At 39.5% G+C, this 288,358-nt stretch overlaps 12 protein-coding genes and 1 long non-coding RNA gene across 14 annotated transcripts in view; 7 read left to right on the top strand and 6 right to left on the bottom strand.

Moving 5' to 3' along the window:
- The window catches only part of LOC117297556 (forkhead box protein D3-like), a 5,342-nt gene extending 2,284 nt beyond the window's left edge, over window positions 1-3,058 (bottom strand). The window contains exon 1 of the mRNA XM_033780653.1: window positions 1-3,058. This exon is cut by the window's left edge and continues 2,284 nt beyond it. Within this exon, the coding sequence (XP_033636544.1) occupies window positions 1,034-2,221 (1,188 nt within the window). The 5' untranslated portion in view covers window positions 2,222-3,058 and the 3' untranslated portion in view covers window positions 1-1,033.
- A 93,812-nt stretch (window positions 3,059-96,870) lies between these two features.
- LOC117297740 (COBW domain-containing protein 1-like) lies at window positions 96,871-107,620 on the bottom strand. The gene is made up of 12 exons (XM_033780889.1): window positions 107,515-107,620; window positions 106,028-106,166; window positions 105,691-105,929; window positions 105,079-105,175; window positions 103,540-103,631; window positions 102,752-102,811; window positions 102,125-102,209; window positions 101,607-101,693; window positions 99,910-99,954; window positions 99,392-99,448; window positions 97,453-97,597; window positions 96,871-96,987 (listed from the first exon to the last, which is right to left on the bottom strand). The coding sequence occupies exons 3-12, from the start codon at window positions 105,863-105,865 to the stop codon at window positions 96,871-96,873; spliced, it is 960 nt and encodes a 319-aa protein (XP_033636780.1). The 5' UTR covers window positions 105,866-105,929; window positions 106,028-106,166; window positions 107,515-107,620.
- A 170-nt stretch (window positions 107,621-107,790) lies between these two features.
- LOC117297739 (SCL-interrupting locus protein homolog) lies at window positions 107,791-124,441 on the top strand. The gene is made up of 16 exons (XM_033780888.1): window positions 107,791-107,882; window positions 109,139-109,313; window positions 109,997-110,047; window positions 110,692-110,807; window positions 112,066-112,247; window positions 113,056-113,303; window positions 114,003-114,086; window positions 114,550-114,636; window positions 115,110-115,257; window positions 116,648-116,757; window positions 117,196-117,325; window positions 117,513-118,934; window positions 120,066-120,670; window positions 121,572-121,890; window positions 122,270-122,421; window positions 122,874-124,441. Exons 2-16 carry the CDS (start codon window positions 109,177-109,179, stop codon window positions 123,730-123,732), a joined length of 4,650 nt encoding a protein of 1,549 aa, XP_033636779.1. The 5' UTR covers window positions 107,791-107,882; window positions 109,139-109,176; the 3' UTR covers window positions 123,733-124,441.
- A 4,117-nt stretch (window positions 124,442-128,558) lies between these two features.
- LOC117298022 (beta-1,3-glucan-binding protein-like) lies at window positions 128,559-136,609 on the top strand. Its single transcript, XM_033781243.1, has 12 exons — window positions 128,559-128,652; window positions 129,310-129,411; window positions 129,965-130,102; window positions 131,349-131,497; window positions 131,974-132,048; window positions 132,243-132,303; window positions 133,435-133,617; window positions 134,017-134,094; window positions 134,590-134,707; window positions 135,001-135,072; window positions 135,539-135,683; window positions 136,318-136,609. Exons 1-12 carry the CDS (start codon window positions 128,565-128,567, stop codon window positions 136,534-136,536), a joined length of 1,428 nt encoding a protein of 475 aa, XP_033637134.1. The 5' UTR covers window positions 128,559-128,564; the 3' UTR covers window positions 136,537-136,609.
- Window positions 136,610-139,054: 2,445 nt separating this feature from the next.
- Window positions 139,055-150,228, top strand: LOC117298048 (hydroxymethylglutaryl-CoA synthase 1-like). 2 transcript variants are annotated; one of them, XM_033781276.1, is made up of 8 exons: window positions 139,055-139,333; window positions 140,969-141,474; window positions 142,781-142,906; window positions 143,953-144,117; window positions 145,892-146,063; window positions 147,361-147,531; window positions 148,243-148,475; window positions 149,856-150,228. In XM_033781276.1, exons 2-8 carry the CDS (start codon window positions 141,021-141,023, stop codon window positions 150,017-150,019), a joined length of 1,485 nt encoding a protein of 494 aa, XP_033637167.1. In that variant the 5' UTR covers window positions 139,055-139,333; window positions 140,969-141,020; the 3' UTR covers window positions 150,020-150,228. The 2 variants fall into 2 exon arrangements, with proteins under 2 accessions (XP_033637167.1, XP_033637166.1); XM_033781275.1 differs by lacking the exon at window positions 139,055-139,333 and adding an exon at window positions 139,557-139,802.
- Window positions 150,229-153,345: 3,117 nt separating this feature from the next.
- On the bottom strand, window positions 153,346-163,068 carry LOC117297914 (thioredoxin-like). The gene is made up of 5 exons (XM_033781097.1): window positions 162,833-163,068; window positions 157,801-157,905; window positions 157,192-157,251; window positions 156,367-156,429; window positions 153,346-155,657 (listed from the first exon to the last, which is right to left on the bottom strand). Exons 1-5 carry the CDS (start codon window positions 162,881-162,883, stop codon window positions 155,592-155,594), a joined length of 345 nt encoding a protein of 114 aa, XP_033636988.1. The 5' UTR covers window positions 162,884-163,068; the 3' UTR covers window positions 153,346-155,591.
- Window positions 163,069-164,349: 1,281 nt separating this feature from the next.
- On the top strand, window positions 164,350-180,206 carry LOC117298058 (EF-hand calcium-binding domain-containing protein 7-like). The gene is made up of 14 exons (XM_033781287.1): window positions 164,350-164,433; window positions 165,579-165,789; window positions 166,406-166,471; window positions 167,100-167,245; window positions 168,272-168,358; window positions 169,112-169,232; window positions 170,634-170,885; window positions 173,421-173,524; window positions 174,503-174,657; window positions 175,333-175,466; window positions 176,704-176,852; window positions 177,666-177,878; window positions 178,572-178,679; window positions 179,874-180,206. Exons 2-14 carry the CDS (start codon window positions 165,600-165,602, stop codon window positions 179,946-179,948), a joined length of 1,800 nt encoding a protein of 599 aa, XP_033637178.1. The 5' UTR covers window positions 164,350-164,433; window positions 165,579-165,599; the 3' UTR covers window positions 179,949-180,206.
- A 3,582-nt stretch (window positions 180,207-183,788) lies between these two features.
- Window positions 183,789-193,166, bottom strand: LOC117297943 (thymidine phosphorylase-like). Its single transcript, XM_033781135.1, has 8 exons — window positions 192,882-193,166; window positions 191,040-191,242; window positions 189,154-189,382; window positions 188,728-188,846; window positions 186,512-186,674; window positions 185,723-185,962; window positions 185,059-185,199; window positions 183,789-184,025 (listed from the first exon to the last, which is right to left on the bottom strand). The coding sequence occupies exons 1-8, from the start codon at window positions 193,036-193,038 to the stop codon at window positions 183,886-183,888; spliced, it is 1,392 nt and encodes a 463-aa protein (XP_033637026.1). The 5' UTR covers window positions 193,039-193,166; the 3' UTR covers window positions 183,789-183,885.
- Window positions 193,167-196,393: 3,227 nt separating this feature from the next.
- LOC117297869 (intraflagellar transport protein 25 homolog) lies at window positions 196,394-200,739 on the top strand. The gene is made up of 4 exons (XM_033781039.1): window positions 196,394-196,601; window positions 197,411-197,517; window positions 199,319-199,431; window positions 199,936-200,739. The coding sequence occupies exons 1-4, from the start codon at window positions 196,510-196,512 to the stop codon at window positions 200,041-200,043; spliced, it is 420 nt and encodes a 139-aa protein (XP_033636930.1). The 5' UTR covers window positions 196,394-196,509; the 3' UTR covers window positions 200,044-200,739.
- A 1,651-nt stretch (window positions 200,740-202,390) lies between these two features.
- On the bottom strand, window positions 202,391-204,089 carry LOC117297560 (mitochondrial import inner membrane translocase subunit Tim29-like). The gene is made up of 2 exons (XM_033780658.1): window positions 203,967-204,089; window positions 202,391-202,990 (listed from the first exon to the last, which is right to left on the bottom strand). The coding sequence occupies exons 1-2, from the start codon at window positions 204,079-204,081 to the stop codon at window positions 202,500-202,502; spliced, it is 606 nt and encodes a 201-aa protein (XP_033636549.1). The 5' UTR covers window positions 204,082-204,089; the 3' UTR covers window positions 202,391-202,499.
- Window positions 204,090-204,161: 72 nt separating this feature from the next.
- On the top strand, window positions 204,162-226,090 carry LOC117297559 (calcium homeostasis endoplasmic reticulum protein-like). The gene is made up of 18 exons (XM_033780656.1): window positions 204,162-204,300; window positions 206,547-206,717; window positions 206,949-207,457; window positions 210,570-210,707; window positions 211,804-211,955; window positions 212,225-212,336; window positions 212,666-212,755; window positions 214,301-214,489; window positions 214,637-214,757; window positions 216,469-216,558; window positions 217,586-217,681; window positions 218,135-218,391; window positions 219,017-219,150; window positions 219,797-219,997; window positions 221,775-221,999; window positions 222,981-223,057; window positions 223,890-224,066; window positions 225,756-226,090. The coding sequence occupies exons 1-18, from the start codon at window positions 204,273-204,275 to the stop codon at window positions 225,773-225,775; spliced, it is 2,787 nt and encodes a 928-aa protein (XP_033636547.1). The 5' UTR covers window positions 204,162-204,272; the 3' UTR covers window positions 225,776-226,090.
- A 1,141-nt stretch (window positions 226,091-227,231) lies between these two features.
- Window positions 227,232-255,689, bottom strand: LOC117297563 (phosphoinositide 3-kinase regulatory subunit 4-like). The gene is made up of 31 exons (XM_033780661.1): window positions 255,516-255,689; window positions 254,167-254,341; window positions 252,892-253,027; window positions 252,491-252,640; window positions 251,947-252,048; window positions 251,095-251,288; window positions 249,468-249,594; window positions 248,757-248,929; window positions 247,240-247,372; window positions 246,428-246,523; window positions 245,600-245,694; window positions 245,153-245,192; window positions 244,410-244,577; window positions 243,359-243,433; window positions 242,127-242,246; window positions 240,774-240,875; window positions 239,955-240,089; window positions 239,357-239,494; window positions 238,773-238,952; window positions 237,874-237,974; window positions 237,180-237,200; window positions 236,699-236,882; window positions 234,969-235,272; window positions 234,102-234,291; window positions 232,996-233,211; window positions 232,351-232,448; window positions 231,801-231,905; window positions 230,631-230,756; window positions 229,854-230,011; window positions 228,605-228,783; window positions 227,232-227,733 (listed from the first exon to the last, which is right to left on the bottom strand). The coding sequence occupies exons 2-31, from the start codon at window positions 254,301-254,303 to the stop codon at window positions 227,520-227,522; spliced, it is 4,197 nt and encodes a 1,398-aa protein (XP_033636552.1). The 5' UTR covers window positions 254,304-254,341; window positions 255,516-255,689; the 3' UTR covers window positions 227,232-227,519.
- A 6,067-nt stretch (window positions 255,690-261,756) lies between these two features.
- Window positions 261,757-274,142, top strand: LOC117297990. Its single transcript, XR_004519933.1, has 3 exons — window positions 261,757-261,770; window positions 273,401-273,514; window positions 273,967-274,142. It is a non-coding gene; the product is annotated as an uncharacterized LOC117297990 (long non-coding RNA).
- The last annotated feature ends 14,216 nt before the right edge of the window (window positions 274,143-288,358 follow it).

Here is a 288,358-nt window from a genome sequence, read left to right as displayed (position 1 = left end):
CTTTTTTCTTTCACGTACAACAGAAAGACATCCATAAAAATAAAACATCTTGAACACGTGTACAATCTAAAGTCAACTGTATATACTATTGCGGCACATCACATGAAACATTTTCACTTGTCCGCTCTTGGACACCGTATTATTTACTCCACCAATAATGGTCAAATTATCTCCTTTTTTGCAATTTTTGTTTTACTGTGTGCAGTCTGTGTGGACAAGATTCTACAAATATGTTCAATCTACTGAATATAAATATACGTTTTTTTCACACCAATGCTATTTCGTTATCTAGTCGGTATTATGTATATTTGTTTTAGTGAAAGGACATTTCACTTACACGTTTTTATAACGAGCTTGCATCATGAACACCGTTGCTTACTAGAGAGGAGCACTTTGCCTTCATCCCGGGCGAACAAAGTTCACATCCAGTCCACGTTTCAAAAAGCATTATCTATAATAGTTTGTTTGAGTCCTGCTTGGTGACAATGTACATTATACATAGATGGCTTTAATCGGGTGTATACGGTTTGCGCAAGTGACCCGTATTGAAATTGCGAGAGAGCCTCTGTTTTCTCGCACATCACACACATACAGTAACAAACGCCAGTCTTTTTGGGTGATACGGTATCATGCAGTGTTGAAATCGACCGTGATCCGGCGCTGTTGCTCATGGGTCTTCACGCTTCCAAACACCCGCCACGATCAGCCCCGTTTCTCGGTGGAATGGAGGCAGTTCGCGGCACGAGGATTGTCAACGTGGGACGGCCAGTGAGCAACCAAGCTCGGGAAAACTCGATTCAAACATTGACTAATTAGTTTTAATCCACAGTTTTAAAATTCTACTCAATCTTAAAAACTGGCTTTTCTTCTTTTTAGTTCAGGGTGCAGATTAAATGTAATTTACAGTCAGGGGCCTATGCACAATTTGTTTTGAAAGGCTTACCTGACAACTGCTGTCCCGGTGTTCGAATATAGTTTCAATATATATAGATATATATTTTTATATGTGTATGTATAGATGGTGTCCGTGTGATCAGCGCCAGGTACAAGTTGTTGCCGCTAAACCATTGCACTGTAAACACTGTCTGTATTTTTCGAGATCGAAGGACGAAGGCACGGGGGCAGTAAAAGCGCTTGCTGCCCCAGCTGTGATGAAGGGTGAGAGGGCCGAGTGTAGGCTCGTTGGTGGGCGGAATGCCAGCAAGCTGTTCACAGGTGAGGTAATGCTACTCGTGCTACTACTTGTGCTGATGACACTATTTGGTGTGTTGCTCGAGTTCGTACTAGCACTGTTGCCGATGAGGCTCTCTATGCTGAAACCGGAACGGACTGGGGCTGCTGTAGTACCGGCCGACATGAGGCTGCTCAACGCCTGGCTGTGTAAACTGTGCGCCGCTGACGTGGTGAGGGACAGAGGTACGGGAGGGGGGAGCGGCGAGACGTAGTGGTACGGTAACATAGCGTGTGGGTGCCCGTAACTAATATGGTGCCCGTACGGGCTGGCGGCCATAAACGCCGAGTGTTCACGTAGGCTGATCCCCAGGTCTGGATGGTGCCGCTTGTAGCGTTTCCTCCTCCGCAGGAAAGACCCGTTGTCGAACATGTCCTCACTTGCCGGGTCCAGTGTCCAGTAGTTTCCTTTCCCAGGGTTACCGGGCTCCCGTGGAATTTTGATGAAGCAGTCATTGAGGGAAAGGTTGTGCCGTATGCTGTTCTGCCACACGGGGAATTTCTCCCGGTAGTATGGGAAACGGTTCATAATAAACTCGCAGATACCGCTTAGTGTGAGTCTTTTCTGCGGTGATTGAAGAATGGACATAGTTATTAGTGCAATGTAGGAGTACGGTGGTTTGACCGTGCTCGACTTAGCTTTTTTCTCGTCGGAGTTGCTGTCGGCGTCTCCCTGTTTCTCCGACACTAGCTCGATGTCGTCCGAGTCCTTGCTGTGAATTTCAGACTCGTCCTTATCTGCCGAGTCAAGCATCTCACTGTCCGAGAACTGTTCCATTGGATCGGTGTCTTTGACTTGCCGTGCCGGTGGCAGAGGTAGATCTTTCCGGCAGTGGAATGCGACGGGCCCCGGTGCACCGATGATTATCCCGGAGTCGTGCTGTTGTTGCTGCTGTTGCTGTTGTTGCTGCTGCTGTTGCTGTTGCTGCTGCTGTTGGGCCGGAGCGCTCACCTTTGACTCCTCCATGGCATTAGCGGAGCTCACGGTCATGTCTACGCCGGTCTGATCAGACGATGGCCCCGTCGTCTTGAGCTGTCCTGAAACGGGCGTCGCCGGTTCGTACTGGCTCCGCGGCCACCTAAAATCAACCCCGTCCGTCGCTCGACAATCGCTGAGCAATACAGTCAGTCACACTCAACTGCCTCGCAATGACAAGTCAGAAGAAAACAGCCACGGAATTAGGTTATCCCCACACACGCCTGCGTTTCACAGTTGAGGTCGCTGTAATGTTGTTAATACGGGCCCACTCCACGGGCTTGTGTTCGCTTCAGTGCAAACACACACAGTATACGAGGCCAGACATCAGTCACTAGCTTGGCTGGTCGTATATTCGGCGATGGCTGGGTGACCACAAACCAACAAAACGACTGAAGAAAACACTGTGAGTTCAGTCAAAGAAAAAAAGGTGAAAATTTTGCAAGAAGTTTGTTCGTCCCACCTTAATAAGCCGGGGAACAGAATGTCTCGCCTAACATGACCGTTGTCATCTTTATCTATAGCAAGCTCGGGCACATGTACAGTTTCTCACCACGTGATCTCCCAATGTTGTCATTTGTCGGCTGGTCGTCGGCTCATTTGCATATCAATGAAGTTTGCCCAACACTTGTGTCCGCCTATCTCTGATAATTAGATGATTTTAACGCATCAAACAATGCAACGACAGTTTGGTGATGGACACTCTTGGTGCATCAGTCTTTGGTGGGATTTCAATCGTCTCACGGGCCGGCAAGGTAAGGGGTTGAGTCTCAGTGAATGTTTCTCCGTGAAAAAGAAGAAGGGGAGAAATATAACATCGGTAGCCAATACCGCCCACCTTCAGAGCAGAGCACCTTGGACCTAATGAATAGCGGTGAGTCCTGTTGCAGAAACCAATATATATACAATACACACCGTGTGTTGGTACAGCAAGATCATTATCTGCGATAACTTTACGGTGACGGTAAAGGGCGCCCTCTCCCGGTGATGCAGTGACGGCGCTGCGAGCGATACGATTGGTCGAATGATCTGACGGACTGTCACAGGTTAGTCGTCACTGCACCCTAGCCCCGCCCACTCTGTCACTCACTTTACGGCCAGGCAGAATTGTCAAACCTTGTATATGTAGTCATTAAATTCGCTTTTGGGAAAAAAATCTCCCCCCCCAAAAAATAAAGAAACAGAAATACAACCTGTGTTTCTTTCGTAATGGCGCAAACTGGACAATGTTATTTATGAAAACAAAGAGCGATTTACAAAATTGTCAGACGAACAAGATGAAGTGATTTTTGAACATGTTTTTCCTTGAATGAAAATTCGACTATTTTGACCATGTAAGAACATTTTGAGTAGCATTTATCACTCTGCAACTTCGCTCAGAGCAGTTCGGGCTACTGGTAAGTTGGGAGATCATTATTCACAATATATTCGAGTTAAAAAAAAAAACATTGTAATTGAGAAACGAGGTTTGTTCTCCCAACATGATTTTTTTTCTTAGTTCACTTCCAAATTAAAGTCAGAATTGTTTTAATTTGACTTGACGGAACAGCAAATCGTAACGAAGGAAACTTCCAAATATTACCGTTATTACCGTGCAATATGTTGACTAATCATTGTTATAAAATAACACAATATATAGTAACACACAAATAAACTTAGCACGTTAAGTTTGTAGATTTTGGCGTCTTACAAATACTGTATATTATTATCCAACCCAAGTTTAACAAGAATGTCTAATTTTGTTCTTCTTCATCTTCGCCTGAATTAAAAAAAATATATATATATACAGTTTGCTGATTCACAAATCTGAATGTTTGGACATCAGTAGCACAAAAGGGCAGTCCTCGTTTTTTTGCTTGGAATTGCTGCCTTTAGATAAGAATAACATAAGAATTTATCAATTTTGTTCACTTACACACAAACAAGCTACTCAAGCCATTAGTAACAATAGTAATTAAGATCTCATATTATAGTACACAAATCCCACGTAAACACCATCGAGGTGTTGTGGAGGTGTAACATGTGCTAGAATCGGTGCAGTACGTTTTAGCAACCTTACCCAAAACACTGTAGCGACACACATTATAGACATTGGATGTTGCAATGTAAGGAATATTGTTCCGAAGGCGGGGACCGAAAGGCAGCACGGTGAACATATTATTTTATTCAGAGAAGGTATGGATGTTGTTCGCGGGATCGTGCATTGATGTTAACCAACTGTTATTTATTAAAGTTTTAAATCCATTCTCTTTGGTCAAAACACCGATCAGCCAGACTCGCTGCTTAAAACCTTTGTATTTTGCTGACATGAGAAGATGATACCTAGACGTAGATTTAATAATCAATTGCCACATCTCTTTTCCCTTGTTAATTTAGTTTAAATATATTTGTTAAATAGAAAGGGAAAAACGTGCTTTTACTTAAACAATTTAAAAATACAAATAAATAAAACTTATATTTTTTTTCCAGCGAGGTACATCTTCACTGAAACAGTAACACTGCTACGAATATAAGGCTCTCAAGTTCTGAATCTAAATTATATCTAGTCGGCAAAGCATCCTTATGGAAAAATCAACCTTTTTGTAGAGAAGACAAGAACGAAATTTCGTTTTTTTTTTTAGACGTTGGAAGAAAACCCATATAAAGGGAAAACCCACGGAGTCGGGTTGGGACTCACAAAAACTAAGTCCCGGTCCGGGTACCGAAGCGGGGTGGCATGGACAGAAACCACTGAGCCAACCTGTCTGCCAAGACTGCCAACATGTTTAAACCCGTATAACCAATAGCAAGTGTATAAAACCAAGGCGTATTATATTCAAAATTGTTGATGATCGTGGGGGGAAATGTCCGGCGTGTGATGGCAACAACTTCAAGAGATTTTCATCGAACGGCTCCACACGAGAGGCGAAATATAAAATTCGCTGTGTGAAAAAGACGCATGTATTAGGTACATTATGCTGAAAAAATACGTTATTGTGTTTTCGAGAAATTATTAAATAACTGTCGACCAATTGTTGTTCGATAATACTTGGCAAAAATTAGACGTATCTCAAAAGTCATTGTATAATTATCGATAAAGGCACTTGACACGATTGGTAGTTTTGATTCAATTGTTCATCAAAGTTGCAAGAGAATAATGAAAGAAAAAACACCCTTGTTGCACAAATTTGTGTGCTTTCAGATGCATGAAAATATACCTGAATTCTTTTAATATTTCTCAAAAACTACGTTACTTCAGAGGGAGCCGTTTCTCACAATGTTTTATACTATCAACAGCTCTCCATAGCTTGTTACCAAGTAAGTTGTTATGCTTACAAAAGTTTTGAGTAATTACCAATAGTGTCCAGAGCCTTTAAATAACTGTTAAAATAAAACCCTATAAATGCAATCTTTCTTATATTAAATGCGATTTTGACTTTTCCTAACGTCCAATAACAGTTGTTGGTGGTTATCAGCTTATAAGACAACCTTCCGTGTTGTTTACAGCTGCATTTTTACTCATTAAAGTCAGTGGACACTATTGGTAATTACTCAAAATAATTATTAGCATAAAACCTTACCTGCTAACGAGTATGGGGAGAGGTTGATGGTATAAAACATTGTGAGAAACGGCGCCCTCTGAAGTAATGTAGTTTTCGAGAAAGAAGTAATTTTACATGAGTTTTATTTCAAACCTCAGATTCGTGTGACAAGGGTGTTTTTTCGCTGTCATAATTATCTCGCAACTCCGACGACCAATCGAGCTCAAATTTTCACAGGTTTGTTATTTTATGCATTTGTCCATTGTCTTTAAAGATGCACTTTCATTTGATGTCTTAGTTTGTTTTTGCGTCAGAAGATATGAAGGCCCAGAACACACCGATGAAAACTTACAAGGCTTGAAATGGCATGATCAAGACACGGCCGCTGTTTGTGTTGAGGATCGTAGTTTTGTGTAATGATGAGAAGCTCGAAGCTTGAGTCGTATAATAGAGATGCAACGTCCCCATTTAGGGAGTCATTCTTTATTATCAATATTTAAAAAGTTTGACTTTTTTACTAAAAATTGTAGGTGGGTGATTTAAAAGTCAAAAGGTTAAACTGAAAATCGAATTTCAATTTTATCGAAATCGAATTTCAATGCCTGCCAGAATACTCGAAGAATGTACAAGGTCACACTTATTGTAAACAAAGTTCACATGGTCTGTAGATATAGCATTAAAAATGAAAAAGAAGAAGTCAAACTTCCCAGCTGGCCAAGAAGATCGTCATCATTCCTGACTAAACTACAAAGCCAGGAAAACCATTGAAATATACTGAGGTTGGAGACCTTTGATCTCAAATATCTGGTTAATTTGAGACAAAGATAATATTATGAGGCCATATTTTTTTAAATAATAATATTAATAATGTTTCAACATTGACTCTCCTGAATATAACACATTATACAATAAACAAAACACTATGAATACAATTAAATAAACGCATCGGTTCTTTCAAATGGACGACACAATGACGGAAACAGAATTCACATGTACATAGTATTCTCACACGCTTGCCTGAAGACATTAGAAAACGGATATGTTTTGTATACGGGCTTTTAAGGAAACACTTTTCGGAACAGCTGATGCAAGTTTAACTCCTAACCATTAGAGCTGTATGGTGAGTGTTTTTAATGTCAGTCATTGAAAATAGTCAGGTCACTTTTGAATTATAATATAATATTCCTTCCCTTAATCCCTTTTCCTTCTTCTTTCTATAAAATGGATATGTATTTGTTTGTATTTGTTTATGCCTCTGAAGAAGGTCCGGTTTGGGTCGAAAGCTAAGGCCATCTACCGTACTCATTATATATATGGTTTACAAACTTAACAGATGATCTAAAAGGCTACACAAATAAGTCAAAATTGATTGTTTAAAACTGGTATAAGGGAAACGGTCCTAGCTTTCGATCCAAACCAGACCTTCGTCAGAGTACAAACAAGTATACAAACAAATCTTCATTCACAGTGAGTAAGGATTCATGTCATGGCCAACAACGTGATCTACAAAGAGGTATTAAAACCCCTTTGAGGAGACTTTTGAACTCAGTGAAACAGCGACTTGAACAGTCGGACGAGAACAACAGATCGCTCATTCGAAATTTCTATATAAATAATAATAACAATGACCTTTCCCAGAATGAAAAGTTAGCCAACAATAGCAGATGATAAATACGACAAAAACAGCTGAGATCAAATTCCTGCAGATAACCACCAATCAAAACAACGTACAAAACAAGCTCAAACTGTTTATTTATTTAAGACAAAGTTAAAAACACATTTATTTTTGCAATAGCCTTCAGTACTTCTTTCTGTATCAACTAAATTTTGCTTTTGTATTTACTTCACATCTCTTTTAACTTTTACTTCTCTTTTGTTTTCATCTCAAAGCGCATAGGGACTTCTCTGTGATTGTGATATGCGCTCTACAAAAATGGTTCGTTATTATTATTATTTCTGTTATGAAATAAAACATCATTGAATAACGATCATCCAAACTGGTTTAGTTACTCTCTTTTTTCAGGTCAAGAAAAACAACAAACGAATCCAACAAAGTCTAAAGTCAAAATGGAAACAAGTGTGAACGTTTCTTATTCTACGTTATTTTCACTTTATATTTTATATACTGTGTTGTTTCTGAGTATCACACATCACAGCGTAGAAGCAAATCAAAGCGCTGTCCAGAACGCATGGACTGATATAATGACTTGGTACAATAAGAAACGGTGACTGATGGACAGAAAAGAAGAGGACGTGAACTACATGAAGTCCTACACAAAGAAGTGGATACAGTTATTGCATATATTTTATCTGACATCGTTTGGCATTCATTCTAGACCCATCCAGCCGACCAGTTACAATCAAATATTCCTTCCGACAGCACTGCGCCAGCGGGCGTATCGAAGCCCAACTACCCTACCGGCGATACGTTCGATCATTCCCTCCAAATCCACGGCAAAAGGCGGTCTTAAGAAAACAAGACCGGGAGAGTCCGGGACCGGTCCCGCCGGGTGAATCGTACCGAAACCCTCCCATTCCTTGTCCCCGGCTTTGAACTAGCCAAGCAGCCCCCTTAGGGGTTGTGCGGGCATGCAACTCGCTGGGTGATATAGTCAAGAAGGTATAGAAGGGGGAGATGAAATTTAATTTGTAGAGGCACTGAGGCCGTTTATTCCCCCCTTCCCGGTATTTCATCTCTATACACAGATCACGTTTTTTTGACAACATGGCATGATGCAACTTGATCGAAGGATGTTTGTTAGGAATGGGGTATGGCTTGCTAAACAATGTACTCTTACAACATGGAATGCAACTTGACCAAATCATGCTTGTAATGAATGGGGGATGGCTTACTAAACAATGTACTCTCACTTACAAAGACAAAACATTTCTGCTGAAGGGTTGGTACACTATCCGGCCAAATCTTATCAAACACTATACTTGAATTGGATTCAGGTTATGTTACATGATAATAATATTAACCATCCAAAAGGTAACTCATACATATTCGGAATTTCATAAAGCTGTCTGTGCTCACAACCTAGCCCATCACAGAAAAATAACGCCCAGAAGAAGTAGGTACCAGCTAAAACAGGTACCAGCTTATCATAATGTCATTAGTTGTGTAAACTGTTTGCCAGCTTTGCAGAAAACAATATTGCTAGTTGTACCCAACGAGCAGTCCTTATAAATTTATTGGTCTGAGCACAGCATGGCCTGACATAACACACGTGCTATATATTGAAACTAATGATCCACTACAACTATTTAAAGACATTGTTGTTGATGTTTGTTGTTGTTGATGTGTGTTGTTGTTGCTGTTGTTGCTGTCGTCGTTTTTGTTGTTGTTGTTGGTGTTGTTGTTGTTGTTGTTGTTGTTGTTGTTGTTGTTGTTGGTGGTGGTGGTGGTGGTGGTGGTGGTGGTGGTGGTGGTGGTGGTGGTGGTGGTGGTGGTGGTGGTGGTGGTGGTGGTGGTGGTGGTGGTGGTGGTGGTGGTGGTGGTGGTGGTGGTGGTGGTGGTGGTGGTGGTGATGGTGGTGGTGGTGGTGATGATGTTGTCGTTGTCAATGTTGTTTTTTGTTGCTTTTTAACTTAGTTTCACAGTGGATTTAATTACTCTGAAAATCTGCTTGATGCCGCTGTTGCTGCTGATGCCGTTTTGTTTCACCGAGTGGATTCGAAATTCTGCTTGTTGTATGTATTTATATATCTACATCCTAATTGATTTCGTTGGACTTCTGGACACCTTCACTTAAAGCAAATGCTTACTCTTGTAATATTATTGTCATAAGGTAGTTTTTGTTCACTAAAAACAAGAACAAGAACAACGCAAGGGCACTCGTTCAAAATATGTCAGAAATCAATGACAGTCGACTAAACTTACCTTAATCCAACTACTGCGATGTATGCTGCACTGCTTCTCCCCCTTTCCATCTCTCGTTCACATTATTTTGTGTTTCTCCAGTGTACTTGATGTCATACTGTTGAAAGAAAAATTGACATAGCATGAGTATCAATCTGGCAAGCAGAGTTAAATGTGCCTCTAAAGTTAATTCATTCTCAGTGTAATCCAGCAGTCGCTAAATGTGTCAGACCCATATTCAAATTACAGTAACTATGTAACCACTTTAGCTCCATCATTCATTCAATCCAGTAAAACTATAACCGATAAACATAGCTCTCGTCTTTTGTGCGAAGGATATGCGAACAAAATAAGCAATGAACCCACTTTGTGCTTTGTTGTTTGTTTTTCGATTGACAAACATTTTGACAGTTGTAGTAGTAAGATTGTTTGGGGGGAGCATGATCTATTTTTTGGGGGTATTTGGCATTACACAGTGTTGCGAATGAGCGCTGGCTTCATATAGAGGGCGCCACACAGTTTTTGTCAACCTGCTGTGCATACCGAAACGTGTGCGGTATATGGCGGTATTTGACTGTTAGTGAAATATACAGTCATGTCACGCCATTAGACACTTGTCCATCGCTAACATGTCTCGCACCCTACTCTTCGTATTTTAATTGACACATGGGATGCAAAGGTCCACTCAATCAGGAGAAATCTTTAATTTCTCCTGAAGACGAGCAGAGTATACTGTTCGAAACGTCGAGACCTAACCGGCTCTTTTCAGAGCCACCACTCCTTCAAAAGAGATTTTACTCATGGTTGTTCCCGCAAGTTTACTATTCATATTTATATTGATAGTTACTCTTATTCTCCACACCATGCAAAGCTTCGAACACCATTTAAATCTTTCATTGTTTTGGATTCCCATATTCCTGTCATCAAAACTAATTTAACACTCTGACGTTCTTGATGATCAAACCTAAGATTTTAAGACCACATCTCGGAAACTTTTGTTGAAAGTTCATTCTGTCTGAAAAGCAGACAAGCCCACCCTTCACGGAGGCAACAAATGTGTTTGCCTTCATGCCCCCTGGTCATTGCCTTGGTGCCCTTACAATACTCCAGTAGACAATTACAATGCCCTCATTGGGTGTCCTTTACCAATGCGAAAATGCCTTTGAGCTCTTGCCCTTTTTAAAAACAAAGCATACAGACCAGGGCCCAACTTCATAGAGCTGTTTAAAGACAGTGGACACTATTGGTAATTACTCAAAATAATTATTAGCATCAAACCTTAATTGGTAACTAGTAATGGGGAGCTGTTGATAGTATAAAACATTGTGAGAAACGGATTCCTCTGAAGTAACGTAGTTATATATCAAGAAAGAAGTAATTTTCCACGCATTTGATTTCGAGACCTCAGATTTAGAATTTGAGGTCTCGAAATCAAGCATCTGAAAGCACACAACTTCGTGTGACAAGGGTGTTTTTTCTTTAATTATTATCTGGCAACTTTGACGACCGATTAAGATCAAAGTTTGTTATTTTATGCATATGTTGAGATACACCAAGTGAGAAGACTGGTCTTAGACAATAACCAAAGAATAGTGTCCAATGTCTTTAAGCAGAAAATATTGCTTTGGAATTTTCTTCTAAGCACAAAATTTGCAGGACACCAGTCATTTGACTGGTAACCCTGTTCTGGTAAGCATGATTTTGTTGTGCTTAGCTACTTTTGGTGCTTAAGCAGCTCTATGAAATTGGGCCCTGATCTGATATCCATCATACTAACCGATATTAGTGTAAATTTCGCGTTCATTGAAGACACTAAAGATACACAATAGTCTTGAGGTTGTTTTCGCTTATTATCTATCAATCTCCCAGGAGAATGTAGGTCTGTTCTCTGAGATTTGTGCAGGGTAATTAAAGACACTGGACACTATTGGCAGCTGTCAAAGACCAGTCTTCTCACTTGGTGTATCTCAACATAATGCATAAAAATAACAAACCTGTGAAAATTTGAGCTCAATGGGTCGTCGAAGTTGCAAAATAATACTGAAAGAAAAAACACCCTTGTCACACAAGATTGTGTGCTTTCAGATGCTTGATTCCGAGACCTCAAAATCTAATTCTGAGGTCTCGAAATCAAATTCGTGGAAAATTTCTTCTCGAAAACTACGTCACTTCAGAGGGAGACGTTTCTCAAAATGTTTTTACACAACCAACAGCTCCCCATTTACTCGTTACCATTTCAGCTTCACTGAGTTGTATTTTCTAACTATTCTCTTTTATGCTTAAACATTATTTTGAGTAATTACCAATAGTGTCCACTGCCTTTAAAGAACTCTATATAAAACACACATTAATTTCATTGGTCACGTTTTAGAGAAAACAATCGTAGATAATTATCAATAAGTTACGAGTTCAAAATAAATATATTGTTGTTCTAATTATTTGTTCGTTGTCTACTTGTTTAAACTTTCTAGTGTTTAGGTTCAACTTTTTGAAACTGTGGTCATCATTAGTGATGAATATTAGAACAAGGAATCACGTACTACATCTCTTTGCATGATGCAAGTTCCGCTCTAACCTACAATCTATACTGTTTTGAATATCAATCCATACATTTCAGCTTCCCTGAGTTATTTTCCTAAAAACATGTCTTCCTGCTCCATACAAAGAGTGGATTCCTCTGAAGTAACGTATAGTTATATCAAGAAAGAAGTAATTTTCCACGCATTTGATTTCGAGACCTCAGATTTAGAATTTGAGGTCTCGAAATCAAGCATCTGAGAGCACACAACTTCGTGTGACAAGGGTGTTTTTTCTTTAATTATTATCTGGCAACTTTGACGACCGATTAAGATCCAAGTTTGTTATCAAAGTTTGCGGCAACCTTGCATACAAATTTGATTTTTTTTTCCCCCCTGTTTTTTCCCCCTTTTTTTTAATTGAGCTCTTATATCGATTGCCTGCTGCTGAAACAAGCAACGGTGATCTGTGCAGTTTCCAAAGACCATTTCTAAGAGGGTCTTGGTACTTGTTGTAGGACACAAAACACAATGTTCGCAGATTTACATTAAACTTAGACAGTTTGAAGACAATGATGGTAGAAAGCTTCACTTAAAATATAACTTCCTGAGGAGCTATAGTTTTTGAGAAATGAGTAAAACAAGTCACGGAAATTATTTTACCCTGTTAAACCAGGGTTTTTATTAATTATGGTTATATACCATAACTGTTCAATTCGTAACTGTTCAAAACTGAGACAAAAATTATTTTCGTGGCATTGGCACCTCAGAAAGTCATATTTTACGGTAAGCTTTCTACTATCATTATCTTCAAACTGTGTAAGTTTAATGTAAATCCGTGGACATTGTTTTTTTTTTTTTTTACAAAAAGTACCAAAGTCCTGTAAAGACAATGGACAATATTGAATATTGCCAAAGACCAGTATTCTCAGAAGACTGGTCTTTGACATAATACCAATAGTGTCCAGTGTCTTTAATTGAGTGATGATTAAAGCATATTCCACTCATTGAAATCTTACAAGTTCGGTTAATAAGGTCCGGGAGCTGGTTAGTGAATACCATTCAAATTAAAGTACAGTGGATTGAACAATATTTTGATCGAAGACAAGGTCATGTTTTTTTTTTATTCTTTTCGAAGGTAATTTCGGTTTTTTTTTTATATTGTCAAAGACCAGTATTCTCACTTGGTGTAATGGGGAGCTGTTGATAGTATAAAACATTGTGAGAAACAGCTCCCTCTGAAGTAATGTAGTTTTATTTAAAGAAGCAATGTCCACGGCTTTGATTTCGAGACCTCAGAATTAGAATTTGAGGTTTATAATAAGCGAACACAACCTTCAGACTATTGTGTATCTTAAGTGTCTTCGGTGAACGTGAAATTTACACTAATATTGGTTAGTATGATATTATGCATATGCTGAGATACACCAAGTGAGAAGACTGATCTTTGACAATTCCAAATAGTGTCTAGTGTCTTTAACGTAATTTGGCCAGTCCAAGCGACCTTGTTAATAACGAGAGTGGACTGCAATATAGGTGTTCCGCCTAGGGCATGAGCCAAAACACATCTTGTTATTTGGATACAGTGTATTGTTCTGTCTGTAATCATCGAATTATTATTTCTATAAGACTGGCAATTATTAGAAAATGTAAAACTAATGAGCATGCATTGGTTTCTGAAGAAGAAAAAAACAAACAGTGACCAACCGTTTTGTAATAACATCATACATTTTGTTATGGACGAAATTTTAATGAGAGCATTTTTCCCCTTTGAATATGAAGATTGGGTTTCGTTTTGTTGTTTAAGTCACCGAGGCCTGTATTTGAAGCAAATTATACCAAAGCACCAAATGTAGCGCTGTAGTTTTTATTTTGAGTGTCATTTTCGACAGTTTTTGTCTCTTTATTCGTTTACATTGGTTTTTTTTTAGTGAGTGTATTTTATGGAACTGTTCCACGTGAAGAACATGGTCCAATTCTATAGAGCTCCACAACAAGGTAGCCAAGCACATCAACATGTTGATTATAGGTTACCAACCAACCATTCCACGTACGCAATTAGTGACTGGTTTCCTGCTAAATTACATTTAGCAGAAACTTGTTGTGTCAAACATTAAAAGGCACTGGAAACTATTGGTAATTAATCAAAATATATGTTAGCATAAAAACTAACTTGGTAACAAGCAATGGAGAGCTGATGATAGTATAACACATTGTGAGAAGCGACACCCTCTAAAAGTGACGTAGTTTATGAGAAAGAGATAATTTCTCACTCAAATAATAAAAGACTTCAGGCCTGAAGCTCATTCATTATCTTAAAGCACACCAGTTGTGCAACAATGGTGTTTTTTGTTTCAATAATTTTCTTGCAACTAATTTTCTTTTACATTTGTTATTTTATGCATGCTGAGATACACCAAGTGAGAACACTGTTTGACAATTACCGAACCGTTGTCCAGTGCCTTTAAGCAGCTCATTATGAAAGAAAAAAAAGAAAAAAATAAACGATGTATAGCTACCCTGGTTTAATAAAATAAAGTAAGTAAAAGTAACTAAAGTAAACCATGAATTACACCAGTACAATCTGGGGTAATTGAGTTCCATTTTACTTAATGGCTTATAACAGGTATAACTAAACTGCAAATTGGTGGTACCTCCCTTTAATTACGACTAGTATGCCGGATTCATCCAAACTGAGTCACCGCAAAGTCAGCCTTTGTAGGCACTCGGTCTTTACACTGAATTACAATTTTACACCAAAGACAGCTTCATTAGGGAAAACCACGAGCCATGAACGAAATCAAAACAAGTCCATCTCGTCGGGTAAATTGCTTATACATGGCGGAAAAACAGCCCTGGGTGGGAAATTAAGCCGCTAACATTTTCACAACGGCGTACCGACCTGTGCTTCTTAACGCCCGGCCCGGAGCCCCTTATGCGCGGCTTAATCTCCTAACGCGGATGTCCGCTGACCGTTAGCAATGTATTCAAGTCCGGGTGAATTTTTTTTTTTCTGTCCTCCGTTTTATACTTTTTGTTGGAGGCTAGTCCCCGGCATTGGCGTGGGTTTGGTCGGGGGCTTTACGGGGTGGATTAGCAGCGAACACGCAGCGGCATAAGCGAGCTATTGCTTTATGTTGCTACGAGCTCAGCCCTGGGGCCCGATTCAAGCCTTCATAACATGCACACATGAAATCGCATTATGTTTACATACTTTGCTATGATCCCGTGCGATACTCTTCTCTTATTTATTTTTCATCTCTTCCCTTCTTTTTCACCACCCCTACGCAAGCAGTTGCACTCGCTATGACAACTCAGCGATGTTTTTCCGAGAATTAAAAAAAAAAGGGGTGGATGCATGGTGGAGGCACGGGTGCTTCGGCTCGTTGGCCCCCGGGGCTGATTCGCGTTGAGCTCGCCATTTTCAAACTTCCATGGTAGAAGCCGGTGATTAGCGGTTGACCCTGTTTTAGGATGTAATCGAGCGGTGGTACCTAACATGCATTTTGACGGTGCTTTTCACTTGCCCAATTTCTTCCACGAGCTAAGGAAAATATCTGGAAGGCTCGGCTGAAGAGAGGAATTAGATATCGAAATGGAGTATTTCATTTTGAGCGGGAAGGGGGAGGTAAGGGTCAATGTCTCCAAATGATTCTTGATTTATGGTCAAGACCGTCTGCCAAGCATTCCCCTTGTTCACATCAATGGATGCAATTAAACCTCCATTTGGGTGTGGCCAAAAGATGATAACAAACAACACGGGGGTCTGACGTCACACTTTTACTAAAGTAAAAGTTACACACTCTATAAACTTGCATAAGTCCGTCATTACTCCACAATTATAATAATGACCCGCATACTATATCACTTTTATAGGTATCATTTCTGTCACAACTGACATACAACGAAAGAAAGAATACAAATTTATGATAACAAGCCTAGAATTACAAAGAGGCGACGAAGGCCATGGTCTCTGCTGTCTCTGGTCTTGACCCTTGCGCCCTTTCAAAAGTTTACCATAGACTTTTCCAATGAACCCTTTGAACAATAAAAAATGATCTTGCCCTTCCAAAGATAAACTCTTAAAACTCCCGGGTCAGAATTGACCCGGTTTCGGGTCCTAAGGGCCCAGACCCATTTCTGGGTCAGTTTGACCCGGAATTCGCGCCAATGTGTCCCGGAATCAGAGTCGAAATCCCTGCTTTTAACCACTATCTGGTCACATTGACACGGAATCCGGGTCAATTCTGACCCGGGAGTTTTTAGAGTGTAGTTTTTCAGACATGTAGTAACTATTTACATTATCTCTGCTCTTTGCTTCTTGTAATGGCAGCTTACTCCCCCCTTCGATCCCCCACGCCCCGCCCCCAGTTTCCAAACAAGGATGTACATAGACTCTAAACCCGACCTCCTTCCAAAGAGTTCAATCCGTCCTAATTGTTTGGTGTTTTCAGACCATCATCAAACATGTTCAGTTTCATGTCTTTACATTTTAATAAAAGAATCATTTCAATTACTGAATAATATGTCGTCACCGTCCTACCAATTTGATTTCATTGCGATAACTATTCTATTACTGTTCGTCGGGGCCCGAGATGCAGACAGGGGGACGGGGGTGCTTGACATGGGGAGTCAGAGGGGGCATGGCCGGTGGTTGACACGGGCTGGCCCGGGTAATATCACAGACGCTGACAGGTGGATTCATCTTGGATTAGCTATTCTTTCATCTAATCTCCCCCCCCCCTCTATATATATATTAAAGATGGGCATTATGTCATTCTGACGTTTCGTTTTGAAATGACATCTGTTCGATGTTTATTACGTGACTCAATGAAACTAATTAAACAGTCTGGAAAAAAAGTAATGCAACATGATTGGAAATTTTTCTTTATAAATGATAAAAAACGATGACAGAAATTGATAGAATTTGTTTTCTATATGCCCGATGTGGAAGCAGAGCCCCCCCCCCCCCGCATCAATGTTCCAATACATTATACTTGAACACACTCTTTGCCTCTTTTACATAAGTACCCACTATAAAATCAACTCAAGAATTCCTGAGATTCTAAACACACAACGAAGAGCCAAAAGGGGGTATCATCGTTCCAGATACCAAGCACCAAATGAATAGATTTCTAGTAGTTTATGTAGTCAAACATAATGAACATTTATACAAATTAGTGGTTGGAACTCAGAAGTTTGTATTAAAAAAAAATCACAGTAGTTTAGTAAAGACACAGACCGGGTGTCAAAAATAGATTATTCTGAATACAATCTGACGTTTCGTTCCGCGTACACTGCTGATCTTCACGAAAATGGTTCGAAATTGATACAACCCTCTTTTTATCTTATTATCAGTGGAAACTTCACCAGTCAACAAGTGTAACAGACATGCGCCACGTTACCTGATGCTACAGTTTTTCCACTTCTATACCAATTGGTTGATTTATTCCTGTAACCTCCCAACCGAACACAGAAGAAGGATAACACATCACAGCCAAACTGTACACATTTGGCCAGGCGCGTCAAAACAGGCGTTCATATCTTTCTGCCTGACAAGTTGGGACCAAGATGACCTTACAAATCGATAGGTCCTCTCGCATGATTAGGGCCCTCAAGCTCGGGGACTTCATACACTCTGGGTAAAGGAAATATTGGTCTCGTTGAAAAAATAAATAAAAAATTATTGAAACAATCGACCTCTAGAAATTCTATGTAGGTTTATCATAAGAGTTATGCAAACACACACCGGACACGTGGTGTGTGTTAACATAACATACAAATCGGAACTTTTAACAAATGGGAGATATTGGTCGACACTAGTTGTGAACTGCTGCTTAAAAAAAATAATAAACACGATCATTTCAATCACTTGGTTAACATAAAGTAGCAACAGGGGTTTAAACCATATGACAATATCACAAGTGGTGATAATAAAACAAAATCGCAGTGTGTATCATTTGTGAGTTATAGGCCTAAAGTGAACCAAGCCCAATCAAAACTTCAATTAAAGCATGGCAACATTGTGTTATCCATTTCAGTTTGATTTGCTGTATATTTTGCATTATGTGCCCGTTATAACACACCTTAAATTCATACAAAAAACAACGCAGACTTGAACAATTTCGGACCTTTGGCTCCAGATGACCCTTTCTGTACCCATGGTAATCAACAAGCAACCCCCCCCCCCCTATGTTACGAATCTTTTATTTCGAGACGTTTTTTATAAATCAAGTAAGGTGACTGGAAGGTTTTTAGTCAAAGTATTGAGCTCAAACACTCTTGAACTAGGCATTGTTGGAAAAAAAAACAGTGTACATTAATTTCAGTTGAGACAAATGGCACGCTGTAACAACAACAACAACATAGCTGTTTGTTGTTATTGTTGTTTCCCCTCACTTCTCCTGCGCCCTGACGAAACAACGCGCTTGGTGGGTGTTTGGCTAGCCCCCCTCGGCCATCCTACCGTGGTGTCAAAGGAACTCACAGCTTCCAATGTTGTTTACACGTGTGGCAAACACTGATTAAAATGCCCCCCAAAAATTGTAACAGTACTTTGGAAGATTAGCCGATATTTCATCGAGAGGAGAAGTGTACATGTTATTTTTGGTTCCACGGTTTAGGGTTTATGGAGCGGGCATCTAAACAAAAAGAAGCAGATTCTGACAACTTTATTGTGGCTTTTTTTTTCTAATGGAGTTTTCGGGTTGCCCTGGAGAGCGTCAATAGATTTGCGGCGAAATCTGATTTTGGTGTCGAGGTTGAATAGAGTGGTAAAGTAGATGGGCGTCTGAGGCTGGGGTAACGGCCGGAATCTGGGGAGAAATACAGATGGGTTCTTGGGTTGTGCTCAGCTTAGAGCAGAAGTCATTTTACGTTTTGTTTCGCAACAATAAAAGTAGCTTTATGGTTGCACTATCAACCCGGAGTGTTCTTCGAAGAACACATTATAGGTGGACCCATAATGGTGAAATAACACTTTAAAAAGACGGAAATTTTCAAAATACTCGAAAACTGCCACGGGAATACAGACTCGGTGTCTACAATTAATATTGCGAGGTAAAGCGTACAACTTTCATCAAGCCTTTAGCAATACCTTCGCCTGAGAACTATTTCAGACATGGGCGTCCCTTTCACTGAGCGGGCGGGGGGATTAAAGGCAGGGCTTGACGGCCCGTCGGTACCGCACAAAGGCCGGTGTTTACCTACCGTCGTCGGTAAACACTTGAAGGGGGAAACTCTTGGGGCGGGTCTGGTGATGGAGATCGGGGGTCCAGGGGATGGGAAGCCCCCATCTGCATGCGACGGTAGCATCTGCCGTTTCATGCTCCCCTCTTCATCAAGGGATTCCAATTTTAATCCCCTGGACAAAAGAAAACGTCAAAAGGGGCTCTGTCCGTTTTTTTGAATATTGCATTATGGAAGCATTTTGAAGAAGAGAAAGTTATAAGAAACTTGAAGACAGTGCCAATCCGACCGACGTGAGACAAGCGGAAACTTCAACTGTGCGTAATCTTCAGCCTGAAGAATCTAGTGATCGAAAGGGGGTCAACATGATGAGCGGACAAAGTACCGGGTTAGACTATCGTTAAAGGATGGAGGTCGAAGTGCAGCCGTTGAATAACATCCAATTCTAGCATTAAATGTATAGGCTGGATTGAGTTTGAATCAAACATAAAGGCTTGGGGACCATAGTTCCCAGACACCATCCAGCTGCTTAAGCAGAAAATTGTTGCTGAACTCTCTTTTTATTATTTGACCCGTCCGAAGGTGTCGAGTTGGTTTTGTTCGAAGGCAGTGGACACTATTGGTAATTACTCAAAATAATTATGAACATAAAACCTTACTTGGTAACGAGTAATGGGGAGCTGTTGATAGAATAAAACATTGTGAGAAATGGCTCCCTCTGAAGTAACGTAGTTTTCGAGAAAGAAGTAATTTTCCACGAATTTGATTTCGAGACCTCAGAATTAGATTTTGAGGTCTCGAAATCAAGCATAAAAAGCACACAACTTCGTGTGACATGGGTGTTTTTTCTTTCTTTCATAGTTATCTCGCAACTCCGACGACCAATCGAGCTCAAATTTTCACAGTTTGATGCATATGTTGAGATACACCAAGTGAGAAGACTGGTCTTTGACAATTACCAATAGTGTCCAATGTCTTTAAACATTCATTGCAACTGATATAGATGTAGCAAGTTGTATAGCTCATTTGTCTCTGAATAAAAACGCATAAAATTTCCAATAAAGAAAAAAAAAATCCAAACGCGTTGCTTAAAAAATGTTTTGTTAAGCAAACTGAGTGGGATGCCAATCACAGGTTGTGCATGTGACATGGTATTTTAGAAGGTAACCTTATTCTGGTTAGCATACTGTGGTTGTGCTGAACTACTTGTTGTGCTTACAACAAGACAGGTCAATGAAATCGCGCCCTGATTAAAAGACTCGGAAACTTGTAGCACCACTTGACAATCTATTGAGGCTGATTGATATATTGAACAAAAATTCCCATTCAGTGACCAGGACTAAAAAATGCTTATTATATTATCGTAAAGAACCAAAGAGTAACATCGAGCCGACTTTCTACTTTAACCCTTGAAAAGATTGGAGCAAGTAAGTCAAGGTTTCCCCGTTATAATGTTCATCTTGAACGCACAACGTCTTAAACCCTAAAGATAAACAGACCTTACACAATTAGCCGTCTACCCAGTTTTGTTTCTATTATTATTTCATAATGGTGAGAGGTTTATCAGTTTTCCCCTGATGCAATCACAGACAACCCAACAGCTCTGCCTGCCCCCGTGATTAGAATTCGAAATTACTTAATTTACGCCAAAGAGTTTTGTCTCCTTTCCCCTCACCCCTCTTGCACAATGCGAGCCGTGCTCTGTTACACAATAATTAGCTTTCCTGGAAGACATTGCATCCATCTCATCATGCATGTTTTATGCCAGATTGTCTATAATACCTATTACACAACATTCGCTAATCACAAGTTGGCTTCTTGATGATGGATGGGAGGAGGAGGGGGGGGTAAGTAGGTGAGCCCCCCTTTTGAAAATCAATTAACTGGCCCAACGTGACTGCCCATGCCAATCAAGATTTTAAGCAGATCGCGTAAGACGGCATCTGCTCTCCAGAGCCAAAGTAAACATATACTCACCCAATTCAGGGCAGGTGTAAAAACCGACCGGGGTTAACTGTATGACTCAATTGGCCCAACTCGTTAAGAAATGACACCTTAAGAAGCTGCGCACTAATTGCCATCATTAGCTGTATTGTCAAAAGCACAACCGCCAACACTCTACCGTCTAAACTGTTGACAATAAAGGTGCGTATTCTATGCATACATGGGGCCACTTGTCAGTGAGAGGATTTAAAAAACCACCAGGGTTTAATAGATGGGTTTTAGTAAACGGATTATCTCTGATCTGGGGTTTTTATTTTATAAAAACGTCAGTTGGGGCAGAGGAGTTTTGTCAAGTGCAAACATGCCCCAATCATTGATTCCAACTTCAAGAAAAGGTTATATATACACAATAGACAGCGACCTGTAGATCTTTGGGAAGAGAGTTGAAGGGCTAGAAACCGCCATGGGTTATAAAAAGACAACCCTTTTTTTGCAGCACAAATGCCAACAGAATGAAAAGTGTTATAAACAAGAATGGGGGTTTATTCTTCAAGGAGGGTGTGCTGAAGAGGGGAGGGTAGGGGCCACCCTCAGGGATCATGGAAGGTGGTACTCTTTTCTTGAAGACACCTTGGTTAATCTCCATTCCATCACAATTAAGAAGAAACATAGGAGGCAACCAGAGTACATGATCTGTGGTGGTCTATTTTGTTAATCGCATGGTGAAAAGCAAAGCCTCCCTCGACATTATTGTTGTATTCGATTTTAAGTAACTGTAATAATTACCAGGAGAGATCAAGGCTATGTCACTCAAAGTATAATACGACCATGGGCTCGATTTCATAAAGTACTAGAAGCCCCCGTGTACAAGGGAACCAATATACCAAGTAGTACATCGTGTACATCATGTACCAAGAACCATACCAAGTATATCGTGTATCAAGAACAATGTACCAAATCGTGTACCAAGGATAAGGTACCAAATATAACGTGAAACCAAGAACCAATTGCATCGTGTGCCAATAACCAGGGCCCAATTTCGCAGAGCTGCTGAGCACAAAAAATTGCTGAGCATGAAATGTTTGCCTTGACAAAAAAATAGGATTCCCAACTAAATTTCCATGTGATTTTCAGGATAAGCAAACAACAGCTGAATACCAGTAATAAGCAATATGCAACAAATGGACAAGAACCATGTATATCGTATACCAACGAACCAAGTACTAAGTGCCAAGTAAATCGCGAACCAAGAACCATGTATATCGTATACCATGAACCAAGTACTAAGTGCCAAGTAAATCGCGAACCAAGAACCATGTATATCGTATACCAACGAACCAAGTACTAAGTGCCAAGTAAATCGCGAACCAAGAACCATGTATATCGTATACAAAGAACCAAGTACTATAAAGTGCCAAGTAAATCACGAACCAAGAACCATGTATATCGTATACCAAGAACCAAGTACTAAGTGTCAAGTAAATCGCGAACCAAAAGCCATGTATATCGTATACCAAAGAACCAAGTACTAAGTGCCAAGTAAATCGCGAACCAATAACCATGTGTATCGTACAGCAAGAACCAAGGACTAAGTGCCAAGTCAATTGTGAACCATCGTATACCAGGAACCAAGTACTAAGTGCCAAGTAAATTGTGAACCAATAACCATGTATATCGTATACCAAGAACCAAGGACTAAGTGCCAAGTAAATTGCAAACCGAGAACCATATCGTATACCAAGAACCAAGGACTAAGTGCCAAGTAAATTGTGAACCACTTACCATATCGTATACCAAGAACCAAGGACTAAGTGCCAAGTAAATTGTGAACCACTTACCATGCACAAAGTACATTCTGTACACATAACCATATACAAGAAGAAAAACGTATAAAACCCATTCTATCATTCTTTTAAGTTATCCAGCAACTGCAGAAGAAGACCGTCTAACAATGATAAATAATAAAACACTACTGAAGTATCTGGGTTATACAACCCCATAAGGAATGAGAAAAAAATCTTCAGCTCAAAAAGCCTCAGATAACCAGTTTAACCGCGGAGTCGATTGCGAGTAAATAATTAAAATATCGATGCTGTGTGAGGGGCTTTACGAGTAGTCTCCCGTCAAGCAGAAAACCGACACGTCATTTCGAGGGGGCTAGCGCTGCGTTGATCCCCACTGCACACCCCATTTAGTTTTCAATTAATAATATTTCCGAGGTATTTATTCGGGGCTTTAGCAAGGAGACCTCTATATAGGACGGGTTGTTCTGGAAAGTACAAGATGCAGTGTCCGTCGTGGACAGCGCGCCCGATGTAAATTTGTAGGTTAAACTGCTTGTGGGTTTCTACACTTATTTATTTAGAAAGTGTGGTTGATGTGCGTCTGTGCCGTGATGGTTTGTCCGTATCCGAATTGGCATTTATACGGCTACGGCTGTTGCTGAGGTTGTTGCTAAGGACATCCTATACTTCAACGCATGGTGGCGCGGACATAGTTGTAGCCTTATATTCGGACACGGTCTTATACAGGTGATTGTTGTGACGAGTGTTTGGTAACGAATTACGGTTTTGAGAAGGAAATTATGGCACTGATTACATTTATCTCGGGTGCGAAAAGTCCATCCCCGATTCAATACAACTTTAGGGGCATTTAAATTTACACTCCACCTTTTACGGTGCTGTGTCTTTCACTTTTAATGTCAATCGATGACAGCCATTTTTATACACTACCAAGTCCCTTTCACACTGAAGGCCATCCCCGGGAAATTCCAGGGTTGACTTGACCCTGTCACACTTACCCTGGAAAAATGGTAATTCCCCGGGAAATGGCTACCCTATTTTTAGGAAGCGAGATAAGTGTTTGCAATAAGTGTGAATAACCTGGGGGAGGTTAGGGTTGAAAATCCCCGGAAATTTCATGGGATAGAATTTAGTGTGAAAAGGGTCCGACTAATAAATTTCATGTCTTGAATTAACACTGACTTACATGTACCTTCACAAATTACGATGAAATTGTAGAAATACAATAAACAAGTGCAAGTCTGTTCCTGATTTGGTTTCACAATTTCACTTCGATGAGAGCAAATGGAACAATCAATGGCTAAGTAACACGAAATCAATGATTGCAAAGTGAATAATTGGAGTATACGCAAACAGGTGAACATTAAACCGTGCTAATATCTTGACACCATTTCCACAGATTCTATTCTGTTTTTCAAACCGCTCACGTAACCTTGGATTACACACGCCCTCCAAACCAAGCCTATAATAAATTATATCACAGGAGAGCGAAGTACATATGTCTTAGATACTTAGTACTCAATTTGCAAGTCGCTAAAACGCTTTGACGCGATTCCGCGTCCTCTCACATCCGATCAAATCTGCGTGAAGCTTGTCTTCCTCCACTCTTTCTCATCTTCAAATCCCCCGAACAGTCAACCTCCCATTCACCATTTAAAAACAATAAGCTCATATGTTCAATGATTCACCAATTGTTTGTAGTGATGTCATTATTCACCCTTCACTGGTTTTGATGAGTTGGATGCTGATTTTTTTTTTTTTTTTTTTTTTTACCGCTTCTTTCATGTTGTTTCTTTCCATTATTTTATTTTACCCCCTCACAAAATGTGCCCGAGTCCCCAATCGGACTGCTTTTCGCTCTCGGTTGGTTGTGCTCTGTGATGATGGTAATCATACGCATGGCCGCCTGTTACAGCGATGGAAACCCCGGGGGCTAACGGAGCTCTGATCCGACCGGGATGCCGGCTCCAACGCCTCGGTGAACCCGTACTCCGTCCCCCCCCCCCCCCCCCCCCCCCCGTTAACGGTACATGTGACAAGTGTAATTACGAGGCAACTGACGACCCTCTGAAAGAGGTTTGCATGTCTGTTGTTTCAAATGATGGGTGATCATGGGGATACATTGTCCGGAACACTAAATTTCACTTACAGATGTTGTCTCATCGCTGAACTGTTAGCTTCTGATCAATCTGTGCAGCCAAATTGTTCTTACCGCTAACCTTCCACCTGGGCCCAATTTCATAGAGCTGCTTAAGCACAAAATTTTGCTTAAGCAAAAAATTCATTGCTTAGTAAAATCAGATTACCGGCCAAGACTCCACTCAATTGTTATGCTAAGTAAACAACAGCTTAATACTAGCCATAAGCAATGTATATGGCATGAAATTTTGGCCAGTAACATGTGTAAAAAAGCGAGCTATTTTCGTGCTTAAGCAGCTCTATGAAATTGGCCCCTGCATAGTACAATACAATACAATACAATACAATACAATACAATACAATACAATACAATACAATACAATACAATACAATACAATACAATACAATACAATACAATACAATACAATACAATACAATACAATACAACTTGTATTGTCCCTGCATGGGAAATTCCTTGGAAACCCCCATGCCTATACACATTATGACAAAATCATGCACTTATAAAATTGCAGACAATAATGGGGTATTTTAAGTGTGGGACTTGATAAACATATATAATAGCCATCTCTAACATTTTGAGCTATGTAGCTTTATATCAGAATCGGCACCAAATGGCAAATCAGAGACGGTGTCCCAGGGAATTCTCGCCGGAGATTCGGTCCCCAACATCAACGCAAGCTTACATGTGTATCAGTCCTTAGAGACCCTGGACACTATTGGTAATTGTCAAAGACTAGTCTTTTAACTTGGTGTATCTCAACATATGTATAAAATAACAAACCTGTAGAAATTTGAGATAAATCGGTCGTCGAAGTTGCGAGATAATAATGAAAGAAAAAAACACCCTTGTCACACGAAATTGTGTGCTTTCAGATGCTTGATTTCGAGACCTCAAATTCTAAATCTGAGGTCTCGAAATCAAATTCGTGAAAAAATACTTCTTTCTCGAAAACTACGTTACTTCAGAGGGAGCCGTTTCTCGCAATGTTTTATACTATCAACCTCTCCCCATTTCTCTTTACCAAGTAAGGTTTTATGCTAATAATTATCACAAGTAATTACCAATAGTGTCCGCTGCCTTTAATCACTGACTCAGCCCGGTCTCTATTTTGAAGGGTGTACAATAACACTATAGCTGCGCTACGTAGTCCAATTGGTCTGGTAACCAATTATGTCATAAGAATCGCCACTTATTATTGCTATTGAAGTCAGGGATTAAAGCCCACAAAATATCGTCGCACCGTGATAAAAGGTCTACCTCGTACAGTCTCCATTAAATTCTTGAGAGCAGAATATTTATTACGCTTCTCCTCCAACTCCATACGCTTTAGGTATGATTGATACGGAGTTGTGTTTCATCTAAATTGGACAATCAAAAGGGATCAATCAAACTCCATGTACCAAAAGGTGCCATCATAAACGTCACATTTTTGTAATAAACATGTCTCTCCGTTACCTAGGTGGAATTGAATGGATTGCTTTTAGTATTGACTTTGCTATGTAAATTGCACGGGCATTATCTCGATTGCTTGTCTAGTTGATATAGTTTGAATGTCGTCTCTATAAAAGCAATCATAAATTGTTAAACATAAAAAAAAGCCTTTCGCAAACCATTTTGAAACACTTGCACTAACTTTCAGCTAAAATATCCACAATCGAAAATTTATGAGAGCTTTCTGATACGAAAACAGAAAGTCACCTACAACAAAAACACTCTAAAGCTACACAAAGCCCTCCATTAATTGAACTATGCACTCAGTCCTCATAATATATTTAGAGAGATCCAACTTCACGTCTTCAGGCATTTGATAAAAAACACACAAATATTGTCCCTCCGAAGACGAGGTGTAATTACATCAATGATTACAAGCCTTGGGCTTTGTTTTTCTATTATGAATTTCAATCAAGTTTTGGATGATCCATGGGGTGCTAGTACGGAACTCTGATGCAGGAGGCAGTGTGACTTCCCCGCTAGATGACTGTGATATATCCGCTCTAGGGGAAGGTGACCTCAATATCAAGTCGGTCCGAGACGTAGCCGCCATCTTGTTTTCCTTGTTTTGTCTTCTCTGTGGTAATTGTGAGACTCAAAGTCAATGATCTCTTCTGACAGTAGAGATCGAGATCAGTGCTTTAAGTGCGACATAATGAGATCGATATCAAGGTTTTCGAACGTAGTCGCCATATTGGGTGGTTTTTTTTCAAGTATTTTTTCTCAAAGTGAGGCTGTTGGGCATCGTTATCGAGAGTTCAGAACGTAGTCGCCATATTGGTTTATTTTCAAGTATATCTGTGACCGAAAGTGAGGCTGTGTGACATCGAGAGTTCAGAACGCAGTCGCCATATTGGTTTATATTCAAGATCTGTGTGACCGAAAGTGAGGTTGGGTGACATTGAGAGTTCAGAACGCAGTCGCCATATTGGTTTATTTTCAAGTATATCTGTGAGACCGAAAGTGAGGCTGTGTTACATTGAGAGTTCAGAACGCAGTCGCCATATTGGTTTATTTCTCAAGTATGTCTGTGAGACCGAAAGTGAGGCTGTGTGACATTGAGAGTTCAGAACGCAGTCGCCATATTGGTTTATTTCTCAAGTATATCTGTGAGACCGAAAGTGAGGCTGTGTGACATTGAGAGTTCAGAACGCAGTCGCCATTTTGGTTTATTTCTCAAGTATGTCTGTGAGACCGAAAGTGAGGCTGTGTGACATTGAGAGTTCAGAACGCAGTCGCCATATTGGTTTATTTCTCACGTATGTATGTGAGACCGAAAGTGAGGCTGTGTGACATTGAGAGTTCAGAACGCAGTCGCCATATTGGTTTATTTCTCAAGTATGTATGTGAGACCGAAAGTATGGCTGTGTGACATCATTATCGAGAGTTTGAAACGCAGTCGCCATTTTGGTTCATTTACAATACAATGTATGTGAGACCGAAAGGGAGGCATTATAAACAATTCTCGTTTTTTTCTTCTTCTAACGCCCCAAGAGGAGCCAAATGGCCTCTCGTTAACACGGAGACATCATTTTGTTTTATCTAGCCTGTACTTGTTTGAGATTTAGACTCAATGAGAACGCATGACCAGAGCGTCCAGTATATTGACTCTATATTGGTCTAGCTCATGCAAGACTCAAATTGAGTCAGTTTAGCCGGACTGTGTGGGGAAAGGGGGGACGTTTATATTCCACCGATTGGCCAGAACCTGCTTTTAAAAGAAGCAGTCAGCAAGACCCAATTTACGGCCAATGAAACCCTGTGCTTTACAAGGTGCCGTAAGCGCAGAATTCTGTGGTATAAGCAGCGCCGTGAATTTGAGCTCTATTGTGATGGGGAAAACATCAAGTGCTTGTAGCCGTTGGCTGCAATCGACAGAATTGGAGATGAGCAATTAGGCAGTCCTGCCACAGCCACGACCGAAGCTGTTAAATCGAACACGGCCTAAGCCATGGTTATTTTTCTCGATCACAGACTAAAATAGCATGCAAACGAGTAGTTACATAAGAAGGAATCCATACCTAACTAATTATTCACTGGACTTAGCACGCAACAAGAAGTCATTGCGTCACGTGCGTACGCATCCATTGCACGCCCAAAGTTTTCGCTATACTTTTGTTAACATAAAAAAGCAAAATAACAGACATGAGAGGACCTTAAGTCTTTGAAGAACGAAAATGTATGTAAAACCAAAGTCCAAAGTTGTTAACAAATTTCTTGCACAATCATCAACGCAAAAATAGTTCAACGCAACACCATTTTGGACACTAGATTGTTCTACTTTAACCTTCCTACTGTTAGACCATCTAATATTATCTGCTTTGGTTTTAAATGATATTATGTAATGGATGAACAATGTCTGACTGCTATTATGATATAAATGTTGTGAATTCAAGATAAAGTTAGATCAGTGTATATACACACAGCCGGTACAACCATATTTTACACACAGCTAGTTCTAAATGGTTAGCCAATTGAAAATAACAATGGCAGGATCAGGAGGTTTAACAATAAAATAATATTACAATTGCTTTTTTGAATGCTTTCAATCGACTCTTGCTAACTCAAAATGTTGGCATTAGAATGGCCTGGGAATTCCAGTAAGACGCCCCCCCCCCCTGAAAACAATTTACTTTAAATGTCACGCCATGCCGCTGCTTAAAGGCAGTGGACACTATTGGTAATTGTCAAAGACTAGCCTTCACAGTTGGTGTATCTCAACATATGCATAAAATAACAAACCTGTAAAAATTTGAGCTCAATCGGTCATCGAACTTGCGAGATAATAATGGTAGAAAAAAAACCTTGTCTCACGAAGTTGTGTGCGTTTAGATGGTTGATTTCGAGACTGCAAATTCTAAACTTGAGGTCTCGAAATCAAATTCGTAGAAAATTACTTCTTTCTCGAAAACTATGGCACTTCAGAGGGAGCCGTTTCTAACAATGTTTTATACCATCAACCTCTCCCCATTACTCGTAACCAAGTAAGGTTTTATGCTAATAATTATTTTGAGTAATCACCAATAGTGTCCATTGCCTTGAAATTCACGAACCAGAAACGAGGTTGTACTGAAAACAAAATAGTCTGGCACCTTAATGGGTGCCCCACAATGTGTTTATAACTATGCCACTTCTTATTGTGTTGATTATTTAAAAGAGCAACTTAGGCGTTTATAGTTAGAAACACTTGTCCATCAACTACGAGTTTAATTCAACAGATTGCAGAGAATCGCTTGCCGGGGTATATACAGAGCGTTTCCACGCACAGTCACGTGCCGTCCACTATGCCTCAGCGAAAGCAAAACAAACCAACAGACAAATAATAACTGTGACCTCATTTCGACATTTGCCAATCGTTTTGCAGAGTCAAAATGGGAGCAGCAATAGCTCACAGGGGATAGAAGGGGAAGGGAGAGAAACTCCGATAAACGGGGGCGACTCAACCGCACACATACACACCGTCGCCTTTCACTTTTGGCCCCATTGGCTCGCCCGACAGCGAAGATCAAGAGCGGCAGCGCATCAAACCAAGAAAGCCTCCAACGGCGACTACAGTTTGTTTATTAAACAAGCGGGCCCGGACTGTACAAGGCTTCGACCTCATAAATTGCATTTTCCGAAAGTCGTCCATGAAGGATTTTCATTCGTTTCCCGTTCCTACTCTCCCTCTGTCTCTTTTTTTTTTTAACTTTCCAGGTTAGGCGGTCATGCTTTTGTTTCATTCTGTCTGTCCTGCAGGCAAGAGAAGGGGATGGGGTCTGCAGCGCATTCTGCTTGTATTCACAGGCAAAAGCCCCTCGCATTGATAGCAATTTTGGTTGGATTTGAAGGCGTGAGCGTGGGGTGTTAACGGATTTACCGCGGCACCCTGTCATCTCTCACATCCACTAAGGGTTAAGGAAGACACCACTTTTAGTGGAACATAGAGAGAGCTAACATACACATAGGAGCAGACTGCTAATCTTTCTATGGAACAAACAGGCCTACATGACTTTGAAATTGTACATATACAATGTATTTATTTATGGAGAGAAATGATCCCTGACCCCATTGGCTTGGTAACACTGACATGTGCTTACTTTTATGCATACATTTGATATGCTTTGTTTTATTTTTTTGTTTCTGGAAAATGAGTAATGCATAACTTATCGCACCTTCAAATAATGCACAATAATTATTAGTGATTCTGTACACTACAAGTCCTTACTGTGGAGAAAAAAAAAAGAAAAAAAAATTTTTTAGAAAAAAATACATATTAAATAAATAAACCAATTATTATAAAAAAAATAATAAAAAAATCTTTCTCCAGTTGAGAATATTTAATTTCAAATGATCCACTTTATTATAATACTCGTTAAATCATATACTGAATAACCTTCCTCTGTGGTGTATGTTTGGTTTATAGATTTGTTTCAATGAATGCCAATGCACGATTGATATACATGATGCACCCTCCACCCCTCCGCCCCTGAAAAAAAAATGTTTTTAACAAAGAAGAACTAATTTCAAATGTCCCCACTTTATTATTAGGTGTTCGGCTTTTAGCCGAAAACCTATTGTTATTGTTAAGTTTTTTTTTTTTTTTTTTTTTTTTTCTCCGTCTTCTTCTTCTGCCTGAACGTTCTCCGCCAATTTTGAGAAAAACTGAAACTTGTATGAACTTGAAACTTCTCATGAACATCAACCTCGGTGAGTAGACGGCACCGCAACTTTTTTGGAATGGTGACGTCATTGATGACGTCATTACGTTAAATAAACGTGAAATAAACCTTAAATAATTAGAAAAATCATATCTTCAAAACCAAAAGAGCTACGTTCAAGATTCTTTTTTTACATAAAACCTCTTATAAAGATCTACAAATGCGGTGCACAACGTGACCCCATTTGACCTTTACTTCCGGTCGAAACCGGAAGTTAAAGTAACAAATCATGTTATTTTGGGCTCTAGAGCCTAAGTGAATAAAAATATGAAAAAATGTCCAATGCATAAAATTTTTTTAAACTCAAGAGCATTCTAAAAATATAATGTGTGACGTCATAGCTACGTCACAACGAAAATGGTACACGAGGTCGAAAAAAAAATTATTTTGCTATCTCAAAAAATACAGCATGTACGGACTTGAAACTTACCACGTACTTAGACCAAAGCGTGTATATGACAAAGAACAAAATTTGGAATGATGACGTCATCGATGACGTCATATTAAATTGAAGTTTTTTATTAAAATACTCATATCTCCAGAATCAGATATGCTACATACGTGATCTTTACACCATATGAAAGGTCATGAAGTATTAAACAAATCTTACACAGGGTGTGACCCCATTTGACCTTTACTTCCGGTCGAAACCGGAAGTAGTAGTTTGTTTTATAAAAAATCGTATCTGAATAATATTATTTTGTGTATTAATATAATAACTTAATTTTAAGGCCCTTCGACGATTCTACAAATGTTTACAATGTGTGACCTCATTTGACCTTCATTTCCGGTCGAACCCGGAAGTATAAGTTTGTACATACAAAATTGTGTATCTTATTAATGAAACGTGGTACATTAATAATCATTACATCAATTTTGAGCTCTCTGGCAATTCTATATGTTTTGCACAAAGTGTGACCCCATTTGACCTTTAAATCCTGTCAAACCGGAAGCTGAAGTTTAATATGACAAACCTTCATTTCTCCGTCTTCTTCTGCCTGAACGTTCTCCGCCAATTTTGAGAAAAACTGAAACTTGTATGAACTTGAAACTTCTCATGAACATCAACCTCGGTGAGTAGACGGCACCGCAACTTTTTTGGAATGGTGACGTCATTACGTTAAATAAACGTTAAATAAACCTTAAATAATTTGAAAAATCATATCTTCAAAACCAAAAGAGCTACGTTCAAGATTCTTTTTGTACATGAAACCTCTTATAAAGATCTACAAATGCGGTGCACAACGTGACCCCATTTGACCTTTACTTCCGGTCGAAATCGGAAGTTAAAGTAACAACTCATGTTATTTTGGGCTCTAGAGCCTAAGTGAATGAAAATATGAAAAAATGTCCATTCAAAATTGTGTATTTTATTAATGAAACGTGGTACGTTAATAATTATTACATCAATTTTGAGCTCTCTGGCAATTCTAGATGTTATGCACAAAGTGTGACCCCATTTGACCTTTACATCCTGTCAAACTGGAAGTTGAAGTTTAATATGACAAACCCTCATGCATAAAGATAAAAAAGTACAAATAAATATTTCGCCCGTCAGCATAGCACAAAAAGACAAAAAACCTGCACACAGTAATGACCTCCCCTCAACTGAGCTTTTCAAATTGCTCTAAAAGTGATTTATTGTGACCTCGTTTATTTATTTTTTTTTTCTCCGTCTTCTTCTTCTGCCTGAACGTTCTCCGCCAATTTTGAGAAAAACTGAAACTTGTATGAACTTGAAACTTCTCATGAACATCAACCTCGGTGAGTAGACGGCACCGCAACTTTTTTGGAATGGTGACGTCATTGATGACGTCATTACGTTAAATAAACGTGAAATAAACCTTAAATAATTAGAAAAATCATATCTTCAAAACCAAAAGAGCTACGTTCAAGATTCTTTTTTTACATAAAACCTCTTATAAAGATCTACAAATGCGGTGCACAACGTGACCCCATTTGACCTTTACTTCCGGTCGAAACCGGAAGTTAAAGTAACAAATCATGTTATTTTGGGCTCTAGAGCCTAAGTGAATAAAAATATGAAAAAATGTCCAATGCATAAAAATTTTTTAAACTCAAGAGCATTCTAAAAATATAATGTGTGACGTTATTGCTACGTCACAACGAAAATGGTACACGAGGTCGAAAAAAAAATTATTTTGCTATCTCAAAAAATACAGCATGTACGGACTTGAAACTTACCACGTACTTAGACCAAAGCGTGTATATGACAAAGAACAAAATTTGGAATGATGACGTCATCGATGACGTCATTATATTAAATTGAAGTTTTTTATTAAAATACTCATATCTCCAGAATCAGATATGCTACATACGTGATCTTTACACCATATGAAAGGTCATGAAGTATTAAACAAATCTTACACAGGGTGTGACCCCATTTGACCTTTACTTCCGGTCGAAACCGGAAGTAGTAGTTTGTTTTATAAAAAATCGTATCTGAATAATATTATTTTGTGTATTAATATAATAACTTAATTTTAAGGCCCTTCGACGATTCTACAAATGTTTACAATGTGTGACCTCATTTGACCTTCATTTCCGGTCGAACCCGGAAGTATAAGTTTGTACATACAAAATTGTGTATCTTATTAATGAAACGTGGTACATTAATAATCATTACATAAATTCATATTTCCTTAACTACACAAGCCATCTCGACAATATACACCATATGAAAGGGCTCCACATACTTCACAAAAAAGAATATGTTGATGACCTTGTATTGACCTTTTCACCTGTCTAAACTGGAAGTTCTAAAAAACGCTTAGAAAAAAGGTTATTTAATAGCTATTCACTTTGTTTTCACAATAACACACAGCATAGCTCACTATCTCCCCAGTCAACTAAACTTAAAAAGTGATGGCTCGTTAATTCAGGCCAGAAATCCGAACACCTCGAATTTGTTATCAAACAAATTCTTATGTCTAGTTATTTTATTTTAATTGCATTACTGAACAATCTTCGTCTGTAAGGGTCTGTTTGGTTTTTAGATTTGTTTTAATGAATACCAATGCACGATTGAAATACATGATGCATATATTTACAATAACATTAATGTGCACAAAGAGTGGATTCATTCAAACACATAAATATATACACAGCTTACTATGAACACGTCATCCAAATCAGTTTAAAATTGTCAAGGGATCTGCTTACATCCGGGAACTTCAAGTGTAAGTGTATAGTATGCTACTATCTTCATTTCCTTCTGTGGTACTTACAGACTGTGCAAGTCTCGCGTGTATTCGGCATTGTCCGCGATAAAGTGAGAGACTTGTTTCCTTCACATGCTATGAAGCAATGCTCGTGGCAATTTATAATGGGTTCCAAAAAGTGAGACTTAAAAACGTTCTATTCACGTCTTCTTTACGGGATCAATATGCACTAGACACTATTGATAATTACTCAAAATATATACTATACTATACTAAAAGTATAAACTATTGTGAGAAACGGCTCCCTCTGAAGTAACGTAGTTTTTGATAAAGAAGTAATTTCTCACGCGAGAGGAATCTGAAAGCACACAACTTCGTGTGACAAGGGTGCTTTTCTTTCATTATTCTCTTGCAACTTCGATGACCAATTGAGTCAAAATTTTCACAGGTTTGTTATTTTATGCATATGTTGAGATACACCAAGTGAGAAGACTGGTCTTTGACAATTACCAACGGGTGTACAGTGACTTTAAGCCAGTGCTGACTATAGGGGTGTGCGCGTGATCGATTCCTGAGCCTCGCGGTTCAAAGGCGGGTCAAATGTAACAATTAGACGCGCCAAATTGTGCACGGAATAAGCGATGACACTGCACCTTTAAGGTAAATTGTCATCCAACATCACGGAGTATAGTCCGGATTAATCCATTCAAAGTTTACTGTCCATATATCTCTATTATAACAAACATGATAGCATTGTCATTCCAGAGTCAATCAAAAACGCTTTCAGTTTCGGGATTCATTCAAAATTATGTTATCAAGCATCATTTTTTTTACATTTTTTAATACACATCCATTCCATTCTTTAAAGATACCAATGTTTCCTCTTCCACTAATCCATAGACAGTAATGTTTGTGTTCACTCATCCATAGGTCTCAAATGGACGACAATCTCTTGTCGAAATCCCGAAAGGATTTGGGATTAGTAGCTGAACGAGAGTTGGGTGCCTCGCCTTAATCCAATTAGGAGATCAAAATGTTGAGACGGGAAGAAGGACTACAATGCTGAGGAGGCATCGCGAGACGATCGCAGAGACGGGCGTCTGCGGAGTCACTTTATACCGGCAATATTGTCCCAGCAGTGTCCCTATGGTGAGACAGACGCCCGACTGGAGCTACCCGGGCAATCAAGCCGTCGTCTGGGGGGGCATTGGCGGTGCCTTCAGAAGGGGCGTGGTCTGGTAAAACATGAGAGGCGGGCTTTTGCCACTTGGGAACTCGTTGGTAGTGGTGCCATTTTGTTTAATTCTTTTATAATTGCGTATAATTCTGGTAATGAAACCAAGAAATCCTCCAAGGTGTCAAAAGTAGAGAGCTTTTAAAGAAACTCAAATTACAAGAGAGTCATTTATACGTTTCACAAAACTGGGAAGGGGGAATGAACTCATTTCAAAATGCAGAAACTTTAGGGCAGTGTTTGATGACTATTGCAACGAAGAGTTGTACACAAACTCCTCTGGAAACATACTCGTTGTGCACGCTCCCAACAGACACAAAACAACTTGCGATCTTGAAACTCTCCAAACTCCAGTACCCGTGTTGTTTCAAATAACTGAAGATCGAAAACCAGAGTTTAAAGATCATGCCTTGTGTGTGACGTTCACGACTCTCTCGGTTACGCTATTATCCATCTCGACGCATCCATCCAACGTTTGGTGTTTGTTGTTTGGGGTGTTTGTTTGTTGGTTTATTTTTTAGCTTGTCCTGAAAGAAAAGGGTTCTGAAAGAGGGCGTTCATCATCATGACGTCATATTTTCGGTGCCACCGTAGATGGCGCTTCACGAACCAGTTGCCGTAGTGTCTTCTCCAGTACGCTGTGGTCGAGATTCCTCCCTGTGGATTGCAATGAGACCAATTTCAGATTTGTGTAATACGAAATAATTCACATGAGCATGCCGTAACGGCTGGTTAACAACGTTTCCTCTTGCTGGAACCTGCAAAACAAAACAAAACTGTAGGTGACAAAAAAAACATCTCAAACCCCTACCGAAAGGCCACGAAATGTCTACCTCAGGGTTGTTGCTTCCGGGGTTTTCTCATTTTTGTCTCATTTTTGTCTCATTTTATTTTATTTTTGTTTTCTTTTCATTTTATTAAAACATGTTGTGAATCAACTGACTCTCAGAAAAGTGAACTTAAACTCCCTACTAGCGAAGGACCAGTACGAGGGACGACAAGGAAGGAAGTTTCAGTTTTAGATGTGAGAGGAAAACCACAGAGAAATATTTCAGGAAAGGACCCACGTGGACTGAAGTGCCCGGCGTGATTCGAACCGTCAAACCGGGGTCCTAGAGGTGGAAGGTGATGAGGAAAGATACCACTTCGCCAATTTTCTTATCCCTGAAAAGCGAGCAAATTATTATCGAGTAACTAAAGGCAATGAGGCAGGGACGGGGATGTTTATTAATGAAGTCGAGACGCATATTGGAATACTTATTCCATTCTGATGATGCAGCGTCAAGCTAAAATGTGTATTGCTTGAGAAGTCTCCCGAACCCCTCAACATCTACTCCGTGGTAGTAGACAGTTTTCTTAGAACAAACTCTATACCTGGCAAGTAGATACACACATGGTGTTACCGCAAACCAAATATACTTTGATAGCTCACCATGCAATGCCTCAAATCCTACATTTACCTGTTTACCTCTTTACCTAGTTTACCTGTAGATTCGGGCTCAGCATAATGAAGGCTAAATGAAGCCTTATAAAACGCCCATCCATATTCACACAAATGCATAATAGGCTTGTTTGTGGAGTTATGTGTTTGTGGAGTTATGAAAGATTATCAAACTTTTCAAGTATACAAACCAGAAAACAAACTTTGGTTGTTTCCTCAATACTCATGTGACCGGCTTAAATAAATGATCCTCCGGGACACAATCTTCGCTGTTCCATACTTTTATTTATATCTGAATTGAAGACGGAGAAAATAATGTGGTGTTAAGTCTCCGACGTCAAAGGAAAGAGTCTAATCAAATAAACATAATTTAAATAGAACATTAAGAATAAAACTTACAAGTCACAAATACTATTTACAATTAATTAAGAAATCCTTAAAAGACGCGAGAGTGTTGCTGTTTTCCAGCCTAGAAATATGTATTTTAGAATAAACAAATCATTGAAATAATCGCTGTTGTTGATTTGGTTTCTGACCGTGTTCGAGGAAGAATAGGACTCGTGATATATCTGGATCATCACGTTGTGCAAGGGCAATTTGCTTGGTAGTTAGCCTTGGCATTTAGTCTGTCTCACTGGTTACTGGTTTGGGATTGAGAAGCTTTGCCTGTCCTCTGGTTGTGACTTGACAGTTTGCGGGCTCTATGAAGAGTTGGCCTGTATTAGGGTGACCAGTACATATGGCATTGACCACATCGGTTGGAATCTCTGTTGTGAAAGAGAGGGGTTTTGGGACATCATCAGCAGGTTGTGTTGTGAAGGAGACTGACGTAGAGTCTGGGACTGGGTGTTGTTTTCTGGAGAGAGCATCTGCGACTGCGTTGTTCTTACCAGGTTTATACTTCACTGTGAATGAGAACTGAGAAAGGGCAGCAACCCACCGTTGGCCTGTTGCATCCAACTTAGCTGTGGTGGTGACGTAGAGTAACGGATTGTTGTCTGTGTACACAGTGAAAGTACTGCCGAGAAGGTAGTCTCTAAACTTATCCGTTACTGCCCATTTCATTGCCAGGAATTCTAGCTTGTGTGCTGGATATCTCGACTCTGCTGGATTTAAACCTCTGCTGGCGTAGGCTATGACGCGTTCTTGTCCATCTTGGTTCTGACTGAGGACCGCTCCAAGCCCAACACCAGAAGCATCGGTTTGAAGAAGAAAAGGCTTCTTGTAGTCAGCGTAACCGAGGATGGGGGCTGAAATCATCACTTGTTTCAGCTGGTCAAACGATGTTTGTGTCTCTTTTGTCCAGATATAAGGGGTGGTTTGGTAGGTGCCCGTTTTCTTTTCGTCGTGTCGGGTTGCCTGCCGTGAGCTTGTACAGTGGTGCAACTATCTTCGCATAGCCGTTCACGTAGCGACGGTAGTACCCAGTGAACCCTAGGAAGCTTCGTAGTTCTTTGTGAGTGGTTGGAGTTGGCCATTCCCGTACCTGTTCGATCTTTTCAGGGTCAGTGGACACACCTTTGGAAGAGACGATGTGTCCCAGATACTTGACTTCTGACTGGAGTAAGTGGCACTTTTGAGGCTTGAGTTTCAGTCCATGTTGAAGGTGACACGTGAAGACCTGATCCAAGCGCTCAATATGCTCGTCAAATGTGGATGAAAAGACGATGATGTCGTCGAGGTAGAGCAAACAAGTTGAGTAATTCAGCTCACCGAGGCACATCGTCATTAAGCGCTGGAAAGTAGCAGGAGCGTTCTGGAGACCGAATGGCATGCGGTTGCATTCGTAGAGACCCATCGGAGTGGTAAACGCGGTCTTTGCTTTGTCCTTTTCGTACATTTCTACTTGCCAGTAGCCTGACGTTAAGTCAAGGGTTGTGAAGATAGAGGCGTTACCAAGAGCGTCGAGGGCTTCTTTTATCCTTGGGTGTGGGTAGGCGTCAGGAATGGTCTTGCTGTTGAGCTTCCTGTAATCGATGCAGATCCTGAGAGAACCGTCTTTCTTGTGCGCAATGACCAATGGGGAGGCGTACGGGCTGCTGCTTCGTCGAATGACTTCGGCCTGCTCCATGCCTTTCAAGTGCTCCCTGACAGCTTGGTACTGGCTCGGTGGTATGCGTCTGTACGGAAGTTTGATTGTCTCTTCATTGTGTGGGCCAATCAGCTTCTGGTATTCTGGCTTGAATTTGGCAAGTTGCGGTTTTACAGATGTAGAAGGGCTTAGTGGTTACGGGGCTCTGGCGGTGTGCCCTGTGACCGCTGGCCCTGGTCGTTTAAAGGGGGGCTACGACATCCTCTTGCGATGTGGCCTTCGTTGCCGCACTTGTAGCACATAAAAACTCTGTTCTGGTTCTGGAGGTTTGGCGGTACTGTGGGTTGAACAGTCCCACTTGTCAGGTCAGATGCTGCATTTGAAGTATGACATCTTGCATCAGGTCTGGGTTATACTCTGGTTTCTGGCTGATAGCAGAATGTGGTCGAGCTATCTGTTCACGAAGGAGAGGCTTCTGTTCTGATAGAGAGGCTGATTGGATGGGTGATGTCGATGTTTGTGGTTGTGCTTGGGTTCTTGATGGTCTGTTAGTTAGAGCAGAGTCCAGTCTGTTTTCCCGTTCTATGAGTCAGAGTTCTGCTTGCATCTCACGAAATGCTATGTCCCGAGGTTTCATTGGGGCGAGTCTCTGTCGTATCTTGTCGTCTGTCACTCATCTCATGAACTGCTGTGTAAGCATTCGGTTTCGGCCTGGCGGGGAAATTTGTCTGTACATGCGCTCCTCTGTGAGTCGTAGGGTTGCTTCCAGTTCAACAGCATAGATGCTTGCTGACTCGTTTGGGCGGCGAACTCTCTCGTGGAACTCTGCTAAAGGGTCTCCTCCGGACAATAGGTCGCCAAACTGAGCTTTGAGCTCAGCAAACGCATCTGTCGGATTCTGTAGCTCTTTGGGTAGGTTCAGGATGAGTTTTCTGGCTGCGCCTCCCAGGTCCCTCACGACTGTTGAGAACTGAAGCTCTTGTGGAATAGCTGTAGTATCTATCAAGTACTTCGCATCTCGTACCCAATCGTCAACTGAAATATTCTTTTCACTTCCAGTGAAGGTAGGGATACTTTTCACCTGATGTGAAGGCATCAACTGGAGATGTTGAGCTTGTTGGTTTGAAGTAGATGATGAGAGACGTCTGGGTTGTTGAGAAGAAGAGCTAGGAGGATTGTGTCTCGTTCTTGGCAAGTTTGTGAAGGAAGTAGAATATCGTCTTGGCATTGCTCCACTGCTGCTGACGGGGTTTGAAGGAGACTCGTTGACACGTGATGGGTCGCTGGTTTGTACTCGTGATGGTTCATTAACTAGGTTCGGCGTTCTTGGTAGTTCCATGAATGAAGAAGACTGTCGTTGTGGAGTACTTCTGACGGAGTGTTGATGTGGTTGTTGTTGTGGTTGCTGCCGAAGTGTGTCGGTGAATTTCTGGCTTACACGTCTCCGGAGTTCGACCAGATCACTCAAAAACTCTTCTGGGAGCGAAGTTGGGTGTCGACGTGTTCTTTGCGGAGAGAGATGAGGTATAGGGCGTTGTGGGGTTAATGTAGGAGGATGGTCGCTCCCAAACCGGTCCTCTTCAGCAGGATTGTCTCTAGCGCTTGCCATGACTAGAACAAAGTTGACCTGAAATTTGTATAAAAATCTACCGAAAACTTGTTATAACAAACAACAATAGAAATTCACACTGTCTATTCAATTTCTGAAAATGCGTCAAAAATCAACTAGTAGCATAACACGTCAAAGCACCTCTGGATTGAACACGATATGCAAATAAAAAACAGGCGATTAAAAAATGCAAAACAAAACATATATATATCCTCACGCAATTTTATGCAGCTCAAGCCAGGGCTTACATAAAATCGTACGCAGCAATTGACTTTCTGGCGCTCAAGACAAACTTTGATGCTTCACACCGAAATTTGTACGTCTTTGGACTCGCAACCAAAATGCTCGTAATTCTAGAAAAGCAAAGCTATTGTTGAGCTGCAAGTTGTCAATTGAACGCAAACTCAATAGTAATACAAAGGTGGGTGAACTTTAAGCAAATCTATACAATGAAAGTGTTTTGCAAACAAGTGATCTGATAAAAGCACAAATTCTTCTGTAGCTAAACTCAATGGGGATTACACAATAATGCAACTTCAAAGAATCTATAAATACTCTGGAATTTAAAATACACCTGTTTTGATTGTTAATACAGTGATTTACCCGTTCAAGCACATGAGTCTTTCCTTTCAACTTTAAACAGTTGAGTAGGATTGTTCAGGTTTCCTCATTGTTCAGGTAGAAGTCCATGGGGAGGCATTCCGACGGATTGTTAAGACCGACGGTGATTGCCTAGTGTAGTGTTTTCCTTACTGTTCGAAGAAGTCTATGGTGAGGTTTTCCCGATCGTTTAAAGACGTCACGGTGATTATCTTTGTGTCCCGATTTCCTTGTCGTTCAAAAATAAATGGAGAGGTATTTCGGCCGTTGTTGAAGACCCGACGGTGAACAATTGTTAATGTCTCTTGACTTGTGATGAAAATGCTACCGAGTTTCAGGAAGCAGTTGTTCAAGGCTGGGCTACTGTTTCATCAGGGGGGTTCAGGATCTCGGCAATGGAGGAAGCTACCCGCAAAATAAGGGACGTGAAGACTGGGCCTCAAACGACGGTGCACACGACGATCAAGGTTTCTTCAGCGTCTGTTGTCCGGTGGGGGTGGGTAGCGAATATGTCAAACCATGGCCAAGGATGTCCAACCATGGGTAGGACGAGTAGATTCTTGTCGAATTCAACAGCTCATCAGTAGTTGGAGTAAATTTCTTGCGGCGAAGGTGTAAGTGTAGTTTCCGCAGACCGTATTCTCCACCATTTGTGACCGGCTTAAATAAATGATCCTGCGGGACACGATCTTCGCTGTTCCAGACTTTTATTTATATCTGAATTGAAGACGGAGAAAATAATGTGATGTTAAGTCTCCGACGTCAAAGGAAAGAGTCTAATTAAATAAACATAATTTAAATAGAACATTATAAATAAAACTTACAAGTCACAAATACTATTTACAATTAATTAGGAAATCCTTAAAAGACGCGAGAGTGTTGCTGTTTTCCAGCCTAAAAATTATGTATTTTAGAATAAACAAATCAATGAAATAATCCGTGGACTTGGATAAAGACTATCTATAATAAACGATTTGCCAAAGATTGGACATGGATGGCAAACAGAAAAGCATAAATAAAGGCAAACTAAATGATCTAATTAAAGTTCCCGCCAAAAGTTTAATGGCGTCCGCCATCTTGGAATTGTATCAAAACGAGAAGATAACTCCGCAAAATCAGCAATATTTACATCATTAAATCATAAAACAAGTAAGGCATTACTTTAGATCTCTAGAAATGCAGAACTAGAAACAAAATCTAAGAGAGGAGACTTGAGGAAATTCAAATCAAAAAGAAATATATCTATAACGGGAGTTTTCTTTCCCGACTAAACACTAAGTAAATTAACTCTAGAAAACCGTTCTCTTGTCAAAAAGAAACATGTCATAAAATAGGCTAAACTCTACGAATAATTTATACAAGAGGAATTTATATGAAATCTAGGGGAGAATGGATGGAAAATAGAATGGTAATTACCTGAATTGAAGACGGAGAAAATAATGTGATGTTAAGTCTCCGACGTCAAAGGAAAGAGTGGCCCTCTGACGTCTTGCGGCCGATGAGGGCGCGCTAACCGGTGTATTTAAAAAGGTGAGTATGAATAAATGAAAAGTACCCGGATGTGAATTATTCTACTTGTCACACTCATATAAAAACAAACTAGTTCCGCAAACTGGTTTGAGAAACGGACCAACGCACTGCAATGACGTCAATTTTTTTATTATAATATTAATAATAACTTTCGATTTATATAGCGCCTAATATCTAACACTTAATTCTCTAAGCGCTTTACATTAGTGCCCTGGTCATAGGGCCAATAACATCCCTTTTTAATGTTTCTCAGCTCCCTTGGGAGTATACAACCTGGGCAACAGTTTATATCGCTCCAAAGGAGATTTTTAATTCACAATATTATTAATTGGCTGTTTTTATTAGTATTATTTTATTTTGGTTTTTGAAGTTTCTTTTTGGTAATTTTGAATACCTGCTCGCTTTTGTAAAATGTGTTTGATTAAAATTCTTTCTTTTTTTCTTTTAATACAAGTATAGCGATACTAATTGTATTTTTACTCTTTGTACATAATATTTGTTTATGCATCCGCAATTCGGCTTTGGCCGCCATGTTTTCATTTTTAATAAGTCAATAGTAATATCAATAATAATATTTCCTAAGACGTGTCATGATGTGTTAACTTTGCGTCTTGATTCTACACATTGAGACCCACACCATGTTGAGAGTCGTTTTACAACCCCAACCACTCAGCATAGTTATCATTTCGTTTCAGTTACTGCAAACCTTAATACTGTATTATAACAATGCACACTTTCGAATACTATACACACTGAACAAAATGGCTGCATGTGTATAGTCTGGCAACTATCTGCATAAAGATACTTCGTACTCAACACAGTACATCGTGTACCAGGAACTAAACATCACTGCATCATGCTATAGAGCTGTGGGCGCCTTTTATGTGGAATTCTTGTGTTCTGTTAATTCTTGTTATGGAATCGTGAGGTTATTACCTTTCTTATACCACGGGAAATCGTGCCCCCAAAAAGTTCACCTCTTCCATCTACGATAGAACTACCTCAAAACTTTGCCATTGTAACATTGTTTTTTTCTAAATAGGGTCATTGAAATCAGTGAAGTCTTAAACCACACAGCATTGCCATTTCTTGAAAAATCAGTGGGTTGTACCGCTTCCCTTTCGAACCTGTACTGTATGGCATCAAAGGTTTCCTCACACTATTTCTGTCATCCTGGATACTGCAATTAATGTTTGAGAAGCAGTGGGAAAGGGGAAGGGCGAATCGGAGTTTTTTTATTTTCGTTTTAGTTTACAGTTTCTTGTCATTACTGTATCTTGCGTCAATCTCTCGCACCGTGTGCGTCAATTTGACCATTTACGCATGTCGTATCACCCGATCACGTCAGCGAGTTTTCACCCCACCTAATGTTTTGGTATTAATCTACGATTTCCCTGGTTATGTTTCTTAACTTATATGGACGTCATTGCAATGCGTGGGTCTGTTTCTTACACCAGTTGGGAGAAACCCGTCCCCAAAAGTGCGTCAATATTTTGAAATGTCTGTCAAGTGAGAGTGATGCGCGTCAGTATTCGAGCGCATGCGTCAATTGCTGGCTTGAATATTCAGTAATAAACCAAACTTTTGTTCTGGTTTGTTTGACAGGTTTGAACATCTTTCCTGACTCGACAATTCCCAATATGCTTCTCCATATCATCAAATACAATTCCATGCCTAATTGCCAAGATGCTCTCCAAATGCTCTATTTCAGGGGTGGGGATAATTAGACTGCTATCTGAATTCAGGCTTGGGCTACTTCGTTTTTTCGTATTATGAGGAACTCACAAAATTATTAGTCAAAGAAAATACTTTACTTCTATTGACCCCTTGCACGCGGCGACTGATGCCACGCTCACCATGTTGGTGGGCAGTTAGGTTTACGTGTATTAACGCCGCGTCGCTAAAATGCGCACTTCACTGCATAACGCACAGCATACTCTATGCATAGAGTTTATTATATGCAAACGCACAGTGAAATTGCCCACCAGTATGGCTCATTCAAGATTTTTCTGATGATGACGTCAGGTGAAATGGGTCAATATGTAACAAAACTATACACGGAAAATGCGACTAAAGATATCACTTTTACGAAAGTTGAGTTCAGCAAACAATGACTCAATTTGTCATCGAAGTTACAAGATGGAAGGAAAAAACACCCTTATTGCACAATTTGTGTGCTTTAAGATGCCTAAAAGGCTTCAGGACTAAAGTCTTTTGTCAGATTCAAATATTTGAGCGAAAAATTACTTCGAACCCCAAAACTACGTTACTTGAAAACAGGGAGCCGTTTCTCACAAAGTTGTCATATACCACATCAACAGCTCTCCATTGCTCGTTACCAAGTATGTTTTATGCTAGTAGGGCCTAACTATTTTGAGTAATTACCATTAATGTCAAGTGCCTTCACGGTAATATGGACATGATGCCAAAAAACCAAGCAACAAAACATGCATACAGTCAGGGTATGAACATGACAACTACTCACAAACGAGAGAAATACAAGTTTACGGGGATAGAAAAAGAGCAGGATGTGAGATAATATGAGCAGAGGAGGCTACCCCGAAGCGCATGTTTGAGTAATGGGTTTGAATTGCCCGCGCCTTACCAGATACTACGGCGTGTTCATGATTCGATAGTTTGTTTTGATTCGTCAATTTAACTTCAACATTTTCATCGAAACTAACGACACATGGTTTCTTGATTAACTATACACAATCGTATTTAAATTGCATAATGATACCCTTTTTGATTGCGAGGTTATGTATTACGTTTACTACCAGGACATTGATCATGCCAAGAAACTTTCACCTATACGTCAAAACTTTGCCATTGTAAAACATTGGGTTTTTTTGTTTCTGAATAGGGTCAATAAAACCAGTGTGAAGTCTCAAACAACACAGCATTGCCATTTCTGTGATAAGCAGTGTGTTGTGCGGCTTCCCTTTCGCAACTGTCTTGTATGGTATCACAGGTTTCTTCACACTATTTCTGTCATCCTGGATACTGCGATTAGTGTTTGAGAAGCAGTGGGAAAGGGGAAGGGCGAATCAGGTTTTTTTTTATTTTAGTTTTATTTTACAGTTTCTTGTCATTACTGTATCTTGCGTCAATCTCTCGCACCGTGTGCGTCAATTTGACCATTTACGCATGTCTTATCACCCAAACACGTCAGCGAGTTTTCACCCCACCTAGTCTTTTGGTAATAATCTACGATTTCCCTGGTACTGTTTCTTAACTCAATGGACGTCATTGCAGTGCGTTGGTCTGTTTCTCACACCAGTTAGGGAAACCCGTCCCCAAAAGTTCGTCAATATTTTGAAACGTGCGTCAACTGAGTGTGACATGCGTCAGTGTTTGAGCGTATGCGTCAGCTCCTGCCGTTGTGTAAGCAATAAAACTCGTTTCTGGTTTGCTCACTCGACACGTTACTCGACTCGACAATAACATAATATGGATTGTTATTCTCAAATGCTTCTCTATAATTAATGTATCACCAAAAACATCCACCAACTGCCTAATTGCCAGGATAGTCTCAATATGGCTCTATTTCAGGGGTTTGGAAATTTAGTCTGCTACCTGATTTCAGGCTTGGGCTACTTGGTTTTCTCGTTTTATGAAGAACTCATAAATGGGTCATAGAAAATACTTGTATATGCAAACGCACCATCAGGGGAAATGCGACTATATCACTCGAAAGTTGAGTTCACCAAACAACCAATCCGCATTCAAGTTGATATTGATACCCCTTTTGATGGACAGCACTGACTGAAATTGATCAGTTGTCAAAGTACTTTGTTAAACAGTCACCAGCATGAAATTTGTTTTTGATTTGGTATTTATAATTATGAACCAACAAATACAGAAGATGGAAAAACAAACTCCATTCAGCCAGTTGACATGCATTTATCTGCAAATAAAAACAATAAATACACTCTGCCCTTCGGCTCCCTTTGGTTATTTGAATCTTTCATATTTTTCTTCTTGCAGCTCCTTTCCATGAGTGGCTTTAGCCTTGTTTGGGGCATATGTCTACTTGCATTTAAACAATCTGTTAGTTAGTAACGCTATCATATATCACTCATTTCTTACTAATTTATTATATTATATAGTGTTTTATCTATACCGAGAAGCCCTCAAAGAGCTCATTTATTTAATGGCATGTAAGCGGAGCTATGTCTGAGTGTTACAAGACCCATATTTATGATTCCTCAGTGGAAAAAAAAAATGAAGAAAAAAAATGATGATGGCACTTTAGTTAGAGTTTACCAGCACAACATGGATATATCGAAACACGTCAACCAATCACAAGCCAGTAAAAAGTACGTTGTGTAATGACTGATACTGTATTTAAGTAACAGCGCAATCTCGTAGCTTATTCAATGACAGCTTAGTTATTTTCATAACGTTCCTCGTCAATGCCTCTTCGTGCATTGATAATTATACATAATTTAAAGGGAAGTTACAGCATCGAATTCTTTGTGAAAGCATACAATTTTAATTCTCTGCGATTCCTTATGAGAGTGATTACTGTTTTCCATAAATGCATAACTAACAAAATTATATGTTTTTACCTCCCCCCCCCCCCCCTTCCCGGCCCGCCATTCAGTCACCATCGTATCGCCTAGCTTAATGCAGCAAATTTTGCCTTCAAAATGCAAGCACAGCCTTGCACGACTATAAGAATATACGAATTCGCGCCCCCTTTCTGTACAACGTTTTCCTTCATCACAATTCTTAATGTGAAAAATTGGAATGGAATTTAAGGTAAATCAAAATGGGTACTTGAATGCGTTCGGGTAATTGATCATTGAACAGTCACAAAGACCTCGCTGGGAGAGCGTTTGAGTACCTACTTGAATGATGATTGTTTGCTGTACGTAACTTTCATAAAAGTGATATCAGTATACTGGGGTGGAGTTCGGTACATAGTTATTTCTTTGACCCATTTATGAGTGGCTTGAATGTTTAGCTCTGCAATAGTGAACAACTCTGCCAATCTGGGCTTGCGAGTACCCATCTTTGGCGTCCGTTGGTTATTTCATAGAACTGCTCAAGCACAAAAATGTGCTTAACAATTTCATGCTTAGCAGAAATGACCAGGATACCAGCCATAAATTGCACATATGGCATGGTATTTCGGTTGGCAACACTGTTTTAGCCGGCATAATTCGGTTGTGCTTAGCTACTTTTTGTGCTTAACAGTTCTATGAAATTGGGCCCAGGTAGGTCGAAGGCCAAAGCATGTGAAGTATAAAGGCTCAACTGTGATAAAATATGGAATTGTTCGCGAAGGAGCGGCGCGACAGCACCTTTAATGCATTCCCTCTCGAGTACACCATCATTCCGTTTGTTTTCTCCAAGTCTTGAAGAAATCGTGATTTCAATGGACCTGTCCGTGCTCATGTACGCGTGGGGGATGATTACTCCGCGATGGAAAATTGTTGACTTTAGAGTTTAACCCTCTCGCAAATCGCACACAATCTGCTACGAAAACATTGATCAACTCTTTGCAGATCTGTTAATACTGCGCGGGCGTCTTTGTTACGACTAGCCGCGGCATCGATGTCTTCTACTACTAAGTTGCAGGCTTGCTTGGCAGTTTTTTTTTCTCTGATCAGAAGACAGGGGGGTTTAGGATTACAGAACAAAGTCATGGATGTTACAAATTTACAATAATATTTCTGTTTGGATAAACTTTTAGCGTGGAGGGAGAGCTCTAATGCGCGTTAATGAATTCTTCGTTGGTTTTCCGCACGTGCTCGTGGACAAGGTTTTTAAAGGCAGTGGACACTATTGGTAATTACTCAAAATAATTATTGGCATAAAACCTTTCTTGGTGACGAGTAATGGGGAGAGGTTGATGGTATAAAACATTGTGAGAAACGGCTCCCTCTGAATTAATGTAGTTATCGAGAAAGAAGTAATTTTCCACGAATTTGATTTCGAGACCTCAGATTTACAAAATCAACCATCTAAACGCACACAACTTCGTGTGACAAGGGTTATTTTTCTTTCATTATTATCTCGCCACTTCGATGACTGATTGAGCTCAAATTTTCACAGGTTTGTTATTTTATGCATATGTTGAGATACACAAACTGTGAAGGCTAGTCTTTGACAATTACCAATAGTGTCCAGTGCCTTTAAATATACATAGAAAGAGGAATGGTACACGCATTGACTATGAAAAAAACTTCACTCCTTTTTAAATTTCAAACATTGGTTTTGGAAAGAAATACCTCCATTGAAAGAGGTATTCACGTATGTATGAAACAAAGGTTTATGTGTCTGTTACTGTGACGATCTTAGTCAAAGTCAATCTGCCGTTCAAGACGTGCAGTCCATAGTGGTTGATCCACAACTAACTTAAAACTAAACTTCGCACTGCTCATTTCTAAAGGCAATGGACACTATTGGTAATTACTCAAAATAATGATTAGCATAAAACCTTACTTGGTAACGAGTAATGGGGAGTTGTTGATAGTATAAAACATTGTGAGAAACGGCTAACTCTGAACTAACGTAGTTTTCCAAAATGTTGATTTCGAGACCTCAGATTTGGAATTTGAGGTCTCGAATTCAAGCATCTGAAAGCTTTTGGTGTGAAAAGGGTGTTTGCTGCTCCCCGACTATGGAATTCTCTACCTACCCTTACCAGAAGCTCAAACAGTGTCCCAGCCTTCAAACGTGCTCTCAAAACCCACCTTTTTGCCTCTTCGTAGCTGGTCATCTCTATCTTTGTTCTGTCTTTTCCCCTCTTCTTTCCTTCTCAGCGCCTTGTATCCTTTGGCAATTTGGCGCTTTATAAATACTGTTATTATTATTATTATTATTATTTTTCTTTCATTATTATCTCGCAACTTCGACGACCAGTCGAGTTCAAATTTGCACATGGTTTTTATTTTGTGCATATGTTGAGATACACCAAGTGAAAAGACTGGTCTTTGACAATTACCGAATGTGTCCAGTGTCTTTAATCCAAAACAGTTTTGTGATATCATTGCAAACAGCATGATAATGTGAAGCTGACCACCAAGTTTTAAACATACTGAAATAAAATGTGATTTAATTTTACTTAATGTAGTACTCAACACAGTAGCTTCTCACCAAAACCAACATACGGTGCGTGCGCCAATTTAATTGCAACCTCGCGTGTTTGTAATGGCATATCTGGCCTCGTACATTCAAATTGAAAACTTTTCAGTTTCTGAGAAGTGTACTGAAACAATACAAGCGCTACTTCAATGACAGCCAAACTAAAAAGCGATGCGCCGCGGGCGTGGAACGAGAAACCAAACACGCGTTCAGATCATTCTGACAAACCCTTGGTCATTAATAACCGAGCACCTAAAAGAAACCATTTTGCAAGAGACGGGGGGAATGGTATTTATAAATGATGTTTTTCACGCAAAGGGCTAAAGATACACTAACAAGACCAGGTATAAATAAATGAAACCCTGTTTTACTTGGCAGTTTATTTAGAGATTTCCGCCCCTTACAAAGGCATGCAGTGAATTCGATAATCTAAATGTAGAATTCGTTTTATGATTTCCTAGTGTCCTTTTTGGACGCAACATCATTAAGAGAAACACACTTCGTGGAATAGTGTGAGAATCCGAAGTGAAAAGCTACAACTATGAAACAGTTGTAACTTCAAGAGAGAGACTTGAAGTCGATGTCTGTGAGGACTATAGATTGATTTGAGCTCAAGACGCAGAAAATTAAGAGTCACATTGCTGGTGTCACTTTATTACAATCCAAGAAATATATCCATTATGCCGTACGGTTCATTGTATCTACCCAACGTTGAGCGATCACACTACAACCCGGCTCCTGGCTGCATCAATGCATCATGGCTACGTCCATCACGCTAGCTAGTTCGTAATGGTGTGGTATTGGCGACTCTGGCTACGGCTTTGTGGGTAAGTGGAAATGTTGTAGGTAGAGGATGTTTAGCTCTTGCAATTCAATTCAAACTACTCCAATTTAATTACCAACTTCACTCTACCTCCTGATGGCAAAAATGTACTTGTAACACACAATTTCAAGAAATTAACTGCAACTTTTTAAAGTTACACTAAACTATGAAAAAAAGAAAACGGACGTGTGACAGCTGTTGTCCTTTACTTTGAAACATTGTAGCATCGCTAGCTGTCAACGGGAATCACCACAAGTCCATCAAAACATCAGGAACAAGACTGGACAATAAGGTCAAAATTTCATCAGGACTCCCTGCATGCCTATACGACAAGCAAGACTTGTTAGGCCATCAAACCCAGGTCACTGTGGTCCACTTAGATTGCAGGACTTGCAATTAAAATGTCGTGTGTTCGAATCCCTTAAGCTAACTACTGATTTCACCATCACCAGGTACAATCAGTATCGTCTAGCTATACTCAATCACAATTTCTTGATCAGTGCAACTCATAAATAATAAACGTTTGTATGACTTATATTGACTTTCGCAGCTTGTATTATATTTTGGGAGTTTGCCGAGTTCTTTAACGGAAGGATCGTCTAAACAAACAAACAAACAAACAAACAAACACACACAAAAACAAACAAACAAACAAACTCTGATAAATACCAGCAATGGGTGAAGTTTGTCTGCTTGCTGATCAAACAAATGCTCTTACCTATAAATACAAGTGTGCACGCCCTTATCGTCTGGCTCTCCCATGGGGTCGTGACCTGCTGATCGAATAGTTCATGAACTGCCTGAACTATGACCCTTTTCGACTCGCCAACAATGGAGATTTCGCCCTGTATGAGGTCAGAGGTTAAAAAGGGAAACATCTCATGATTAATCAAAGTTTAACTGGCTGATCTGTCATCGACGGGCTGTGGAAAGTTTACAAAAGGGTGTTTTATTGATCACCTTGGTATACAGTAGGGTTGAGGTTTAACTGTAAGTAAACTCAAACGACCACGCATTGATAGTGTTCAGGAATAAACAAGTGATAAATTAACCCGAGAGGTTATGGAGAAAACAATGTTGTTTGGAATACTATAGTGGGAGCGAGAGTCTTCAAAACAGGCCGCAAATCTTATTGATTCTTTCTACATTAAAGAACCTGATGGACACTATTGGTAATTACTCAAAATAATTATTAGCCTAAAACCTTACTTGCGAGTAATGGGGAGCTGTTGGTAGTATAAAACATTGTGAGAAAACGGCTCTCTCTGAAGTGACGTAGTTTTCGAGAAAGAAGTAATTTTCAAAGAATTTGATTTCGAGACCAGTAAGATTTAGAATTTGAGGTCTCGAAATCAAGCATCTGAAAGCACACAACTCCGTGTGACAAGTTTTTTCTTTCATTGTTATCTCGCAACTTCGACGACCCATCGAGCTCAAATTTTCACAGGTTTGTTATTTTATGCATATGTTGAGATACACCAAGTGAGAAGACTGGTCTTTGACAATATAGTGTCCAGGGTCTTTAAAAGAAGAAACAGTGGACCCGGGTTAGATATTTCTGCCAAAATAACAGGAAAAGGATTGTAAACAAAAAATCGAGTAAAACGAACCATACAAAGCTGTTTTAGTTTTGAGCTGTTGATTCGGACAAACCAGTGAATGGTTATATCCACGAAAAGGTATCGACCTCCATGTATGGTTTATGATGTATGGACTAAATCACAATGTCATTAAAAAAAAAAAAAAAAATCGTCAACTTATATATGGTATTATAATTGTTCTAAAGTCAATTTGTGGTCTCTGTTCAAACCTAGTTTTGCATAAATTGCAGCTTATGAGTAAATTGAGTTTGTTGGAGTGCGTTTTGGCGACTCCAACCAGAAACATTGGTCATCGGTTGAGCGTTTTCGCATATTCGGTTGAGGCGCGGTGACGATGCTGTTCAGACCAACCGGTAACCAACTTGGTGAGTCGGTTTGGCTTTGGTTGGGGGTCGCCAAACGCACTCCTGGTGATATCATTGTACCGCGGCTCAGAGGATGCTCTAATAGAAGAGGAACAGATTTGGGTTTTTCTACTTTAAGATTCACAGAACATTTTAATATAACGGTTGTGAAATTGCTACAAAAAAAGAAGAAGCTGTGTTTGTATAACGCCGTCCCTTTAATTTGGCGATTTATCAATCAGCGACACATCACGTTTATGACACCCACCCATCAAGCTCGCTGTGTTGACAGACGGGGGCTTAATACTCTCTCTTAATCCAAATTTTAATCAGCAATGATGAACATGCGTTTAGACATACCCTACCCCCCCCCCCCCCTAACCCCTTACCCAAACGAAGGGACATCAAGACTCCTGTCTTAGTTGTTGTCTTCTTCTTCTAGAGTATTATAATCCGAAAGGAATTATATCCGCACTGAGTCAGTGGGGACCCGATTTTCGATTACAAATGGAGAAAGACAATATTGTTGGAGTGTCTGTATACATGAGGACTACCAGCGGGCTGAGAGTTCAAATTGATTTGTGAGTTAATCTCCTCTGCAGCTCAACACCTCTCGACGAACGCATTCAGTATAGAATAAAGTCACTGTGTGTGTGTGCTCCCACGGGATGCAATCAAGATGGGGGTATATGTTATGAAGATAGATCTATCAAGGTGAAACAGTTTCTAATTTGTTGAGGTTTTTTTTTTCTTTATAAAGCAATCTTCTCGTCGTTGGCTTTTGGGGGTGTGTGTGTGTGTGTAAGAAATTGTGATTTGAATCGTGAACGGAGCAGAGAGACGGGATTGTGTATAGAGAGAGTTTACCTCATCTGGAGAAAAAATGCTAAGCAGATTTACACTCGCTGAGCAGATTTGGTGCGGTGCATGAAGCCACTGCTACACTTGTACTCTATAATAACGGGATTCTTGTCAAATTACACTATTCAAGCCTCCTGTCTCTTTGTCCAGCAAGCCTTATAAAACATCCAACTCGTGTATTAATGTACATTCGAAGCGCCCTCTGTTGGTGGTTCTTGTCTCGTGGCAAAGTATCGCACGTGCGTGCTTCTTTAGGTGCACGTTTCTCTACACCGACACTCTACTTGTAAAGCACGGCGTCTGATGGGTGTGCACATCCCATGTATGATACTTCACGGAGGCAACGAGGCGAATGCCTCTATGCTCTTGAAATGCCCCAGGCCATTTACAATGTCACCATAAGGTGCCCTTCACTGAGGAGAAAATGCATTTCAGAAAAGAAGCATACGGGCCTGCGTATTCGCATGGGTGATTCGAACACGCCACTTGGCAAGTCAGCCAGTTTTAGCATCAACTCAGATTTAAAAGAAAAAGCTGTGATTGCGCATTACTTCACCTCTAGATTTAATCAACTTACACACGACGTTATTTATACTTTTTATTTACTGCTTACTTGTAACATTTCCCCCAATTTGTCACCGCCTGCCTTCGTAAAAACTGTCCAGGGATTCAGAGAGGACCAATAAAACACATGTGATTATTATGCATCCGGCAAATCAAAACCAACGTGAGTTATTCTCGACGACAAAATCAGCTCCCACTGCTACAGTGCAAATATTAGTGGATTATAAAACACACACGATAATTTTGCCATCACTATCAGTCATCCGACCCGGAGATTAGCATACAGAGACCCTGTAATTTATTCCCAGCGGATCGTGTAATCAAAGTCTCATCAGCCGGACAAAGTAGCCCGGTCACTGAGACTAATTAATACCCCAAACCCTAAACAATTAACCAGGCTCTGATGTGAGCCCATTACGTTTAATGAAGTAGCACTAAAAAGACGAGTGCGTGTGGCGCTCCACCCAAGTGCCTATACGTGCGTCCCCTATTCACACTAATTCATGTACATGTATAAAACATTCAGTCGATTAGTCAACTGTCTTTTTTAAGATGGTACAAAATTAAAGGGACGGTTTGATATTTGCCGTCTTATGTATATCAAAAGATGCGGGCCTGTGGATTACGGTTGGAGGTTGGTGTATGCATAAAGTGTTAGATGATTTGGCAAACCACTTCAACGGATGGTACTATGGACACCTTTGGTAATTGTCAAAGACCAGTATTCTCACTTGGTGTATCCCGACATAATTATGCATAAAATAACAAACCTGTGGAAATGTGGACTCAATTAGTCATCGAAGTTGCAAAAGAAGAATGGAAGAAAAGAAGAAAAAAAACTTGTTTCACAAATTTGTGTGCTCTCAGATGCATAAAAAGGCTTCACTTTAGTGAGAAGTCCTTTTCTCAAAAACTATACGTTACTTCAGAGGGAGCCGCCTCTTTCAAATTCAACGACAGCTCTCCACTGCTCACTACCAAGTAAGTTTTTTTGCTTAATAATTATGTTGAGTAATTAACAATAGTGGCCAGTGCCTTTAAAGGAACAAACCACGGCTTGTTAAGCCTCAAGTCGATGTGATCGGTATAGCTTGAAAATTATTAACCGTCAGAAATCATGAAAAAAATATCAGAATTTTGGTTGAATCTGATTAGTGATTAACCCTGGCCATTTTGTCTACTGTAATCGTGCCTTGCGGGGCATGATTATACACATCGGTCAAAACTAACCTCCAAACAAACCTTTTACACTACAATTTCTCATGACGATTGGTTCTAGACCAAAATAACTACCCATCCATGTCGTAACTAACAAACCTTTCAAATAAGAATTCGTTAATTTATCTTTCCAACTAATCAGCAAAACTAAAAGCTCTTTAAAATGCCAAAATGCTGATTCCTTTGTCGATGAATATAATATACTACATCTCGGCATCCTAAATTAATCTGAGCAGTCTCATATTTCACCCAAACCAAAGTCGTGCATGTTCGTGACCAACGGCTATTTCTAACTCCGAAGCAATGTATCACGGAAAAACACACAACAGCCGTTAATCTGAAAACAACAAGTTGTGCTGTACGTGTGTCCCGTACAATGTATGAAGTCATTTAAACTTCAGTCTTCACAACAACACAGAAGGGGAAAAATTGCTCCAGTTGCGAGAGTCGGGAACAAAAACTGCCGGCGATGACCTGGAGACGTTTTCACAACTGCATGCTCGGAGTCAAAATAATTTCAGATGCTAATGCGAGATCTGGGGCTCTGTGCGACTGTTCATTGTATGGGGGGAACTACGGGGGTATGAGTGGATTACAGCCCGACTGTTTTGGAAAGGAACGGGGATGAGGGGTGGACCATAAAATATCAGGTTCCACGCCCGGGGGTCCGGAGCCCCCGGCCCGTTAGTTCACCTGCCTGTACGCGGCCCGGGCGGCGGGTCAAAAAAACACCGTTTAGAAAATGAAACAATTACCATTGGTTTGTTGACATGGCTTAAAGTAATAATGAAAAATTCGGTTTAATAGCTTACACAAGCTGTGGAGTCTTGCTTTATGGGGTTCCTACTTTTTAGCCGAAGGGGTGTAAAGCATGGACGCAAGAAACAACCTAAAATAAAGAGAAACTGGCTTCTACGGGGGGGGGGGGAATTACAGACACAAAGCATAACGAGACGTAATCCTTTCTGCTGTTGCACACTTCAGACAAGCAAGGCCGTCGACGATAATCACAAATTATAAAGTTTTACGAGCACTCGAAATCAATTTAGAAATTTGAGTTAAATTTTAAGGTTAAAGGGTAATTGTCCTTGCAACTTACACAATTTGAGTCTGCAACGAGGATTTCCTTAGCGAAAACCTTACTGCATTCCTGTCCCAAGAGAAAACTCAAAGACGATATTCATATTAAATTGCCGAGCTCAAAATCAGCAGCACTGGAAAGCCAGGCTGTGGTGGGAGCGGTATACCAGCGCTTTCAGCGGGCTACTAATTTTTGGAGGAGCAGACTACACGGCCTTTCGGTGGCAAAACAGCCGAACTTACATTTTGAGAAAATGGTTTGCCATATAAAAATGGGAATAGAAATGTAAACAGATGCAGAGGATTACTATATTCACATCCATATATACCTCGTATTGCTTTGAACCTTTGAAATGGGAAAAGCACTCTTACAGCCACATGACACTATTGGTAATTGTCAAAGACCAGTCTTCTCGTGTATCTAAGTAGTAATGGAAGAAAAAACACCCCTGTCACACAAAGCAGTGTGCTTTTAGATGCTTGGTTTCGGGACTCGAAATCAAATTCGTGGAAATTACATCTTTCTCAAAAACTACAGAGGGAGCCGTAGTTTTTAAGCTAACAATTATTTTGAGTAATTATCAATAAACAGTATCCACTGCCTTTAATTTACAAAGAAATTATCTTATATAAAACAAACATTAAAACAATTGAGTTTGGCTGTTTACACATGACTATGTCTACTTTATACAGAGCGAGATGTCAATCACAAGCACCAAGATTTACCCAAATATGCTTAGCCATTTTTATCTACCCAGCAGCGTTCTACAGAAGGGTACCATATTTACTGATTAATGTTGCAACGGGATGAGGCAGCTTAATCTAATAGGAAAAATAACACAACTTGCAGCTCAGATGGGATAATCTTTATCATACACGGTGACCTCTGTTATATAAGTGTTTTATTCCTACCTCTTTCCAAAATAAGGTTTTCAAATTTGTTTAACAGAACAAAGAATGATTGGTTTATTTTCAGGGAATTTCTGCAGAATTATCAGAGAGAGTCGACATCAGCTCTAGATGACATTGTTTACAAAAGATCAGAATGCGTTGATGCCCTTCAATTTTTAATATCCCTTTGACGCAAATATTTTGGGCCCTACAAAATTGCCAAATAATTAAGTCTAGATTTGCTTACGAAATTAACGTTTGTGTAATGATGGAGATACGAAGTCGGTGACCAGACTAGTTAGTGTGTAGTACCTAGACGACCTCACATACAGTGAACGTATACGACTCAATACACTTTGATATATGTCAACATATGCATCTCCCCGATTTCCAATCATGGCAATCTCATGAAGAAATTTCCCAGCGAAACTCTTCCCCCTTTCTTTATATGGTTCTTGACGAAAATGAAAAGAAAACAGTCCGGGGTCTTGCCTGGCACAGTTACCCCTCCCACCCAATCTCGTAGGGCTAGGGGCAACCCAGTCAGAAAGACCCCCCTTTCCCACCGTTGCCCCCGACCCTGGGGGCCACAGGTGTGTAAACGGTGGGGACACAAACCGCGCCGGGGCAAGGGACGTTCGGAGACAACGTAGCAATATTGCTACCGTTGGGTTTACCCCGTAAGTAGGTTATGTCAACTGGGCACGGGGGAGTTTTCGATGTTGTTGAAATTAGGTTTCATTTGTCACAACGGGAGTGGATAGACCTCTGTTTCCTTGCCTATTTTCGGAAAGTTGGGACGCCGGGGAGAGTTTGCGGAAATACATAACCGTTCCGGGGAGGAATCGTCAGTAATGTATTTATTTTTCAGTGTTTCGCGAAAACTCATGGCATTCCCAAGCGAGCAAATTAAAACACTCTCCACTGGTGATATGGTTAATGTATGAACAATGGATTTTCTGTTCAGAATTTCACTCAATATACGCTATATCAACAAGTGAGGTAAAAATCTTACAAGTTCAACAGGAAAGTCGGATTAAATTTCAGTATGTCACTTTACAACCACGCACTATATGTCAAAATTCGTAGAAAAAAAAGTGTACAAAGCAACTACATTGTACAAGTTGCAGAGCATTGTTGAAAGAGACACTATCTCACCGTGTAAGAGAGAAGCGTGCACACCCAACAATCTATAAAAAAAAAGTACACATTGTGCATAATTCAAAGAAGAAACTGCAAAAACATGCATCGTTTATAATTGTCTAAATAATTTTCACAACAATTATCCTGAGCTTTTCACTTGTTTCTTTTAAAGACTTTGGACACTATTGGTTGTTGTCAAAGACCTGTCTTCTCACTTGGTGTATCTCAACAAATGCATAAAATAACAAACCTGTGACAAGTAATTGAGCTCAATTGGTCGTCAAAGTTGCGAGATAACAATGAAAGAAAAAACACCCGTGTCACACGGATACGTGTGCGTTTAGATGCTTGATTTCGAGACCTCAAATTCTAAATCTCAGGTCTCGAAATCAAATTCATGGAAAAATAATTCTTTCTCGAGAACTGTGTCACTTCAGAGGGACCCGTTTCTTACAATGTTTTAAACCATCAACCTCTCCCCATTACATGTTACCAAGTAAGGTTTTATGCTAAGAATTATTTTGAGTAATTATCAATAGTGTCCACTGCCTTTAAAGGCTGGTCATTGACAATGACCAATAGTGTCCAGTGTCTTTAACTGGATTTGACAATTTTGGAAGACGAAAATACACCCTGCAGACAGTATTAGCAGACAGAGAAGTTACGGTAGCACTATCGAAATCGAAACATTTCTGGATGACTTAAAGTTTCTGATTCTAAAAGAAGCCAGTGGCCAAGTTACTTGATGTAGCTCTTGAGGCAATTAGAATTAGACTTTCCAACGTCTGCTGATTAATTTTTTGACTTGCCGAAGGACTTATTCTTTTGAAGCAAATAACACGTAGGGCGGAAGGTGATGCTGATGAAAAAGTACATTCAACTTTCCAACTGTTGGTCAAGTGCCGGACTCGATCTCAGGGGGTCACAAGTTTAAGTTTAGATCGACCACTGCGATCGAAAATCTTGAACAAAATAAAACCTCGTCTTCATGAAGGATTTTTAGGGGGGTATTATTTCAGCAATATTGTGGAAATTTCCACGGGTCATCTTACTTTACCTAGACCATAGACAGCTATTGCTTGATAGGCTGACTGATTGTTTGATCGCATGGGTTAATTATAAATGATTGATTTGATTGATTGATTAATTTATTAACTGTTTTTACTTTTCAAAACGAACACTTTGTTCATTCACACAATATAAAGAATTTCCAAAACCAAATAAAACTAAAAAATTGCATTAAAATTAGAAAAGGAATGTCTGTTGCAGAAACAGGTCGGTATATAGCTGGGATTGAAATTACATCCAAATTAACTGATCGGTTGATTGATTGTTTGATTGATTGACTCTGACCATCAGTCATCCATCGATCCATTCATAGATTAACTCAAATTGACTGATTAATAGAAATCAAACTGGGAAAAAATTAATTTATCGATCGATCGACACATATTGAGTGATTTTTGACAACATGAATGACTGATTAATCAAATGGATTGAGAAATTGAATTACTGTCTGCTTGAATGATTGATAAATTAATTGGTTGAAAGATCGATTGATCGATCAATTGATCAATTAATTAAGAAAATGTGTGCTACCTATATCTGGACACATGAAACAACACAAATCGTCCGATTCACTTCGGAATACCAACGTTTCGGAACACCAAAGTTTTACTCAATGAGTATAGACCATGTGAACTTTGTTAACAATAGGTGTGTCCTTGTGCATTCTGTCAGGTACTACACAGGTCCTCTGGGAAAGTTGAAATTTTGTGTCATAATTTCCACACAAATCCAAGAATTATGAAAGTAAAAAAGCTGGACAAGTTCATATCAAAAGTTGATAGGAGTTAGACAGTGCAATCTCCATAAAATACACGATTTTATGTTTTATTCCAATGTGTACAAATCGTGCCAGCAGGAAGTCTAGGCTCTGTGGCTCTTTTGTAAACATGTGATGTCACAGGTCATATCGTCTGTAGCATCAATCTAGCAGTTGTCTATAGATAGTTCAAGTCTCGCGCGATTTCAAACGTTTGGACTTTGTAAAGTGCACGATTTTATTTCACACACACAATAAAGCACTGGCAGACTGGCTGTCTTTAAAATTGACAGCCAGCGACGGAGTGGAATTTGAAAAACACAAAATATTTGATATCGTCTGCATAAATATTTTACTACCTGCATAAAAGATTTTCTTAAATGTCGAGTTTTAAAAATCTGAAATGATATCCGATTGTATTAGGTGTCAGATAAGACGGGCAAATGGTGAATTAATTACAGAGACTTTGGACAAAAGAGTTTGAATGCAAGGTGATTAATTTGTATTTCACTGCATGCCCGTGAATTAACAAACATATACCCTTACAAATTAGACATGCATGGTTGAGAGTAGTAGCTCAACAAGTCATGGTTTAACGGCAGACTCTTCAGGTAACGGGTCCTAGGCTGGAGTTCACATTCAACCGAGCTGTCTATATCGTGTGTCGGGGCAGGTGGATAATTTACACGGTAGCTAGCTGGCCCTCGCCTAGCTTCCGATGATCAACGTGTCGCTGGTGCGTGCCGGCGCAAGCCCAAACCACCATCCCCCGCCGTCTACCGCGTGCGATTTCCGGCGCTGACGCTCGCCTTCCGCCCGCTGCCGGGCTTCTCAAATATCGGCCGTTCAATTGCGGCATTTCCTGCCCTTGCGCACGAGGGGGACACACAGTCAGGTTTTTTGTTCTGTGCAAATGTTATTGCTGGCACACGAAGCGGTGCATGTTTCACCCCCAGTCCGGGGGTTAGACCAGGCCGAGTACATATTGACGTTCGGATGATATTTCCAATCGGGCGTCGGATAAACTTCTTGCACCTTTGACTTCCTCCCGTGGTTGAACTTGTCCAGGGATGGAACTCTTCTGATATTGATACCACTGTTATGAAGGACGAGAGTCAACTGAGAGGGACAGTGACGAAGAGGCCACCACAAGACGGTGATGAAGAACCCATCAAGTGGGCGAGGGTGAAATCGTTTGGAAGGTTAAGACTTGCGGTAAGGGATAGGCCGACAAGTGGGTGAAACTTAAAACATTTTTAAAATGGAGTGGAGTAGATAATTACAAGTCAACGAGACACGACCGTGTCTACAGATCGGACATGACATGATATGTTGCTCGACGACCAAACAAGGTATAAGAAGTGTTTCTGTAACACTTCTACACGGATAAAACAAAACAATAATGTGCAGCTTCAATACACTCCTGACTTGACAAACTTGACCCTAATTTCAGAATTACAAAATTATGATATAGTTATTCCGTATCCACATCGGACATGATATGTTTGCTAGACGACCAATACAGGGGTTAAGAAGTATTTCTGTAACACTTGTTGGATAAACCAAAAACATTCAAAGGTCAGATTCAACAGACTTCAGACTTGACAATATCGAACTTAAATTCATAATTACCATAATCATAGCTTGTCCGTATCCACATATCAGACATAATTGTTTGCTCGACGACCACTACAAAGTTAAAGGAACACGTTGCCGTTGTCGAGTTGGTCTTTGAAAAGCGTTTGTAACCGTTTGTTATAAAATGCATATGATTGAGATAGAAAGATGTTTTAAAAGTAGAATACAATGATAGCAAAAACACGAACATGCCTCGAAATTGCCCGGTTTTCCTTTTACCTCGTCGACTAACACGGCCGGCCATTTATGGGAGTCAAATGTTTGACTCCCATAAATGGCCGACCGTGTTAGTTCGCAAAGTATAAAAAGTAAAAGGAAAACCACGCACTTTCGAGGCAAACTTGTGTGGATCATGTATTCTACTTTTAAAACATCTTTCTAACCAAATGCATTTTATAACAAACGGTTACAAACGCTTTCTATGGACCTACTCGTCCGATCCAAGGCAACGTGTCTCTTTAAGGCCATTCTGTAGCACTTCCATCAATTTTCAAATAAAATACTGGATAAAAATAATGTATTCACTTGACCAGCTCGACCTTAACTTCAGAATTACCATATAAGATATATGTATTTCCCTCCTGCTGAATAACGTATGCAAAAGCTAGTACAGTTTACTAACGCATAAAGTACCCAAGTTGAGTTTAAATTCATGATAAACCAAGTTGAGCAAAACTTGACTTGCCGAGAACTTGGTGAATAACACTCTACAGAAAAAAATAATATGATTATGTCCTAAAAATTTAACTGCATCGGAGTCATGTGCGACTATAATGAAATAGTGTTTGCTTGTACGACGACTAATAATTTTTCGGCTCACGTACACACGGTTAATTTGTGAACCCCCTTTCATGGTGTGTTCGTGTATCACATGGCGACACGGTGGCTACATGGTCATTAACAACGTACCACTGATACTTCCTCTGTATTAGTCGTTTCTCAACAAGAGAATTCCACTAAATGAAATTAACCCAAGCCAAATCAAAAAGACGATCATCACCCTTCTCCCACTTAAGGCACCACTGAGCGATGCGGCTGTGTGGAGAACTAAGACATGTGTATGAAGAGAAGGTTAAAAGCTGTAGCTGTCATAGTTCATGGTGGGGTATATACCCCGTCAAGGGCCGCACGGTAAATTCATTGCAACGCTAACGAGATCTTGAGTAGTACTAATGATTGCCAGTGATGAACTAAACGTGAGTGAAACTGACGTCTTTACCGCCTATCCGTTTACTGACACTTGTGTTGGGAGGTTTTTCTTTTTTTTTAGAAGGGAGGAAACCCTGGCCTGGTTTTCAGCACGATGGTGTGCGGACTTTAGAAGGTGCGGGATTGGGATCCGCTGGTAAATTTAGACGGATGATGATGATGCTCGTTTAAGGAGGCCATGTAAACCGACGCCGGTTGTATAGAGCAGATTAATTTGGTTAATAACGTCGTGTCTGATTGTTGATAGATGAACACAGAGTGAGAGACAGAGAGGGAAAGCGCGCCTCTATATAGTCAAACATAAAAATGAAACAAACAAATGTAAAAACTAGTTTAAAGTAACATGTCAGAAGAAGTTAACAGTCAAAGAGTTAAACTGCAAACTACATATTAATCGAGATGATTTGAAGTATAAATTTGAAACATTGGAAAGTGACTCCACGTTCCGTCGTTGAATGTATTATTCTTATCTTGCTACTTTTTGTTGGGCAAAAAACATAAGGCCTATACTAATTGTTTTGCTGGTAGCAGCAAGAAACAAGTATTCATTATTATGATTGATAAAACATTTTTATTGTTAAAATGCTTATCATAAAATGCATCAAGTTTATTACTGGTGATTATATTAACTATATTATTTAATGAACGTGATCACGTGATCGATGACGTCAGTTACCGTCATCTTATTCCAATTTAAAGTCCGTGATTATGTGTACCGTCAATGTGACTGGTCAACCCCTTCATTTTTATTCCAAAAATGGCTGCACCATTGCCGCTCTTTTGTCCTTATTTATTGTTATTTTTAACGGTTTTTGTGTAGTTGTACGAAACAAAACACACACGTCCATAGACTTACATAAACTTCACGGTTAAAAATATAAATATCTATTTTTTTTATTAAATGAGTAAAACTACTTCATGGAAATAATGTTCGTCATAGTGAAACGAAAATTATTTTAGATTGACAACGGATTTTTGCGACTCTCCAGAAAACATTGCTCTGTGTTTTTCATGTTTTTTTTTCTCAGAAACTTGACAACTAATGAAGCTTGAAACTTAGGTAAATACCGTGCATACATCTCCATACTTACCCTTTGAACATGATCCAGGACTAATTCGAATTGAAACTTGAAACTAATCGCACGCGCTCTCTGGGTTTTTGGTGCGCGGTCCGCGTGGGGAATAAAGGCACTGGACACTATTGGTAATTACTCAAAATAATTGTCAGCAAAAAACTTTCTTGGTATCGAGCAATGGAGAGCTGATGATAGTGAAAAACCTTGTGAGAAACGGCTCCATATGAAGTAACGTAGTTTTTTTAGAAAGAGGTAATTTCTCACTCAAATAATAAAAGACTTCAGTTGAGGAAGCCTTTTATTATGCATCTGAAAGCACACAAAGTAATGCAACAAGGGTGCTTTTTTTTTTCATTATTCTCTTGCAAATTCGATGACCTATTGAGCCAAATTTTTCACAGGTTTGTTACTTTATACATAATATGTTGGGATACACCAAGTGAGAATACTGGACTTTGACAATTACCAAAGGTGTCCAGCCGTTGATTTCACCAAACTCTTCCTAACTTAGGATTAATCTTAGGACTTAGGACGAGTTAAGTTCCGTATCCACAGACGTTAGAATGATTGAACCCCCATCATAAGTTAGGACGGGTTACTCATCCTAACTCGAGATAGGATTAATCCCAGCGTTTCGTGAAATCGGCTGCATGCCTTTAACTCCCTATCCAAGGTTTGAGTGAGGCTCTTGGCGTGGGGTAGGGCACTGTGGTACGGGAGAGAGTTACGCAGCGACCCAGTATAACATCCAATCACTCTCCAGTAACAGGGCTGTTTCCCGCCTCCTCCCCCCCCCCCCCCGTATAATTAGGCAGACTGATCCTGACGAGGAGCTTGGGAAAATAAATCGCGCGTTTTGTGTGTCAATTTACGCGCTCTCCCGCTCGCTAATCACCCCCAAATGCGCTACTGAGTGTTGCCACATCATTGTTTGGGATTTAAACAATATTTTACTGTCGCCATTTGATCCGTGGACTCACGCCGTGAAACGCACGACACGTTTCTGTACCGTTGTGGTTGCCAGCTGGGTACGTTATTTCTTAATTATTTTGTAGCGATTCTCGTGCTATAAGATCAAGGTCTTCTTACCCCGAGAGCGCCAGGCTGGCGTTCATGGTCTCCGAATTAAGGCACTCATAATGACGGATTGTATTCACAGGCAGTGTGGAAAATTGGCAAAATCTCCTTTCTTTGACTGCCCCCTTATCGTGATGAGAGAAGATTTACCTTTTGAGTCAAGGGCCAACGCAATCAGGGTTACACACACGATAGGTAATTGCCTTTATTTGCAATGATGGAAAGATATACGTGTATGAGTCTTGTCGACCGGTATCCTTGATCAACGAGAAGGCCATTGATCTGCGATTTGTCTCTCAAGTTTGACTTTGCAAACATGTTTTAAAACAGAGAAAATAGATTTAGTTCATGTTTGTTGTGCTGACATTTAGCCTTCGAGAAAGACTCTGCTATAAAAAGGTCGAAACGTCAGAACATAAACTATTTTGTGCATGTTTTATAACAATAACACAACAATGATTACATGTTCAATTACTATGATGGGACTATACTTTGTGGCATAAGGATCTTTGAAGTATCATAATTAGGCCACTTGTCAGTTTAAACCAGGGCGCGGTCATTACTGCCAGAATAAGATGCCTGGCTTAGGTGATTCACATCACGTCTGAGTCTCTTTACCAGTTCATAATCAAGAAAAAGTCAAGAAAATTTTCTGTCCTTAAAGTTGTGTAAGTTGTCTCTCAATTCCTGGTTGGCTTAGTATCTATAGAGCCGTTGTGTATAACCAGTATCTGCACTTAGAAATTGCGTAAAAGTATATGTATATATACGAACTACCAAGAGCTATACGATAACTGCTTGATTTCCACATTTAAAGGCAGTGGACACTATTGGTAATTACTCAAAATAATTAGTGGCATAAAACCTCACTTGGTGACGAGTAATGGGGAGAGGTTGATGGTATAAAACATTGTGAGAAACGGCTCCCTCTGAAAGTCCATAGTTTTAGAGAAATTCGTAATTTTCCACGAATTTGATTTCGAGACCTCAGATTTAGAACTTGAGGTCTCGATATCAACCATCTAAACGCACACAACTTCGTGTGACAAGGGTGTTTTTTTTTTTTTCATTATTATCTCGCAAGTTCGATGACCGATTGAGCTCAAATTTTCACAGGTTTGTTATGTTATGCTTATGTTGAGACACACCAACTGTGAAGGCTGGTCTTTGACAATAACCAATAGTGTCCACTGCCTTCAATGTACAACATTGTCATAAGGGCCTATTATAAGGCTTATTTCTCATTACTCAAATCGAATTAATAAAAACCCAGTGTTAACAATACCGTGTTTGCACTCTCGATTGTTCTTGGTGTGAAACGTTGATAGTTTTGATGAAAGGCTTGAAACCACATCCACAATAATTTAGAAGGTCGATCCAATGACCTTTGACCTCAAAGTACCAACCGCGTACTGAGTTTATTAACACGACCATCGGCAAAGTTGTAAGAGTAACCAATGATGCCCCATTAACAAAATTAGTCTCCAACGCCATTCGTTTTTAATTGCACACATCACACACCGAGCCGCCGTCTCTGCCACACGGCGGCATGAGGCGTTTATGTCAAGTTCATCGCGTCTGAACAGAACAAAACGACCCGAGGGAGAGACTAGCAGTTGAGACTGTGACCTCGCACGAGATATTCCATTGCGGGTCACACACACACACAACCATTTCCAATCACTCGCCGTGTAATAAATGGCAAACTCGCTACAAATTACCCACTAATTCATTTTCGAATGAATGGAATCACAGGCCGGCTTAGGAGGTGTTCATTTCTGCAAAAACATCTTCCAAAGGCCACCTTGGAGGAAATTGTAAGATGTATTTTCTAAAGGATGCCGCCGTGAACGTCTTTGCATTATAAGAAAAAAAGGAGCAGGCAAATCTATAAGATGTCATCAAGGCGGTATCAAACCACCTGAAAAGACGGTACGGTTGATTGCTCCTGTGCGCTTCTATGGAGACTACGAGTAGATAATTTGCGAAAAAGGGTAATTAGAAATTGCAGTGAGATCTCATCCCCAAAAAAGCCTCAATCACGACTGAAAATATTGTCATTGAATGAAGTCATTATACTCTGATGGTCGGCTTATAAAGCACAGGGCATAATGTTCGTGTTATTAGCCATGGATAGATACAATAGGGGTGTTGGATGGACGCAATACCAGCATTGATCACACAATACAAGCGCGGCACCTTGGTGTGGGCTTTTGTCAAATTAGCACTAACTCGTTGCTAGTGCTGGCGGATTATTTTTTTTACCAGTCATCCTCGAGATTTCCCCATTTTGTTTCATAATGACAAAAATGACAAAAGCATGCAACAAAGACTATCTTCTTGATGAACAAGCTAAGATAGGAAAAGGTTTTGGTTTTGCAGGCAATATCATGCTACAACCCGTTGTGCTGTTATGTGTAAAATGCATATACATTATCAAAATTGGGTCAGATACCATCATATCCCCCTATAGATTTGGTTATACATTGGTGTGTTTATGTCAACAATAACCTGACCAAAACACAAAAAGAGAAGACACCTGCTTTCAGACAAAACTCGGCATTTGCACAAATTGGGAAACAAATATAGGCCTATTAGTTTCATTTCAATCTGAAAACTCATTGATTGTAAAGTTCCTATAGGTATAGTCATACCAGTACCAATATAGCAAAGTAAAGGTATAGGCCTACCATGGCTGTTGGTTGACAATTCTAAGGGCACACGGGCACAACCAACCCTGCCTGAGTGACCCCTGAGATGGGGTGATGGTACAGTATCCATTAAGACAAGACAAGGGTGCACGACCCAGGCAGGGGGCAATTCCCCTCAAAGTCAAGGGCAAAAGAAAATAGCATTTAAGGCCCCATCCCCTCCCCCCATATTATCATCTTGATTATTCAAATTGCAGTAATCGAAATAAGCACGTGTATTTAGTGAGCATTCACAACACTCCTGGCCAAACAAAATACACCGTATTTAGTTGTCACCATTCTATTAAACGTGATCTAACTCAGTGAATGTTGGTTGGTGGTTGGTTGGTTGGTTTGGAATGAATTTACTCTTCCATCCAGAAAAACAGCAAAGAGCTTTAAATTAAAAATTTCCTTACAGAAAGTGCACAACAGTTAATTTGGAATGGTAAAAAAAGTGACTACCCTCTTTCCACATTTGCTTTGTTTCAAGTGCCCCTTGAAGAAGCCGCAGAGGAAATAAAGTATTGAAGCTTTCCTTATTCTTCAATGAGGCGTCTTAAGTCGTCTTAAAGGCTAACACTGTGTCAAAAGACAAAGTCTTTCAAAAGCAGTGACATTTTCACAGCTGGCAATGTTGTATAAAATCCGGGCAATAATCCAGTTTCAAGTCCTCTACCCCAAGACGGGAGAAATTACCGAGAGGGTGACCCCGTCCTGACCCCAGGTCAACCTCAAACAAAAGCCTGAACTAAACATACCATAAATCCACAATATGGCCGAGTGTTGGACACCGTTAATTTTATCCAAACACCATGTGGGGAACTCATAATAGTTAGCGCCTCCAACACAAATCACTCAAGAGGGGATATACTGCATACTTTCAAAAATCCCCTGTCGAGGTTGGGCACTAGACCTATCCAACAAGACAATCTCGTAATGACTGTCACTTCCAGTTAGGAGCGGTGCAGTTCTCAAAGACAATCAGCCTCGGGGAAGGCAACAGGTTTTTTAAGAGCGGGGGTGAACCGACCGGCCGGTGCCTTTCACCCGTGCACTGACCGTACCGCTACGGCGAGATAATGTCCCCGTATCCAAACACACACAGGCGACTGTTAAAATTTCCACGAGAAAGGTGTAAACGGAAAATCATTTATCTTTAATTGCTGGATAAACAGCGGTGATTTGTTTTGTGGGATGGCCCGGGACACCGCGTTGGGTTTTCCATGATGGAAGCTAAACACGACCGGGTGAAGCGGTGGATGCTGCCCCCGAGGCTGGTGTCCATTTCACGGGTAACTGAATCTTCGACTGGATGGGGATGAGAGGGTCAGTTCATAAATCCCGGACAAGTGGTTCACCTTATAAGGTCAGAACCTCTATACAAATGCCATTAGTGCTCTTTTAAGTTGTAATCAAACAATGGTTTAAGCAGTGAATCGGTCCTCCAAAATGTCGAAACTATTGCACTTCACATTCAAACTATTGTATTTCTGATTCAAATAACTAAAATCCACATTTAAATTATTTTAATTCATATTTAAGATATTCAATTTAATTAGATGGCGAAAAAAAAAGATACAACCATGCAGGTGGGTCGGAACATGGAGGAAGGAAATGAAGGACACAGTCTCGAACCCTTGACTTTCTGTTCCTGAAAGTCCCACAATTTACACTTTACTAAACCATAGTCTTTCAAACATAGGTTGCACTTGCAGTGCATCCTGAACGGTGATAAATGTTTATGTGTTCCTAAAGAGTATAAACTCACGCCGACCAGCTCCAATCCTTTTCAATCTACAAGTACAACCAAAATGTTTGAACATTTTCAACTTTTTTTAAATTGATAAGTATCTGAATAAAAAGATGTTAAATTTGCATCGGGGATAAAGAATATTAATTTTGGTTTTTACCCATACACCGATGTGTGTTAGCACTGTATACTCAGTACTTTCCCGAGTCCTGTGAAAAAAATATCACAGGCATGTTACTCGGGTGGGATTCGAACCCACGACCCTTGCAATTCTAGAGCAGTGTCTTACCAACTAGACTACCGAGGTTGCCCGGTAACTAGAGGCAGTTCGAATCCTATGTTTTGGCAGCGGGTACCGCAACGATACAATAGAATAAAGTTCCAAACCTCCTTTAATGTTCTGAACGTCGGGTCCTCTAAACTATCCTATGAACTTTCACTTTTCTGCGGCAGCACTTCCATAAGAAATTGAAGGAAAAAAACTTCAGTCTGTGTGTAAAGATGCATCTGGACTTTATCAACAGTTCGAAACACTTTTTTGATTTGTTTGCAAACAATAACTTTTGTATCCCAACCCCCTCAGCGTAATTATCCCCGGACGGACCGGGGCAGGACATAGACAAGCCCTCCCCCGTAATTGAAACGAGGTGTCCCCCATACCTGTCACACCTCACCGCGGTGCAAGAAGCGAACCCGAAACCCTCGGCCGAAATTTACGACCAGAGAGTGTTACTTTATGACCAGGTTGCAGCACCGGGGGCTGTAAACAGAATTTACGGGTGCACTTTCGGCGCTCTTTCATCGGCTTCACCGTCCGTGTGTTTTGGGTTACACCGAACGTCAGGAGTGATGAATTTACGGCCGGTGCACCTGGATTAGTTTCGTTGGTACCGGATTGTGGTGGTTTGCCATGGTACACTCATGGTCCATCCACCACCACAAAACTCTTAAAGATGAAAAGTATGGGGTGCACAATGCATCAGAAAAGTGGATCCAGTTCGTCAGTAAAGAAAACTGGCAATGTAGAGCTGATGAAAACATCATGAGAAATGGCTCCCTCTAAAATAACGCTAGTTTATGATGAGAAAGAGGTAATTTATCACTCAAATATTTAAAGTAACTCGGGCCTGAAGCCTTTTTAGGTATCTTAAAGCACACAAATAATGTGCAACAAGGGTGTTTTTCTTTCAAGATTTGTTTTGATTGATCGGTTCATTTCACAAATTAAAGCTTCACAGCCATAAAGAAGCTGAATTGAGTTTTATTTTTACATGATACTTTTGCAACTTCGATGACCAATTGAGTTTCAAATTTTCACAGATTTGTTAATACTTTATGCATGTTGGGATACACGAAGTGAGAATACTGACGGTCTTTGACAATATGAGACTTTGAAACGCTAGGTGGCAGCAGACTTTCCAGGTAAATGTCCGTTGTTTACGTAGTTCTGAGCATGCGCACATTAATGAGACCAATGGATTTTACCTGGTATGTCTGCTGCCACCAAGCGTCCCGAAAGTCCCCTTTTACCAAAGGTGTGCAGCGCCTTTAACTGCATTCATCTTCAAAATTCGGTTGTGTTCTGCCAGCAAGTGACATATTGGAGGTCATTCATGGAAGTTATTTACAACTAGTCATTCCCTCTTATTCGCGGGCAGAATTCCTCCGTAATTAACAGAATATAACGGGAGATAAATAACTCCGAAGATCATATCCACCCACAGTCGCCCCTACCCGTTACCGCAAGACATCTTCATTATGTGTCTAGTAACGAAACCATCCAAGGAAGTGAAACAAAAAATTCCTATTATTTACGATTTTGCATTAAAAAGGTATATCTGATTGATGGTCGTTCTTTAAAAAAAATGGTAATACAATAAATATAAAACAAATGACGATAACAGACATACAAAGAAAATCTGTGATGTTGTCCTACGGAAACAGGCTTCTGAAAGGTTGACATATTTTAACAAAAATATGTTTAACGAGACTGTCATTTCAACTTGTTAATAATGTTATTGTTTATTGTTTGAATGTAATTTTGATATATTTACAATTATTCTGAATTTTTCGTAATCGATCAAAACATTAATACCTTTGACATCACGGTTTAAAAACACTAGCTACACTTCTGCCGTTGACGGCGCGCGTCAACATGACAAAATATAATGGGGTTTGGCTGCGCGTTACGCGAGCAAATACGTGAACATGAACGTCAGAAAATATTGTATTGTTAAAACCTCACGTTTTTAACATACGTGAAGTTACCATTTGGTGGTGACGTGACCAAGAGACAACACAATTTTCTGACGTTCCACGGCTATTACAAAACGGAGCGCTCACAAATGACGCAACATGAGTGATGAAGTTACATGACTTTCCACGAATCTTGAAAACCCCAGAGGTGGGTATTCAAAACGATGATTTTTGTTATAATTAACTTCTGTTTACTCTCATCATGTCAACTCAGTTTCAATTCTGATTGAACAAAATAATGTCCTGCCGCAAAGGTCACTTGTCGCCATTTTCGTTCAAACTGGTCTTCAAAACTAATTGTTTTTTTTCTTCTTTTTCAGACAATTGCAAATCACCAGGCCGCCCTATACCGATTACTCAAAATGTCATCAGTGAAGATACGTCACGCACTTACAAGACACAGTAAATATGTCAACACAATATTGTTCTGATTTCCGCAATGTTACAACGCTAGTCGAACAAACAAGGCAATGGGATCTCGAGCAATGTGATAAAATATCAAATGACAAAGGACATTATCTTCACACACATTACAAATGGCGTAACTATACACGACTTTTTTATGACATGGTGACAGCAAGATTTAACGGGACTCTCCCAGCCAGCATTACAGCGGCGAATTTCTGGCATTTCTGTGAGGAGTGTTTATTGTCGCTGGTGAAATATTTATACAGAAATGTTCACCTTGATTTCGCGGGGCTAGAATTTATGATGTGTTACCGACCGTCCACCGAAAAAACAACACTGTATATAAAACAGAATTAGAAAACGGCAAGGTCGTTTTCAGAAAAAAGCCAAAACCATCTTACGATAAATTCCCTGCAAGGTTTTGGTTTCTTACATGGGGTACAAATATCGTTCGACTGTATTGGGGCCTTTCGACGTCACACCTCCAAGGACAACGCATGCGCATTTCACGTAACAAAGGCAAACGAATACTCTTGCTTGATGAATAATTAGGGAGGTTTTGTGCGCATAATGAACACGTGACAACACCCAATCATTTTGATTGGTAACTCGGCAGTTATTGACGATTAGCTATCAGTCAGTGCATATTTATACTGTGATATTTTCAACGTGCTCAATCAGCAAAGCAAATTGGAATTCATATTCCCAAACTTACTGACGCGAAGCTGGGATATACTCAAGACAACGGAAATGTTTGAAATATACAAATAGAACGGAGGGGAAAGATACGAATTTCTTTCACAAATTGATTACACTGCTTTTATGCACTTAGCTTTGAAGTTCCCTCAAGAGAACACTTTTACAGGATAAAAACTAAAATCAATGACATTCATATATGGTGCATTATGATGAAAGTAATAGGAGCAAAACTGGTATACTTCTAAGGCGAGTTAGAAATAGCTGAAACAAAATAAATACCTCTTGCTAGCTATACTGCTTTCACTGAGTGCGCTCGAATGTTTTAAATATACTGCTGGTTATAGAAAAACTAGAAAGAATGCGATAAGTTTGAAAGACTGGATAAAAGAATAATATCGAGAACACCATTTCACAAATTTTTCTTGAAAACTTTGAAGTTTTCTTTAAGATACTACGGTGTTTCAGAAGAAGAAATTATTTCAACCTTCTGCACCCTTCTCGGTCACGTTCCCCGGTGTAAATAATACACTGTCGCAACAATATATATTGATTGACAACTCACCAACAAAGCGCCAGACTATTTCTCACTTCTTGTCTCGGTTTGGTTACAGTAGTTTCAATTTTAGAGGAACATCGAAACGGCAGTGATAACAGGCAAAATAAGCTTCCAAGAATTGAAAATCTACGAAAAAAATGTCATTAGTTCTAAATTACAAATCCTGTGCTATCCTATGTCTTTAAGATGTCAAATGTCCTGGAAAACAACGCGAATCCCGAAACGACTGTCTACTGTGTGATGAAAGGCAAAAATAAGCTTCCAATTTGAAACTTAAAAAAAAAAAAAACATTAGTTCTCAATTACAAAATCTACGCTATGTCTTTAAGCTGCAATGTCTTGAAAAACAACGTCGATTTCCCAAGCAGTGCGGACAGATAACAGTTGTCTGGTCCATTTACAATTGACCGAATAAGAATCTTGAGAAACTAGGCCGACTAATTCCATCAAATTCGTCTTGTTGCCGTAATAAAACTTAAAGAAAGGGGGAGCAGGGATCAGGGAAGTGGCACCAGCCAGGATCAACCCTGTTGAAAAATCAGATTGCTTGCGTTGGGGGATTCTGTTACGGCCATGCCACACAAATTAAAGATACATTTTCTCCAATTGACAATAATTAAATTTCATTAAAAAAAATCAGGGTTAACGAACAACGTTGTGTGTTTGCACTGTATAAGTACTTTCCCGAGCTCCGAGTGAACAAAATCACAGGCATATTACTCGGGCTGGATCCGAACACACGACCTTTGCAATTCTACAGCAGTGTCTTATACCAACATTTCATTCCATATCAAAGTGCCTGGGTATACTTTTTTTGTGATGCTTTGCGTTTTCTACTGATAACAAATTTTGTGTATTTGATATTTTTAAATGTGTTATTTTTTCGTGCCGAAGATGAACTACTCTCTTAAAGTAAAATTCACTCTAATCGATTGGAACTAATAGAGACAACATCATCTGCAGTTGTCACTAGTTTCAGTTGACTCGGTGAATTTAAATCTGAAACTCGAGGAGAGATGCATGGTGTTTGTTGTCTATGACTGTGCAGTATATATATATTTTTGTCGCCACATCAGAAGTAGTCAAGCAAACCCGGATACTGACCGTGGATGGGTGGTGGTCTACCTCTACAAAATATCTTTTGCAAAAAGCAATTGCTGTTTTGAAGTTGTATTGTCTGTGTGACTTCTGTCCCAATTGCTGTTTTACTTTGTAACACACAATATTCTTGCTGTTTTAGTTTGATTGGAGTGTGTTCTCATCGACACGGTCTGGTGTGATATCTCTTTTCAGCAATTGCAAATTAGCCTAGATTCACTTCTTAGCATGTGGTTTCCTATAAGTGTGCTTATGGTTGGACAGGATCCGAATCCACTTGATACATCTGACGATGACAGATTTTATGCTTTTTGGCATTTCCCCTTACACGAGTTGTATTTGTGTACTTTCTAAACACTTCCAATTAACAAATCAATCAACACAGCAGTACGGGACGAGTACAGCTGTGTACAAAACATTGCATTCATACTTCAAGATATAATCATACTTCATCACTAATGGCGTCAAGCAAAATAAACATTTTATGTAGTCAGTGTTCATATTTATTGGTGTTTTTGCGTGCATCTAGTGCGTGTGTCTGCAGTATTGTGCATCATATTATGGTGTTTACAATACAATGATAGGTTTGGGTAAAATTCTATCAAACCAAACATTGTGTCAAAAAATGCTCATGAATGAGGAGGTATACTACTGGTCATATTTATATGCTTTATACCCGATCTTTCTGTTGGTTGCTTTTCGTCATTGTTTCTGCTGCTGAAAATGTTATGGCAATAATATGCTTCTGCGCGTATGCTTAGTGTTGTTGGTAGGTTGATGTTTATGACAATTTGTGTTGTTGGTGTTGAGGCTTCAGCTGTAGATGTTGCTACTGTTTGTTTTTGTTGATGCTACTAAAGCATCTTATGATTGTTCATACAACAGATACAGATGCTGTTGATTGCTGTGCACAAGTTTAGTTTGCTGCGTCATTCAAAATGTCATGTCAGTGTATGTTGTACTTCATTGTTATCGTGATGCTTCGCACAACAGTGGCTTTAATATTGATACACAAGTCTATTTTTGTTATTATTTCAGAGAGCGGACCGTTACTTTAACTATTGCTCCATGATGGCATTTGAACCTGTAGATACTCCTCTGTGTTCATCATCACAGTGCGCCTGGTGACAGTGCTGTGGTAAGGGCTTGCATTACTTACAAGCGCGGACAGGCAGCGGGCGCCGTGTCGCTCTCTCCCCCTCCACGTCCCCGACTGTGTTCGCCAGGGCGGCTCGGCCAACCGATGACACCAATTTAATCACTGATAGTGGGCTCTTTCAAACGCGCGCTTCCCTAGCTAGCTCCGCAATATCCCTTACCCGGCTCTCTACCTCCCCAAACTATTCTCTCATTATTCATTAATTTAAAGGAATAATACGAAGAGGTTTGGGATTACGTTGACATGACAGCTATGCTTCCCAAAGATCAGGTTACTCGTTCAAAATGCCATCAGATCGTCATTTACGGCGTCTGGGCCTACTCCGATGCTAATCCGTGAGACAATGTATACTCGAGGAATAAGCCTAGACAAACACGGTCCAAGGATTTCCCCTCATTTGGTAGAAAACAATTGAAGTCAATTACTTATCGCGTCATCGGGAGGATTTGCAATGGCTGGGTCTTAAGATACAATGTGAAGGAGTTTAGCAGACCAGACGCTGATGGAAATCTTATATCTCTTGGCCAAGGCCTTTTTAATAATGATGATTGTTTCAGTTGCACAAATTAAACTCAGCAGAAAAACAAACATTCGTACAATCACTTTGCTTAATCATTGTGGTGACTAACGATTTTGAAAGTTTGTATATAGTCCAGAGGGCACCCTGCAGTTGCAAGTTTAAAATCTACAGCGTATCAAATCAGTTGTATACTGGTCTGATAAGAACAATTAAAGGTTTTCCAACTTTCTGAGCGATCAAATACTCCCGGGTGCAGGGAAGCATCAATGGTCTCTGTTGCTACCTGATTATAAGATGGTTGCAGTGTCACTCTCCCTGCATATCGCCACGGTATAACCGTGGCTCAGTCCTGTATGTGGACAATATAATGTATTTCGTCTGACAACCTGTTTTCTAAGCAATATTTTCCTGTGCTAAGCAAGTTTCTTTGCCTTGCAACTTTGTGAAAAGAGCTAGAGTCACAGAGCGATTGATATAAAGGGCAAATCGCTTGCACCGTGCATGTTTAAATGTAAGAGTGACCGGATGTAAAGTACACGCCTGTCGTTAACCATTCTTGAAGCCATATTAAACCTTTCAATAAGTACAAACTGAACTAACTTGTAACAAAAAATTAAAAATATTTGGGTTTCCTGAAAACTTGAGGATTTGAATGAATGTTCTCTTCTAAATAAACTATCTCCGATGATCCATTGGTTCAGATTATGTTTAAAATAAAATAGAAACAGAGAATGAATGCATTGTCATAAAGTATAGTATTTAACATGGCACTACGGCCTGAATCTCAACCAACAGAAACTATATCGTAAACAATGCGACACCTCACTCCATAATTTATGTTTGTACTGTTTACACAAAATGTATACAACACTGTAAGTATTGCACATCCATTGGTAGACCGTAGCGTGCTTATAGATGATACATATCAATATACAAAGTATATGACTGAAAATCTGTGATATCAGTAAATATTTGTACGAGCAATGAGCCTGCAGTAAGAGATCTCTAAAGATGTTAGTATAACTGTACAAATACTTTTTTAACTGTGGTTGTTTCTCGAGGCCGTCTCAAATACTTTACATCGGCTCGTTTTCCTGATTTATTTTCTTGGAGAGAAAGTCTCCGTTTCTTGAAGATATCACGTACAACATGGACAGTCGATGATTTTCTCAGACGACTGGTGTGCTCTGTATCCATTCAGATGATTCAACGAACAAAGGAGAGTCACTACAGTGACAGCCAGGCAAAGAAACAACTTAGTCCCTCCGAGAGAGGAGGGAAGAGAGAGAGAGAGACTTAAGAAGGGTTTATTTTTTCTTGACGGAGACGGTTCAGAACAACAATTATTACATGGAATATGCCCTTACACAAACCATCACAGGGGAATATTACCATCAAATGGTCCCACTGGAAAACCATTGTTTACCGTCCCTAGAAAAAGATAGATGCCTTTTTCCTTCTCTTTATTGCAACGTCTCTCAAAATGCATCCGATACAAATTGATTCACGCTCACCTGGGAGGCCATCCTCGTCTATCTGAAAAGAGTGGATGAAGAATGCGAGAGCCGTCCTCGGCAGGTTGAAATGTTTGAAAGCCGTGAGAGTAATCTACGAGCGGCTCAATGGGCCTTTAGCGTCACAACAACGGCCGGGCAAAAATGTTAAGAAAGCGCCGCGCGCGCATGCAGATTGCTTCACATTTGTTCCGCAACTTGATTTTCTTCCACCGTAAATTGACGTGGCTTTTCAGCGGGAGAACAATGCCGTTTCCCCCTCGGACCTGCTGGCCAGCTCGTGCCAACGTCTTTCGCTCTGCGTCATTGAGCTTGTTTGGGAAGATCAGAAATTTGCCGGGGAATTATATTTTTTAGGCGAGGCTCATTTTCAGTGTGATTGTCATAGGGATGCTGTAATTGGATTATGCTTGCCCACTTAGTACATCTCTCCTTGTCACATCAGATCAATATTTAGTATCAAGGCTTGTATGTAATGCGTATTATAACAGTATGAGGTAGGGAAGTATCTACAAACCTCGGCACTAATGGACTAATTTCACAAGGGGTTTGTAACTAGTTCAGGCCTTTTTCTCTAGCAAATACTTAACATCATATTTTCTTTCACGGCACACAACAAACGTTTGCTCGCAAATATGAGAGTCTTGAGTAAACAACCAAAAAGGAAGATACTTTACGAAACAATGCGTCCATCACTCCATGTCGCCGTATTGACTTAAAATTGTACTTCAAGTAGTTAAAGCAACTGCATTGTTTGATTTTGTGAAAATAATTGAAAACAAAAAATTCTCCAGTTTGGCTTCTCACAATTTTAAACATTTTAATTTCAATAGAAAATGAGCCCATCATAAAAACTAGTAAATCCAAGGAAGTACATTTCTTATACCCTTAGATCATGTAATATGTAGATAGGTCTACTAAAGAAAATGGAAATATCGAATCAAAGAGTACAGCCAAAATCACTTTTGGAGGGAACAGTTTCGCGTTATCTGTTTATATACAACACAATATTAAAGTGAAGACATCAAGATGGCGTCCACTGAGTAACATAAAGACAGCGCATCATATTAACAATAAATCACAATAGAAAAACCATCAAATACAAAACGGATAATTTATGGCCGTTTTGGATTACATGATCCGCACAGTATTTTGCAACTATGGTTATTGATGAAGGAGATACCAAGCCATGGGGCAAACATAGCCACAGTACCTCCGGGCCTATCCGAGCCATCACACCGTACATACCCCACGCGCTCAATACGGCAGACAGACTTCTATAAAGGTTGCACGCGAATGTCAATGCCTCCGGACTGTCTGCACACACAAAGTTCTGCGTACTTTCGGGTAATTTTCCTCTCTTTTTTTTTTCCCCCCACCACTTTTTAGCGGGGAATGTTGACGAATTCCCTGCAGGGCTTTTGAACTGCGAGCTCCCTCGGTTTTCCTTTAATGCAAAGATGTTGATACAAGGTTGGAATTATTGGTAGTATACAACATTGACTAAACAGTATTTTTAGTCACAGGAGAGACTTGAGACACGCGATTTGGGGAGTCAATACACTAAGTTTACGCACACAATAAAAAAACACAAAACTAACCCGTACTAACAAGTGTTTCACCAAACATATGTAATTTGTGTCTGTTTGCTTGTTGGTGTGTTTTGTTTCGCTCGTTTATTTTGTTCTTGTGTTTCGTTCTTGTTTTGCTTGGTTGTTGGTTTAATTTTGTTTCGCCCGTTTGTTTTGTTTTGGTGCTTCGTTTTAGTTTTGCTTGGGTTTGTTTCTTTGTTTGTTTGTTTGTTTGTTTGTTTGTTTGTTTGTTTGTTTGTCTTTTGTTTGTTTTTGTAGTGTGTGTGGGGTGTGTCTGCTTGTTTGTTTGCTTATTTGTTGGGGTGTTTGTCTGTTTGTTCGTTTGTTTATTTGTTGGGGTGTTGTGTTGTTTGTTGGGGTGTTTGATTGTTTGTTTGTTTGTTTGTTTTAGCGAAAGAAAGGGTTTGGATTGCGTTGGGCTTGTAAACATTATATTATAAGTGAGCAATTTGGATGCCCAGTGTTTTAATTTACAACAAATCCGGATGACATATTTATAAAATCCTGACTTATATAACCTTGAGTTGTAGGTGTGGCTCTTTGTGATTTCAACGCACAGGGATACCGACAACTCATTATAATACACACGCAGTATGGGGACGACACAGCAGTGTAAATACCATCATATACCCAACAACCTTCAGTCTTCAATGCGTCTTCTGTCTGCCCACGACAGCAAGCCCCATCCTCTCGTACAGTTCGACACTATACAGACCAGCATAGCAAGGGTGTCACTTCTGAAACAGGTCAAGTGTGTTTTGACTGCTAAGCTTCACTCTAGTACATATTCATTCAGAAGACAGGTGGTTTCTACTAGGTTGCAATTAACTTTCATCAGAGTCCCAATATCGAGGAGGAGGAGAAGGAGGAGGAGGGGAAAGATGATGACCGCACTTGGAGGAGTATATATACAGGCCTTATATTATTATGTGTGTATATATATATATAAACAGCATCCCATCCAATATAATTCACGTGCAAACATCACTCCTACATTGTCCGGTGTTAAATTAGGACGACAACAAAGCGCCAGCGTGCCTGTGCGCTCGTGCCCCCCGAATCGATGATGTTATTCCTGGGGAGAAATGGAGGGGAATAATGAGGAGTCTACTCGGTTTGAGAGGATGTACTCGGGTGAAAGTAGGGACAGGTGCACGCAGTCATATGGTGAAACCGAGCACGAGAAACGACGGATATAGGGGGGCCCTGGCCAATCAACACCAAACTTCACAAATATGTACAGAGGTGGACATAATCCAGAGGGCTTCTTTTTAGTATTCAGACCAGACTGAGTGTGAACGCCATTTATCCCTTCTTAAAGAGATTGCTAGCCGAATGTGAGGAAGAGTACAGTCATTCCAATCCTCTAGTAATCAAGAAACATAACAATCCCGATGGGACCTAAACGTTCTTTGTTGAACACTTTCACTTGTTACAAAAGTCAATGCCTTGCGAGTATCTTCTTCAATCAGACATCTTTGGTCACCCTTTCTCTGAAAGATGCGGGATTTCAAAAGGCGAAGACATTCAATCAGGGTGATTGCTCTTTTTTGTCGATCTTAATTTTCAATTAAGTGAGATTTGTTTGACAATATTTTAATAATAGTTTTAATTAAAGGTTGTTGTGCACGGCTTCAGTACACTCCCAAGAAGATTCAAAACATTTTCAGTTGTCTTTTCTTAATATAAATAACGTTTTTGTATCTGATAATTCTGAAGCTCCATCGACTTACCGACGGCTATTTTCAGCATTTCAATAAACGAGGCTTATAAACGACTGTTTCGTGTTCCACCTCATTTTGTTGAAAGGGGGGTGCTCTCAGTGTGTGGTTTTGATTAAAGACACTGAACACTATTGGTAATTGTCAAAGACCATTCTTCTCACTTGGTGTATCTCAACACATGCATAAAATAACAAACTTGTGAAAATGTGAGCTCAATTGGTCGTCGAAGTTGCGAGATAATAATGAAAGAAAAAACACTCTTGTCACACGAAGTTGTGTGCGTTCAGATGCTTGATTTCGAGACCTCAAACTCTAAATCTTAGGTCTCGAAATCAAATTCGTGGAAAATTACTTCTTTCTCGAAAACTACTCCACTTCAGAGGGAGCCGTTTCTCACAATGTTTTATACCACCAACCTCTCCCCATTACTCGTTACCAAGTAAGGTTTTAAACAAATAAATATTTTGAGTAATTACCAATAGTGTCCACTGCCCTTAAAAATCTACTTCAGAATTTCACATATTCTCCAAACAATAATCCTGGTTGTCAATCATTTTGTGTTTCAGGGTTTTTTTGGTTTTGTTTGTATCGTCAGAACAAAAGTTTAAAACACCAAAAAAGTTTCATTTCGGATTCAGGATTTTAACACTATTCATGTTCTAAATATTCAGCTTCTAAATACCAAAAGCACCATCACCCCAAAGCAGAAACACCGGGGTTTTCTTGTAACAACTTCTGTTAAGGTTTTTAATATTCAGGTTCTAAATATCAAAAGCCCCCCCCCAAAAAAAAAAAAGGGCAGAAACGTCAGGGTTTTCTTGTAACAAGGCTATTCAGGTTCTAAATATTCAGGTTCAAAATATCAAAAGCACCCAAAGCAGAAACGTCAGGGTTTTCATGTAACAAGTTCTATTCAGGTTCTTAATATTCAGGTTCCAAATATCAAAAGCACCCCAAAGCAGAAACGCCAGGGTTTTCTTGTAACAAGTTCTATTCAGGTTCTAAATATTCAGGTTCTAAATATCAAAAGCCCCCCCCCCCCCAACAAAAAAAGGCAGAAACGTCAGGGTTTTCTTGTAACAAGTTCTATTCAGGTTCTTAAATTCAGGTTCTAAATATCAAAAGCACCCCAAAGCAGAAACGCCAGGGTTTACTTGTGTTCAATGCACTAAATATTCAGGTTCTAAATATCAAAAGCACCACAAAGCAGAAACGCCAGGGTTTTCTTGTAACAAGTTCTATTCAGGTTATAAATATCAAAAAGCACCCACAAAGCAAAAACGCCAGGGTTTTCTTGTAACAACTTCTATTCAGGTTCTAAATATAAAAAAAAGCACCCACAAAGCAAAAACGCCATGGTTTTCTTGTAACAAGTTCTCACTCTCCAAAACAAACACCGTCTAAAGCTAAACAAGAGACACTCCGTGGTACAAGATCCTCTCTGTCAAAAACCGGACAAGTGTCGCACCCAGCCGCACCGAGAGCTGTTTACTGTTTTCTCCCGGCTTGGGAGAAATTGGCCTTAGCCGAAAGACTTGGCAAAACATTGCTCCCCTATAGCCCCCAATTCCGAGTCGGAAATCCTGAACCAACACTCCTTAATCTCCTTCCAAGAGCTGCACGCCGCCCTTGTGTGTCTACGAAACCGGGTAGGGGATCGAGGAGGGTTTGTTGAACAGCAGTGGTGGTGTTGGGGGGGGGGAAGGGCACGGGGTGCGAAGTCAGCACTTGACTTGGTTTTAGCCATCACTCCAACTTTTCCTCCGGTAGCGAGGAGAGAGTTGTGGCAATTAGGAAGCCGCGGTTGACACTGCTCTCTCCGCGGTTCAGCAAAGCTTTCTTTCAAAGGTAAACCGTCATATGACAAGCGAGTCTAAGAGACACAAACATTGCTCCATCGGCGGTAACCGGCGGCCTTTAGTTTCCTCTTCTCTCCTTCCGTCTTCCCCTAACCAAACCAAGGAATGCTTATCTTTCCTTCACCTGCCCGTACCCAGACCAACAGGCAGCACATGTCATATCCCGGGAAATGTTTACCTCGGGACGGTTTTTAAAGGTGCTGGGAAATATAGAGACTGATTGGACGTTGTGAAAAACATGCCTGAGCGATCAATCCGTCGGTGGGATGTCAACCTACCGGGACGTGCATATGGTTTACAGTGTTAGCTTGTATACAAAAAAACCAAATTGAAAAGTTATTCCATACGTATATTTTTATACTTTGCTAAATTAGTGTTCTCAATGGGATGTGTCAAATAGTGGTAATGTCAGTAATATGTATACAATAATATGTTCGAAAATTGCTATTTTGTAGGGGGGGCAATGTAAATAAAATTCAGGAGGGGGGTTGGTAATATATAAAAAAGGTAATTTCAAAATTTAATTTGAAGTAAAAACAAATCATTTTGTTGACTCTGGCCGAGCTGTCAACAATTGCAATTAGGGAGATTTCGTTCAACAATCTGGGAGACATTTAGAATTACATTCAATATAAATAGGCAGAAATTAGTTTGCATATTGGTTTAGTTTCAGGCAACTTTTTGCAGAATTGGAGAGAACTGGCAGCTCTGACCAAGGAAAGGCTTGTAAATGCAATTCCAGGTGGTCTGTCTATAATGCAATAAGTTACTGAGTAAAAACAAAACATTAGTAATTCACAAATTAATATCAAATTAATTTATTCAAATAAAGGGATTTGTATCAATATTTACGAGTTGAATATATTTAGCTTTGATCGCAATATTTCAGTTTGAACACTAAAAGATTTTTAACCCATGTAATACTTCTTCAAGGATCAAACTCTCATCTCGTGCACGAACACTTGATTTCTAGCTTTCTTTTTTTCTTAGTTTTCTTACCAGCCCTGTTAGTATAGGGTTTGTACACACATTGTTATTTCAGTATAGAATAGTTCTCAAAGAGTCGATTTGGTTAATACAGAAGTGGAATGGCATTTCACTCCATGAATGCTGAACTGCCCTAATAAAAAGGGGAACCATTCATATATCTTGCATTGAAAAGAAAATTTAAGAAGTAAAATGTAGGATGGTCTTTCAAAGCCTCATAATTTATTATCTCGTAATAGAACTACGGGTAGCCTTTTGAGGCTTCTCTACCTTTCAAACAGTTACAGGCCCTTCCTGTGAGTCCAAACATGTACCTCACCTCCACTCATAACACAGTGATGATGTGACCCTTCTAGGCCTCCATACTTTATCACATTGCAACAGTAGTGACATGGCCCTTCTAAGCATCCATACCTCATCTCATTCAATTATTAAACAGTATGTCTCTTATCGTACCTCATCTTATGTACTTCAGGCCTTGAGTTTCATTCTTTAGGGGCACAGACATTTTCCGCTGTTTAGGGGCACTCCTATGAGGAAAATTTAAACCTGTATTGCAACTTTGCAGAGGGCCCCACAGCAAATGTACAAGGTACAACGGCAATTGATGTGGGTTCTGTAAGTAGGTATATTTCAAAGCCTGCATGCAGAAACGGTTAAAGTCCTTACCATCCTCCGTAGCACAATGAGCCTTTCTAATCCTCCCCCATTATGTCTTACCTCAATCCCACAATATTTTCACTCATTCATAGCTCATTCAATGAAAAAAACAGTAGTGAGGTGGCCCTTCTAGGCATCCATAACGAAGAATGAGTATGGCCCTTTTAAGAAACCATACCTCAGAAATGGTACAGTCCTTACCATCCTACATAGAACATGAGCCTTTTTAGCCTCCATTTGTCTAACCTCAATCCCACAATATTTTCACTCATTCCCCAAGACCCGTATTGGACACCGTGTCCATCTTATCCAACTAAGAAACAGTATGTCCCTTATAGGACACCATACCTCAGAATACAGTCCTCACCATCCTCAGTAGCAAATGAGCCTTTCCTCCATATGTCTAACCTCAATCCCACAATATTTTCACTCATTCCCCAAGACCCTTATCGGACACCGTGTCCATCTCATCCAACTAAGAAACAGTATCCCTTATAGGACACCATACCTCAGAATACAGTCCTCACCATACTCAGTAGCACATGAGCCTTTCCTCCATATATCTAACCTCAATCCCACAATATTTTCACTCATTCCCCAAGACCTGATTGGACACCGTGTCCATCTCATCCAACTAAGAAACAGTATGTCCCTTATAGGACACCATACCTCAGAATACAGTCCTCACCATACTCAGTAGCACATGAGCCTTTCCTCCATATGTCTAACCTCAATCCCACAATATTTTCACTCATTCCCCAAGACCCGTATTGGACACCGTGCCCATCTCATCCAACTAAGAAACAGTATGTCCCTTATAGGACACCATACCTCAGAATACAGTCCTCACCATAATCAGGAGCACATAAACCTTTCCTCCATATGTCTAAACTCAATCCCACAATATTTTCACTCATACCCCAACAGGAGGTCAGCGGGTATCCAGTAATGTTTGTGTACCTAATCCCTGCATAGGTGTGTTCAGGTGCTCACTGTTTGTGTACCATTTCCCTCCTAATCCCACCGAGACGAATTCCTCCGCAGGTTGACCCTCGGCGATGTATTGTATGTACTCAATCAAGACAGGAAAACAATACCAGTTTGTTTTAATTTGTTTTTGAGCAAAATTGTACTCCTGGACTAGTTATGTTGTTTCCTGCAGGCAGGTCCAACAAATGTGACCAAAGCCTTGAAACAAAGAAAGTGTATAATGGACCTTGGATTGACAGTGATGATAGACTGGACATTCCATCATGATTGACAATAGATTTACCTCAAACTTTGATAATGCTTTGGGAAACTATCCAGTCAAACCCCACCCCGGGGACGGGGTGCCCCCACCCCCTATCCCCACACACTCACACCAAAACGCTCTCCTACCCAATTTGTCATACAATCAGGTTTAGCATTAAAAGTTAACGGTAATTACATATACCTATGTTCTGACACCCATATGTTCCAACAAACTTGTGTCCGGACACACCTACTAGTAGTGTATTTTCCCAACCCTAACCCTACCCATAACCCAACCCCTAACCCTGTAACTTACGAGGGGGCTTTCAGAATATAGACCAGTCACCGAGTTAACCTGCCTTGAAGCAAACTTACATGTACTAGCACCACCATATTAATTGTATTCTATCTTCTCTTCAGGTTGCCTTCTATAAACACATCAATGTTTAAAACACTGTTTTACTTTTCAAATGTTTAAGGTGATAGAAGTTTTTCTCAAAAACACCAATGTTTACTGTATCTTTAATATTCATTTAGCTACAGGTTTTTTTTTTTTCCTTTCAAAATCAAAATGTTGCACTTCTACCTCCATGGTTGTACTGTCTCTTTAACCATACTTTTTTTTAATTTCGCAGTTGCACCAAGGCTGTGCCATATCTTAGAGTCCACCTTACCACGTTTTTGTTTGTATTTGGGTTGATGGGAGACACATGTGTCAAGGTGAATGCAGGATTTGTTTATCACCGCCGTCAGTATGTCAGCGGTGAGCGTGTTTGTTCAAGCCCTACTGTTTGATCTTTCAAAGTGCTAAATGTATATTACCATTTGTGGCGTGAAATACAAACAAAGGGCCATGTTTCCGTCTTGTTTTATTCCTTCTGGGGGGAAACCGAAGAGGTAAAATGGAGCTGAAAGAGGTTGGAAGTTTTGTCAGTTATTTGGGTGCCAATTAACAGCATGAATATATCAAGGAGGTCATGCATCAATGTCTAAAAAAAAAAAAAAAAACTGTTTTAAACACGAATTAAAGGGCAGTTTTAAAGTTATGTAGTTTAAAGGGCAGGTATATGTTAGGTAATTACTTCAAAAATTAATGATCGTAAAGAGCACTGGTAAGCTGTTATAAAACAATGTTGGAGACGAAAAGGGTAGTTTTTCACCACAAAATTTGATTCTGAGAATTGGGGAAAGGCTGCAGGCATGAAGCCTTTTCAGGCATCTGAAAGCACACAACTCTATGTAATGAGGGTGGTTTTTCTTAATTCTATGTAATGAGGGTGGTTTTTCTTTCATTATTATCTTGCAACTTTGATAACCGGTTGAGCCCAAATACTCACATTTTATGCATATATTGGGATATACCAAGTGAGGACACTGGTCTTTGACCATGCAAAGGTGTCCAGTCCCCTCCATTACTCATTACCAAGTAAGTTTCTATGCTTACAACTATTTTGAGTAATCACCAATAGTGTCCAGTGCCTTTAAATACTTTGTCTCATTATCTCATCTAGCCACCTATCTACTTGCTGCCTCCAGCAGTTATTTCCCTACCTGATTGCATTGCTCTTTCTTATTTGAGGTTTGCCACTCACATCTAAAACTTATCATTTCTTCATCAGTTACTGGGACAGGGCTTTCTCCAATATAGCACCAAGACTCTGGAACTCACTTCCGGAACACCCCAGACAAATCCACAACATCACTCTCTTCCAGCAGAAACTCTACACACACTTGTTCTTGCTTGCTTTCCAATATCTTGACAAAACTTGACTGGCGCCTTTGAATGTTTTTCTTTTTCAGTAAAATTAGTGTGCCTTACAAATGCTGTTGTTTATTATTATAGTTTATTATTTATCATCTTCTCTGCACAGGTAACTTCAAGCTTACAAAAAAGAACAGTGTTAATTGCTTTTGAAAATCCCTTGTTTTTTTTTATTTCCAGAAAGATATGAGGATAATATCAGAAGTGGCGACTACGGCTATGACTACAGTTGGATTGCTGCATCACCATGTGTTGAAGTATAAAAACGTCCTAAGCAACACACTTAGCAACAGCCCTAGCTTTAGAAAATCCACCAATTTGGTTATGGTCTAACTACAGGACAAGATAGGACAAACATTTTCAGCTTCTTCGGGAGGGGGGGGGGGGACATCACCTTTAAAAGTTGGAAAACAATTCCAAGTGATATTTAAGTGAGGAATCCCATTAACCTATTTGTCAATTAAAGGAATTTTCCAATCCTTACCACATCCCTACTTACAAGTTGTATGTGTTGTGTACCACCCCACCCCCCTACAAAAAAAGGGGAGGGGTTCTTTGACACTTATAAATAAATCCTTTATGTTGACAAATCTTGGTGAAACAAGTAAATTGCAAACAAGGTTTTTTATTTGAGTGGCCACAACATGGCAGGGACAGCTTTTTCTATTCCAGTGATCAAGACTGTTATTTATTTATCTGTATTAAGATATTACACATATAATATCAAATCATGGCGACTGACTAGAGTATAGGATGACTTATCGTTTGTCCGCTCATTGATTCCACTTCCCAGGGTTCCATAGCACCATGTATGCTCAACCTCCCCGACACGGGGAAAACTAATAAACACTAGTGTAAATGGTGAATGTTGATTTTCACCTCTGGCGCCCCCGCCGGCCACGTCACGCGACAAATTATTGTCAACAACCGCAATATTCCGGATCAATTTTCTCATGCAATTCGTCTGTCGTCCCCCTTGTACCCGTCCCCGGCACGCCCTGCGGGCATTTCTGTCCCGACGACAATGAGGGATTCAAGCACCACTATCACAGAGTCCTGATGATGATGCACGCCGGTGCCCCGTGACATCGCCAGTGCACAATTCAAAACAGACATCAAAATGTGACGAGAAGAAAGAAGAAGACAAAAAAATGGAACAAAGCACCATGTTTTTTCGTCTTGTTTCCTTTTGAGGTATCTTCCTCCTTCTTCTTCTCTTGACAGCATCATGAAGCAAGCATCTGGGAGGAAGGAACTTTTAGATTAATTGAAAATCAACAACTCTGCGAGTGCTTCTGGGGGGAGGTTCCTTTGTTATTATGAGGCTAAAAGGTCCAAGAAAAAAATACTCCCTCGTGGAAGGAGGCAAGAGACAAGAATCAAGACAGCAATGGGGCCAACTCAGCCCACGAGGCCTCGACCATCTGCCACAGATGAAGGGGGTGCTAATCCAAATTTAGAGGTAAACAAATCATCCAGATCATGGGGAAATGTAGCTAAAAAGTTTTGCCACAGCCGGAGGCCACTGATTTCCAACATTTGTGGGACAAGATTGTCTCGGACTGTAAACCGGACAAAAGAAAGAGGTCTTGACGGATGGCTGGATAATTAAAAGTAGTTTACACCTTTGGTCTAATAAATATTAGCATTAAAACAACCGTACATCATCCGCAACTGATTCGTTAGAGCTAATTGTTTTTCCTCTTAAATATGGCACGGTAGTAAAAACCGTCATCATTAGATCAACTCTTAAAGATGATGGAATCATTGCTCTATGTCAGTACACACCAGGTAGTTTCAATTTAGGGAAATACAGAAAGTTAAGTCATAAAAATAATGGGCAATTGCAAAATGAAGTACATCAAATGGACAGTAATACAGCCATGTCTGAGGCCACCCTCCTATGCTTAACGGTTACAAACGCTTTTCAAAGACCAACTCGACCGATCCAAGGCAACGTGTTCCTTTAACTTTGGTTTTACCCATATACACCAATGTGGTAGCACTGTATACTCGGTTTCCCAAGCTCTGTGAGAAAAAAAATGTACTGACTATACAGTGCTAACACACATCGGTGTACATGGGTAAAACTAAAATTAATATTCATTCTTCCTGATGCGAATTTCCATCTCATAACAACAAGAAATCTAACACAGCTATAAGGAGCATAAACCAGTTACTTCATCCTAAGGATTCATTGTGACTCTTCCCCTTTAAAACCCACATCATCATCCTCATCGTCTCTACCCAACCCCAACCCCCCCCCCCCCCTCTCTTCACACCATCCACCCACTCTCCCTAATTCCATTCATACAGCACAACAGCTCATCTTCAATCTATTAAGGTAGCCCATCACAGTCAGCATCATCACTGACACTGAATCACATCACTGGAATGAGGGGCAAACCTAAACAATATTTCAGCGAGACCTTGTCCAGACCAGGTTACCTGAGCTGCAAATAGCTCCTGGCGACTCGTTGGCTTTTGATTTGCCCTGACTCCCCGCAAGCGAGGGTGTATTGTGCTGTGTATATGGAGGACTAAAGATGTCAATGGTTTGACAGTGTCAGTGTAGGCCGAGTAGGGCTTGGTGTGGAAGGAGGAACCTGGCCATGGTGGTCCTGACAAGGGGAGGTGGGGAGGGGGCAGACATGGAGAGGAGAGGTGGGCAGACATGGAGAGAGGTGGGTGGTGACGGCAAGACCCCTTCCTCACACGTGCCAGCCAGCATTAGCATATACATGCTGAAGATGCCAGTACTACCCAACAACAAGGGGACACAGGGCCTCAATGGTCAGAAAACAGAGGGGTGGAGATGGTGGGGATTACGGGTCAGTATTCAAAGTTTGACTAGATTTACCCGTTTGTGTACAGCTGACTTTGGACACTTTGATATAGAGCATGAAGGATGGGGGTTGGGAACACCTTGAATTATCAAAGTGATGTTATCTTTCTAGTGTAAAGGCAACAAGTTGGGATAAACTTTAAGGGTGGTAACCTTATACAAAATTAGCGAAAAATCCAGCGAGTAAACTTGGCTGTCCATCTATCCATACAGAGAAACAAAGCCACATTGTTGACAATACTGGCAAATCAAAACTATGTATGTTGCAAGGGCAACAAGTGACATGGGAAAAAGGGGGGGGGGTCCACTAGGTAGCCTAGTTAGGTTGTGTTGAGCGACACATCATTAACTCTGAGCATTCTAGCATCTGCTACAAATGGTTATGCTGTTTGCTTAACCTCAGCGTTCAGATGCCCCTCTTTCAACACGGTGTTGGAGACCGCTCAAGAGGACTGGCAGAGGTTTGCGTGCAGCATGGTCTTACCCCCTTAATCTTAAAGGTCCATACCAGGGACAGGTATTCCTTTTAAAGGGAAGGCACAACAGTGGTCATGACCCCCATTTCATAAAACGTTAACGTTCTTTCGGGCTACAGACATTCCTGCAGGGTAGAGTTGTGATATTTTGTAGTAACGTTCACAAGTCCAAAAACTATGTGAAAGATAAATTAGTGTTAATTGGTCTAGACCTGTCCATCCTTACGTCATTAGAAAACAGATACAAAACTTCTTAGAAGAAAAAAAAATCATGATCTTGTTGCGATCTATTTTGTTTCATCCAGGATTTCAATGTTCATAGCTGTTGCAATTCACCGTAATTGTCTAAATTGTTAGCGATTTTAAATCAGTGTGTTTGTTGGTGCGATCGCCATCTTGTTTAACTCTCATTAAAGTCAGGTAACCATAGAGGTATAATGTAACCATCAAATCGAGGCAGGGTGCAAAAAAAAAAGTCTGGTGCTTTATCCTCAAAAGTGAGAATCAGTGATAATTGATTATTGTTGCCTATAGGCACAATACATCTTCATGACCTCATGAATGAATTCCGTAATCAATCGATAGAAGTTCCCCCTAAAATGTTTCAAAGAAAAGAAGAGAAACAAACTCATCTCCTTTAAGCAAGAAATGCTTCAGTGTGTGGGGTCCAATGAGGACTCAGGGGCCCTAAGGTAGTTTGATGGGCCACATCTGTCTATGTCATCAATGTTTTAAATTGCCTGCATTGCCCCCAGGCTGACTTGGCAGTTGGTGCCACACTGACCTGCTTTGGGTGCAGTAGACAGGTGAGGCTACCTAACACTAGAGGGCAGTATTTATACACTCTGGGCCACTCAGAGAGAGGTGGAGAGGGCTAGTTTCATTAGGGATACTATTGGAGAAGGTGTTGTTGTTGTCGCCCTAGGTTTACCTGATTGGATATTGCCGATATCCACATCGGGAGATCAGGGGTCACATTGGGGTATATGGATACCCTAGTCGGGATAGTATAGCTGACAAGGCACTGGGCACCGTTGGTTATTGTCAAAGACCAGTCTTCTCACTTGGTGTATCCCAACATATAAAATGCATAAAATAACAAATCTGTGAGAATTTTGACTCCATTGGTCATCAAATTTGCAAGAGAATAATAAAAGAAAAAACACCCTTGTTGCACAAATTTGTGTGCTTTCCGATGCACATTAAAAGGCTTCAGGCCGCTGAAGTCTTTTATTATTTGAGTGAGAAAATTACCTCTTTCTCAAAAACTACGTAACTCCACAGGAAGCTGTTTCTCACAATGTTTTTTACTATTAACAGCTTTCCATTGCTCATTACCAAGTAAGTTTTTCAAATGACCAATAAATAAACGAATGAATGAATGAAGATTGGCATCAACTGAGAAGAGTATTTAAAGACACTGGACACTATTGGTAATTGTCAAAGACCAGTCTTCTCACTTGGTGCATCTCAACATATGCATAAAATAACAAACCTGTGAAAATTTGAGCTAAATTGTTCGTTGAAGTTGCGAGATAATAATGAAAGAAAGAAAAACCTTGTCACAAAAAGTTGTGTGCTTTTAGATGCTTGATTTCGAGACCTCAACATCTAATTCTGAGGTCTCGAAATCAAATTCGTGGAAAATTACTTCTTTCTCAAAAGCTACGTTTCTTCAGAGGAAGCCATTTCTCACAATGTTTTATTCTATCAACCTCTCTCCATTACTCGTTACCAAGTAAGGTTTAATGCTAATAATTACTTTGAGTAACTACAAATAGTGCCCACTACCTTTAAAGCTTACAGTGTCAACAAGTTTGCCATGTCAATATCACAAGTACTATACACGTGCAAATTTAACAAATTCCTGATAACATGAACACGTATAGATACTACAGGTTCATCCAACTAGATCAAAACATTTATCAAACCTATGGACATGTATGGCCAATCTTCAATGAGCGTTATAAGTTTATGCAATAATCAAGAATGCAAAAGCCACTAAGGGGGGCTTTTCAAGGCTTGGCGATTTTAATTTAGGGCCGCTCGGAAATCAAGGAGGTACTTGTCCAAGCTTACCAGGTTTGAACAATCCACATGAGTGGACCCTTTGTGTGTGGTCATCACCAGATGTTCCCATTCATATGAGACAATAATGATGCGCTATGATTGGAATGTAAGGTACTATCAATTGATTGTCTCAAATCCCCCCTACCCCCCAGGCTATTGAGTGGTGCCAGGATGGTCTGGACTCGCAGGTGTACTCTGGGTGAGGAGGAGAGAGGCGGGCTTGCCAATAGAGGGCGGTATGTACTATAGACAGGCTTAGATAGTTGATAATATGGGGCCTGATGATTCATGGAGTCAACAGAAAATTGCTTCATGCCCTTCATCATTGCCTTGGTGCCTCTATTTCTTCCAGTGGAAATTTACATATACATATCATAGGGCAGCCCATTCTCTAAGATAAGCTGCCTAGCTCTTCTAGGTTGAAGAAGAACATATTACTCAAACATAGCATTTTTCTGCTGAGCAAAAATGTACAGAATACCAGTCAAAAATGGTACATGGGATGTTGCATGACATTTTGGCTGCTACCCTTAATATGGTAAGCATGTTGTGCTTAGCTACTTGTTGTGATTAAGCAGCTCTATGAAATTGGGTCCTGTTTAATAAAAAATATATATAGTGCTTCATACTGTTATTTTTACGCACATTAACCTTACACAGAGACGAGTATTTAGTAGAGACTTGAATGAGTCAGTAGAGGTAGCTTGACGAAAATTGAGAGGGAGATAGTTCCATTAGTGGTCGTGCAGCTGAAGTGAAAGCTTGTCGACCATAGCGAGTATAGACCCATGGAACATTTGCTAGTTAATATAGTGAGTTGTATGACGACCGTAATCTGGTGAGTGAAATGCTACAGAGAGTCATGAATTGTTGAAATTTAAGATAGCAGAAGCCAACAGGGCAGTGCCAGCATCAAAGAAGATAGAGAAGTAGTTTGAAATTTTGAAACAGGGGTGCATTGTAAAAAAAATTAATTTATAAAATCATTTTGTTATGCACTTGTGTACGTTTTATGGAGCAGGCGCAATGTAAATGAAGTAATTATTATTAGGTTTATTATTATTATTGTGATAGATTTACAGGATATATGAAACATTCTATGTCGAATGTTACAGTGTGTCAAATGTTACAGTGTATGATTGGCATTTACCCTCTCCCACACTGCAGGCTATTCTGATGTGATTGGGAAGAGATTGGTCGGTTAAACGATCCAATATTTATGTTTTTGCATACAAGGCAAGTGAGTTGCAACTGGAATGTTACAGAATCACTGATTTATCTCTACAACCACTCCAGCCCCCGAGCTGTCAGGCGGCGGTTTCAGAACAAACAGATTCACAGGTGTACTTGGAATGGAGAGAGGCATTAAGAATGTTATTCATAGGCCACAAGCAAACATCTCAAACCACTCTAGTCAGCAAGCCCCCCCCCCCCCCCATCCCAATCCCAACCCCAACCCCCCCCCCAAAAAAAAAAAACCAGGCCAGGTAAGGCAAAGCTATCAAAGTTGCAGGGTCCAATTTCATGTTTCTGTACTGAGTCTTGTTAAAGACCTGCTTGAACGAAAACGTCAAGTCGTGAACGTTGCTGAATTTCACTTCAAATGTTTTCAATGAAACCGAGTCATATGATTACAAATAGATTTCAATTGTGTAAAAAAAACAATCATTTCGAATGCCCTTATCCAGTGCTTTTCTGAGAAAAGCCCTGTTACGTAATCCCTCTCAAAACGTCATAGTTGGAAGCTCCAATTTTCAAAGCCGCTTTGTTGCAGCGTCGAGGTATAACAAAGCAAACTCCCACAAATGATGTTAGCGCTGGGAAACATGGGCGAGTGTGGGTTTATAATTAAAACATGGTGGGTTCTAAATAACAATAACTTACTCAAGCACAGTTGTTTACTACAGATAGAGGTACTGGGTTTGGGAGTGCCCTGACATGCATAGCAAGACCCCGACACTCTCTGTTTTGCTGCTCAAAGGATCTGACAAATTTATCCTTTATCTTGTTACAAGTACATGTAGAGTGAGTCGGAGCTCAAAGACATCCAAGAAATCAAATCACACAACCATGACAACACATCAAAAGATCAACCAAAGCCAGAGAGTAACGCTTCAAATATTACGAGTCAGTTAAAAAATCAAAGGTTGGCAAGAGCGGACGGTTCAGACAAAACAAACTCAATAAAGCCTTACAAAAAGCAGATTTTGCCAAATAGAGGGAGCTACTAATGATTTACAGACGCCAGCAGGATGTTGTCACACTTCCAGGCTCATGAATAATGCTAAACCTGATGCTGCCATATGTACCTTTGACCTCGCATCCGTTTCACAAAGAGTTTTGCAGTCCCATGTACAAATATTACTTTGAGAAAAAAACAACAATATATGATGTACAAACATTACGCACACGCTGCATGCAGATGATCGGAAGTGAAAGCTGACTTGAATTACGTCACCTCAGACAATCATAACACATAGAAAGCTTTTGTCACTGCAGGTTAATTCAATGAAATCATGATATCAAATGAAATCACTGAGTCTTTCAGACCGGTGCCTGTCTTTATCCTTGTGAATAAAGACAGGAGACCAGTCTAGAGGCAAACTGGTTTTCAATAGACCTTATGCACATGACGTCATTTCAGTAGGGTGCCCTCACCTAGAGGTCAAAAGGAGGTTGTTCATTGGCCAATCCTGTGCGCCGTGCGTACAAATCTGTGCGTTTCGATTGTTTCGTCACCGTTTTTCCACTAAGATGGCCGCTGGATGACGTCAATGCATAAGGTCTATAGAGCAAGAGGGGGGTTTCAAGTTTCACTGATAAAGGAATCTAGATGGCTACGGCTCTCACATTCATCGGCCATGTTAGGAGCACATGCATTGATAGACACAGCTTCAGCCGCTATTAAAAATGATTGGCTATGGCTGATTGGCTTCAGTAGCTCGTTCAAGCATTTACAAATGAAGAGATCTCATCTAGCCAACACTACATCCAAGACAACCATTTGAATTAGCCATTTGCGTGTAAGATTTGAATATTTTCTGGTACCATGACATGCTTGATCACAAGTCACTCAGACTATCGAGACAGTTGCTGTGTCACATGATTTGGGGCAAGCGTTTGCGCAGTTATGTAAGAGACAGTGACCACCCATACACAATTATGAATGGATGTGTATGGCACCTAGGGTTTGCTCATCTGGAGGTTGATATGCAATGGCTTGCCCCGAACCATTTGAAATAGCAACTGTCTCTATAGACGATGTGACCTCTGACGTCACTCGAAAAGCATAACATGATCAGCGCGCATACCGCCGGGCAAAATCTTTGTGTTTTGGCAGCCAGCTAGAAAGTGTATGCAATCTAACCATGACTACGTGTCTTTTTGCAAAACATGACGTATACAAGTGTTATGTCAACAGAGGGCGGTTTGAATGTAAACATAGGTCACATCGTCTATAGTCTGAGGAATTTAAATGTTAACAGTAACTTGTGACTAAGAAAAGCATTATAGGATTTGAGGCAAGAAAGTCATTGTACAAGACTTTATTCAAATCTAACTTGCAAATGGAATAATGAATCAATTGAATTGATTACCTTCATCCTGAGTATTTCCATGGGCTGACTCTCAGAGTTTAGAATGTTCTTCTCCCAAAGTAGATCCTTTAAAAGATTTTATAGGAAAGAAAAAAAGTTGGTCCACGTTCTCTGGAGCAGACAGTTGTGTAGGAATTTAAAGGCACTGGACACTATTGGTAATAAGTCAAAATAAGTGTTGGCATAAAAACTTATTTGGTAACGAGTAATGGGGAGCTGTTGATAGTATAGAACATTGTTATAGACGTTGTATAGACATTTGGTCATCAAAGTTGAAAGAGAATAATGACAGAAAAAAACCCTTGTTGCACAAATTTGGTGCTTTCAGATGCCTATTAAAAAGCTTCACTATTTGAGTGAGAAATTACTTCTTTCTCAAAAAACTACGTCACTTCAGAGGGAGCCGTTTCTCACAATGTTCTATACTATCAACCTCTCCCCATTACTCGTTACCAGGTAAGGTTTTATGCTAAAATTAATTTTGAGTAATTACCAATAGTGTCCACTGCCTTTAAATAGTAAGAAACCTACCTGCATGAATGTGTCCAGCTCTTTGGCATCCATGCTTCCTTCCAGACGGAATGATACTGTGGTGACGGTACGATCTAAATGATGGCTGTCCCCTTCAGACACCAAGTCCATATTAAGACCTCTATCTTGAAGAATCTCTAAACCACTGTAGTGAAAACATAAGATCTTTTTTAAGAAGCTTCCTTCAGTAAAGTATTAGACATGGGACATTTCATATAGTGGGGTGTTATGGCCGAGCGGTCTAGGATGGTGAAATCAAATTCTGTAATTTACAGAATGTGGGTTCAAATCCTGTCCTGGTTGTCCATGAAACTTGTGTCCTTGAGCAAGGCACTTTATCACAATTGCTTCTCTCCACCAAGGAGTAAGGACAGACTTAAAGGCAGTGGACACTATTGGTAATTGTCAAAGACTAGCCTTCATATTTGGTGTATCTCAACATATGCATAAAATAACAAACCTGTGAAAATTTGAGCTCAATCGGTCATCGAAGTTGCGAGATAATAATGAAAGAAAAACAACCCTTGCAACACGAAGTTGTGTGCGTTTAGATGATTGATTTCGAGACCCCAAGTTCTAAACTTGAGGTCTCGAAATCAAATTCGTGGAAAATTACTTCTTTCTCGAAAACTATGGCACTTCAGAGGGAGCCGTTTCTCACAGTGTTTTATACCATCAACCTCGCCCCATTACTCGTTACTAAATAAGGTTTGATGCTAATAATTATTTTGAGTAATTACCAATAGTGTCCACTGCTTTTACCTACTTACTTAAAGGGAAGGTACACGTTTGGTAATTGTCAAAGACCAGTCTTCTCACTTGGTGTATCCCAACATAAGCATAAAATAACAAGCCTGTGAAAATTTGGGCTCAATTGGTCATCGAAGTTGCAAGAAAATGATGAAAGAAAAAACACCCTTGTTGGACGAGCTTGTGTTCTTTCAGATAAGAATAAAAGACTTCTAGATAGAAGTCTTTATTTTAGTGAGAAATTACCTCTTTCTCAAACACTACATTACTTCAGAGGGAGTCGTTTCCCACAATGTTTTAGACTATCAACAGCTCTCAAATGCTTGTTACCAAGTCAGTTTTATAGTTAGTATTTGTTTTGAGTAATTACCAAACGTGTACCTTCCCTTTAAAATTCATATGTTGCTCAAGCAACAATTTCCGACAATTCAAAACAAAGCAGGAAACCAGTCAATACTGGTATATTATATTGCATTGTGGCTGTTAGAATAGTTTTGTTAAGCAAAAATGTTTTGTGCATAGTAACTTTTTGTGCTTAATAAGCAGCTCTATGAAATTGGGCTTTGATGTTATTGAGTGTGTATTTCTGTAGTGGATGTCTTTGAGAAACTGTGATTTGAAGCTGATGTAAGTAAACGAAGCTAACCTGCCATATACAATATGGTTCTCATTGTACACATTCCTTCAAGATGAACCCCTTAATAGTAAATCTTCTTTTCTTTTTTAGCATCTTGTTGTGAGGGGTGTGAGAGGAGAAGACCAGGGGGAAGGCCCAACACATATTATTAGTTATCAATCACACAAGCGCGAGTGGAATTCGGAAAAATATAGCGCTCCTGCGTCCCATATCCAACGAGGACGAAGGCCGAGTTGGATATGGGACGCAGACGCGCTGTATTTTTTTTGTATTCCACGAGCACGCGTGTTATAACAAATTTATTTTCAAGTTTCACGTCAACGCGCAAAGTTTAAAATTTCAGAACGTTATTTCACGACGAAGCGCACAAAGTTTAGAATGTAATTTTTGCACTGTCCGTATTTGGATCGTAACACATTGACACTCACAATACGCACTGTGCAATAAAAACAGAGGAAGTAGTATACAGGTTTTTATACCACCTCCAGTTCAAGCATCTGATTGGTGGATAAGCGCTTACTGGAAGATAAAGCATTATAACATCACGCTTACCTCCTTTCTCCATTGTTATCATATGCATGTAGATCTAATATAAGGTCCAGATCTGTCCTGTAAATTGAAAAAAGAAACCAAACCAAACAGAGTATTTTAAAAATGAAATGCTTTACCGATGAAATTAAGACGGGTAGAAAGACAATCACACAGTGCACTTCATGAAGGCCAAACTATCCGGGTCCTTATTTTAGAAACAAGTTTTTTATAAGAGATCAACTAACATCACAAGTCCAAAAACAGCCACTTCAAGGTGACGGCTACACTTAACTGTTACATGGGGCACGTTGCCACCTACTCCTGACACTAAAACAAGGTTATTTTCCCTTCACAGCCGGTAAGGATGTAGGCATTGGTAGCATCCACAAAGAAGCCTATCTGGCTAAGCAGAATGTGCTCCCTTCCCAACCCAACCGGGATTCGAACCCACACTCTGCTGCTGACAAAACAAGGTGACCGGAGAACTAGACCGCTCGGCCACACCACGCCAAAGTGAAGTTTAAAATAATCATACTCACATTGCTTTATGCGTCTCGACCAACTTTGCAATGCTGTTGATAGACCTGAGAAAGGGCAAATAAACAAGCAATGAACAAATTACAAGGAGGGGCAAAATATGTTTCTTATGAAAGAGTTCATCCACAACATTCTTCTTGTTTTAGAGACATGCATCATGAAACAGGGCCCAATTTCATCAAACTGTTTAGCACAAAAATTTGCTTAGCATGAAATTTCTGCCTCGATAAAAACAGGTTTACCGACCAAATTTCCACGTGATGTTCAGGATAAGCAAACAACAGCTGAAACCCAGTAACAAGCAATATGCAGCAAATGGAAATTTGGTAGGTAGTCCTGTTTTTATCAAGGCAGAAATTTCATGCTAAGCAAATTTTCATGCTAAACAGCTTTCTGAAGATTGGGCCCAGGGCTCAAGTTGGGAAAACATCCTCAAAACTGCAGGGCTTGTAGCTCAAAAACTTTGACTGGACCAGAGAGTGTTACAAAACCAGAAACAAAATGAGAAGTGTCGCGGCCGAGCGGTTAAGAGCACCAAATTCAAACTCTGGTGTTTCTGATCAGCAGAGTGTGGGTTCGAATCCCTGTCGTGACACTTGTGTCCTTATAAAGCAAGACACTTAACCATTGCTTCGTCCTTCGGATGGGACGTTAAGCCGTTGGTCCCATGTGTTATGTAACGCATGTAAAAGAACCCAGTGCACTTATCGAAAACAGAAGGGTTCGCCCCGGTGTTCCTGGTCCGATCGGCAGCAAATTGCGCTACAGCATCTTGTAAAGCATTTCATAATTCAAACGTAGCCCCACAATCTGGCAGGAAATACTGTATGTTACAGCGCCAGGAGCGTCACTGGGTGACGGAAATGTGGGCTTTATAAGAAGCCACAATTATTATTATTATTATTAAAACACTACCTACACAGTTTCACATTTGAGCCTGTTTTGAGAACAAGCATGAAGAGAAGATTTATCTCAAATTGTCTAATGCGATAATACTTCAATACTCAAAAGAATTGAAAAATATTTGTATTTATCAGTTTAAGTTATAATCACAGTGAGGTGTTATTATTTAAACAGCCAATAAAGGATGATCTGAATATTTCAACTATTACATTTTTATGGCCAAATACACATTGTAGATACCGGTTAATAACCATTTTACTCTCAAAATTTGCATTTAATAATAAATAACTCAAGTCAAAAATGCACTCGGCCGCGCGTTTTTTTCAGCAGAGAGTCAAAAATGGCTTATCTATTATAGTGACCCCTTGACGCCAGTGACGATTTTCCCCTAATTGGGTTTGAACACAGTTTTCCAGCTTTGGCAAACTGAGGGCGCTATTTTCCACATCAAAAAGCCGCCACTGGCGTCACGATTCCTTTGTCCCGCGGGTTTGTTTGACCCCGCGTTTTTCAGAAATTTGGCTTGGAGCGTTCTGGAGAAAAAAAGCCATTTTTACCATGTTTTAACATGATGTAAGAGACTCGTTATTTTTTTGGGGGGACTGCAGTTATTAGAAAACTGTTTTACTATATATTTGAGATCATCCTTTATTGGCTGTTTAAACACACAAGACCACCAGATTTGTAAAGTTTACCGGCCAGATGCTAAAATCACTGGCCTCAGGCCTGCAGTCCAGTGTTAAATTTGGGCCCTGATGAACATTTTGTTTTGCAATTTGAATGGTTTGAAACTAACCTGATCTGTCGATTGACGTCACTCAACTCTTCTTTGCAAACGAGATCCGTCTTGTTGAGAAGAATAAGATCTGCCAGGGCTACTTGTCTGGATTCACAATAAATATTTGCACCAGTTATATAGTAATAACAATAATACCCACGTCTTATATAGCGAGTGTATCTACCAACAAGGTACTCAAGGCGCTTAGTATAATATACATTTTCTCAGAAAGATAGGTTATGGAAGTTATGAATTCTGAGACCCAATGATGTAGAAAACACAATTTACATACGAAGCACAATCTGACATCAGTGACACAATCCTTCAATTTGTTCAGCAGGAATTTTACTATATTGTGCCTGCGGCAAACATTATGCCGCAATGCATCTTGGTAATTAAAAATTAAGAAGTCGTGACTATTTGAGGTGCGACTAGTCGAGTAGTGAATTTCACTAGTTGCCCAAGCCTCACTCCAACCAAAAGACAAGAGAGTGCAGGTCTTAACTCCTCACTCCTAACCTACTACTCTGCCTTACCTCACAGCCTCGTTGATGACGCCAGCTGGTTTGACTTCTTGTAAGTGTTGAGGGCCGTACTTTGAATCTACCACCACTACAATTCCTGATCAATTGAAAAACAATAAAAGCCTTAATAATTATTGGAATACTATGAATAGTAGCTGCCTGGCCTGGCAATGCTTCGACGGTCGGGTCATAGACTGGTTTTTGTCACTGTAATGCTTATTTATCGGCAACATTATTAAGAAAAAAACAGTAAAAGTCACATATGAAAGTTTCAGTAGAATACATGTCCACTTGCTGAGAAAGCAGCAAAAAAAAAACAGTCAATGTATTTTCACAAGATCACAGATCCTGTGAGACTTTCTACCCCGAATATGAAGTCCGACGAGAGCAGAACAATAGAGCAGAACAATAAAAGGTCATTGAAGTTTGCCATTCACAAAACTGTTACGTACTAAATAGATTGTTAAAGTTGCATGGGGAATCAAGAATATTATTTGGTTTGACCCTAACACCGATGAGTGTAAGCACTGTCTACTCAGTTTTTTTTTCCGATGCCTGTGATTTTTTTCACAGAACTCGGGAAAGTCTCGAGTATACAGTGCAAAAAAAACAAACAATATTGTTGTGTACTGTGCTTACCATCTAGATAAATATCACTGCCGAGCTCATCATCCAACCAAAATATTGAGGCAATTGGACCTAATATAGAAGAGATATATAAACCATTTTTATTCATTTTAAAATTAGGTTCTACTTTACAACTTTATCAAAATACTTAAAAGTCTTATATTTAAAAGTTTAAACCCCTTAAGGTGATCCGCTGGCTGCCGCTTCCCAGGTTGTATTGTAAACTTGGGTGTGATCCCCGGCTATACAGCAGCCAACGGTTATATGGCTTCTGACTGGCATCCCTGAAAACATCTATTGCCTAAAAATAGGGAAATGCCACCATAGGGCTGGATAGCTCAGTTGGTAGAGCGCCAGTACACGGATCCGGTCGTCAGTTCAAGCCCCGCTCCAGACAATTTCTCAAACCCAAACTAATTTCAGGCCCGGGTGGTTAAATCAAATGAATAGCCGTGACACTTGTGTCCTTAAGCAAGACACTTAACCATTGCTTCGTCCTTCGGATGAGACGTAAAGCCGTTGGTCCCATGTGTTGTGTAACGCATGTAAAAGAACCCAGTGCACTTATCGAAAAAGAGAAGGGGTTCGCCCCGGTGTTCCTGGCTGTGGCTGCTAAATGCGCCGTAGCACCTTGTAAACCCTTATAAGGTGCTTCATAATTGGGTCTCAGAATTCATCACTGCAATAACCTATCTTTCTGAAAGTTTGTGTATACTCAGTGCCTTGAGTACCTTGTTTGTGTTTAACAGAAACGTGCGCTATATCAGACTTTGATATTATATTATTATATTACACTGTACCTGGGTCTGCCAATCCTGTCGTCTCCAGAAGAATATAATCAAACTTCCCTCTTTTCATCATCAAGTTCTCGATTGCTTTTACACCGTTATCCCTGAAAACAAAAAATAAAGACTTTACACTTTTTGGGGGGAAAAACTTCAATTTCTGCACTAAACTTTCAGCCAGTATAACTGATGAAGAATACACACAGCTTAGATTGTATGTACACAAAGCAGATATCAGATTTGAATTTCAATATACAAATATTGAGTGGCTCAGAGTGGAATGGGAGGAATATTATCGCAAGGTAAAATTTGGACTGAAATGGAACAGTCCAAATTTTACCGAGCGATAATATTCCTTCCATTCTAGAATTAAAGCCACTCAACATTTGTTTTATATAACTGACATATAGATCCTTGTCATTTGATGTATTTTAAAAGTATAACATTATGAAAAATCTAACAAATTACTGACAACCAAAAATACTATAGCGCCGCGGTAGCGGCAACAATGCACAAATCGGATCACATCTTTTTGGACAGGTACTCCTCTGTTTTAGCAGCGGCGCGGCGGCGCTGTACTGCTCAAAAACATTGGGAACAAGGATGATCCTAACTGTTGAATGGGAAATGCTATTCCCCCATGGGCAAATAGGTCTTTTTGATCGCCAGTGCGGATGGGAGTAATAGCACGTTAAGTACGCACCACCAATCAAATGACAAGGATCTGTATGTCAGTTATATAACATGTAATATTGTCCTAGCATACACCGAGCGGTGGGGACTATTATACAATGGAACAAAGGTCCCCACAAGGGGATAAAACTTAGAACAACAATAGCAAGTCCACACAAATCTGTAGGCAAAAGTATGTGTGCACCCAACCTCGTTCCCCGGGGTGATCAATCTCTCCGCGCCATTTTTTCCCAGCATGCCTTGCTCGATCATAACCCATGGAAGTGCGACTTCAAAATATCAAAATATAAGGGATATTATAATTAGTCCTGTGGTTGATCCGTTCTGTGTTGGGCGTTAGTCGCGCACAGGCTGGATGCGCTGTGTGTAATAAAAGTCATAAACTTGCCTTGGCGTTCAGTGTTGCGTGATGAATACGTACAACAAGCTTTTTTGAAGACGCACAGCATTTCATATTTTGCGCGTATATGATAGCCATTAAAAGACACGGATCGGAGTTTCCCTCTCAGGGGTTAGAGACGTACGCAGAGCTAGCGTGATACGGCGCGCTGCCCATGGTAGCGAGGTTGGTGTGCACCTCCTAAACCACACTTGGCATGAGACTGGCGCCTCCCCTAAAGAACTGTAATTTTACCAACGTGAGAGGCTAGAGGCTAGAAACAAAGGTTTACAATGCAGCTATAGACATTTCCACTGTTGATACACCCCCACAATTCATTCAAAATATATGTGTTATTGTATGGGATCCAAAACCATTCTTGATATCCGACTGGCGCTCCCCTACAAAGTTTAGTTTATTTGAGTTTTCACCAACGTGGAAGGCGGGAGGCTGATGAAAGCTGATGATGAAGCTATACTCACTTGACAGAGCAGCAAAGACAGCCATTGCGCAGCTCTAGCCATTCTTCATAGAGTTCACCCGATTGTCCGACAGACATTGACTTCTCCACAGAACTACCTGATGAAAATACAACGAGCAAGAAAATTCAACAAGTTATCCCAACTTCTAAGATACGATATTTCTTGCACTCTTTTTTTACCTCAGGCATGGAATTTCATCTTTGAGAGGGCAAGACCATTTTCATTTTGCAAAGGGCACTTCAAATGGAAAATCTTAAAAACTATGGAAAACTTTTGAAGGGGCAACAAGGCCAAGACCAGGGGCCAATTTCATGGAGCTGCTTAAGCAAAAAAATTGCTTAAGCACGAAAATAGCTCGCTTATTTTACACATGTTACTGGCCAAAATTTCATGCAATATACATTGCTTATGACTGGTATTTAGCTATTGTTTACTAAGCATAACAATTAAGTGTAGTCTTGGCCGGTAATCTGATTTTACTAAGCAAGGATTTTTTCGCTTAAGCAAAATTTTGTGCTTAAGCAGCTCTATGAAATTGGGCCCAGGGGCACTATAGCTTCCATGTCATTCTAGGCCTGGTATCCTACTTCTACCAACACCATAGTTATATACCTTCTCCAAACTCGTTTAAAATGACTGCAATTTTCTTGTCATGTTGCTCCGTTAAAATATAGTTGAGAAGGGTCGTCTTTCCGGCACCAAGGAATCCTGTGATGATTGTGACTGGAATCTTTGCAGTCACTGCTGGTATTAGCTCTGGGCATTCTTCGTCTGAACTGTCCGTCATGTTGCTGCTGAGGGTTCGTTTCGTTGCTTCAATGTTTGTGATTTGTAATTTTAGTGATCGACACCTGGACAATACAAAACATAACGTTAAACAAGATAGGGCATATTTAAGTGGTTTATTTCTATTAAATAAAATAAAATAGGAAATTTCTGGTACACGTACCTCTACGTTGAGTAAATTATGTAGTTCCGAGAGGAAGAGGTGGCCTCAAAGTTTCGGAGGGTCTTTGTCAGTGGTTTATAGCTTTAATGAATCTGTAAAGCAGCTGACATTGGATGAGAAGTCATCTGGAACACTCTCTCTGGTATGGAGGAACAATAATTAAGAATAATAATCAATATTTTTATTATTTTTAGTTTTAGTTCAGATGCGGTAATTGTAACCCTCCATCCTCGTGGTGGTCGTAGATTATCAGAACTAATTGAGCACAATCTAAAGCGAGCCAAAACAGCAGTTTTGCAGTTTGCTGAAAGTGATTTCAAGCAAAACACTTGTAACCAACTGTAACGAACTGAAACTGTGCGCCCCGCCGGTGCGTTGGAGTGGCCTTGCCGGATCTTGGAGGACAACGCTCCCACGGCAGCTAGCTTGAACTTTTGGTGAACTGTTCTGTGATTGGACGAACTATCGATGATGTATTACATTGTATAACATAATTATAAGAGATTATCCAGGTGCGCGGACCGGATGCGTTGTTTTGGCGCCTTTTCTAGAAATGTATTGTGTATGATTAAGATGTGTAGACAGACCAAATGTTGAGTTCAGTGAGTGAGCATGGAATAAGTTGTCTTTCTCGAAGTATTAAATAAATCAGTGTGTTTCATATTGAACGGAATTTGAGTTCGTTTGTTTTTCTGTCTGCGTTTGGCTACAGAGCAAACAAGGACCTTGGCAGTACGTTACACAACCATGGCATTATTTAATTGCGATATTGTAACCCTCCTCCCGACGGCGAAGTGGAGGGTTACGTTATTGCAACTAGGCATTATTTTGCTTCGTCCATCGAATATGACGTAAAGCCGTCCGTGGGTCCCTGTGTGCTATGTGTGTTGTAACTAGAATAGTACTGTATTACTATTAATATTATATAGTCGGGATAACTTTCCGTATGGCGCCACCACTTTTTCACTAATTTTTACAAAAAGGGATAACTTATTGAGGTAAATTAGATACTATATTACTTCATATTGAATGGAGAAGTGGTGGCGCCATCTGGAAACTTTTCCATTTTAAGCCAGGCATTACTTGAAACTATCATTAAAAAAATCATAGGCCTATAAACTTTAAAGATTAAAGGGGAAGTATATAATGAATGGCTATAAAATATAAAAAAGCATTGAGAAGGCGTTCGCTCCAGAGTCCAGTGTGTCTGCCATGTCCAGTGCGTCTAAGCCTCATCTCCTACGCAGACTAAGTCGTAGACTAAGTCGGCACTTCATTTAACATGTTCAATTAAAATGGAAAACAAGAACAACATCCATTGACATCAACAATCACATTCAATTATTTTATAAATTATATACATCAATTCAAACCAAAGTACAGGAAAAGAAAGATAGAAAATTTACACTTTACAAATTACATACACACATGCCTCTAGCTCTACATTGTTTACGTCGACAAGAACAGTAAAATACACAACCACTTACCCAAATTCATGAATAGTTAATTTACCTGAGTTGAGCTGAGTCCCCCCTGAGTGAGATTAAATGAAAACTGCGTTAGTGTTACAAAAGCATGTGTTGTTTTTTACCCGAGTTCTCTTCGCAGACGACTTTAAAGAGCGCCCTCACTTGTCGAAAGGCTACTCGTTTTTCCGTTTTCCTGGAGTTTGGTCCCCAGACTTATTTTACGTAAGATTGATAACAATTTTTTGGAACACACCAGGGGACCATTCTATCTTCTCTGTGGCGGATGACCGCGGATTTCGAATTAATTTAACAGCATAAAATACGGATTTTCGGGACGAATTTTTTTTGTTTTCTACACCGGAGGGAACCAATGGATTGTATATAAAGTAAGATTTCCTTATCTTTAGCCAGAGTTAAGTTTTATTTGGGTTGGAACTGTTTATTAACGTCTAAGTTTGTAAAGTTATTTGTCACCGATTTATCCACACACATCACAACACAATGATGATGAATGTTGCATGCAGTGGCATAACTGAAAGCACTGCATGCAATAGGCAGCTAGCATTTTTAATCAATACATCTAGCTCAGCACTCAGTATGGGAGATGGCGGATAATCTTCCGGACGTCGCCACCAATTTATCCGCCGTTAATTAACTCCAAAACCACTGAATTTTTTTATTAGAACTTGTAATTTCTTTATTAATATTATTATATTAGTTTCATGGATGTCGGACACTTCGTATCTTTGCCACTTCGTACCCTGGACACTTCGTACCTTCGGGACACTTCGTACCGTACCCAAATTGGTCACTTCGTACCGTAGGCGGGGTACGAAGTGACCATCAGATAAGTCACTTCGTACCGTCAGCCGAGTCACTTCATACCTTCAGTAAAATTATAAAAGTATATAACTGAATACCTCATGAATTGTTATTATTGCTAAAATGTGAAAGTCCTTGTCAGTGTGAAGTTTAAAATATCGTAATTTAATATTGTAACATTCGTGCGGATCAGCCATTCGTTCCAGTCAGCCATAGAGGGCGCCGCTCCGCTGGAAGTTTTTGAGGCCCGGTGTACATTACGTCATCCGATGTTTCCGGATATATAGGAAAAGATGGAATACCAGTTTTTAAGTTAAAAGTATTTATTTTTAAAACGTGTTTTACTATGATTTTTATTGCTGTGATTTTTATTATGATTTATTTATTTGATATGGACTGTAAAGTGAAGTTCATTAAAAAATAATGATTACTGTTAAAAATATTTGTGGAATATCCTTGGGGTTGTGAAGTGTTTTGGGTGTTTCTTGAAAGTGTTTTTAAGTTGTTCTTAAGTTACATGCTTTCAGTCGGTATTATGATTTATTTATTTGAAATATTGATTTATTAATTTGATATTAGAAATAATGTTTGTTTCCTTGAAGGTACGAAGTGTCTCACGGGAAGGTACGAAGTGTCTCAAGGGAAGGTACGAAGTGTCCAAGGTACGAAGTGTCCAAAGACACTTCGTACCTTCAAAAGGTACGAAGTGTCCAGGGTACGAAGTGGCAAAGGTACGAAGTGTCCTGACACCAGTTTCATAGTTATTATTTTAGTTTCATTTTTGACAACAGGGCCTCAATTTTAAATTTTTTGCTTCCAGACAGTCTTTAAAAAAAAGTGTATGACACAGCAATCAGAATGAGGAAATTACTCCAACCTACGCAGGGGTCATCGTACTTCCCTTCCAACCTAAGTCATGGTTCAACTGGTCCACCAGTTCAACAGGGGTCTCACATAACAGCTTTCAGCTTTCCAGCAACAAAAGACGTTTTGTGGTATGTATTTCTTCTTCATGATGTAACAACCCCCCACCCCCCTCCACCCCTTCCAACAGGTGTCTGTGATATCATTTCTTGTAAGACAGGAAAAGGTCCCCCATCGCTCCTGTGTCGTTGACGAACATCAGATGGGAGGCTCAACAGGACTAGAATTTAAAAGAAAAATTCACAATATTGCAAGACTTCAAAAGCTTTACTGACAGAAGTCTGTTAACAAGGCCAGAATCAAAACAAGAATTTACGTTCAGTAAATTGTTTTGATTTGCACATGCGCATGAAGAAGATTTATCTCATTGTCTTTTGAGTAAGCATAAATCCACAGAATTGAAAGATATTTATTGACTAAAAGTCAGTATTTCAACAACATTTACATGAAGTTTATGGAGTAGGTAAGGTATTATTCATGAAAGACACAAGCCTGCTGCTGGACTTGTCTTGTCTGGTCATGGGTGAATGGCCCAAAGCTAAAGTCGCTGGTCTTGGGCCTGTTGTCTAGTTGAAATTTACAAGCCCTGCTCAAACTATCCGGCCTACGTTTGAGCTAACTAAGTTACAAGGAAAATGTAGCAAGTTGTTTGAATATTAAATGTAGAATGACATATGTTTATGGTCCAGGAGTCAAGGTCAATTTCAGTCAACTGTAATCCTTAGATGTTGTTTTTGTTTGTTTGTGTTCGCAGGGACAAAACACCCACTGGAAACTCAACCATCTTACACATTACAAAATACAGGTGAGATAAAAAGAAACGACAAGATTATTTCCTCTATTTTCAAAACCTTTTTCTGCTGTAGCTAAGGATTTGTAAAGGCCTTGCCTGGTAGGCCTACTTCAGTCTTTGTTAGGGCAAGGCAGCTCTTCCTTAGTAAAGGGCATAATATTTAAACATCTATATATGTATGTACCTCAACGAGAAAGAAATACAAATTTGTACTGGAATTTTTCAAGGGGCAACAGGGCAATGGCTATGTGCATGGAGGCAGTTGTCGTAGTTGCCCTCCATGAAGAATCTGGCCTGCACTTCTGGTATCTCAAACCTCAAACTAACCATGAGTGATGAAAAACTAGAAACTCATCAAGCCTGGAGATACATGGGAGACATCACGGACGCCATGGCATCTGTTGCCCTGGTCTTTGCGTTCCTTCAAAAGTTTAAGATATTCTGATGGAAGTGTCCTATGCCAAAAGAAACTCGCTTGTCCTGTAAAAGATGAAATTACAGGCCTAAAAATGATTCGTTTCTGTTTGACGCATAAAATATGCACTCTGTAGTTATTTTTAAAATAAACTCCATGATCCTTGAGAACAATATTTACACACCCCTCAGATTGAAATGATCATTAAGTTAATTATTAATTTGTTTGTTTATTTTTGAAGGAATATTGGTCTTCATGTCTTGGAGAAGTCCGTCCAGCTTGCTTACCGCCACGCCTTGCAATCTGAAGACCGACCCTATAGGTGCTTTCTTATAGGCTCCGTTACAACGGATAAAGGTAGCGTGACTCATGCATTGTCCAGCTATAAATAATAATAATAATATCAAAGTCTTATATAGCGCACGTATCTACCAAACAAGGTACTCAAGGCGCTGAGTATATGCAAACTTTCACAAAGATGGGTTATTGCAGTGATGGATTCTGAGACCCAATTATTTAGCACCGTACATACATATAAGGGTTTACAAGGTGCTACGGCGCATTAAGCAGCCACAACCAGGAACACAGGGGCGAACCCCTTCTCTCTCCGATAAGTGCACTAGGTTCTTTTACATGCGTTACACACCACATGGGACCAACGGCTTTACGTCGCATCCGAAAGACGAAGCAATGGTAAAGTGTCTTGCTTAAGGACACCAGTGTCACGGCTGGGGATTTCGAACCCACACTCTGCTGATCAGAAACACCAGAGTTTGAATTCGGTGCTCTTAACTGCTCGGCCACGACACTTCCACAAGGTGCTCTACCAACTGAGCTATCTAGCCTTATCTAGCCCGGCTATCTGGATGTTAAATTTGCATGGCTCTACCAACTGAGCCTGTCGTGTACTGTACCCTAATGTTCTGTTCCCACATATGGGAAATTAAAGGAACACGTTGCCTTGGATCGGTCGAGTTGGTCTATAAAAAGCGTTTGTTATCAAATGCATATGTGGTTGGAAAGATGTTTTAAAAGTAGAATACAATGATCCACACAAATTTGCCTTGAAATTGCGTGGTTTTTCTTTTACTTTGCGAACTAACAAGGTCGGCCATATTTGACTCCCATAAATGGCCGACCGTGTTAGTCGACGAGGTAAAAGACCAATTCGGACGATCCAAGGCAACGTGTTCCATTAACATGGGCTGAAGGAGGATGGTTCGAAAGAAAGTGCTATCAGATGAATTTTATACACAGTTTACTGAATGAAGGGGACAGAATCTCCTGCCACACCAGGGCCCAATTTTATAAAGCTGCTAAGCACAAAAATTTGCTTAGCATGAAATATCTGCTTTGATAAAAACCGGGTTACCAACCAAATTTCCACGTGATTTTCAGGATAAGCAAACAACAGCTGAATACTTTTAACAAGCAATATGCAACAAATGGAAAGTTGGTTGGTAAAGCAAATTTTTGTGCTAAGCACCTCTATGAAATTGAGCCCAGCACGCTAATCCGAAGTCCTGCTTAAGTAAACTTTGTTTGTTCAGTCTTAAATTGTTTATATTTTACCCCGCCCCTGTGGTTTATTACTCCAATCTTCCTTCTATACCAGATGAGGAGGGAGTGACCATCACCGTTGACCGTTTCGATCCTGGACGGGACATTCCAGGACGAGCTGGGAGAATGCCGACAGCACGTCTCCCTGGTGATCAAGTGATTCCACTGATTGTATCCATCGCACTGGAAGACGCTCCTACCACGCACAGTGTGGAGGACTTCTCCACTGTATTCAAGGTATTGATACATCTTTAAGAAACCTCTATTTAAGGGAAGGTATATGTTTGGTAATCACTTATTCAATTTATGGCAGTATAAAAACTGTTTGTTAGAATCATACAGCAGCTTTTGATGATATAAAACATTTCACTTCGAAGTAATGTGGTTATGTAAAATGATGACAGTTTTTAGGCCCCAAAATTTGAATCTGAGAAGGGTTACTGGTAACACTTTTAAGATGATATGTATTCCTGTTAGGGATTATTTTCCTTGATGGACATATTCACTCCTGATTTTTGGCCATATCTCAAAAGCACGACCACCTTTTGAAATTAAATTTTCAGATGTTACATGTGTACATTGATATAAGTATTGTTTGAAGCTTTGCATGGTGTAGAGAAATAAGAAGAAACTATAAATAAATAATTAACTTGCGGGTACAACCATGTGTTAATCTCTTAGGGTGAGTGTTGGCTCCGAAAAGAGCCGGTTGCTCATCCATCCAGCGCTACTGAAGCTCCACCACCGCCAGCAGTCCAGCATTCTCCTGAAGACGAGCAGAGTATACTGTTCGAAACGTCGAGACCAAACCGGCTCTTTTCAAAGCCAACACTCACCCTAAGAGATTTACACATGGTTGTACCCACAAGTTTACTATTTATTTTTAGTTTCTTCTTACATTTATATAGGATTAAAGCATTTGAACGGTTCCAAAAACCAAAGGTATACTTTGACTCTATCAGTCCATTTTAACTCGTCCACCTAGACGGCACTGGTTTCATTTGTTACATTTTTTATCCACAACCTTTTTATTTGTTGTTTTTAGCTGATCGAGCACGGCTGCAGCAGTCGAGACACCCTGGACATGAGCAACCTCCTCTCCTTTCGTATACACTGCTGTTGCTATGACAGCACAGATGCCGTGACCTTTAACCTCCACGTGGGTGCAGTCACCATGGGTTCAGTGCTCGAGGCCACCCCTGTCAACCCAGTACCCATTATACCCACAGCTCTTGCCAGGAACTTAAAAGGACCCCTTAGTCTGAGTGAGATTCAAGGGGTACCTAAAATTGGGTAGGTTAATATTTTACTTTCTTTGTCAAAAAAACGAAGATTGAGTGAATAATTGAAGGGTTAATAGACTGTGCAAGTCTCACGCATATTCAGATTTCTAAGACCAAGTTTGTCACACACACAAAATTGTTTGACATGTTCACAGGGTATTATGTTTCTTCAAGCACTTTAGTTTAACATCATTTATGGCTTTAAAATTAAGAATATTTATTGAGAAAATAGAATTTAGTGATAAAATATGGAAAAAAAAGTAACTTTAACAAATTAACGAAGAAAACTATTGAGACTTTGTTTCAGTTTGCTCAACTGACGTTTACGTTATCATCAAACCTACGTAGTGGTTGCACAAATTCAGGCATGATTCACACTACATACTGCATGCACTATAGAATCATTGAGGACGTATAAGCATCCTCATCCAAAGTTTTAATTGTGTTTCCATGTTAATGTTTTAACTAATTACTTTTTTTAGAATGTTGTATTAATGTAATTTTAAAAGATTTGTTACCAGTACAAATTATAGTCTTCAATAGACTTCTTTTTTGGTTTTTGATACAAGCGAAACTTGCCCTGTCTTCTGTTGCATGAGTTAAATTTATCTAAATTTATTTGTAGGATTTACTGGGCAGGCATCAGATTTACCTTTCTGTTAATATTTCCATTTTAAATTGTTATTTTGGTTTTCTCCCTGATTTTCAGCTACATCACAATGGATCAAACGCGCAAGCTGTTACTGCTACTGGAATCAGATCCAAAAGCCTTCACTCTCCCACTGATCGGCATGTAAGTGTCCTCATGAATATAATATTCCATTTTCTCAAATGTATGAGACAGCTTACCCATTTCAGTGCCAGGCCAAACTTCACGGCCCGGCTTAACTGCGGAATTCTGCCCATCCTGCATGTACAATTTTACCCTCACACTATACACATAGTAATCATGGGCGAGGTGGCTAACTTATGGTGAAGTGTTAAGTAGACAGGTTTGAGAACCTTATCAGGGCCCAGTTTCATAGAGCTTCTTCAGCACAAAAAGTAGCTAAGCCCAACAATACTGACCAGAATAAGGTTACCGGCCAAATTACCATATCAAATGTACAATTTGTGATTGGCAGCCAGCTCATTTCTGCTTAGCAGACAATTGTTAAGCAATATTTTCTGCTTAAGCGGCTCTATGAAGTTGGGTCCAGCAGGTTACTCTGTAGTCCTCTTGGTTTTGATTTTGATTTCTTTGATTCTCCATTTAGTTGGGTGAGTGGCCTCAGTAATCTGTGCAGCCCTCTGGTGTGGGCAAGCTGCCTCAGGTACATGTTCAACAACAGCATACATGAAAGGTAAGACATCATTCCAGTTGAGTAGAGTCAGATGAGTGTGAGCTTTTTTCCAGTGAGTTTTCTGCGAGCAGTCCTTCAAACATGATGAGTTTGATCTCTTACTTAAGTCTGTCAGCCAGTTGACTGCCAGGTCCCCGGCCTGATAAAGGACTGCAATGCCACCATTAAGGTGACAGTGTGGTCAGTCTGCTATCATATGCAGGTCTGATACCACACAGAGGCAACAAAGGCGATTGCCTCCATGCCCCCTTGTCATTGCCTTGGTGCCATTGAAATGCTCCAGTAGAAGTTTACAATTTCCTCATAGGGTGCCCTTTATCAAGGAGATTATGCCTTGGTGTGTAGCATACCGACCTACTTTGTTTATCATCTGGGGTTCACCACAGTCACAAGGTGGGGATGCAGAGTAGCCCCAACTGTGTAGACTAGATAAATCTGAAACTCTTGTTTGGTGTTTTTGTTTTTGTTTACAGAGTGTGTACCGCAGAGCAAGGATTCCTCTTGGTCATGTTTTCTCCGTCCCGTCGTCAGCCGGTTTTCTATGAATGCCATACCCTGGGCAGTGGTGACAAACCAGGCTTTGAGTTAGTGGGCTGCAGGGAAAACATCCACGTATACAAGGTATGAAACACAAAGTATAAAACCCCCCTGACAATTTCATGTTTGTTATTGATCTCCCATCAGAAGGTTGACATTGTGGTACTTTGATTCAAGGCCGAGTCACACTGCAGCGATATTGAAAACAATAACGATCACGACGCAAAGAGAACGCATTCTAAGGGTTGAATTGCTCCACGCAGAATACACACATGCTCATTCAACCAATAGAATGTGTTCAATTTGCGTCGTGATCGTTATCGTTTTCGTTATCGCTGCAGTGTGACTTGGCCTTTAGTGTTTCTAGGTATAATGGGTTTTGAGCAATTGCATGGTCTGGTAACACCATGTGTGTATATCTATATTGTTGCGTAGATTTGTTCTTGAGGAGCCCAAGCTCTCGAGAATATACCTACATGTACACATCAACGGGTGTACAAGATGCACAGGGTTTGACCGCAAACTGAGTTACATTGGTGTGTTCGTTTAGCTTCCCTAGGTCGACCCCGGTCTGCCCTGGTTCGTTCAAATAGCTTTGATGGGGGCTCACCCAGGTCAGCCCCCAGTTCCCTGCTTGTGGAGTGGGTCACTTGGGGGTGACCAGAGGTGCATGCCGTCACCATGAGAGGGCTCTTGTCAGGGGCTCACCCGAGTGAGCACTGCAAGATCGATCCAGGGAAGCTAAACGAACGCACCCATTGATACTGAATACTAAAGCATTATTCTTGATTATGTCATAATGATTTAAAATTGCCTAGAATAATAATAGAAATTTTAATTCCCAAAGGCGCATAGCACATTGTTTAAAGTACACATAATTTAAGAAAAAATAAAGAAACGGTACAGTGCCCCAACCACAGTACGATGATACGTCTGGTTTTATTATTGGTGTTCAGGTGATCTTCCCACTAGGAAAACTTGACAATTTCCTACAAGGGGTTTCTAAGAGAACTAAAGTTACTTAAAGGCATTGGACACTTTCGGTAAACAGTATTGTCCAAGGCCCACACTTTATGTATCACAAATTATATATAAAATAACAAACCTGTGAAAACTTAGGCTCAATCGGTCATCGGAGTCAGGAGAAAATAACGGGAAAACCCACTCTTGTTTCTGCACGTTTCGCCATGTCATGACATGTGTTTAAAATAAATCCGTAATTCTTGATATCAAAGAATTGATATTGTTTTAATGTTTTCTCAAAAAGTAAAGCATTTCATGGAACAATATTTCAAGAGAAGTCTTTCACAATTACCTTCTGTAAACCCTGTAAATTATTTGTAAATCTGTGAACTTTTGGTTTTTTGTCTGTACCGAAATTGTCCAATGGCTTTAACTAAAAGAGCTATTGAAGTTACTTATTACATAAGCACTACCCTGACATCAGTAATGTTTTGATCCTCTATTTCCACAGCACGGTGAGCAGACAGCCCGCTCCCCTGTACAGCTTGAGTTAACCACAGCAAGAGATGGTCCTAATAGGGCAATCTTCATGGAGGCTCTGAAGCAGTATAAACCCAACAGGTGCGGCCAAGCGTTTCTTCATATTTCAGTTGAAAACTTATCGATTAATTAATACAATACAATACAAAACAATACAATGGGTTTTTATATAGCGCCATTTCATTTAGACCGCAGCGCTTTAAACAAACAATAGCAATGCAAAAAGTACAACAAAATGAGCACTGAAGCAATAAACAGAAACTAGGGAAAAATATGCTTTCTTGAAAATAGGCAGTGAATTGGAGGTGCCTATGGTGATGGGAAGATGGTTCCACAGTCCTGGAGGGGCTAAGGAAAATGATTTAGATGCAGCGGATTGAAGAGATTTGCTGCTAGGTCAGAGGGAATTTATATATAGCGCCAAAAACAACCAAACTTGGGCACACTTTCTCATAGGTGTGATGCTCAGTGATTCTGCTTGGTATGATTTCATCTCGTTACTTTTCCTTTTATTTACAGCCTCGATCTAAAAGGCACGCCTCACCCAACGCCAAGTCAGCCACCACTGCCACGCCCACATTCAGTTGCCATGGCAGGGGAAGAGGCACAGACGATGCCCCGCCCCAGCCCCAAGCCACTGCTCGACAAGGTAAAAAAAACTGTCTCCCAGTGAACATTCAGTTTTACTTTGCATCGGAGCATTGTATATTATTACATTAGGCTCTCCATACAAGTACTCATTATTGCAAAACAAATACTAGGCCAAAGGTCAGTTATACTCAAAAAGACCCGAAGAAGGCTTTATTTTTGTAATTTTTTTATTTTTTTATTTCTAGAGTCCAACTGTGAAACCAAGTGTACCAGAGCTGTCAATCCTGTTTGACAGCTTCCTTGAAGACTCACTCCTTGATGTACCTCAACCCCAAGACTCTATGCCCAACTCCAAGATCCACCATCAACAGCAACCTCGAGGCTTCTTGACAAAACAGACATTTCAACCCTCCGTTAACATGCAACCTGCTCAAGAAAATCTATCAGAGCATGGTCATAATGTGGGTGTGGACAGACACATGATGAAGTCAAGTCATGTTGACACACCGCCAGGACGACCAGGACCTCTGAGACCTGTTGATACCAACGTGGTTCAGACGAGTAGGAAGATCGGACAAGGCGGTCATCACCACCTAAATGAGAAGCAAGTCTTTGGCAAACAGGCACTCGGAACTGGAGAGATCATCAACAGGAATGCTACTTCCGTTTCAAACAGAAGAAGCCAACAGCAATCTGTCGCAAACCCCACCAGGACAAGATGTCCAGAGAGAAAGTCACTTTCTAATTTTGGGACTGCTCTGAGCAAACCACTAACATCTAGAAAGAGTGAAATCTTGCAGAAGGCATTGCCGCCAAGTCACAATCATCAGGCAGCTTCCTCGACAGATAAAAGTGTTGCTCCCGCTAGAAGGATGTCTTATCCCATACCAGTCTCACAGAGGAATAGGAAGAGCTCTACCAGCAACCATCAACTACCTGCTCCGAGTGCGCGGACTAGACAAGCTGGCGTTATCCTTCATTCTGAGGCCTCAGGGAGCTCACAAGCAGAGAGACCGATGATCCCAAACCAACACCCTTCCTCTGGATCTTCCTCGAGAGTGTCTCCTGGACCAGCCGGTCAACATGCTGCACAGACAGGGTCAAGCTATTCACCATTGTCGCCACCTAATACACCTCATGAATCTGAACATCTATCTGTTGTCCATGCTACTCCTGAAGAGTCTAAAACCCGACACACCCCATTGTCTAACTCTTCTCATGCCCCATCCCATCCAGGCCCAAGGATTTCCTCGATTCCGAGATCGCAGTCGACAGCTGCTTCTCATCAACAGAAGATTTCTACTGTGAATTCTCAAGCAAGCACGACGGTTCCTTTTCAACAACAGTCTTCTAGTCCCTGGGATGACAAACCTCATGGAAACATGGCCTATAAAACAGAGGTCTCTGGATCAAACCAATCTAACAAACCAAGTGGCCTTTCTCAAGAACTGTCTAACACTCTCATTCCCCAAGGTCAAGCAACTAGATCCTCAGCTCCAATCACCCCCTCTGGATTTAAACAGCATGGGAAAGAACAGCCAATTGAACACCATGGTGTGCATGGCCAGCAACAAGAGCAGAACAGGGGGGAGATAGACCAGGGAGGTAACGAGTTCATGTTGCAACTGAAGCGACAGGAGCAACTAATTGAAAAGCTTCAAGCTCAGGTAAGTGCTTCCCCTTGAAGAAAGTAGTTAAAAGAGACAAGAAAAACATGATTACATTAAAAGAGACAAGAAAAACATGATTACTGCGGTAGTCATGTTTTTCTTGTAACCAGTGGTTGAATCGAGTTCAGTTGTCAACCACCGGTTCTTCTCAGAACCAAGACTACTTAAAGGCAGTGGACACTATTGGTAATTACTCAAAGTAATTATCATCATAAAACCTTTCTTGATTACGAGTTATGGGGAGAGGTTAATAGTATAAAACAATGTGATAAACAGCTCCCTCTGAAGTAACGTAGTTTTCGAGAAAGAAGTATTTTTCATCGGATTTGATTTTGAGACCTCAAGTTTAGAATTTGAGGTCTCGAAATCAAGCATCAGAAAGCACACAACTTCGTGTGACAAGGGTGTTTTTTCTTTCATAATTATCTCGCAACTTCGACGCCTGATTGAGCTCAAGTTTTCACAGGTTTGTTATTTTATGCATATGTTGAGATACACCAACTATGAAGACTAGTCTTTGACAATTACCAATAGTGTCCACTGCCTTTAAAGGCAGTGCACACTATTGGTAATTACTCAAAATAATTGTTAGCATAAAACCTTTCTTGGTGACGAGTAATGGGGAGAGGTTGATGGTATAAAACATTGTGAGAAACAGCTCCCTCTGAAGTGCCATAGTTTTTGAGAAAGAAGTAATTTTCCATGAATTTGATTTCGAGACCTCAGATTTAGAACTTGAGGTCTGGAAGCCAACCATCTAAACGCACACAACTTCTTGTGACAAGGTTTATTTTTCTTTCATTATTATCTCGCAACTTCGATGACCGATTGAGCTCAAATTTTCACCGGATTGTTATTTTATGCATGTGTTGAGATACACCAACTGTGCAGGCTAGTCTTTGACAATTACCAATAGTGTCCACTGCCTTAAAAGATATTTACACATGGTGCTACCGCAAACCTTACCTTATGAAAACTTTGGCTAAATACGTACTTACGATTAAAACAAGTTCTTAGTTTTGTAAAGTCAATCCATACTCTTGAAAGAATTGTCCGAGCGTGACAGTGTTAATATTCTAATATTCACTAACGTAAAACTGGATATTGTTTTGGATTTTTGATTTACAGATACAAATGTTACTTACAGCCCAGTCTGCTCAGACTAACCATCAACTTCCAGCTGGTCTCATGTCGCCTCCTGCCACACCCACTTCCTTTGATTCTGCCAGTCAGGAAGGAGCAACACCCATACCCAACCACACTCCAGCCACAGATGCAATGTCTACTCCCTTCAATACTGTCAATCAAAAAGTAGCCACACTCTCACCACGCCCTAATAACCAAGATAAAGCCAGTCCCAGCACCCACTCAATCTCGACGGATACAGCATGCGACACACTCCTTCTGAAAACCACATGCAGCATGGCTGTCATGACCGGTAAGAGCCTGCTGTGGCCAGATGGAACCAGTTCCCCCGTCAAAACAAAGAATCAGTCAACAGGCATTACACCACACACAAGCCCAGCAAGAGATCCTCCACAGCCAGCACTTCCGAATAGAAACCAAGACTCGACCTTTGACACCGAAATGACCTTGGAGAGTAACCCAGACATGACCCTGCCTCTTCAGCAGACAAGGGATTATACACCAAGCGAAGTGTTTGACGTTAGTGCCGTGGATCTTCAGAGTTTTGCTCACGACATTTCAAGAAGTAATGAGTCATCTCCAGCAAGGTATACTGATAACAACTTTTTCTAAATCAAAATTGACAATTTTTTGTCCTAATCAGATAGAGTGCAGGAGCATATTGTTTATATTATTGGCTGGTTTGACTGGTGCACGTTTCCCTCCATCCTACAATCTATACTGTTTTAACATTAATGTAAATTCCTACCTTTAGCTCCCCTGAGTTATTTTCATCTTGAATATTTTCTGGGAAGTTGATACACAATTTTTGTTCTCTAAATCAGGACCACTTCATTTGATATTATCACCTGTTGGTTGGATGGTATGTTCCTTAGACTGAGAGCTTTGGAAGGAATTAGGAGTGGAACTTGCAGAGGATACCACAGCAAAAGCACAGGGCACCACGGCAATTGCTGTTGGTGCCTTGGTCTAAAGGAACACGTTGCCCTGGATTGGTCGAGTTGGTCTTTGAAAAGCGTTTGTAACCGTTTGTTATAAAATGCATATGGTTAGAAAGATGTTTAAAAAGTAGAATACAATGATTCACACAAACATGCCTCGAAATTGCACGGTTTTCATTTTACCTCGTCTACTGACACGGCCGGCCATTATGGGAGTCAAATTGTTGACTCCCATAAATGGCCGACCGTGTTAGTTCGCAAAGTAAAAGGAAAACCTTGCAATTTTGAGGCAAACTTGTGTGGAACATTGTATTCTACTTTTAAAACATCTTTCCAGTCATATGCATTTTATAACAAACGGTTACAAATGCTTTTTATAGACCAACTCGTCCGATCCTTTTAATTCAAAGCCTTGATCTTAATGTTTTGCTTATGAAGACACAGCCCTCTAAAGAAATTCTGATTTGACATTCTTGCATAATTTAGTCTAGACCTTGATGTTTGACCTCGAATCGATTACTAAGCATTCATCTTATTTTAATTTTAGAAGCCCAGGATGGGTGTCTGACAACGATCGCGACCCAGCCCACCCTACCAATCCCCAGCAGCAGAGGCCACCCCAAGATGATCCAGACACGACCCAAGGCACATACCCCATGCACAGTCTCCACAGCCCGGTGCTTGGTGAGAGTGCCAGCACCTGCGCCCCACCAGGGAGGAGAGACCTCTCTGACTCGGACTCTAGTTTTGAGAGGAGTGACGTCAACGATGTCGGGAGTGGACCTGTGGAGGCTGATGACGAGACGGTCGACCCCCCTGCTAGTCTGCTGTACAAAGACAAGAATCAATTTTACCAAAATCTTTTGGTGAGCTCACTTTTGATCATGTGTTCTTTGTTTGTTTGGGTTTTTTTTCTTTTAGACTCAATTATCTACTAATCACACCAATTTTACAACATAAGGTTGGCCACCAACATTTGCTCTGCAAATTGTGGAGTGATAGCTTCATTTATTGAGGAGTACATTTCGTGTTTAATCACTCCGTTTAACGGAACGAAATAACAATTGTTGAAACTTGTGTGGTGTCAGCAATAGAAATTATATCTCTTACCCAATAGATATCATAGAAGTGTCCAGATTAATATCTAGTTCAACAGGCTTAAGAGCTGAACAATCTAACAAATTGTTTCAAATCCAAATACCAGCGGCGACTTTTTTTTTATATCAATTTAAATTGTTGTTGTAGGGCAATATTGAACAGATGCTTACCGACCAGTCTATGGGTCTGCATCATCAAGGTCATCGTGATGCAGATGAGGTTGCTATGACAACTAAGGAGGAGGCCAGACAGCTTGAGTTTAACCCTGAGACGTTAATGGACAGATCAGTCACGTACAGGTAAGGATAAGGAAACAAAAAACAAATTCTTTGGGTATTTATTTCTGGTTTAGAAATCATTAAGTCCACAAAAGGGGTTCTTCGGGCTGGAGAAACTGTAGACTCTGATTAATAACAAACATTTTTGAGATGTTCAAAACAAATTCTATCATGGTTTGTGAGAATAAAGATGTTACAGCGGAAGTAATTTGTTAGGTGGGGTTTGCCGTAACACCATGTGAAGATCTCTTTTGAGTACTGTTGGTTCTGAAAAGAACCGGTGGTTGATAACTTGATACATCTTAAATATATTGATCCATCCAAACAACGAGTGTTTAAATTATTTTATGAACAACAAAACTATTTGAGATGTTGAAAACAAATTTGTATCATATTTTGTGAGAAAGAAGCTGTTGAAACAGAAGTAATTTGATCCATTTAAACAATGAGTATTTTATTTTTGGTTCTTGCAGGTCAATGTGCATGCTCAATTCTGATTTCTTCCCTCGCATCAACTACGTCTCATTGATGGATGTGGACCTGGACTCTCCCAACCTGAGCTATGAGGCAAATGCCATCGCTATGAAGTACCTGACTGAAGAGGAGCTGACCCAGCTCTCCGCAGGGTTCAAAGGTCAAGGTGCAACTCCACTCACCAAGGTCAACCCTCTTTTGAGGAGCGCGCTTACAGGGGTTGCCGATCCTGGCCTGCAGATGAGCAGCACTGGCTTCTCCGCTGTGGATCTCTCTATGGCCAGCCGGAAGTACATGGAAAAATATGGACTGCTGGAATCGCCAGAGGGGCAAAAGCCTGGGCAGGTGAGAGGCACTGGTGGGGCGGCTGCTGTTGAGACCCGAGGGGTGGGTGGTGTAAGAACAGAACGGAAAGAGTCCTGTGCGAGGAAGCAACTATTAAAGACCTCAAAGCGGGTTACGAAACATTCTGTGGAATCTACTGCAGCTGGCAGTCGTTCGAATGGTAGAGATTTGGTACGGGACAATGAGCAGGTTGATCGGCACATCCAGTCTGCTGGAGGAAGACTTAAGGAAGTGACTCCACCCAAGACGAGGATGGGATTAGCAGAGATGGAACCCCCACAAAAGCCACCAAGGTGCTTCCACGGTGCACAACCACAAACTACTGCTGCACCCACTAGGCAAACCAACACCCAGAAGGGTACCAGACCGGGTGGGACGACCTCACCCACTGGGCAACACAAGAAGACTGGGATCAAGGTAACAGTGGGCGAGAAAGCTGATGGAGGTCAAACATTGGATAGATTGAATATTCTAGACGTGCAAAGATTGAAGCAACTGCCCAAGCTGTTTTAATATATTCAAGTTCCCCTTAATGATTATGAAGACATCTTTTGTCGGACAAGAGGCTTATGGCCGCAGTCACACAAAGTCTTTTTTATGTAGTGTCCAAAGTAGTGGTTAAATTTGTCCTTATGTACATTGGTGAAAGCTATTGGATTCCTTTGTTTTAGTTGGTAAATGAAATAATCACACAGTTCACCAATTTGTGCATGACTACACTGCTTTATCTTCTCGTAAGGCAAAATAGATGTAAATAAAAAAATTACTTTGATGGGGGAATTGAACCAATTGGATAGGATAAATCAAAGAAATATTTGTAATATTTTCCTCATGGTTGTGAAAGTCTTGTAAATAAATGTGAAGTTTTTTATATGATCTATTTGTATATAAAATTTAAAAGCGTAGTTTTATTTATTAATATAGATATATTGTACAAAGTAACTTTAACTAATACACTTGCAGGTCAACAATGCGTAAATCTCTTTTTGGAGGAATGTTGGCTCTAAAAAGAGTTGGTGTGGTCCGGATACCACACCTTTGTAGCCAATACTTCTCCTGAAAGATATTTGTACCTAGCTACGTATCTTCAAGTTTATTAGTTATAGTTACTATACCCACTATAAATTGTGTTTTTATTTACAACTTGTGTTTTGTTTTATCCTTTTACAAAAAAAAGAAATATAAAAAAAAGTGTTTTGTAGTGATGTAGATATTTTGAATATGCTTCTGTGTGATTTTATTAAATACATATTTTAAAAAATATCAGATTATTTCAATGTGTACATTAATTGTCATTGTTTGTCATGTGCCATTTTCTCTTAAATTGTTGTGCGTTTGGTGGTGCATGCCACGAAATAGGGATAAAACACAGATTCGGCCTCATTTATATTTTGTAGGCCCTAAAAATATTCTCTATTATACATAAACTGCGCCAATAAAGTATCTAAACACTTACAAATGGTCAGATATATCGGAACCTGAAACAGTATGCCAAAAAATAATTATTCATTTCGAGTCACCGTTAATTTCTGCACATTTTGACACATCTTGTGTTGCGCTACGATGTTGTTTGGTGGATTTAAGGGCACTTGAGTGGCTTAAGGTCGAATTTCAAAAGTTGCAAAAGCCCCTATTCAAGCTAGATCGTTGTATTGTGACGAGTAAGATCGGCGTTTCTTTTGCTCGCCTTTTATAAATGATGTTTTTTTGGTCGCGTTTTGGATAAATCGGTTGCGATGAACATACCAATAATTGTCAGTAACCAAGCAAAGGGGTCAAAGATGGGAGGCATACAACAATGGTAAGCAAGGAAAGATGTTTCAAGATAACAAAAAAGATGGCTCAAACGACCAAACAGGAAAGAGGACGGACCGTTGGTTTGATAGAAGCCGGTACGTCGATGCGAGCTGCAGCTCATCAGGTAAAAACGTCACCAGCGACGGTCAGTAAATGGTGGAATCGCTACCAAGCTCAGGGAAATGTGGACGACCTGAAAAGGAGTGGCCGTCCGAGGGTGACTTCTGCAGCAGAAGAAGAAAGTGAACAAGTCCATAAAGCCTGACACCACTCTCGAGGGGTTTGCGACGCATCCTGATCAGGAAATGGCAGGGGATTGACCAGGGACAGATCAGAGGTCTCATTGAGAGTATGAGAAGACGACTCCTTGCCGTTCAGGACAGTGATGGAGGACACACCAAGAATGGGGGACAGGATAACAGCAGTTTTAGAGTTAAAGATACGGCAATTAATTTCATGGTCATGTAAACGAAACGAGTTTGTGTCTTTTGTCTTGATTTTGTATGAGTGTGATGCTTATGTGAGTTCCCTTTTGGAATTGGGGTGAATAGGGGCTTTTGCAACTTTTGAAATTCGACCTTAAGCCACTCAAGTGTCCATAAATCCACCAAACAACATCGTAGCGCAACACAAGATGTGTCAAAACGTGCAGAAATTAACGGTGAATAGAAACGAACAATTAAATTTTTGTATACTATTTCAGGTTCCGATAAATCTGACCATTTGTAAGTGTTTAGATACTTTATTGGCGCAGTTTATTTGAAGAGCCTAACAAAAGTGATACATTGTAAAAGTTGAGGTATTTTGGATGACATAGCCCCTGAAATAACTTGTCGTATTTGCCGAGAGGCGAGGGTTTGCTTGGACTTTTGGAAAATTACACCCGTCCGAATTTTTGTTTGCTTTTTTTTTTAAAGTAGAATAACTCGACTGGCACTCCCCGAATCACCGTGTGTACATGCAGGTTGGGCTTGATACTCCATCAAATTGTCCTACTTGTTTCCAAGAACCAAATATAATGCATGTTTATGACGTCATCGAAAAACTGCATGAGCACGTTTTCCTTATGACGTCATTGATGCATGTGTGCTTGCTGTTAAGTCAGTCAATACTGGGGGGGGAAGAGACAATCAATGACGTTACAATGTACTCAGTGGACTAACTGGGAGACTTTCGTAATTCCCCTCCAAAATGAGATTGATAAAGCAACGAAGAAAGGGTCGAAACACAAAAGAGCCCTTCGAAAACCTCAAATTAGGGGCTTTCACTTAAAGGCACTGGACAGTATAAGTAACTACTCAAAACAATTTTTAGCATATAAACTTACTTGGTATCAAGCAATGGGGGGCTCTTGGTAATATAAAACATTGTGAGAAACAACTCCCTCTGAAGTAAGTTTTCGAAGAAGTAATTTTCCACGAATTTGATTTCGAGACCTCAGAAATGGATTTTGAGGTCCCGAAATCAAGCATCTAAAAAAGCACACAACTTCGTGTGACAATTGGGTGTTTTTTCTTCCATTATTATCTCGCAACTTTGACGACCAATTGAGTTCAAATGTTCACAGGTTTGTTATTTTATGCATAATGTTGAGATACGCCAAGTGAGAAGACTGGTCTTTGACAATTACCAATAGTGTCCATGATCCACTCCAAGAGAGAATTATGACGTCAGAAAGCAATGCCCTTGAATTAGCACCTTTATCAAGTTTCCAAGTACCAAAATGTAGACTAGTCATCAACAGATCTTGATGGATGAAAACATCTATTGTTATACCTGGAACCATAGATGGAACCGTTGTGTGTTGGTGTAGCCTACGTCACTTTCCTAAAAATATCAGAGGCCTCCTGACGTCACAAGCCCAAACTGCGTCCTCACATGAGGTCAATGGATTCTGTTGTGGTCCATTGTTTAAAGATTTCACAATGCAGAATACAATCCACTCTTTTATTCCTCTACGGTTATATAAGAGCATGCAGTAGTTTTCACTCGACTTCAACAAAATCTTGAAGATCTACTGCTGCCTGGTCGCTTTCTCCATGTGTAGTACTCCGGCTGTTTTTGTAACATTTCTGCTGACGCGCTTCAAAAAACAGCCTTGGTCTGCTTTCTATTTGAGGTGAGTAATAAATTTAAAGTATAGGCATACCTTCGGGAACCGTTCGATTGCTTTTAATCTTTAAAATATAAATACAGATGTGTACAATAATACAACTTACATCTGAACATTCAATTTCAAAAGGTGGCGCTTTTTGAGATATCGCCGAAAATAATACCTAATATTGGAATACGCTATCTGAGAAACGTTACTGACAGTGACGCTTCTCAGATTCACATTTCTTGGGGCAAACAAAACAAATTGATATATTTTTACACAAGCAAATTACTTCGAAGTAAAATGTTTCTCTGAAATGGTGTAACATATCGAAAGCCGATGTAGGCGTCTAACCAAAAGTTTGCATTGCCTCTAAGTGTACTTAATTTTAAGCCAAACGTATACAATGTGCCTACGGAACTTTGGTACAATTTTGGGAGAATCCATTCGAAAGCTTTTCACCCGAAATTATTTCTGTAGACCTAGTGTTAAACTCTTCATTCTCAACACCTCAACACCTACTGAAGCGGTACTGCTATAGTATTAAATGAATTGGTGTCCGTCATTAGTAATTAGCTTACGTGAATGTCACACGTCGTAGACTACCTTTACCACTTCGTACACTGGACACTTTCTGTCTTGTAAGAAGGTGCGAAATGTTTATGTGCGAAAAGTGGTAAAGATACACCGCTCACTTCACCTACAATATTGTTTACCTCATTCTGTGTTTTATGATGGACAACAACGTTATGAAAGTCAACTTAATATGTAAGCTTGTCCGAATAAGATAATCCCCCAGGACAGTTGTGTAACGTAATTTTTTATTACATGTAATTCCGCGAGAACTATCCAGATGGTACCACCATACTTAGGCTTTTGATAATTTAAATCCTCTTAAATTTCGTTTTGTTTTGTTTTGTGAACCTCTCCCCAAGTAGACTGTGCAAGTCAGTGCCAGGACATTTCTTACCTTTTTTTTTTACAATTAGACACTTCGTACCTCGTACTAATTCAGGATTTTTGCCAAGTGTCTGACGAAGTGTCTAGCGACCGATTGGGACCGCACTTTGCTTTCGCGTGGAGGAATCAAACTTGAATGGGTCCAAATGTTCAAATACGCGCAAGATTTGCACGGCCTAAAACTTCCTCTGGTTGAGATTTTGAGGACAATGGCGTCATACAATAACCTTTATAACAGAATTCGTGTAATCTTTCTCAAATCTAAATCTAATTTTTGCAGATTAAAATTACCAAAGCTGAGAATATCTTTAAAAACATATGTACCTCTCCCACACTGCTCCAAATACCCCCAATGACTTGCATAAACTGAATACAGAAATTACTCCCGCTTCGTACGGGTATATAAACTCGCCTCAACTCACTTTTTACATCATAGAGTAATTTGGACCGTGGAAGAAAAATGATGGGGAAGCTTGTTTTGGTTCTACTAGCCATGGCCTGGTCTCAGGTCACGGCTTACAACGTTCCCACACCAACCATAAGGATGCTCCCACCAAGTGGAATCCGCTTTTCAATTCAAGGTAAGCAATAAATACTCAAGACCTACAGATGTTCTTTTCTCTTGAAGACGAAAGAGTGTACTGTTCGTAACGTCGATACCACACCGGCTCTTTCTTCAGAGCCATACTTCCAAAAAAGACATTTACTCATGGTTGTACCCGCAAGTTTACTATAAGATTCTTCCTATTTACCCACACCATGCACAGCTTCACACAATACTTTCTTTGCATAAGTTGATACGTTTAATTTATTGATTTTCTTTCTTAAATATTTATCCATTATTTAGGTTGGTTAAATTTGTTTTTTGTATTGTCCAATAGTTTCACAATTTGGGCCTTGGCCAATATGAATTTTGTTTCCTCTCTAAAACAAACCGATTTGGTTCAATAAAATATTAGTTGACAAGTACACTGTCATGTTTTAGTATCTTGATTAAAACTGACAATAAACAGGTATCGTGTTTCGATTAAACTGCAGTATGCCTTTCTGTTCCCCCAGCTGAATTGTTGCTTATAAACAGAGCCTTCAATAGCTTTAACGCGTTTTAAGAAGTTCTTTTTATTCTCCGCTCTTATTTGTTCTGTTCCCATTCCCTAGTTTGCATTTGTAGTTGAAATTCATCAAGCTGCTCAAACAATATTGACTGCAATATTTTTGATTTTTTTTTTTTTTTGCAGATGAGCCAGGAATCAGTCTGGTTGCCTATCACTATAACATTGGATTCCCATTGGACCAAGTGGACGCCGGACAATACAATGTAGATGTCACATCACCTAAAGGTAGTTATCGAGTTTTATTAAATATTTGATAACTTTTATAAATTAAAGTCAAATAAAACGAAAAAAATGTTACAACGCTCTGCAATAGAAGTTATTTATAATTATCACCTTATCCACCAAATTCGTATCCGTCAAGATTTGAGACAAGAGTTTTGTCCTATCCAAGACTGGAATGCTTTATATATCAATGTTATTACTCATTTCCAGCAAATCAATTCTCTATCAATGTCATTACTCATTTCCAGCAAATCACTAAAATAATTTAAGGAAAACCTCACTGAAGTATCTCAAGAAGTATACTACATCCTATCCACACATACACAAGCTCGGCACATTATTATAAATCTGAAAATACTGCTTGACAAATTTCTTTGCTAAGCAGTGAATGAGTCAGACATCAGCCAAAACAATGCAAACTTAATGTAATTTGGGCTGAAACCTCGTAGCGGGCTTTTGTGCTTACATGCTTAATGAAAATGGGCTCACGGTGTGATGTGTCTACAGACATGTTTTTCAGCTGGCGTATTAACTAGTTTTCCTCTTTTACCCACAGATGGATATTGGGTCCACGAGAACAGAGCCATTCCATCCCATCTTCCTATGCTTGGTCAGACGATATTCTACTGGGTTTTGGTCATCTACAACGACGCCGGTTATACGTTGACTGATCGCATCTGGTCGGAACCCATAGGTGAGTTCACAACAGTGTGGAAACAGATTATAAATGGGGAACCTACAACTATACTTTAGAATATAAAAATAAAATAAAAATAAAAAAATGACAAAAATATGACTTTTAAAGGCAGTGGACACTAATGGTAATTACTCAAAATAATTATCAGCATAAAACCTCACTTGGTAACGAGTAATGGGATGAGGTTGATAGTATAAAACGTTGTGAGAAACGGCTCCCTCTGAAGTGACGTATAGTTTTCGAGAAAGAAGTAATTTTCCACGAATTTGATTTCGAGACCTCGAGTTTAGAATCTGAGGTCTCGAAATCAAGCATCTGAAAGCACACAACTTCGTGTGACAAGGGTGTTGTTTTTTTGTTTTGTTTTGGGGTTTTTTTCGTTCATAGTAATAACTCGCAACTCCGACAACCAATTTAAGCTCAACAATTCACAGGTTTGTTGTTTTATGTTGAGATACACCAAGTGAGAACACTGGTCATTGAAAAGTGACAATAGTATCCACTGTCTTTAAATAATTGTTAATACTTGTCTCTTTTTTTACAGCCACTCTGTCCCCGGGTGCTCCTCCAGCAGACCCCAAGACAACCGTTCAGCCAACTACGTCATCAGGCACGGCGACCAATCAGCCCAAAGCACCACCTGGAGGAGGTAAACAGATCATTCACAAAAAAAGAACCAATCACACAGCCACACACACGCACATCCTTTAGAAAACAGACAGGCAATACCGTCACTGGATATTTAATGTATGCACGTTGTTTTGCAAATTAGTATGCCAGAATAAGCTCTTTTAAAACATTGCTTTTGTGGTGGTTAATGGACACGGTTTTCTTCGCTGTCTATTTTTTTTTTTTTTTGCGCTTTTCGGTTATAAAGGCGTTTGTTGTGAATAGGTCGGGTTAGAAAGATTTAGTAAACGTAGAATTTAATGATTAACACAAACTATCCGTCGAAATTGTGCATTAATTGTGTGGCTATCCTTTACCTTCGTGAACTTTGCCATGTTATCGAAACGACTCTACGGACTTGCGGGCCGTATTAGTTTATGAAGTAAAATGAAAACTCCACAACTTTTGGATATTTGAGTGAATCTTTAGACATGTATTCATTTTACAACCCATATGCATCCACTCCGAAGGCAATATCCCTTTGCCAACAGACAACTTTAAAAGTAAGGTTTGATTGCTCTATTTAAAAAAAAATATTTACGAAGTTTAACGTATAGTTTTAATTAATGTACAGGTAGTGTAACTCCCGGATGTAGCAGCTACCCATGTGACTCGTCATGTGACATGTCTGTCATGCCTTGCAATGGGATGTTATTTGAGGATACATTTGGCACACTCAACATGGATGTATGGGAGCACGAAATTACTGCTGGAGGGGGCGGGGTAAGACCAATTATTTTGAGGGGGCGAACGATGATGTAAAGATGGATGACGATTTGGTTGATAATGAGAACAACATTTTTTATTTGTTCATTTAAATGCATTTGACACCTTTGGTAATTGTCAAAAGACCAGTATTCTCACTTGGTGTATATCCTATGAACAAAATAACAGATCTGTGACAATTTTTACTCAAATTGGTCATCGAAGTTGCAAGAAAATAAAGAAACTTGGAAAAACACCCTTTTCACTGTTTCTCGCAATGTTTATACTATCAACAGCTCACCATTGGTCGTTACAAAGTAAGTTTTCATGCTAACACTAACTTTGATCACTTAGTGTCCAGCCTTCAACATTCTTTGTGTGCCCGAAAATGCTGGACGAAGTAGTCACCAAGTACAAGACAAAAATCCACAAAAATATTATTTATTTTCTCGGCAGAGAAAAATCATTAATATGAACTATGCTTTTCATCATAGAACTGGGAGTTCCAATACTACACCAACAACCGCTCCAACAGTTACGTCAGAGACAACACCCTCTTTTTGAAACCGGTAAGTGGCCCCGCCCCTTTTTGAAAAAGCCCGTAAAATTTACCTTCAGTGTAAAATTAATGTATAGCTTTCTAGGAAAATAACAAGATGTAATGGTCAGGAATTTATTAATTTGAGCGGGAAAATTGCTTTTCAAATGCCCCTTTTAACTAAAAACCAGCCAATTATTTTCACCTCTTTTTAAAATTGGCTAGACACTGACGTCTGACAGATATGGAGACGCATTTATAACATCCGGGAGTCTTGATCTTTGGGGTAAGTTGGTATTGTCAGATTGATTGGTTAATTTATAGGGGCTACATTTATAGGCATTGCATACAATTATGGCTACTACTATTGTTTGTTATAGTTTAAAGCCATTGATGGACACTTTCGGTAAACAGTATTGTCCAAGGCCCACACTTCATGGATCGCAACTTATATATAAAATAAAAAACCTGTGAAAATTTAGGCTCAATAATATTGGTCATCGGAGTCGGGAGAAAATAACGGGAAAAACCACCCTTGTTTCTGCATGTTTCGCCGTGTCAAGACATGTGTTTAAAATAAATCCGTAATTCTCGATATCGAGAACTGATACTGTTTTAATGTTTTCTCAAAAAGTAAAGCATTTAATACAATAATATTTCAAGAGAAGTCTTTCACCATTACCTTCTGTAAACCCAGTAAGTTATTTGTAAATCTGTGAACTTAAAAAAAAAATTGTTCCGAAAGTGTATAATGGCTTTAAAGGAACACGTTGCCTTGGATCGGTCGAGTTGGTCTTTGAAAAGCGTTCAGTAACCGTTTGTTATAAAATGCATATGAGTAGAAAGATGTTGTAAAAGTAGAATACATGTACAATGATCTACAAAAATATGCCTCAAAATTGCGTGGTTTTCTTTTTACCTCGTCGACAAACACGGTCGGCCATTTATGGAAGTCAAAGTTTTTACTCCCATAAATTGCCGACCGTGTTAGTTCGCTACGTAAAAGGAAAACTGTGCGATTTTGAGTGATACTTGTGTGGATCATTATATTCTACTTTTAAAACATCTTTCCAACCATATGTATTTCAAACGCTTTTTATAGACCAACTCGTCCGATCCAAGGCAACGTGTTCCTTTAAGGGAACATCATATCTTTTTGTTGGGTAGATACAGTTCTTTTGAGAACGTGTCTTCCTAGTTATCCGAGTACAAAATCTATATCCCCCTCTACCAATCCATGCTTTCTCCACTCATGTACAATTTCCCTGTACAGTTTTCAGGAGACTAAACTGGTTTAATTTATTTTTAAAATGTCTCTAAACGAATTTCAATTTTTCCAAACGGTATACAAATCCCACCGACTGCTTTGAAAATACCAACATTGTTACTAATGTTCTGTATCATTATTTTTGAATAGGAGCTGCACCAGCCGACCTATGTACGGGAAACGCCTTCTATGGTTGCCAGCGCACCGGCTCAGGAAGTAACCCCGTCAACCCGATCCAATCTGCCCGTCTTAGGACCGTCAACTCATTCGCCTTTACTTACGGCAAAGTGGAAGTTGTCGCTAAGTTGCCTGCCGGTGATTGGCTTTGGCCAGGTACATAACTTACCATAAAAATAATGACATTTCAACGGTTTTTGACTGCAGCGCCGGCACATTAATCCGTATGTCGTTGGTTCACATCCCACGTTCCAGTAGATTGTTCTTTGTTCAACCCGGCCTTATAATAATTAATAGTAAAGTGGATGTGTTTGTCGTCTCTCACGAGAAAGCAAATTAAAGGAGATGAGGACGCCCTGGTCGACATAGACCGGCTGCCACGACTATACGAGTAAGATAGCTCAGTTGTCGGAGGTCGCGGTTCAAATCCCGCGCCAGTCAATTTCTTTTTGTTCAACCCAAAACATGATATCCTTATAATAATTGTTAAACTTCCGTGATTGGTAAAACAATATTTTTAATTTGTTTTATTATTTTATTTTTATGTGATTGCAGCTATCTGGCTCCTGCCAAAGCGGAATGGATACGGCGGCTGGCCTGCGTCTGGTGAAATCGATATGGTGGAAAGCCGAGGTAAGTAACGGTATAACGGGAAGAAGGGTAGGGGCAGGGAGTGGAGAACCCTTCCCCTCTTAACACCCCCCCCCCCCCATCCCTACCCCAAAGGTGGGTTCGAAAGATGCACAATTATTCAATAACATTCCATAGAGTCGGCTCTCGTAGCCACTGGATAAGAGGTTCTGCTTATAAAAAGTACCATCTGAAGTCCCAAACCTCTTCTTTTTTTTTTTTGCTTTGTACTCTTCCTCTTACAAAGAAGTAGTTTAGCCAGTCCCCCAGCGACCTTGCTAATGAACGAGAGACGTACAAGTTTTTGTTTGCTATCTGTTTCTCTCCCCCCCCCCCTCCAAAAATAGAAATAGTGGTGCTTATCACTTTTGTTTTTCACTCATAAGGACTATTCCAATAGACGTTAACTTCGTGAGAGAGTCGCAAAGGTTTCCCAGTAAAATATAGATTGTCGAGTATTAACTTGAAATACTGTGCCCTTTCTCTCTTCAAAAATAGGAAACCGAAACTTGTTCGACAGCAACGGCGTCAACGCTGGAGTAAACCAAATGGGATCCACGATGCACTGGGGACCGTACTGGCCATTTAACGCATGGCCCAAGACGCACGCTACAAAGTGAGTTCTAGCTGGTTCAAAAACTTCGTTTTTTTATCATCAAAATGTAGTTGAAATTCAACTTAAGAATGGTCAAAGTGTAGTCCTAACATGCCTTTGACGGCCTCTGAAAAATCATGTGTGCACGAAAACAAAATTAAATGTTTTAAGAAACCCAACTTTAAGTTGTTCTGGTGGAAATGCGTTGAATTGGTGAATTTAATTGAGTATTTTTTGCCCGATATCGGTCGGGAAAAACTATGTTTTTAATTCAAACAAAAATAAAAATAATAATATTCCATTTAATCTTCCAGGAATTTGGCAACCGGACACTTTGGGGATGCCTTCCACAAGTACGGAATGGAGTGGACATCTAACGGCTTGAAGTAAGTGCACAGTTATGATGCAAAATAGTTACGTAATAATAAGGTTTTGGTCTGTTTGTTTGCTTGTTTTTGTGTCAATTCATATACGAAGTGTGGGCCTGAGAACAAAAGAGGTCCGCATAATGTTGGGACTTGAAACACTATGTGGACTTACACACGTACACACAGTGTTTTACAGTTCAATTTTTGAATATTCCCAAACTAAGGAATGTCCATACACTTGAAAAACCATGGACTTACACACATGTCCAAACAGTGTTATTTACAGTATTGATAAATAATAAATCAATGTTTTTTAGAGTACAAAAACAAAGGAATGTCCATACAGTGACTGCAACACAGAGTGTTTGTTTGTTTGTTGTGTGTTTGTTTGTTGCGGTTGTTTGCATGTGGGTTTTAAGGCCAAACATCTTGACTCATTGATGCGTTTTCAATGAACTGTCGATGTTTCTTTCGATTAATCCAGGTTCTTCGTGGACGACGAGTTACTCCTGAACGCAGACCCTGGCGCCAATGGGTTCTGGGAGTTTGGTGAGTTCGAAGCCGATGCCCCCGGTACAGACAACCCATGGAAGGGCTCCGCATCTAAAGTGGCACCCTTCGACCAAGAGGTAATTCAATCAATACAAATCTTACATTGAATATTTGAAATTAAATTACTAAAAACTTCACTTTTGTTTTCAAGCCTCCTTTCTTTTAATTGACTACTTTGTGAGGTACATAGTACAAGCCTGGGGCTTATCAAATCGGCCTCTATAATCTGTTTCTGTTTGTCCGTTTTTCTTGTCTTTGTTTGTCCGTCTGTCTGATCTTTGTTTGTCTTGTCTCTGTCTGATGTGGATGTGCATGGTTGAAATACATTATCACGTTTTTATGACATAATTGAAAGAAATTGTCAAATAAGTTGTAACAAAAATTAATATTATCAGAACGCACATGCTTGATTTCCTAAAAACCGTAACGAAACCCACAACGGGAAAAGGTTATACTATAAGTGCTTCAAAAGTACCGTTAGAAAAAGGAAAAAAATGTTTAACACAAAAAAAAATAATCATGTTGTTTTATTTACCGGAATCGAACACACCCTCTGATTTACATAAGGCAGACATTTAACAGTGAATCCACTTTAACATACCTGATTCCATTCCTAATAAATGGGATACCACCATTAAAAATATCATACAACATTTTAAACTTCAAGATAATGTAACAGTAATACTTCATCTAAATCTTCTATTTGAACAGTTCTACATCATTCTGAACGTTGCTGTGGGTGGAACCAACTACTTCTCGGATGGTCTGACCAACCAACCGTACGCGAAACCCTGGTCTAATGATTCCCCTACTGCAGCATCGGACTTCTGGAACGCCAAGGATGACTGGTATCCTACATGGAACCCAGACGTCAACAACGGTGAGGACGCAGCTATGCAGGTCAAGTCTGTACGAGTCTGGGCTGTGTAAAGTTAGCAACGTTTGTTTATTCCACAAAAGTTGAACGTTAGGCCTAAGTGTCAGAACTGCTGTGGGCACAGTGGTTAACCGAATGCAGGCGAGGTTTATGTTTATAATAAATTATTATGTAAATTACTGTGTATAATGTTTGACAACTCTTTATTGTAATTTGAATGAGTTTTAAACTTGACTCGGGCAATAATTGCGCCAAAAGAAAGTAGTTGGAATCCTCACAGTCAACAGCGGCATAAACGTTAAAGCGTGGGTATGAGTCGGTTCTTTTATGTCGTTGCATTACACGGGACCGGGAGCGCTTGAGCCACAAAGGTAGTGGACACTATTGGTAATTGTCAAAGACTAGCCTTTACAGTTGGTGTATCTCAACATATGCATAACATAACAAACCTGTGACAATTTGAGCTCAATCGGTCATCGAACTTGCGAGATAATAATGAAAGAAAAAAACACCCTTGACACACGAAGTTGTGTGCGTTTAGATAATTGATTTCGAGACCTCAAGTTCTAAATCTGAGGTCTCGAAATCAAATTCGTGGAAAATTATTACTTCTTTCTCAAAAACTATGGCACTTCAGAGGGAGCCGTTTCTCACAATGTTTTATACCATCGACCTCTCCCCATCACTCGTCGTCATCGAGAAAGGTTTTATGCTAATAATTATTTTGAGTAATTACCGATAGTGTCCACTGCCTTTAAACAAAAAATAAAGTGGGTGCTGCTGCAGTCAGACGCTTTCTGTATGGCCTTTCAGTGTTGGTTAGAAAAAGAAGAAAATGTTTAGCGTCCCCGCCCCGCCCGCTACCTTTAAAGGGGCCGCCTCCCTGCCCCCCTCCCCCCCCTCCCGTGTTTTAAACGGACAGAAAAGGGGGAAACATTAACGGTGCATGCAGACAGGGAAAAGTATAGTTGGTTGTCTCTCAAAAATGTTTCAGGCGGCCATTTTGGGGAACGAAATTATTTAAGGGGTCCACCTCTTTCCTTTTTCAAAAAGGGAGGACGCAAAACATGTTTTATTTTCTTACTTTCTTTTTTGCCTTTTTTAAAACAACTATTTTGTTCAGAACATCAGGGATTCTTTTTCAGATGTTTTAACCATAAACTAATATATAGAAAAAAGGAAGAGTTATAATAATTTATTGGAATTGGGTTTTGGGAAAAGTGCCGTAATATCTCTTCACAAAGCATGATTTTTAATGAAGAAGTAACTTTAGTTCTTTGGTTTTTTAAACAATTATTTCGTTCAGAATATCAATGGCAATGATATTAATTTTTAGGGATCTCTTTAGAAGTGTTTTTAGCGCCCAGTCGATTCTCATTAAAAATGTGTCACCTCATTTTTTTCAAAAAAGGCAGGACGCAAAATTGTTCTGTTGTTGTTGTTGTTGTTGTTATTTGACCTTGTAGTTTAGAGAAAAAGATTGGAAGTGGGTTTGGTGAAGAATGCCGTCACTAATATCTCTTCACCAAGCATGATATTTAAATGTTCGAAGAAGTAACTTTGACTTTAAATTCGTTGGTTTTTAAAACAACTATTTTGTTGTGATCAATGATATTTAGGGATTCCTTTTCAGATGTTTTAAGCGTAAACTATATTTTAAAAAAAGATGCACACTTTGTTGTTTTCTTTTTTGTAATTTACACTGCAATAAATAATGTGACAAAATGAATAATTTACATTTATAAATAATTATTTGAATGTGAGTACAATTAATGTCAAATAATTCCTAGGTGATTCTTAAGGATGGTTATACATCAAAGTTTTGAAAGAATGGTTAATAAACCAGATAGGCCTACACTCTAAAAAAAAAACTCTCGGTCAGAATTGACCCTAATTTGGGTCCCAGGGGGCCAGACCCATTTCTGGGTCAGTTTGACCCGGGATCAATGTGTCCCGGAATCCGAGTCAAATTAACCAAGTTTCTGGTCACACACGGATATTCCGGGTCACCATGACACGGAATCCGAGTCAAACAGACCCATTCTGGGTCTGGCCCCCTGGGACCCAAATCCGGGTCAATTCTGATCCAGGATTTTTTAGAGTGTGCAATAAATTCATCAGAGAAAAAATCGTTTTGTGAACCAAGTTTCACCGCCGATATTTTGAAGATGGTTAATTGGACGAGTTAGTTCACATAAACCATTGTTTTTACACCACGTTCACGTTTTTTGAAACCATATTATAAATTATAAGCTTCGACATTATATTCATGGTGTGTAAACCCCCAAAAATTGAAAACCCTTTCTGTGGTTTACATCTAAGTATTACTTACCATAGTAAAAACAGTTTTAAAAAAACGCTATTGCCAAACGGCGCCCCATAGTAATTGTTTTTTATTCTTATTTTAATACAAGGAAGAATCTGGTACTACATATTAATAGTAGCACTGTTCCTTCCCAACTTGATAATCGACCCAGAGAAAACGATAAAAGTGCATAACTGAATTATGAGTGAATGAGGGCGCTGTGGCTGTTTAGCGGGACCGGCATTTTCTTTGCTCGTCCAGCAGCCTCCCCAGGGGCAGCTTCGTATTTTACCAAAAATAGATTACAATGCAATATTATTATTCATGGATGGGGACGAGAGAAAGTGTTGCAACACCCGTGCTTGCTTGCTTGCTGTTGTCGTATGGTAGTTAGAATACGGTGCACATGGTGCTATGGTATTACATCATAAATAATACAAAAATCAAAGAACAATTCAAAGTTGTCTACTTCAGTATTTTCCACGGTTATCCCTGGTTACATAAATAATGAACATGACGATCACAAAGTGCAGCATGCTAGCATGGTGAGTGTTTTGGAAAACTAAATTTGAGTGTGCTATTTGCATGTAAATCATTCGATCAATTATTATGTCACGCGATTTCGATCACGCTTCCGAGTGCTGGTTGCTGGGCCTGGGTCCGGCCCCAGGCACGAGGCGAGGTGGGTGTGCGTGGTGTGTACTGTAACTATTTGAATGGCCGGTCACAGGTCAACATTTTGCCACACTAGGATCGAGCGTAGTAAGTAGTACTAGTAGTAGAGAGTTCGGATCCTGGTCAAAGTTTACGACGTTGAGCAAATCGTACCAGCATATATCGCGAGATCACTGACTTATTTTTGCACGGACGGTAAATACCAAGATTGCAAGAAGTGACTTTTTATCTACCGGCATTTGGAGTGATAACCATTTTCAGGTTTTGGTTCTCGGCTGAAACGGTTACGTTGTCGTCATTTTCGAACAAAACGAATTGAGTTGAGCTCCTCATCAGCAGGTATGTCTTGGGGTTTAGGTAGAAAAAGAATTCACTAGGGAATCAGGAGGAGCTGTAACGTTTTTTGGGGGATTGGGGTGTGTTGGGGTCGGGGGTAGGGGAGGGGGTGGTAGGGGAGGAGATTTGCAAAAGATAAATTAGAGAGGAATCCGGGTACTATTTTGGTAAACAATGCTGGATAAAAATAATCTTCACATGCATTATGAGAACACGATTAGCTTGGACAGCTACATGTATGTAATTTTGTATTTAAATTTTTCATTTCCAGAAAAAATAGTGGATAACTTTCCGTATCCTGCCACCACGTGTTCACACATTTTTACAAAAAGGAGGAATGAAAAAGTCGTGGCAGAATTAAGCTCTCCAAACTAGTTGTGTTACTACCTGTTTTATTAATTTTAGCATGGTCCCCCGTGTCACGGCTCATAATTATTAACACTGGACCACAGGCGCAAGGCCAGTGATTATTTTAGCATCGGGCCAGTAAACCCGTGGCAGGACAAGTTTGGGATAACTTTCCGCATGGTGCCACCACTTTTCACTCTTTTTACAAAAAGGGGTGATATCTCATTGAGGTAAAATAGATACTATATTTCATATCGGATGAAAAAGTGGTGGTGCCATAAGGAAACTTTTCCCAAGTTTGGTGGTCTTGTGTTTTTCCAATGTATAATATTATATTGGCTACCTCAGTCATTACACATTCAAAATATGTGATCTTTTTGCAAAACAAACAGTTGCCTATTGAATCTGATCTGCAGTTACATTTATATAAAGACAAATTAGATTGATTTTCAAATTTGTTAGTGCTGCTATACTCATTTTGATTCTGGTATTATTTCTATATTTCTACCTAGTCTAGTAAAAGAAATTTTAGCTTCAAGCCCTTCAGTAAAACAATATATAAAAAAATTGAGCGCCCTTATTGTAGCTCCCTGGTGTGACTGAATGCCAGGTATCAATATTTGAACGAAGTTTGTTCAACAAATTGTGGTTTTAAGTGGTTAAGGAGTGGTTTAAGACCCAGTGACCAGGGGTAATATAATGTGAAGCGCTTTGGGACCCCTCCGGGTGTGAAAAGCGCTATATAAAAACGGGTTATTATTATTATTAAATTAATTTACTTTGTTTCAAAAAATTAAAAAGAGTATCTTGAACAATTTCAGAAACAGCGATAATTCAGAATCAGATTCTACACAAAGATTCAAGTAGCAGACGATGCCAAGTCCTAACAACATGAGTAACGCTACAGAAGGGCGTTGGCCCGATGACGTCGGCATCATCGCAACGGAGATCTACTTCCCCTCCCAGTACGTCGATCAAGAGCAACTGGAGATCTTCGATGGCATCCCCGCAGGAAAATACACCATCGGTCTCGGTCAGAGCAAGATGGGTTTCTGTACGGACTGCGAGGACATCAACTCGCTGTGTCTGACCGCAGTTCAGAATCTAATGGACAGGAACCAGATAACGTACGATTCCATCGGCCGGTTGGAGGTTGGCACAGAGACCATCATCGACAAGTCAAAGAGCGTGAAAACTGTTTTGATGCAGCTTTTCGGGGACTCTGGTAATACGAGTGTGGAAGGGATTGACACGACAAACGCTTGTTATGGTGGGACGGCTGCGTTATTTAACGCTGCTGCGTGGGTAGAGTCCAGTGCATGGGACGGTATGTACTTTCATCTTTTTTATTCCTCCCCCCCCCCCTCCCCAAAGGTAGTGCTTGTAAACCGTTAAGCACGGTTCGTACTTCATGTGAACGCAAATTTTGGTGACGTAATAATCAGTACGTGCCATTTTGCCAATTGTGACACAAGAAAATTCTCGTTGTTTTCGCTTTCACGTGAAACTTATGAAATGGGCTTTACTAGCGAAAGCATCAATTTTTTAACAGAACTTGGAGGCTAACTTGGAGTAAGTAGGTGTGTACAGTCGGCTTACTTCAAAACAAATTTGCCATCTTTGAGCAACTGTCCTAACTCAAAATCACTCAAGTTGGGCCTTTCCTATCTGGATGTCTCAACTAACTTAATTTGGGATGACTAAATCAAAATGCAGAATCGGGGGCTTCCAATCAAAGATGCAAAACTGAAACTTTTTCCCTCATATTTTTGAACTACAATTGGAGGAAACGTACTTCCTGCCATGCTTTTAAATACAAACATCTGTCACCTTGACATTGGGTGCGTTCGTTTAGCTTCCCTGGGTGGACCCCGGTGTGTGGCGTTTTTTTTTACAGGACGAACGTGGGTAATTATCTGCACAATAAAAAAAAACGGCACACACAAGGGTCGACCCAGGGAAGCTAAACGAACGCACCCATTACTGTATACATTGTACAGTGTCTGTCATTGACATCCTAGGAAAAGTATAATATTGGTATTAGACTTCTTAACCTCTGGTCGGAAGTTGTGCAACCAACAACCATTACACAGGTTTAAAGATTTCCTGAATGTCAGTTGGGTAAAAATTCAGGTCGGCCTGTCTTATTCTCTGGAATATTTATGTGTTTCTTTACTTTCTCAACATTCATTTTCTGTTCCCCCCATGAACTAAGTTTGAAACTAAAGTATTTACAGAAACAGAATTATGCACAGGCAAAACTCAGTATGGTTTAGTACCCACTTGTTCATGGAAGTATGAATACATGTGAAACTTGCACAGTTATTTTATATGTACACATGTCATGAAATGGCGAAACGTGCGGAAAAAAGGTGGGTTTTCCCATTATTTTCTCCCGACTCCGATGATCGATTGGGCCTAAATTTTCACAGTTTGTTATTTTATATAGAAGTTGTGATACACGAACTGTGGGCCTTGGACATTACTATTTACCGAAATTGTCCAATGGCTTTAATACAAACAGAAACAGGTTTAAGAGTTTCAAGACTTATCATGTACAATTGAATAAAATTGGCTGTGTATACAGTGTAAGAAGATTTATAAGACATTTTGCTGGTACGTTTTTGCCACAGGACGATATGCTCTGGTGGTCGCAGGAGATATAGCGGTTTACGCAACCGGAAATGCCCGTCCAACCGGAGGTGCTGGTGCCATCGCAATGCTCGTTGGGCCTAATGCCCCGTTGGTTCTAGAAAGAGGTAAACATAGTTTAAATACTTGTGTGGATATATTTTTTATTATTAACTGATCGAAGGTTATCAGCGACAATGTGATGGTATGTTTTCTCCACGTACGACATCGGAAATCTTAAAATTATTTTAAGTTGTTATTGCATACCTGCACATTTAATCTGTTTTTTGTTTTTTTTTCAAAGAAGATGATGTGGTCAGGCATGCAACTTTTCAGCTGATCACCTGATTTCCTCTCTTGCTTTTCAAAACAGTGCCATAGAAAACTGGGGGAAAAAAAACTACAAAAGTTTAGCATGATGGACCATTAGAAAGTTGCTTGTCTCTGTGGTGTATAAAACGGAAAATTATTAGTACTACGTGTACCAGGGTAACTTTAAATGCAGAGGAGTAGGTTGTGAGTGGGATCACATTGGAGAAACATTTATGAAAAGGAAAATTTCAAAACTTCAATGTTTTGAGGGCAACCCAGCAGTTGTAACTTAAGGGATTTGTTGAAAATTTCAAAGTGTGATTTTGATGTTGAAAGTCAACCCAGTTGTAATTTGAGGGATTTATTTCACTGATACTTCGACTCCTCCCTTTCCCCTCTCTCTTCCCATTTGATCACAAAGGCCATGAACTACACAGGCACACAGTTGGCCCCACTGCACCTGGGTTTGGTCTTGGCCTTGGTGCCCACGTCAAAAGCTTCCCATAGACTATAAAGATTTCCCAATGGGAGTGCCCTTTAAAAAAGAATATGAAAATGGCCTTGCCCTCTCCAAGATAAAGTTTCAGTCCCTGGTCTGTAGTCTCTATCACATACTGGGGAAATGTCCTTTTCTTCATCAGCTCCAAAGCTCTGGAATGATCTGCCACAACATCTCCGGAACTCCATCTCCATTTCTCAGTCCAGAAAGAACTTTAAAACTTACTTCTTCAACCATTAAGTTTATTCTTTCTCGTATGCACTTTGTATCCTTAGGAAAAGGCGCTTTAGCAAATTCCTCATTATTTTCACAGGGAAATTTCTGGTAGTCAGTGTTGTATTACTCCTCCCCTTTTTTATCCAGGATTAAGACACACCCACATGGAACACGTCTACGATTTCTACAAACCCGATATGGCTTCGGAGTACCCACGCGTGGACGGCAAACTGTCTATTCAGTGTTACTTGGGGGCGCTAGACAAGTGCTATCAGGGGTACTGTGTAAAGGCTGAGGCCCAAATGCAGAAAGGTATACAATTGTTTTACTATTTACTAACAGTTGTGATTTTTAGTTTTTGAAAAGGGAATGATTTCTTTGCAATCTCAAGGTTGTTGGTTCAGATCCCAAAAAGGACCACTTTCAACTATCCCTTGCTTTAAAGCCATTGGACACTTTCGGTACAGATTTTTTTTTTTAAGTTCACAGATTTACAAATAACTTACAGGGTTGACAGAAGGTAATGGTGAAAGACTTCTCTTGAAATATTATTCCATGACATGCTTTACTTTTTGAGAAAACATTAAAACAATTATCAATTCTTGATATCGAGAATTATGGATTTATTTTATACACATGTCATGACACGGCGAAACGTGGGGAAACAAGGGTGGGTTATCCCATTATTTTCTCCCGACTCAGATGACCAATTTAGCTTAAACTTTCACAGGTTTGTTATTTTATATATATAAGTTGTGATACACAAGGTGTGGGCCTTTGGACAATACTGTTTACCGAAAGTGTCCAATGGCTTTAATGCAGCAGTAAGGGCTCGCCCTTAATACACATAAGCCTGGCTTATTAATACAAAACTACTATGGGCTAGTAAACACCACTTCTCAACTTGTCCTGTTGGCTACTCATGAAGTGAAAACTGCAATTTTGTTTAAAATTTCCACTGACCTCTGATGTGTGAATAACAACTTTTCAAATTGAGTCAACATTTTCACAGATCTGTTATTTTATGCTTGTTGAGATACACCAAGTGAGAATACTGGTCTTTGAAAATTACCAATAGTGTCCAGTGTCTTTAACATGTAGAAATTATTTTGAGAAAAGGGTCAGTGCTAAATGCGTATTGACCTATACAGTGAGATAGCCACGTGTTATCTCTTGGTGTTCAAATAAAACAATCAATCAATGAATGGGAAGAGTCCGTTGATCAAGCCCACAAAGATAAGGGTGTGATATTATCGTCTGATGGAGAACAATAGAATGCTTTTGTTATCTCGGTATTGATGTGTTTTATGATTGATTGGGATAAAGCCAAACTAATCCCTTTGTATTCTGAGAAACTGAAAAAAAAGAGATTCAGATTGTTTTAGCATTTTTGAGGTTATAAATACATGTATTTTATACTTTGGAGAGAACCAATCAATAAGCGGGAATGCCTTAAATGGAAGCAGATTGTACTCATCGTACAAATATTGGACTCTGGTTTAGATATATATTTCCATTTTTAGTGATGTACAAGTGTTTAAGTACAAAGTGCAGGTCTATCTTTAAGTTCATTATCTGGGTTCAATTTCAACATTTCATAGAGCCATTCCAAGGCACTGGAACGTTTGGAAATTACTCAAAATATATATTAGCATTAAAACTTACTTGATAACAAGCAATGGAAAGCTGTTTATATTATAAAACATTGTGAGAAATTGCTCCCTCTGAAGTAATGGGCATCTTTTATTGATATTTTCTTGCAACTTTGATGACCAATTGAGCCCAATTTTTCACAGGTTGTTTATTTTATGCATATGTTGGTATACACCAAGTGAGAATATTGGTTTTTAACAATTACCAATTGTATCCAGTGCCTTTGAGTACAAAAGGTAGCTAAGCAAAAAAAAATAATATGCTTAGCAGAATAAGTTCACCACCCAAAATGGCATGAGAACAATTCTCTGACTGGTATCCTGATCATTTTAGCTTAGCAGAAAATTGTTAGGCAATATTTTCTGCTTACTAAGCAGCTCTATGAACTTGGGCCCGAGTCTCATTGTCCAAACTTCCTTGATCTTGCCAACAGAGGGCGACAGCAGCCACTATACCATGGATAGATTTGATGCGATGTGCTTTCACAGTCCGTTCTGCAAGCTAGTGCAGAAATCCCTAGCACGGTTGATGCTGAATGATTTCATGAGAGACCCCAAACCAGACACTAATGACGGGGGACGTTATGCAGGACTTAGGGGTTATAAGTAAGTCGGAAGAAGTTACTATGAGCAAGTTCGACTGGTATACAAATATTGACTGCTTCGAGTGCTATGGTTAAAACTATGACTCCTGAGGTGATCCCCGGAGCGTTCTATTTTCCCGAGGCGAAGCCGAGGGAAAATAGAACGCTCCGGGGATCACCGAGGGAGTCATAGTTTTTAACCATTGCACAAGTAAAAGCAGTCAATATTTGTTTTATAACACCCCAAACATTTCTAAATACTGTACTATTATTATTAAGTTACAGACCTGAATGCTACAATCCACGGACGACGCGAATACAGATTGCAAACACTTTTACTTACTGTGTTCAATGTAGTGTAGTGCAGTCCGAAATGGTTACAGACTATTAATTTATCATCCTCGTACACGCAACGGACGTCTGGGTACTGCATGCCGTGTGCTAGTCTGTCGGACTAGCGCACAGCGCCGTGTGCTAGTCTTCGGACTAGCGCATGGCAAACCGACGCACTATCACACGGCCGTCGTCTAGCAAAACTAAGACATGTCATGTGACGCGCTCTAAACCAATGAGCAGGCAGAATACTTGCAAGGGGTGTTATAACAACTTTTATTCAACCCCTGACCAGCACTCACTCAAACGACTCGTTTGAAAGTCTAGTCGACCATCGGGAACACTCCATTGCTTTCCGCCTTTTTCGATGTAGTATAACTGGTTCTCTTCTGCGCTGTACACATGTTAGCACGGAACAAGGCAATCAGGACAATGGATGAAACCATGGTGCTAAGGCTGGATCCAAATGGTCGTAAACAGTAGTCAACAAATGGTCGACCAGCCTGGGCTCGAGTTAAAATAGTCAACCTTTAGTTCACCATGGTGCACACTTGAACTTGCTTTTTATCTACTTCCTCCAAAGTAATGAATAACGCGCAGTTCTTACATAGTGCACAAATCCCTGTAGCTAGATCAAGGCATTTTATATAAAAAATTGCTGTTATACAGGAATACTTGAATTATTCCGAAATCTTTCTCACCTCCAGGACTCAATGTTTGATATTCAAAGGGCTTGTTACTTAAAGTTTTAGGTGGTCTAGAATAGACCGATCCATTGCATATTGACCAATCACTAAGCAACGAAGGTCCGACAAATAACGTCTGACATATGTGCGCATATGAAAGGCATTGGAGAGGCCCACGTGTTCTTTCTCACAGGTGCGTCGTGGGCGGAGCCTAATGGATCGGTCTATTGTTAGACCAAAACAGGTTTAACATACATACTTGTTTTTAAATAAATCCATGGACACTCTTCCGATCCCCAGAGACCTGAAGCTTGAGGAGACCTTCATGGACCGTGAAGTCGAGAAAGCCTTCATGAATTGCAGTAAAGAGATGTTTGCGGCCAAGACGAAACCCTCCACCCTTGTTGCTAACCAAGTCGGCAACATGTACACCCCATCCCTGTACGGTGGTCTAGTCTCATTCCTAGCAAGGTAAAAAGTCATTGCCTTGGTGCCCCTCTCTGGAAATGTTTCTGTAGATAATTATGTTCCCAATTGAGGTGCCCTTTACTAAAGCCATGTTCCCATTGGCCTTTTTTTCCACTGCCAGGCGTAAAGTTACCGTGACTGACTTTATTGTAATTCTACCGTGCGTTCCCCACCTGGACTTAAATTCCCAATGTTTGCGTAGCGTTTTGTTTGTTGGTAAAGACATATAAACGTTAAACTGCTGTGTGCGTGTATGTAGTCGGGGATCACACCCAAATTTACAATACAACATGAGAAGCTGTGGCCAGGGGATCACCCTAAGGGGATGCAACTTTAGATATATTATCAAATTCAGATGTCAAATAATAAATCACATAATAAGACAATAAATAATTGTATTCTTGAATTTATGGATTTTAATGTATTTTCTATACATTTTGTAATTGTAATTTTTGTTTTCTATGTATTTTAAAACAAATTCTGATGTGTTTTTTTCTTGTGTTTTTATGTGCCTTTGTTGGTTGTTTTTGCCTAGATTGCCTTTAGATACGCTTGTGAATATATTTCTTTTTTGGTTTTCCGCAGGCTTGGTCTCTGTAGTCTTATTTACAGTGTTATTTCTCTGTGTGTACTGTTAGTGTGATGCCTAGAAATAAAGAAATAAACCCTATGTGTATAATAAATTGCTGTTTTTGTTTGCCACTTTGATTCCAGTTGTAACCTCGCCGAGCTACCAGGTAAAAGAATAGGTCTCTTTTCTTATGGATCCGGTCTGGCCGCATCCCTGTTCTCCCTCCAGGTCAAAGGTGACACAGCGCCCGGGTCACCCCTCTGGAAGCTCCGGAGCAGCCTTGATGATCTAAAGTTCAGGCTGGATTCGCGGCGTTGCGTTGAGCCGTCCGTGTTTGCAGAGACGATGAAGCTGAGAGAGGATACTCATCACCTTGGTGAGTAGATTTATCTTGTTTAATTTTAATTGATACCTCAGATGGGACATTTTGGGTGACGTATGTACTAAGTGTTGTTTGGGTGTCGTGGCTGAGCAGATAAGAGCACCGAACTCTTGTGTTTCTGTTCAGCAGCGTGTTGGTTTGAGTCCCGGTCGTGACACTTGTGTCCCTGAGCAAGACACTTAACTTAAGTTGCTTCTCTCCACCCAGGGGTAAATGGGTACCTGTAAGGGCAGAGATGGTTCTTGTGATTGGTTTAGCTATGTAGTGCATATTTGTAGCACAGACTGTATACTCCCCAGGGAGCTGAGATGGTTTAAGGAATGAAACAAAATGGCCCAGACCACTAGAAGGGAAGTAATGATGTTGGAAGTGCTTTGAGATGCTCTCCCGGGTGTGTAAAGCGGGATATAGAAAACCGATAACAGTGAGAGTTTCGGAGATGCTAGGTAGCAGCAGACTTACGGAGTACCTTACCAGTGTTTCAGTAGTTCTGAGTATGCGTGATTTCCTGAAATGTCAGTACACAGTATATATTTATCTTGTTGTATACATGACCTGTCTGGGTGTGTATGGATTTTATTCTTAAATGCACTGGACACTATTGGTAATTACTCAAAATAATTATTAGCATAAAACCTTACTTGGTGACGAGTAATGGGGAGAGGTTGGAAGCATAAAATATTATGAGAGACGGCTCCCTCCGAAGTGACGTAGTTTTCGAGAAGGAAGTAATTTTTCACGAATTTGATTAGGAGACCTCCAAGTTTAGAATTTGAGGTCTCGAAATCAAGCATCTGAAAGCACACAACTTCGTGTGACAAGGTTTTTTTTCTTCATTATTATCTCGCAACTTTGATGACCAATTGAGCTCAAATTTTCACAGGCTTGTTATTTTATGCATATGTTGAGATACACCATGTGAGAAGACTTGTCGTTGACAATTACCAATAGTGTCCAGTGTCTTTAAATCCTTGTGCATTTTTTCTCGTGCAATATTTGTATCTACCTTTTGTAACTCGTAACGTTTGATATTTGCGTAACTTTTGTAACTTGTGCGAGCAATGTAATTTCTTTTGGAGATTAGTAAAGTTTCTTAAGTCTTCTTATGTCTACGTACAGACGTATCCCCATACTGCGGTCTAGGCATTGGCCCAAGGACCAGACTAGTCTTTGTCTTTTCTTTGCCATTTCCCTTTCATGTATTTTCAATTTTGTCATGTGATTTTGATCATTTAATAATTTAATATGTAAAGGGCGCATTATGAAATTTTAAATTGGTATTATTATATCTTATAAAACAAAGAAACAGTCTCCCAAAAATGGCACAACCCTGATTTGTTTTTCTGTTTTTGTTTACTTTCCCCCCACCTACAGCAAAGTACACCCCAGTAGGTTCCATCGCTGACTTGTTCCCTGGTACCTGGTACCTGACGTACGTCGATGAAATGCACAGGAGGAAATACTCCAGCAAACCCTCGTCGAATCTCCCATCACCACGAGTTGACAAAGTACCAGTTTCTTCCCTTATAAATTCATAGTAACAAGGATTTGCATAATAACAGTGGTAGTTTACTTTTGGCCCTAATCAAACAGACGTGCAACTTTTTAGCTGATCAGCTGGGCCCAATTTCATGGCTCTACTTACCGCTGAATTCCGTGCTTCTGATCACGGTTCCCCGCTTACATGCACGCCCCGAATTTCTGCGCTAGCCATTTAAGCGAAGAATGCCTAGTATGGCCGAGTACGCACGCGCAGAAGCCCAAATCCGCTGGTAACCCGTGAAATACGCTTGCCGTAAGCACAGAGTTCTTTGCTTCCGTAAGCATCGATTCTGTGCTTACGGTAAGCAGAACCATGAAATTGGGCCCTGGTTTCCTCTTCTTCTTTTTGAAACAGTGCCATAGAAAACTGAAAAAAATCACTGTGCAAAAGTTGAGTGTGATCAGCCATTTCCTCTTTGTTTGAAATGAGAAAGTTGCATGTCTGTAATCAAAAGCACAGTTTGGGCTGGTGATTCGCCGAGGATTCTGTCCACTTGCTTGAAGCCCCGGAAGGAAAAGCACATGTCTTCTAAAATAACTGACGGAGCTCAAGTCCAAATTGTGGTTTCATTAAAGAGCTTTTGCCACTTGGTGTCTCTGAAAACCTTGATGAATCTTACCATGCAATAACTGAAACATTTCACTCGTTGTTTTGTTCTACATCCTGAAATGTATGCGTTTTATAAACCAAGATGTTGGAGAGTAGCGATGTCTAGTACATTTAGGTTTTGAAATAAGGAAGAAGCAAAGGTTCTATTTTTGACTTATCGACACAATGGTACCTATAAATCATGGTTTAAAATCATCTGCTGGGGAGAAGCATTCTTCTCATTTTGCGAAACAAATGAGGAGGTAGTTGTCATTATTTATTAATATTGATTTAATAGTAGTTTACAACAGTATTTTAACAAGCCAAATCTAATGAATTTATTGTGAAGTGTTTATTTGTGACAAATCAAGTCAAGTCTCTGTACCAGACATTCAACTTTACCTCATGGCATCTACATCTGCTGAGGTAAAGACTGGGCCCCTGTCTTTATCCGCAAGGATAAAGACAGGTCCCTGCCGCTAGATCCAGTGATTCCATTGGATACAATGATATTGGATAAACGTACCTCTATGCGACATGACTGAGGTCAAAGGCGAATCTACACGCCGGTTTTGGAGGCAGGTCTCTGGCGTTATTCACGAGCCTCGAAGTGTGACGTCAGATGTTCAGGCTAGCTGAGGTACTGCTCGGCACACCTTGGTGCTATTGGAGGAAACCGAGCATACTGGATGTTGGAAGTTTGTGGATGCAAAGACCTCTGTGTACATGTTTTTTTTTCTTCCATTTTCTAGTTGTAGTGTCCTTATCACGTGGAGAGCAGCCTCGTTTCACCTTACAAAAACTCCAGATTCCAATTTCATCGCTCTGCTTACTGTAAGGGAAGCAGAGAATTCTGCACTTACATGGAGCATATCTCAGGGGTTAGCAGGGAATTTTGGCTTGTGTGCATGCGTACTCTGACCTCGTTACTAGGCGTTCTTTGCTTACACAGCTAGCACAGAAATTGCGCCCTGGTCTGCTCACTTGTCCTAAAATTTCTCCTAGGTTAAGAATCTGAATCAGTGCCAAACAATAAAAGAAACTTTAAAACAACAAATGCTGCAAGTTCCTTTTAATTGAAAATAGTGTGCTTTTATGTGAATTCTTGTTTAGTTTTCAGTTTTGACAGGGCCCAATTTCACTGAGCTGCTTAATAAGCAGACAATATTGATGAATGACTTTCTGATTAGCAGAAATGAGCAGGATACCAGTCACAAATTTTGCACGTGACATGGTAGTTTGGCTGGCAACCTTATGCTGGTAAGCAAAATGTTGTTGCGGTTATAGCATGTTCTTGTGCTTAAGCAGCTCAATTAAATTGGGGCGTGGTGATTGTACAAAACTTATTAAGCCCGATTCATACTTCATGCCATGCGAATGCGAAGCGAACGTCGACGTCACAAAATTCGCAACAAATCTTCGCAGCAGTTCAGCTCTGCTCAACTCAGTTGCGAATATGTGCAAAAGGATATTTGTGACGTCAAACTCGCTTCGCATTTGCAGGAAGTATAAACCGGGCTTTAGTGACTGTCGGTGAAATTGAAAAGTTCACACCAATACAATCCTCCAGAGCAATTTTTGTGTCTGAAATACTTTTACAGTAAAAAAAAAAATAGCATTTGAAGATCCAGAAAGTAATTATTGCTTATTTTGATTGTCTCACTCATAATAACCCCAAGCCATGTGTGTTAAGGTTATCTGAAGAGCCCTCTAGTGTGAAAGTGGGCGCTAGTTTGATGAAGTTCTGTTAGAAATATAATTATAGTATTAGAGTGTATGTACACAGCTTCCATCCATACAATTGGTGAACTGACTACCCCTTTCTATATTCCTTTCTTTCTAGCTGATTTTCTTTTGAACGATGTATTCTATCATTCCATAAAAAACACATAAAGAACATAAAGGATTTTTTTTTTTTTTAAATCAACGTATTGTTGATTTTGTTATCATAAATATAGCTTTAATAGTATTTAATCATCTATGCACATTTGGTCTTAAACAGGGCCAAACTTTATTATTTTGAATATTTTAAAATTAAAACGGCACCTTGTTTACACTAAAAGCACTTCCTTGCAAGCAATCTTGTTTTTGTAATTGTTAAAAAGTGTGTACTGATACTAATTGTTAATTAAACAGAAACACAGGTATACATTTTTAGGATTCCTTTTTTCCCACCAGATTTTACACTTAAAAATGATCGGATGTATTTATTATTTGAAACAATACGGGGATGTTTTCGGGATTGAGTAGGAAAAACCCACACTGAAAACTGAAATGGATGTGCAAAATAAAATCCTAAACACTGGTTTACAAAGTTACCTCTCATTGAGTTTCGTGTTAACCCTCTTGTCACTGCACCGCCCGAGTTTCTGAAAACCAATTTTTCAAGATTCTTGCAGTAAACAACTGGAATCGTAGTTCAATTTTTAAAAGATAGCTTAATATTTACGCACAATTTTTTACCCTTTCGGTAATGCTTGTATAAAAGTACAAGCTCCCATTGGGAACAATAATCGGCTCTCGAATATTTTTTTGTAAGGATAAAATGGACACAATAGCTTTTCAAGGCTTTTATCTGGCTCAATGCTCATACTAATTAAATGCGAAGGCGTTAGTTTTCGACAATATCGTAAGTGTACACATACCAAAATTACATTAAAATGGTGAACAAGTGCATTATAAACCAAGTTAAAATACCATTTCCATTAAAAACAATCTGCGCAAATATTAATATTTTCTTCCTAAGCAGCTCTATGAAATTGGGCCCAGGTGCGAGAGTCGTGCCTCTGGGTTCTGTCTCGCGCTCACAAGCACCTCAACCATTTTCTCACACATTAGGGCCTAACCATTTCTCATGCATTAGGGCCAGAACGTTGAAACCAAAAAATAACGGGTAACAATTGACAATTTTTATCTTTGTTCTATCTAGCCCTTGTATTTATTTTAATCCCAGTCAAGTGAACAGTACAACAATACAAATTGAAATATTACAACATGTGAGGAGAAAATGGTCAGAACAATGCTGGCTTCAAGTTTACAAATAAAAGCAACCCATACACAGTGGTCAAAATTACAATATTTCTCTGATAAATAATTATGATTTAAACACCAATAATTCTCACAGGAAAGCTCCAGGAATTAGCCTTCCCAAACAATTAATATTTGGAAACATTAAGTACAGGTTATAGAAAATAAAAAATGTGCTCTCTCTTGCCAAAAGCTGAAAGAGAAAAAGAGAGCGAATCTCATTGAAAAAAATATCATGCTATGATTGCAAAGTTTAAGTTAGATCAGACCTTTGAAGGCTGAGGGGCACTTGGGTTTCCTGCAATTCTCCCACATAACGTTTAGGCACAAGAAAACATTTTTGTTAACCTTACCCTAAACTGAAAGCTCTGTTTTGAAGCCCTCCCCCCCAGCCCCTTCACCATCTCGACTTCACAATGTTGTTCATCTGTGTAAAATTAATAGCACTGCCAAAGTTGAATTTTGAAAACCAGGAAGATTTTACTTTTACTTTTTAAAAAGACTCAATCGGAAGTGAGCGAAACGACGAAGTTAAAACAAAAATTAATTTAACACATTGTACACACGGACCTTGTGTAAATTTATATGCTTTATAACATGGCATGATCTCAAAAGTAAAAACCGACGGAAAACTTGCTTGAAAGCATGCCATATTTGCAGCATGAATAATTGCAGTTGTTTTTATAGTACCAGCATATTAATTGTATAATAATTGTAATAAGCAGCATTTTTATTTTATTTAATCAGTCGGGGGAACAATTGTCTAAATAAGAGATCAGTATGGTGAGATGATGATATAGTTAAGTTATGTTTGATTTAAAAACCCTGTGGAACCTAAACCCTGTGAACATGATCATCTTTACTGGTAATAGTGCCAGGTTTTCTATTCATAAAAATCCAGCAATTGCTTGCATATTCCATCATGCTTTTGCAGCAAATGTGGACAACTAAAGTGGACAACCCATTTTCCCAAACTATGGTATAAAAACAGACTTAATTTTCAGATAAGGTTTCTTTCAAAATGTTCATTTTGTACAATCAGAAACTCTAATTTTTTTCATTTCCTCATACACCAGTGGTCTGAGAGGGTACAACAGGTATTTCAAAATTTCTACTTGCAGAACAATGCAACTTTCACTCACTAGTAAAGATTTGCTAGTAGAGATTTTTCTGATTTCTAGAAAAGAAATACCCATTTTGAAACGGGACTTTGTTTGAACATTTAGTTTGTTTCTGTTCTCCCAGAGTTAGAGAAAAATGTGTTGTCTACTTTTGGCTCTCCATATTAAGTGAAGCATTGTTTATCAGCTGCTTGTCCTAATGCAGCTTTTAATTTAACCATAATAATTAGTAGAAAGACGCGTGTGAGCTAGTTCTGTGGTTTTGTAAGGTGAAACAGAAAGGATATACCAGATGGCAACATTGAAATCTGACGTGCCCTGCATGAGCCACAATATTTATTTAACAAAGTACTTAGTAACCACTCATTTCCTAAAGATAAAACAAACGTACATGTACAGCACTAAAACAAGATTCAAGAATATCTCTTGTGTAGTGCATGAGGCTAGTTAGGGAATAACTGACCCTTGCATGGTCCCCCGTGCATATATATTATGAACAACATTAAAAGTACAGAGACCTCACAAAGTATGTCAGTCCAATAGTTTTGAAACTTGGTATACGCAGTCAGGATGAGAGAAGTAATGTTGCTGGCACTGGACACTATTGGTAATTACGGTACTCACAATAATTGTGCAGTAGCTGGGTGAGAGAGTTCATGCGCAGCCACAGGCCTGCTGTGATCATTATGACAAAGCCCCTTTAAGATGATGCTGTTTTAGTGACTGGTATCCTGCTCCTTTCTGCTTAAGTGGCTCTAGGAAATTGGGCCCAGTTTACTTAATATATCTCTACACATTTTGGAAAAAGAAAATACTGAAAGGCGACTCCAATCATTTGAACTCTGCCACGAGCTCCTTAAGTGTGGTTTCATTTGCCCCAGAGAAGACCTTCAGCCGCTGTTTAAGAAAAAATAAAGAAGGAAATATTGTTTTAAAAAAATATCTTCTATAGTTTGTGCATTAGGAAAAAGCTCAACAAATGAAACAAAACGAACACTTAAAGTATCCTTTATGGCAAGCCTTCTCGGCATTGGCAAAAAAGTTAGCATGTTGGTCAAGCCGCCTCAAGTCAAAGAAAATAATGCCCTCACTAAATCCTTTACTGCATCAAAATGTCATACAACTGCTACTGTAAAAGGTATGTTCAAATATTTGCTAAGCATAAATAAATATGCTTAGCCATTATCAAATCAGTAACCATTTAAAATACCATTTCTAAAGCCATCCTGATCATGGTACTCGAGCTTGGGTTTGCTCTTTTACCAAGGGGTACATGAATGTACATGTAGGTTGCCACATTACTGAACAAACTACACAATATATAGGGTGCATTCGTTCAGCTTCCGTGGGTCTCCTCCTCAGTGCTCACTCGGGTGAGCCCCTGACAAGAGCTAAACGAATGACCACTCACCGCTCTCGTAGTGACGTCGTTTACCTGGGGCCAGCCCCAAAGTGACCCACTCCACAAGCAGGGCACTGGGGGCTGACCTGGGTGAGCCCCTGGCATGACGTCAAAAGTTATTCGAACGCACCGGGGCAGACCGGGGATGACCCAGGGAAGCTAATCGAACGCACCCAAAATATGAAGCACAGTCTTCAAACTTACCGATCCATTTTTGTAGAAGTGGAAAGTTGGCATGCAACTCACTTCGCATAAAGCAGCGACATCCTAGAGGGCAAAGGAAAGAATCAAATTAAAACCAATGAAATTTTCTTTCTATTACAAACATGGAGTGAGGCAAAACTTAATCTATCAGCCAATAATTGTTGTGAGGGAACAGCAACAAACAAACAAACAAAGGTTGGAAATGGAAAGAAGCTGGAACTTAATCTGGTTGGTATGTCAAAAGTTCATAGTCTGTTATTATCACACATTGCATGTAACAATGTACGTGTAAGTTCTGTCTTTTAAAATATTTGTTAGCATAAAAACTTTCTCGGTAACGAGCAATGGAGAGCTCATGGTAGTATAAAACATTGCATGTAAACAATGTACGTGTAAGTTCTGTCTTTTAAAATATTTGTTAGCATAAAAACTTTCTTGGTAACGAGCAATGGAGAGCTCATGGTAGTATAAAACATTGTGAGAAACGACTCCCTCTGAAGTAACAGGGTTTTTGAGCAAGAGGTAATTCGTCACTCAAATATTGAAATACTTCTTTTATACTATACTTTTATTAGGCATCTGAAAGCACACAAATTTGTGCAACAAGGGTGTTTTTTCTTTCATTATTCTCTTGCAACTTTGATGACCAAGTGAATCAAAATATTTGCAGATTTGTTATTGTACGCATGATATAATGGGATACATCAAGTGAGAATACTCGTCTTTGACAATTACCAAAGGTGTCCAGTGCCTTTTAATGTTTGATTTCTGAAGCTATTTTGTGTTGACAACAGTGTCAGTCAAAGACCATAAGAGGTTACTTACTTCCAACTCATCAACGTCCACCTTGATAAAGCAAGCATCAAGCGTCTCGGTCGCAATTTTCTGTGGAGGGTGGGGGGGGGGGGGTATAAAAACAGGGAGAAATGATGATACATATAGTAATAATATAATAATACTGAGTTCTTAGTGCTTTATTACACCCGGTTGGCATACTCAAAGCACAAAGTATATTTTCCTGCAAGATATGCGAAGCTGTGTTTTCAAATATAAGACCTACGACAGACCTACTCCTTCACATGGCACCATGTATTGGTTTTCAAGGTGATGTGGCGCAATATGCAGCCAATCAAACAAGGAACACTGGGATGAACCCCTTCTCTTTTCGTTAAAGTGCACTGGGTTCTTTTACGTGCATTACACAACTCACAGGACCAAAGGCTTTACGTCCCGTCCAAACACGAAGCAATGGTTGAGTGTTTTGCTTAAGGACACAAGTGTCACGACTGGGACTCGAACCCACACTCTGCTGATCAGAAACACCAGAGTTTGAAATCGGTGCTCTTAACCGCTCAGCCACGTCACTTCCAAATTAAAAGGCCTAGGCTGATCTCATTTCCAATTATATTATTAAGTATACAATTCAATACTTACCTCAAATGCTGGACCTATTGACCTACAAGGTCCACACCACGGAGCATGGAAATCCACAACCAAGAGCATGTTTCCACATCCCGATTTATATTCCTCAAATTGTGCCTGCAATTAATAATAATAATGATAAAAAATAATAAGAGTCAATATTCATATAGCGCTTTATACACGTCTCAAAGCGCTGAAACATACAGTATTTATGTAAGGTATGGGACTTATATTGAATTGTGAGTTCTACTCCTGTTACATAGCACTATGCAATGGTTTACAAGGTGCTGTGGCGCAATATGCTGCCAATCCAGCCAGGAACACCGGGGCAAACCCCTTTCTTTTTTATAAGTGCACTGAGTTCTTTTACGTGCGTTACATAACACACAGGACCACTGGTTTAACGCCCCGTCTGAAGGATGAAGCAATGGTTAAGTGTCTTGCTTAAGGACACAAGTGTCACAGCAGGGGATTCAAACCCACACTCTGCTAATCAAAAACACCAGCGTTTGAATTCAGAAATAGTTACTCATATAAAATGCTGGGAGAGAGTATAATCTACAATTAATGTAGCTGAGAGGCAAATGTTTGGAAAAAAGTCGGCAGATAGGGCCAAGTTTGAACAACGACCAAGGGTTTACTAAGATTGTTCGGTGGCATACATGTACGTAGGGCATGCATACAGAAGTTCCAGTGTGAACGACTTTAGTCATGTCATTTCAACTCGAACGGCGGCTCAACCTACGTAATCATGTCCTAACAACTGGTACACTCTAGACTGTTCTATGAAAGCCGCCTTTGACAACCTGACCATCGATGCGATCATGCTAGGAACACGTATGTCATGCTTGATAAACTGTTGTATCTTCTCTCTTTTTTTCTTCTTTTTTTGTGAATGTGGTATAATTCTTTTTTTTTGTACATTTTATGGAATGGGTGCAATATAAATCACATAATCATTATTATTATTGTTATAAGAGATTGCATCGGGATAAAGAATATTAATTGAATGGGTAAAAACCAAAATTAATATTATTATTGTTATTATTTAAAAAAATATATATATATTTTTTCTAAATAATGAGAATTGGTTGCATTTAAACAAATAAATCTGCAAATAAAGTGAAAATTTACGGAAATATTCCACAGAAATCTGGGGGAAAAAAATAAATAAATAAAAAGAAAAGGTATTATCAGGCATGACAGGTATAAGAATAAGGAAGTGATACTGCACAAAAGGCCAATCAATAGAATTGTGGCTGATTAAACATCAAGGACAACGACTGTACATAATCTTTCTCTACATTACATATTTTCCAGTTTCCTGTTTCACCTAGCAACGGCTGGAACCTTTTTTTATTAGTGGCGCGTGAGTCCGTGGCCTTTAAGCCTCAACTGCCTTCGGTAAGGGGTTTCGGCTCACTCAGTGCGTCCCTCTATTAAAGGGAAGGTGTACGTTTGGCTATCACTCTCAATATTCATTCAAAAACTGTTGGTTAAATCCTACAGTCAGCTTGCATTTGGATAACTACAGGGCATTTTGTGAAACATTTCATTTGGAAGTAATTTGGTTATAAATGTCAACAAATAAAAAATTTGATGCCCCCCAAAAAACTGAATCTAACAAGTCTTATACCGCAGTAACGTTTGTTCATCCTGTGTTCGGACATATTCGCTGTTTTTTGGGGGTGGTATTTCGCAAACAAGACCACCTTTTGAAATCAAACTTCCAAATGTTAGTTACATACATCTACAGTACATAATAGGATTAAACAGTCAAGCGGTTTGAATAAATAGGTACACACTGCCTTTAAAGACAGTGGACACTATTGGTAATTGTCAAAGACCAGTCTTCTCACTTGGTTTATCTCAACATATATGCATGAAATAACAAACCTGTGAAAATTTGAGCTCAATTGGTTGTCGAAGTTGCGAGATAATAATGAAAGAAAAAACACCTTTGTCACACGACGTTGTATGTGTTTAGATGGTTGATTTCGAGACCTCAAGTTCTAAACTTGAGGTATTGAAATCAAAATCGTGGAAAATTACATCTTTCTTGAAAACTACGTCACTTCAGAGGGAGCCGTTTCTCACAATGTTTTATACCATCAACCTCTCCCCATTACTCGTTACCAAGTGAGGTTTTATGCTGATAATTATTTTGAGTAATTACCAATAGTGTCCACTGCCTTTAAGCCTCAGCTGCCTATAAGAGATATCTCTCACTACGTCCTTTATAAACATCACTTTAATCAATTTATGTACAGGCGCTCGTAAAGCCAGCACCTGACAACCCACGCATGCGGCATTAATATAGGCATTTGTGTGTAACATGCTATGAATGGACTTCAAGGTCACTCCTCATAATTTGATTTGAGGCAGTGATTTCTGGGGAGAGAGCACAAAACATTCTGCTCCTCCTTGCAGTTGCACTCATACAGGAACAAATCATAGTTTTGAATGATCAAGGCCTACACTCACTTAGTTAGGGGCCATTCAGAATAGTCCATGTTTAAAAAAGGGGGTGGGGGGGAATTGTGGGCGAGGTAAAATAAATCTTTAAAAAAATGATAATTTGTTGCAAATTGTTGGCGAGTCAAAAGAAATCGATCCAGTAACTGAAAAATGAAAATTCTGATTTCAAAAAAAAACAAGAACAAATATCCAAGCTGACCAAGATCATTAGTTTCATCTCGATTAAACTGCAGCTCAGGGAATCGAGATATTGGGTCATCACTGCAGAATTCAATAACCTATCTTTCTGAAAGTTTGGACATGTACACTCCCAGCGCCTTGAGTACCTTGTTTGATATGGTGCCCTATAAGACTTCGCTATTATATTGTTTTTAGAGCCGAGGTTAATGAAAATACAATCCAAGTTTGACTTGAGATGTCGAGGGTTAAGTAAAACCGCAGCATAACATGAAGGAAAACAAATTAATCCCAAAGGCCAAAAGTAAAAATTAAAAGAGCCTAATTAGGCAGACATAGGGCCTAGTCCTTGACAATATAAACTACAAGTAGAACAAATAAAACACTTTTGAAATTATTGATGATCAAAGATTCACTTAAATGCAAATCATTTTTTAATTTAAATTACAAAGGGGATATCATGTGTAAATGTTAATTATAATTTAAAAAAATTAAAAATGCATTTAGTAGCCCAGTTTGCAATATCAATATTGTATCAATGCGCCTTACCCTCACATTACCTACAACCAATACGATAGTGCCCTGGGCCCAGTTTCATAGAGCTGCTAAGCACAACAATTTTCTAAGCACGATATTTCTTCCTTAATAAAAACAGGATTACCAACCAAATTTCCACGTGATTTTCAGGATAAGCAAACAACAGATGAATACCAGTAACAAGCAATTATATGCAACAAATAAACATTTGGTTGGCAATCCTGTTTTTATCAATCAAGGAAGACATTTCATGCTCAGCAAGCTGTTGTGCTTAGCAGCTCTGTGAAATTGGGCCCTGGTCAGTGCTCGTTAGCTCGGACCAATAACATTCCTGTCAATCTTGTTCAGCTCCCTGGCGAGTATACAGCCTGGGCTTGGCGTAGCGCTCTGATTTTAAACAAATGATGATGATCAAGCTACTCAATGCAATAATACCAGCAGGGAGCGATTCTGTCCAGCAATGTCACATTGCAAAATATTTAGATTGAACCATGTTTTGTGTACAGTGAATTTGGTAAAATTTAGTAGCAAATTTATGATATCCCATATACAAAGTAATTATCATTCACGGATATTTATGAAATTGTATTTTTTAAAGGCAGTGGAAACTATTGGTAATTACTCAAAATAATTATTATAACAATAAAACCTTCCCTGGCACCTGGTGACGAGTAATGGGGAGAGGTTGATGGTATAAAACATTGTGAGAAACGGCTCCCTCTGAAGTGACATAGTTTTTGAGAAATAAGTAATTTTCCAAGAATTTGATTTCGAGCCCTCATATTTAGAACTTGAGGTCTCGAAATCAACCATATAAACGCACACAACTTCGTGTGACAAGGGTGTTTTTTTCTTTCATTATTATCACGCAACTTCGATGACCGATTGAGCTCAAATTTTCACAGGTTAGTTATTTTATGCATATGTTGAGATACACCAACTCTGAAGGCTAGTCTTTGACAATTACCAATAGTGTCCACTGCCTTTAAAGCTAATGATTTGATTTGTGTTGATGGTCTTTAGAAAATTTACAAACGTTTTAAGAATTGAACAATCAATATCAGCACTGTTCTGTGATTATATCCCTCCATCATCACAATGGTCACTGGGCCAGTAAGACCCAAAAGTCCAATGCGAACAGGGATTTAGTTGCGATAATGTATACCGGGCCAGTAAGTTACCACTGTAGACCCAAAAGCCCAATAGACCAATGCAAACAGGGATTTAGTCTCGAAATCAACCATGTAAAAAACACACAACTTCATGTGACATGGGTTTTTTTTCTTTTATTATTAATATACCCGCAGCCAAAACATAGGATTCAAACTGCCTCTCTACCGGGCAACCTCGGTAGTCTAGTTGGTAAGACACTGCTCTAGAGTTGCAAGGGTTGTGGGTTCGAATCCTAACACGCATCAGTGTATGGGTAAAAACCAAAATTAAAATAATATTTTTCATCTCTTTTTATATTATAAATATTATTAATTTAATAGATATTATTATACCAATTGAGCTAAAAAAACATGAAAAATCAAAGCGTCAAAAAACTAAGGATATAAATGTTCACATCACATTCACAGGTTTGTTATTTTACTTTATTCTAATATTTATGCATTAAGCAGATAAGGGGGTGTTGAGATACACCAAGTGAGAAGACTGGTCTTTGACAATTACCAATAGTGTCCAGTGTCTTATCTCAACATGACTCGACATTTCGGAATATGCAATCTAACAGTGAGAACGCCCATTGTTGTTTGTATTGCATCACTGCGTCTATTGTCGTTAATTTGCTGGGCATCACTGCACGCCGCAGCCCTTCAAACAATCACTTCGTGACTACTTTTTCACTTACCGTGCTCTCGATTACGTGGGCTTTCCCCGTTGTTATTTTCTTAGCACTCATACTGGATTGGATATTTGATAATTGATAGATTCGTAGAATTTGTGGAAGCCTTGTGTTCTTGCTCTATACTGTCTGCTAGAAGGACACTGGCATTAACCACTGCTTTTGTACTTTCTTGTTTGATGGATACCGGATCTGACGGATGGATGCTTTGCTTCTACACACACTCAAATGCATGCGCAACACAAAATGCTTAATCATCGTTGTCTGACCCCCTAAATTCGTCATATTTTGTCTCTTTATTGTAAACAAATTTTTATTAGGGCCGAGTACAGTGTATGTGTTAGGGGGTTGATGTTATTAATAATATTATTTTGTATATCATCGCATATGATTCTTTTTAATGGGGGTATTGTAAGTGATTTTTGTAACAAAACTTAACTAAACAAGTATTTTTTAAAGCTATTTATCTAATATTATGGCACACATGTCCACAGTGTATTAATAAGGGAACCAATGTGTGGTGAAGAGGTTTTCACTAGTGTGGTGGTTTAATCCCAACGAGGCCGGCCTGGTTCTTGTCGAGGTAAATTATAAAGAACCAGGCGCGCCTCGGCGGGTTTAAACCACAAGTTGAAAACCGATTCAACACACTTTGATTCCCATTCATAAATACCTTTTCGGTCAAAAACATCACTCAAAAAGTAAAATAAATGCAAACATTATAATTGTTAAATGATTTCTTTCAACAAAACACCCACCCCTCCAGCTATGAAATGGTAAAGTGCTCCGCCGCCCTCGGGTAAACAACTCCTTATAAGGGAATGCTGTGCGCGTCGCGCGTATCGCGTGATGTGGCACAACTGTTTCAGCTGTTGCTCTCGACCAATAGGAATGAAGAAACTATCTTATAAGAACAGGTGCAAGGTCGCGTGTCACGCCCATGTTTCAACACTTTTTACCGGTCATAAACAAAGGTTTACACACACCATAGAGTTATATATAAAAACTAGAGCTCGCCACCAATAGGAATAGCGAAACTGTCAGAGGTATTTATCCCGAATTTGTTTCCTCCGGTATTGTTCTTTCAAAGAGAAGAGTTGGCACTGTTGAAAGTTAGCAAGATGAGGTAAAACATTTTAGAAACGTGGCAAACAGGGCACGGGAATAGTTTTTTCCTATCATTCATGGTATGGGATCTTCCTCAGTAGCGTGAAATGGTTGAGAGATGATTAATTTCTAGTAGTCTGGGAGTCTTTAGTAACCAAGCCTCCCCCTCTGCTGCCTGTGCGCGCGTTCAAACCTTTTCGCGCCATCATTTTACAATCATTTTAACAACTTATTTTACGCTCAGATTTAAATTCACATAATATAAACCACGTTGGAATTTAAATAACAAAGTTCCAATGTGTTCCAGTCAGTCTTATTATAAAATGCTACAACCCATTTCAACCTAAACGATGACAGAACCAAGAAGGACTTGAACAAGTCCTTTTCCATCCAACACTGTTGGCAACAGCGCCACCAACAGTCTCAAACATGCACAATACAAGGGCAATCAAGAAGTCGAAAAGTGAACATTTTTATTTGATGAGCGTTCTTCTTAATATGTAAGTTATTTCACCTTTTTTCAAGGAGTATGTTGTTTTCATTTTACCACCACCATATCCGTGCTTAATTACTCCATTAAGGACTTTAGGTTAATTGTACTATATGTTTGTTTTATTTAAACAAAAATCGTTGTAAATTTGGCTTCGGTCGGTTTGGTTGGTTGTGTTGGGCGCAATCTTTAAAGATGGCTCTTTTTTCCGAATTCGCGCAAGCTGCCCCGTTTTCATGGTGCAAACGTTTGGTTTAAAAATTTGCGCAGGGGTAGCTCGGACGCAAACTTTGAAAACCGCGCAAACTTTGAAAAAATTATTAACTGGCTTGCGCAAATTAATATCAAAAGGGATAATTTTCCGTATGGCGCCACCACTTTTTCCCCCTTTTTTACAAAAAGGGATATCTCATTGAGGTAAAGGATAACTTTCCGTATGGTGCCACCACTTTTTCACAATTTTTTACAAAAAGGGATATCTTATTGAGGTAAACTAGATACTGAATATTTCATATCGTATGAAAAAGTGGTGGCGCCATACGGAAACTTTTCCGAGGTAAATTAGATACTATATTATTTCATATCGAATGAAAAAGTGGTGGCGCCATACGGAAACTTTTCCGTTATACCTCTGTACAAATTGTGAAGTTTGGTCGAGAACCAATCACGTGCAGTGCAACAAATACGCACGCATGTATCATGGCTAAAGATGCGCGCTACGCGTAATGCACAGCGCGCCGGGTAACATCAAACGTGTTGACACCAGTGTACATCACCTTGATCGTTTTTCCAGCGCTGTACGAAACACACGCGGGTTCGAGGGAACATGCCACCATTTGTTGATTAAAGTTTACTAAAAGGAATGTCTCACTTGTTTTTCATTACAAATAAAAAAAGTGGTGGCAGGATATGGAAACTTTTCCCAAATAAAATACAAATAAAATTAGGCAAATATAATTATACAAATTACAACAATGCTTGGATATGATGAGTAAAATGTTATCATGCCTGGGGTCGATTTCACAGAGAGTTAGGACTAGTCCTAACTTAGGACATTAAATAAAAATGTATGGCTATTCCTAAGTTAGGACAAGTAACTCATCCTAACTCAAGACTAGACTTAACTCTTTGTGAAATCCTGGTTGTTTCTGACAGTTGAACGCAAAAAAAGGGAGTATGAGTAGACGAGACAGCGGAGCCTCTTCGATCGCGAGTCGGAGAAGCAGACGCTCCAACCCTGGAGGAGGCGAGGGAGAAACACAGAGGAACAAAGATGCCCAATTCTATGAAGAATGTCGAGCAGCTTACGTAGCTGTGCTTGGCGACACCCATGAGGCTATGACATCAAAAGCACAGCTTTCATTGAGTTAGTATCCCTTGTAAAAATATACAACATCAGTACATTGTTCTAAACGTCAAGACCAAACCGGCTCTTCTCAAATCCAACACTCACACAAAAGAAATTTACACATGGTTGTACCAGCAAGTTTTTATATTTATTTATAGTGTCTTCTTTTCAGGCCTCGAATTACCCTCAGGCCATGAAGGCCCGAAGGCCATTTCCTCTGTTGCCCTTGTTCTTGGCCTTGGTGCCATTCAAAGTTTCCCAATTGACTTTAAGATTCCCAGTGGAAATGAGTGCCCTTTGCAAAAAGAAAATGGCCTTTCCCTTTGAACTTGTTCAACTTGTTCAAAGATGAAATTCCAGGCCTGCAACATGCCTTGATTTTTATGTTTAAGAGGACAAGGCCATTTTCATTGCGTAAAGGGCACTTTATCTGACGAGTCTATTATGGGAGAAGCAAAAAAAAGCAAAAATGTAATCCTTTGAGAAAATTAATATAATTGTTTGAAAAGAGATGAGATCAAATACAGAATTGTGGCTCACTGTGTTAAGTTTCTGTCCAACTTTTCTTGTGTGCAAAATATTGTGTGAGAAAACACATCAAGTTTGAGTATTTTGTTAATTTTGTTCTCCTCAGGTTTACAACAATCTGGAAGGAATCCTTCACAAAAGGCCTTAGATAAATACTGGACAACAAAAACAAGTAAGTTGCGAAGGTGATCAGAGCAAACTGATTGACTTGTTGTAATGCAAGCATCTCTCTTAATAACCACTACAACTCAAAGAGTGATGTTTAATGTTTACTGGTGTTACAACAAACCTTACCAGATTGTTTTCCCACCACAGCGTACCCCCATAAAGGGCTTGGGCACTGGACAGTGGACAAATTTGGTTATTTTCAAAGACCAGTATTCTCACTTGGTGTATCCCAACATATATGCATAAAACAACGAACCTGTGAAAATGTGGGCTCATTTGGTCACCGAAGTTGCAAGAAAATAATGGGGTGGGGGGGGGGAGAAAGACTCTTGTAAATTGTAACACAACTTTGTGTGCTTTAAGAAGCCTGAGAAAGGCTTCAGGCTTGAAGTCTCAGGTTCAAGTGAGAATTAAGTGAGAATTTACCTCTTTCTCAAAAACTTCATTAGAGGCAGTCACTTCTCACAATGTTTTATACAATCTACAGCTCTCAGCACAATAATCTGCCGGTCGTTAGTTCAAGTCTCACTCTAGTAAATGTTTCTTTGTTCAACCCCAAATTGATTATTCCCTTTCACTAGTGTTCCATAGTAATCTTTATGATTCTAAAGATTCTAAATTAATATCTACAGAGAAGCTAACGTATGATGAGTTCTGCGACGTGATGCGTCAAGAGAAGCCACCGTCAACGAGCGAGCTTCTCAAGGCATTCAAGAAAATGGACATCAACAATGACGGCTACATCACGCATAATGAACTATCTCGAGTCCTCACACAAGTAAGGGGTCACATGTCTTTCTTTCAGAAAGTTTTGTTCAGTTCCATTACAGTCATGCAGTGTTTTTGTCAGTTTGTGTCGTGGGCATGGCACTTGTGTCCCTTTTCCCCCCTTTTTCTGATTTTCTTTTTTTCAGGGGTAACCCTACAGCCACTTCATGGTGTGGGCTGCATTTCAAGGTGTGGGCTGCACTTTAGTGATTTGGGCTTTAGACCCAAGTCAACTCCAATCGGGGGCACATTGTCACCGTGACTCCCAGGGCTGCAACAGGGTTACCCCCTTCACAGTCCATAAGGATAAAGGCATGGGTATCATCCATTAGGAGCCTGGCTGGTAGAGCAGAATGCACTACCTTCCCAACATTTTACAAAGCAATTATTGTCAATTGCCTTGCTCAAGGGCACAAGTGTGTCTTGAGCGGGATTCAAACCCAAGCTCTGCTGCTGACAACACCAAAGCTTGGGTCCGGTGACGACAACCCAAGTCACTTAAACATAATTGCTTCATCGTTGGGATGGGATGTGTGTTGTTTATGCACACAAACAGAACCCGGTACACTAATTATTAAGAGAAGGAGCTTGCCCCTGTGTTTTAAATGTAATATGGATCTCTAAGGTGCACATTCAGAAATACATTACAGCAATGGTGTACTAATGATAAACAAAATTTTAAAAATAAAAACATTCTAAGAAACTAGACACAGTATGCTTGTGTGTAAACAGCAGTGTCTTCAGTTCAGTTTGGAAAGTTTTCAGAAGAGCAATCTTGGGTATGGAACTGGGAAGTTCTTTTTTTCTCCAGTGAACAGAACCACTCTGTGAGACCCAATCACCGTAGCATACATGTACCGTCCTGGACCTGGGAACACTTAAGGACTGACTGGTGAGGAGCGAGAACGAAGCGAGTATTTGCCCTGCTTTATCTTGAGCAAGTCATGGCATGTTTCGGGAATGGTTGTCTTTATCGAGATTTGGAGAAAAGATTTCATAGTTGTACTTATTTTTATTTGGGTGTTTCCATTCACAGAGGGGGGAGAAGATGAGTCGGAAGGAGGTGGATGCAATGATAGCGGAAGCTGATGACGATGGAGATAAACGTCTCAACTACAATGAGGTAGGCAGAAGTTACACTTTCTAATACACCATAATGGTTTTAATGAGATTGGTTTATAATTTGAGGTTGATCAAAGAAAATTCAAGCCAGGGGATCACCTTTTTTATTTCAAACATTAAGTTGTAACCACAATGGAAACTGACTTGGTAAATTTGAAATAATTTGGGGTTGAACAAATTATTTTTTAATATTATGAATTTGTTCCGGTGTACAAGTGCTTCCATTTTGTACTTGTGTTTGATTGTCACGACAACCCCAAAAGTTACCTTTTCAAGAGCACTTGGGATCCCTACAATACTAATATGGGGGTGTCGTGGCCGAGTGGATAAGAGCACGGAACTCAAGCTCTGATGCTTCTGTTCAGCAGAGTGTGGGTTTGAATCCAGGTCGTGACACTTGTGTACCTGAGCAAGACACTTAACTATAATTGCTTCTCTCCACCAAGGGGTAAATGGGTACCTGTGAGGGCAGAGATTGTTCTTGTGATTGGTTTAGCCATGTAGCGCATATAATTGTCGCACAGGCTGTGTACTCCCCAGGGAGCTGAGATGGTTTAAGGAATGATTTAAGGCCCAGTGACCAGGGGTAATAATGTCGGAAGCGCTTTGAGACACCCCGTGAAAAAGCGCTATATAAAAACCGTGTATTATTATTATTATTAATAAATTTATTTTTATTTTTCATTGTCACCGCAAAGTAGGAAATTATTCCCAGTTAACAGTTGACTATTTTTGGGTGGACTCTCTTCTACAGTTCTGTAGAATGTTGATGAATACGGCTAGCAAATGTCGACAGACGGCCATGGAGAATATCGACAAGAAAATGAAAAGTGAAAGGAAAGCGAAGGAGAAAGCCTCGCCTGCGCCTAGAATAGGTACTTCTTGTTTATACTACATAATAAAAGCATTTATAAAGCACCAAATAAAAGTAAAGAGATGTTCGAAGTGCAGAAAAGCAGACAAATGAAACAAAACAATACATTGTTGTCTTTGTGCTCTAATTGTAATTTCATACTCGTAATATAATCAAAAAGTCTTTAACTGAAAAATGCAAATAAGTTTGAACAAAAAGAATAAATCCTCAAGTAATTGTTTCTTCGGGAAACTGATTTTGTCTTTTTGCCAACAATTACTTTGGAGACCACTGTTGATCAATAAAATGCATTTACCAGGAGCTCCAAATACTACAAAAGTAGTTTTATAAAGCCAAGGATTCTCAGACGGGGATCTGAATCCTAGCCTTGGCGAAAAGACGTGGAAGGAAGTTAGATGTGGTAGGAAATCTCTTGAGACCTATTTTGGAGGAAAACTCCCACAATCAGTCAGGGACTGAAACCCAATCCACATAGTGGCAAAAAATTGCGTCTCTGCATGAAAACAGAAAAGTGAGATGCCACTCTATAAAACATGTTTTTACTATTAGAAGTAATAGAACTTGCATCTTCTTTACACCAAGTGAGAGCTATTATTGTACACAAATTGAGAGCTATTATTGTACACTAATTGAGAGCTATTATTGAACACTAATTGAGAGCTATTATTGTACACTAATTGAGAGCTATTATTGTACACCACTTATACTTAACATGAAAACTGGGTCGGTTAGTCTTGGCAGCACTTACTCCATCACTTATGGGTGATCGGGTTGGCGTAGCGGTATCTTTCATCTCCTTCCACCTCTAGGACTCCGGTTCACATCACTCTTGGGGCACGATGTGGGTTGGGTTTCAGTCCCGACCTGACTGCATAGGTTTCCTGGGAATAAACTCTGGAGTAGGGTTTTCATCCCGAATGTGAAAACAAATAAAACTTACTTCCTCAGTGTCTTCTCTCCATTGGGTTCTTGGCCAGTACAGTGTAAAAGGCACTGGACACTATTGGTAATTACTCCAACAAATTGTTGCCATTGTTGATAGTATAAAACATTGTCAGAAACGTCTCCCTTTTTGAAGTACTGTAGTTTCTGAGAAAGAGCTTATTTCTCACTTAAATAATAAAAGACTTCAGAACTAAAGCCTTTTTTTTAGGAATCTGAAAGCACACAAACTGTGCAACAAGGGTGTTTTCGTTCATTATTCTTTTGCAACTTTGATGACCAATTGAGTCTATTTTTTCCACAGATTTGTTATTTTATACATATGTTGGGATACACCAAGTGAGAATAGTGGTCTTTGACAATTACCAAACGTGTCCAGTGCCTTTAACATGAAAACTGGGTCTGTTATTCTTCACAACAGTTACTCCATCACTTTATCCTCTTTCATTATTATATTCAGGCAGGGAAACGAGCCCCTTACCGCATCCACGCAAAAGGGCCTCCATCAACAAGACTCTCCCGCCCGTGTCAAAGGTCGCGCCCAAGGTGACGGAGCCTCGGAACCTCAAGTCTTGGCACCATTCCCACAGGAAGGGTTGCTGTCTCTTTGAGGAGCACGGCAAAGTTGTCTCTCATCAGTACGTACTGGATGTATCCACGTCTAGCGCCCTCTGGTTATCGGTCAAACCGCTTAACCTTCACCCAGAAATAGGTAAGGACAATATTTGATGTTTTGATATTCATTTGAATCTTTTCTACAACCCTTAGCCTAATGGACCTTTATCATGGTGCTGCCATCTTGAATTTGTCCCATTAACATTTATGTCACCAAACCATAGAGTAATATATAAGAACTAGAGGGCGCAATGGTGGTGCTTCTTATATATAACTCTATGAACCAAAACAAGGCTGAAAGAACGAAATAGTCTGGTTCCTATTTGCAAAATGATTATTAGCATTCCTTATTGTTATTCGATACTAGGAACATGACCAAGATGGAGACAGCATGATAATGGTCTGTCTGACGGCCTCATACTCTCTTTATTTTGGTTTACATAGATTAATTGTTTTCCCTCCTTCCTCTGTGCTTATAATTTTGCTTATCGATGTAATATTTTGTAAACGTTATATCTTGATAAGAGTAGTATCAAATAAATGTTGACTTGAACTGAATTAAAAACACAAGACCACCGAACTTGTCCTGCCTAACGTCCGTCGATATATCGAAAATACTCAAAAACTCGATATTTTTTTGACATCGAAATCGCCGATGTCGCTTTTATAATCATATCGTAATATCGGATTTTCGATATATATCGAAAATTTTGATGTCTTGAAAATTTCGATGTTCCTAAATGATATCGAAAATACCAAAAGAGTGTCCGATTATTTAAAAGAAATCTGTGTTTGAGTATTAGAAAAGCCGTCGTCGTTATGTAGTTTCATCATTTTGAGTTGCCCTATTAAATAAAATACGTTTTACAACCAAGTATGTCTGCATGTTCTTTGTGTTTTCGCCATCAGCCGCCGGCCCGCCGCAGAAGTTCACGACCCCGCGGCGAGCGCACGGTAAAACCTCAAAAGAAACCGCCGCTGCTGCCCCAGCCTATCGGCTGTTTAAGATGCAACTTCCCATTGTGCATGTGATCAAAATCAATGCGTCTTCATCACAGCATTATTGACTTTGCAAAAATACCCCGCAAAAACTTCCCCGAATCAACAAGACAAAACTAAACAAGGAAGAAAACAATCTTACGTTATACAGTAAAATAATCTTTCTATCAATCCAAGGTATCGTAATGGCGTCATTTTGGTCAAATAAAGCCTACACGTTGTGTTGTTTTCGGTAAACAAGCTAACATTTCCGAGGAACTATATGCTTCGCAGACCACGCTGTCGGCGGCTATTGCGTGCGTACCAGCGAAGACTATGCTGTTGTACGGTTTAAGCATGCACACCAGCGTGTATGGTTATTGCAATTCGGGGGGAAAACCCGTTTGCCCAAGCATGCGCAGACACATGCAGTCTTTGGTCAAGGCGGTATCGCGTGATGCACTGCGTTATTTCGACAATAGAGGGCGTTCTAGCATTCAATGTTTCTTGCCTTTGTTATAGAATGCAAAGTAAAAAGACTACGAGCCTTTATTGGAGACTATGTGACTGCATGCTGCGTGCGTTGTATATTGTGATCGCTGAGTGGTAGGTCTGTGTTTTGCGGTACTTTCTAGTGATTTTTTTTCGATGATTATCTCAGAAAAGTTTCCGTATGGCGCCACCACTTTTTCATTCGAAATAAAATAATATAGTGTCTAATTTACCTGATTGATATATCCCTTTTGTAAAAATGAGTGAAAAAGTGGTGGCGTCATACGGAAAGTTATCCATTATCTCAACCATTTTCAACCGTAAAGGTAGTCCGCGCGCCCATCGTACAACTTGATTGACACTTCTACGTCAATGCATCGGCAGCAGACACCTTAATGTCGGCGAGTCACGCAACTCACAAAGGCTCTGTGTCATTTTGAGACGGCCAATCGCGAATCGAGAATTGTGGTGAGCATTCACCAATTGGCCAAGCCAGCGGTAGCGGCGATCATACTTTGTTGTAAAACCAGAAATAATCGGGGCGGGACTACGCAATCTGAAATAGTTTGGACTACAAACAAGTTCGGGGGATCAGACAAAAACAGGTTGAAATGTAACCCTATTAAACTGTCAGTCTATGGTATATATACTTCTACCTCCATGAGTATACCAAGTGCTGTTTTTAGGCTTCCATCTTGCGCGCGGGAAATACTCGATATATCGAGTATAATCGATATTAAATTTTCGACATATCGGTTATGGGAAAAAACCGACATCGACGGACGTTAGTCCTGCCATGAGTTTGCTGGCTGGACACTAAAACCACTGGTCTTAGGAACGTGATCCAGTGTACAAATCAAGCTGTAAATGGTTAATTTTTAGTGTAATTTGTATATAACATAATATTTTTAGACACGCAAAACCAAAACGAATTTCACTGTACTAATATTTGTTTTTTTACAAGTGACAATAAAACAATATTCTATTCTATTCTTAAGCTCTGAATATGATTGTACTGATACACCAAGTGAGAATACTGTTTTTTGACAATATTACCAAAAGGGTCCAGTGCCTTTAAATGTGATTTTACATGCTTTGACCTCTTATCATTTTATGACCATGTAATGTTACCTTAAAAAGAACCCTTATTTTCTTTTTGCAGCCTCCAGTAAACCCCATCCTGATATCAGAGTGTTTCTCCTACGACAAAACGATAATGGAACCCTAGGAGAACTGGTCGCCCATACTAACATGAAAATCCAACAGGTATGCAAACATGTCTAGCCCATGTTAGCTCGGGTTATTTTTCTGGGTATACATCCTCACTCTGGCAAAATGCAACACCATGATGGTAACTCAACACTCAAACTATTGGACCCTGATTATGGTGGTATGCTTGATCCTCTGTAAAGCACGATTAATTTCTTGTATTTTTAATATTTCCATTTTTATGGGTTTAGGCCCTATATATAATATATCTAGTTCTGTGGTTTCTAATGTTTTAAATTTGTATCTACTTTTGTTTACATTGTTGAATCTTTTTTATGTCGGTTATTTTTTGGTTTAATAGTATTTAGCCTAATTTTAATTGGTCTTGTTCTTTGCCTTTTAGTTTTTATTGTTAGGCGCATTGAGTCATCTGTGATTCATAATGCGCCTTACAATTGCTGTTTATTATTATTATTATTTTTATTATTTACTAGTGCAGTCCTCATTCAGTGCAGGACTGGGTCCAATGGGATCAATCAAAATATGCAGTAGGATTTTAGTGGGTTTGGGTTGTTAAGCATTACTAGAAGGAGCTACTGTGTTTATATCTTAGTAAATGGATTACAAGAATCCTCATCAATGACACAACCTTTAGCTTTTTAATATTTTTAGTGCGTTCCAGTCCTGCTATTATTATGAAAGAATTTCATCACGATATGAGGGATCGTCTTTGGAAATAAGTTCACTTTAAATGTTTGCATATTTAACCATCAAATTATTCTCTGAATTTATTTCACAATCATGAGTGCAGCATTGGTGATAAATTACATACTACTGGGGCTCCTGGACAAGTGACTTACATGTACAAAAACATCCTACTTGAAATCTCTGTGAGCGATCCAAGGACATCTAGAACCGATAAAATTCAAAATTATAAGTTTATCATGCAATTTAAAAGATGATGTGGTGTACACACCTACATGTGTGATTTCACTCTGCCTTTGATAAACTTTTCACTCTTCCCTCTATAAACAGAAACACTGTCTTCATCAAGAGTTGAAGGCGGGTACCTATCGGCTTTTACCGATGACCACGGGCTGTCGCTTAAAGCCCAGACAGAGACAATCCAAGACCAAGACCCAGCTTATCAAGAAATCTGCTGATGACTGTGTGCTAACCAAACCATTCAGGTGAGACAATCTATCGTTTGAAGGGTTTTGATACCTTTTGTAGATCAAGTTGTTGCCATGACGTGAATCCCTACTCACTGTGAATGAAGATGTATAATATGATTTACATTTAGAAGTTTTATTAGTCGTCAAGTTTTTTGAGAACAAAAAATAAAAATCATAGAGCAATGTTTCAGGAGAGTCGCCTTTAACACGCTTTCTATCATCATTATCTTCAAACTGTGTGAAATTAATGTGAATCTGTGGACATTGTGTTTTGTGTCGTACAAAAAAGTACACAAATCCTTACCTCACTTAAATCCTTACCTCACTTAAATACAATTTGTTTGATCATACTGAAACCGTTTTCCGTCGAAATGGGCTTCAAGGTCCACTTTTTTTTCAAAAAAGGATAAGGTTCCACCCAGATAAAAGGCTGAAAGCACACAAATTTGTTCAACAGGGGTGTTTTTCTTTTATTAGTCGCATGCAACTTCAAAGACCAACTGAGTTCAAGTTTTCATAAATTTGTAATTTCATACATACAGTATGTTGGGAATGGGATATGCCAAGTGAAAAAAAAAATGGTCTTTGACATGTTACCAAAGGTGTGGTCCAGTGCCCTTACACAAGAATTGATAATAAATAAGTGATTGGCTGACATTTTTATCGTATCCCACTTCTGCACCCTCTAAGGAATGCCTTGACGGACATCTTTGAGTTGGTTGATTTGGATGGGAATGGTACCCTGAGTAGGGAAGAATTTAACATCTTTCAGCTGCGGACCAGTGGAGAGGCGGTGGATGACGATGCTTGGGAAGTAGTCGAAGGTTAGTACTTGAACTCTGACCTTTATATCCATAGCAACCAAGTTTGTATCATTTTATTGAGTACTGTATATCACCTTGCCAACAAAATTTATCATAACAGTTAATTTTTATACAGTGCTTTATATATTGGTGTCCTGAAGCAGTCATTATTTTATGAGTGAGTGATAGACAGTTATTTTGAATTCTTAGAACCAATTATGTAAAGGTTTACAGAGTGATGTAGGCAAACTTCAGCAAACCATGCAAGAAACACAAGGGTGATTTTCTTTTCTTAGATGTACTGCAGTACATATGCTGCATTGTCATTTATGGTCAATGTAGCTGGCTGCCAAACACGCCCTGGAACGCCTGCGATTTGAACACATTGTAAGCCGTGTCCTTCCCTACTCAGCTTTTCAACTGCCATTTTACTTCCTTATCATCTCATTGTTTTTTTCATTTATATTTTAACCTTTCTTGTTTGCACTTGAATGTGTATTTTTATTTGTATTTGTAATTTTGTTATTGCTGTTTGTATGTTAAAGGCAGTGGACACTATTGGTAATGACTCAAAATAATTATTAGCATAAAACCTTACTTGGTAACGAGTAATGGGGAGAGGTTGATAGTATAAAACATTGTGAGAAACGGCTCCCTCTGAAGTGACGTAGTTTTCGAGAAAGAAGTATTTTTCCATGAGTTTGATTTTGAGACCTCAAGTTTAGAATTTGAGGTCTCGAAATCAAGCATCCGTGAAAGCATACAACTTCGTGTGACAAGGATGTTTTTTTCATTTTTATCTCGCAACTACTATGACCAATTGAGCTCAAATTTTCACAGGTTTGTTATTTTATGCATATGTTGAGATACACCAAGTGAGAAGACTGGTCTTTGACAATTACCAATAGTGTCTACTGCCTTTAATATTTTTTATGTATCAATATATTTGTTCTCTTTAGGGCCAGCAAGAGAGGAGAGCCTCTGGACAGGAACTTTGTTCCTTTTAGGCAATCCTTTGGGCTCCAGCTGTTTCTTTTTCCTTCCTCTGTTTTGTAATTGCTCATTGCTGTATTTTTTTTATGTTTTTACCCATTATTGTACTTTTTATCTACCCAAGAAATTATATAAATATTAAATTCAATTATATGCACCACTCCCAGCCATTGATATGTCCTCATATATATACCTAAATGTTATATGGCAAGTTAAGCAATTTGGTTTGGTACTGAAGTTGTTAATATCCGATAAATAATTGCAGAGAATTTTGAGCTGAAGAAGGGTGAATTGACCCGGAAGGGATTCATGGATCTGAATCAGATGGAGGCCAATGACCTCGATGGTGACACTGATGACCTTTGGGTCACTCTACAATCAATGGGCTTCTCAGACGACTTGGCGTTAGACGAGGTAACGTTAGTCTTTTCCCAAGTCTTGATAACTCAAAAATTTATTGTGAGTTTGTGTGATTTTACAATGGAAGACTTTTTGGATGTAGGTGGCAGCAGACTTACCAGTTAAATCCATTGTCTCGTGAATGCTCTAACTACGTAAGCAATGGAAATTTACCTTGGCCCAATTTCATGGCTCTGCTTACCGTAAGCACAGAATCGGCGCTTACGGAAGCAGGGAATTCTGTGCTTACGGCAAGGGTATTTCACGGGTTAGCGGCAAATTTTGGCTTCTGCGCGTGCGCACTAAACGATACTAGGCATTCTATGCTTACAAGGCTAGCGCAGAAATTCGGTGCTTGCACGTAAGCGGGGAGTCGTGATAGTAAGCGCGGAATTCGGAGGTAAGCAGAGCCATGAAATTGGGCCCTGGTAAAGTCTGCTGCCAGTGAATGGTTAAATAGATTTTAATTGTTAATAAGTAAAAAGTATTTTTAGTCTTCTGCTGATTAGTTATGTTTTTTGATGTTTCTCATTTTAGATTGCATGTTTAATATTTCAGTAATTCATTTAATCTAGTAACATGTATTACTAACAAAGTGAAAGTTTTTAAGGATTTTCACTCCTATTGTTATGATTCAGTTTCAGATTTTATTTTAATTTGACCATACATTTGTGCCTGTTTAGTTTTTGACTAGTGCCATGTGCCATGTTCAGCGCCCTAGATCGTGTCAACATGGTAAAGCGCTATACAAGTGTTGGTATTGCGCCATTATGTCAATCTTTCATAATTTTGATTTATTCATTTTTCTCCCGAAACCCCCACCTTCAGTCACTCCCGTTTATCGTCGACGCCTACACAGACAAGTGCAAGAGTCATATCAGGGCCCTGCCACTCCAGGGCGGGGGTGCGGCCCTCGAGCGGGCCGTCTGTGAAGCGGTCAGAACAAGTGGCGAGGAGAGAATCAAAATCAAGGAGGCGGTGGATGCTGTGATGCACACATCGGTCAGCGACTCTATCTTCACAATCACAGTTGAGAATAAGGTACAAACTCTCTCAGATTTAGAGTACTCTCATTATTGTTCTTAGAGGCAAAATGCAAAGCCTGATACGTCACGCATCAACAGAGATGCCCCCTGGGTATTGCCTTGTTGGCCTTCAAAATCTTCCAGTTGAAAAGATTCCCTAAATGAGGTGCCCTTTGCTATTAAGGAAAAACTGCCAGACCAAACTAAGGTTGAAGTATGAGGCCCAGAAATCTTATTCATTTGTTACAATCTGAAAGTTCTCTTACTTTCAGCCTTCGGCCTCGTTGGATATGGGATGCAAAAGGGCTATATTTTTCCGTATTCCACTCAAGCTTGTGTGATAACTCATAGTGTATGCACCGTGCATCACTCCCAGCCATTGATATGTCCTCATTGACCTTAGTTTTGGTGCTGTTTTGGGCATGTGGTGTTTTATGCAAGAGGTATATTAGTGTTGAAGTACAGAGTCTATAAACCTCTGTAATATACCATCTTATTTCTTCAGGGAGTGCAGCTCTAGACCAAGAAGATATTTTAAGGGCTTTTCATGGAATATGCAGAGATATGATAGAAAACTGATTTTCATGATTTTCATTAAATGTTCATGGGAAAAGCAGCAACTTAGAATTGATTTCTTCATTTTCAAAACAATGATGTAATATTTTGATTAACGACGGGTGTAATCAACAAATATATTTTTATTTTCCAGGCGTCCACAAAGTTTTCACTCAAGCTGGACTGTGGGAAGAGCAGTAATTGCATCAGTAGCAGACCTGACCTGAACCACACCATAGTGGTGCCCCCAAAGACAGTTGTGGTAAGTTTGGCAGAGGAGATTGCTGATTCATTATAATGCGTTTTTAAAGGCACTGTACACACTTGGTTATTGTCAAAGACCAGTGTTTTCACTTGGTTTATTCCATCATTAGCATAAAATAACAAGCCTGTCAAAATTTGGGCTCGATTGGTCATCGAAGTTGCGAGAAAATGATGAAAGAAAAAACACCCTTGCCGGACGAATTTGTGTGCTTTCAGATAGGAATAAAAGACTTCTAGCTAGAAGTCTTTTATTATTTTAGTGAGAAATTACCTCTTTCTCAAAAACTACAGTACTTTAGAGGGAGTCGTTTCCCACAATGTTTTGTACTATCAACAGCTCTCCAATGCTCGTTACCAAGTCAGTTTTTAAGTTAATATTTGTTTTGAGTAATTACCAAATGTGTACCTTCCCTATAAACATTGTGTCACAGATAAGGAAGTATGTATCTGAAGAGGCATTATCTTCATGTGATTTGCTGCCATGTTCTTTCTCGGTTAGATTATTGTAATGGGTTGCTTACTGAAGTTCCACAGATGCATATTAAGAGACTTCAAAGTTTGCAGAACTGGGCTGCTCGTGTTATCTTTAGGTTAGATCGCCGTCATGATGCCATGCCTCTTTTAAGATCGCTTCATTGGTTACCAAAACCAAGTCGTACGGTTCCCACTCTTTCCAATATGCAGCAGTTCAGTTATGGAACAGTCTTCCAGAGGCTGTCAAACAGGCTGAGACATCAGAACAATTCAAAACCCGGTTAAAAACATATCTGTTTACTTCATACAATAATTGTTGATTTCCTTTTACAGCGCATAGGGACCTCACGGTGATATGCGCTATATAAGAATGGTTTTATCATTATATTATTATTATTAATTAAAGGATTGTATTTAAGATTCTTGTATTTCTATTTCTTTCATGATCAGGTACCAGACTATTTTAATGCGTACAAATTGCTCCATCATTGGATGTGTTTAAGAAGATCCTCAAAACATACCTCTTTCCTAGTTGATGTATTATTGCTGTTTTGTTTGTATAATGTTGAATGATGTGTTGATAAATTTCTCTTTACTGTTGTAAACGCTGTGTTATACAAGTAGCAAACCTACATGCATACAATTAATACTAAATATTGACAGATAAGAGAGCAAGTAGACCATTAACCGCAATTTTTGTATGTTCTGACCTTTGCAGATTGGTCATCATATAATGCCGGAGAAAGACTCGGAAGAGTGGACTATTAAGTGCACAGACACTGTTATTACATAGTGAGGTTTCGTCTACTCTGTAGGGGATGGGTGTTGTTGATGGGTTGGCAGGGATGGTTTTTAACATGGGAGAGATGTAAGTTATTTGAAGAACAATCACTTCTTTGAAGTCGGTACAAGCCGTTTTGTTATTTTGTTTTTGTTTTTTTCTCAAGAAGAATCAAATACTTATCCAATGTAATTGCTGAGCGAGGATTATTGGGAGCTGGATACGGTCAATGTGTATTTCATGGCAAGTTGGCTGGTAACCTGAATCTGCTAAGCTTAACAAATAGGGTAGGGTGGGGGGCTGTCATCATGATCATAGCGGATCTATGGTTGAACATGGAACTCATAATTAATAATAATTTATTGATTTTGTATTGCGCTCTCTCATGGCATAAGAAAATTGCATACATGTAGTCATCAGTTTAAGAAAATGACACCATTGAGAAATATAAGCAAAATAGAAATCAAAGCCTGAACAAATCATGAACCCAAATCATGAACCCGGTTACTGCACTTGTACTGACCATGTCCTTGAGATGTGTCGGCGATATCACATGTGCAGTTAGCGGGTTCGACCCTGTGAAAATAAGGAACATTTTACAGTCGAATCTTAATGTTTCATTGATTGATTTGAGAAGTATAAATGAAGTGATGTTTTCTGCTTCAATTGCCTTGGAAATTAATGTTCAAAAGGAGTAGATGGATTGCACATGACATTGGCTGAGAGTTTTGCGCAGAGAGTACACTTTTCCAGTGTTTATCATCAAATATGGCGGTCATTTACACTTTGTGCGATCCATCTAGTGCTGATGAGATGTGTCGGCGATATCACATGTGTAGTTAGCAAGTTTGAGTTTATAATTCCATGTACAGCTATGGACATGGTGCAGTCTTCCTTAAACAAAAAGGTGTGCTTGGAACATTCATAAGTTTGGAGTACTGTATACCAGTGCCCACTTTTGAAACTTGCTTAGCAGATGTAGCAGAAAACCAGGCGCATCTATAATATGTACACATCAGTGACAATTTGGCTGGTAACATGTTACTTCGTGGCAAGATTTCTGGATTTAGTAGCCAGGCATGCAACTTTCCTTGGATCACCTGAGTCCCTTTTTTTTTTAATCACAGTTTTACAATTCAAAATTTAAAAATACTATACAAAATCCTTGAATTTGTGTAATTTCCTCTTTTTGGTGAAGTTACAGTTGCATGCCTGAGTAGCTTGGTATTTACTTTCTGAAATGCTTGATGTACATAATCCTGAAAAAGTTATCTTTTGGAAGATAACGTTGAATTAGTCTCTTAAAAACACACTTTTTTGTGTGTGTTTTTCAATCTAATAAAGAGCACTATCACTTGTTTGTTACCCTTAGTGTTGTGTATTAAGCACTGTACACTTGGAACTTTCCTGAGTTCTGTGAAAAAAATGTCCATGGTCAAATCACTCTGGTGGGATTTGAACCCTCAACCTTTTTATTTCTGGAGCAGATGTTTTACCGCTAGCCACCAGGGCCCAATTTCATAGAGCTGCTTAAGCACAAAATTTTGCTTAAGCAAACAATTCATTGCTTAGTAAAATCAGATTACTGGCCAAGACTCCACTCAATTGTTATGCTAAGTAAACAACAGCTAAATACTAGTCATAAGCAATGTATATGGCATGAAATTTTGGCCAGTAACATGTGTAAAATAAGCGTGCTATTTTCGTGCTTAAGCAAAGTTTTTGCTTAAGCAGCTCTATGAAATTGGCCGATGGCTATAGAGGCAGTTGATTACCGAAACGATTTAAACAAAAAAAAACATTTTCATGGGGGGGATAAAGATTATAATTTTTATATATTTTTTTTTTCTCCAAATTACATTCTTTATCCCGATGCAAACATAAAATCTTTTAAAAAGGTCACCATTGTTTTAATTTCCTCTTACAGTATGTAGTCATAAAATGAAACAAAAACTCCATGTCTAGCAGTAAATAGTCGAGGTTTATTTCAAAACTGAAACTTATTTAAAAAATAGTTTGTAAAACGATAACGAAATGGCTAACAAAAAGGTCAATTTATGTAAATATTGTTACCGGAAAAAGTCCATAAAGTAGATTAGACATGAACATAAAAGAGGCTCTCAGGATAACCGTTGATAAGATTTCAGGTAAACAAACAAAAATAAAACCAACACAAATAAACGAAAACAAATGTTATTTTCCCGTTTTCATCGGTTTCAATCCCGGCTAGGAAATATAATGCTGTGAACAAAAAATACAAATCTATATTATTATTTACAGTTTATAAATTTTCTTTCCTTTTCTCGTTAAAAATGCTTTAAATTTAACTCGCCAGTTCTCTTTCCTTTCAACTCAAGGGAATGAGAAAATTCAGACTCGTTACTGTTAGCTGGTGGAAAATAAGTAGCTATTTATTGTTCAGATAACAAGAAATCCTGCTCTTTAAATCAGTACTGAGGATACTGTTCACAGAAACTCACTCAAACCCCAGGGACTACCACAAGGTGTAAATTACATCATTTCAATGTACCTCCTATAATGTAGATCCTGAGTTTCAGATTTGTTTTTGCCAGCAATGCCTCTCACCCGTTTGTACTAAGGTCACATTTTTTTTGAAAATTAGTTTAAAACTAGAAGTTATCCTATTATGCTATTGCTGCAGGGCGTCTTTCAAAACTATGTTCATATCTCATATCTGGATCTATAAAAGAAATGTGTGTTCTTATTATTTTATCTTTAAGTATTTATAATTCTTTTACAAGTTTGTAGCTTTTTCTTTAAGCTTCATCGTTAGAAAATCAAATGATTAATGTATATATTCGCTATTTATTTGTAATAAACATGTACGATAGTGAAATGTACAGATGAGAATGTGTTTAATGAGACATTAAATGAGACATGTAAAAAAACGTACTTCGACCCCACGGTATCAAGTACTGTTTATCAAGTACGATCGTGACAGATAGATGTATACATGTAATATGCAAATTCAGAGCAGGGTGCCTGCGTAAAGAGCCTTGGACAAGGCTATGGTACAGCCGACTGTTGCTCAAAACAAATAAAGCACACATAAAAAGTTTATGCAGTTTTAAAATCTTGCGTAACAGCTAATTCAGATTTTCTCACTATTTAATGACGTCATGGCCAACTGATAATAGCACGCTACAAATATCAAGCAAATTTGTCCGAAGAAGAGACATAAACGACTTGCTCAAAACAAATAAAGCACACATAAGAGTTTGTACAATATTTGTAATGGCTTTAATCGCGTAACAGCTAACCAAGAATTTAATTACGTCAGCTTTCGTGCTACAAATATTAAACAAATGTATCCGCAGAAGAGATATAAACGACTGTTGCTAAAAACAAATAATAAATCACACTTAAAAGTTAACTTCAATTTCTTTGAAAACCTCTTAAAGGCACTGGACACCGTTGAAGATTAACGACTGTTGCTCAAAACAAATAATAAAGCACACTTAAAAGTTACTTCTTGAGATATGGTGCTGCAAAGGTTTTCTAATTTAATATGCAAATGAGGGTCATGTGGTTAATTAGTAACAAGTTGACATTTTTCAAAAACAAATAAAAAGATGCCAACATCACGACATCATCTTCTTAGACTCTCCCCGAGAGTCCTCAACCCATACAGGTCCGCAGTGTATTGCAAGAGCCATAGAGAAGTTTAGACATTGCAATGAAAGTGACTGCACCCAGTTTATGAAGTACTATGTTGTACCCATGACGCCAAGATTCTAATTGATTGATTAATAAATTAATAGACGAACATTGATTGCTTTTATGGACTGAAACAAATCTTATTAGAATCATTGTATTTTTCTACACATAATATGATATTTAGGAAACTAACAGATAATTTTTTTTTTTTAAAGGCTGGACGCTAAACATGTTTTTTTTTTGCCTACAGTTTCAATCTAGGATATGAACTTTAGTCTGCAGTTATGACCTCATGAACTCGAGGTGGCGGTGTGACCTTGTCTAATCCAATCACTAGTCCACATTGTAACCTCAGTATGTGATCTTCGGATAGCGGTGATGTGTTGTGATACATGCTGATCCAGCTCTGACCTAAAACGGGCGGGAACAATTTGCATTAGTTTTTTGTTTTGCTCCAGAATAATGACGTAACACTCTATCCCTCATCCATCCAAGACGTAATGTTTATTTTGAGCCATAATACTAAATGCGATGACAACCATGTGTACTAATTTTTGCTCCAGAATAATGACGGCACACAAAGTTCTCTATACCCCATGGCTTGATTCAAAAGCGTAATATGTGCTGAGCCAAATTTTATAAACAACTTGCGGCTACAACCGTGTGTAAATCTCTTTTGTGTGAGTGTTGGCTGTAACTAAAACGATCAAAAGAGAAACCACTAATAATTTCAATTGCCAATTCCACTCGGGAGTCGTCTGCTTACCAAAACGCAATTTGTCTTCGTTCGCACGCAGATTTGCCCTCGTTCGCACGCAGATTTGTGTTTCGTTCGCACGCAGATTGTTTTCGTTCGCACGCAGATTTTTTTCGTTCGCACGCAGATTTCTTTCGTTCGCACGCAGTTTGTTTTACAATGTTTTTTTCACGCATATCCCTTTAAAAGCTCCGTATATGGCCCTGTTCCTGGGGAAAATGTAAACCCTCACTAAAAAGAAACAGTTGGGTGACAACCTCTATCCTTGAACTTTGCAGCGTAGATACACTTAAGGCGAATCTGATAGATCGAGTATTGGGTTCAAAATAAGTATGCTTGACTTCTGTATTCCGTTTGCCATTGTTAGTGGGTTTAATATTCGATTTGAAGAAGATACGATGGTCTTCACTATACACATGCCTCTGACGAAGATCCGGTTTGGATCGAAAGCCAAGGACGTCTCCTCTATATAGTTTTATTATATTATAAAACTTGGCAGCAGGAAATTTTTGCTTTGTGGTTGTTATAACGGTGTGAATTATTGTCAAACCTACCCAAAATGTAAGTAAGGTTTGCAGTGACACCGTGTAAAATCTTTTTGCGAGTAGTGGTGGCTCTGGCTGAGTGACAGCCGGTTTGTATCGCCCTTAAGTCTTATCCTATCCAAATGTATACTTTGTCACCCACCTATTTTCAATTGTGAACCAACTTTGACGAGAAGCCGAAAGCCGACCGAGTAGTCGATGTCGGCTCCCGCCACGGACCGCCCAGCGCCAAGCTCCAGGATGACCTTGCCGAGGGCAAGAGCGTCAATAGATTGAACGTAACCTTGTGGATAAACAAAAATATTACAACACTTTGATATTCTGTTTCTATAATTAATATCGTTAGCAAAAGATACAGGCATGTGGGCATCAAATTAGAATTACTGTTACATTTTTGTTTGCGGTATTAATACCACGTGCATCTTCATTGTATTTACCAGGTAGATTTTGTTCCTTCTTACAGCCTGTCGTGCTTCGAAATCAGGATCTGTTTCTCACAATGTGTTATACTATCAACAGCTCTCCGTTAGGTTAGTCGTTGTTGTTAAGTTTGGTTTTTGTTTGAGGGCCGGAAAACACTGGAGAAACCCACGTATTTGGATGAAAATAATGCGTAAAGCTAAGCAGCCTCAGTGTTTTAAAGGGGAGGGGCGGGGGGCACTGATCAGTGGTACGTAACTTAGCTACGAACATTATCTATATATATACCAACTTTCTGGTGCATATGGTCATATTATAAATATATTATAATTATTTAAAATGCAAAATGATAAAAGAGCACACAAATTAGCTATGTGTCAATGTACCACATTGTTCAGCCTGTAGTTCCGTGGTATACGCCGCTCTCTCTAACACTTTCCATACGTCATCGACTTGATCTAGTTTAGACTGGCATAGTCTCTCGGCTATTGACGACAATACACCCTGGGCCACCAGCATAGCCTGGAACTTTGCACAAGCTGTACCATCCTGTAGAGTAGTCTGGATGGTTGCGATCCCATCGGCTGGGGAGTCAGCCTTTCCACTTATAAATAACAAGTGTCCACCTGTGTATACATAAACATTAAAAACAGCAAACTCAAATATTGAAATGTAATTTCTTTTAAAAGACCGCCTTTCAAACATATTTTTACCTCTCGTATATAAAATAATGTACGCTTCGATGGATGATCACACCATAAACCATACCTGCGAAGAAACAAAATGGCGGGCGCTTAGGGAGTGACGCCATTCACACTGATAACACGAGGGCCGAACATGGAAAGCACTTAATGCGCAAAGAAGGCATACCAGGTGATATTCATATTGCTTAAAGACCTGCTTGAACGAATTTCATTCAACAATCAAGAAGGAAACCGAGAATTGTGTAAACAAAATAATCATTTCGAATACCCTTATCCAGCGCTTTTCGAAAAGCTCCGGGGATGCGCATAATTGCGCAGATTTTTGTTTAATTACTTCATGCCACCAAACGTCCCAAAAGGTTTCCCATTATTGTCATTTCAAATGACATTTGAAAAACTAAATGACGCACTGAACCGAAAGGAAATCCGAAAGAAGACTGCAGCATTTAAGAAAACGGCATCAAACCTCACCAAGCTGGCACACCAGCTCCCTTAAATCATCTGGTCCCGATCCCTGCAGACACTGTATGGCTTCCGCCACCTCGAGAGCATTGCCTGCCGTGCAGCCAATAGGGCTGTTCATATCAGTCAACAGAGCAGTAGTCTTAATACCCAAGGCGTTACTCACTGTTACCTAAAAAAAAGAAATTTTTGTGGTAATATTAAATTCATGGCCATCAATGAGAGACTATAGTCTAATTAACGTAACTTGAGGCTAACACTCATTATCTGTCTGGCTTCTTTATGGCAGGTGCTTATTTATTCGCCTGCATTTATGTATAAAGCGCCCTTTCCAAGATACAAAGCTCTATAGGGAGACAACCAAAAACCTAAATGAGAATGTTCCCCAAAGAGCATCAAACTACAAAATGCAACAGAATGATGTGAATTTTGAGAGCCTGGGTGCGAACGAACGTTATACTCAATTTTCGGGTTCCTTATAATTATATCTCGTGCTGGTCCGGTTATTATCAAACTAAAAATTGGTCCAGACTATACGTTTATCGTACCATGATGTATGCATTTATGGTGGGAACAAGTGGCTGCCTATAGGCACTAGGCATGACGACTTTTATTGGCCCTGAGCCAACTTAGGGCTACACGTACGTGCATGACGACTTCCAATGGCCCTGAGCCAACTTAGGGCTACACGTGCAATTTCAGTTGGTTTCCATTTATATTACGTCCGTTTTGAGGATCACTCTTAAACTTGCTCAGTGGGGGTTGAATTCGGCACTCTTATCGGATGTGGCCTTGGGGTTCTGCTTACAATAATATTATGGATTTGAGAACTTTTCTAAATGTTTTAATTTCACTTTCAATACAGCCTATACTTCCTGATACGTTTCCCAGTCATGTCAATTTGTCTTTAAACACTAAAAGAGACTGCTTGTGCTCGCATGCAGTATATAGATGTGCTCACGCGCGTAATAATTGTGCATCCGCACCACATAACGGACCACTTCACGAAAACATCCCAATTAAACTAAGAAGTGCTTGGCATTTTTCATACGAATTTGGCACACCCTTAAGTGTGACTGACACGTGGGGGGTAAGAATAAAGCACAGGAGGACAAGTGATGACGTAATGGGGTCACAGCCCGATCATACAAGATGACAACAAAGATGCGTATCCAATCATTTATGGAGGTCATAATGGCCGCTGTGGCCCTAGTACCCAGGGCCCAGTTTCATAGAGCTGCTAAGCACACAAATTTGCTTAGCATGAAAGTTCTTCTTTGATAAAAACAGGATTACCAACCAAATTTCCGCTTGTTGCATATTGCTTGTTACTGACTGGTATTCAGCTGTTGTTTGCTTATCCTGAAAATCATGTGGAAATTTGGTTGGTAATCCTGTTTTTATCAAGGAAGAAATTTCATGCTAAGCAAATTTGTGTGCTTAGCAGCTCTATGAAATTGGGCCCATGGATATGTCTTGAGGCACCCCTTCTAAATTTCCCCATATCTTTCCAATGGAAGTGCTCTTTATCAAATGAAAATGACCTTGCCCTCTCAAAGATAATGGTACACTCCGGCCTGTATTGTGCCGGTGTCGGATGGAATTGTGTCCGCCATGCAATACTGTCCGCTCCGGACACTTTTGCATATGCAATTGTGTCCGGGGCTTTGCAAAAAAACCGTCGTAAGCGAGCGTGCATGCACTGAACATACGTATTTATGCGGCATGAATATTCACGTATTTTATGACTGCAGTGAATACCCAACGGCCGAACATTTCCCATGCCATAATAATAATAATAGTTTATTTTATTCATTTATTATGCGCAAGTTTCTTAAAAACCATGTACAGATGCGCATTACAACAATATACAGATATTAACAATAATTTAAACAGATTAACAAATTCATGACATGCACTTAGCTTGTAACAAAATGGCGATCGTGTACCGCCGACCAAGGGCGTTTAAATTACTGCAAGGACAGTTTTGCACGGGGGCGGACAAAACTGCATATGCAAATGTGTCCGGGCGGACACAATTGCATATGCAAAACCGTCCGGCGGTTATTAGTGCATATATGCAATAATGTCCTCCTGATAGTATTGCATAGATGACATAATTGCATGCGACACCGCCGGCGTTCTTTTTAAAAGGGTCTATCATGCATGTATGAACGGGGAAAAAACCTTCAATATAGGTAAAAATGCCAAGAATGTGTCCGTACCAAGCTCTTGGCCAATTGCCGCCCCTCCTCAATCGTCTTCATAAAAGTGCCCTTGCCAAATTTCGTGTCGAGGATCAACGAGTTGACATTCTCAGCTGCCTTTTTTGAGATAATAGACGCTGTAGAAGATAAATACGTCAGTTACTATTTTTATAAAACTTCGAATCACAGTGAAAAGTGTTACAGACTCGGTGTACATTATAATGTGTAAAACTCTCAATTGTTTGTTTGTGTAAAATTGTAAATAATGTCATTGTAACCAAGGATTCCAGGGTAAAAGAAATTCTTGAAAGGGGCGCGCGAAGGAATGTTTTTTCTTTTCTTAATAAACGTTTGTTTTAAACCACATTGTTAGCACAGTGTGACGTCTGCATTTGCTTTAATAAGTTTTGACAACGGATGTAAACAATAATTGAAAAATCCTGCCTGTTATTAATGGTAGACTTGCCACAGTCGCCGTCACGTCTCTCGTGGCGTACAGCTTCTTATCTGCAGGAACCAGGTTGCTCGTCTGCCCCACGATGCAACAGCCGACCTGCTCCAGAATCGGGAGCATGTCTTTTTCGGCAACGTCGACTCTGTAGCCGGGGATCGACTCTAATTTGTCAAGAGTTCCCCCGGTGAAACCAAGCCCTCTGCCAGAAATCATCGGCACCTTTGAAAATATTAGAATTGAAAACAAAGAGAGAAACAACGCAGTTAAATGAAATGGCCAATTCGTGATAGCCTTTCCGTGAATGGGGAGAATGTCATTCTCGGCAACGTCGACTCTGTAGCCGGATAAAGTTTGCCAGAAATCATTGGCACCTTCAAAATATTAGAATAGCAAACAAAGAGAAACATCATATTTTAATAAACTGGCCAGTTCATGGAGCCCATTTTATGCATAAACCTATGCATTAGGGAAACTGACTGGGTAAACTGTACCATGTTTACCATGAGGCGGCAACCTATTGCTATATTGTCATCATGCTGACTCAGCTCCGTTCTGTGGTTTAGCGATCGAGGTCTCTTCTTTGTGCTCGCAAGTAATTTGTGGCGGCAGTCGAGAAACAAGACGGCCGATTAGTTCTTGAACCACTGTGGCAGGTTGTCCACCCGGCAGGGACCAATTTTATAGAGCTGCCTAAGCACAAAATTTGCTTAAGCCAAAAAATCCTTGCTTGGTAAAATCAGATTACCGGCCAAGACTCCACTCAATAGTCACTTAAAGTAAACAACAGCTAAGTGTCAGTCACAAGCAATGTTTATGGCATTAAATTTTGGCCAGTAACATGACTGTGTAAAATAAGCTATAGCTATAAATTTTCGTGCTTAAGCTAATTTTTTGCTTAAGCAGCTCTGTGAAATTGGCCCCTGGTGAGAATATTGCATTGCAATTGCCATTATGGCCGGCTTACTTTTACAAAATGTTTATGTGACCCTTTGAATGGCACAGCTTTACTAAAAACAAACGGGTAATTTTTGATTCAGATTTCTAAACTTGTTATACAGTGTATACCGATCAAAACACATTCTGGTGTGATTTGGTAATTTATATTTTTGATGATTTTGATTGTATGCCAAGTCGGCTTGCCAAAAAAAGAAGGCCCTTGCATGGGCGAAGAAAGCTTTTCCAGTTCTTGTCCCCAAAAAGTATGCAACTGGCTTTTGTCCGTGTTTGGTTTCATGACGTCTCTGATTCATGACGTTCTTCTTTGAGAAATTGTCTTGAGAAAGCGGGCATTTATAGAGCGCTCTAATACATGGTACCACCGCGCTTTACAAGAAACTATGCAAAAAGCAAACAAACTTGTCTCTGTATTCTACTGCCGCTTATGCAAGTTCTCAAAAAAAAGTCTACAGCAAAGTATGATAATGGTGTTACCGCCAACTGAATAATTTCCCGCCACCAAATGCCTCAAAAACCTTAGGCAAAAAAATAATAATAATAATACCAGTTGATCGTCCATTCCCTCATCCTTTTTTAGGCCGCATCCTTGTTTCTTACTATTTTATATATATATATTTTTTTTATTTTTGTTTGGTCAAAAAGATAAATTAATTTCATTTTGTCTATAATACTTTTTTAAGAACTTGTAACTACATAAGTGGTTACTTTAAACTACAGAATTCTTGGCCAGTTTGAATTAAAATGCTTGGCGGCCACCTTTGAAAGAAATAAAAATCAGAAAATAAAAAGGCCCTCGTCCTTCTCTTTTTGGAAAGACCCGGACGATCAACTGGTATTTCTTTTTACTTGGCCTTATACTTCTTATGTTATTACTGTGATGCTTTACACACGTCATTATATTTATTACATATTATTATACCTTCATTCCGCAAGCGGCCAGGGCCGGAGCAAGGGGTAGGCTAATCTTATCTCCGATTCCTCCGGTGGAGTGTTTATCAACCACCAAACCCTTCCACTCCGGGGGCCAATGGAGCACGTCTCCACTGTTCTGCATGGCCTTGGTAAGGGCCGCTGTCTCGTCACGAGAGAGCCCCTTTAAATACATCGCCATCAGAAAAGCTCCTATCGATGGTTGGAAAACAATGTTGACCATGAGAATATTAATCGTTGATAAAATTGTGTTCCATCTGTATCTGTATACATTGGCCCAGCATTCAAACGCAATGAACTTTGTAATTACCTCTTTGGCGGCCGTATTACCACTGTTACATAAATACATTGATTACTGCTTTATATACGAATCAACACATCAACATCCGCCCCCCCCCGCCCCCAAACACTAAAAAGGAAGAAGGAAAAATAATAATAATAACAACAACAAATCATAAAAAATAGATGGGGAAAATACAAATTGTTCGATACACAAATAAGATTACTTGGAAAGGTTTGCGGTAACACCATGTAATGACTGTTATTATCTCTAACGAGTTGGGGTGGTTCTGAAAAGAACTGTTGGTTTCGACTCGACGTTTCGATCAGTATGCTGTGATCGTCTTCTGGAGAAAACTGAATAAGATTGTATAACCTCGAAACATTAGTTATCAGACATTCTCCTGTACGTTTTTAAAGGCAGATTTTATTGTTGTTCAGCCAACACAATTGTAAGCCTATAAAGTGCAGCAATGTAGCAAATGGCACCATTGTTAAAGGAGAAAATGTGTATGTAATTTTTATTTGCGGACTAAAACACACGTCCATAGTTTATTTTGTTATTATTTTTTTAATGTTTAATATTGTCATTAGTGGACAAAGGAAAGTCCATATAACGATAAAACACAGCTGCGTCCGTAGTTAGAATGTGCTCAATAACTACATGTATGCTCAGCAAACCTTGTTCACACTACTGTACGGGCCGTGTCATGTCACACAGTTCGTTCGAATCGCTTTCGCTTTCGTGTGATGAATAAACAGGGCTGGGTTCAATTTTTTGCGAAAAATAGAGGGCACATCATGGATTGCGCCATGGGCACATCTTTGTTCAGCTTTCACTTTAAGGAAAACTCTTCTTTTCCTGCTTCAACTTTTCACTCATTTTGTACAAAAAAAAGGACAATCTCATAATAGGTATATTCATAATGAAAGGAGTTTTTATGTGAAAATATGACACAAAATGCCAAGTTTCCAAATAATATTGCCTGCCATGGCCAGAATGTGGCTCGTTTTGTAACAAAATACGATCATTTGGTTAAATCTACATCGGCCTAGAAAAAGATTACTCAAAATATTTATTAGCATAAATCCTTACTTGGTAACGAGTAATGGTGAGAGGTTGGTAGTATAAAACATTGTGAGAGACGGCTCCCTCTAAAGTGGAGTAGTTTTCGAGAAAGAAGCAATTCCACGAATTTGATTTCGAGACCTCAGACTTGGAATTTGAGGTCTCGAAATCAACCATCTTATGTAACGCACACAACTTACTTCGTGTGACCATGACAGAGGGTTATTGTTTTCTTTCATTATTTCGCAACTTCGACGACCGATTGAGCTCAAATTTTCAAAGGTTTGTTATTTTATGCATTATGCTGAGATAGCAGCAAGTGAGAAGACTGGTCTTTAACAATATTACCAATAGTGTCCACTGCAGTGTCTTAATAATGGAGGTAGAAATGGCTACACGTCATCAGAAAAAATGGGAATTCCCCGGTGTGTTGTTGTTGTGGTGATTGTATTTTCTTAGAGATTAACTGTGAGATTCTCCTACCTATCTGACTGTCATCCACGCTCGGCATCTTCTCGACAAACCATTCAATCTCTTGGGTGGACAGCTCTTCCCCATCCCTCTTCTTGGCAATGATATCTGGCATACGAAACTTGGACTTGTTGCAATTCATGTCAACCTGACGACCGGGAGATTCCATGGTGGAATGTATAGAGCAATACCAGTGTGCTGAAGTGACTGTGTGTGATACTGGACTCACTGCATGCCCTTGCTCCGGGGGGGGACTCTCCCACACGCGTACCGCGTTCGTTGAGCAACTATTGCGAGTGAAACAGGTGCATGTGTTGTCGTGCTTATCAATGGGACTTTTTTAAAGCCATTATACACTTTCGGAACCGAAAAAAAAATAAAAGTTCACAGATTTACAAATAACGTACAGGGTTTACAGAAGGTAATGGTAAAATACTTCTCTTGAAATGTCATCCCATGAAATGCTTTACTTTTTGAGAAAATATTAAAACAATATCAATTCTCGACAACGAGAATTATGGATAATATAGTAAACACATGTCATGACACGGCGAAACGTGTGGAAACAAGGGTGGGTTTTCCCGTTATTTTCTCACGACACCAATGACCGATTGAGCCTAAATTTTCACAGATTTGTTATTTTATGTATAAGTTGTGATACAGGAAGTGTGGGCCTTTGGACAATACTATTTACCGAAAGTGTGCAATGGCTTTGAGGGAATGTGAGTGTACGCTTTACTATGGCAATACAAACTTACTTGTTAGTACAGGAGCTTCTGGTGGCATAACAACATTTTTGAGGAAACATGCAGCACTGCAGGATGATTTGTTAGTTTAGGGCCGGGGTGTGGCTGGAGAGGTGGTGGCAGGCAGGGGGAGGGTGAATGTCGATAATATGCGGGGTTTTCTCGTCACTCTCCGTGCGCACTGCGGTGTTGGTTTGTCATGATTTGTTTCTTATCTAAGGGCCGGGTTGTCACATTATGATGGCGCCCTTGCATGACCATTGATAAGGACGTCGTATGGACGGACTTTGGACAAACAGTATCATCAGCAACAATATGTGTTTGTTATAATTTTATAATGAATAGGGTAGATGGCCTTAGCTTTCGATCCAATCCGGACCTTCTTCAGAGGCATAAGACAAGTACAAACAAATACATATCCATTTATAGAAAAAGAGAGGGGGAAAGGGATTAAGGAAAGGATCCAGAAAGAAGCGGGAAAATAACAGCCAATCAAAGTTCCTATTTCAGAAACAATATTGGGGGCTATGAACCAATAGGAGTGAAGTGGCGAGGACAAAGGATGTTTAGAATGAAAGGAAGGGTTACTGGACCATAAAAGTGGTAAATGTATTGTTCGACAACAATGGAGGGAGACATGAAAGGGTAGGATTAGAGAGCAAGTTGCATCATGATGCAACTAACAATGGTCAATTAATAAGAATAGCAAGATCAAAGGTATGACGATTTTAAAAATAGGTATGAGGGACCTGTGGAAAAAAAGGGGGGGGGTTACTTACATCAGATAGTTACAGTGATGAATTTATAAAAACAACTTTAAACTAGGTTAATTTATACTTTATGTACAGAATATATACAACATATGAGTTCTTAGGCAGAAGTGAAGTGGAGGGTAATGAGAAGTTATTTAACACCAGTGTTTATGTTAAGTCCAAAGGGTTTTACTGTCTTGAGTTGGTGAATCCAGTGTGATTCTCTATTCTTGCGGTGTGTGTCATCACCATTGCAAGCTTCAATCACCAGAAGTTCAACATCAATGACACTATGATTGGGGCTGTTGAAGTGGATAGAGACTGGGTACGGTTTCTTAGTCTTTATGGAAGAGACATGATTCGCAAAGCGAAGACTAAGTTTGGTCTTAGTCTCTCCCACATATTGTAGCCCACATCTCTTACATGATATGACATAGACTACATTAGACGTGCTGCATTCAGAGTCGGTCTTGATGTTGTATGAAGAGCCAGTGGTATGACTCTTCACCTTAAGTGAGGGCTTAATGTGCAGACACGTTTTGCATTTGGAACGGGTACATTTGTGACAGCCCAGTATATCTGTCGGGGGTTGTGTTTGGACTGTACCTGGGGGAAGTTTGGCCCTGACTAGTATGTCACCAAGGTTCTTAGGGCGGCGGAATGCAACCATGGGAACCTCAGTGATTGCTGAGTGTAACCTGCTGGAGGAGTGAAGTATAGGCATGTTATTATTGAGAATTGAGGGAAGTTTGGGTAGTTTGGGGTGGAAGGTGGTGACCAAAGCAACTCTATTGGTAGGAGGTTTTTTAGCTCCCGTGTTAGTCAACAGAGTATGACGAGGTACGTTGAGAGCCCTGTTGATAGCAAGTTGGACCCTACGTTCGCTGTGTCCCCTAGATACAAGGTGTTTCCTTAGCTCTGATGAGCGCCTCTTGCGCCTCTTTGTTATAATTTTATATTATAAACTAACAATTTTGATTTGTTTACTATAAACGAAGAATTTGTGACCGCCGAACGCCCGCTTAACACACCCATACCCGCACTGTGTTAGGAAAGTAGCTTACTCGGTGCTTAGTCTAATTATTTTATTATTATTATTTATTCATGTGGTATTTTTTTTTTTTTTTCTTTCTTCTTCTGAGTTACTTCCCTTTAAAGGCACTGGTCACTATTGGTAATTTCTTAAAATAGTTGTTAGCATAAAAAGTAACTTGGTAACGGGCAATGGAGAGCTTTTGATAAAATATTGTGAGAAACGGCTCCCTCTGAAAAATGTAGTATTTGAGGAAAGAGGTAGGCCTACACCTAGTGACACTTCAGCTGAAGCGCAAGCCTGTTATGATGCATCATCTGAAAGCGCACAAAACCCACATTAATTTCTTGCACGTTTGAAAAACAACATTGAGCCAAATTATTTTTACAGGTTTGTTATTGTATGTTTATATTTGTTTTGTTGGGATTACACCAAGTGACTTAGAATAGGCCTACTGGTGTTTTTGACACTCATTGTCCACTGCATCAGTGCCTTTCCATATTGCCTGATGGATCAAACTACGGGGTGGATTTCACAAAGGTAGTCCTAACTTAGGACTAGTCCTAGGCAATGCTAAGAGATAGGACCAGTTCTTATAGTCCTAGGCAATGCTAAGAGATAGGACCAGTCCTAAGTTAGGATACTTAGGACTGGTATTATCTCTTAGCATTGCCTAGGACTAGTCCTATAAGTTAGGACTACCTTGTGAAATCCACCCCTGGAGATATGCAACATGATTAGTTTCCTATAGGTGCCATTTCAAATTAATTAACTATGATCATGGATCTAACTCGTACGTGTCACAGACATTATAATAATAGTCCGTGGTACGTGTAGTTGTTCTGTGCAAGTAGGCCCCCTACGGCAAACTCGTCGGATATGCATGCTGCTTCTTGAAAAAAGACCACGGATGTTATTACTGGACTTCTTGAGAGAAGACCACGCGCGTTGATCAGGTAGGCGCGGATGTCAAAGGTCACTCACATTCTTGTTAAAAAAAACCGGTGTAACCACGGACGCCTGTGTGTTGCTCCAAAAGACAACGTTCAGAAAGCCGTTTTTTGTCACACATTGTTCTATTTATTTGTGACTTGACAACATTTTGCAGTATGTTTGATGTTGCTTTAAGTGAGGCGGGTGCAAAAGTCGTCCTGACGAGTTCAAGTGATGAAAACTACCCTCCAGAAAACATGTTGGACGGGTGAGTTTATATGTGAATTTTCGTGTTGACCAGTTGCGATATGGACATAAAATATTTCGGTTTCGTCCGCTATCATCTCCACGTCTAACTTATTCCTCCATGCTCCACGGGAGACGACAGCGGACAAAACCGAAACAGTTCTAGGGAAAAGTTTCCGTATGGCGCCACCACTTTTTCATTCGATATGGAATAATATAGTATCTAATTTTGACAGTTTCTGTCATACCTGGCGCTGTATCCTTTTTCGAATTTCTGTCATATTTATTAGTATGACAGAAAATTTTCCTTAAAGTTCCTTAAAAGGAATACAGCGCCCCAGTTAAAATTTCGAAAAAGGAATACAGCGCCCCAGTTACTGGGTCTATGACAGGCACTCTTAACTGAAATCTGTTTTTAGGATTATCAAATCTGTTACAGTTCTTTTTAATTATTATTTTTAATGGTCGCAGCTTTTTTCTAAAATTAATTAAGTGTTTTCTTCAAGTGTTTTTTTTATTGAAGATTCTAAATGTAGGATAACTGTTCTATTTAACATAATGCGAGCCTTTATTTATTCTACTTTGTTTATGTTTTAGCTTTCGCTACTATTGTTAATAATAATAATTAAGCCTATTGAGGAATCTGTTGTACATAATGCACTTTATAAATGCTGTTCATTTAATGTAAACTAAATCTATTATTATTATTTTTGTACACACAAGCTCTGTTTTTATAAACAGACCCTGTTCAGCGCTGTGAAACAATCTTAACATGAGTAAGAGTTCGACATAAATGTATTTATTGTATTTACATATTTTGTTTGTTTACAGTAAACCAGAGACATTTTGGATCAGCACTGGGATGTTCCCCCAGGAATTCATACTCAGTTTTCCAGGACTCATGAATATTAAGACAATTAGGCTCTTCTGTTTCCATGGTAAGGAAGTTGCAAAGATCTATGTTCAAAATTGTTCATCATGTGATCCACATAAACCATTTCGAAACAACAATGGGTGCGCTCGATTAGCTTCCATGGGTCTACCCCGCGGGGCTCACTCGGGTGAGCCCCTGACAGGAGCTAATCGAACGATCACACTCGCCCTCTCATGGTGACGGCATGCACCTCAGGTCACCCCCAATTGACCCACTCCACTAACAGGGCACTGGGGGCTGACCGGGCGAGCCCCGTCAAAGCTATTCAAACGTTCCGGGCAGACCAGGGTCGACCCAGAGAAGCTAAACAAACCCACCCATAATAGGCTATAGCTGGGGCTTCCCCAATTATATTATTGGTCAATGGTCTTGTCCCATTGCAGTTTTGGTGTTGTCCGGTAGCTGGCCTGGACCCAATTTCATAGAGCTGCTAAGCACAAGAACTTGCTTAGCATGAAATGTCTTCCTTGATAAAAACAGGATTACCAACCAACTGTCCATGTGATGTTCAGGATAAACAAACCAACTGAATACATATAGAAGAGTTTGCGGTAACACCATGTAATGACTTTCTCTAAATGAGTTGGGGTGGTTCTGAAAAGAACCGTTGGGTTAACTCACTAACTTAGAGAAAGTCATTACATATGGTGTTACCGCAAACTCTTCTATATCTTATTTCCACCATGCAAAGTTTCAAATCCTACTTAAACTGAATACAGTAACAAGCAATATATGCAACCAATGGACATTTAGTTGGTAATCCTGTCTATCATCAAGGAAGAAATTGTATGCTACGCAAATGTTTGTGCTTAGCAGCTCTATGAAATTGGGCCCTGGTGTCAAATATAGTTGGACCTGTCCCAACTATAGCTGGTCCTGCCCCGACTTTCGTTGTTCACGTCTCACTTTGGGCCTGTCCCCAATTACAACAACTGGCCTTGCCCCAACTATAGCTGGTCCTGCCCTGACTTTAGTTAGCCACGTCACAATTTGAGCCTGCCCTCAACAATAGCTGGTCCTGTCCCAGTTATGGTCAGGCATGTCCCAATTATAAGCTGGCCCTGTCACAATTTGGCCCTGCCCCGTACTGTAGCTGGCCCTGTCCCAATTTTAGTAAGCCACAACTTTTGCTGACCCTGTCCCATTTTTTGTGGGCTTGTCCCAACTTAAGCTGGCACAGTCCCATTTATAGATGGAACTGTCCCAACTAATTGTTCACTGTCCTGAAAATAGTCGTCGGGTGAACTTCATACATTTATAGCCGAGTTTGTCCCATCAGTATTCTACAATAATTGTAACAGTCTAAGCTATGAAACTTAAAGGCAGTGGACACTATTGGTAATTGCTCAAAATAATTATTATCATAAAACCTTACTTGGTAACGAGCAATGGGGAGAGGGTGATAGTATACAACATTGTGAGAAACAGCTCCCTCTGAAGTAATGTAGTTTTCGAGAAAGAAGTAATTTACCACGGAGTTGAGTTCGAGACCTCAGATTTAGAATTTGAAGTCTCGAAATCAAGCATCCGAAAGCACACAACTTCGTGTGGCAAGGGTGTTTTTTCTTTCATTATTATCTCGCAACTTTGACGACCGATTGAGCTCAAATTTTCACAGGTTTGTTATTGTATGCATATGTTAAGATACACTAAGTGAGGAGACTGGTATTTGACAATTACCAAAAGTGTCCAGTGTCTTTAAGTGCATGAAATCAAGCTAGAACATCCCCAGTTCAATAAGACATATTTCCTTGTGTATCCCTATTAAACAAGTTCTATCTTGATTAATTTCCTGATTGTCACAGTTCGAGGGTTGAGTATTCATCGAAGCATTCTGCAGGACCCACAAGACTTTGAAGTCATGGATGAGAGAGAACTGACTCCATCGGATGCCTCTTTACAGATGGAAGAATTCAAGGTATTAAATCACTTCTTCTGTCGGGGTGTCATGGCCGAGCATAAGAGCATCTGACTCAAGTTCTGGTGGTTCATCGGATGTGGTTTTGAATATTAACTTAAAAACTGACTTGGTAGCGAGCATTGGAGAGCTGTTGATAGTATAAAACATTGTGGGGAACGACTCCCTCTGAAGTAACGTAGTTTTTGAGAAAGAGGTAATTTCTCACTAAAATAATAAAAAACTTCCAGCTAGAAGTCTTTTATTCTTATCTGAAAGCACACAAATTGTCCAACAAGGGTGTTTTTCTTTCATAATTTTCTCGCAACTTGGATGACCGATTGGGCCCAAATTTTCACAGGCTTGTTATTTTATGGTTATGATGGGATACACCAAGTGAGAAGACTGGTTTTTGACAATTACAAAACGTGTACCTTCCCTTTAAAATCTATGCCAGATATAAACATTGTTGGGGTACCTTATTGTTTGTGCTGATATTCAAATCTCTGCTTTTTCTTTTCACAGTTTGACTCAACGACAGCACGGCACATGAAGTTTGTCATCAAGTCTGGATTTGACCATTTTGTGTCAGTGCACAAGTTACATGTTGATGGTACAGCAGTACGAGAATAAGAAATGCTACCATTGGCAATAACTTTGTGTATCAGGCATAGAATTACCACCGGGGTCATGTCCTTCGTTGCCCCTGGTCTTGGCCTTAGTGTCCCTTCAAAATTGTCCCATAGACTTTCAGATTTTTACATCTTGGAAGTGCTCTTTGCAAAATGAAAATGGATTTGCCCTCTCATAGATGACATTCCAGGCCTAGTGTTTAGTTGAAAAGATGCATTTTGTGCAAGTTGACTTTTTGTGGGCAACTATGAGATATGATTATCCATGTCACATTTCCAGTATACAGCAAGTTGTATTATTCACCTTTCATCAAAGGAACCCGACTACATGAGATTTCCTTCCAGCCCCATTCAGGGTCTTTTCCAAACCTTCGCTTGGACTCTGGCTTAAGCTTGGGCTCCGTCTTAAGTTTTGGAGGAGTGTACATTTTGTACAGTGTTTACAGCATCAAATGGAACCTGGGGCTGGAGACGGAGCCTAGTCCGAGGTTTGGAAAATGCCCTTGGTAGAAACAATGGTCAGTGTTGAGGGAAAGTAGGAACCATTTTTAATCAGACTGGTTTCTCTACTCGTAGTTTGTAAGCATGATGCAATTCATCAGAAACCTTTGGTACAGCGTTCTATCTTAAAGGCAGTGGACACTATTGGTAACTACTCAAAATAACTATCATAAAAAACCTCACTTGGTAACGAGTTATGGGGAGAGGCTGATGGTATAAAACTTTGTGAGAAACTGCTCCCTCTGAAGTGAGGTAGTTTTCGAGAAAGAAGTAATTTTCCACAAATTTGATTTCGAGACCTCGAGTTTAGAATTTGAGGTCTCGAAATCAAGCTTCTGAAAGCACACAACTTCGTGACATGGGTGTTTTTTCTCTTTCATAGTTATCTCGCAACTCCGACGACCAATCAAGCTCAAATTTTCACTGGGTTGTTATTTTATGCATTTGTTGAGATACACCAAGTGAGAAGACACAATTACCAATAGTGTCCAGTGTCTTTACCAGTGGTCTGCTGTTGTCCAAATGCCAGGTAAAACTCCCGCGGACCAGTCAAATTTCACTCAAATTAGTTTGAAAAGCATCTCCAAGTTTGGAGTGGTGATAATTATATGCCAAGATAACTGGTCCTGCTGACCAGTCACTGAACAAGTTTAGGGCAAACTCTGAAGTGGTAGATCAACATAAACAAATTCAGACTTTAATTTCTGAACTCAAATTGCATTCACATTTAATGCTTTTAAAGACTTAAAATATCAATAATACTTTCTGACATTAATGTGACAAAGTGCAAAGGCGTACATTACAGAGGTCCAATTGTTCGTATAACTGTTTTAAAACATTGTAAGGTGTGTATATTGTACAAAGTTTACAATTATTGTAAATAAATATATTGAAGTTTCATGAATAAAGTATCATGTAAAAAAACTCAAATGGAAGATGCATCACTTTAGTGTCTGTTAATTTTGTTTCATATTACTTTTAAACAATCATCAGACATGCCTCTTCATTGATGCAAAGGAGGAAAGTGCCTCCATGCCCCTCAGGATGTTCAGCCTTCATTAGATGCCCGTTCAGCTACTGTCTTTACCCTTGCAAGAACGGAGTATCTTGACTGCATCTTTATTTTTCAAATTACTTCTTTTAAGTGCACAGATTAAACTTGATTGTATAACTGTAAAAATCAGCAAAATTTGTACCTCATGTAAAAGTCTGAAAAGGGGTCTGTAAAAGTATATGTGGCTGTATCAAATAGTATCAAATTTAGATACGTTTTTCAACTAATTTATACTATTAGTTATTGGGAGTGTAAAAAAGGAAGAGTTTTAAAAAGCAGTAATTGATGCATTTAAGAAGTGGTGACATGGATTGCAATGCGTAAAACTCCCTAGCTAATAGTCTTTAAACCAATTTTTATTTTTATTTATCTCCCTCTGATGTGAAAGTCTGCCAAGGATTCACCCACAACTATTATTTTAAGAAACAAAATCAGAAGCTATATTAGACGCACTGTTTAAAAAAACTATTTTTGTTGGTTATTGTTTGCTGAGTTAGCAGTTGGTTGGTAGCTGACAATGCACTCAAGACATTTCCTAGGCCCAATTTCATGGCTCTGCTTTCTATAAGCAAAGAAGTGGCGTTTACAGAAGCTGGGAAATCCGTTTTTATGTCAAGCGTATTTCACAGATTAGCAGGTTTGCTGGTGCTGGTGCGTACTCCTCGTTTTATGACATTCTTTGCTTGATGCGCTTGCCATGAAGCACAGAATTCGACGGTTAGCAGAGCCATGAAATTCAAGGAAAAGTTTCCGTATGGCCCCACCACTTTTTCATTCAATATGAAATAATATAGTATCTAATTTACCTTAATGAGATAGCCCTTTTTTATAAAAATGAGTGAAAAAGTGGTGGAAAGTTATCCAAATTAAACCCTGGTCAGACTCTTATTTCAGTCTTCCAGTTAGCTCATCTTTCCCTCAAATTCCTCCTCATTGATGTCAAAGTCCACCATGTTTTTCTCCAAGAAAAACCATCTGTTCATAAAGCCAACATCCAAGATCCGCTTATCAAAATCCCTCCAGCCCGGTTTCATGTAGTCGCACTGTGAGTCGTACAGATTCACCTCTTTACTGTAATTGTCCCTCCACATGATGGAGCATACCACTAAATTCATCCGCCGGATCTGCCCCTCGTTCCGAAGCATCATCAACGACTGGATGTATGCATTTGTCTTTGGGTTCCTGATTGCATCACTCAAGAGAAGTACATCGTTGCAGGCATTCTGCAGTGATACGTGGTAGGATTTCTCGTCGGGGTTGTTCCACAATGCTACGACGGAGCAACAGAAGGCAGTTGCGTAGACGGCAGCTTTGACTGGGCGAGCTCTGGCATCGGTGAAAATATCTACTGTTGCACCCTTGTAATCACGTGCAACATTTGATACATATGTGCCTGAAAGATAATGTGGTGTGGTTAAAGCTATATACGAGAGAACAGAATTTAAAGGCAGTGGACACTATTGGTAATTACTCAAAATAATTATTAGCATAAAACCTTACTTGTTGGCGAGTAATGGAGAGAGGTTGATGGTAAAAAACATTGTGAGAAACGGCTCCCTCTGAAGTGACATAGTTTTCGAGAAAGAAGTATATTTTTACGAATTTTATTTCGAGACCTCAGATTTAGAATTTGAGGTCTCGAAATCAACCATCTAAACCCACACAACTTCGTGTGACAAGGGTGTTTTTTCTTTCATTATTATCTCGCAACTTTGCTGACCAATTGAGCTCAAATTTTCACAGGTTTCTTATTTTATGCATATGTTGAGATACACCAAGTACGAAGACTGGTCCTTGGCCGTTACCAATAGTGTCCACTGTCTTTAAAAGAAAAAACATCATGTTGTCATTAAAAATTGAAATAAACTATAAAAAACACCAACGTTTAAAATTTAACTGACCTTTATGATCATGCTTTGAATTTGATGAATAAAAAGTAAGAAAAGATAAGCAACAATCTAATAATAGTAATATTTTTCCAATGTAATTTGTAAAGTTGTTTTTAAAATAGTTGTTTAGGTTAGAGACTAGAGAAAAGGTAGCCTAAAGTTTAGTTAGTTAGTTACGATTGTAAATATTTACACAAACTTCAACATGTTGAACTAACAAACACGCTATGAACCCTCTACACTGCGCCGTTCACGACTCAACACAATGACTATACAGTTTTGGCTGAAGACTCCCACCGCTGAAGACTCACATTCCCACTAGCCCAGGTTAACGACATTCCCACATAAATAAATAAAAATAAATAATTAATTAAACATGACACCGACACGACAGTCTGCTGACTGAGTCTAGTCAGACAGTCAAGTTAGCGTTTAAAACATCAAATAAATTACCAATCAAACACTCTCAGGTGTACTTACTTGCTTTACCGATCCAGCCCTCTTTAAATCGTTCAGGAATTGACACTTTAGATCGAGAAAGAGCATTTCTGAATACCCCAACTTTTAACTTTCGGACCACCATGGAGGCAGCCATCTTGGAAAATTTAGAAGATCACGCACAGGCACACGTGGTTAGCGCCCTCTGTTGTCTAGATAAAACAGAAGGCCGCGCGGAATACACATAAAGTGTGTAGAAAAGCTTGAAACGTGTTTCACCTTTTTGGCTCAAATATTACACTTATGGTATAGCTCACATGTTTGTAAGATACTACTAATAGTAATACTATGGATAGTCTACCTAATCAACCTGACGGTAATGTATACAATTTAACAAAATTCTCTTGTTTGTGCATTAACCTGCCGATTCTCGGTTCATTATTTTTCGTCTGCTTCTTCGGGCTTTCCTAATTTATGTTGATTGGATAACTCGACCGCTTATGAATCAACTCGGTCCCAAGTCAACTCGGTCCCAAGTCAACTCGGTCCCAAGTCAACTCGGTCCCTATTTTATTATTGTTGTTAACCAAACATTAAACTTACTTGAACTTACTTGAATCCACCGACGCCATCACACAACTGGGGAGGAGACGGTGGTTCTGGTTACTGGGGCAGACAGCTTAGATAAGCTTATGTAGAGCCCCCCGACGTTCTTTAGGAATTTATCCACATGTCCCTTGAAAATGTTCACACTTGAAGCTTCAATTGCTTTTCGAGGGAGAATGTTCCAGTAGTTGACCACTCTCTGGGTAAACCAGAACTTCCTGAGGTTGAGGTTGGATCTTGATTTGTACAGTTTAAGTTGGTGACCCCTGTGCTGCACGGTTGACAAATCAAAGAAATGTTCAGGGTTCAAGCCCTCAAGGCCCCTAAGAATCTTAAAGGTCTCGATAAGATCTCCTCGCAGCCTCCTGCACTCCAGGGTGGTCAATTTCACTTCCCTGAGTCTGTGAACGTAGTCTAGGTGAGATAGACCTCCAATCATTCGCAATGCTCTCTTTTGCACTCTTTCTATTAGGTCAATGTCCCTTTGAAGATGAGGCCTCCACGCCTGAACATAATTTCCTCATGTTTTAGTTCTCAGTCAGAAATCGTACTGTTTTATATTAAAATGATTTAAAACCGCTTTTAAAAACCATCTCTAGTGAATCGACCCCTTATCTCCCAGTATATAGCATAGTTTACAGGTATTTTGTCTTCATTGGTTTAAATGTGCTTTATTTTGCTTGGTACCTCTTTTATTAACCGTGTCGCAATGTTGCACATGTCCGTCTGATGTCTACTACAGTTTATGTCAACTCCGTTTGTTTGTCTGTTTTTGTTTCATTGTTTTGTTTTGTTTTGTCTTTTGTATTTTGTTTTGCTTGTTCTTTATTGTTTACTTAAGTCTATTTTTTTTTGTGTTTAAGGCATTCCGTTTATAAGCTTCGGCTTCCTGGGTAATGCCTCCACGTATTAGTTTTATTGTATCCATTGTTTTGTTTTCTGATTAAGTGAGTACTTAAATAAATGTTCGTTGAATTGAATTGAATTGAATTATTAATATTTATTGTATATTTTTATGTGTTTTTTAGTTAAGAAAATTTGTTGATAAAATAAACACGTTAGACTTAGAGGATTCAATTGTTTTAATGCTTGTCAATTAATGCACACTCATCTCGTTTCATGTACAAAATCAAAGGACATTTATTAGTAATATTAATTTTGGTTTTACCAATACACCGATCTTGTGCGGTAGCACTGTAGTGTATACTCTGTACTTTCCCGAGTCCTGTGAAAAAATATCACAGGCATGTTACTCGTTACTTGGGTGGGATTCGAACCCACGACCCTTGCAATTCTAGAGCAGTGTCTTACCAACTAGACTATCGAGGTTGCCCGGTAGCTAGAGGCAGTTCGAATCCTATGTTTTGGCAGCGGGTGCCGCAACAAGAGATGTTAAATTTGCATCGGGGATAAAGAATATTAATTTTGGTTTTACCCATATACACCGATGTGTGTAGCACTGTATACTCAGTACTTTCCCTAGTCCTGTGAAAAAAATATCACAGGCAACCTCGGTAGTCTAGGTGACGGACCGAGGTGACTTGGGACTGAGTTGACTAGGGACCGAGTTGACTGGGACCGAGTTGACTTGGGACCGAGTTGACTGGGACCGAGTTGACTTGGGACCGAGTTGACCAATACCCACTCGACCTACCGCATGACCCTCCATTCATTTCTACAACAAAGCGGCTAAAACGTGAATAAGTGGGTAAATAACAGTTTGTGTAGCTCAACTCTTCAAGTTCAAGAAATATTTACCAAAACTCACTGGGAAGCATAATTCCTGCAGCCTCTTCAAAACCGTTCACTTCCAAATAAATGTTGTTAATGATAGGCTAGGACTAGAATCCAACTTTGACCAAAACTGTCCAAACACAAACTTTTAACTTAAAAGTTTATAAAAGCTTCATAGTCTTTTTATTTATCTCCAGTTGGTCCAGTTCAAACCGTAGTGTGTCTGATGAATCAGTTTTGAACATCACACATATTTAACATGTACTGTAACTCATCCTGCAGATCCTGAGCTGAAGAACATTATTGACAAGTTGGCCAACTTTGTCGCTCGCAATGGACCGGAATTTGAGAAGATGACCAAACACAAGCAGATGAACAACCCTAAATTCAATTTTCTGTATGGCGGCGAATATTTCAACTACTACCAGTGCAAAGTAGCGACTGAGCAACAATGTAAGTGATGATGTTTCGTCATACCATGTTTATGTCTGTCCCTAGGTTCGGGCACAAAAGCATTTTATGCTTCACCCATACCTAAATGTTGTCCTTTTGCATTTTTTGATATTTAATTCCTTTTTTTTTTTTTTTTAATGCTTCATTTCAAAAAAATCAGAGAAAAGGAAATTAAAAACCTTCTGATGACACCTGACGCAATATTTACCATTCTGTTTTCTTACATAATAGTTATCCGACAGCGTAAAGAGAAACTGGCCCATCAACAGGCTATAATTCAAGACGTCATAACCCAACAGTCCATCCAGTCAGCGCCATGGCAGCAGCAGCAGCAAGGACCTCCCCAGCACCCTCCTCCATCGATGGCCCCGCCTCCACAGATGCAGCAACCTCCTCAGTCCATTCCAACAATCAGTAGTTCTCCTTGGCAGCAGCAGCACCATGCTCCCCCGCCGCAGCAGGCACAGCCCCAGATGCCGCCGCAGCAGCAGATACCTCATCATGGCGTGTCGTTAGAGCAGCAGCAACAGCAGCTCCAAATCCAGCAGCAGCAACTGCAGCATCAGCTCAACGCCGAGAAGGAGAAACAGGCACTGCTGTTAAAAGAACAGAGGGATAAACAGGACAGGCTGCAGAAGGAACAGCTGGTACAGAGGGAGCGAGAGCACATGCAGGAACAGATCAAGGAGAGTGAGGAGAATCTACGTAAACAGCATGACTCTTTTGTCGCCCAACAACAAGTAAGATGTTTGATTTTCAATCAAATCTGCACAGCCCCTGAGGGCGTGTTGGGTTATTTAAATCTCTGTTGCTGACACATAGGCCGTGTCCGAAACGGCGACTTCGGCTACAGCTACGGCTAGATCGCGCGCGTCTGCCTATTCTTCAACACTGACAGACGCGCTGATCTAGACGTAGCTGTAGCCGAAGACGTCGTTTCGGACACGGCCTTACCTAGCCTTGTTTAGGCAGTGTTCATCCATTTTCTTCTGCGTTGTATCCTGTCCTATCCATGTTGTACCCAGGTTCAATGTAGGACATGTATGTGATATTGTCTCTCCACCGTTTTTCTCCTCCCTGTTCTTGGTTGCCAATCTGGAATTCTTCTGGCATGTCTGTTGTCATTTACATGTGCTACGTGTCCAGCCCATCTCCAGTCCATGTGCTGACTTCCCATTAACAAGTGAATCCAATTCAAATATCTCCTTGATTTTAAATTCTAAGAAGGTCTAGATCATACTTATCTTTAGAACCTTATTTCTAATTGTTATTTATAGTTTATAAATAGAGACAAAGACACATTTCTGTTGTAGTATCATCGGGTCATGTTCTCTAACTCTCAGGAATCACATGTAATACAAGTATACCGCAACACGAGATTCAATTTCCCACAAATGCCCAAGACGAGTCAACAAAGGATACGACCAAACAAACACAGAACGCGAATGGAGGTACTCCACGAAACACGGAAAACTGACAAATGATTCCATCCTGATACGATAGTTCATCCCGTACGCTGTAATATGCATGAGCGATCGTAGGAAGTTGTCGTTTGTCTTCGGGCCAACCGCTGAGGATATAGCGTTTGACAGTTTGTAGACTTTCATCCTCAGTAGTTGCTGCTTCGATCAGTGCATGGGTTTTGTGTGTGATTCGTACTGTATCAATCATGTGCACACTCTCTACTTCTTCCTCAACAGCTTAGCGATTACTGGTTTTCAGATATGCACGCGATAACGTATCTGCCAGATACATTTCAGGACCTGGTTTGTACTGAATATTTACATCATATCTCTGCATCCTGAGTAGGAGTCGTTGTAAGCATTTTGGTGCATTTGCAAGCGGCTTCCTTGATATGGAGACTAGTGGTTTGTGATCAGTCCATAAAACCATTTGTCGGCCATAAGTATATTCATGGTTGCGCTCAAGACCGAAGATCTGTGCGAGTAATTCTTTCTCAATCTGTGAGTATCGCGTTTCAGCTGGCGTTAGAGCTCTACTAGCATATGTGATTGGGTGTCCATTTTGCAGTAAGACAAATCCCAGTCCTTTTTCACTCGCATCACCCTGACCCTCTGTCGCTACTTTGGGATCAAAGTATGTAAGAATCGGAGCTGTTGTCAGACGTTACTTGATTGTGTGGAATGCTTGTGATTGTTCCTCTGTCCAACACCATTCAGTATCTTTATGTGTTAGTCGTCTGAGTGGTTCGCTGATGTCAGACAGACCTGGTAGGAATTTGGCTAGATATTTAACCATGCCCACAAATCTCTGTATTTCTTCAACATTTGCTGGTGTTCCCATGTTCAGAATTGCTTCCACTTTGTTTGGATCCGGTTTGAGTCCTTTGTTTGTGAGGCGGTGGCCAATATATGTGATTTCGTCACACTTGTATTCAAACTTGGCCTTGTTCAGTTTGATGTTCATTTTTTCACAGCGATTGAGGAATTGTGTCATATTCTCATCATGATCACTTTCTGCTTCCTTGTAAGTTTCACCTTGGCCTGTGATCAAAATATCATCTGCGATAGTGTGAATACCTGGCAACCCTTCGAGGCACTGATCCAATTTCATTTGGAAAAGTTCTGGAGAAGGTGAGAGTCCGAAAGGTAATCGACACCATCTATAACTGCCCCATGGTGTTTGGCATGTCGTAAGATGAGATGACTCCTCATCAAGTTCACACTGGAGAAATCCTTCTTTGCAGTCTGCCTTACTGAAAATCTTAACCTTTGCTAGCTTGGGCAGGACATCATCAATGACTGGCAGTGGATATTGTTCGCAATTGAGTGCTTGATTCAGATGTTGTGGGTCGATACAGACACGCAGTTTACCACTCGGTTTTATAACATTTACCAAACTGGAAACCCAGTCTGTTGGTCCTTCAACTTTCTTTATGACCTCCAGATGTTCCAGTCTTTCAAGTTCTTCCTTTAGCTTAGGTTTAATTGCGATGGGAACACGTCGTGGAGGCATTACCACAGGTTGTGAGTCCGGTTCTATTTGTAGACGCACTTTTCCTGGCAAGTGACCTAATCCAGTGAAAACACAAGCGTAATCTCTGAAAATCTCCTCCTTCGTTTTGCATGTGTGAGTCGATAAAGTTCGTTCATTGTTCCGCGCGTGATCATGAAGTGTATATATGTGACTTGAGTATCACTCTTAACTGTACAGTTCTCACTTAAAGTTACAGCTATATTCTCATGTTCAACTTCAATCAACTTCATTTGTTGAGCAGTACTTTGATCCTAACAATGGCATTTGCTTATACCCTTTAATTACAACAAAGGGTACCAGAGATGTGGAAACTCGTTCTAAAGTTCCGTTTTCAGAGTTCAAATTCCAGAATTTCCTTCGCGAAATTGCACTTGGAATCCTTGTAGATCAGGCGAAGTACCTCTACTTCTGACACCATGTTATTTATAATTAATAAATAGAGACAAAGACACATTTCTGTTGTAGTATCATAGGGTCATGTTCTCTAACTCTCAGGAATCACATGTAATACAAGATGGCTGCCCGCATGGCAACTGCCTATAGTTACCAACACAAGAGGGCTGTATAACATATAACGTAACACTAATAAAGCCTACAGTACTCACAATCTGTGATCTTCTTCTACTTGCTATCAATTTGTGCTTGTCCAACATTATGGAACAATCTACTTCTTCACATCCGCCAGGCATCATCTCATGATTCCTTCAAAGCCATGTTAAAAAAACATTTGCTTTTATGCTAAGTTACTATAGTTTGTGTTAATTTGTAATGCTATTGTACAGCGCTTTGAAACTTTTGTAAAAGGCGTTTTATAAACATTAATATTATTATTATTTTCTTGTTTCCACCTGACAGGAGCAGATTGAGCTGGGACTAATAACAGCCAGGGAGGAGAAGGTTCAGATGATTGCCAAAGACCTTGATGTTGACATTAGTGAGCTTGAAACAAGACTACAGGCCATCATTGAGTCATGCACAAAGGACGCAATAGCGGTAAGACATTTGGTTTCAAATCCAATCACTGTGCAGACTATTCTGTTGTGTTGTCAATGCTTATCCGCTTTATAGCAGAAAAGACTTGTGAGACCAAGAAAGACCCAGTCGCCCCAATGCAGAAATGACTTAGAAAGACCCAGTCGCCTCAGAGCAGAAATGACTTAGAAAGACCCAGTCGCCCCAATGCAGAAATGACTTAGAAAGACCCAGTCGCCTCAGAGCAGAAATGACTTAGAAAGACCCGGTCGGCTCAGAGCAGAAATGACTTAGAAAGACCCAGTCGCCTCAGAGCAGAAATGACTTAGAAAGACCCAGTCGCCTCAGAACAGAAATGACTTAGAAAGACCCGGTCGGCTCAGAGCAGAAATGACTTAGAAAGACCCAGTCGCCTCAGAGCAGAAATGACTTAGAAAGACCCAGTCGGCTCAGAGTAGAAATGACTTAGAAAGACCCAGTCGCGTCAGAGCAGAAATGACTTAGAAAGACCCAGTCGCCTCAGAGCAGAAATGACTTACAAAAGACCCAGTCGCCTCAGAGCAGAAATGACTTAGAAAGACCCAGTCGGCTCAGAGCAGAAATGACTTAGAAAGACCCAGTCGCGTCAGAGCAGAAATGACTTAGAAAGACCCAGTCGCCTCAGAGCAGAAATGACTAAGAAAGACCCAGTCGCCTCAGAGCAGAAATGACTTAGAAAGACCCAGTCGGCTCAGAGCAGAAACGACTTAGAAATACCCAGTCGGCTCAGAGCAGAAATGACTTAGAAAGACCCAGTCGGCTCAGAGCAGAAACGACTTAGAACGACCCAGTCGCCTCAGAACAGAAACGACTTATTCCTAATTGTGGTGTAGGCATCCTAGGTCCTTTCTGCTGTAGGCTATTAGTTTTTTTAAAAAGTTTTTACTCTGAGCAGATGACTGCTTGTTGGCAAAAGTATGGGCGGCCTTGACTGCCAAAATATTGATTTGAATACCAATGAAACTAGATATAAACACTTGCCTAATGAGCCATGTTGGTACAGGACAGACTGTTTTTTTGTTTATCTCACAATTCAAATTTGACAAAGGATTAATGTTGTCTTTTCATGCATCTTCAGAATGGGAAACAGTGGATATTCTCTACGGCCAAGACAGACGAGCACTGTCAGCTGATAACCCTTTACATCCTTCATAAGATCATTCCCAAGGACACGCCCTTTGAGACCAAGCTGCATCTTATCTACCTCATCAACGACGTCAACCATCACTGGTAAGCCTGTGAAATTTACTACTTGACTAGTCGTGCCTTAAATAGTCTGGCACATTTTAATTAGGCGAGTTGCCAATCATGTATGGTTGCAAAGAAAAAAGTGTTCGCCTTTTGAAAAGAAAATAATCAATTTTTAATAGTTTTATTGTACCCATCTTCTTTATAAAGGTTTAAAACAATCAACTGTTCCAAAAACCAAAGGTTTACTTTCCCTTTAAAACAAAAATGTAATCAAGTCGACTGAGTGAGAGTAAATATTTTATCAACAGTGTGAGGAGAGGATCCGAAGAACTTCAGACAGCTTTAGGGAACATCGTAGCGCCTACCTTCTGCTCAACTTATCTGAGTGCTGACGACGGAGAAAAACAAAAACTCAACAAGGTATTATTTTTGTCCCTCTATGAATACTTTTAAATAAACATTGTAACTCAATCTATCGACCAGATCAAATATTGTCCAGCACAGTTTATCTCCACGAAAATTGCCTTTACATTAAACAGTTCATATGCATTAATAACAAACCTGTGAATGTTTAGGCTAAACAGGCTGTCATCATTCAAATAAAATATTGAAAGAAATCAACACCCTTATTTCATAGAGCTGTATGATTTGAGATGCCTAAGATATATTAGGTAATCAAAAGGCATTGTTTTGCAAAGGAATTGTAAACTTGATTGTTTCTGAAGTGTAGTTTTAATGTCAATCTGCAGGTACTTCACCTGTGGGAGTCCAACAACTATTTTGAGGCCAGCGTGATGAAAGAACTCAAGACCCCCAAAGAGTCACTGGCAGCCTTCCAAGTAAGTAGTTTCCACGTCTGTCCCTCGAACATCCTAGAGCTCGAAAATAAGACAAGCGAGTAAACCTATGACCGCACAAGTCCAGTGGTCTTGTGTTATTTTAACAAACACCTCACTGCAATTTAAATTCAAACTGATCAATATAAATATCGTTCAATTCCGTTGAGTGCCAAAACAAATGAGATAAATCTTCTTGTAGTGCCTGTTCTACGAACAAATGTGAAATTTTGTAGATACTAATGTATATTTGGTGTGCGGTAACACCATGTGTAGGTTTGTTCTTAGAGAACTGTCTTTCTTTATTCTACTACCGCGGAGTAGCTTTATCAGATGTTCGCGAGACTTCTCAGTTCTGGAAAGAACTGTCCTGCTTTTTAAGTGCTACCCGGGCAGAAGGTTTAGAAATAGGCTGGGACTACTACATTAGCTTATAGGATCGTGATTAGTTGTACTATCACGGAGTCAGTTCTTAAATTGGTCTCAACGTTTCAACTAGCTTGCTCTAGTCTTCGTCAGGATCTGGGTCTAGTTCTGGGTCTGGGTCTTGGTTGTGATCCATTACAGATTTTGAGCTACAAGCCCCCCAGTCTTTTGGATTTGTTCCCCAAATCTCAGCCCTGCATCTCAATCTCAAAGTATGCCCTTTACTGATCCTCTATTTTTCTAGGTATTTAGAAGTACACATCGGTTTTTTTTTTTTGGGGGGGGGTCTGCCGAGAAGGGTTTTAATTGATTCTGTAAATGAAATTGAATATTCTGACAGGTGTGTCAATCTGGGTCTGCCTCTTTTAATCAACAGGGTTCATTTCCTTTCAATTACGTTTGTTATTAAATGTTTATATAACAAATTTGACACGGACACTCTAATTCCCATTAATTGTAGACATATCGAATCTGTTAAATTTGTCCATCATCGGGCTCGTTCCAATGCTGCCCATCATTCTCTTTTTCACAGATTCCCTAGATTATGGGACGAACTACCGGCCTGCATTAAAGATACAATTATCCATAGTTTATCCTCCTTCACAAATTCCCTCAGGAATCATTTATTAGTCCCTGGCGAGGAGGTCCCCTTGACCAAAACAGTTTAACTTTCTAGTTGCCTTGCCCATTCAAATACCTTGCTGCTGTTTTTTATTTCTCAAATTTATAGTGCCTTTTGCACAATTAACTCGAATCTCTCTTTTAACGATTTTGTATTTTTAATGCCCATTAGTGCATTTATAGTTTTAACTGCTTGTATAGTTCTATATTTTTTTCTACTGTATGCCATGTTTTAATAATGTCCATCTGTAATGTCCCTTTTTTGCTCTTCATAAATTGTGGCATCAGGAGATTAACTCGATAGTAATTTAGTTTACTTTTTTAAAATCCTTCAGGGGTGCTGCTTTTTTTGTTATTGTATTGTATGTTCTTGTTTTTGTTTTCTTACTGCTCTTATTGTCTGTGCTTGAATTTTTGCCTGTGAAATTAATAAATGAAAATGAAAAAAAAAAATGAAATCTGTTGTCAAGACATCAACCCCTGATTCTTATTTTTTGACAGGCAAAGCAACTGGAGGAGTTTGCAGAAGTTGTAAACAACGTGACAGAGAACATCCAGGAGCAGATGTCGAGTCTTCAGAAGCAGCACCAGGAGTTTGTGGATCATGTCACATCTATGCTTCGTCTCTTGGATGCGCAACAGGAGAAGTTAAAGGCAGAGGAGGATGACAGTGATTCCAAAGACGCACAGGTTGGTATGGGTATAGTGTCTTGGTCAGGTTGCTTTCGGAAGAAGGGGACACCCTGTAATATGTGGCTTAACAATGAAATAGCTACATTTATTTTCTTTAAATTTATGTATAAATTATAATATTATAATCGTTTGTTCCCCACCCAGAAGTCAGAAGATGTAGACTCTCTGAGCAGTTCTCAGCAGCTTCCTGATGTAGGCAAAGCCCTACCCTCTATACCCGGTGGGGTGAATATGCCCCCTACGATGGCCAGCATGCCAATTATGGGTAAGTAAATCTCCATCCAGAACTCACTTTAAAGGCACTGGACACTATTGGTAATTACTTAAAGAATCGTTAGCATAAAAACTTACTTGGTAATGAGTAATGGAGAGCTGTTGATAGAATAAAACATTGTGAGAAACTGCTCCCTCTGAAGTAACATTTTATTTTTTTAGAAAGAGGTAATTTCTCACTTAAATATTAAAGACTTCAGGCCTGAAGCCTTTTGTTTAGGCTTCTGAAAGCCCACAAATTTGTGCAACAAGGGTGTTTTTTCTTTCATTGTTGTCTTGCAACTTCGATGACCAATTTTCACAAGCACATGGTGGGATACACTAAGTGGGAAAACTTGTCTTTGACAATTACCAAAGGTGCCCAGTGACCTTAAAAAGGTAGATACAAAACATGGGTGGTTTAGTTTTACCCATATACACCAATGTGTTTAAGCCCTGTATACTCGGTACTTTCCTGAGTTGTGTGAAAAAAATCACAGACATTTTACACGGGTGGGATTAGAACCCATGATCTTTGCAATTCTAGAGCAGATGTCTTACCAACTAGACCACCAGGATTGCCTGCCAACCGCAACGATTGGTCGGGGGGTACTGGACAAAACAACCGCAACGATTGGTGGGGGTACTGGACAAAACAACCGCAACGATTGGTGGGGGTACTGGACGAAACAACCGCAACGATTGGTGGGGGGTACTGGACGTAACAACCGCAACGATTGGTGGGGGGTACTGGACGAAACAACCGCAACGATTGGACCGGGGGTACTGGACAAAACAACCGCAACGATTGGTCGGGGGGTACTGGACAAAACAACCGCAACGATTGGTGGGGGGTACTGGACAAAACAACCGCAACGATTGGTGGGGGTACTGGACAAAACAACCGCAACGATTGGTGGGGGGTATTGGACAAAACAACCGCAACGATTGGTGGGGGTACTGGACGAAACAACCGCAACGATTGGTGGGGGTACTGGACAAAACAACCGCAACGATTGGTGGGGGGTACTGGACAAAACAACCGCAACGATTGGTGGGGGTACTGGACGAAACAACCGCAACGATTGGTGGGGGGTACTGGACAAAACAACCGCAACGATTGGTGGGGGTACTGGACAAAACAACCGCAACGATTGGTGGGGGTACTGGACAAAACAACCGCAACGATTGGTGGGGGTACTGGACGAAACAACCGCAACGATTGGTGGGGGGTACTGGACAAAACAACCGCAACGATTGGTGGGGGTACTGGACGAAACAACCGCAACGATTGGTGGGGGGTACTGGACGAAACAACCGCAACGATTGAACCGGGGGTACTGGACAAAACAACCGCAACGATTGGTCGGGGGTACTGGACGAAACAACCGCAACGATTGGACTGGGGGTACTGGACAAAACAACCGCAACGATTGGTGGGGGGTACTGGACGAAACAACCGCAACGATTGGACCGGGGGTACTGGACGAAACAACCGCAACGATTGGTCTGGGGGGGGGGGGTACTGGACGAACCAACCGCAACGATTGGTCGGGGGTACTGGACGAAACGTTGTGTTGTCAACCACCGGTTCTTCTTAGAATCAACACTGCTCTAAAGTGATTTACACATGGTGCTACTGCAAACCTCACCTGATTAATAAGACATAAGACAGAGAATGAGTTTGTAATCAAAGAATGTTGGTTCCATTGTTGTTGTCTCAGGAGGACCTGGAATGCCTATAATGAAGCCACCAGTGGGTGCAGCAGTACCTCCAGGACCTGGTATGCCTCCTGGTGCTGGACTTCCACAAGGTGAGTTTTTATACCAATTGAAAATAGTGCAGATTGTGCTCTTGGGAAGTTGGGAAGTTATTGCATGCTGCTCTACCAGCCGGGCTCCTAGTAAATTTTATCCATGCCAACATCTGTATGGACTGTGATGGGGGTAACCCTGTTTTAGCCGCAGGAGTAGGTGGCGACGTGCCCCTTGTGACTGTTGATTTGGGTCAATAGACCAAACCAGTTAAGTGTAGTCCTCACCTTGTTGGCCAACGGGCCTTATGAGTTGGGCGATATCTCATTCAAAAAATTTTAATTTTGTTTTTAACATTTGAAGCTCATTCATTCTGCTTCAAGGTTACCCTTCAAAACACTATTTCGGAAGTTGTGTGATTGCAAAAGATTGAGGAATTTAGGCCTCAATAACAATTGTTTTGGCCAGGTACATGTATACCAATCTTGTCTAAAATCCAAACATGGTGGTGTTGTGTGACCGTAGATTTAAGTACAGTGGAGGAATGGGACACATTTGAAGGGGCACCAAGGCCAAGACCAGGGCAACAGAGGTCGTGGCCTCCTTGTAATTCCATGCCTATCATCAATTTAAGTAATGCATCATTAAAGGCAGTGGACACTATTGGTAATTGCTCAAAATAATTATTAGCATAGAACCTTACTTTGTAATGAGCAATGGAGAGCTGTTGATAGTATAAAACCTTGTGAGAAACGGCTCTCTCTGAAGTAACGTAGTTTTCGAGAAAGAAGTTATTTTCCACGAATTTGATTTTGAGACCTCAGAATTAGATTTTAGGGTCTCGAAATCAAGCATCCGTGTGACAAGGTTTTTTTTTTCATTCATTTTTATCTCGCAACTTCGATGACCAATTGTGCCCAAATTTTCACAGGTTTGTTATTTAATGCATTTGTTGAGATACACCAAGTGAGAACACTGGTCTTTAACAATTACCAATAGTGTCCAGTGTCTTTAAGTGTTAAATTGAGAAAAGTTTTACCTCCTCTTATTTTTACACTAAGTTTTGTTTAATTTTTTAACCAACAGTTCCGCTTGACACCATCGCCAACATGTTCCCAAACTTCGACCCTTCTATCCCCCCTCCTGGATTTGTGGGGATACATAGACCACCATTCCAGCCAGGTATTATACCAAATATTTCACAAAGACACCCTAATATTGTATAATATTTTTCTTTTTAGGTTTAGCAGAAAATTCTGCTTTGCAAATTTCTTTGCTAAGCAAGAAATGAGCAGGGGCCTGGGCCCAATGTTAAGTACAACAAATGCTTAGCACAAAATTTCTCTTACCAGAATAAGGTTACAAGCCAAACTACCATTACACATGTATCATTTGTGGTTGGCATGGTTGGTATCTTGCTCATTTTTGCTTAGCAGAGAGTTTTTAAGTTATATTTTCTGCTTTAGCAGCTCTCTGAAAGTGGGCCCAGGTGTCATATTGCAATAAAAGTTTAATCTAATTTTCCCTGGCTAGAAAGATCGCCTTGTTACTCAGATAAAAATACAAAGTGTAGATAACACCATCCATCCAAATACGAAAATGTTTTAATATTCATGCTCTCTTTTTGTCTTGCAGGTATGCCCCCGACTTTCCCCCCACCTCAGCCCGGTATGCCACCCCTTCACATGTTGCCCCCACCCAACGCCCACGGCGCACTGCCACCCATGCCAGACTTCTCAAAGCCTCCTCCGGGATTCATGGACTTCCCCCCAGACTTCAACCGGCCACCCCCTGATATGGAACTCATGCCTCTAGATCCGAACGACCCCTCGTTGATGCCCATGGTGCCGTACTTTGACCTGCCAGCTGGACTGATGGCTCCACTTGTCAAGGTAAGGCTGTGTTCGAATTGGCAGCTACGGCTACGGCTAGATTGCCACGCCAACATGTGTTGAGGTATAGGATGTCCTTAGCAACACCCTTAGCAACAGCCGTAGCCGACCAGATGCTGTAGACGCCAATTCGTACACAGCCTATGATGTCGAAGCCTGGGCTTAATTTCGTAGACCTGCATATGCAGAAAAAATTACAACAACATTATGCTTAGCAGAATATAGCTACCAGCCAAAGTGCCATATTATGTACAGTCTGTGACTGGTAACCTGCTTATTGTTGCTTAGCATAAAAAAAAATTTAAGCTATATGTTCTGCTATAAGCAGCTCTATCAGGGCGCAATCATAGAGCTGCTTATTTTAGCATATACATCGGATTTACACGACTCTCCTAACAAATATTGCTCTGTGAATTTCCCTTTTTTCCCAAACTTGACAACTAATGTACCTGAAATTTCTACAGGTAAATTATATTAATATAAGCACAAGTAAATTATATTACATACATCTTCATTCACAATGAGTATGGATTCATGTCATGGCCAAAACTTGATCTACAAAAGCCATCAAAACCCTTTAGTACTTGGGAACTCGTTTAATGGTTTCCTTATTATCCTCTCTTAGCTTGAAGACACTGAGTACGAGCCGCTGGATCCTGATATGATCCGCCTGCCCCCTCCCCAGCCCCCAAGCAATCGCCTCCTGGCCGCTGTAGAGGCATTCTACGCCCCACCATCGAGGGAAGCTCCTAGGAACAGGTAAGGACCAAGCGGTCTGGCTGGCTAGTTCAGTGTTGAAAGGCATTCCTGTTTAACATTCAATATTGACCCAATTCACCTGACGTCATCATCAGAATAATCTTGGATGCACCATACTGGTGGGCAATCTCACTGTGTTATTCAGTGAAGTGCGTATTTTAGGCGACGCGGCTATTACACGTAAACCTATTGCCCACCATAATGATCCCTTGACATGCGTGCAAGGGGTCAATAGCAGTGCATAAGCTGACGGAATAGTGACATGTTAAGTGAACTGGTCCCTCTGGCTAGTCACTGAAAAAAAGTTAAAGGCACTGGACATGTTTTGAATATGTCAAAGGCCAGTATTCAAACATGGTGTATCTCAACATGCATAAAATAACAAATTTGTGAAAATTTGGGCTCGATTAGTCATCAAAGTTGCAAGAAAATAATGAAAGAAAAAAAAAAAAACTAGTTGCACAATTGTGTGTGCTTTTAGATGCCTGAATAAAAGGCTTCAGGCCTGAAGTCTTTTTCAGATTCAAATAATTTAGTGAGAAATTACCTCTTTCTCAAAAACTACGTTACTCCAGAGGGAGTCGTTTCTCACAATGTTTTATACTATCAGCAGCTGGTTACTTGTCTTTCTTTCTTCTTCTTACAGTGAAGGATGGGAGCAAAATGGTCTGTTTGAATTCTTCAAGGCAAAGCAAAAGTATTCCAAACTGAAGAAGGACCGACTGGAGAAAGAAGGACTACAGAGGAAGGTTCACATCCCCTCCCCAATTAGACGGGACAGCTCCTCATCGCGATCACCGTCTCCAGTACGAGAGGAAGAATCTGTACGCACCAAGCGCAGATACAGGTAAGGGGTTTGACATTATTGGTTCTCAATCAACGTTTTTTTTTTACACACTGGACACCTTTGGTAATTGTCAAAGACCAGTCTTCTCACTTGCTGTATCTCAACATATGCACAAAATAAAAAACCTGTGAAAACTTGAACTCAATTGGTCGTTGAAGTTGCGAGATAATAATAAAAGAAAAACACCCTTGTCACACGAAGTTGTATGAGCACTTTCAGATGCTCGATTTCGAGACCTCAAAATCTATTTCTGAGTTCTCGAAATCAAATTCGTGGAAAAATTACATTTTTCAAAACAACTTTACTTAGAGGGAACAGTTTCTCACAATGTTTTATACTAACAGCTCCCCATTACTCATTACCAAGTAAGGTTTTATGCTTATAATTATTTTGAGTAATTTAAGTGTCCGCTGCCTTTAAATGAAATTAAAACTCCTGGCCACAATGGAGGTATTCTATCCCGCCATCGAGGGAAGCTCCTAGATACAGGTATATACCTTTTATCATGGTGCGGCCATCTGGATTTTCTCCCAATCAAATCAATGTAACCAAACTGAGGCTGGAAGGAGAATTAGAATCTCTAATGCTAAAAAACAGTGGGTCACTCCATTCATTTTATTTAACACATCAGTTGTACATAAATAAGGGTACTTTCTTGCAGGTTTGTTCACAGCCGGTTTTCTCATTCACTGGAATACTTTGTGAATTTGCTCACATTTAGGTGGATTTCTTATTTGAGTGTGTATATTTCTGTCCTTTTTATCTGTCTTTGTTATCGTTGTTTCTAACTAATAATTGTTTTATCATTGTGCCGATGGAAACTAAATTTCTCTATATTTATGATACAAACAATAACATTCTATAATAGATGTTTAAAAAAGAAATTGCATCGGGGATAAAGAATATTAATTTTGGTTTTTACCCATACACCGATGTGTGTTAGCACTGTATACTCAGTACTTTCCCCGAGTCCTGTGAAAAAATATCACTTCATATTACTTGGGTGGGATTCGAAACCACGACCCTTGCAATTCTAGAGCAGTGTCTTACCAACTAGACTACCGCGATTGCTCGGTAGCTAGAGGCAGCTCGAATCCTATGTTTTGGCAGGGGGTGCATTCTAATTCAAAATTCCAATTCTCAATTCAATTTCAGGACTCAGGACTAGTTTCTACTTTTGCTTGTATGTTATAATTTATGAGAGATTGCCCAACATCAAAAGGCTAGATAGCCACATAACTGATCTGGGCTGTGTACCCAAATCAACTGTCGCCAGGGGCACGTTGCCACCTACTCCTGGGGCTGAAACAGGGTTACCCCCTTCACAGTCCGTAAGGATGTCGGGCATGGGTATCATCCACTAAAAGCCTGGCTGGTAGCACAGAATGCACTACCTTCATAATTTTTTATAAGAGAAAAATAGTTGTCCTGGTTTGTGTTCATTTGTTTGTTTTGGTTTTTATCTTCTTTGATTGTTGTAATTTTTAATTGTATCTTTAGTTGCTCATTTTTAAAGACCATTATATTGCTGTTTCCTTTATTCATTTTAATGTTTGTAGTAGATGTATTTTTTGTGTGTATTTTCTTGTATTTTTATTAATATTTTATTGTGAACAGCGCATTTGAACAAAATTATATTGGAGTTGTGATATATAATTGAATAAGTTATTATTACTATTATTTATTGTCACTTGTATACAAAATAGGAATGAAACAAGAAGCTTTTTTGTTTTGAAAAATGTTCTTTTCACTAAATCATTTTAAATTTTGTTTTCAGGTCTCGTTCAAGATCAGCGTCACCCTCACCTGGGCAATCAAAATCCCCTGCCCGCAGGCGACGATCCCACTCACGGTCACGCTCAAGGTCGCCGCCCTCTTCTTACAGACGAAGAAGCGCCTCTGAGTCTCCGCCCCCAAGGAGGAGGAACAGGTCAAGGTCACGGACACCTCCACCTAGGAGACGTCGAGAGAAAACGCGTAGTCCTTCACCAGATTATGGAGTGTAAGTTCTTACGATTGTTAGTGTGTTCTTTATACGCTAGTTTGGATTTGTAGTGTGGTTTTGATTCTGAAATTTATACATCAAGGGTGAAACAGATTTCTTGTTTGTGTTTTTAATGCAGAAAGTATAAAAAATAAACAATGTTTTTTAGGGAAACCACTGATACTTGTTTATTTGAAGGGGGAAGGTCTTTTTTATTTGTTTGTAGTTAATACTTTATAGATGTTCCCTACACATGCCAAAGTGAATATTTTATCACGCCATCACTCCCTCCCTGACATCTCTCAACACAAACTCAAAACATAGCAAGTTTGATATTCGGCTGATTGTTCTGCGCTTCAAAAAAAAAAAGGCTGGGGACAGTTAATTTCTTTGTTGTTACCCCCTGAATCGTGAAATAACTTGCTGCCTTATGCTATCAGGGAAGCAGCATCTATTGTGACCTTCAAGTCTTTACTCAAAACTTGCCTATGATCTGTTTTAAAGACGCCGTGTCAGATTTTTGGCCCCAAACATTAAAAATTTTTTTTAGTGAATGGTATTTCAAAGAGTGTCACCCGCTCTAACGAAAAAAAAGTTTAACTTTTACTTTCAATGGTCAGGAACCATGACAAAAATTTGAAACGTTTCTTATGAAACACATAAGAATTGGTCACGTGATATATTGTCGGGATCCCGACAAAAACTAATTTTGAGCACTTTATTTCACTGCTACTAATAATTGGCAGACTTTTTCGAGCAATGGCTCGTATGATAGCTTGTAACTTTCTTGAACCCCATCAAAATACCTATTTAATTTTAAATCAAAATTTCTGGGTCAAATCGGCCAAAAATCTGACAGCATCTTTTTAATATATTTTATCGTTTCATTTTTGTCAACATAAACAACATAAACCCCAAATAAAGCAAGTGTTTCACTTGATGAATATTACTTCTGTTTAGATTCAGATAATTGTAACACTTGATTTTCTTTTTCAACAGACAACCATTTTACCAGACCGATGCAAACACAAGGCTAGGGGAAGAAAACAAGGGTGCCCAACTCATGAAGAAAATGGGTAAGTCTAATAGTTCCCTTTTTTTTGAGTTTATACCCAGTGCAGCCATTATATGTAATGTTTACAGAGTTCCAACTTTGGTCACCTTGCTCACTCTTCATTTCAAGGCTATGTTGAGGGGTACCAAGAAATTTCAACTAGTTCGATCGATCGCAAGATATAGGGTGTCGTGGCTAAGCAGATAAGAGCACTGAACTCAAGCTCTGGTGTTTCTGTTCAGCAGCCTGGGTTAAAGTCCCAGTCGTGACACTTATTAAACTATAATTGCTTCTCTCCACCCATGGGTGATTGGGTACCTGTGAGGGCAGAGATGGTTGATTGATGTAGCTTAGTAGCGCATATTTCAGGCATGCAACTCTTCCGCGTTTCCGCGGAATTCTGCGTTTTGTTGGGTTTTTTTACGTGCAAAAAAAAAAAGAAAGTTTTTTAGCCTAATATATGCCTGGCATTAACAGTGTACAACTACAATCATGTAAAATAAGTCTAGTACATGCTAAAAATGCACCTAAGAGCATAATAAACTTAAACATTTTCTAGGGTACCAATGTGGGTATCATGTCCTGTGGCAGTTCGCCTGCCTCGCTCCGCACTTGCGTTGTGCCTTTGAAAATTTTCCTCTTTGTTTTTTCAAGGGGCAGTTGCATGCCTGATATTTGTTGCATAGGTTGTTTACTCCCCAGGGAGCTGTGATGATTAAAGGAATGAATTAAATGGCTCAGTGACCAGGGGTAATAATGTTGGAAGCACTATGAGAAGCCCTTTAAAAAAACAGTTATTATTGTTGTTATTACATATTTCTTGTAAACATCTTCCATCACCCGTTTCATTGCAGGTTGGGGTGGACAGGGTCTTGGTGCCAGAGAGCAGGGTATTGTAGACCCAGTCTCAGGGGGTGAAGTCAGAGAGAAGATGGACATGTACCGAGGGGTCGGCGTCGAGATCAACGACCCCTTTGAAAGTTTCCGAAAAAACAAAAGTAGCAGTTTCATGACAAGAATGAAAATTAGAGGTGAGTTTTTATCCCGCTACCTCTCTCAAATCCTCAGGGCCAGATTTCATAAAGCCTGTACGCACAAAAACTTGCTAAGCACAGAATGGTATTGCTTAGCAGAAACAGGTTACCAGCCCAAATGCTAACCTTTGGGTTCTTACTGTATGAAAATTATTGACGTAATAATCTAAATCCATGGTGAGCGCACCAGCTGGTTTTCTTGCTTGCTTGTGAAATACACTTACGCTTAAGCAAATTTTTCTGCTATAGTTAGCATACAAATTTTCTTACGGTAAAGTAGCCATGTGAAATTGTCTTCTGGTCTTGACAGATTCAATTCAGCAGAGCAAAGCTAACTTGATCAGAGTCAAATAATTTGTACTTATATTTGTGTTTTTTTGTATTTTGTATTCTAGCATTTCTTATTCACGATGCCCTTGTATTTCGTTTTCTGTTTTATAGTGCTTTGATATCTTTGTAGAAGCACCTTATAAATGCATTTTCTGTTGTTATTATTTCACTTGTGCCATTGATGATGCTATTATATTTTGCTGTATTTGCTATTGGTTGTGTTCTCAATTGATCTTTGAATATGCTGTGTGTAATTGTGTCATTATATTGTCGTTTGTATTTGAGATTTGTTAGCACCCTTTGACTTTTTCCCTTGTACCTTTCCCTTGTACCTTTCCCTTGTACCTTTCCCTTGTACCTTTCCCTTGTACCTTTCCCTTGTACCTTTCCCTTGTACCTTTCCCTTGTACCTTTCCCTTGTACCTTTCCCTTGTACCTTTCCCTTGTACCTTTCCCTTGTACGTTTCCCTTGTACCTTTCCCTTGTACCTTTCCCTTGTACCTTTCCCTTGTACCTTTCCCTTGTACCTTTCCCTTGTACCTTTCCCTTGTGCCTTTCCCTTGTGCCTTTTCCTTGTGCCTTTCCCTTGTGCCTTTCCCTTGTGCCTTTCCCTTGTACCTTTCCCTTGTGCCTTTCCCTTGTACCTTTCCCTTGTACCTTTCCCTTGTACCTTTCCCTTGTACCTTTCCCTTGTACCTTTCCCTTGTACCTTTCCCTTGTACCTTTCCCTTGTACCTTTCCCATCTCTCTTGAAAAATATCACTTTATAAATGCATTACTACATTATAGTATTTCATATTTTGCCATGATTCATATTGATGATGCATGATGTTGTTATTGTCTTTTTATTCTCTTTTGAATTTGAATGTCATATTGTAACTGTATTTGCTATTTGTTTACAACTTTTAGAAATGTACTGTATTTCTTGACTTGGCGTTCCCTTCAATTTTCTCTTCCATTCAAAAAACTTCTCAAAACCTTCCTCTTTTCTATTTCTGTTTAACTTCTGTACTATGTTCTAGGGTTCGGTGTGAAGCGCTTTGATCTAGTTAAAGGCCTAGATAAATACCCATTATTATTATTAATTATTTTATATATCAAATAATAAACCACAAGGGAAACTGACTGGGTACATTTTTGAATGATTTTGGGTTGAACAAAGAAAAATTGACTAGAGCAGGATTTGACTGGGTACATTTTTGAATGATTTTGGGTTGAACCAAGAAAAATTGACTAGAGCAGGATTTGAACCAACGACCTCCGGTTTAACGTGCCGGTGCTTAATTATTTTGATATATATACAAGACAACTTTAGTATAGATTTGTTTAACACAAAGATCTTTATCTTCTCCACAGCGGCAAAGTCAGCAAAGTAAAAAAATGAATGTCAAGAAGCGGATTCCACAAGTCAAGAAAATATCAACATAGTCGACATGAACTTCAGTGGTATATATGACCACAGTTACTTCTGAACTACTTTCCTCATAAACCCTTTATAGACTGTTCATTTCTATATAATCATCACTATACACAGACATTGCTTATCTTGGGTTTTGTTTTTGCTCCAATATATTTAGGAATAATGACAGAAAAATGATTAAGGAATAGTAATACATGGTTTTTCTTTGGAAAAGAGATTCTATGTTTGCACAGGAGACAGTGAAAAATGTCAATTCGTTTCAATACCTTTTCTTTCAGGCAAAACTTCCAGCTGTTTTAGGCATTGTGGTACAGGCTGCTGGTCTCTTAAGGGTTAATATTAGAAAGTAACAACTTTTTATTGTACATTCATAAATACCTACGACAGTTTATCCATTCTGATTGGTCGAGAGGGCATCACGAGGTGTTGTTTGAACGGATGATATAACACCAGTAAAAAGTGTTATAACATGGGCGTGACATGCAAGCTTTCACCAGCACTTTTACAGTTTCTTCATTCCTTCGTATTGGTCGAGAGCAACGGCTGAAACAGTTGTTACACATCACGCGATACGCGCGGCGCGCACATCATCTCCTTCGTCTTGGTAAAATTATTTTAAACCACTAGTTGAAAACAGATTCAACACACATTGATTCCCTTATTGAAACAGCGCTGGACTTAAAAATAAACATAAACTCTTCTCGGTGTTCCCATATAAAATATTGACTCGACAGTCACATTGGTACTCAATGCAGTTTACCATAATTTATTCTGATAATTCTGTGGCTTTTTTCAGTACATGGCAATTACTGGCTAGATTATGTACAAATATAATAATCACATGTCCCTGAAATACTGCACAGATTTAATAACGTAATCATTAAATCAATTCTTTTTCATTGATTTAACAAAATCTTCCTCAGATGAAGTACCACTGGGGCGGTCCCACAACAGTGATATTAGTTTAGTGACGATCATTATTTTTTACTTAGCTACTTTTGTTCATGAATTGTACATATTTTATAAATTTACATCAACACTTTTTGTTGGAACATGATTTTCGTGACAAGCAAATAGAAGGGTTAAAGGCAGAGTATTCCTTCGGACATTACTTCAAAAATTAATGACCGAAAAACTTACTTGGTAAAGGGCACTTGAGAGTTGAAGATTTCATGTAAAATTGTTGGAAATGACTCCCTTTAAAGTAATCCAGTTTTAGAGAAAGAGGTTTTCATTTTCAAAAATTTGAATTTGAATCTTAGAAAGACTACAGGCATAAAGCCATTATCAGGCATCTGAAAATGCTTCTGAAAACACACAGTTTAATTCAACAAGGGTGGTTTTACTTTCATAAGTTTATTGCAACTTTGATGACCAATTGAGCCCATATGTTGGGATACCAAGTGATGATACTGGTCTTCGACAATTACCAAAAGTATACCCTGCCTCTAACTGAACAATTTTATGAAAAATTTTTCATGAATTTTCATAAATTATAAACTCAACCCAAGATGTAACAGCCCGTGACGAAATTTGTACAGCCTAGTTTTTGAAATAATGTGTAATAAAGTGAAAGCTTTTGAGTAAAGTAATTCCTTTGAGTTCTTCTTTTTTCCATTATTAATTGTGAACTGAATAATGATGCAAGAAATACAAAATGGCCGCACATAATACAAAATGTTGTCCGTATACATGTGTACTTATTTCCATATTTTGATGACGCCGTCGTGCGACGCTGTAGCAACTGCCGCACTGTTCGGTGAAACGAGAATCACACCAAGGTCGTTGATGATGTTACGATGACCGACTGGAACTTGTTCAGAGTTGTGGCGCCCTGTCTCGCCGACTACGTGCGTGCTGCGGTGTTTATCGTATGTTTCTACGATCACCTCTGTACCGTCGATTAGCCTCCGCCTACAAAAACAAAAAACCAAAATAGTTATTATTTGGTAAATTCAGGCACGATACTCTTTCTACTTTAGTCTGATTTCTAATTTTTGTTTTGCCCTTGAAAATCAGACAAATTGTGATTAAATAGCCTGTAAAAGTCGTGTACAAGTAGCTCAGCCCTTGTACTCGATTAAATTGTCCTACTTTATTTCCCAAGGACAAAGTATCATGGCTGTAAATTAAACTATCGGCTTTAACAGGCACACACTATTATTATGATTGTTACATAAATTTGAAAAGCAAAATGCATCAGTAATGAGCGAATTATACAGTATATGCCCAAGAAATAATGAGAAAATTAGGACCAGTAGAAGCATAAACAAAACAAGAGCTGAAGACGCGCAGTTGTGTTCGGGGAGAAAGCTAAGTTACATAATGAGCGTGTATGGCTCTTTTTGAACAAGGATTTAAAATAACAATTAACGTGTACATGTAGTCCCTAAGCAATTCCAGTGACGCACAAGGTTGTCGCCATGATGAACATGTCCTGCCATACATCAACTGTCCCAGAGTTTAATAGATGTAAATTTGCATTGTGGATAAAGAATATTAATTTTGGTTTTACCCATATAAATCGATATGGGTTTAGCACTGTATACTTGAATAGTACTTTCCCGATCTCTACGGACAAAAATGACATGCATAATTACTCGGGTGGAATTTGAACCAACGACCCTTGCAATTCCAGAGCAGAGTCTTACCAACTAGACCACCGAGATTGCCCGGTAGCTAGAGGCGGTTCAAATCCTATATCCTGAGCTGATAAGGAAAATCATTGGGTTTTTTATGTCAATAAAGTAGAAAAAGTAAAGACAAAAAGAGTCGAGAACTTTACTTGTAAGTTACAGCTGGTCGTGTTTGTGGATCATTGACTGAGCCTGCGATGATGCCCGAGTCATCTGGATTGGTTAGACTCCAGTAGCGGAGTCTCTGATCAGATCCCGCTGTAAGGAAGCTTGGAGAGTGCTCATTGGATGGGATGCAGTACAGTCCGTGAACGGCGTGGTTGGATGTCTATATAAAAAAAAAAGACAAAATGTAGTTTTTCCAAAATGCTTCATGTGTTACGCAATATTTAGTGTGCATTTGGAAACTGGCTGCACGTTGTACACATGAGACGTGAGGTTAAAATGGAAATCCGTGCTACTGGTAATTTTACTTACGCAAATCATGCAGTATTTAAACATTTTGTTTTGTACATGTACATGTATACATAAAAATCAGTTTGCATTTGGAAACTGGCTGCACATAGTAATGGGTTCAGGACCTGCAAGCTTGAATTGCACCCACACCCAAGTGTATTAGCCTGCAACAATCGATCTCCAATTGTACCTCTTTTGTTTATACTCGCCTTTTTTTTTCGCAACAGCCCTCATATGTATTGTACATGTTTTCCTAACTGTGGACCTTTCCTGAACCATGAGCCCTATTGTCCTCTTTTGTTATAGGTCCTCAGCTTGAATGTGTATACCTACTCATTAGCACACAGAGTTATGGTGACTTCCTATTGTTCTATTATTCCCTTTTCTAAACAATCACACTGTGGGGACCCGGTTGTACAAAGAAAAACATTGTGTGGACCATTGTGTAAAAGTCCCCACAGCTCTTGATCATGTAACTAGCACGAGTCATACTGTTATAATGAAAATTCATGCAAATGGTAATTTTACTTGTGCAGATCATTCACCACAAATTGTTGATTAAAATTGTTGTTTGGTAAGAATGGAGCATACTTAATTGCTTATCAAGACTTTGGGTTTACTCTTTCTTTCAAATTACTTTTAGGAATATTATGTGATGTAAAAGGAATCTTTGTGAGATCTGGACATCAGAAATGGAAGTAGAACAAAGATCGATTCCAACAGCTTTATCCCACGTACTGCATCTCTTTGGAACTCCTTACCTTGTGTATGTTTCCCTCCATCCTACAATCTAGACTGTTTTAAAAGGAATATTAATTCCTGCTCTCAGCTCCCCGTTTTGTTTTCAACTTAAATGTTTTCTTGTAGCCCTTACCAAGAGTGGCTTGAAGCCTTGTTTGGGGCAAACTTGCATAAAAACAATTTTTAAATGAAACAATGTACCTGCGTCTGGGAGAGGGCAGGGGATGGACTGGCCCACAGTGTAAATTGTCTGGCCCCGGTCTCCATATCCCACATGGACACCTCATTGTTGCCCTGTACAGCAGAGATGATCCAAGATGGATGGTTGGGATGCAGAATGAGCCGTCTTACTTGTGACGCTGTAGAAAAAAAATTAATAGAACTGAATCTACAAAGATGCTTGGCGGGAAGTTTCTTGAATTCTGAACTCCTGTCAAGGTGTTTGGACTGGCTCCAGGTTTTGGACTGGCTCCAGGTTTTGGACTCGTCTTGATTTCTCGGACAAGAACAGGTTTCTTGGTGTTTCATTTCATCTTTTTTGTTATTAAGCGAAGGGAGAGAAGACGAGGAAGAAAGTTTCCGCTTTAGATGTGGGTTGAAAACCCATTTCTCGGACAAGAACAGGTTTCTTGGTGTTTCGTTTCATCTTTTTTGTTATTAAGCGAAGGGAGAGAAGACGAGGAAAGAAGTTTCCGCTTTAGATGTGGGAGGAAAACCCTTAAGAATTATTCCAGGGAATAAACTAATCCACATAGTGAGCACAGCTTAATACAAACGGGGGTCACAGAGGTGGAATGTTAGAAAAAAAGAAACCACTTCACCAGACCGACCACCCTTGGACTTATTGCGACGTGGTCTTGGTTTCTTGGACAGGACTTAAGGTCTTAGCCTAGGTGAAGATTCAGATTTTGGTGAACAAAGATCAGTTTTGCGACATCTTTATAAACTTTGATTAAGATTTGTGGTAAGACTTTGTACCTGTGGAATGATGAATGGTCGTAATGGGAAGCTGGAAGCGAAGATCCCAGCATGTATGAGCTCCGTTACTGGTTCCCACTGCCATCCAGCATTGATGTGGATCCACAACAAATGATGTTATCAGTCCTGTTCATAAAACCATAAATCATAAATAAAGTTAGTGGACACTTTTGGTAATTGCTCAAAATAATTATTAGCATAAAACCTTACTTGGTAACAAGTAATGGGGAGAGGTTGATAGTATGTACATGTATAAAATATTGTGAGAAACGGCTCCCTCTGAAGTAACGTAGTTTTCGAGAAAGAAGTAATTTTCCACGAATTTGATTCCGATACCTCGGATTTAGAATTTGAGGTTTCGAAATCAAGCATCTGAAAGCACACAACTTCATGTGACAAGGGTGTTTTTTCTTCTTCCATTGTTATCTCGCACCTCCAACGACCAATTAAGCTAAAATTTTCACAGGTTTGTTATTTTATGCATGTTGAGATACACCAAGTGAGAAGACTGGTCTTTGTCATATAGTGTCCAGTGTCTTTAACACAACTGTGCCGTGGCCGAGTGGCTAAGATCAGCACGGACTCGAGCTCTGCTGGGGGTTTTTCAGCATTATAGTGTGGGTTTGAGAACCGGTCTTGACACTTGTGTCCTTCAGCAAGACACTTCAGCATTATTGCTGCCATCTTTGGCTTGGAAGTAAAGCCGTTGGTCCTGTGTGTTGTGTAATGCACGTAAAAGAACCTAGTGCTGTTATCGAAAAGAGAAGGGGTTCACCCTGGTGTTCCTGGTTTGATTGGCTGCATATTGTGCAACAGCACCTTGTTAACCATTATATGGTGATATACGGATTGGTATCATACTTTGTAGGAAAATACTGAATGTTGAGGCACCTTTAGCGTCATTGAGTGGTGGATATGAGCACTATATAAGAAGACACTATTATCATTAATAACTTGGTATAATGAAAAATAATTTTCATACCACAACATCTTTTATTTATGAAAATTTTGGATTTTTTTTTTTTTTTTCAGTAAGATTCAAGAAAGTTTTCTTGCCATTTTTGTGTGCGAAAAGCATTTACATGAACTCTGAATTTGTTGGCAAATATACCTGAGCAGAAATTATAATCACTGTTTGACATTGTACCTCACTGCATGAGATGGACTTACCGTGTCTTGGTTCGTTGCGTAGTCTCCATGCAATACCGGGAGCTCGGAGATCCCATCCCACTAAATGTCCCTGGACTGTTGCGTAGGTCACGACAGACTGGGATCCTGTAACAGAAAATCAAAACTTACTTTTTTTTATTTGTTTAATTCCATTTGCTATTAATTTTGTATCTTATTTTATTATATCAACTAGTAAACCACAAGGGAAATTGATTGGGTAAATTTAAATGATTTGGGGTTGAACAAAGATATATTGACTAGAGCAGGTTATGAAACAACGACCTCTAGATTAAGGTGACGGCGCTCTACCAACTGAGCTATCTAGCCCTATGTTGGCGGTCTCCCTATTTGTCAATACCTTAACACTTAAGATAAATAAGAGTCTTCTAAATGCTAATTAGAATCTTTAGATAAGGATCAAAAGAAAAGGAAGAATTCACTACATCAGCCTCTTGCCATTCAATTACTTTCTTAAAGTACATCTGTACAAATAAAAAAGCTAAAGCTATCCTTATTTCTATGCGGCCTCTGCTCGAAGATTAATAATCACCTGTATCGAAGTGAGTGATGTCCACAGCACAACCTTCCTCCTGAAGGTCTAGATTTGTTGAATGCGTCAGGCCGAACCGTGGGGCTCCTGTCTCGATCCTTACAAACCAAAACAGAAAATATCTTTTAAATAGGCACTGCAGGCAAAATCTATGCAGAGCAAATCATGTTTAGCAGAAAATGGTGCTCAGAAAATGTGTTTATGTTGTTGTTTCTCCCGTGGTGTAAACCTTTTACATGGTGGAAATGGGTGCACCAGGCTTTCTTGGGTTATCTATTACTTTATACTGCAATAAGAAATATTGGCTGTACCAAAAGACAGTCTTAAAACGTAAATCTTAACCAAGACAAGTAACAGTTCCTAGTTACATGGCCATGTGGGTTAGGAGCATCAAATTCAAGTTCTGGTGGTTGAGTTATGAAAGAGTGGGTTCCCACACATTTTTTTCCCGTTCATGGCAATTGTATCCTTGATAAACGTGCTTTTTATATAATTGCTTCTCTTCACCCATGGGTAAAAATGGGTACCTGCGAGGGTAGAAGTTGATCTATTGTGTTTGAAACAGCCACTGTAGCGCCACAGCAGCTCAGGGCTGTATACTCACTAGGCAGCTGAGAAAGATTGAAGATTATTTGTTCTCCCTACCTATTGACATGTATAGAGCCATCGTCAGATGCTGACGCGATACTGTGAGAAGACTGACAGAATGTCAGAGCCTTGATACGACCCGGCTGGCGACCGTACGTCTGCCTGGAACAGTTTGTGTTACTCTTGCCGAATAGTTTAGTGGTGTCCCATACCTTCACTGTGCCATCGTTTGAGCAGGTCGCAAAAAACATGTGATCATGGCTCACCTGAATTCTGTGGTGGAAAATTGTATAAAAAAAATTTAGTATTCTGTTCTGAGTCAGTTCATTTAATTGGAGTGCAGGGCCCAATTTTATAACAGAAAAAGTAGCTAAGCACAACATAATTATGCTAACCAGAACAGGGTTACCAGCCAAACCACTATGTCACATGTCAAATTTATGACTGGTATCTTGCTCAAAAATGTTGAGCAATATTTTCTGCTTGAGCAGCTCTCTTAAATTGAGCCCAGGTATTATATGTAATGACTGTTATTAAGCTGTTTTAATTATTTGTTTTTACTGTGGTTGCCAAAATAACATGATGTGGTCGACAAGAATTATGTTGGAACAAAAAATGTTCTTACCAGGCGAGGGCTTTACGGTAACAACATGTATACAATCTTTTTTTAGCAGTCGTAGTGGCTCTGAACAGAATCAGTGGTTGACAACTGAACATTTCAATCAGAATGTTCTGATCGTCTTCGGTTGTACGGTCGACAACTCAAGGTTCGATCAGTATTCTCTGATCAAATATGTTGAGTCGTCAACCACCAGTTTTTCTCGGAACCACTACAACTGTTCAAAAGAGATTTACACATAGTGCTACTGAAAAACCTCACCTTATTGTACTCCCACATTGCAACGTTTCAATTCCAACAAAATATATAAGGGTCAGCTTAGATGATAGTATTGGACAACTTGGAAATGGAGAATCTAGATTTCCAAATCTTGAATGAAGACTTGAGTAGAAATATTACCTGTTTACGGCGGCTTTATGTTCATGTATCTGTATTTTTGTTTGTTTAAGGGTCAACATCGATGATAGTATTATACACCTAGGAAATGGAGAATCTAGATTCTTGATTTTCCAATCTTGAATGTAGACTCGAGTTAACTTATTACCTGTTTACGGCGGCTTTATGTTCATGTAAATGAGCCACCAGGAGGCCTTTCGGTTTCCAGGATGCTGGTGGGATCTTGGTCTCAATGGCCATTTCTTCTATCAGTGTCTTGCGTGTCACGGCCGCTGCGTACTGCTCTCGTTTCTGGGCGACCAAGCGGCTGAGCTCTTGCTTGCACGATGCATAGGAGGCTACGTATAAAGGTGAACCAATGTTTTTATGTTGCTTCATTTAGCATGTTATGGGGATGTTTAGGGGATGTTTGTCTAGCATTCATTGGTATAGACCTTTACCACGGTGAGGTCATCGTGATTTTACTCCATTCCGACTCGTTGTAACCAAACTGAGGCTGGACGAAATAATAGTCTGGTGCCATGCGCAATGAATGTTAGCATTCATTACTGTTATTGGAAAAGGGAACATGACCAAGATGGTGACAGCGTAATAAAGGTATATAAGAATCAGCTAGTCCTTGATATCCTCTACTGGACCATTCCACGTATTTAAGAGGGGATCAGGTCCCAGAGAGACATGAAGTGATGCGACCAAGTGGCTAAGCTCTTGCTTGCAAGATGCATAGGAAGCTATGTATGAAAGTGAACCAATAATGTATTGCCAACTTCTTTAAAGGCACTGGATACTTTTGGTAGTTTCTCAAAATAATGGTTAGCATAAAAACTTACTTGGTAACAAGCAATGGAGAGCTGTATATAGTATAAAACATTGTGAGAAACGACTCCCTCTGAAGTTGACCCTCTGGTAGACGTGCTTTGTTGAAAAGTGCGTTCCACAAAGGGTCTATACTTCTTCATCATGTACAGAATGGTTATCTGGTTAGAAACTAACAACCCACTTCTCTCAGACTTACTTTGGACTGCAGGAAGCCTGTTCTCTTGGACCTGAGGCTTCTTCTCTGGGGTTCCCTCAGCCGCAGCCTGAAGCTGAGACATTGAAATCGGCCCCAGCGTCGACAAGCCCTTATGTGCCTGCCCCAGGGGTGGTGCAGGTTTCCCACTCGGCCCTGCAGCAGGCTGACCAGATGGCGCTTTGCTGGCTCCTGGGTTGAGTGTTGACATGGCTTCTTGGGCTGGGTGGACAGGGCTGCCAGGTTGTTGGGCCTTGGAGGTCTTCTGAGGCTCGTTAGTCCCAAACATACTCTTCCACTCCTCATTCTAAAGAACAAAATGAAGACATTGTCTTTAAACTTATCCTCCCCACAAAAATACCACAAATTTTTCATTCAACAGTCTCATCAATATGCCTTGTCTAGCGCATGTTTAATTTTAATATTGTCTTACATATATCAATATAAACCACAAGGGAAACTGACTGGGTAAATTTTGAAATGATTTTTGGGGTTGAACAAAGAATTGACTAGAGTGGGATTCGAACCAACGACCTCCGGATTAACGTGCCGGCGCTCTACCAACTGAGCTATTGTCTTACAGTGGTTTCCAGCACCATACAATTATCAGATCAGGTTCACTCAACTATTTGAGTTTGGATATGGACAGCAAATGGAAGGAAAACATTGTTCATGACCAGCGTTTTAGCCACGGTGGGCGTTGCTAGGTTGGCCTGTCCAGGATTCACAATTTTTGCCCAGCACTCCAAGCAAAATACATTGTGCCGCCCAGCACAGATTTCCCCTTGAATAAATCAAAATAAATAAATAGTCCTGAGATATGAGACACGGCTAATGATAGGGAGTATCAAATGTCACAGAGAAAGAACACGGTAAAAAGGCCATTTAACTTAGTGTATGGCCTCGTAACACTAACAGTTTGGAAATCTGGAATCATGCCTCAAGCACGCACTTCAGCAATAATGGGCCCATAATTAAACATGAATAATTTTGTTGATTCGCTCGCCCTAGGTGGACTTTGAAAATATTAGATTCATTGGCCACCGCTGAAATTGGTCTGGCTACAACCCTGACCTGCTCATGACGTATTACGGTCAGATCATTCATCTTCAATTAATTTCAGTGTCCATTAAAAAGGTAAACAGGAAAAATTGACATGTCAAGTTTATTGAAAGCTTAAAGGCAGTGGACAATATTGGTAATTGTCAAAGACTAGCCTTCACAGTTGGTGTATCTCAACATATGCATAAAATAACTAACCTGTGAAAATTTGAGCTCAATCGGTCATCAAAGTTGCGAGATAATAATGAAAGAAGAAAACACCCTAGTCACACGAAGTTGTGTGCATTTAGATGGTTGATTTCGAGACCTCAAGTTCTAAACTTGAGGTCTCGAAATCAAATTCGTGGAAAATTACTTCCATCTCGAAAACTACTCCACTTCAGAGGGAGCCGTTTCTCACAATGTTTTATACTGCCAACCTCTCCACATTACTCTTTACCAAGTGAGGTTTAATGCTAGTAATTATTTTGAGTAATTACCAATAGTGTCCACTAAACAAATTACATGTATAATGATAAAACTAGATTTACACATACAAATTTACAGCACGAACATTTTTTATATTTTAAGATAACCGTTAAAAAATAAAGGCCTTTTAATAAAACCAATAACCTGATGAACTCAAATTATGGTTCTTAACCTCGTAGTAAAGAGAGAAACATTCAACCGACCATCATCTGAGGTTCCAGAGTGCTGGTTTTCTTCTTGATCTTGCGTGGAGCTTTCTCTGAAGCATCGGAGCGTAGCTCTGGGGGCTTAAGGAGATCAGCGTGGTACTTCTGAACAGGTGCCCTCTTCTCTAGTGACTGGATGTTAATGATACCAGGAATGTCTGGGTCGTCTGGCCCAGGGGATCACTGATCCCAAACTATAGAATGCTTGTTTCTACGTCTTAAAATACACAAGATACAAGCACGGTTGTAACAAGAACATGGATGATACCAGGGGCCAATTTCATAGAGCTGCTTAAGCAAAACAATTGCTTAAGCACGAAAATAGCTCGCTTATTTTACACATGTTACTGGCAAAAATTTCATGCCATATACATTGCTTATGACTAGTATTTAGCCGTTGTTTACTTAGCATAACAATTGAGTGGAGTCTTGGCCGGTAATCTGATTTTACTAAGCAATGAATTTTTTGCTTAAGCAAAATGTTTGCTGGTCACTTGGACTAGGAAAAGAAAGAAAACTATGCTTGTCTCTCCTGCATTGTGACACATGTAAATACTGCTGCTGCATTTAGTCGACTCTTATTAATACAAGCTTGCAGGATATTTGACCCTGGTTAATACAAGATTGATCACTGATCCCAAACTATAGAATGCTTGTTTCTACGTCTTAAAATACACAAGATACAAGCACGGTTGTAACAAGAACATGGATGATACCAGGGGCCAACTTCATAGAGCTGCTTAAGCAAAACAATTGCTTAAGCACAAAAATAGCTCGCTTATTTTACACATGTTACTGGCAAACATTTCATGCCATATACATTGCTTATGACTAGTATTTAGCCGTTGTTTACTTAGCATAACAATTGAGTGGAGTCTTGGCCGGTAATCTGATTTTACTAAGCAATGAATTTTTTGCTTAAGAAAAATTTTTTGCTTAAGCAGCTCTATGAAATTGGGCCCAGGTATTAACGAGAGTCAACATTGTTGTGCTTTTTGTAGATATTTTATAGCGCTTTCCGCGCTTTATGAATGTTTCACGTGGTTAAAGTGATGATACTATAATGGCTTCTCAGCGTATCCTCAATTACTTACAATGGCATCGTGAGGTATACCAAATCGAGAACCTCTTCTCCTTTTGTTTTTAACTACTGATAATTTCGTTCATCACACCTTGATTTTGCTCGCTGTTGTTTGAGCATGATGTCTTTAAGCAGCAGGAGTTTGTCCTCATCAACCTCCGTCATTCCCTGGGACTGCAGTTTCCGCATAAGCTGTGATGATTTGCAAAATGTCAATCATGAATACATTTTCTCGAGAAGCGTTTAAAAAAGCAGTGTTTTAAACCAAGTATTTTTTTCTCAAGTCAAGTCGAGTCTTAAGGCATCTTTGCTCAAGTCAAGTAAAGTCACAATTCAATGAAATTGATCACTCGAGTCTGACTCCAGTCCAAGTCACCAAACAACACTGGTTGAAAAACTTTTATTCTGATGTATTATCCCTGCATATATTTATCAGCTGTTCGGATTAGGAACATGCTACCACTGGCTGCAGTCACTGCAACAAATCTGCAAGGATATAAATTTTGGTTTTTACCAATACACCGATGTGTGTTAGCACTGTATACTCAATACTTTCCTGAGTCCTGTGAAAAAATATCACAGGCATATTACTCGGGTGGGATTCAAACCCACGACCCTTGCAATTCTAGAGCAGTGTCTTACCAACTAAACTACCGAGATTGCCCGGTAGCTAGAGGCAGTTCGAGTCATAAGTTGTGCTAGTGGTTACTGCAAAAATATATAATTTAACATCTACTATAAATCTGCAAGGGTTCAAGAGAGAAGCAATGCCAGCTATAAGAGAGGTGAAGCTTCCAATCTCTCTCAGGACAAATTAACAATATATATCATAATCCGATAAGTACGATATTGACAGCACAAGCACAGAGCACAAACGGATTTTGCAACCCACCCACTCCAGGCCAGCAGCAATGCTTTTAGGGGAGAACAACAATTCAAGATTTCAGGATCAACATTCATGATAAAACTCAAGAGAAACATGATGTGTACCTGGGCAAGGCCACCATCATCCGGCTGGCTGTAGCTGGGTTTGTGCCCCGTCCTGCACAAGTTCCGCAGGAGTTGTCGATCCTGAAGATTGTCAAAGAAGCTCTCAATCAGAGGAGATCTCAAGATGTAGTCATAGACTGGCCTCGGCACAGGGTCTTTCAGTACGTTCAGTAGAATTGGCTGGAGAGTAAGACAGAAGGAATATGGCGTCAAATTATCTGAGTGATACATTGTATAACTGGAACAGTCTCCCTGCATCACTTTGTGAATGTAAAATGTTGTTTAGTTTTGTAGGCTGTTCCTTGAGAAGCCCAGCTTTTTGGAATGTGCCTCCACATTCATATATATTTTTGACTGTACTTCCTTTTGTCTTCTAAATAATTATATGTGGAAATAAAGGTTGCTCTTAATTGAATTGAATTTGAATTGCTTTCACATTTCTACACCGCTGCAAAGAGAAGCCATTGTTAAGCCACTAGAATAAGCACTGTGATTAGCAACAAACCAAATGTAATCCACCATCTGAATCAATTGGTCTGTTCAGTGCACACGTTACACTCAGAAATACAATGTTCTAAGCTTACCTCTTTATCAACTTGAATGATGGGCTGTTTGATAAACGGTTGCAGAAGCGGGATGAGATTGCAATGTACATCTGCAATGTTGAAGCTGTTTGCAATAACAGAAATTACCCCGGTTGTGCCTTGTCTGATCCAAATATTCTGAAACGAAAAGAACATTGCAATGTTATTTCTCAATCAAAGTCTTTAATCTACTTTCATGATGGGCCACTTGAAAAATGGTTGCAGAGGTGGGATTAAAGACCAGCTATATAGAAGTTACTATGTACAAGATTGATAAGGTTGTTTGTGCTTAAACTGAAAATTTCTTTTAGAAGTTTACAGATAAAACAATGCCATTTGCCTTAGATATTTGAGAACAACTAACCACTGATTATGTGAGGTCTGTGGTTGCACCATGTGAACTTCTTTTGATAGAACCAACACTTGTTGTTTCTGAAAAAAACCGGTGGTTGACAACTCAACATTTTGATTAGTATGCTCTGATTGTCTTCAGGAGGAATTCCTTCTTCCTTCAAATCCTACTTAGGTAAACACTGGAGCTGCAAACACTTGTACTTTTTCTTTTCAATGAAAATGGGCAGCAATCTTGTTTACTTACTGGATGACAGAGGTTTGGAACTATCTCCGATGCAAGGTCCAATATAATGGGCTTCTGTAGGAGTCCCAGCTCTATAAGACTGGTGAGTGCAGTCAGGGCCTTGCAGATCACAAACTCTTCAGAGTCGCATAGTCCCTGGAAACAGTTTAATAATAGCCATTGACAATGGATGTTGAATGCATACAGTCTCTTAAATCTGGGCGTGTCCTAGCCGAGTGGATAAGAACACCGGACTCAAGCTCTGGTGTTTCTGATCAGCAGAGTGTGGGAGTCCGACACTTGTGTCCTTAAAGCGAGACACGTAACCAGTATTGCTGCGCCCATCAGATGGGACGTTAAGCAGTAGGTCTCTTGTGTAGTGTATTGTATGTAAAATAACCCAGTGCACTTATCGTAAAGAGAAGGGGTTCGCCCCGGTGTTCCTGGTTTGATTGGCAGTATATTGCGCCAATGCAGTTTGTAAACCATTACATGTTGCTATAAAGGAATAGGTCTCATAACATATATCTCTACAAACCTTGCAGGAAAACAAAAATAGGCACTTTGATACGCCCCTAGAGGTGTGAGAAAGCGTATAAGAACAATGTGAATAATAATGATAATAATAAAAAGCATTTATATAGTGCCTTATGTAATGCTTCAAAGCAAGGCCTCACAAAAGAAAGAAAACACTCATAAATCCTACAATTAGCAAATAAGCATCACAAGATATACCGATAAAATATAGGAATTCAAAAAGAGCTGATAAAATCACAAGAGGGGAGAGGTATTATTATCCTCGTTATTAAACTTCAGAGAGTCTGTGTGGGTTATGCTTACCTGTTGGATGAGTGGTTTAAGAATGAATGAGCTTTGCCATCCAACGTACGCAGCTATGCCGACGATACTGTCAAAAAAGGAGCCGCGTAGATGCCAGTCATTCTAAAGAATCACAGAAAACAGTGATCAGGAAAGTCGGACACCCTCTTCTTGACTATTTCTTACCCACATTAGGGCTCGAGTTTGGAGGAAACATCTACAAGTCTGCAGGACTTGTAGCTCAGAATCTTTACTTGACAGGGATTTTTATTTACAAGACCAGGGCCCAATTTCATAGAGCTGCTAAGCACACAAATTTGCTTAGCATGAAATTTCATCCTTGATAAAAACAGGATTACCAACAAAATTTCCATTTGTTTCATGGTGCTTGTTACTGGTATTCAGCTGTCGTTTGCTCATCCTAAAAATCACCTGGAAAACTGGTTGGTAATCCTGTTTTTATCAAGGGAGAAATTTCATGCTAAGCAAATTTGTTTGCTTAGCAGCGCTATGAAATTGGGCCCATAATCGAAATGAGAAGAGACTAGAATCAAAATGAGAACACCGTTTTATCATCTAAACTATTTTATTTGAACAAAACACTAAGGAACTTTACCTCTTCAGATTTGTGGGTGATACTCAACAGGATTGAAAGATACTTGTGGGACTAAAACGAAAATTATTATTTTGAGACAAAAATGTTGAAAAAAAAAGAGCGGACATGTCCTGTTTTGAGTTTACTGGGCCGACACTGAACTTACTAGCTGGTGGTTCAGAGAAAAATTTAGGACCTGCACATTTGTCCAAAATAGTCAAAAGTTGGTCAAATCTTTGATTCCATGGTTGGTATTAAAGGAACACGTTGCCTTGGATCGGTCGAGTTGGTCTTTGAAATACATTTGTAACCGTTTGTTATAAAATGCATACGGTTAGAAAGATATTTGAAGAGTAGAATACAATGAGCCACACAAATTTGCCTCGAAATTGCGTGGTTTTCCTTTTACTTTGCGAACTAACACAGTCGGCCATTTATGGGAGTCAACCATAAATGGCCGACCGTATTAGTCGACGAGGTAAAAGAAAAACCAGGCAATTTTGAGTGATACTTATGTGGATCATCATATTCTACTTTTAAAATATCTTTCTAATCATATGCATTTTATAACAAACGGTTACAAACGCTTTTCAAAGACCAACTCGACCGATCCAAGGCAACGTGTTCCTTTAAGTAGAAGGCTTAACCCAATCAAGAGGGGGACATGTTTGAGCTCTAACATGTCACAATCTCTCTGTAATTGGGCCCTGGTTGTCCCATACCTCTTTTCTTTCCCAGCGTAATTAGTCAACCCCTCCCCACCCCACCCCGTGCTTTACCTTGTCGTTGAGGAAGGTTATCATATGGGAGAGTAGGATATCATTTGCTTTCTGTCGTCCAAAGAACACGCACAGCCTTGTGATGCCATTTTCAAGTAACGTTTGCTTCACTATATTCTCCTTTGAAACAAAAAAATTCAATTCCACTCAATTCAATTCAATGATGTCCACCCCCAAAGGTTCAAAGGTCGAAAGTACCATCCTCATTGAAGCCGTATGCAAACCAATGTGTGACGCACAAGTAGTTTGGTGTGTGTGTGGATGTGTTGTTACATGTATGCTAAAATTGTTTTACTCATATCTCAAAAACTACAGAACCTCGGTAATATTTGAAGGGAAGCTTTCTACTATCATTTATCTTCAAACCCTGCAAGTCTAATATAAATCTGTGGACATTTTGAAAAAGTACCCAAATCCTTTAAGAACTTGAGAATTTGTTGAAAACACGCATGTAAACATATTAAAGACAGTATCGTTTAAGACTGGCAGCATATTGCGTCACAGCTCCTTGTAAACCATTACATTGTGCTATGTAAAAAGGTGTGGGTCTCATAAATCAAAACGTAGTCCCACATACCTTGCAGGAAAATGCTGACTGTTAAAGCGCCTTGAGCCTCACTGAGTGACGATATTCGCGCTATATAAGAAGCCACTATGTCCCACATACCTTGCAGGAAAATGCTGAATGTTAAAGCGCCTTGAGCCTCACTGAGTGACGATATTCGCGCTATATAAGAAGCCACTATGATTATTACTATTATTATTATTTCATCTTATCACAGCATGCAAAAGAAAGATCATATTTTCATTTGTGTCGGTAACTCCTCGAGTCGGGCTACGTCCCGTAGCCTTAGATCTCGAGGGTCTTTCTTAGGATCCTTGCTGTTCCCAACAGCGCCGCCTTCTGCAAAAGATCTATTCTCACATTTGTCCCTATTTCGTCAAGATGTTTCCCCAGTGGTTTCGGAATGGTGCCAAGCGCTCCAACCACCACAGGTACTACTTTCACTTTCACCTGCCAAACCTTACGAAGTTCCCTGGCCAGGTTTGGGAATTTTTGGATCTTGTCCATCTCCTTCGAAGCTACCCTTATTCTTTGCCTTATCTAAGACTACAACATCCGGACGTCTATGTTCTATAACATGATCAGTCTGAATGTTAAAGTCCCAGAGTATCTTGACCTGGCATATTATTATTATTACTATTATTACTATTATTATTACAAAACTTACTGTATCACTGAGTAGGGTGACAACCTTCTGTTGAATCATTTCATGTAGATTCTGAAGCTCGTCATCATAGCTGGCCTGAAATTACATATAAAAAGACATCGCTAAAGGGTAAATCACTTTTCCCTTAATCATTTTGCTAGGACTGTATTGTCTCAATTGTGTCACCAACTGCCACTTAACCTGGTCTCCAACTTTGACTTGACTTGTCTGGCATCAAAAGATGGTGGGTTTTAATCTCCATTTAGAGTTGTGACTGAATGGTGTACAGCAGCTGCTTAAAAATGTATGAGTAGTTTGTTTGTTTGTTTGGATGATCTTCTCGTCAAGGGAACTTGGCAAACTCCCACAAGGGGATATAAACCCCAAGCTGGCATCAGCCGATCAAATAACCTTAAACGTCCACAATTATGAATTGCCCAAATCAAGAAAGTGTGCTTCAGTAACTAGATGATAATACTTCTTCAAGTCAATGTGCATTCAGCGGTTAGTTTAGTAGAATTCGAACCCACAACCTTGTGATTGAAAGTCCAGTAGTCTAATCACTGGACCACAGTGACCAGTTCAATCCCTGTTGAAACTGGTACAGGAACATTTGCCTGTTTATCTGACAGCTGAGGAGTCTTTGCTAACCTTACGCTACCCCCTAAGCTGACACCATAAAACTCTTTGGAAATGCCTTCACTCCTCAGCACCTGTCTACCTCAACAATCTTCTCTCCATTTATCATCGCGACAGCCGACTCCGTAAATTGGACGCAGCAACAAAACTTACTCCCACCATCTGTAAGAAACTGGTTGGTTAGGGCGCCTTTGGTTATAGCGGCCCCAACGTATGGAACAAACTCCCCCCAGAAATCCGCCAGTCTGACTCAATCATGACATTCAAAAAACTGTTGAAGACCGAACTGTTAATTAATTTGTTTATTGTTTATTCTCTTTCTGTTCATCGCCTTGATCTAGAGTCTAGGATATGTGCGCTTTATAAGAACTTTGTATTATTATTATTCTTATTATTAGCTGTCCTACAGTGCCATTCCAAACTTTCTAAATACCTGATACTGGAGCTTAGAATCTTGCACAGAGTCTGCCTGCGCGTCTTGAGTTGTTGTCTGTTCCAGCTGAACCATCTCTAGAAAGCGCAGCGCCGTCTCGGCCAACACCGCGATGTTCTCAGCATACGCAACTCGCACCAACACGATTTCATCCTGAGCAATGTTAGACTGCAGATTGCGGTTATATAAAAAGTGAGAAAATAGAATTATCTGTTGCAAACTGCTTACCGACCAAAAGAACCTATGGTATAAATGCATAAAGTAATGACCTTGCAAAGTCTTCCTCGAAGGCTAAAAAGAGAAGATTTAGAAGATAGTTAATCCTGTGCACCGCTAGACTAGAAAGCTGTTGTTGAAAACTGCTTTTACTACAGACCAATACACCTAAGTGATAACTAATAGTGAGAAACTTGCGGGTACAACCTTGAAATAGAACTCTTTTGAAAGAAGTGGGTGGCTCTGAGAAGAGCTTAGTGCTCTCTATGCTTTGGACAGGATAAACTCTGCCTGCTTCACGAGAATGAGTAGGCTAAGTGTGCGTTGGAAAGGGGACAATACTTCTTTGAGGCTGGAAGGAACAATAGTATGGTTCCGTTTTATACAATGAATGTAATCATTCATTACTCTTACTGTATACAGGGAACATGACCAAGATCATGACAGTATGACAAAGGTCTATTGACTATAAATTAAGCCATTTGACATTTGAAGAAGCAAGAGATGTGTGCTTTAAGTAAACTCACCAAATTTGGGAGAATGTACTCCGGGAATATGTTTGCATCACTGAAATAAAAATGGGTATGCAACGGAAAATGAATCAACAAACATGGCAGCTAGAGAATTCAAGACCTTTCTCTTGCAATGTCATAGCCCAAGTTTTTGCCAACCAAGGTTTGAAAACTTTCGGAAGCTATGAACGCAAGGCAAAAACAGATAGCCACAGTTTGTCACAATGTTACTAAAATATTCCAAAATAGTGTTGAATTTGTAGGAAACAAAGCAAAACATCATGAGATGTATATTGTTTTTTAATGAAAGTTTGCAAAAATGTTGAATTTTGATACAAAATATATTAACACGATGATAATTTTGCGAACAATCGGCCATCCATGCAAACCTGCGCGGTTTGTTTATCAACAATGGAAAGGTCCATGTTTACTAAAACTCTTTTTTTCTTAATTCATGCTTACCTCCTTGGCACTGAATTGACGAGGGTAAGGGTTTTGCTAAGGGTGCGTATTGCTTCTGCCCGTACCCTTGGAAATGGATCCGTTATGAAGTGAAGCTGGAAAAAGCAAAAAAAAGAGACTTTAAGATGAGTTACTTGAGCAAAATTTGCTGGAAGTGATCAATTCAAAGTTTACCTCACTTTAGTCAAACACAGTGAGACAATCAACTCAAATATTGTTGTTTATCCCTTATGTAAAAATGACTTCCTTTAAAGAAACTGGACACTATTGGTAATTGTCAAAGACCAGTCTTCTCACTTGGTGTATCTCAACATATGCATAAAATAAGAAACCTGTGAAAATTTTAACTCAATTGGTCGTCAAAGTTGCAAGATAATAATGGAAGAAAAAACACCCTTTGTCACACGAAGTTGTGTGATTTCAGATGCTTGACTTCTGGACCTCAAAATCTAATTCTGAGGTCTCAAAATCAAATTCAAATATTTTAGTGGAAAATTACTGCTTTCTCGAAACTCTGTTACTTCAGAGGGAGCCGTTTCTCACAATGTTTTATACTATCAACAGCTCTCCATTGATCTTAAACAAATTTTTATGCTAACAATTATTTTGAGTAATTACTAATACTGTAGTGTCCAGTGCCTTTATTAAGAGGAATGGAAATGACAAAATCAATTTTGTGATGTACTCATTTTCCAAAAGTTAGATGTAAGTGGGCAAAATTATACGTCTCTAACTTCACAGTTAAATGGTGTAAATTGTCATTGTAGTTGATACTCTCCCATGCAAAATTGATTACAACAATACCTGAGAGAGACCCTGGATGCTTACCATATATGGAATAATTCTGTCCAGGATAAGATCATCTGGGATATGATGCGCAATCATCAGTAAGATCTCCAGGCCTGATAACTTGTTGATGCAAAACTACAAAAACAAAATATCATTTCCAAGTCTTTAAAAATACTTCCTCCGGTTTTGGTGACACTAGAATGTTCTTACACTTAAAGCAATCGCACAACATCGGCAAAAAGAATTGTCCAAAGGCCCACACTTCGTGTATCACAACTTATACATAAAATAACAAACCTGTGAAAGTTTAGGCTCAATCGGTCATCGGAGTCCGGAGAAACTTAACGGGAAAACCCCACCCTTGTTTCCGCACGTTTCACCGTGTCATGACATGTGTTTAAAATAAATCCGTTATTCTTGATATCGAGAATGTGTAATTGTTTCAATGTTTTCTCAAAAAGTAAAACATTTCATGGAATAAAATTTCAGGGGAAGTCTTTCACCATTACCTTCTGTAAACCCTGTAAGTTATTTGTAAATCTGTGAACATTTAATTTTTGTTCTGTTCAGAAAGTGTCCAATGGCTTTAAACTTAAATTTGTACCTCCAAGTACACCCACATCTCGCCAGCTAAGAATAGGTACTTTTGGCCCCAAGGCATGCTACTGTACATGTATGTATGGATGTGAACATAAAACGCCCTGTCTCAATCTCTTTTTACACTTTGTTAAATTGTTAGGGAAAATCTGCTCATCTCTGTAGTTACTTTTCTCAAAATGTAATTTTTTTCAACCCTGCATAAATGTAACAATTGTGCATCTGACTTTGCTGATGAAGATTCAGGGTCTTACCTTGAGAGTGCGTAGACATGATGTTACAAGAGATAAGACGATAACAAGTCCATTGTTAGTGTCTTTGCATTGATCTCCATCTTCATCGACTGGACATAGTGTCGCAATAATTGTCTCCATATCCCTTTTCAATCTAAGGCGAAAAAATTCAAAAGCGGGCCTTACTTACAAAGCTGTTCGTTTCATCCGTGACAAAACCCAACTGGATTTGAAAGAGCAGCTGTGCTATGTACACAAGTGCGCTAAGTAAAGACAAATCTGCTTAGCAGAAATAGGTTAATAGTCATGTTTTCCCTCAATTTCAACTTGCTAATGTACAAACCTGCTATGGCATGCGTGCTTTCACTGTAGCCACATCATCATTATGGAACAAACTCCCTCATCACATCTATCAAGCTACTGACTCATTCAAATCTCTCAAAAAAGCTCTTTTAGGTTTAAGCGCTCAGGAACACCAGTAAGAAGCAGCAATAAATCAGATTTTTACTGTGTTATCTTGTAAAGTACATTTCTTGTATCTGGTGTTTTGCCAATTTTCATGGTGTTGTGGCTGAGCGGTTAAGAGCATCGGACTCCGAATCTAGTGTTTTTGATGAGCAGAGTGCGGTCGAGTCACGGTCATGGCGCTTCTGTCCATGGATGAGCAAGTAACTTTACCAGTACTGCTTTGTCTTCTACCCTAGGTCCCTTGTCAGGGATTGGCAATGCACATAAAACAACCCACAACTCATATTGTGGAAGAGTAGGCGTTCACCCCCATGTTTCTGGTTCATGTAACGAGCACTCTTGTCTCCTCAGGCTTGAGAGCTACAGTGATTAAGTTCCCTAATGAGGCATCCCTGGTAGCATTACAAGAAATATACAATACAATACAATACAATAATCTTTATTAGATCCCAAAAAGGGTCATTCAAATGCTCGCATACAGTAAAAACATTGACACATTAAAAACATTACAAAACAGACAACAGCTATATACAATTACAAGAGAAAAAAAAATAAAAAGCGATAAGAAAAATACCGGAGACTGGGCGATAAATTTATAATAAACTTTTAAAATTGAGAAGAAAACTACCGGAGCCTTAAACGTTTAAAATTGAGATTGTGGTGTGTTATTGCACGAGGGATAAAGGAGGATGGGTAGCGGTTTGTCACAGAATATGGCACTCGCATACGACCAGACCTAGGGATCAACTGGCTGGCAAGCGCATCATGAAGCGGATGGTTAGCATCATTCAGTAGCATATTTAGCTTGCCAGCCAGCAGATCCCCATATGCTGTGTCAACAAGCGGCCGCGACTCCCCAAGAATCCTTCCTGCTGGTTTTATCATTCTATTTATGCGATCCATTGCAATCCCACGTACATTTCCAACCCAACAGATCAAGCAGTAGGCCCAAACACTAGCAACCACAGTGTCGTAAAAAGTAGCTAAAACTTTAGCAAAAACCGCAATAGTAACTACTGCCAACAAGCAGTATTTGCTCCCCTTTGAAATTGGGTTAGAGGTCTCCTCACCTTGCGATCTTTTCATCTGCTGGTAGGATAGGGATGCTGGCGAAATCTCCCATGAAGACCTTAAGATAGTTGTAGAATACCTCAGGGAAGGCCGTCACCTTCCACTGGACGAGGTACTCCTCTGCAGAGCACCGCTTAGCAGGATCTTTCTGAAGCATGTGCTCCACTAGGGCCTGTCAAAATGAGGATAAGAGTAAACTCCGTTGGTGGGGAAGTCTCTTAGGAAGACAGCCAACCATGTCTGCCTGTTTTCAACTGCGCTCGATTTCATGGCTCTGCTTATCGACCAATTCCCCACTTGCAATTTTCATGTAAGGCAAGCACAGAATTTCTTAGCTAGCTGTATAAGTGGGGAACACCTAATAACATTGAATGTTCCCTGAGCAAACAAAGTTCTAGGTCATACAGCCTTCAGTGTAGCTGAGCCAATGACAGGAAATCTGTTACTCACCTTTTCCCATCTTATTGCTTTTATGTATGATATGATCTTGATAGAATAAGCGCACTATAAATTGTAAATGTTACGTTATGTTAACCTACTGGTCAAGTGAATGATAAGCAGTTGCTATTTAAACCTGCAGCCCTTGACCTTTCACAAGGGTTTTGGAGGATTTAGATTTTTTTTTAGAGGGGTTGGGGGAGGGGGGTTGAAAGGTTTGGGATGGTCAAGTTTATAAAGTGTATCATCTTCAAGAACTGAATGAACCTGACCTTAATGCTAGGATCCTCTATCTTTTCCAAGACCTTCTCGGGGGTGTATGTCCCACTGCAGTAGGCAAGCAACTGAGAAAGGTCAAAGGGCGCGTGACCTTCAGTAAAGAGCTCGGCTATCACGCACCTGTTGATCAAATATCAAATCAATGACATCAGAAAACTTTCTATTATTATTATATATTTCTGGTAAATAGACTAAGGGAGCCTATAGCACTGTGTTTTATTTATTTATTATTTATTTATTATTTATTTATTACACACCCAGCAGCACACATAGTGTTGATACCTGAATGAGCAAAAAAAGCCAAGATCAAATCGTCAGTTTTAGAAGTGGGCGGAAACCCCAACAGGGAGAAAACCCCAATCCATGAACAAGGCTTCAAATCTAGACTTCAAAGGGTATGTTCAGACAGCGAACTAAGTTAAACCTGAACCGGTTTAACTTCTAGGAGCAGCAGGGGGTGATCGTAAAAATAAAACCCCTTTGCGTTCAGACAGCACTGGGTTAAACCCGATCCGGTTTATCTTTGGTTTTAAGAGGTCAAAGAAAACGCGACCCGTTACTCTAACATCCTGTTTATTGTCCTGTTCATTGGTCACCGTGTATTTACGTAATGATTACGGAGGTCAATGGGTCGCCTGTTGTGAGTTAAACCGGATGTGGTCTTTTTTATTATGTCCACACACAGTGTTAAAAGATAAACCCGAAGCGGTCTAAAGATAAACCCCCTCCTTGGACGGTTTATCTTTTGTGGGTTGAACTCAATTCGGACTAACTCATGGTTCAACTCGATCGAGTTCAACTCAGTGTGTCTGAACGGATATAAAGTTAGTCCGAATTGAGTTCAACCCACAAAAGATAAAGCGTCCAGGGAGGGGAGACTAACTTTAGATCCGTTCAGACACACTGAGTTGAACTCGATCGAGTTGAACCATGAGTTAAACCAACTTTAGTACCGTGTCTGAACGCACCCAAAATAATGGCCCAGAGGTGAGAGGCAGGAAAGCAACCACTGTTTTAAATCAAATCTTACAAGGGAATCAGGGCCACTGCAACCATCAAATAACATAAAATGGGTTAATATGTTTTAATTATAATTTTCTGCCCGGTTCATATTGTTTATCTGGTGTGTAGATGTCTAGTTGGTACTGTCTAGTCCTTGGTCTTTTTGTTGTCCATTCTTGTTTGCCTTCTGTCTGTGGTTTTCTTGTTTACTGCCCTTTTGTGTTTAATTCTGTTGGTTGCTTTTTCTGTGATTTTTTGTATTTGTATGTTTTTTGTTGCATAATGGAATTAGAAAATAATAATAATAACAAAATATAAAAAAACTCAAATTAAAACCAAACTCAAATCTAAATTGGATGAGGAATTCTTTCTCTCTCTGTAGCAATATCTGAAATTTCTTGTCGACAGAAACACTATACTTTCTTTATTTCTTTTATGTATCTTCCGCTCAGGTAGTAGTTAAAAAGCAGGACAGTTCTTTACAAGACTAATTGAGAAGACTCCCAAATTCCGACAATCTAGTTGAATATATGGCAAGACAGTTCTCTAAAGGACAGATCTACCTGGCAACTAGATACACACATGGTGTTAACACAAAACAAATTTTCTCTTACTCACCCTACTGAAAAAATATCCATTTGCGGTGTAAGTTCTCCCTTCTTGATCACACCTATATCAAGAAGATTTTCTGAGCCCTCAGAAGTAGCACTCTCCGCTTGGAACATGTTGCCCTCTACAAAGCGCTCAGGGGCAATATAACAGGTACGTCTTCTTGATGTGTCATAGAAGAACGAGAACTCTGCCGGATTGTCCTGTGTAATATAAGAAATTCGGGGGCATGTCAACATTTTGGATGAACAACATCTGATACAGTAGGGTGCATGGTCGAATGGTTTAACTTTAGAGCATCAAATTTAGGTGGTTGAGCCATCGTAGTGTGGGTTCGGGTCCTGGTCGTGACACTTGTGCAAGATACTTCACTATAATTGCTTCTCTTCACCCAGGAGTATAAATGGGTACCTGGGAGAGTAGAGGTTGATATCTTTGTATGAAAAAGCCACTTGAGCGCTTTGGTTGCCATGGGTTGAAGACTGTACATTTTGGTGGCACGGTTGGCTTGTGTGTAAAGCGCTCGCCTCTCACCAAGGTGACCCGGTTCGTTTCCTCCCTCAGGAAAAAATCAAACACTTTCGATCTTGGCTGTGATCCGTGGTCATAATGGGTTGATGTGGCTGGCAGCTGAATGCGCCCTTGTATGCCTGCTTCTCGAACACGTTGTAGCCGCGTCCTTCGCAATTCAGCTCTAGCTGAATTAAGAAATGGGGCCAAGGTTAACAATTAAGATTCAGATAGGAACTGTTCACAATTTTTGAGTAGTTCCTTATAAAGATATTCTTTTCTGGGTTTGGTTTTGTTGTCAATGAAAATGTGTCTGGAAAGGAAAATGAAGTGGGAAAGAAAGAAACTCACGGCTGGCAAGAAGGTGGGTTTGAAGCTTGCAAAGTCCGTCAGGAGAACCCAGTTCCAGCCCGTTATCATAACGTTCTCGCTTTTGATGTCTCCATGACATACCTAAAACAGTAAACAATTTCTTTAAAGATAATTACTCAAAATAATGATTAGCACAAAACCTTTCTTGGTTGATAGTATAAAACATTGTGAGAAACGGCTCTCTCTGAAGTAACGTAGTTTTTGAGAAAGAAGTAATTTTCCACGAATTTTATTTTGGAGACCTCAGATTTAGAATTTGAGGTCCTGAAATCAAGCATCTGAAAGCACACAACTTCGTGTGACAAGGGTATTTTTTCTTTCATTATTATCTCGCAACTTGGATGACCGATTGAGCTCAAATTTTCACAGGTTTATCATGTTTATTTTATGCATATATTGAGATACACCAAGTGAGAAGACTAGTCTTGGACAATTACCAATACTGTCCAGTGTCTTTAACTCAGCCTAAAGTCCTAAGAATACTCCTAAGTTAAGAAGAGTTTGGTGAAATCGACGGCTGTACCTTGACTCGATGGGCTTGGTTTATGGCACAAAGAAGCTGGAAAGCAATCCACTTTTTCTCGATAGTGTTGAGGAACGGACGCGTGCTGATGCGATCGTAAAGATTATTGCGCACATACTGACGGAACAGCAGAGCGGCCTTGTTGGACAGCTGGAAAGAAAAAAAAAGTTTTACCATGACTTCCATAAGACCAAAAATTTCAGTTTTGGATGTGGGAGAAAAACCCAAGATTTCATGATTGCTGAACTGTGCACAGCAATTTGGCTGTTGACAGTACCAAGCCATAAAAATAATTTATATTATGTTTCAGCGCTTAAAAATCTTGTATAAAGTGCTATTATATAAATGCATGCTATTGTTATTATTAATTATACATGTAGTGGGTCTTATACTAGCCTTACTGTGCTTCTCAGGAATGGTAAACAGTTAGAGGAATTGCTGAGATTCTTCTTGATCTTCTCCAGCTGGTCTTTGTAGTACATCAGAGGAAGAGAGGGATCATGGATCGCAAACACTTTAACCACGGCGAGACCCTCTCTAAGAACGGAAAAACACATTTTAAAAAGGAGGGAATTAGCTGTTGCAAAGGTTGACGCTGGCCTGTGTGCTTCACTTTTGAAAGGGCAAGGGCACCGAGGCATCTTCTCCTTGGTAAAGGGCACCCTATGAGGACATTGTAAAATTCTACTGGTCTATTTCATGGGCACCAAGGCAATGACCATGGGGCACGGAGGTAATCGCTTTCGTTTCCTCCGTGAAATATCAGGCCTGCCATTTATTCAGACAACCCTACATTCCGATAACCCCTCAAGGCCCTAGCCTTGCTCAAGGCAGTCGAATTATTCACTCCGAAAAAAGACCGCCGCTGTATAAAAACCCACCCGTATTCACTGTGCGTAACATCGCACGACACCACACGACACGATGCCCCCGTACACTATCCGCATGCGGTTAGTGGTACGAGTGCGGATGACTTGTGTGCACAGTAGTTGTACGATGTGACAGTGTGTATACGGGTGGGTCATGCGGTGTGATCGCACGCACCACGCACAGGGTATACGGGTGGGTTTACAGCGGCGTCTTTTTGGAGCGAATAATGCGACTGCCTTGAGCAAGGCTATCAAGGCCCCCTCACGGTCGTATCAAGGCCGAGTGGTTTATGAGCACTGAACTCAAGCTGTGAGGATTCTGATCAGCAGAGATAATTCACCATAATTGCTTTGGCCTTTGGATGTTACATAAAGTCATAGGTCCTGTGTTTTAGTAGAACGTCCTGTATATGCGCATGACCTCAGCATCCATGTACCATTTTGTGGCCTATTAGTATTGTGATGGGCAAGCGCCATGGTCTTTTTCTTTACATTATTCTCTTGCAACTTTGATACACAGATTTGTTATTTTCAAAGGCATAGGCCTATGTTGGGATACACCAAGTGAGAACTGCAGCCGTTTTCACAAGATGCTAGGATTAATCTTAACTCCAATTATGACGAGTAACCGGTCCTAACTTAGGATGGGTTCAATGCGTCCTACGTATTTGGATACTGAACCCGTCCTAAGTCCTAAGATTAATCCTAAGTTAGGAAGAGTTTGGTGAAATCGACGGCTGGTCTATGACAAGTACTGTAAGGTGTCCAGTGCCTTGGGGGCGTGGAAACATTATTTTAAAGACTTACTTATACTTTGCCCGTGCAACTTTGAAGAATCGTGTGCTTCCGAGGCTTGCATCAAACTCGTAGTCAGTGACGTCTGTCAAATAATGCTCTACTGGAAAGATTTGCGATGGTGCTATTCCTGTCAACTGATTACCCATAATGCTACTCTGTCTTGCTGAGCGACCTAGTATGAAGTCTAGAAATAGAAAATTAAGAGGGGTTAATATTTTTAACAAGAAGAATGATAATAATTAATTAATAATGATAACAGGCCTACAGGGTTCAAATAATAGCGCTTTAAAGCCATTGGACACTTTCGGTAAACAGTATTGTCCAAAGGCCCACACTTCGTGTATCACAACTGATATAAAAAATAACAAACCTGTGAAAACTTAGGCTCAATCGGTCATCGGAGTTGGGAGAAAATAACAGGGAAAACCCACCCTTTTTTCCGCACGTTTTGCCGTGTCATGACATGTGTTTAAAATAAATCCGTAATTCTCGAGAACTAGAATTGATAAATGTTTTAATGTTTTCTCGAAAAGTAAAGCATTTCATGGAATAATATTTCAAGAGAAGTCTTTCACTATTACCTTCTGTAAACCCTGTAAATTATTTGTAAATCTGTGATTTTTTTTCTTTTCTTTCTGTACTGAAAGTGTAAAGTGCTCAGTATAATTTGAAGTACGGGTGTATTACCAATACAAGACCTATTTCATTTAAAATAGCACCATAAATGGTTTACAATACAAGGTGTTTTGGCACAATATGCTGCCAGCCAAATCAGGAACAACAGATAAGTGTCTGGCTGTAAAAGGACGCGCGTCACAACTGCTAGATAGATAATGTGTTGACTATAGTATAGATGCACTGTCAAAATTTAGAAAAAGGAGTACAGCATCCTCATGTGTGTGCAGTTTGCTTTTACTCATGTAATTGAGTCTGTACTTACAGTTACACGGAAGAAAGAAGATGAAGAAGAATGTTACTTCTTGGGATAACCATGGCATGCTAACCATAAACAACCATCCATGGGGGTACTACAACACACAGGACAGCGTAACTGTAACTACGTAACTATTTTATCACTTATGTCAAAAAATAGGACACGGTCCTTCTAGCTTCTTCCACATCATTGCATAATATTACTGTGATTTCTGCAACATAATGTATAGACGTGTATATATTTATGATTGATTAATTTTACTATCTACAAAATTTTAATACAACTTAAGTTTTTAAAATAAAAAGGGAGGAGGAACATGATTGAACACACAAGACTGAGTGACACAGTCCACAACACAACAAACAAGAGCAAGTTTTCCATAATTTTACTTTCAGACGTAATCTTGTCATGCTTATGTACTCACAGTGCTGATCGTGCCTTCATTAAGTCCAAGGTGACATAATTAGTGATTGAGCTCCCAGTCAGCTTCAAAAAGAGAATCTACCATTTCGTGACCGCTAGATTGCGGTAACTTCACAACAACACCGTGAAAAAATCCTAATGTTATGCACAAGTATATAGAAGTCTGGTTTCCCTAAATGTATCGTTGGTTGTGCGTTGTTATATGAGAAAGGCACCCGTTTGGATTTTGACCTCATAGCGCCCTCATCCGGCAAGATTATTTTAAGTTGCAACTTTAGCCAGAACATCTGCTGACGTCACACTTCGAGGCTCGCGCGACAGAGACGGTTGCCTCGAGCATGTCAATCACCTGTGTGTACATGGGGAAAGTACGGCAGCCAAACGTCACCTAGAAACATGTATTGGACGCTTACGTCACTGCACGCCTCCAAATTGTATCAAATGAAATTACTTTCGGAAACGCAAGATACCTAGGGTCGATTTCACAAAGAACTGTGACTAGTTCCTAAATAAGGCTAGTTGAGATGAGTTGAGATGATCGTCCTCACTCGAGATAAGACTAGTCTTAACTCTTTGTGAAATCCACCCCTGGTTTGGTAGAGGTACGTGTGCACCATTATTCGGCAAAAATGGTAAACAATCTATAGGTTGGCAAAATACTGGTTTTGTAGCGGCCCAACATTTTTGGGAAAAAGTGGTAGAAATTCTACACTGGGCCAATACTGGTTTTGTAGTGACGCACCATTTTGTTGGGCAATTATGTTAGAAAACCATACTTGGACAAGCACACCATTTTTGGCAATATGGCATAGAAAACCTTTTGTGGGCGAATCTTGCCAATACTGGTTTTGTGTAGCATGCACACCATTATTTGGCGAGTGGTATAGAACATCTTTTCTGGGATAGGCCCCCTACTACTTTTTTTTTTAACAGCACACCATTTTAGGCAAACATGTAGAAAACCTCTAATGGGCCAATACTGGTTTTGTTGCTGCACACCATTTTGTCAAATAATGGTGTACAGAAAACCTTTTCTGTGTCGATACTTGTTTTGTAGCGGCACACCATGCGCCTCTCTTAGCATGAGTACGTCACAAATCTAACCCAAAACGAGGCCATTGGTTTACGGCGCAGCCACTGCAAGTGGTGGGCGGACGTGCGCCTAGCTATAGTCTCATTTTTGGTAAGAATTATGACGTCATGCATGAATATTAGGAGGGCGTATTCTTCTGGCAAATTAATGGTAGAAAATATCAATTGAGCCGGCCAATACTGGTTTGTAGCTAGCTGCACACCATTTTGGAAAAAATGATATAGAAAACCTTTTTTGGGCAAAGCTGGTTTTGTAGCTGCATGCACACCATGGCAAAAATGATAAACCTTTCTGGCTGTAGGATGTTTGAATTGTTTGTTTATCTACTCGTGTTTAGTTGTGCATTATTAGTTGTCGATTTAATTAATTTATCTTTTAATTACACACTGAACAATCTGGCCAGTAACTAGAGACATGTGTTGGCCTAATACAGAAGTGCCAGCATCATCATGAACGTTATTGGGCCTGTACTGTGTGAGTTATGTACTGTAACTGTGCAAAAAGTATGTTGGCCAACCTGTGGGCCTTGTCTGGCCAGTAGCTGGCCAATTCTGGGCCAAATAGTGGCATGCTATAATGGCCCAATAGAGATTTAGAAGCGCCAGCGTCGGCACGAGCGTTATTGATGGGCCTGTACATACTGTGTGCTTAAAACTGTACTGGGCCGATTACATGCCAATGTGCAAAGAGGATTGGGGCCAACCTTCTGCTAGAAGTGGGCCATAACTGGCCGGTTAACAGGCCAATTCGGGGCCAATAGTGACATACTGTAGTGGCCCAATCAGGGGCGTCAATCCGTCTTGAAGTGTTGGGGGGGGGGACATAACATTTACGGCGTGGGGTCCGGGGCCCGCTTTAGGGCCCTGGAATTGTTTTTAGCCCGTAGGTGCTCTCTGTTGCAATCTAGTGAATATGAGGGGTGATGTTTCCCCTTCTCAGATGTTGGAATTTAGTGCCTTTTCCAAGCTATGATGCACCTATTCTTGCTATCATGGTTATTGTACCTAAAAAGCAACTCAATTATAGCTTCGTTATATCCATAGTGCTTCTGCATTCTAATGCTCAGACGGCGTTTCATTCCTAACATCACCAGACCTAAGACACAAGTTTTATGGTGCAAATCTATCAGAATGGAACAGAACATCTGTAAAATGTGAGCAGCAGTATAGAACCTTTTGGGTTGACAGCATCTTCAAGTGCGGACCTATGCACCAAGTTTTAGGGGGTAAACCTGTCGGAGAGTGAGCTCACGAGTGCGAAACCTTTATGGCATGGGTCCGGGCCCGCTTAGGGGCCCGGGAAAATTTTGCATTCTAGATGCTTTGTGCATTCTAGATGCTTAAGGCCAATAAGAGGCATTCAGAACGGAACAGAACAGCTGTAACATGTGAGCAGCAGTAGAACCTTTTGGGTTGACAGCATCTTCAAGTGTGGATCTATGAACCAAGTTTATGGGGAAAATCTGTCAAAGAGTGAGCTCACGAGTGCGAAACCTTTACGACATGGGTCCGGGCCCGCTTAAGGGCCCAGAATATTTTTTGCATTGTAGATGCTCTGTGGTGCAATCTTAGGCCAATAAGAGGCAAACGGAACGGAACAGAACATCTGTAAATTGTGAGCAGCAGTAGAACCTTTTGGGTTGACAGCATCTTCAAGTGCGGATCTATGAACCAAGTTTATGGGGAAAATCTGTCAAAAAGTGAGCTCACGAGTGCGAAACCTTAACGACATGGAGAATATTTTTGCATTCTAGATGCTCTGTGGTGCAATCTTAGGCCAATAAGAGGCAAACAGAACGGAACAGAACGTCTGTAAAAATGTGAGAAGCAGTAGAACCTTTTGGGCTGACAGCATCTTCAAGTACGGATCTATGAACCAAGTTTTAGGGGGAAATACTGTCAAAGAGTGAGCACGCGAGTGTAAAACCTTTACGGCATAGGTCCGGGCCCGCTTAAAGGCCCTGGAAAATTTTGCATTCTAGATGCTCTGTGGTGCAATCTTAGGCCAAATACAGAACGGAACAGAACATCTGTAAAATGTGAGCAGCAGTAGAAACTTTTGGGTTGACAGCATCTTCAAGTGTGGATCTATGAACCAAGTTTTAGGGAAAAATACTGACAAAATAGTGAGCACGTGAGTGTGAAACCTTTACGGCTGTAGACAGGGGCCCAGTCTACCGTGGAGGGATCGAAGCTAAGGTAGTTAGTGCGGACTCTATAGCACAAGCTTTGTTTTTCTTCCGTAGTAAGGCAAAGAAGTAGGACTCAATAGAGGCCACAATTTGACAATATTTGATTAAAGGAAAACACTTGTCGAAAAGTAACACTGAATTTTCAGGTTGTATTATTAAAACCTCAAAAATTTACAAAGGGTTCCCCCATGGCAGATTCTTTTCCAAAGTGTAAGTCTATGTTTATTGAGGGCAAAATTTTACAAAATCTCAAACATATTTATCAATTTTGGGCTAAAAATTGAAGGAAAACAAATCACAAGGGGTCATAAGTCCAGTTGTTTTATCAAATTTTAGCCCAACATTAAAAAAATCGACAAGGGGTAAAGTCCTGTTGTTTTATCTTGATAACTTAGCCTTGTAAACTTTTCGCTCGAAAAAACCCACGAGGCTATAGCCTTGTGAACTTTGCGCTCGAAATAAAATCACAAGACTATATAATTATATATAGTCGGGCGTGACCGGTGGCTGGGCAGCATAGCATCCTGCAGCCTGGCCATGCGGCAGTCCGTTGCCCACCAGTCTTCGTCGTTGTGGTATAATTCTTAGCTCTCGTGTCGACCAGTCCAACGGGACTCTAAAAAAATCATAAGGCTATAGCTTTGTTAATTTTTCGCTCGAAAAAAATCATAAGGCCTTGTGAACTTTTTGCTCGAAAAATCATGAGTCTTTAAACTTTTTGCTTTAAAGGCAGTGGACACTATTGGTAATCACTCAAAATAATTATTAGCATAAAACCTTTCTTGGTGACAAGTAATGGGGAGAGGTTGATGGTAAAAAACATTGTGAGAAACGGCTCCCTATGAAGTGCCATAGTTTTCGAGAAAGAAGTTATTTTCCACGAATTTGATTTTGAGACCTCAAGTTTAGAACTGGAGGTCTCGAAATCAACCATCTAAATGCACACAACTTCGTGACAAGGGTGTTTTTTTCTTTCATTATTATCTCGCGACTTCGACCACCGATTGAGCTCAAATTTTCACAGGTTTGTTATTTTATGCATTCGTTGAGACACACCAACTGTGAAGGCTAGTCTTTGACAATTACCAATAGTGTCCAGTGCCTTTAAAAAAATCATAAGGCCTTTTCGCTCCAATGTGTACTTTTCGCTCGAAAAAAATCATTGTGAACTTTTCGCTCGAAACAAAATCATAAGGCCTTGTGATCTTAGCACTCGACAAAATTCATAAGGCCTTGTGAACTTTTCGCTCGAAAAAAATCACAAGGCCTTGTGAACTTTTTGCTCGAAAAAAATCATAAGGCTATATCGCATTTTAACTTTTTGCTCAACAAATATCATAAGGCCTTGTGAACTTTTCGCTCTAAAAAAATCACATGGCTAAAGCCTTGTAAACTTAACCTTGTGAACTTTTTGCTCAAAAAAATCATAAGGTCTTGTGAACTTTTCGCTCTGAAAAAATCACGGGCTAAAGCCTTGTAAACTTAGCTCCAAAAAAATCACAAGGCTTGTGAACTTTCCGCTCAAAAAAAATCATAAGGTTATTTTAGCCTTTTAACTTTTTGCTCGAAAAAAAAAATAGCCTTGTGAACTTTTCGCTCAAAAAAAATCGTAAGGCCTTGTGAACTTTTTGCTCAAAAAAATAGCCTGTGAACTTTTCCCTTGAAAAAAATCATAAGGCTTAATGATAAAATTGCTGGACTTTACCCCTTATAGTTTTTAAAGTTTCACCCCAACTTTCCAGTAAAAATAAAAAATAACAACTTCCTAATTATTGCTTCAAATATTATTATTGGTTTCTGTTTCATAACAAAGGCTTCAGAAAAGCCTTACTGCATCATAAAGAGCACAACATTGCACCTGAAAAAAATAGGCAAAAGTTGAGAAAAGTGCTGGCCTCGCCCCCTATGATTCTTTCAAATTTCAGCCAATAAAATAATGCCGTTCGTACTACATCACGCGCATGCACATCGGGCAAGGCATGCTGGGAAAAAAATGTTACCTCGTCCCCAGCGCCTTGCTTTAGACTGGCCGCTGGGTATGGGGCCGAGAGAAGGACAAAATGGTGCGCCGAGATCGGTCGCCCCTGGGAACGAGGTTGATGAACCCCTTTACTCCCCGCGGCCATTTTCTTTCTGAGCGCGGGCATCGTGTGTTCCACGTGTGTGTGTGGAGAAAAAACATATTTTCTGCAACTATTTACATCGAAAACCGACATCAAAACTCAACAACTTCCACGATGAGAACTGCACGGATGTTGATAGAATCTTCTTAATCAGGTAAATGATTCATGTGTTAATGCAAAAGAGGAAATTTGAGGGGTTTTCTAAGACAAGATTGTCTTGGCAATATGTAACAGTCAAATCATTGTCAGCTTATGATACCCAAGACAAATTCGAAGAAACATAGATTGTGTTAAAATGTTCATAAACCACTGAATTCTCGCTCAATACAAGTGAGGAAAATATTGTTAGGGACGGATAGATCCACATCGATTTTGCTGATGAATTCTGACGCTTTACACTATACGTTTTTTGTTTCTTCAACTCCTTCAATGCAAGTTTTAAGACTAAAAGAGTAAAATCACTGGGTGCACATATTTGTCTTCAAATTGTTTTCTTGTGTGTTGGGAATTAGATTTGACGACATGAAGTACTGCACATGTCTAGCCCTGGTAGGACGTCAGTCAGTGCCACTGTAAAAATTTTCGCATTGGTACGGGACTCCGTCGCGTTGCCTGCATCGGAGGAGTCCAATCTGGGCTATGTACATGTCATGTGTATGTGGAGACAATTTAAAGGCCCCTGAACATGCTGTCCTGAAGTAATTTTCCCAATGCCTTATGCTTTCTATATCCCCTCATTTGTATGAACACTAATTTACATCCATACTCTAAATATAATTTTGTTCTTTTTCAGAGTTCGTGGAATCTGATGTTTCCCTTTCATCAAGTGTATGCTGCCTCAACCATTCTGTAAGGCAACCAAAATGTATCATTTTCTATTACTAGCTGTAGTGCCAGAATAATTTACACTTTTGCCAAACTTTCTCTCATACTTTTTTTTTCTCCTAAGACTCCTTTTTTTGTGGGGCCTCCGAAGAATCAGTTAAATTTCTATTACAAACTTTCATTTAGGTCAGCCCCCAAGGATTTTGAGAGAAAAAAATTAGTTTGATAATAAAGCATTCTATTAAATAGCAGTACAGTTTATCTGATACATGGTAGTTACTCCAAAAACTAATTACCATGAAAACGTTAGAGCACTGGTCATATTACAAAAATGTTGTTGGAAAAACACCTTTTAAACTAAAATGTAGTTTTAGGGAAAGTGGTAATTTTTTTTCACACCCAAAAGTTTGAATCTGAGGAAGGCTTCAGGCATACAGCTTTTCTCATGCATCTAAAAGCACACAATTTCATGCATGGAATATTGGGTTTTCTTTCATAATTTGTTTTCAACTCTGATGACCATTTTAGCCAAAACTTCCATTGGTTTGTTATTCATGCATTTATTGAGGCACACCAAGTGAGGAGACTGTTGTTTGATAATACCAAAATTATCCCAAACCTTAATTATTTTCTAAAAGTTATTTTTAATTAATTCATCAACACCAACATCAGAGTTATAAGCTATTCATAGAACCAATAATTGTCAAAATATTAGGATTCATCAGAAAATAATAAGCAAACCAGACTAGATTGTTTATTTGAATTTTCAAGACTTTATTTGAACAAACTTTAAATGTCTTCCAAAGAAAGAAAACAATAACACTCAATTAGTGCATCCACACTGTTAGACACCCCAACCTCAAGAACTTGATTATGACTATGTTGTATGTTATGTTTCCTTGATGTTTTAATTAAAAATGTTTTTGTTTTTGTGGGTGCTTTGGCACTCCTGTTGCTTCCTTACTATTCATTTTGATAGTTGCTTAAATTGATGGTTGGAAATTATGCCAGTTGATGTATTATTACTGTTTGAAAACCTCATTGAAATTATTTCAAAATGTTTTTTTTTTGTAATGCACTTTTTAAGTGCCACAATTCAAAAATTGTATTTGTAAAATCAAATACAGCTTTCAATTCATACTATTTTTTATTAAAATTATTGAAAATGTGTAGTTTCAAAATTCAACTTAAACCCCCAAAATATCCGAGAAGAAATATCAGCTGGCAAATGACAACCATAGCTAAGAAATATAAATGATCAACCAAGGATGAAATGTAACCTGTTTTATCCAAAAGGAGTCTACATGGCTAACAAAAAAACTAGTTTCATGAATTAACTTTTTGGTTTCTGCAAACTTGCAAAATATTTGTTTCGTGCTTTTTCTTCACCTTACAAGAACTCAGAATATTTACAGAATCAAAGCGTTTTTTGTATCTTTTCAAACAAATCTAATTAAATTTGACTCCTTTATGGTTTACAGGTTCTATTTCTTACTTATAAAGAATGTACAACATTGGTATTCATATACTGCATATAGAGTGCACAAATTTTGACACAAAAAACTTTATCTCAAACTTGCAGCGTTTTCAAAACAAATTTCTTTATTTATTGTTTAACCCAATACAGTTTTTACATCAAGTGGACATTTAGATGAATGTTTACTTGCATGCTAACCAAAATTGAAGGTAATGCATGTTCACTAAATTCCCGCATTAAACTTATAAGTTCAATTCACAACAGCGTAACTACCAATGTTGTATCTTCTGAAAAGGCCGCATCTTATAGCTTGTTTTGTGACTTTATGATCTCAATCTTGGAAAGTTTTTGAAGTCCACAAAGAGTCAAAAAATGACTAAGTATAAACATTGACTACGAGTTTCTGCTCAAAAAATTACTAAGTACAAACAATGGCTAGTGTATTGGTCAAAAAATTACTAAGTGTTTTTCTCAAAAAATTACTAAGTAAAACAAAAAGACTAAGTACAAACAATGGCCAGTGTTTTTGTCAAAAAATGACTAAGTCCACAATAGGACACAGAAAGTCAATAATTACTATGTGTTTTTGTCAAAAAAACGACTAAGTCCCAAAAAAGACTAAGTACAAACATTGACTATGAGTTTCTGCTCAAAAAATGACTAAGTCCACAATGGGACTTCATTTTATTGTTCTTTAAAGTCACAACAAGCTATAAGACGATACCTTTAATAAGGGGCTGCATTCCATTTTGATGTACCTAGCAATACAATCTAATGGTAATTTGAATTTGACGCCTTGTATAAGTGTCATGTGCAAATTTCTAGTTGATTACTTTGTTGGTGTACATTGCTATGGGATACAGTCTCTTCTGCATCCCTATAGGGGGTGCATTTGGTTGATCATGATTTTAATAATAGGGGGGTAGGGCCAAACTTTTTACGCAGTTAATTTCGAACCGTACAACGGCACGAGAAATATTTTTGGCTGACTTAGTCTATATAAAAAAAGGCGTTTTTTAAGGGATTTTTTGATTTTTTTTAAGCACCACTGAACTGTAGAAGCAGCAGAGTTGCGCAAACGTGTGTACCGGTCGGTGTGGCCAACTACTATCTAGAAAGTGAAGCGACTTAATGATCTAAGTATTAATGGAAAGAAAGCATTTTATTAAGTTAAATCAAGTTAATGTTTCATTGATAGTCTGTTTTACCAATGTCCTGCCTTACATGATTGACAAACTAAAAAGATTGTTTTTTAAAAGTTCGAAGCCAAAAACAAACTTTCAAAGTTCAAAACAAAAGTCGGAAAGGATTATGTTGCCCTTTAAAATGTTTGATGAATCTGTATCAAGTGTACCATCGGACGTCTCCCCCTGTTCGGGCAAACACGTCGCTAAGTTCTTGGAGTAAAGTTTCAAGTTTGAATTTTGGTTGAAGTGTAAAAGGACGCTTTCACCGATTGAGTCCTGTACCATCAGAATAACGAAGACTTCAACCCAGATGATGATGCGCTGATCAGAGAAACAAGATTCCAACATGGCGGCTGAACTTGAACAACAAGCACAAAAAAAAGAACTAAAATTCGCATGTTCTTTTCAAAATTAACAGCATACTCAGGAATGTATTGGTTTCACTTGCATTAGAAGTACTACACTTCTTCATAAGTTTTGGATTTGTTAAAACATCGCAACATTTCAACAGTGTGTGTGATTACACGTTCAAATGAAGTCAAATTTCAAAGTCAAAAGTGAGGTTATACACAAACATCAGATTTGCATCTTCATTGCATTGAGTATCATTACAGGAGATATTGTAGATGACATTGGGTTTATGAAGGATAACTAGACTGAGGAAAAAAAAAATCTTAAAAAAAAAACCCTAACCTATCTCTAAACAAATTCTAAACTCCTAAGTACAACAAAGTTTCAATTCCTATGGAACTACAAATTGCTAATGAAGTCCCAATAAAGTATTGAACATCTAGGATCAACAACTACTCCTACTGATTAACTTGATGTAAGCCTGCAAACCAACAACTGCATGCTAGTGATTTCCGCACCAATTATAAATTACAATGTTTTTGCATAAAAATGAGTCCGACGTCGATGTCGGAAAATTAAGGTTTTATCAGTGACGATAAGATCCTAAGTTAAGTACAACAAAGTTTCAAATCCTACGGAACTACAAATTGCTGATGAAGTCCCAATAAAGTATTGAACATCTAGGATCAACAACTACTCCTACTGATTAACTTCATGTAAATCTGCAACCAACCACTGCAAACTAATGATTTCGTACCAATTATAAACTGCAATGTTTTTGAATAAAAAAAAAAATGAATCTGATGTCGATGTCGGAAAACTAAGGTTTTATCAGTGATGATAAGATCGCTGATAACTTGGATGTATTTTCCATCTAGAAAGACACCTGTGATTCTGTAAACAGTGCATGACTAAAGTAACAAAGTGACGTCTTATTTAGATTACCTATTCCTGCTGTGTCTTTTTGGCATAACAAAATCAAGCTAACAAGCAAATTGAGAAATAACTAATTGAGTTATTTGTTTAATAATTCTACACTAATACTGGACTAGTGTTTATGCTTCCTTTAACTAACTAGCCAGGTTATTTAACTGAATAAGTCTACACTAATACTGCTAATACGCTACTAAACACCTAGTTTGATCCATTGTAAACTTCGCTGTTGTACATGTTGAGACATTCTCATGTTAACCATAAAAGAATTAAAATAATTGATGGACATCGCACAAAATTTGTCTCGTTTCAAAGAGATCTTTAAAAAAAAAAAATACAATTGTTGTACTGACAAAAAACTAGTAGGTTGCATTTGTTCCCAACAGTTCTACGGGTTACATATCTTAAACTTGCCAACTCTTTTTAGAACCTGTCAAAATATTAGTGTCTTTGTCACTTTAACAGCCTAAATAACTAGAGAGACAAGATTCAAACATTGCAGCTGAACACATTTTGTGAGTGTTTGTAAATCGCCTGAGTGTCGTCCCCATGTTCAGCTGGAAAAGGGTTAACCAGTTGTAAAAACTGTTCACAATTATCAATAATTAATACCCTGAAGGATTGAAAACACCTACTGCAGCTAAACTACTACGTTTATGAAAAATGTATACAAATCATGCGCACCACAGTGGCAGTATTTGTTAAAAAAGCAATGTCTATTGGTCAACATCATTTGTAAATCATTTCCTCAACTGATTGTCGTTAACATACCTACTGTAGAATCTGTCATAAAGCTGACCACTCAAAACCTACAATGAACAACCTAGTTAATTGGTCACTGAAATAGACCAATAGTTAACGTCATAGACTGAATATTGTCAACCAGTTCAGCAGGAGTTTTAACTAAATCTAAAATCTAAACACTATTCTAACTGACGAAGGAGTGTACATACAACCTACTGTGGCTGAGAATTGAACCAGTTACAATTACCTAATGCACAACGGCATCTATCTAAGCGACGATGTTTCTTCTATAAAGGACCCTGTTAACTTCCTACACAATCCCAATGTCATCTTTGATATCTCCTTTTGATACAGTCAAAACTTCTTAACACAAGTGAAACCAATGTAAAAGACTGAGTACCTGATTAAAATGTGAATAGCCATGTTCAGAATCTCGTTTCTCCGACCCTCGCACCAACATCTGGGTAGAAGTCTCCGTCATCCGTCAAGTTCAGAGGCTCCCTCAGATCAGAAGAGGATGTCCAGTGTAGAGAAGTTGCTCAAAAAGTAGACCCGTTTACACAGGAACAGTATAGAGAGACGGGTACCAACTTAGGATAACAAAATGATCAGGTAAAAAATGTGCAAAAAAGTGCAATGGTCCTCAGTCCTTGACACTTTTGATACAGGCCCCCAAAGACTTCAACAGGCAACTAAATCCTTTCTTTCTTAGGTTTCTTTTTTTGGTCGGAGATCGAGAAAGTTGAAATAGTTTGTCAATCATGTAAGGTAGGACACCGGTAAGACAGACTACCAGCGCCACATTAACAAGATTTCACTTAATAAAATGCTTACCCAACCATTAACTCTTGGATCATTTGGTCGTCACACTTTCAAGATAGTAGTTGGCCACACCGACAGGCACACACGTTTGCACAACTCTGCTGCTTCTACAGTTCAGTGGTGCTTTCTACAGCATTTAATGAATGGTAACCAATTAACTTACAACATAATTTTTCAAATTCTAAAAACCGCCAAGTACAACATTTAGAATCCTTGAGTTGAAATAAAGTTATCTCTGGAATTAGATGTTTTTTTGTATCAGCTGATGCAAAAAAAAACTCACTAAAATTTAGAACTGTTAATTATTACTGTCGCAAGCAATGCAAAGAAGAAAAAAAAATCAAATGAAGTTTGTGACTTTCGTAACAAATATTGTTCTTTTAAAACAATTTTATTTTGAATTTGGACAGGTGTGCATCACACTTATCCAAACATGTCGTGCCAAAAAGGAATAAATTTAGTTAAAATGAAGACATACTTGTATGTCATGAAGATTGGTCCCAAGAATACAACTTTAGGATGTGTTCCGCTTGCATTAATTGTATTGAGTGCAAGTTGTACTTGGCTTCACAATCATCAAAGTATCAATATAGAACCAGAGACACTCCCACAATTTGCGTCGCAAGCAAATTTTACAGAAAGTTTTGTTTTCTTAACAGGAAAACAAACATTTCTGTAAAATTTGCTAAGATATTCCAACTCTGGAAAAAATCTAGAAAAGAAGAGTTTTTAAAGTGAGCAAAGTTTAAAAGGTAGTAGGGGGAAAAAAAATTGCCAATAGAGTAAAAAAAAAAATAAGAATTTAAAATTCTGTATTTTGGGAAGTAAAGTGGAACGTTCTACATGAAAAATGTACGCATTTTGTATATAAAGTAATGTGAACTCATTTCGTGGGAATGTCTCCATAAAGTATTAAGATAATTTATGTAAAATACACAAATATTTTGCAGTTGTGACCCAAATTACCAAAAAGGACAAATCTTTTCGCATTGTCGTATTTCCTGTCCCAAAATTAAGTTTAAAGCCAAAATTAAGAATAGCTTTGATTGACAACAATTTATTTTGCGTGTGGCCAACACAAAGAATGATAAGCGAAATGTTTCACGTAATGATTTGTCTTCTTCTTTTTGTGAAGTTGGATCACAGATGCAGTCAAATGCACAATGAATAAATCCCGGCTTGATACTTCACGGAGACAACGAAGGCCATAGCCTCGATGCCCCTGGTCATTGCCTTGGTGCCCTTGAAATGATCTAGTACAGATTTACAATTTCCTCATAGAGTGCGTTTTACCAAGGAGAAAATGCTCTGGTGCCCTTGCCTTTTCAAAAAAGAAGCATACAGGCCTGTTAGTCTATAAAAACAATTCACAACACATGATTCAAGATTTATCATTGTGTTATTGCAACAAATACCCCAGGTGGGAAGGGGGGGCAGAGGTAATATGGCAAGTGGCCATTTCAGACATACAGCCGCAAAGGTTTACAGTAACCTTACCCCACAGAGGAAGGGTCAGTGGTCACACGGCAGGTGGATTAATAGAAAGTACCAATCATTTCCCCCAGGTAGGAAGGGGAAAAGGTCATGTATGTACATATGAACCTCAACAATTAGTTTGCTGTGACCCAATCCCTAGCAGAAAGGGATGAAAGTCGTGTATGATGGTAGTGGTACAACAGTAAGCCACTAATATAAAACGTTACTAAGTTTGCTGCGACACAATCCCTAGCAGAAAGGGATGAAAGTCACGTGTGATGGTAGTGGTACAACAGTAAGCCACTGATGTAAAACGTTACTAAGTTTGCTGTGACACAATCCCTAGCAAAAAGGGATGAAAGTCATGCACCATGGAAGTGGTACAACAGTAAGCCACTGCTAGAGAACACGTTGATAGGTTCCTAGTTTGCTATGACGCAAACCCCTAGCAGAAAAGGACAGCTCAGTCATTTAAACAGGGCAAGTGCACCAAGGTGGTTTTTCTTGGTAAAGGGCACCTCTATGGAATAATTGCAAGAACATTTCAAGGGGCACCCAGGCAATGCCCAGTGGCAACGTTGCCTCCGTAATGCATCAGGCGTGTCGTAGTAACAGTATCGAGGATGACATTTGTGCAATGACCAACTCTCAGGAGAAAGGGAGTTTTAGTCTTGTCATGACCCATAAGTTACTAAGTATGCCATAATCCTAACCAGAGCTAGAAGGCTTTTATCATAAAAGGTGTGCACTCAAGTTTCTTGTTCATTCTTTCAATCGATTAACCCACCCCAGAAGTTAGGGGAGGATCGATCAAAACAACAATTGATGGTGGTAAACAATTCAATTTCAGATACTCATTTTTTGAAACAAGCTATAAAGCACGAGTTATCGCAAACTAATGTAAGCAACACTGACAGTTTAAAAACACCTTTACCACAGTTTGGCCATTTTGTCTGGTTCCCGTGTACCGATCAAAACCCGCTCGAAACGCTCAAAGTTTAACAAAAAGGAACCAGACTTAATTTTGTTGTCAAGCCTCATTTTGTTTCTTGAGACAATCCTGATGGCACTGTCAGTGATAAAGGATCCTTATCTTATTTAAGTACCCATACTGGGATGGATGCTCGGCCTCCTCATCAGTAACACATCTCTCTGGCATCAGGTGGTGGTCGTCGTTGTCGTAGGGGGTGATTTCATCTCCTTGTTCCAGTGCGCTCTTGCCTCGAGTTCCTCTCAGTGTAGACTGATCCGAAGATGTTGATTCTCTTCAGGAGTACTCAATCTCTTGATGCCTGTAAATACAAAAAACATTTAAAAAAATTACTTTTACATAAAAAATGAACCTTTGACCCTAACCATCTTGGGGTCGATTTCACAAATGGTTAGAAAGATGAAATAAAACAGTGAAAGTTTCAGCAAAGTAGGTTAATTGGTTCTACTTGCTGAGAAAACAGAAAGAACCAAACCCTGTCACAGTAGCGATGAATTCAGCCGAGGTAAAGAATTCGATACATCATCAAATTATGTTTGCTTTTTTTCCCCAAACATTAAAAAAAAAAATTTGCCAAGGGTTTCCATACAAACTGTCACTGATTTTTGCTCTTTTTTTTCACAGGTAAAATATAAAACCTCTGAAATAAAACGAACCCATTTGTATATCAAAATATTTGGAGGGGTTTCCTGTTATTTGTTAAATGTCAACTTTCAATTTGAAGTAGCGCAATTTTCAATCAAACACAGTTAAAAAATCGGCCAGGGGTTTCCCTACGGGTGGCGAACCCTTTGTCACTGAATTTTTGCTCTTCAGTTTTCAGAGTTCAAAATATAAAACCAAATAGTTGGGGGCTTGTTTTTCAAAACTTATAAATCACCTTATATGAAGTGGCACATTTTTCAATGAATAAACCAGTCAAAAAATCGGCCTCCTCATCAGTAAGACATCTCTGTGGCATCAGGTCGTCATCGCTGTCGTCGTCGCCGGTGGTGATTTCATCTCCTTGTTCCAGTGAGCTGTTGTCTTGAGATCTCTAAGATGAAATAAAACAGTGAAAGTTTCAGCAAAATAGGTTAATTGGTTCTACTTGCTTAGAAAACAGAAAGAAGCAAAACCCTGTCACAGTAGTGATGAATCCATCCAAGGTAAAGACTTTGATACATCAACAAACTATGTTTGCTTTTTCCCCAAACATTTAAAAATAATTGGCCAGGGGTTTCCTTACAGACTGTCACTGATTTTGGCTCTCTGCTTTCACAGGTAAAATATAAAACCTCTCAAATAAAACGAACCTATTTGTATATCAAAATATTTGGAGGGGTTTCCTGTTATTTTTCAAAATTTACCAAATGTCAACTTTCAATTTGAAGTGGTGCAATTTTCAATCAACACAGTTAAAAAATCGGCCAGGGGTTTCCTTACGGGTGGCGAACCCTTTGTCACTGAATTTTTGCTCTTCTGTTTTCAGAGTTCGAAATGTAAAACCAAATAGTAGGGGCTTGTTTTTCAAAACTTATAAATCACCTTATATGAAGTGGCGCATTTTTCAATGAATAAACCAGTCAAAAAATCGGCCTCCGCATCATATCAGTAAGACATCTTTGTGGCATCAGGTTGTCATCGTTGTCATCGTCGCCGGTGGTGATTTCATCTCCTTGTTCCAGTGAGCTGTTGTCTTGAGATCTCTAAGATGAAATAAAACAGTGAAAGTTTCAGCAAAATAGGTTAATTGGTTCTACTTGCTTAGAAAACAGAAAGAAGCAAAACCCTGTCACAGTAGTGATGAATCCATCCAAGGTAAAGACTTCGATACATCAACAAACTATGTTTGCTTTTTCCCCAAACATTTAAAAATAATTGGCCAGGGGTTTCCTTACAGACTGTCACTGATTTTGGCTCTCTGCTTTCACAGGTAAAATATAAAACCTCTCAAATAAAACGAACCTATTTGTATATCAAAATATTTGGAGGGGTTTCCTGTTATTTTTCAAAATTTACCAAATGTCAACTTTCAATTTGAAGTGGTGCAATTTTCAATCAACACAGTTAAAAAATCGGCCAGGGGTTTCCTTACGGGTGGCGAACCCTTTGTCACTGAATTTTTGCTCTTCTGTTTTCAGAGTTCAAAATGTAAAACCAAATAGTAGGGGCTTGTTTTTCAAAACTTATAAATCACCTTATATGAAGTGGCGCATTTTTCAATGAATAAACCAGTCAAAAAATCGGCCTCCGCATCATATCAGTAAGACATCTTTGTGGCATCAGGTTGTCATCGTTGTCATCGTCGCCGGTGGTGATTTCATCTCCTTGTTCCAGTGAGCTCTTGTCTTGAGATCTAAGTGTAGACTGATCCGAAGATGTTGATTCTCTTCAGGAGTACTCAATCTCTTGATGCCTGTAAAAAAAAAAAACATTTAAAAAAATTACTTTTACATAAAAAAATGAACCTTTGACCCTAACCATCCTGGGGTCGATTTCACAAATGGTTAGAAAGATGAAATAAAACAGTGAAAGTTTCAGCAAAATAGGTTAATTGGTTCTACTTGCTTAGAAAACAGAAAGAAGCAAAACCCTGTCACAGTAGCGATGAATCCATCCAAGGTAAAGATTTCGATACATCAACAAACTATGTTTGCTTTTTCCCCAAACATTTAAACATGGACTATAACGGTACTCCTACATTAAAATCACTATCAGAACTTGTTTATGTTGTGTTCAGCTATCAATTCATTGTTGTGGTCATGTTTTTCTCCAAATAATTTTGCTACAATTTGACCGAAAAAATTTGAACTTGATTCTTCGATTTTGAAATTTCCCGCCCTGTACTGGTTCCCGGCTATTAAACCAACACTGAAATCCAAGCGGATTTGTAAACCAGCGGACGTCATGAACGCGGTCAAAAAATGGTGACGTCACACCCATGAAGCAACGAGAGTAAACAAAGATTACGCCATGTTACTCCGTGTGTTGTGTATGCGTTTTCATCCACACTACAGGCGTGCGTGTGTGCTACGAAGCTTTTTGTTTCTAGTGTATCAGCTATAAATACTGCCGACTATTTGGTTGTTTGTGGATGCACTAGAAGTTTCAAAGTTTGTGTAAGAATGTGAAATGCTCTGAATCTGACCCGACTACCATAAAATAGCTACATAGTGTATTGACTCTGTTGAGTGATGAATCCATGTAGCCACCCAAGTGCTTTTGGCATGTTTATGCCCTGGTTTACACTTTCTGGCATGTTCATGCTCAACCATGTGTGAACACTATATTAATCCATTTAAAAAGTTGATTGTTACAGTTAACAGTTTATTGGCCTCGCAGACATGTATTTATATTGGTCTATACTGGATTGCTGGACATTGTTTTTGCCAAAGCTGCCTAAGAATTGTTCGCTTTTTTTTTTAAGGCACAGCTCAAAAATATGTTCAAACTCCCATCCATATAATTGCCCATCCATGGTCATTCAGATTTTTTTCTCTCCTAATTCAGGAATTACCAATTCCAGAGAAGTTTAGTGTGAAGTTTTCCTATAGCTGTGTTTATTGGCTTGGCACGGTTAATTACATGGAGTGTTTACTATATTTGCATTTGTAAAATAAGGCCAGTTCTTTTTCAGCACTAGTTTTTTAATTTATTTATTTATTTTTTGTTTTTATATTTTTTTGCACAGAAATAACTCGCAGCTCTATCACTACAATGAGAATGCAGGACGAAGACAATGCAGGACGGAGACATGCTAGCCAGAACTAGAAATGGAGACCTAAGATTCTCAATAGCACTTTAGGTAAGTAGTAGGCCTATGCATGCAAATTTTCAGAGGATCAGATGATTTCTTCATTTTTAGTTTTTCAGCTGCCCCTTTGAAAACTGTTCACGGTGGAGGGGGGGAGGGGATGGGGTGTTGAATCGCAAGAACCCCCCCCCCCCCCACCCCGATCTGTACCTGAACAGTTTTGTACTAGGTGTAGATCTGGGGGAGGGGGGTGGTTGGAGGTCATGTTTTCTATCGGACATAAAGAAAACCTGCCCCCTTGGTTTTGTTGCATGTGGACTCCTTTTGTTCTGGTTTTGCGTTAACTTCTGTAAGGTTCTTTTCAAAACTACGCCAACTCAAAGAGAGATTGTCAGTCTGTGGTGTTACGTCAAACCTTCCGAGATTGTATTTCTGCCTTGTAAATTTTCAAGAAATCCCACATAACGATTATTTGGTTTTGTTTTTTATTTTTCATTAAACAGATACGCAAAGAATGCATGCACAATGCACTTGTTCATTGTCAGCAGGGTGACAAGACATGAATACAACTCCATCCGCAGCTGATGTGTAACCCCCGTGTCATTGACATCAACCTTCACCAGCCGGAAAAGGATGCAGCAGCTTTTTTTTTGGGGGGGGGGGGGGTGGGGGTTCAAAGGTAGTGGGTTCAACTTTGTTTGAAGAAAGAATGACCTGTGCCCAGTTTCATGGATCTGTTCACCACCAAATTCCGCGCTTATGATCACCGTTCTCTGCTTACGTCCAAACGCTAAATTTCTGCGCTTACTTTGTAAGCGTAGAATGCCTGGTATAAACCAAGTATGCACCTATGACCCGCAAAAGCCAAAATTCGCTGGTAACCTGTGAAACGCGCTTGATGTAAGCACAGAATTTCCTGCTTCCCCAAGTGTCGATTCTTTGTTTACAGTATGCAGATCCATGAAATTGGGCCCTAGCCTGTACACATTGATTTTTTGGTGTTTCTTTTGGTAGGGGGGGGGGGGTTCCATGGTAGTAAAATCAACTTTGAAGAAAGAATGAACTGTGCCCAATTTCATGGATCTGTTCACCACCAAATTGTGTGCTATGATCACCGTTCTCTGCTTACGTCCAAAGGCCAAATTTCTGCGCTTACATTTGTAAGCGTAGAATGCCTGGTATAAACCAAGTATGCACCCATGACCCGCAAAAGCCAAAATTTGCTGGTAACCTGTGGAACACGCTTGACGTAAGCACAGAATTTCCTGCTTCCGCAAGTGTCGATTCTTTGTTTACAGTAAGCAGATCCATGAAATTGGGCCCTAGCTTGTACACATTGATGTGGGTTTTTATTTTATTTTTTATATATATATTTTTTTTTGGGGGGGGGGGGTAACCAGGGTAGTACAATCAACTTTGTTTAAAAACAGAATAACATGGTCTGTACACAATGATTTTATTATATTCTTTTAATGTACAACTTAATTTACAATTTACAAAGAGAACCACAGCTAACTAGGTACATAACATGGCTTAGTTTTTCTTTTTTAGGGGGAGGGGCGTTGACAGGGTTGTATAGTTAACTTTTTTTGATGACGGAATGTTCAGATGATTTCGCTATCACTAGGCAACCTTTTTTCAATTTTGATAATTAAAACTGAAAAATAAACTATTGTCGTTTGCAAATACATACAGTTTTAGTGTTGTCGTTATTATGGAGGTGTACATGTAGGCTTCTCTTTTTTTGTTTTGTTTTTATATTTCTGCTAACCAAGTTGAATGTTGTTACCATGTTAATCATAGTGTATTGTTGACAACAGGGGACAAGTTTATTGCACATAAGTGCTAAATTAATCAATTTGAACCACACACCTAATTTTATGAGCCAGAGTAATTTACATTTTGTGTCTTTCAGAGGAGTGGGTGGTTCAAATTAAATTAATCAATTTGAACCACCCACCCCTCTGAAAGAAACAAAATGAAATAATATACATGTACATTTATACGTATTAAATTATTATGGCTTATAAAATTATTTCTCACTCCCTCCGGATCATTATAACTTGGAAAATTGTTACGACTGAAGACAAATAAACCAAAGCAAAGCTGCCTAATCCGTTGGTGGATACGAAAATCCTTCCACTGTACTGTACACTAGGGTTTGGAAATGTCCTTCGTGTTGCTGCCACCAAACATGATGTCAGTGGCAGCAGTTGAACGGCCAAGATAGTCCTAAGCTCACCACTTGCTGATATTCAACATTGCAGTGTTTTCTGTAAAACAAAACAAAAGAATTCATACAAAAATATTAACAAAAGAATTCATACAAAATTATTAACAAAAGAATTCATACAAAATTATTAACAACAGATTTGTGGTTTGCATGGTGAAGTGTTAATATTGCATGTGTGTACCTGAATTGCTTTAAACCTATACCCATGCCAGAAGGCAATCATAATCCAAAGTAACAGTTACATACATGTACATGAGATATTTGTGTAGATGCACATAATATGTCAACCACCACGCAGTTACTTGGTGGAGAAAAACACCAACAAAGGTAATCTACAATATCAGTTTAAATTGATAATGTATGAATTTTGCCAACAAAGTATAAAACGCAAGACAAAAATTACCCCTCCCCTCACATTTCTACTGCCTAAGTCAGTGCATGTGTTGTTCACGTACATGTATTATAACTTGAATGGAGGTAAACAATAAACCTTGTCCATCATGTTCGTTCATGTTTTAATTTAGTCAAGGATAGCCTTCAACTATTTTTGGGAGCAGAAATAAACTGATCAAACGAAGCATCATTCAGTATAATTCATGAAACGTTTTGTGGCCTTACCAGTCTGTCTTTAGCCGTCGATCCTCAGGGTTTGGCTCATTGTCTTCGGCCTGACGATCATCGTCTCCGGGCTGGTTAACTACATGTACTCATAACACGTCTTCGGCTTCTCTCTCGTCCGGTGAGATCCCCTTATCGCTAGAGCCCTCACTTTCCTCTGAAGTGCCTCCCTGAAATGCCTTTTCCTCATCTATACTGTGGTTTTCCCAAGACCCGCTGCCATCGGACATTTTCGCTGTTTTTTGTGTCAAAAAAATGCAGCCTATAGTGTCCGATGTTATTCCACATTCAATGTACATGTAAAATGCACGCACACGATCGACCTGACACACTGTGTACAGAGCTTCGGTACGTGGTGTGACGTCACACACTGTGTATGAATGGTTCGTGTGTCACCGGCTTTTGCCGAAACTGAGTTTTCTGGGTCGGAGTACGCCGCGCGAATTTGTGTTTTTTTTTGCATGAAGGAAAAGGTTTTATTGAATACTACTAAAATATCAGTCCTTATTTTACATTTCTTGTACAAAAATAGTAATATTGGCTATATCAATAATCCGTTATAGTCCATGTTTAAAGATAATTGGCCAGGGATTTCCTTACAGACTGTCACTGATTTTTGCTCTCTGTTTTCACAGGTAAAATATAAAACCTCTCAAATAAAACGAACCTATTTGTATATCAAAATATTTGGAGGGGTTTCCTGTTATTTTTCAAAATTTACCAAATGTCAACTTTCAATTTGAAGTGGTGCAATTTTCAATCAAACACAGTTAAAAAATCGGCCAGGGGTTTCCTTACGGGTGGCGAACCCTTTGTCACTGAATTTTTGCTCTTCTGTTTTCAGAGTTCAAAATATAAAACCAAATAGTAGGGGGCTTGTTTTTCAAAACTTATAAATCACCTTATATGAAGTGGCGCATTTTTCAATGAATAAACCAGTCAAAAAATCGGCCTCCTCATCAGTAAGACATCTCTATGGCATCAGGTCGTCATCGTTGTCCTCGTCGCCGGTGGTGATTTCATCTCCTTGTTCCAGTGAGCTCTTGTCTTGAGATCTATAAGTGTAGACTGATCCGAAGATGTTGATTCTCTTCAGGAGTACTCAATCTCTTGATGCCTGTAAATATAAAAAAATATATAAAACAATTACTTAACCATCCTGGGGTCGATTTCACAAAGAGTTAGGACTAAGTCGTAAGTTAGACGAGTAACTTGTCATAACAAGATAAGACTAGTCTTAACTCTTTGTAAAGTTCACCGCAGATCCTTCGCAAGATCCAATTGCATGTTTTGTTGGTTTCTGTTTTGCTGATGGATGCACTTGTAACCATATTGTGCTTTAATAATAACAACAATATTAAAAATTATAATAATAAACGTATTTATAACGCGCCTTTTCCAAAGGATACAAAGCGCCAAATATTTTTACTGCAAGGTGAGTGGGATGAAGATTTGAAATTATGAGACCTAATCCTTAGCACACCATGTAATGGTGTACATGGTGCTACGGCGCATACAGCAGCCAAAGCCAGGAACACCAGGGCGAACCCCTTCTCTTTTTCGATAAGTGCATGCACTGCGTTCTTTTAAATGGGACCTGCGGCTTTACATCCAATCCGAAGGGCGAAGCAATGGTTAAGTGTCTCGCTTAAGGACACAAGTGTCACGGCTGGGGATTCGAACCCACACTCTGCTTATCAGAAACACCAGAGTTTGAACTTGATGCTCTTAACCGCTCAGCCATGACACTTCCGACAAGGGTTTACACACATGTCATATGAACAGTGAATTTCTGCTTGTACTAATCCGCATGTAGCACTGAAATCCGTCATTCAGTGACGCTCGTGGCTCTTCAACAATGTTACCCCTGATCAATGGACCATTTATTTCATTCATCAAACCAACTCAGAAATTGCCTGTGCTGTGCAGCCAAATATGTAGTGATAAATAAATCACAAGAACCATCTCTGCCCTCACAGGTACCTACTACCCCTGGCACAATCTATGGAAACTGTATGATAAACCTAAAAGGATCTACAAGCCTAAAGCCCAGTTCATACTTCCTGCAAATGCGAACAAATTTTGTTGTCACAAACTCGCAATGAATCACTCGCAACAGTTGAACTGTGTTCAACCTCTTTGAAACATTCGTTAACTAAACAGGGCTGGGTCGCCAAAATTCACTTTGCATTTGCAGGAAGTATGAACCAGGTTTAAAGTCACCTGGAAGTGGTATTTTTTCCAAATAAAGCTTTTGTCACTAATATGTGTTTTGATGAGTGGAATGTGAATAAACAGTTAACTAAGGTTTTAAAAAATCAGTTCTTATGTTATTTACAAATTTAAGAGTAGACCCGACCCGAGAGGGCGCTGTTCGTGACGTCAATCGAGGCAGACTTTGCCTGTAATGCGTAGAGTAAACACAATTGCAAAGTACATCTACGGACCAAGTCGTGAGTTTGTACGATTCAAAACAAAACACCGACCAGGTGTATTGCTGATGAATGCAGAAAAACACTTTTTGAAATGTACCAACTTTTGACTTGGACGTACATGTACTTGTGTTTACACGTGTGTTTACTATACGCATTGCAGGCAAAGTCTGCCTCGATTGACGTCACAAAAGGGGTAGGCGGAGTCAGCCATCCAAACAACTTTATATATTTTTTAAACATATAAATCGTGATAAACAATTACTAAAAAAAATTGTTTTATTGTTCGTAAGCATATACTCTTATGTTTGAAAGAAAACAAATTCTATTTCCAGGTGACTTTAAGTAGTGATTAACTTACTTGCATGATGGGCAGAAATAGATGACGGTTTGTCCTTCATCAGCTGATCGTGTTTGCCTGGTGTGGCAATGAAGTCCATTGTGACGGCACTTGGCACATGCCCTGTCAATCTGAAACCAGACCAGATACAAAAATGAAATTAAGAAGTGATGAAAAATAACCAAGCATTGATAATACGCCTAAAAGGTAGGGCCATAAGTTTTTTTGTTTTGTTTCTCAATGATTAATGGACAAAACATAGAAAGATGAAGTAAAACTGTGAAAGTTTCAGCAAAACAGATCTACTGGTTCTACTTGCTGAGAAAACAGAAAGAAGCAAAACCCTGGCACAGTAGCGATCAATCAATAAGAGATTTCGATACATCAACATATAAGGTTTGCTTTTTTTCCAAACTTTTCCAAAATATTGGCTAGGGTTGTCCTTACGGGTGGCGAACCCTTTGTTACTGAATTTCTGCTCTTCTGGTTTCAGAGTTAAAAATATAAAACCAAATATTGTGGGGCTTATTTTTCAAGACTTGCCAAATAAATCACCTAATATGAAGTGGCAAATTTTTCAATTAATACACAGCAGTTAAAAAATTGGCTAGAGGTTTCACTATGGGTGGCGAACCCATATCACTTAAGTTTGCTCTTCTAAAGAGTTAAATAAAAAACCTCCGATATAAAACTGTTTCTAACCAAATATTTGGGGGGGGGGGGTAATTTTCCCAAATTACCATATTATAAAAAAAATTACCGTTTAAAATGAAGTGGTACTTTTTTCAATTAAACACAGTTAAAAAAATTACCAGCGGTTTCCCTATGGGAGGCGAACCCATATCATTGATTGTTGCTCTTCTTAAAGGTTAAATATAAACCTTCTGAAATAAAACAAATATTTCTAACCAAATATTTGGGGAGGGAAGAGGGTAATTTCTAAACCTACCAAATTATAAAAAAAAATCGCCTTTTAAAATGAAGTGGTACTAAACACAGTTAAAAAATTTGCCAGAAGTTTCCCTACGGGTGGCGAACCCATATCACTGAATGTTGCTCTTCTTACGAGTTAAATATAAAAAAACAAAACTATTTCTGACCAAATATTTGGGGAGGGGAGGGTAATTTTCAAAAATTACCAAATTACCAAGCCTTTTAAAACGAAGTGGTACATTTTTCAACTAAAACAGTTAAAACATTGGCCAGAGGTTTCCTTATGGTTGGCGAACCTTTGTCACTGAATTTTGCTGTTTTCAGAGGGATAAAACCTCTGAAATAAAATAAACAAGTACCAACAAAGAACTTTGGGGTTGCTTTTTTTTCAAAATTTACAAAATGATAAACCACCTTTTATTCAAAACGAAATTGTGCCTTTTTCTTTCAAACCATTTCATAATTGACCAGAGGTCCCCCTACAGGTGGCAAACCCTTTACACTGATTCGTTTTTGTGTCTTTCCTGAAGAAAAACAAAATGGTGAACCTAAATATGTTGGGAGTTATATTCTTCAAAAGAAACCATATGCAATAAATCACCTAATAAATTTCATCTATTGTGCATCTTTTTTTTCATAAACCAATTTAAAAAAATTCAGAGTAATATAAATGTTGAAACCTCTGCAAGAAAAAATAAAAACAAAATGTTTTGATGGTTCTAGCAGGGGCAACTAAACAACAATAATGTACAAACATTTCTGTATGTAAACATCAAGATATAAACCTAAACAATTTGGACAATTCCTAAGACATGTAAGATAAAACTCCAGTGTTTCACTCACCAGTGGTCTTAGGTCTTTCTGGTCGATGACCTCCTGACGACCTTCAACATTCTTGTGAGTTGAAACGCACGTATTAATGATGGACCACACCATGTAATGCAGCTGTAATGAGAAGGAAGACAATAAGTGACTTTTCACTCATTCAAAAAATGCTGTCTGTGCTATAGTTGCGATAATCGTAACCCTCCATCCTCCCGACGGTCGGAGACCGGAGGGTTACGACACAAGACTGATATTATCGGTGTAACTAGCAGTTTTGACCATTTTTTGCCAGACTCGTGATCAGATTCGTCCTTTTTTTCCACTTTCCAAAATCATGACAGACATTCTAAACACATGGAGTTGATCTTTATTGTATGACAACGTCATCTGGAACCCTTAAAACAACATCATGAAAATATTTGGCAGAAAAAACGACAAAAACTTACCAAAAGACTGACCGAATATATCCATAATCCATAGCGGGACCAACTAGTGATTTTGAACGTCGCACTTGCTTGGCAACAACCAATCAGCGTGACCCAACCATCGATGTCGTATGCGTATCGGCCATTCCAGCTTGCAAACTCACCGCCTGTGTGTGTAAGCACTGATCCCCCGCACCGAGTGCGCAGCATGCAGGCATGTACATGTACATGTACATGTACTGTATGAACATCGTGCGTGCACAAACTATACAGCTCGTAAGTACCGTGTGCTGCTCCATACCCCCACATGGCCAAACACACGCTCACTCGGTGCGGGGGATCGGTGCTTACACACACAGTGCGGTGAGTTTGCAAGCTGGAATGGCCGATACGCATACGACATCGATGGTTGGGTCACGCTGATTGGTTGTTGCCAAGCAAGTGCGACGTTCAAAATCACTAGTTGGTCCCGCTATGGATTATGGATATATTCGGTCAGTCTTTTGGTAAGTTTTTGTCGTTTTTTCTGCCAAATATTTTCATGATGTTGTTTTAAGGGTTCCAGATGACGTTGTCATACAATAAAGATCAACTCCATGTGTTTAGAATGTCTGTCATGATTTTGGAAAGTGGAAAAAAAGGACGAATCTGATCACGAGTCTGGCAAAAACTGGTCAAAACTGCTAGTTACACCGATAATATCAGTCTTGTGTCGTAACCCTCCGGTCTCCGACTGTCGGGAGGATGGAGGGTTACGATTATCGCAACTATCTGTGCTATTAATTGGTAGTGATATAAAATATGCGGTCATCGCTGAGTGATACAAAGAAAACAAAATCACTGATAATATTAATAAAAACAACTTTACACAAGTGTTACATTTTGTTGAAAATCTGTGAAAGGAATGTAATTTTTTATATCCTAAAAAAAATTGTCAAATTTTTTGTCAACTACAAATTATCAGTCACAGGTCATTTACATCATCAGACTCGAGCTGAATTTGCATTAACGTGTTTAATATTCAAAGTCTGAGTGTTGCGATCATGCATCAGCCTCCTCCCCCACCGCCTCCTTGACCACGTCCCGACCCCGCCTACCCCCTTTTATAAATAACGCACAAGTCAAGGGGGTTATCACACACAACTTTACAAGCTCCGGTTTCCACAATAAATATATATATTCCAAACTTACTTTTTGCATTTACTTTGTGAGCACATGTCTTGCACTTCATAACTACCGTTTCTTTTTCAGGAAACGGTAAAATGGAGCCAAATGCGGGCAAAATTCTCTCGAAGAAGCAAGTCACTCCTCTCCTTCCATGTTTTTGAGAAATTCTGATACCGCATGCGTTTCTGAATGGAACACACGTGATTTATCAAGCTCGACTTCATCTATACGTTCAGCGTTGAATTTGGTTTAGGGTATCTGACTAAGTATTTAAATAGGAATCGCGCCCTCTGTCGGCAGATTGTAGAGTCTCCCGCGTAAAGTTAATGAGCCTGCATTTAATTGATGCACTTGCTGGATGATTTTGATTAATTCTGGATAAAAATACCACTCTATGAAAATACCAAGCGCAACAGGATAAAAAAATGAAATTAAACAAACAATATCCCCAAATACAAACCACACCACGAGAAATCCCTTCCAAATACTACTAATAATCATTATAGAACCGTTACAAAAGTTGTCACTCACAAAGATGCAAAAAAAAACAAAGAAATACTATTATTATATGATTTTGTTTAACCATGATAATGCTTGAAAATTGACCCTCGCTATGTTTATGTTGAAATATGTTTATGTTGAAGTTGTCTTACCATGTGTGTCCTCAAATGCATTTTGTTATTTTGAACCACTCGGGTAATTTTACATAATAAAAAACAGTTATTTTAGTAAGTTGCTGCTGGGGGATTAGCGAATTGTTTTTGGTTTGAAGTTTCTAATTCTAGATTCGCTTGCAATTCTTTTAACTGGCATTCGGCGAGAGCAGACAAGTGAAGGAGACCGTTGCAAATACGCCTAAAATAAAGCAATAACGTTTTGTCACAAACTTCCATCCTGCCTGCGCCTCTTGAATTTCACCGACTCATGATTGTGTGTAGCAAATTTTCCCCAAATTTGAAAGGCAGTCGACACTATTGGTACATACTCAAAATAATTATTAACATAAAACCTTACTTGGTAACGAGTAATGGGGAGCTGTTGATAGTTTAAAACATTGTGAGAAACGGCTCCCCTCTGACGACGTAGTTTTCAAGAAAGAAGTAATTTTCCACGAAGTAGATTTCGAGACCTCGGATTTAAAGAACTTGAGTTCTTGAAATCAAGCATCTGAAAGCACACAACTTCGTGTGACAGGGGTGTTTTTTCTGTCATTATTATCTCGCAACTTCGATGACCGATTGAGTTCAAATTTTCACAGGTTTGTTATTATTTATGCATAATGTTGAGATACACCCAAGTGAGCAGACTGGTCTTTGACAATCACCAATAGTGTCCACTGCCTTTAACAGCCAAAGCAACAAACGTATAACCTTTCTCCAGACATAAAACTTTTCTCAAGAAAAATCCGTACTTACCATGTGTTTTTTGCAGTTTAACAAGTAGGTTTTATGATTATAATTATTTTGAGTACAATTACCAAACTGCTATAAGAAGAAATACCAGTCACAAATAATTGTAATTTGCCTGATCAAGAAAGGTTTTATGACGAAAATTATTTGGAGTAATTACCAATGGTGTCCACTGCCTTAAAGGCAGTGGACACTATTGGTAATTACTCAAAATAGTTATAAGCATAACACCTTTCTTGAATACAAGTAATGGGGAGAGGTTGATAGTATAAAACATCGTGAGAACCAGCACCCTCTGAAGTGACGTAGTTTTCGAGAAAGAAGTAATTTTCGACGAATTTGATTTCGAGACCTCAGATTTAGAATTTGAGGTCTCGAAATCAAGCATCTGAAAGCACACAACTTCGTGTGACAAGGGCATTTTTTCGTTCATTATTATCTCGCAACTCGGCTGACCAATTGAGTTAAAAATAATACAGGTTTGTTATTTTATGCATAATATGCAGATACACCAGGTGAGAAGACTGGTCTTTGACATTTTACCAAACTAGTGTCCAGTGTCTTTAAATAACAGGTTGGTGACTTTAATACTTCTTTTGTGCCTTGTTGTGTTCCAAAGGTCATGGCTGACTCAACAATGCATCCCGTTGTAATTACCTGGCTTGTAATAAATCCAAAGATTCCTTTAATTTGAGCTTAATTGCAAGCATTATGAAAACCGGTGAACAAGGGCAGTGCGTGTGAATTAGTCTCGATTCGAGGCGTTCATTTTGTTGGCGTAGTCGCCGATATCGCAACACGATTTACTGGATAAGAGATATCTCTCACACACACATCTGGTTTCTTTCACTCCAGAGTTGTGTGTGCACCCATTTAATAAGCTCACACAGCATACAGTGAAAAATGCGACAGTCAAAAACAGACGAAAATATATTTAGAAGTCTCAAAGTTTGTACAGTATAAAGAACATTATTCATTGACACTTGAACTTTAATCCTCTGCTCAATTTTATAAAGGGAGTCCTTGGCCTCCGTAGGGTTTCTCCAAGCATCAATCTTGAAAAGTATATCCCGACACCTCTCAGCAAATAGGACCATTTTTAGGGCCAAATGTCATCCAAAATACATCAAGTTGGAAGTCAACAGGTCACAATGGGAGGCTTTGGGACGCTAGGTGGCAGCAGACTTTTCAGGTAAATTCCAGGGTTACGTAGTTCTGAGCATGCGCACATTACCGAAAACATTGGATTTTACCTGGTAAGTCTGCTGCCACCTAGCGTCCCAAAAGTCCCCTGATGGGATTTGTCTCTGAAACCCTATTGGGGCTCTCAAATAATGTTTAATGTAGAATAGTTTAAGGGTGTATACAATTATAATGGGCTCGACGCTCTGTTTTCTTCTCCTAAATAGTGGGGTGCACCCTTATAGACTCGCCCAGTCCCTCGGAGTCAGCTTCCCAAATAAGTCGACGGTGCGCCTTCTGCCGGTGACTGGTACAAAAAATAGCGACTGATATCAAGACAAGTCAATCATCATCGTTGATAAAACGCATCGTATTCTCAAATCGGGTGAACAGATCACTCTGCTGGTGCAATTGAACGTGCGTTTTGGTCGAGATGGCTCACTGCGAGGGAATCTGGCTGCAGAAAAATCTGTTGACATTTCTCTTCGGAATCTTTGTGTGGTTTTTCCCCCTATCCTGCTGGTGCCTCATCCTCACACGTAAGTGTTAAAACTATTTTTTCATAATTATTTTTATTTTATTATTTATACAGAGTGAGATGGGGGTAAATATTTCGATGGAACAAGTACGACGTCACCCAAAACTAAAAAAAAAAACATTAAATTGTTTATGAGATTTATGGAAATGTTAAAAACAAACATATAACCAACATACCAACAAACAAACAAATAGACAGACAGACAGACAGACAGACAGACAGACAGACAGACAGACAGACAGACAGACAGACAGACAGACAGACAGACAGACAGACAGACAGACAGACAGACAGACAGACAGACAGACAGACAGACAGACAGACAAACAAACAAGCACACAAACAAACAAATAAACATCTCAAACACCCAAACATATCCCTTTACATCTTAGCAAACAATCAAACAAGTTAGAAACAATATCAGACAAGCAAACAAACAAATATCTCTCCCAAAAACCACCACAACATAAACAATAACAACAACAACAACGTACACAAACACGCCGAAACTCAAGATCAACAAAAATGCGAAAGTGACACGTAGACTATTGTATAAGGAAAACAAATATTTTTCGAAAGCATACGTAAAAAAGCATCCGGGATAAAAAAAATATATATAATATACAATTTCGCTTTACCCATAATATACACCGATGTGTGTTAGAAATGTATAGACCTATTCTCAATACTTTTCCAAGCTCGGTGAAAACAAATGACAGGCATATTATCTGGGCCCAATTTCATAGAGCTGCTTAAGCACAAAATTTTGCTTAAGCAAAAAAATCCTTGCTTTGTAAATTCAGATTACCGGCCAAGACTCAACTCAATTGTTATGCTAAGTAAACAACAGCTAAATACCAATCACAAGCAATGTATATGGCATGAAATTTTGGCCAGTAACATGTGTAAAACAAGCAAGCTATTTTCGTGCTTAAGCAAATTTTTTGCTTAAGCAGCTCTATGAAATTGGCCCCTGGTGGGATTCGAACCCACTGCTAAAACATAGGATTTGAACTGCATCTAGCTACCGGGCAATCTCAGAGGTCTAAAATGGTATTAGACACTGCTCTCAACTTGCAAAGGTCATGGGTTCGAATTCCACCCGAGTATTTTGCCTGTGAATTTTTTCACAGAGCTCGGGAAAGTACTGGGTATACAGTGCTATCACACTTCGGTGTATGGGTTAAACAAATAATAAAGCCAGTGGACACCACTGGTAATTATCAAAGACTAGCCTTCACAGTTGGTGTATCTCAACATAAGCATAAAATAACAAACCTGTGAAAATTTGAGCTCAGTCGGTCATCGAACTTGCGAGATAATAATGAAAGAGAAAATACCCTTGTCACACGAAGTTCTGTGCGTTTAGATGGTTGATTTCGAGACCTCAAGTTCTAAACTTGAGGTCTTGAAATCAAATTCGTTGAAAATTACTTCTTTCTCAAAAACTATGGCACTTCAGAGGGAGCTGTTTCTCACAATGTATTTTACCATCAACCTCTCCCTATTACTCGTCACCAAGAAAGGTTTTATGCTAATAATAATTTTAAGTAATTACCAATAGTGTCCACTGCCTTTAAAGACCTGCTTGAACGAAAATGTCAAGTCGTGAACTTTGCTGAAATTAATTTAAAATGGGTTCAATCATTAAGGAAATTGAGTCTTTTGACTAGAATTAGATTTTTCTTGTGTAAAAAATAACCATTTTGAATACCCTTATCCAGCGCTTTTCTGAAAGATTCGCGAAAAGCTCATTCACGCAATCACTCATGTTACGTCATTGTTGGGAGCTCCAATTTGTATAGCCGCTTTGTTGTAGCGTGGAGCAAACAAAGCAAACTCCCAGACAAGACATGACGTCAAAGCACTGTCTTTTTTGACGTGCGCCGTCAAAGGTAGACTTGTGGACAAGTCGTTAAATCGGCCCCACGCGCTGAGATAGTGGTCTCGCGAGATCATTGCTCTCGCGCGAATTGATGGCTCCCCGAGAGTCGAAATCGGGGAGCCATCAGTTCGCGCGAGAGCAGTGATCTCGCGAGACCACTATCTCAGCGCGTGGGGCCGATTTAACGACTTGTCCACAAGTCTACGTCAAAGGCAGAAGTGTTTTTAATTTTTCAAAACCTTGAGGTTGGGGCCTGATTTTTTAGTCGATAATAATTACGCAAAACTCAAAATATTATGTTTAAATTGTGAACAAACGCATTTTAAAACCAATTAAAATAGCATTTCCGTTAAAAGCATTCCGCTTAAGTAGCTGTTTATTAACAATGTACATTGATTTTTATTTACACATCAGCTTTGGCACTTAAGGGAATGCAAGCCGTCAAGTGTCCACGACTCATATCTACAGGGCAGACCTAGCGATAAACGGCGAGGATGAAACGGACGTGTCATCGTGTTCGCACACTGGCGTTAGGTGTATCTCAACATATTCATAAAATAACAAACCTGTGAAAATTGAGCTCAATCGGTCGTCGAAGTTGCGAGATAATATAGAAAGAAAAAACACCCTTGTCACACCAACTTGTGTGCTTTCTGATGCTTGATTTCGAGACCTCGATTTCGAGACCAAATTCTAAAACTGCAATTGTAACGATTTCAATGGTACAGAAACAAAGAAACAACTTCATTCAATGTTTTTTTCTCAATATATTATTATTAAATGTCACAGTGCTGTTACTCGTTATTTCACTCACTTTGTAAGCGTTTCACTCACTTTATGAACTAATTAGGTGTACTGACTATAAATCTTCACAGGTGTCACAGTTGCAAAAGTAAATCGTATTTACA

Source organism: Asterias rubens, chromosome 12, assembly GCF_902459465.1.
Source record: "Asterias rubens chromosome 12, eAstRub1.3, whole genome shotgun sequence".
NCBI classification, from domain to species: domain Eukaryota; kingdom Metazoa; phylum Echinodermata; class Asteroidea; order Forcipulatida; family Asteriidae; genus Asterias; species Asterias rubens.
Note: the sequence above shows the minus strand (reverse complement) of the source record. Positions and strands in the feature narration are given on the sequence as shown.

What these genes read in the sequence shown, in the direction of transcription:
- LOC117298058 (XM_033781287.1), top strand. Translation starts at nt 165,600, where the DNA reads ATGAGTAGACGAGACAGCGGAGCCTCTTCGATCGCGAGTCGGAGAAGC. An exon ending in AAAAGCACAGCTTTCATTGA is followed by an intron (nt 165,790 to 166,405) that starts GTTAGTATCCCT and finishes TGTTCTCCTCAG; the next exon opens with GTTTACAACAATCTGGAAGG. An exon ending in TATCTCGAGTCCTCACACAA is followed by an intron (nt 167,246 to 168,271) that starts GTAAGGGGTCAC and finishes TTCCATTCACAG; the next exon opens with AGGGGGGAGAAGATGAGTCG.
- LOC117297559 (XM_033780656.1), top strand. Translation starts at nt 204,273, where the DNA reads ATGGATAGTCTACCTAATCAACCTGACG. An exon ending in AGTAGCGACTGAGCAACAAT is followed by an intron (nt 206,718 to 206,948) that starts GTAAGTGATGAT and finishes CTTACATAATAG; the next exon opens with TTATCCGACAGCGTAAAGAG. An exon ending in AGTCACTGGCAGCCTTCCAA is followed by an intron (nt 212,756 to 214,300) that starts GTAAGTAGTTTC and finishes ATTTTTTGACAG; the next exon opens with GCAAAGCAACTGGAGGAGTT.
- LOC117298048 (XM_033781276.1), top strand. Translation starts at nt 141,021, where the DNA reads ATGCCAAGTCCTAACAACATGAGTAACGCTACAGAAGGGCGTTGGCCC. An exon ending in TGAGGCCCAAATGCAGAAAG is followed by an intron (nt 144,118 to 145,891) that starts GTATACAATTGT and finishes TCTTGCCAACAG; the next exon opens with AGGGCGACAGCAGCCACTAT. An exon ending in CTAGTCTCATTCCTAGCAAG is followed by an intron (nt 147,532 to 148,242) that starts GTAAAAAGTCAT and finishes CTTTGATTCCAG; the next exon opens with TTGTAACCTCGCCGAGCTAC.
- LOC117298022 (XM_033781243.1), top strand. Translation starts at nt 128,565, where the DNA reads ATGGCCTGGTCTCAGGTCACGGCTTACAACGTTCCCACACCAACCATA. An exon ending in AGATGTCACATCACCTAAAG is followed by an intron (nt 129,412 to 129,964) that starts GTAGTTATCGAG and finishes TTTTACCCACAG; the next exon opens with ATGGATATTGGGTCCACGAG. An exon ending in TTACTGCTGGAGGGGGCGGG is followed by an intron (nt 131,498 to 131,973) that starts GTAAGACCAATT and finishes TTTTCATCATAG; the next exon opens with AACTGGGAGTTCCAATACTA.
- LOC117297560 (XM_033780658.1), bottom strand. Translation starts at nt 204,081, where the DNA reads ATGGCTGCCTCCATGGTGGTCCGAAAGTTAAAAGTTGGGGTATTCAGA. An exon ending in GGGCTGGATCGGTAAAGCAA is followed by an intron (nt 202,991 to 203,966) that starts GTAAGTACACCT and finishes ATTATCTTTCAG; the next exon opens with GCACATATGTATCAAATGTT.
- LOC117297943 (XM_033781135.1), bottom strand. Translation starts at nt 193,038, where the DNA reads ATGGAATCTCCCGGTCGTCAGGTTGACATGAATTGCAACAAGTCCAAG. An exon ending in CGTGGATGACAGTCAGATAG is followed by an intron (nt 191,243 to 192,881) that starts GTAGGAGAATCT and finishes AACCATCGATAG; the next exon opens with GAGCTTTTCTGATGGCGATG. An exon ending in TGGTTCACAATTGAAAATAG is followed by an intron (nt 184,026 to 185,058) that starts GTGGGTGACAAA and finishes CGCCCGTTTTAG; the next exon opens with GTCAGAGCTGGATCAGCATG.
- LOC117297739 (XM_033780888.1), top strand. Translation starts at nt 109,177, where the DNA reads ATGAGGAAATTACTCCAACCTACGCAGGGGTCATCGTACTTCCCTTCC. An exon ending in TTGAAAAGCTTCAAGCTCAG is followed by an intron (nt 118,935 to 120,065) that starts GTAAGTGCTTCC and finishes TTTGATTTACAG; the next exon opens with ATACAAATGTTACTTACAGC. An exon ending in AATTTTACCAAAATCTTTTG is followed by an intron (nt 121,891 to 122,269) that starts GTGAGCTCACTT and finishes TTGTTGTTGTAG; the next exon opens with GGCAATATTGAACAGATGCT.
- LOC117297869 (XM_033781039.1), top strand. Translation starts at nt 196,510, where the DNA reads ATGTTTGATGTTGCTTTAAGTGAGGCGGGTGCAAAAGTCGTCCTGACG. An exon ending in TAGGCTCTTCTGTTTCCATG is followed by an intron (nt 197,518 to 199,318) that starts GTAAGGAAGTTG and finishes TGATTGTCACAG; the next exon opens with TTCGAGGGTTGAGTATTCAT. An exon ending in TACAGATGGAAGAATTCAAG is followed by an intron (nt 199,432 to 199,935) that starts GTATTAAATCAC and finishes TTCTTTTCACAG; the next exon opens with TTTGACTCAACGACAGCACG.
- LOC117297914 (XM_033781097.1), bottom strand. Translation starts at nt 162,883, where the DNA reads ATGAGTGCTAAGAAAATAACAACGGGGAAAGCCCACGTAATCGAGAGC. An exon ending in CAATAGGTCCAGCATTTGAG is followed by an intron (nt 157,252 to 157,800) that starts GTAAGTATTGAA and finishes CACCCTCCACAG; the next exon opens with AAAATTGCGACCGAGACGCT. An exon ending in TGGACGTTGATGAGTTGGAA is followed by an intron (nt 156,430 to 157,191) that starts GTAAGTAACCTC and finishes TTTGCCCTCTAG; the next exon opens with GATGTCGCTGCTTTATGCGA.
- LOC117297563 (XM_033780661.1), bottom strand. Translation starts at nt 254,303, where the DNA reads ATGGGTAATCAGTTGACAGGAATAGCACCATCGCAAATCTTTCCAGTA. An exon ending in TTAAACCACTCATCCAACAG is followed by an intron (nt 240,090 to 240,773) that starts GTAAGCATAACC and finishes AACTGTTTCCAG; the next exon opens with GGACTATGCGACTCTGAAGA. An exon ending in GACCATTCATCATTCCACAG is followed by an intron (nt 230,012 to 230,630) that starts GTACAAAGTCTT and finishes TTTTTTCTACAG; the next exon opens with CGTCACAAGTAAGACGGCTC.
- LOC117297740 (XM_033780889.1), bottom strand. Translation starts at nt 105,865, where the DNA reads ATGACGGACAGTTCAGACGAAGAATGCCCAGAGCTAATACCAGCAGTG. An exon ending in GTCGAGACGCATAAAGCAAT is followed by an intron (nt 99,449 to 99,909) that starts GTGAGTATGATT and finishes TTCAATTTACAG; the next exon opens with GACAGATCTGGACCTTATAT. An exon ending in AGCTGGACACATTCATGCAG is followed by an intron (nt 96,988 to 97,452) that starts GTAGGTTTCTTA and finishes AATCTTTTAAAG; the next exon opens with GATCTACTTTGGGAGAAGAA.